Consider the following 288,358-nt stretch of genomic DNA (forward strand, 5'->3'; position numbering starts at 1 on the left):
CTAGCGTAGCTGTGCACATCTCATTAGCGCTGTATTGCTCCTGTAGTTTGTCCCAATGCAGTGCCCCGGATAGTAGAGCTAACATCAGATTAAATACAGGTGGGCTTCGGCCCACACTGCATGCCCCAGTCTGACCGGGGTTTTTTTTATAAATAGTCACAGGCAGGTACAACTCCGCAATGGGAATTCTGTGTGCACCCACAGCATGGGTGGCTCCCTGGAACCCACAGGCGGTACATAAATATATCCCATTGCAGTGCCCTGGACAGCAGAGCTAACGTCCAATTAAATGCAGGTGGGCTTCAGCCCACACTGCATGCCCCAGTCAGACTGGGGTTCTTTATAAGTACACACAGGCAGGTACAACTCCGTGTGGACCGACATCATGGGTGGGTCCCAGGAAGCCACCGGCGGTACATAAATAAATCCCATTGCATTGCCCAGCACAGTTGAGGTAACGTCAGATTAAATGCAGGTGGGCTTCGGCCCACACTACATGCCCCAACCTGACCGGGCTTTTTAATACATAGACACAGGCAGGTACATCTCCCTAATGTGAAGTCCATGTGGACCGACAGCATGGGTGGCTCCCTGGAACCCACCAGCGGTACATATATAGATCCCATTTCAGTGCCCTGGACAGCAAAGCTAACGTCTGATTAAATACAGGTGAGATTCGGCCAAGTATGTTTTCATTGTTGGAGGAGGAGGACGGGGAAGTTTTTGAGGCAGTACGTGTCCTGACCCCGTGTCCGTGGTTATATGCACCTTCCCAGTAACCGCGTCGCTGAAAAGTTGTCGAGCCTGTGGAACCTAGTAGCGCGGCCTCACCACCATCATGTCTTTGGGAAGCCTTCGTTTCCACTACCCTGTAACATTGCAGTAGCAGCAGTATAGGCAGAGCCGAGAATTAGTAACATTTCAGCGGTAAGAGTATGCACAAACCCCTGTAACATTTCATTGGCAGCAATGAGGACAGACCCCACTAACATTTAATTTGCTGCAGTATACACAGACCCCAGTAACATTTTAGTAGTATCAGTATAGACAGACCCCAGTAACATTTCAGTTCCAGTAGTATTGACAAACCCCAGTAACATTTCAGTAGTATCAGTTGCGACATGCCCCAGTCACATTTCAGTTCCAGCAGTGCAGACAGACCCCAGTAACTGTAACATTGAAGCAGTATGGGCAAAGCAGCAGATTCACATTTCCCTGGCAGCAGTGTAGGGAGAGCACAGCATTTGTAACTTTTCAGTAGTAGCAGTATAGTCAGACCCCAGTAACACTTACGTAGAAGCAGTATGGGCAAAGCAGCAGGTAAACATTTCCCTGGCAGCAGTGTAGGGAATGCAAAGTATTTGTAACATTTCAGTTGTAGCAGTATAGTCTGACCCCAGTAACAGTTACGTAGAAGCAGTATGGGCAAAGCAGCAGATAAACCTTTCCCTGGCAGCAGTGTAGGGAGAGCATAGTATTGGTAAGATTTCAGTAGTAGCAGTATAGACAGGCCCCAATAACAGTAACGTAGAAGCAGTATGGGCAAAGCAGCAGATTCACATTTTCCTGGCAGCAGTGTAGGGGGAGCATAGTATTGGTAAGATTTCAGTAGTAGGCGTATAGACAGGCCCCAGTAACAGTAACGTAGAAGCAGTATGGGCAAAGCAGCAGATTCACATTTCCCTGGCAGCAGTGTAGGGAGAGCGTAGTACTGGTAAGATTTCAGTAGTAGGAGTATAGACAACCCCCAGCAACAGTAACATTGAAGCAGTATGGGCAAAGCAGCAGATTCACATTTCTCTGGCAGCAGTGTAGGGAGAGCATAGTATTTGTAACATTTCAGTAGTAGCAGTATAGTCAGACCCCAGTAACAGTTACGTTGAAGCAGTATGGGCAAAGCAGCAGATAAACAGTTCCCTGGCATCAGTGTAGGGAGAGCATAGTATTGGTAAGATTTCAGTAGTAGCAGTATAGACCGGCCCCAGTAACATTAACGTAGAAGCAGTATGGGCAGAGCCCACTATTAGTTACATTTCTGTTATAGCAGTATAGACATGCCCCAGTAACATTTCCATTGAAGCATTATGGGCGGAGCCCAGTATTAGTAAAATTACAGTAGTAACAGTATACACCAACCAAGGTAACATTTCAGGAGCAGAAGTATCGGCAGACCAAAGTAACATTTCTGTTGCTGAAGTATAGTCAGACCCCTGTAGCATTACTGTGGCAGAAGTATAGGTAGGCAGAGCAAAGTTACATTTCTGTAGCAAAAGTGTAGACCAACCGTCGACACAGTGGTGTACCATGAGTGCAGGCGAAGCCCATAAAAATTACTTGGATTACATTATAGGCGAGGGCCCGAAAAATTGTTGTACTGACAGTAGAAATGTACCCCAGAAAAATTGCCCATGCCCAACCCAGAGGGCAGGTGAAACCCATTAATCGCTTAGCGTACTGTGGCTTACTTTGTAAGTAGGCCTGGAGGCAGCCCAGTCTAAAAAAACAATTTGTTCAGATGGAAGTTTCAATGCTTAAATGAGAATTGAAACAGATAAATATTATTTAGAAAAGTTATATGAGCCTTTTGGCCCACAGAAAAATTGCCTGTTCGCGGTGATTACGAGAGGTTTCAGAAGAAGGAGGAGGAGGACGAATATCATGCACAGATTGACAAAGGTCTTTAGGTAGCGCTGCTGTCCGCTGGTGGAGAAGACAAGTCTGGGGAAATCCAGGCTTTGTCCATCTTTATGAGTGTAAGCCTGTCGGCGCTGTCAGTTGACAGACAGGTATGCTTGTCCGTGATGATTCCCCCAGCTGCACAAAACACCCTCTCTAACAAGACGCTAGCCGCAGGGCATGCCAACACCTCCAGGGCATACAGCGCGAGTTCAGGCCACGTGTCCAGCTTCGACACCCAGTAGTTGTACGGAGCAGAGGCGTCACGGAGGACGGTGGTACGATCGGCTGCGTACTCCCTCACCATCTTCTTACAGTGCTCCCTCTGACTCAGCCGTGACTGGGGAAGTGAGAGACAGTCTTGCAGGGGAGCCATAAAGCTAGCAAAGGCCTTGGAGAGTGTTCCCCTACCTGCGCTGAACATGCTGGGTCACGAGAAAGGCATGCTAACATAAAGTCAGCCATGTGTGCCAGGGTACCTGTACGCAACATATGGCTGTTCTCACTAAGAAGATCCCTTTGAGGATCCTCCTCCTCCTCCTCCTCAGGCCATACACGCTGAATGAATGAGAGGCAAGCAGCATGGGTACCCTGTGCAGTGGGCCCAGCTGTCTCTTCCTCCGGCTCCTCTCCCTCCTCCTCCTCCCCCTCCACGCGCTGAGATATAGACATGAGGGTGCTCTGACTATCCAGCGACATGCTGTCTTTCCCCGCCTCCGTTTCCGCCCGCAAAGTTTTAGCCTTTATGCTTTGGAGGGAACTTCTAAGAGGCATAGCAGGGGAATGGTGACGCTAATGATTGCAGCATCGCCGCTCACCATCAGGGTGGACTCCTCAAAGTTTCCAAGGACCTGGCAGATATCTGCCATCCAGGCCCCCTCCTCAGTAAAGAATTGAGGAGGCTGACTCACACTTTGCCGCCCATGTTGGAGTTGGTATTCCACTATAGCTCTACGCTGCTCATACAGCCGGGACAACATGTGAAGTGTAGAGTTCCACCGTGTGGGCACGTCGCAAAGCAGTCGGTGCACTGGCAGATTAAACCGATGTTGCAGGGTGCGCAGGGTGGCAGCATCCGTGTTGGACTTGCGGAAATGTGCACTGACCTGGCACACCTTGCCGAGGAGGTCTGACAAGTGTGGGTAGCCTTTCAGAAATCGCTGAACCACCAAATTAAAGATGTAGGCCAGGCATGGCACGTGTGTGCGGCTGCCGAGCTGCAGAGCCTGATTACGGCCGTTGTCACACACGACCATGCCCGGTTGGAGGCTCAGTGGCGAAAGCCAGCGGTCGGTCTGCTCTGTCAGACCATGCAACAGTTCGTGGGCCATGTGCCTCTTCTCTCCTAAGATGAGTAGCTTCAGAACGGCCTGCTGACGCTTGCCCACCACTGTGCTGCCACGCGACACCGACTGCTGGCGACGTGCTGCTGCTGACAAGTCTTGATTGCGAGCTAGAGGTTGCGTTGGAGGAGGAGAAAGAGGAGGAAGAAGGTTTAGTGGATACCAGCACCGATCTGGGGCCCGCAATTCTGGGGGTGGGTAGTACATGAGCGGTCCCAGTCTCTGACTCGGTCCCAGCCTCCACTAAATTCACCCAATGTGCCGTCAGGGAGATATAGTGGCCCTGCCCGCCTGTGCTTGTCCACGTGTCCGTTATTAAGTGGCCTTGCCAGTAACCGAGTTGGTGAGGGCGCGTACGATGTTGCGGGACGGCAAACCATGAGAAATAGTGGCGACTGGGGACAGAGTAGCGCGGGGGTGCCGCCCTCATCATGTTTTTGAACGCCTCAGATTCTACAAGCCTGTAGGGGAGCATCTCCAGGCTGATCAATTTGGTTATGTGGACATTTAAAGCTTGAGTGTGCGGGTGCGTGGCGGCGTATTTGCACTTTCGCTTTAACGATTCTCTTAGCGACAGCTGGACGCTGCGCTGAGAGACATTGCTGGATGGGGCCGAGGACAGCGGAGGTGAGGGTGTGGGTCCGGGCCAGGAGACGGTCGTGCCTGTGTCCTGAGAGGGCGGTTGGATCTCAGTGGCAGGTTTGGGCCCAGGGGGAGAGGCAGTCGCGCAAGCTGGAGGCGGTGAACGGCATTCGTCCCACCTTATGGGGTGCTTGGCCATCATATGCCTGCACATACTGGTGGTGGTGAGGCTGCTGGTGGTGGCTCTCGGCTGATCTTGGCGCGACAAAGGTTGCACACCACTGTTCGTCGGTCGTCCGTCGTCTCAGTGAAAAACTGCCACACCTTAGAGCACCTTGGCCTCTGCATGGTGGCTTGGTGCGAGGGGGTGCTTTGGGAAACAGCTGGTGGATTATTCGCTCTTGCCCTGCCTCTACCCCTGGCCACCCCACTGCCTCTTCCAACCTGTCCTGCGGCTGCAATTGCCTCCCCCTCTGAAGACCTGTCCTCAGTTGGCTTATCACACCAGGTGGGGTCAGTCACCTCATCATCCAGCGGCTCTTCCTCCGAATCCTCTGTGCGCTCCTCCCTCGGACTTACTGCCCTTACTACTACCTCACTGATAGACAACTGTGTCTCATCGTCATCGTCCTCCTCACCCACTGAAAGCTCTTGAGACAGTTGCCGGAGTCCCCAGCCTCATCCCCCGGACCCCGGGAACTTTCCAAAGGTTGGGCATCGGTCACGACAAACTCCTCCGGTGGGAGAGGAGCCATTGCTGCCCAATCTAGGCAGGGCCCGAGAACAGTTCCTGGGAGTCTGCCTGCTCCTCAGAATGTGTCATTTTCATGGAGTGAGGAGGCTGGGAGTTAGGAGGAGCAGCAGCCAGAGGATTCAGAGTTGCAGCAGTGGACGGTGTAGAAGACTGGGTGGTCGATAGATTGCTGGATGCACTTTCTGCCATCCACGACAGGACCTGCTCACACTGCTCATTTATTAATAAAAGTCTACGACGTGGACCCAAAAATTGCGATATGAAGCTGGGGACCCCAGAAACTGTCCTCACTCCTACTCCCGCAGCAACGGCTGCAATTCACCTGGACCAGGAACTCGGCCTATGCCCACACCCTCACTTGGGACTGCGCGTCCTCGACCGCGACCGCGTCCACGTCCTCTGCCCCTACTCCTACCCCTCAGCATGCTGGATTAAGAATCGAGCAGAGACAGAGCGGTGTAAAAATGTTTGTGAATTATTGCCACGCAGTTGGTGGCTGCCAGCGGTAATATAACACTAAATGAAGCCAGAGATAAATTATAAGGAAGGCTGCACTTAGGCCTAGCTGTGAACTATGCAGTTTGGATGGGCGTGAAGTCCCACAGGCAAAACAGGCAAATGCACTGGGTCACCGGTAGCCGTAAAAAAGGGGGGGGGCTGGTGCAGGACAGGAGAAGGGTCAGAGTAGTGGAGAGGGAGAGCACAAGGAGGCAGATGGAGTGGAGTTTACGGCACCAATGGGCTCCTGACGCATGTGAAAGGTCCCAGGCGGCCAGTCGAGAAGGGGGAGGGGGTCATGGCAGTGGTGGGCAACAGGTAGGAGAGGGCAGCTGGGCAGTTTAGCAGCAGCAGGCAGTTGTTGGAGGGCTCGGTGGGTAGTGGGGAGAGGTGGCAGAGGTGGTTGCAAGGGGGCGGCAGAAGGGGTAGTGTAGTTGTGAGCGGGGATAGAGGGTCAGCAACAGGTAGGCAGAGATGCAGGCAGGTGCCGGGGATAAGACAGGAGCAAGGTGCAATGGGCCACAGTAGAAGGGAGAGACCATTTGCAGGTTAGAGAGAGTATGGCAGTTACAGAGCGGGGCGAGGGGCAAAAAAAGAATCAGGCGGTAGGGATGGAGGCAGAAGGAGTACGGGTAGCGAGAGCCCTGATCGGTATAGGGACAGCTACGAGCTAGTGGGGGACAGAGGAGGTAGTTTAGGTTCGGGTAGTAAAGGGGTCAGTTAGAGGGAGCGTAGGGGAGGCCATAGGGTACGTGGGCAAATTTACTGGTTCTTCTTCATCTGTTTCCACAGATGAGGGCTATCGCCAGTGTGACAGGAGACGACAATCAAGGAGCGATCCTCCTGAGGCACACGAGTGTGACGGTCCCTACAGACAGGAGAGGAGGATGTGATTCACTGGGTGTCACGAAGAGCCATCAGGTCGTCTTTCGGATTCTTCAGGAAGCAGCAGGAGTCATAGGCTGAGCGATCGGAGTGTCGCGGAGCAGAAACCAGCACCAAGGTAAGATCCGCTATCCTTGGTATGGGTAGCACGTCAGCGGTCCCAGGATCTGACTCGGTCCCAGCCTCCACCAAGTTCACTCAATGTGCCATCAGGGAGATATAGTGGCCCTGCCCACCAGTACTTGTCCGTGTTTAAGCGGACCTTCCCAGTAACCGTGTTGTGTTAGCGACAGCTGAACACTGCACTGAGAGACATTGCTGGATAGAGTGGAGGACTGTGGGGGTGAGGGTGCAGGCCGGGAGGCACTTGTGCCTGCGTCCAGGGAGGGGGATTGGATCTGTGTGGCAGGTTGTGGCACAGGGGAAGAGGCAGTGGTGTGACCAGGAGGCGGTAAATGGCCTTCGTCCCACCTTGTGGGATGCTTGGCCATCATATGCCTGCGCATGCTGGTGGTGGTGAGGCTGGTAGTGATGGCTCCCCGGCTGATCTTGGTGCTCACAGGTTGCACACCACTGTTCGTCAGTTGTCCACGCTCTCTGTGTTTCCAGGATACCCAGTCCTTTGGTGAAGCCACAGGCCGTTTTATACGCTTTTTCCCCATGTTTCGATTGGTATAACCTCCCCTAGCTCTTTTTCCCAGCTAAGCATGTGTGTTTTTTGGATAGATTATAGTTGTTGGTTAGGATTAGAGATGAGCGAGCATACTCGGCCGAGCTTGATGCTCGTTCGAGTATTAGGGTGCTCGAGATGCTCGTTACTCGAGACGAGCACCACGCGGTACTCCTCTCGATTAAACGAGCACTGACCATTGAATTCAATGGAGCCGGCAATACAGCCGGCTCTATTGAAAGCAATGGGCTGCCGGCATCTAGAAATGTGTAAAAATAAAAAATATATATATACTCACCTGGTCCCGGCAGAACGATGTTAGCCCATTGAATTCAATGGAGCCGGCAATACAGCCGACTCCATTGAAAGCAATGGGCTGCCGGCGATCGCGGGATGAATTGTCGGGAAGGGGTTAAATATATAAGCCCTTCCCTGCAATTCATCCAGAAATGTGTAAAAATAAAAAATATATATATACTTACCGGGTCCCGGCAGACGGAGTTCAGCGCGGCAGGCTGCAGTTCTGAACTGCTCTGAACAGCTGTGAGTAGTATTCAGCAGCCGGGGATTTAAAATCCCCGCCTGCTGAATGAGATGCCTCTGATTGGTCACAGCCTGACCAATCAGAGGCCTCCCTCACTCACACCCATTCATGAATTCATGAATGGGTGAGTGAGGGCTGCCTCTGATTGGTCAGGCTGTGCTGAGAGCTGCCCCTGAGCCAATCAGAGGCAGCCCTCACTCACCCATTCATGAATTCATGAATGGGTGTGAGTGAGGGAGGCCTCTGATTGGTCAGGCTGTGACCAATCAGAGGCATCTCATTCAGCAGGCGGGGATTTTAAATCCCCGGCTGCTGAATACTACTCACAGCTGTTCAGAGCAGTTCAGGAGAACTGCAGCCTGCCGCGCTGAACTCCGTCTGCCGGGACCCGGTAAGTATATATATTTTTTTTATTTTTACACATTTCTGGATGAATTGCAGGGAAGGGCTTATATATTTAACCCCTTCCCGACAATTCATCCCGCGATCGCCGGCAGCCCATTGCTTTCAATGGAGTCGGCTGTATTGCCGGCTCCATTGAATTCAATGGGCTAACATCGTTCTGCCGGGACCAGGTAAGTATATATATATTTTTTATTTTTACACATTTCTGGATGAATTGTAGGAAAGGGCTTATATATTTAAGCCCTTCCCGACAATTCATCCCGCGTACGCTGGCAGCCCATTGCTTTCAATAGAGCCGACTGTATTGCCGGCTCCATTGAATTCAATGGGCTAACATCGTTCTTCTCTGCCACAGCTGTTACAGCTGTGGCAGAGGAGAACGATATTTATGCTGACAGTGGGGGGGGGGGGGGAGGGGGGTCTCACTCTTGCCGCTATTGTGGCTTAATAGTGGGACCTGGGAACTTGAGATACAGCCCAAAATGTAGCTCCTCGCCTGCCCTATTCGTTTCTATGTCGTTTCCATCACTTTCTTGTGTTTTGCAGATTTTCACAAATGAAAACCTTAGCGAGCATCGGCGATATACAAAAATGCTCGAGTCACCCATTGACTTCAATGGGGTTCGTTACTCGAAACGAACTCTCGAGCATCACTGAAAGTTCGACTCGAGTAACGAGCACCCGAGCATTTTGGTGCTCGCTCATCTCTAGTTAGGATATCATAGAAACATCTAGTGTCTGATTTTCCCGTTGGAGGGGTTGTTGTGATCTGTTCTAGAACTGTGGTTGGGATTTTTGTTTCGTGTATGGGAGATTTTTTAAGAAAGGCTGCTATTCTTGTGTCGTTAAAATATTATTTTTGTGTTAAGTTGAATTCCAAGCTTATGGATTTGAAGGGTTTCATCCCTTTTGTGGTCATTAGGTCATCCAGTTCTTTTATTCCCTTTTTCTTCCATGTTACAAGGTTAAGGTCAGGAACGAACAGGCCCAGTATCTCCAGTGGTAGGTGAGGTTTTTTATAAGTGTCATGTATGGCCGCTTTTTCGGTGAGTTCTCTCCATATTTCTATGGAGATTGTCGCCATAGGAGATGGGTTTTTAACTGTGATTTTTAGGTCTGGAGTTTTTGGCGAGGCTGCGAGTGATGCTGCAAGTAGTAATAGGTCCCCTTTGGGAGATTTGTTGATGCACGTCTCCATGCCTACCCAGGCCATTGCTTCGTCTCTTTTTACCCAGTTTCTGGTTTGATTTAAAATGGTGGCTTTGAAGTATTTCTCCAAGTTGGGTACGTCCACACCACCTTTCCTGCGGTGGAGGGCTAATATCGATAAGGCCATTCGTGGCTTGTTACCTTGCCAGACATAATTAGAGAATTGTCTTTGTAATTTTTTTTAAGTGTGTATTTTGAGATAGAGATAGATGGTACTCTAAAGAGGTATAGTATTTTTGGTAGAATTTTCATTTTATAAGTCATAATCCTGCCTAGCCAGGATAGTTTTATGCTTGACATATGGTCAAGTTCTTTTTGAATTGTTTCTAGAAGCGGTCTGTAATTTATTTCTTCTAGTCTAGTTAAGTCTGCTGACGTTATTGTACCTAGATAGGGAATGCCGTTGGTCTGCCAGCCGAAGGAGAATTCTGATTGTATTGTATGCTTTAAATCTTCAGGAACATTTATACCTAATATTAGTGATTTGCCCACATTAAGTTTATAATATGAAATTTTGGTGAACTGCTTCAGAATCTGGTGCATAGCTCTCAGAGATTCGAGAGGGTGGGACATTGTAAGGACAATGTCATCGGCGAATAAGCCGATTTTGTGTTGGCGAGAATTTTGGGAGATCCCTCTTATTTCAGGGGAGGATCTAATTAGTTCGGCCAGTGGCTCCACCATGAGAATATACAGGATCGGAGATAATGGGCACCCCTGGCGTGTACCATTAGTAATTAAGAACTTATCAGAGAGAACGCCATCAGTCAGCACTTTAGCGGTAGGACAGGAGTACAGGGCCTGGACGGCGCGAATCATACCCCCCCCCCCCAACCCCAAAGCCGAATTTGGCCAAAGTTTGAAAAGCGTAACCCCAATGGACCCTATCGAATGCTTTTTCTGCATCCAAAGCTAACATAATTATTGGAGATCCAGATGTGTTTGAGAGGTGAATAAGGTTGAGAAGCCTTCTCGCACCGTCCGAGGCCTGCCGCCCCTTTACAAATCCATCCTGATCAGAGTGTATAATACCTGGAAGGATGTCAAGCATTCTGTTTGCTGAAATTTTTGCGTATATTTTGACATCTGCGTTAAGCAGGGATATCGGCCTAAAATTTGCTGGGTCATTGGGTTCTTTGCCTGGTTTGGGCAGTACCACAACAGTCGCTTGGAGCATTTCCTCAGGAAACGTTCCTTTTGTCATGGCTGAGTTGAGGATCTTCCCTAGGTAGGGGGATAGGAAGCTCGAGAATAGCTTATAGTATTCAGACGAAAAGCCGTCTGGCCCGGTGGCTTTTTGGCTCCTCATAGAGGAGATTGTTTTCGTCACCTCGGCCATTGTTATTGGGCGATCCAACATATCTGCTTGAGAGGGGTTTATTGATGGGAGATCAATTTTGTTTAAAAATTTTTCTATATCCGCTGCTATGGGGTGAGTGAGACGTGGGTTTTCTTTTAAATTATATAAATCGTTATAGAAGGAACAAAATGCTTCTAATATTTGCTTTGGGTGTGAAATATTATATTCTTTATTTTTTGAGTTCCAGATATATGGTATGTTAGCTTTGACTGTTTCCCTTTTTATCAAATTAGCCATCCATTTTGTGGGCTTTTTAAGGGAAGAGTAGGCATTGGCTCTGTGGGAATTTACCTCCCTTTCAAAATCCCTTTGTAATACGTTATGTAGCTCTAGTCATGTTTTGAATAGTTCATTATAGAGTTATTGTGTTGCGTGGGTTTGCAACTGGTTTTCTAGGGTTTGAATTTTTGACGTTAGTATTTCTGTGTTCTTTAATTTTTCTTTTTTACATCTGGCACCTATTTTTATGAGGATGCCTCTTATATAAGCTTTGTGGACTGACCAGAGCACTTCAGGGCTGACATCAGGTGTGTCATTTAAGGAAAAATAATCATCTATAGCTGTTTGTATGTCTTTACAGAATTTAGGTATTTTCATTAGGTAGGTGTTGTTTCGCCAGATTCTGGTAGCATGACGGTTACTTTCAAAGGCCAGGGATGTCGTTATTGGGGTGTGGTCCGACCAAGTTATTGTGCCTATTTCTGCTTTGGTTACTGAGGTGATAAGTGATTTGTCTACTAGGCAGAGGTCGATCAGGAGAAGGATCTATGGTGGGACGAGAAAAAGGAGTAGTCTCTGGCAGAAGCATTAAGGCATCTGAATGTATCAAATAGTGCGGCTCCTCTGATCCAGTTATTTAAGGACCTACTTCTTCTTGTCTCGCGATTTGTAGTGTCAATGTGTCTCTCTGAAACGAAGTTAAAGTCGCCATTAATGATTATCGGTCCTATAGGCACTTGTTTTATTTTTTTCATTATCTTGTTTAAGAAACTAATTTGTCTTGAGTTAGGAGTGTATACATTAATTATTGTGACTTGTGTGTTTCTAAGGGTGCCGACCAGAACTATGTAGCGTCCTTTTGGGTCGCATATTTGTTTGTCTATTTTAAAGGGGGACGATTCTTTAAACGCAATTAAGACTCCTGTGTGCTTTTTTTATGCGCAGGCGTGTATAATTTGTGGGAATTTTTTGTGGGACATTCTCTGTCAACATTTAACAAGTAAGTTTCTTGTATACATACGACATCCGCTCCAAGACGGCACGCTTCCTTCCACACTGAGTTTCTTTTGAAAGGGGTGTTCAGACCGTTGGCGTTTAAGGACATCAGCTTGATGGCCATACTTGTGTGGTTGTACGCTTGTTTGATAGGATAAGAGACTGGGGGAAGCAATGTAGATCTGCCAAAAAACAAAAACTGAACAAACATTTGAAAGCAACATATAGTGTTGTAAACAGGTAGAGCATTGGAACATATGTGTCAGGATTATTGCAGTAGCAGTATTTTTTTCTTTTCAGGAGAACATCAGAATAGCTCACTGACCAATATAAAACAATTGTCACCAAGTGGGTAAGAACACAATGCTCAATAGGTAAGGTGTAGTGTGAACCATTCTTAGGATAATTAACTACACAAGCTTGCGCCTGCATTATCGGTTGGGGGGAATAGAGTCACTACGGTGAGAGGACTCACAAATTTCTTGACTCCGACGGGATGAAAGGGTTAAGATTTACCAGGTGAAAGTATGCGCGTTGGAGTTTTGGCAGAGAGTCTTATTTTTCTATCTTTGTTTTCCGGGTTTACCCAAGCCAGAGTTTCTGGGCGTGGTCAGAGCCTTGCCTGGGATTTTAATGCCCCACGATTTAAGAGCTTCTGTGGCTGAGGTGGGGTTGTGGAAGATGTGGGTTGTATTTGCTCTGGTAGCAATAATTTTGGTGGGGAAGCCCCACCTATAAGGAATATTCGCCTCTCTCAAGGCTGATGTTACCTCCCCAAAACCTCTTCTTGCTTCCATGGTTGCTTGTGATAAGTCTATAAATATGCGTATGTCTGCATACGGGCTTGGAAGCACCTTTAGCTTTCTTGCAGTGTTCATGAGGGCTTCTTTGGTGCTATAGTAATGTATACGGATTATAATGTCTCTTGGTGTATTTTCCTTGAGAAACTTTGGAAATGGCAGCCTGTGGGCTCTATCAATGTTTAGTTCTTGTTCCGGGGTATCTGGGAGGATCTTTCGGAGAAAGCGTAATACAAAGCCCATAATTTCGGCGTTTGAAATTTTTTCTGATACGCCGCAGAGTTTGACGTTGTTATGTCTATTTCTATCTTCCAAGTCTGTTAATTTTTGTTGCAGCTGGGTCACATGGGCCTCCTGGTCATAGTGAGAGTCTATTAGGGAGTTATGAGATTTGACCAATTCTCCCATCTTGGATTCCGTTTTTTCTATATGATTATTCACTTCTTGGACTGAAGCATCTACATGAAAGGTTAGGTTCTTTAGGTCAAGTTGAATATTATTATGTAGCGCCATAACGATTTCTTTAATATAAAGCTCTGAGGCTGGTTTGTTGGAGGCCGACAGGTTAGCCAATCCGCCTTCTTTTTCCTTGTTCTGGGGTTTTAGTGGTGGGTCAGATATGTCTGTGTTAGCGTCCTCAGATAGTCTCTGCCTTTGTTTTTCAGGACTGCTTGTGGGGGAGGGAGCGCTCAGCATCAGCGTGTCTGGTGCCATCTTGAGTGCTTTATCTCGGGCTGCATTGTCCCCTGCCCCCCGGTATTCTGCTGCTGACCCTTCTCCTGCTTCCGTGCTATCTACTAACTCCCCTGCCTCTTCCCCGGCTGTCAGCGGCTCACCTATCTCTACAGCCTCAGAGGTCTCTTGTGCTTCACCCAGCAGTGTGCCGCCGGCCGACACGTCCTCCGCCGCCCATGTCAGGAGAGGTGCCGCGCGCCGGGAAGAAGTCCTCCAGTCTTGAAGGTTTCACCCATGTGGTTCTTCTTTTTGACATCTCCGGATGCCTGGTGAGTTCCCCGATCTTATGGGATAGTTTTCTCCCGTCTTTCTCCGGTTAGGTGTTGCTGTGAGCCTGTTTAATCACGGAGCTAATACAAGTCGATATAACCAACAGCACTTGAAAAATGGAAACCACCCTTCACAAGGGGGAAGGTTCTCTGACGCTGCACAGCCACAAACAGAAGATGGACTCCACTTCATTATACAAACATCCCAGTAGTAAATTAAGTGACAGCAGCAGAAGTAGTCCATTGCAATAGCCGAAATGTCGCGTGTTTTATCTGCTAAATAAAGGAAACCTGTTTTTTACTGCACCTGGACTACTTCTGCTGCTGTCACTCAATTTACTATTGGGACGTTTAATCACGGAGCTTAGGCACAAGCGTCCGTTCTGGTGCCTCACCAAGCCACGCCCGTCACATGTTTTTTTTTAAGCAGATGTAAGAAGCAACATACATGTTATGTCCACTCGGTGCACTAAAGCGCCACTCCTCAGAACAGACGCAAATGTGTCCCATTTAAAACCGCAAACACTCATAGTGCTACAAGGACCAATTGCACCTCTGCAGGCAAAGATGGAAGGACCCCTGTCCCTTACTAATTAGGGAATGTGTGGAACACCCACCTAAAAGCGAGGTCATCGTCCTGATAAGGTCGATCCCACTGTCTGCTTTTAGGACCTTGCTATCCCTGATTAGAGACCTGGAGGGATGCACTAAACACACATACAGGACATGACACTGTTCACACACGCTGTACACAGAAAAGGACTGCACCTAAAGCATATGTCTGGCACCCTGCACAGAACTAACATATGTTGCTGTTCACACCAACATACAGTGTAACACATACCACATAGAACAGGACTGTACACACCACATGTCTGGCCACTTGCACAGACAAACAACACAAGTCACTGTTCACACCAACACACATGGTTGTGCGTACAACATATAACAGGTACCCCACCCAGAATTCACATGCATACAGATGGTAAACCACAGCCATTCCAAGTGTCCTTACTCCAGGGGAATAGAGAAAGTCACCCACCATGCTGATATTGGGAGCAGTGTCCAGCATCACCCATCTGACACACACATAGGACATCAGACATCTGGGGGCCACACCTACCCAGGGATATGTAGAAACCTGCAGATTGCCTGCAGCTGTGTGGTCACCGTGCCATAGATTACACAATGCACGCACCCCAGAAACCGTAAGACTGGGGACACTAACTTAACTAAGTGCTCTCTTACCATACAGAAACATGCCTTCAGACTTCTTGCTGTAAAAAACATGGGGTAGCTGTGACAACTTCCAACGTGGGCTAGCTGTGACAACTTCCAACATCTCACTCCTAAAAAGTCCTTTCATCATTCCTTGCCCTAACCTCCAGGGCGGGTGGGCGGGCATCCCGTTCAGCTGTCGTCTTCCTTCTTCTTCCTCGAGTCACTCCTTTGTGGTCTCCTTCCTCACTCTCTCCCCTTCTCTTCCTGTCCTAGCTCCACCCCCTCAGCTAAGCTCGCTTTGGTAACCCTTTCTGTCCCCAGTCACACGCAGTCTCATTAAACATTTCACTGCATAAGAGACTGGGGACACTAACTTAACTAAGTGCTCTCTTACCATACAGAAACATGCCTTCAGACTTCTTACTGTAAAAAACGTGGGATAGGCCACAGCTTTATTAAACAATTTAACATATATTAACATCTTTAATAAACTTTTCTCTCAACAACCTTTTCCATGGCGTAAACCGTTAACCTTATGAGACTGTAACAGTCCCAAGGACGTTCATAAGCCCCGATCTCCTTTGGCTTGCAAACCTTCCTCTACTATTCCTATCCAGCATGGAAAACTCCAGGCCACACGGAATGTGTCGCATACCTACGGCGCATTCCGTACCACCCCACCAACCCGAGCTAAAGCTGCCTCTACTCCGTCCTGCAAACCCGAAAAAAACGTGTCCAACCCGACCTCGCTAAGATGGACTCCATTCTCTCTCAGTGCTCCTCTTTCTTTGTCCTCTAGTTCCCAATGGCGAACCGCAATGCCACCTAGCGATTGTACAAACTTTGACATTTTTAAGTTGACCACCTTCCCAACCTTTTTAGCCCTTCTTCATTCATACCGCTTGCGTCTGCCATAATAGCAGTGCCAATTCTGAACGAAAGAGTACCGAACTCTGACGGGGCGAAACCTGCTGACCTCAATGAAGACCGCAAAACCGATGAAAACTGGAAACGCGTAAGGGGGACGCCTGATAAGTGAACCAAAAATTGCTCACCATGGCTCCGAGAAACCATGTATTGTCCTACTGTGTCCACCGGGCACCATCTTGAACCCAATCTACTGATTGTTAGCCATTCGCCGATGCCATAAATGTCCGTTTTTTACTTTCTGACGCGCAAACGTAAAACCCCGTCCGCCAATACCATGTCGTTGGAAAGAAGGCCTCCCACCTTCGTCTTACTAGCTGGGACTAATTCCCCAATCCTCAAAGCCGCAAAAAACGCCAGTAAAAATGACGTTCTGAACAACAACGTTTCCGAACTATCTATGCATGTTATTTCCAAAACCTCCATTAACATGCTCAACAAGGAGAAGGTGATGGGGCGACGTATGTCTACCTGCCCCTTATCCTTTTTCCAACCCCGGACAACCTGTCGGAAAACAAAATCCTTGGTGACGTCCGCTATCCCATGTAGTTTTAATAAAAACGCAACTCCCGACAGATGCTTTTTGCCCGTAATGACGATAACATGTCCAGCGGCGCCATCCGCACTCTGCCACCCCCCACGATGCTTCCCCCAGCGAGAGTCAACCATGTCGACCAAACCGTATTATAATTTTTCCAGGTCGCAACCGCAACTGATGCCTCCACCAGCTTCAGCAACTCTCCTCTGACAGACTCCATAAGAAAGGAGGGCAACGTACCCTGTCGGCATCCGCCTGTGGGTGCCGCTCCCTGAACAACTCCATCTGTGAACGAGAGAGTGCATCAGCCGCTCCATTCCTACAACCCGACACATGTATAGCTCGTAAATATACATTCCGTTGCAGACATCTCAACATCACATGCCTCAACAGGGCCAACACCGGCGGGGAAGCCGAAGATTGTTTGTTAATTGCTTGAACTGCAGCCGCGTTATCTGACCAAAAACAAATCTTACGATCCTGGAGCTCTTCTCCCCATAACTCCAAAGCAACCACTAATGGGAAAAACTCCAACAACGTGATGTTTTTGTTCCACTGCTTCTTTATCCACGACCCTGGCCAGGGTTCCCTGCACCAATGGTTTTTGAAAATGACACCAAAACCAACCGAAACCGGCTGCATCGGCGAACAAACTGAGATCGGCGCCCAACCACTCATGCTTCGGGCACAACACCTGCCCGTTGAACGATTTTAAAAATACTCTCCAGATGTGCAAATCAGCTCTGATTCCTTGGGTAATCCATACAAAATGGTGGGGCTCTCTGGCCCCTACTGTCGCCAATGATAATCTAGAAAAAACGCGGCCCATGGGAATCACTTTGCACGCAAAATTTAACAAACCCGTAAGCACCTGGACCTGATGTAACGTAACCTTTTTACAGCGTGACACTTCGTCTACCGTCTGGCGCAGCCGAGCCACTTTTTCCATAGGTAGCCTGAAAACTATTTCTTCCTTATCAATTTCTATTCCGAGAAAAATAAGACGAGTCACAGGGCCCGTGGTTTTCTCTTCAGATAACGGAACCCCCGCTCGTTGCATGAGTTTCCGGAACGTGTTCAACAAAAAACCGCAATCGCCAGACGCTTCCGTTCCGATGAACAGAAAATCATCTAGGTAATGTGATACCGATGTGTCACTGTCTCATACCTGAGGAACCACTCCAGGAAGGAGCTGAATAGTTCAAAGTAATAACATGATATGGAACATCCCATAGGTAAGCACATGTCAAAAAAGAATTGGTTGTTGACTCTGCAACCCAAAAAGTAAAAGCACTCTGGGTGGACAGGCAACAACCGGAAAGCCGACTCGATATCGGTTTTTGCTAACTGTGCATGCCTTCCGGCCGTTCTAACCAAAAGAACTGCGTGATCAAGAGAAGTGTAAGCCACTGAGGCTTGTTCTTTAGAAATACCATCATTTACGGACTCACCTTTTGGGAAGGATAAATGATGGATCAGGCGGAACTTGCCAGTCTCCTTCTTGGGTACAAGCCCCAATGGGGACACCCGCAAGTTAGCGAAAGGAGGTTCCACGAAAAGGCCGGCCATGCGGCCCAATTCCACCTCTTTAAGCAGTTTTTCTCTTACAAATTTTAAATTGTCCAATGCCGATTTTAAATTGGGACATAACGTAGTAGCCGGTTGATAAGAAAAGGGAATGACAAAATCGTCAGAAAAACCGTGTCTAAGTATTTCTGCCTCCTGTTTCTTGTGGTACTTGTCGAGCCACTGAAACAGGTACTTACTTTTCACTGGGGTTCGGCACTCCACTGGCACCTCCCACAGCGGCCTAAGCTCTTTGCTTTCGGAAGCAGCATATCGCGGCGTGTTGCTCCCCGCAAACAGAACACTGGTGTCTGAACTTGCAGGTGGCATAAAATCTGCAGTGGCCCTCATTGTATAGCCAACAAGAGCCATTTGGTCGTGGTGAGGCCGCAGGCGGCTGTTGACTGTCCCCGCGGCTCCCCGCGGCTCCCCGCGGCTCCCCCTTGAAAGGATGTTCTTTGGGGACGCTGTGCTAAAATAACCTGAATCCACACGTCAGTCGCTTTTGACGCCCAGCTTATATGACTTACGCCCGATACACGACACCTGAAATCTTCGTCGTATCTCCACCAGGCCGCCCCGCCATGCAATTTGTACGCGCTGGATATGGTGTTTAAATAAACCATAAGTTCCGGACCTTTGTTGGGCTGGTGCTGGCATGAAACGTGTGCCAGGACCATGTGTGCCTGCAGCCAATTGCCAAACGTTTTGGCAACTTTCAGCTTCTTATCAGCTCCACGCTCTGACACGCGCTCCTTATTCACCATCACATGGTCCGCTGACAGCAAGGAACAAATATCCACATACACTCCTTTATGGATTTTTTCCAATAATTCTTCCGATAAACCAACCCTCAGGGGGGCAACACCACAAAATAACGAATCGGCGTATTTTAACCCTTCTGCGGAGTCTGCCTCTGCACTTGCTGTTGAGCCAATGTCATTGTTACCCACAGGCGAGCCCACGCCCCCTGGAGATATACAGGACACTGAAAGCCCTTCTTTTGGATCTACTTTGCTCAACAGCGATCTTAACACAGTGACCAAATATCCTTTATCCGCTAACTTCGCGGGATCCATGACATTTTTCCACACATTGAAGTAATTAAACTCACCGGCTCGACCGACCTCTGGCGTTGCCAAGGGCGTGGTCCTTGCCAGTCCTCTCCTATGGCTCCTGCCCTGGCCGGGCGAAGGCTGCCGACCGATCCTGTGTGGAGCCTCTCGAGCCCTCCTTGAATGTGATGTTCCAGGATGGCCCCGCTCCGGCCGTTCCTGCGAATATTCCCACCTCCTGTGGCGTATGTGGTCCCTGCTCGGAGAGGGTGATGGCGACACCAACGGCTGGTGGTGGATTTCGGGTTGATAGACTTGCTCCTGACCGCTGCGCCTGTCGCCCCCGCTCGCCTCGCGTGCTCTAGGACTACCTCTGTTGATCTCTGATCCTGGCCGTTCTTGCTCACTATAGCACTTGTGCTGGTACCTCTCTCACCTGGCTCTTTCTTTCTTTCTGCCTGCGCCTAGCACCCTGGCCTTGTCGATTGCTGCTGGCGCCACTAAGGGTGCTATGGGAAGAATATCCCCTTGTGGGGGAGGGAGCACCCACATATCGGGGGTTAACAAAGACAAGCCTATGGACGCTGGAAGTAGCGGGGGTTGGATGAGGGGGGGGGGAACTGCTGCACACATTCTGTTGCCTGGGCTCGCGGGGGCGCCAGAAACTATAGCTCGGGGGGAAGAAACCGAGGGGTATCCAGCCCTGCCAGAGCCCAATGGGTAAAGGGGGTTAATGTAACTCGGGCCGGGTAACCTATTGGGGCTGGGCTCTGAAAACAAGCTCCTGCTGTCTTCTGTTGCGCTCGCCCTATCCCTGTCACTCCTCTGTGTGCTAGAGCCCATGCTGCCTGCGCTGCTTGCTACGCTGTGGGCGGGGCTGCTATGTAGGCGGGGGAAGACAGTATGTCGCTGGATAGTCAGAGCACCCTCATGTCTATATCTCAGCGCGTGTAGGAGGAGGAGGGGGAGGAGCCTGAGGAGACAGCTGGGCCCACTGCAGAGGGCACCCATGCTGCTTGCCTCTCATCCATTCAGCGTGTATAGCCTGAGGAGGAGGAGGATCCTCAAAGTGATCTTGCTAGTGAGGACAGCCATATGTTGCATACAAGTACCCTGGCACATATGGCTGACTTTATGTTAGCATGCCTTTCTCGTGACCCTCGCGATAGATGCATTCTGGCCACTACGGATTACTGGGTGTACACACTGCTCGACCCACGGTATAAGGAGAACCTTTCCACTCTCATTCCTGAAGAGGAAAGTGGTTTGAGAGTGATGCAATACCACAGGGCCCTGGTGGACAAACTGATGGTAAACTTCCCATCTGACAGCGCTAGTGGCAGAAGGCGCAGTTCCGAGGGCCAAGTAGCAGGGGAGGCGCGGAGATCAGGCAGCATGTTCAGCGCAGGCAGGGGAACACTCTCCAAGGCCTTTGACAGCTTTCTGGCTCCACAGCAAGACTGTCTCTCACCTCCCCAGTCCAGGCTGAGTCGGAGGGGGCACTGTAAGAAGATGGTGAGGGAGTACGCAGCCGATCGTACGACCGTCCTCCGTGACGCCTCTGCTCCATACAACTACTGGGTGTTAAAGCAAGACACGTGGCACAAACTTGCGCTGTACGCCCTGGAGGTGCTGGCCTGCCCTGCCGCTAGCGCCTTGCCAGAGATGGTGCTTAGTGCAGCTGGGGGAATCATCATGGATAAGCGTACCCGCCTGTCAACTGCCAGCGCCGACATGCTTACACTCATAAAGATGAACAAAGGCTGGATTTCCCCAGACTTCTCTTTTCCACCGGAGGAAAGCAGCAGAACCTAATGATTCTTTTCACTGCAACAGGAGAAAAATGCATCCTCTATCACCACAAAAAAGGAGGAATGAGCTTCCTCAATAACTCTCGGATATCATAACTCCTCCTCCTAAAACAGCATGTCATCACGCTCAACTGCAAATTTTTCTGCGGCCCAAAAGGTTCTGTTTAAAAGTTTTTACAATTTTTCAAAGTTTCAAAAGTTTTTATACTTTAACTGAAACCAATTTTATTGGAGGGCTGCCTTCAGACTCTGTAACAAATTAAGCAACAGCGAGCTATAGCTTTAAAAAATGTTTATGGGTTTCACCTGCCCTCGTGTTTGAGCAATTTTTCAGGGGTACACTTGTTCTCTTGGTACACCAATTTTTCTGGCCCTTGCCCATACTTTTATGTAAATAATTTGTCCGGCCTTCGCCTATACTCTTGGTACACCAATGTTTCAAGGGTTTGCCTACACTCTTCCTACAGAAACGTTACTGGGGTCCGCCTATACACTTGCTAAAGAAACGTTACTGGGGTCCGCCTATACACTTGCTACTGAACGGTTTGAGGCGTCCGCCAATACTCTTGCTACAAAAAATGTTACTAGGGTCCGCCTATACTCTTGCTACAGAAATGTTTAAGGGCTTCACCTTTACACTTGCTACTGAAAGGTTTGTGGGGTTCACCTATACTTTTGCTACAGAAATGTTACAGGGGTCCGCCTATACACTTGCTACTGAAAGGTTTGAGGGGTTTGCCTATACTCTTGCTACAGAAATGTTACAGGGGTCCGCCTATACTCTTGCTATATAAATGTTACTGCGGTTCGCCTATACTCTTGCTACAGAAATGTTACTGTGGTCCGCCTATACACTTGCTACTGAAAGTTTTGAGGGGTCCGCCTATACTTTTGCTACAGAAATGTTACAGGGGTCTGCCTATACTCTTGCTACAGAAATGTTACAGAGGTCTGCATATACTCTTGCTACAGAAATGTTTGAGGGCTTCGTCTTTACACTTGCTACTGAAAGGTTTGAGAGGTTCACCCATACACTTGGTACAGAAATGTTACAGGGGTCTGTCTATCCTCTTGCTACTGAAATCTTTGAGGGGTTCGCCTATACTCTTGCTACATAAATGTTACTGGGGTCCAACTATACTCTTGCTACAGAAATGTTACTGCATTCGCCTATACACTTGCTACTGAAAGGTTTGAGGGGTCCGGCTATACTCTTGCAACAGAAATGTTATTGGGATACGCCTATACTTTTTCTAGAGAAATGTTACAGGGGTCCTCCTATACTCTTGCTATAGAAATGTTTCTGGGGTCCGCCTATATTCTTGCTACAGAAATGTTACAGGGGTCAGCACAGACTCTTGCTACAGAAATGTTACAGGGGTCCGCCTATACTCTTGCCACAGAAATGTTACTGGGGTCCGCCTATACACTTGCTACTGAAAGGTTTAAGGGGTCTGCCTATGCTCTTGCTACAGAAATGTTTTAGTGGTCCGCCTATACTGTAGGTGCACAAAGGTTTCCCATTGCCGTGTTCAGCTGCCTGACACATACAAAAAATGAAGTGTGTAGGGACACTTTGATTTCCTATAGCTATGTAACTCATGGCACCTTGGGTCACACAAGGTGGAGGCTGGGACCGATCCTGACCCAGGGCCCGCTCAGGTACTTCCCACACAGAGTATTGCGGGTCTTACCTCGGTCATGGTTTTTTTGGCCCTATTATGGTGATCAGCGCTGGGCAACATGTATTTGCTCTAATGTTACCACAGTTATCTGAGACAGTGGTTTGGGCCAATCAAAGGGAGTGTTACTGCATTAATGAGACTTTCACAACTGTACTAGCATCTGAGTCCACTTAAGGCCCACGATTACTGAGGGTGTGGGCAGAGGCCGAGGTCCTGGGGAGAAGAATCAACTGCACCAGGTTTGGCCTGTGGAACTTCTTTGTGGTTCCTCCAGTCTTTGGAGCGATGAAAGCAACCATAACTGATTTATTGAAACATTCACAGCTGTACTAGCATCCAAGTCCACTTTATGCCCAGGATTACTGAGGGTGTGAGCCAAAGCTAAGGTCCTTGGCGGGGTGAAACTGCCATGTTTGGGCACTCTGGTTTCTTTATGTGTAATACCGTCTTTGAGTTTCATGGGTTCCCCTATGCTGTGGGTGCACAAAGACTTCCCATTGTGTTGCTTTACCTGTCTGGCACAAATACACTGAATGACTTGGCTAGGGCGCAGACAGCTTTTCCATTGCAGTGTTTTACCTATCTGGCACAAATACACTGAATGACTAGGGAAGAAGTGTGGGCCGAGGTCCTGGGGGGTTGAAACTGCTATGTTTGGGCCCTCTGGTTTCTTTATGTGTAATACCGTTTTTGAGTTTCCTGGGCTTGCCTATGCTGTTGGTGCACAAAGACTACCCATTGCACTGTTTTACCTGTCTGGCACAAATACACTGACTTGGCTAGGATGCAGACGGCTTTCCCATTGCGGTGTTTTACCTATCTGGCACAAATACGCTGAATGACTAGGGCAGAAGTGTGGGTCGAGATCCTGGGCGGGGTGAAACTCTGCCATGTTTGGGCACTCTCTTTTCTTCATGTTTAATATTGTCTTTGTGTTTCATGGGCTCGCCTTTGCTGTGGGTGCACAAAGGCTTTCTCATTGCATTGTTCATCTATCTGACACATACAAAGAATGAATTGGGCAGAAATGTGGACCGAGTCCAAGGTTCTTGGCGGGGTGAACTCTGCCATGTTTGGGCACTCTGATTTCTTCATGAGTAATACTGTCTTTGCATTTCATGTGCTTGCCTATGCTGTGGGTGCATAAAGATTTCCCATTGTGGCGTTTTACATATCTGGCCCAAATACACTGACTGACTTGGGTAGGGCGCAGAAGGTTTTCCCATTCCGGTGTTCAGCTATCTGACACTTACACAGAATGAATTGTGTGGGGACACATGGATTTCCCATACCTATGTAACTCGTGGCACCTTGGGTCACACAAGGTGGAGGCTGTGACCGAGCTTGACCCTGGGCCCGATCATGTGCTTCCCACAGAGTATTGCGGGTCCTACCTCAGTCACAGTTTCTCGGGCTTATTATTCCACCTCCTCCTCCTGCTTGGGGTCTGAGGATCAGCATAACCACAGTTACCCGAGATACTGGATTGGAGTATTCACAGGAAGCGTAAAGGATTTCATGAGACTTTCACAGGGTCATTGTATACCTGTGGTGGCTACTTTTGCCACACCTCCTGCTTCAAACCAATCTTTGGTGTTAGTATGTGCTGCTGCATTGTGGAGATGTGTAGAAGTGCTGACATCTGAGTCCCCTTTAGGCCCACGTTTGCGGCTCCTGACAATTTTGTTACGGAGGTGGCACGGGATTGGAATTATGATCGTACTTTAATTTATCATCAATTGTCATCAGCATTGTGGGATATCACCCACACTTTCAAAGATGGTCGCTGCCTAGCCCCGCCAACTCTATGCAGTGTGTGCCTCCGCTTCCTCCTCATCACAGACGCACTTATAAATAGACATGAGGGTGGTGTGGCTATGAAGCGAGCATGTGGCATGAGGCCAGCTGAGCGCTGCGCAGGGAAAATTTTGGGTGCGCTGTGGACGCAGGGTCGTGCGGAGGGGGGGGGGGGGTTGGACAGCAATGCCAGCATGTAACCTGGGAGAAGAGGCGAAGGTGATTGGCCTTCGTTGGAGCTAGTGGGGTGCTTAGCTAAGATGTGCCAGCACGTGTGCCTTGCTAATAAGGGTCTGTCCCAAGTAAATTGTTAGGGGGATGACCGCCAGGCTCTTGTCCCCATTTTGGCTTAATAGTGGAACCTGGGAACCTGAGATGCACCCATGCATGCTGCCCCTGCCGTTCCCTATCGATTTCTGTGGCGTTTCCATGACTTTCTCATGTTTTCAGGTGTTTCACAAGTCATCCCCTATGCGGAGCATCGGTCCCATACAAAAATGCTCGAGTTGCCAATTGACTTCAATGGGGTTCGTTACTTGAAACGAGCTCTCGAGCATTACAAAAAGTTTGACTCGAGTACCAAGCACTCGAGCATTTTTGTGGATTATACATAGCTATGTAACTCACGGCACCGTAGGTCACACAAGGTGGAAGCTGGGACCGAGCCTGACCCTGGGCCTGCTCTTGTGCTTCCCACACAGAGTATCGCGGGTCCTACCTCGGTCACAGTTTCTCGGGCTTATTATGCCACCTCCTCCTTTTGCTTGGGGTCTGGGGATTTGCGCTGGTCTACATGTATTTGTTCTCAAGTTACCACAGTTATCTGAGACACTGGTTTGGACCAATCAAATGAAGTGTAACTGAATTAATGAGACGTTTACAGCTGTACTAGCATCAGAGTCTGCTTTAGGCCAATGATTGCTGAGGTTGTGGGCAGAGACCGAGGTACTGGGGGAATGCAATTTCGCAAGGTTTGGCCTGTGGAACTTCTTTGTGGTTCATCCAGTTTTTTAAGCCATGAAAGCAACCATTACTGATTTAATGAGACGTTTAACTGGTCCGCCTATACACTTGCTACAGAAATGTTTTAGGGCTTCGCTTATACACTTGTTACAGAAAGGTTTGAGGTGTTCGCCTATACAGTGGGTGCACAAAGATTTCCCATTGCGGTGTTTTAGCTATCTGGCACAAATACACTGAAAGACTTTGGTAGGGCGCAGAAGGCTTTCCCATTACGGTGTTCAGCTATCTGATACATACACCGAATGAGTTGTGTGGGGACACATGGATTTTCCATAGCTATGTAACTCACGGCACATTGGGTGAACCAGATGAAGGCTGACCAGGGCCTGCTCACATGCTTCCCACACAGAGTATTGCGGGTCCTACCTCAGTCATGGTTTCTCGGGCTTAATATGCCACCTCCTCCTCCTGCTTGGGGTCTGGGGATCAGTGTTGGTCAGCATGTATTATCTCTCATGCTACAAATTACCACAGTTATCCGAGATACTGGATTGGAGTGTTCACAGAAAGTGAAACAGATTTCATGAGACTTTCACAGGGTCACTTTATACCTGTGGTGGCTACTTTTGTGACATCTCCTGCTTCACACCAATCTTTGGTGTTAGTATGCGCTGCTGCATTGTGGAGATGTGAAGTAGTGCTGGCACCTGAGTCCCCTTTATGCCCATGTTTGTGGCTCCTGACAATTTTGTGACGGAGGTGGTACAGGATTGGAATTATGATCGGACATCAATTTATCATAAATTCTCATCAGCATTGTGGGCTATCGCCCACACTTTCAAAGAGGGTCACTGCCAGGCTCTGCCAACCCTTTCCAGTTTGTGTCTCTGGTTCTAACTCATCCAATACGCACTTATAAATAGACATGAGGGTGGAGTGGCTATAAAGCGAACGTGTGGCATGAGGAAAACTGAACGCTGCTCAGGGAAAATTTTGTGTGCGCTGTGGACGCAGGCTCGTCCTGGGGGTGATTGGACAGCAATGCCAGCATGTAACCCAGGAGAAGAGATATCGGTGTCACCCACAGGCGGTGATTGGCCTTGGTTGCAGCTAGTGTAGTGCTTAGCTAAGATGTGCCAGTGCGTGTGCCTTGCTGCTTATAGTCTGTCCCAAGTAAATTGTTAGGAGAGGGACTGCCAGGCTCTTGCCCCCAATTTGGCTTAATAGTGGGACCTGGGAGCCTCAGATGCACCAATGCATGCTGCCCCTGCCATTTCCTATCCGTTTCTGTGGCGTTTCCATGAGTTTCGCATGTTTTTAGGTGTTTCACACAACCTCCCCCATGCGGAGCATCCGTCAGCTTGAAAAATGCTCGAGTCCCCCAATGGGGTTCATTACTCGAAAAGTTTGACTCGAGTAACGAGCACCTGAGCACTTTGATACTCACTCATCTCTAGTAACAATTTAATTCCCAAAGAACTTTGCCTGAGGAATTCCATTTTGCAGACCTATAATACCCTTTATGCATCATACCTGTGCTACAGGACTTCTTAGAGACTGTTGAACCACCTTATCCACATCTTCTACAGCACCAAGAAAAAGGCCCTTATGGAGATACAAACTTTAAGGAACACACTTGCAGAGGATTTGAAACTGACAATGCAATACTATTACACAACACTATACTGTACCTAATAAAGAACAAGGAAAAGACACTCCAAAGACTTCGACTCAAAGCAGGTCTGTACCCAAACACTGATCAGAAACACCCCAAGTCTAGCAGCATAGGACAGAACCCCCACAGGACACAGACACAGGTAAAATCAGCTGTGTTATTAATTTGTCATCTCCCAACCCCACTGATGTGGAGCTCAGTGTACTCTCCAGGGGACTTACATTCTGTCCTACTAAAATACTTGATAAAATAGAACTCTGCAGTGACATGGAGGAATATTTTAGGAGACTAAGACTGAAAGAGTTCTTCCATGACAAAGAGGAGACAGGACTTTTAAGCACCCAAACACTGGAGAAACTAGGGGCCAAGAAAAAATCTGATTGGACACCCCCTCCTGGCTGCAACCCCACTTTGGACAAATATAAAGACTCCTTTAGGCATGAGGTGCAATTTACTATACTGAACAAACAGATATAGGCAGCATTCAATATCAATATGCAGGAAAGAAGGGCCATTTATGCACTTTAAATCAACAAGAAGATCACTATTAAGCCTGCAGATAAGAGTGGTGCTATAGTCCTCATGAATACAACAGACTACATGAAAGAAGTAGACAGACAGCTGATGGACACCAGATACTACACCAATCTAGATCAAGATACGACTCAAAAATATGTGAGGGAATTGAAGGTTCATCAGAAGTCTGCCCATGGGCTCCACAAAACTTCTGGACGTGATACGGAAGAACCCCAGGGTTTAAACATTCTTCATGCTTCTCAAAATACACAAAGCTGGCAACCCAGGTAGGCCAATTATCTCAGGTTTGGGAACCCTCACTGAAGGAACCTCAGGATGGGTGGAAGGTGTCCTCAAACCATTGGTGAGAAACACAACTGACTATTTGCAGGACACTACGGACTTACTAAACCAACTGTCATCCATAGGTCCCCTCCCTGATGCCACCATCCTGGCCATCATGGATGTGGAATACTTATATTCCAACATCCCACAGAAAGATGGACTGACCGCCTGCAAGATACACCTTGAGGCCAATAGCGTCGCCTCAGAATCAGTGTTACAACTTACAAGATTCATCCTCACACACAATTACTTCTCCTTCAGCAAAGAGATATTCCTACAACTCACCGGAACCGCCATGGGCAGTAAAATGCCACCGCAATATTGTCAGGGTAATTCTAAGTACAGCACCAATCAGGCCCACCTCACTTGCCCCGCTGCCGGCCGTTAAGAAAGAAACACCACACAGAGGTCTGGTATCATTCCTCACACGGGACATGACTGCGCTTCGCCGTGCTTTATTACAGATTACATGAGATCTTATACCCTTTGTCCCATCACCAGCAAGGGGTGATGGGCTCATAACCATATATGGGAAGTCCGGATTTCCGGCCTGAGACAGTGAAAATTATGTACATAGTTGCACATCTTGATATCTTGCTACGGCGCCTCTGGAAAAACAGCCAAGTACGCATCCTTCGTGTCTGGTTCGGTATCATCTCTGAATTTCTGGACATATTTCTCTCTCAGCCTTGCAAAGCATTGGAATATCTGATGTTAAGGCGACAGATTAAGTTTTTTCTTATTTGGAATTGAATAGAACTTGCATATAGGTATAAAGCATAAAAAAAACCATATGGCAATATATATATATATCCTCACAAACCCCCCTAAAAAACTTAATATGGAGATCAAGTACCAGGCCTCGCACTCTTCCTCGGTCGCCTCTCCCTTGCGTCAGGGTTTCTCCACTGCCCGTAAGTCCCTACTCCTAAAAGGGAGGGATCCCTACCTCACCTCAGAAGGAGGCCATGGATTTCCTGGGCTTATTTCCGGGCATCCATACCCTCTATCTGTACGAGTTAACACCCCGCAGGGTGTGCCCTCGCCGGAACCTAAGGTCTTCTGCACTTTCCCTAGGCAAATGGGAATTCCACTGACAGTCCATCTTATGAGACCGGGACGGCGCAGTACTAATACATCTCTCCATTCTTCTGGTAACGTATCTGGTTGGCATTATCGGAACTGGCTCTTCATCTTTTTCAAACAATTTGAAGAGAAATTTTGGTGTCACATTGTCCAGTCCCTTACTCATACTCTTTTTGATCAAAGGGATAATACACAAACAGGAAATTACATACCCCACCTCTTTCTGCTAAAATCATATCCACGGCCACTCTATTTTGGAACGCCATGGGTGCAGTGGGCCCTAACTGGTCAGCTAACCCTTGCAAAAGCATCTCTGGTGTAGTTTACAAACCTCTGCTGATTGGAATAGATATAATTCATCTAATCTACATTATTATTAACAGTGACAAAAGCAAATAAGGACTCAAAACCTGCTTTAACCTGATCTCTAGAATTAAATTAATCTCGCACCCCCCTTGGCACTCCTATTGCATCTATGCATACATGTGGATCAAAGTTACCACCTGCAGCGTCAACTTCTCTCTTAGCACGATGCGGTGTTGGATTCTCACCCTCAGTGTAGTCTTCATATTGCACATTTGATTGTATTAATTTGTTCTGAAACAGGGGGCTAGTATACAGTAGTCAAAAGGTGTGTGTTGGAGGAATTGTACCACATTATAGCATGTAAAGGATAAGCAGGGCCGTTTTGCAGTGCGAAGTGTGGATCCAAGTGGGCTTTCCTTCAAGCTTGACTGCAGTTGGGGTGGTAAGCAACATCTGGTAGGGACATTCAAACAGGGTTTCTCGCTCAAACTTTTTCACATAGACCCTGTCACCTGGTTTCAGATCGTGACACTCATCTGTAGGACCTGGGAGAAAAGCAGAGACTGCAGAATACATTACTAACAATTCCTTGGAGAGGCCTATGACAACATTAACAAGAAAATCATTCCCCAAATTCAGCTACTGTGGCATGTACCCTCCGGAGAAAAAGAAAAACTAATAGAAGACACTCAATTCAAAATTTGCCCATTTCCTTCATTGCCTTTTGTATCTACTTTCCTCCTACTCCGTGGATGGTAGGGTGTGTGAAAAACCTGGAAAATAACAAAACAGACATGATGTGTTGTATTATTTCACCTGTGAAGTGTGTACCTTTGTTTGACTCAATCACTTCCGTGCCCCATATCTGCGGATTACCTCATTCATGAGCTTCTGTGCGGTTACCTGCTTATTTACTTTAGTAACAGGGTAGGTCTCCAACCTGAAAAACATCAACAACTACAAGCACATATTCATGCTTCCCAACAAGTAGGAGCTGAGTGTAGCCAATTTGCAATCCCTGAAATGGGTAGAGTGGTCTAGGCAAGTGTGATGTGGCAAATTTACTTCTGCCCTGTTGCTTTACGGCAAAGATCATGCAAAAATTGGACAAATGATGCAGCAGCTACAGAAAACCAAGGAGCCACCCGTCCTCGTTCAAGCATCGACATCATTACTGCTTTGAGAGGTGCGTCTTTCCGTGCATCAGCTGGGCCATCATGGGGCACAGGGACTATGGTAAGCAAGTTCTGTTGACTGTTCACTATACGCCGTCCCTTTTTAGTCCATTTTTCCTTTTCTTCCTTGCTGGCTTGTAACTGTAAAGTCTTTAGCATATCAAAGTCCAAATTTTTTATCAAAGTCCAAGTTTTTATCAAAGTCCAAAATTATTATCAAAGTCCAAGTTTTTATCAAAGTCCAAGTTCATATCAAAGTCCAAAGTTATTGTTAAATTCTTCTTTTCTTCCACGGCTTGAGGGCCGCTGCTTTTGCTGTTTGGTCTGTGATGACGTTGCCTCTCGCTTCTCCGGTGTAGGAATTGGTGTGAGCTTTCCACCTTGTCAGGTAGAAGTAGGGCCTCCATGAGACTCTGCACCGCTGCAACATTCTTAATTGGCTGTCCTGCTGAGGTAAAAAACTGTCTGGCCTTCCATGTTGGGCCGTAATCATGAGCTATGCCAAATGCATACCGGGAGTCAGTGTAAATGTTTTCCGTCTTACCTTCTGTCACTCTACTCGCCTCAGTGAGGGCCTTTAATTCCGCTTCTTGTACTGCGACATGCGGAGGCATTCTGCTTTTAGGACATCTTGTTGTGTAACCATTGCATATCCAGTGTGGAGTTGTCAATCACCCTGGGTACCATCTATAAAAAACAACTCAAAATATGCATTATTAACAAGGGCTTTCAGTAACTTTTCAAAACTTAAATTTTCTTGTTGCATTAATGCTAGACAATCAGACTGGTATTCTATTTCAAAAAGATTAGAACCTTGTTGCAAAAAATTTAAAAAATTTAAAAATGGCTTGCAAAAAATTTAAAAAATGGCTGACTTGCAATACCTAGATCACCTATGCCTTCTCCTCCCCCCCCCCCCCTTTGAAACAGGGTACTCAATTGGAACAAGAGTAGCCGGTTTCAAGGTAGTATAACATTGTAAAAAGATTTGATGGAAGCAGATAAGGCCTGTAAAATGTTAGCACCAATAACAGACATGAGTTACATTGGGGCAGAATAATCTACAAAACATCTACTAATATTGGAAATGTGAGATCCCTTTAAGTGAATTCATTATTAGTCTGTTCCTGCCTGCAATGTCTTATCAAATCTGAGACAGGAGAAAAAACAAAACAAAAACTTTTACTAGCTGCTCAAAATCCTCACCCCCTCCCTTGGACAAGAAGGATGAAACATTACGTACTATTACATCATCTAGCTCCACCCCTTCGATATTGGCTCCGTGCGTCTTTCTTCCCAACTTCATTTCAGCGTAACAGTCTACACGTCCACATCTCAACCAAGCAAAGTCCCATGCATGGGGAGGACTTCCATCCCTAGTCATTACCTGCATCACACATTCCACACAGCCCGAACACGGTCACTAACTCTCATCCATCCATGCGCTCAAGTTTGCTCCGTCACCCCCCTTGAAGGTGTACCAGTACATACAGATGCACAGACAAAAAAGTTTGACAAACAAACATACATCAGTTGAAAAACATTGAGGTGAGTGCTATAATGTTATAAAGTACATGATTCTATTGAGATGAGATTGTGAATGAGCACTATTTTTGACAAATTATGTGAAAAAAAATTTGCTGAGTGACTGAGACATTCTATCTTTCTTATTTACTGAAGCTATTATATGCTATATTAAACGCTGAAATATTTTAGAATGCGTGGGTATCTTTCAGCCCCCCTGCCTTTCTTTCTCTGTATTTCTCTGTATGTGACCCTGAACAAAAAGTGAAGTCTGAAAGCCCCCACCTTTTCAAAACATAACTGTTATCTCTCTACGAATATGAAACACAGACTGCACAGCCCTGCATTTGAACTCATAATTAACACATATCCTGGGACCTTGCAACATTCATTTTCAACCCCTGTATAAGTAAGAATATACCTTAGAAATTGCTATATTTCCTGTCTACTAATACAGTATAATTAATTAAATTCATTTCAATTCATTTTAAGCAAGCAGAGATATTATCCAGGGTTGTTATTGCATTTTCTCTCGCTTCGTTATCTCTTGACCTTGAAAACTAAACACAAGCTCGCAGCTACATGTCAACAAACCCTTCTCCCCTAAAAGCAAGCTCAGTTAACTATTTGCACATACAGTATATATATATATATATATACACATATATATATATATCTATTATCTATCTTGTATTATACACATTTTCCTCTCTCTCTCTCTGCCAACAAATCACATGCATTGTAACTTTCTTCTCGACTTTCTTGTTACTTCAGCACTTTCTAGCAAACCTTGATCTTCCAAGGCACCTCTCGGTCCTAAAGACCTCCCTCGCAGACACCATTTTTTGTAATCTACCGTGCGGGTCGGTGTCACACATTTTCATAAGTTTTGTTACATTTTACAGATTCATCCACACGGCGGCAGCCCTTGAGGGGCTCTGTCTTCTTTAATAAGGTCTTACGCATATTACAACAACAATAATAATAATAACACGCTCCATAGAGTGCATCCTTCTGACCCGAATTGTCAGCCCCTTATATATGGCAAAACAACCGAAGACATCTTCTTCTATGGAACCAGTCCCAAAGAGTGCATCCCTCTCCTCAGCTAAACCATCAACAACTAAACTAAACTAAAACGGAGGGTTCCTTTGTCTATGGGACCTATCTCACAGAGTGCTTCCCTCTCCTCTAAACCATTAACGACTAAATAAACTCAAACGGAGGGTTCCTTCGTCTGTGAGACCAAATGAAAAGTAAGAGAAAAAAAAAATTCTGCAGATACAACAAACAACCTTCACTATTGTTAAAACACTACGGACTTCAAAGTACAAATAGACTACAGACTAGTTTCTGGGTGAGCTATTGGTGCGCATATCACGGTCAGTGGTCCATGATGGCAAACCCGAAGCCCACACGAGTTACCGTGTGGAACTCTTAACCCAACCCGTCCGGACACAAACCACAGATAGTCAGTCCCGCTGCAAGACTCTCAGCGTAAAACACAACATAAATATATGCTGGCCTTACCTGGAGTTCTGTGAGTTGATCAGGCTCGGTTTGCAGCAGGACGGCTTCCCCGTGGCGTGGATCCGGGTGAATTGCGCTGTAAGCTCCTGGTTTTGTCGCCCCACGTTCGGGCGCCATTTCTGTCAGGGTAATTCTAAGTACAGCACCAATCAGGCCCACCTCACTTGCCCCGCTGCTGGCCGTAAAGAAAGAAACACCACACAGAGGTCTGGTATCATTCCTCACACGGGACATGACTGCGCTTCGCCGTGCTTTATTACAGATTACATGAGATCTTATACCCTTTGTCCCATCACCAGCAAGGGGTGATGGGCTCATAACCATATATGGGAAGTCCGGATTTCCGGCCTGAGACAGTGAAAATTATGTACATAGTGGCACATCTTGATATCTTGCTACGGCGCCTCTGGAAAAACAGCCAAGTACGCGTCCTTCGTGTCTGGTTCGGTATCATCTCTGAATTTCTGGACACATTTCTCTCTCAGCCTTGCAAAGCCTTGGAATATCTGATGTTAAGGCGACAGATTAAGTTTTTTCTTATTTGGAATTGAATAGAACTTGCATATAGGTATAAAGCATAAAAAAAAAACATATGGCAATATATATATATATATATATATATATATATATATATATATATATATATATATATATATATATATACTCACAATATGGCAAACCTTTCAATGGCAAAACTGGAGAGTGACTTTCTGGGCTTCTGCCCCTACAAACCATTGGCCTACTTCCACTATATTGATGACATCATAATTATCTGAACCAGCTCCAAACAAGAACTAATAAAATTCCATGAGAGATTGAACGCATTGCACCCGACCATAAACCTGACATCGAGCTACTGTTATACAGAAATTAACTTTTTGGACACCACCATAAAAATGTCAAGCAACTCAATACAGAAATCCCTGTCCTGAAAAGCGATTGATCAGCCCACATACCTCAGATGAGACATTTTTCATCCCAAACACATCAAAAAGTCTATTGTTTACAGCCAGACCATCAGATACAACCATATCTGTTCCAACCCAACAGACAGAGATGAACATTTGCAGCATCTGTTAAGGACATTATTAAATCGGGGCTACCATCCCACCTCAAACGATGACCAAATCACCAGAGCCACCAGGATACCCATAAATCAACTACTCCAATATGAGGAGAAGGAAGAAAACAATCTTGTACCTCTAGTACTGACCGAAAATCCGCAGCTAGAGATACTAAGGGAAACCGCAAAGAAACTGCACTGTCTGAAAACTATGTTCCCAGACCTTCCCCTTCTGTGTAACAGGCAACCTCCAAATTTGAGGAACTTTATAATCAGGAGTGTATTAACATCTGACACACAAAAAGGAACTTATGCCTGCAATGTAAGGAGCTACAAGACCTGCTCACATGTACAGACCACAGACAGGATACACATTCCCAACACACAACAGGACTTTAAGATCCCTGGGACATTTACATGTTCCCAGTGGCATACCAAGGTGGGTGTGGGATGCCCCGGGTGCTATCAGTGAGGGGGGTGACAGCTCAGCCTGTCAGCTGTTGTCCTGGTGCACAACAGCTTGGAAGCAGCGGGTGGAAGAGCTACTATTGCAGTCTGCCAGAAGCCCCTCACAGAGCCTGCATGGCCCCCTAGCAATGGTTAACCCTCCCCCAGCAGTCCTGACATCATGGGACACACAGACCTGCAGAGCTGGCAGCTTTCAGGACCTCTGATGTCATGTCATGTGATACCCTGTGTGGGAGGAGTCAGGGATCACATGTCCACGGAGAGCTCAGTAAATGTAGGACTCTGCTGTGTTCTGTGCATGTGTGTGTATGTGGAGCTGTGGATGTCTGGATGGATATAGTGAGTGAGTGAGTGGAGCTGTGGGGGTCAGGATAGATGGATGGAGTGAGTGGAGCTGTGTGTGTGATGCGTGGGGGTCAGGATAGATGCAGCAGAGTGGTGTGTGATGTCTGGGGATCAGGATGGATCGAGTTGAGCTGTATGTGTGATATCTGGGGGTCAGGATGAATGGACCAGAGCTGTGTGCGATGTCTGGGGATATGGATGGATGGAGTAGAGCTATGTGTGTGATGTGTGGGGGTCAGGATGGGTGTAGCAATGCTGTGTGTGATGTCTGGGTATCAGGATGGATGTAGCGGAGCTGTGCGTCTGATGTCTGGGGATCAGGATGGATGGAGTAGAGCTGTGTGTGTGATGTCTGGGGGTCAGGATGGATGGAACAGAGCTGTGTGTGATGTTTGGGTATCAGGATGGATGTAGCGGAGCTGTGTGTCTGATGTCTGTGGATCAGGATGGATGGAGTAGAGCTGTGTGTGTGATGTCTGGGGGTCAGGATGGATGGAGCAGAGCTGTGTGTGATGTCTGGGGATCAGGATAGATGGAGCGGATCTGTGTGTATGATGTCTGGGGATCAGGATAGATGTAGTGGAGATATGTATGTGATGTCTGGGGATCAGGATGGATGTAGTGGAGCTGTGTGATGTCTGGGGGTCAGGATGAATGGAATAAATCTGTGTTTGTGATGTGTGGGGGTCGGGATGGATATAGCATAGCAATGTGCGATGTCTGGGGATCAGGAAGGATGAAGTAGAGCTGTGTGTGTGATGTGTGGGGGTCAGGATGGATGTAGCGGAGCTGTGTGTGATGTCTGGGTATCAGAATGGATGTAGCAGAGCTGAGTGTGTGATGTCTGCAGATCAGGATGGATGGAGTAGAGCTGTGTGTGATGTCTGGGGGTCAGGATGGATGGACCAGAGCTGTGTACGATGTCGGGGATCAGGATAGATGGAGTAGAGCTGTGTGTGTGATGTGTGGGGGTCAGGATGGATGTAGCAGAGCTGTGTTTGATGTCTAGTTATTAGGATGGATGTAGCAGAGCTGTGTGTGATGTCTGGGGATCAGGATGGATGTAGCAGAGCTGTGTGTATGATGTGTGGGGATCAGACTGGATGTCTGTCCGGCCGGGCAGTGACAGTGTCGGGAGCCGAGGAAGAGAGCGGAGGAGCAGTACATGCAGTACAACAAGGTATGTACTGCATGTAATCTGTACATATGATTATGTACAGGACATATCTAGGTTACATCAGCATCTCTATATACAGGGGATGTATATCTGCTATATATCTTGTATATGATATGGAGCATGCTGGGGTAACCTGGATATATCCTGTAAGTAATTATATATGCACTACTGGTATAAGCAAGACATCCCCTGTATATAGTGATATGGAGCATGCTGATATACCCTGTTATATCGCTATATACAGCAGCTGTACATACATAATAATATACAGGAGATACACAGGTTAGGGCTCCTTCACAAGCGTGAGCGTGATATGTGAATCATGGTCTGATATCGCGCTCCCCACCATGTGAATGCCCCGTGGATGTGAAGAGTTTTCATGTGAAAACAGCCTCACATCACTGCAGGGATGTAGGGAATCCCCGCTGTGGCTATCACAGCCGCAGCAGAGGATCACAATTAGCACATTTTTCACTTGCGTTTTTTGGGTCAGTGTCTATTCTTTGGCTTTTTTTTAAAGATGTTTTTGCTTAGACTTCTCCATGAATAATAGCAGAAAAAAAATGCATGCTAAACATTAGTAAACAAATAATCACCACCTAAAAGCACTTGTGAAAAACTCGTGTCTGTTAAAAAAAAATGTTGACATTTTTTTAAATCCATTTTTTTTGGTGGGATGGGAATCACCCAAAAATTGATGGTCCTGGGAAGCCTTAAAGGAAATGTATCATATGTATTCTTTTCACTAAGGAAAAACAGATAGTGAAACATGTTCCATTTTTCTCTTTTTTTTTCTATTTTAATTTTTTAATTATAGATTTTCTTGTTATTCTATTATCTACACACAACTATGGGGCGGCAATCTTGTCTTTACTGCAGTCACAGCATTTAGAGAGATTCTTTATGGCAGAACTCATGGGCCTTTCACACAGTAGACAGAAGCTGACCTAATAATTTCTACTGGAGACTATTCTAGCATGCACTGTGACCTGTGCAGGGAGGGAGAGGAGGTGAGCTGTGACTATCACTTTGGCCTTAAGATTCTTGTTAACGTTATGTGTTTCAGTAGTATCATGTGAGAGGAGTTTTTCAAAACTAAAATTAATCAAGGGCTCTGTTAGGTCCACTATGAGCCAGACTCAGCTCTCTGACTTAGCCATCTTGTCAATTCAAAAAAAAGTAGCGAAGGGAATTTATTTTGATGATGCGATTTCAAAATTTTCAGAGAACAAAATAGGAGACAAAGGACTTAAATGTTTATGCCCACAGTGTTAGTAAATAAATCAGAAAACTACAGTTGCAACTGTAAGTATCTTGTCTTTTATTCTTTCAATAATTTCAAAATTGAGGCGGGAAGGGGGGGGGGACAAAACATTTTTTCACACCGGTTACCACCTGACCTTGCTACACCACTGCATGTTCCACGTCTGATGTTGTGTATCTGATCCTGTGCAGTAAATGTTCTGTTGGGGCCATCTTCGTTGGAGAAACAGGACAAAAACTGAAAGCAAAGATGGGGTCTTACCGCCACACAATTTAAAAAAGACAGAATTACCTGTGGCAGAGCATTTTTCTAATCAGGAACACAACAAACAACACATAAAGATTAGTATATTAAAAGGCAACTTCAAATCTAAATGTCATAGAATTTGGTAGTACAAGTTTATCACCATCTTTGACACTTTCAACTCAGGCCTAAATATTTCAAGAGGCTTCAAGCATGACTGGGGATTATGAGAAATCTATAGTACAAATGGCACACAGACCTGGTTATCCCCTAACACCAATTTAGGGATAGTCTTTGTCAAGCTTCTATACAGATTGGCGTTCCTTTCTAACTTTGCGGGTAGCACAAAAAAACAAAACATATATTTATTTTTTCAAACTTTGCATCGTCTTCCGCTAATAAGGGATAACAGCGTAGACACCGTGACCACCATCTTAGCTGCTCACCTTGGTCTAGTCTGGCACGTTGCAGTTTTTGGTGTGCACAAACAGGATTGTTCCTCTGTACCTGAGTTCTAAGCAAACAGGATTGTTCCTCCATGCCTTATTTACCAAAATGAAAAAGAAACTGTTTTTATGCTCCTAAGTTCTCAATAGACCCCAAAAGTTTCTGGATCTCCAAATTGAATTTTTTATGTGAAAATGTGTTTCTCTGACCTAAAAAGTGACTTTGAACCTGTGCCACCATATGAGGGGTTAATCAGCCATCATTGAAGTGCCTGTGTTGTTGTTTTTTTATATATACTTTATTTTTTGTTAGGTAAAACAAGGATGGGGGGGGGGGGGGGGTTACAACAAGGTAGCAGTTAAATCAATGAATGGTCACATTGTAAATAAATCAATCCTGTAAACAACAAGGAACAATGACAGCTCTGTTGAAAACACTCTGAGAAACATCAGAGAAAGGATACAAAGAATGAAACAAACCTGTAGTGCAATCAAATGGTGAGGAAAGATTAATTCAATGGTTAGAGGACATTAACGATTTGTGGTGGTGGACCAGGATCTCAATGTGAGGTAAACCAAGTGTGCCAAAGGTTTGTGAGATGATTTTAGTTTTGAAGGTAAGGCCAAGATTTCTTTGAATTTCCTCCCAGTATGGTCGTAGGAGCGAGCATGAAAACCAAATAATGGTCTACAAACCAACACTATCTGAGCATCTCCAGCAAAGAAGGGAATATTCTGAATCTATTTTGTTGAGTAGAGTTGAGGTTTTATACCACCAGCAGACAATTTTGTAATTTAATTTTTGAAACCTGGTGGAGAAGGAAGATAAGTGTGAATTACGTAAGATTTCCTTTACTTCGTCTGCCGTAAACATGGTGTTTAATTCAAGCTCCCAATGGGGGATAAAGGAAGGATGTTGCTCGTTCTGTGTCAGGGCCTTATAGATTTTAGAGATTGAGTTTTAACAGGTTGGGGATTCCAGAATAGTTTCTTATCTGTATCGATAATATCTGGAGAGCGAGTCATAATTGTATCCCTAATAATGCGTATGTCTTCGTCTTTGAATATAGTATCTCCGAAGTGGTTTAAGAACGCAAACCAATACATTTCAAAATCTGAGAGCCCTATACCGCCACACCTTTTTGCTTTGATTAGAGTTGCGTGTTTAAACCCTATGTCTTTTCCCCTGCCAGGTGAACTTTGCTACGAGATGTTTCTATTTAGAAAGAAGATCTGCCAGAACTCTATAGGTAAAGTTTGAAATACATATAGTATTTTTGGCAGGCAGACCATTTTAATTAGGTTCTTCCTGCCCAACCAGGAGGTCCGCAAGGAGCTCCATGGGGTGAGATCCTTTGCAATTTTCCCAAGCAGAGGCACAAAATTCAGATTGTAATGATCAGCAAGACTCTCGGATACTTTTGCCCCTAGGTATGCAATTTGTTTACTTTTGTTCTTAAATGGTGAAATTTTTAAGATTTCTGTCCATGGGTCGGGCTCTATATTTATGTTTAACATCTCTGATTTCGAGAGATTTAATTTAAAGTTAGATATCTGGCCAAAGTTCTTAAACTCTTGTAGAATGTAAGGAATTGAGGTTTTGGTATCTGTAAGGAAAAACAGCATATCATTTGCTTGGGAGGCAGATTTGTGTTCCTTGGAGCCGCATTTCATACTTTTGCTATTTTGTCAGATTTTTTTTCTGGAAAAGTCTCCATAGTTAGAATAAATAATAAAGGGGACAATGGGCAACCCTGTCTAGTTCCATTGTTAATTTGGACTGTGGGGTAGAGTTCAGAATTAATTTTGATTCTAGCTGAGAGAAGAGAGTACAGCGCCATAATCTAATTATTAAATTTTTCTGGGAAACCAAATTTTTGAAGGGACATACTGAGAAATAATCAATCAACCTTATCAAAGGCCTTCTTAGCATATGTGGTGAGGATGGCTAGTGGAGATTTGTTATGATGGGCTAGGTATATCAGGTTAAGTAGTTTTGTAGTATTATTCTTTGCTTCTCTATTTGGTATAAAGCCCACTTGTTCAAAGTTGATTAAGCAAGGCAAAATTGAGTTTACTCTGTTGGCTAAGATCTTAACGTACAATTTAGCATCATTATTAATTAAATATATGGATCTATAACTACTGCATAAAGTAGCATCCTTTTCCTCTTTGAGGATTCACGTTATGTGTGCTGTTAATGCTTCTTTTTGGAGAGGATTTCCAGCTCTGATGGAATTGAAATAGTGAACTAAATATGGGGTGAGGATTTCTTTAAAGATTTTAAAATATAGGGACCCAAGGCCATTGAGACCTGGGCTTTTCCCATTTGGGGCTGACTGGATACTTTCCTCCACTTCCTGAGGGGAAGTTGGTTTAAGTAGAGATTGTAATTGGTTTGTGGGTATGCTAGCTAGATTAAATCCATAAAGTCGTGACTCTTTTGAAGTTTAACTGTCAATATTTGAATATTATACAAATCAGTGTAAAATGCATAAAAATATTGGAAATGTCTAAGGTTTTATGATGCATTTTGTCATTTTTATCTTTAATTTTGGGGATGAGTGCTTTAGCATTCTGAGTTTTAATTAGGGCTGAGAGCTTTTTACCACATTTGTCAGAATGAGCATAGTGTTTGTATTTTGCGAAGAAGAGGTACTTTTCAGACTTTTGATTGAGAAGCTCTTTTAAACTGATGTGCAAGTTGAACAGGTGTTTTTCATGTTTAAGTGAGAAAGTTTTCTTATTACAGGATTCTATATGCTTAATTTGCTCAAGTTCAATAAATAAGCCTCTTATTACAGCCTTATGGGCCTCCCATAGAATTGTAGGATTGTATGGCTCCAGAGCGTTCTCACTGCAATAATGCTATAGGCTTCTTTCTATGTATTGAATATTCTCCTTGCTTTTCAGCAGGTTGTCATTTACTAGCGAATTGGATGCAGATCTCCTCTTAGGGGAAATAGCCATCCTCATAAAAAATACGGACGTGATCTGAATAGAGGGTAGGGTCACAAAAAGTTTTGGTGATTGAATCTAACAAAGAGTGCGTAGAAATTGGAAGCAAATATTCTCCCAAATCAATGAAATATGTTTAACCTCACTGAACTTGGCACCAGAGGAAGTATTATTGTGGCTCACATCCAAACATTTCTTCCCCAAAGAAAGACAACTTGCCAACAATCTTGCTAATTGTAGCCAAACCTCTCATTCTTTTAATGTGGCAAAACAAGGAACTCCCCTCTCTAACTCAATGGGAAAACAGAATACAAGAACATTTCCACTTTGAGAAGCTTATGAGCTGGGAGAACGGTACCAGAGCTAAATTCTTGAACACATGGTTACTATAGATTGAATTTAAAAAACAGTCAGACAGCCACACAATATCATCAAAAACACCCAATCTCTCTCATCCTCTAACATAGTTCCCCCAGATACTTGAGGCCTCTCAAACGGTATTTAGAAACACACCCATTACTTATAAATAATAATCCTCCAGACTAGAAACTCTTAAAAACCAGCCTAGATGACAAACTTATCTTCCCCACCCCGCCTACTCTTTTTTTTCTGGTTTATAGATTATTGTTCTATAGTTAAGGTTAAGTTAATTACCCTTTCCAATCCAATTTTGGATTCTCCTGTTCCCCCTCACAACTGATAAGAACAGAAAATTCATCCAACGTTGCCTTATGGTACCTACAGGTTGAATTTTCCCTGATGTCTGAAGGGGAAGGAACAAAATGTTGCCATTTAGGGGACCCAAAATTCTAAATGTAGCCCTACGTATAAGCACAAGTTTAGGACCATGCTTTTATATTTTATTCAGTATGCCAACACTCAAAATGAGAAAATAGCCTTTTTTATGCATAAACACAATCATAAAGAGAGATAGCCATGCTGTACATTAATTACGGGAAACTGCACATATCTCATGTTTTTGTGGGGCAGCAATAAAGCCAACAGCAGCATTGAGATCCAGCTTTGCCCCTGGAGGAACCTTAAAGGTGAAATTCTGTAGCAGCTTTGTAAAGAAGAGGAAAAGCTGCATTTTAGCCAAGTTTGCTCCAACACAACTTCTCTTCCCTAGAGCAAGAACATAAAAGATTATTAGTCCATCATTGGGTCTGATAGCAGACAGTTCCTCTAAATGGTGAGGTTTTCAATATCTTTACTTTAGTGCTACATACCAGCAGAAAATGGTATAAAGGCTTCAATTTTGACAAAGTTTCCATCGGCATCCAGAAAATGTTGAGGGTAAAATTCGTCAGGTTTCTTGAAGTACTTGGCGTCTCGTAGGACAGATGTCAGCGATGGAATTATGTAAGTCCCCTGAAAAGATTAATGAATGCTTCTCCAGATAGCCAAAACAAAAATTAAAGGGAGTAATACAATCTTTATGCAGCTTTTCAGGCCCCTTTTATATATATATATATATATATATATATATATATATATATATATATATATATTGGGTCTATGGTAGTTGGGCAGAATACTAGTCTGTACATTTACACTTACAGATGTCCATCCTTAACAAATAGAGTTTAGTTACTGAGTCCAATATCTCCCCATACAAACTCCATACATTATCATGACCTGCTAGGAACACTCAACATGCTGTAATTCACATCATAACCAATGGGTGAAGAAGGACTATCACAAGCTTATAAACTATGAACTATGTCGAGCCAAGAGTAAAGGTAAGAAAATAAATAAAATATTGTCTCTTTCTCACTCTAATTAAAACGAAGGGCACCTTGTTGGAAATTTGTTTTGCCCATGTTGACCTATTAAAATTAATCTGTTGGGGAAGATTTTAAAGCCAGGAGTCACGAAAATTATATTGGTCATAGCAACTCAGTGAGAACTTGTAAGCATATGCCATGTGTGTGATTAGAGGATGAAGGAGATAGAGAGAACAAAAAAAAATAAATCGGCACGCAGCGGGACCAATACAAAAATGCTCGAGTCCTCGCATTGACTTCAATGTGGTTCGTTACTTGAATAGAGCTCTCGAATATTACTAAAAGCTCGACTCGAATAACGAGCACCCGAGCATTTTGGTACTCGCTCATCTCTAGTCAAAACCCTTGATAAACAGAGTTGTGTTTCAAGGCTCTTAAACAATTCTTCACCGACAAGAACCTTACTGATATTAAAATATATAACCTTTAATTATTTTTCGTTAAAAAACAAAGGGGGAGGGGAAGGAAAACCCCACATACATTTATACAAAACAAAAAAACAAAAACTTGTAGCACATACACCTCTATCCTTGTAACGAATAGGATGTCATCATATTGACTATCATATAAATTAGTCTAGTTTCTATTGATTTGTTTAATTCCCACAAACACCAAACGTGTTGCCGTTAATTCAAATCCCCAACCTCACGTTGTGCTTGGGAACTCTACACACAACACTGTAGATGTGTATAGATAATTGCTCTTTCTATCACTTTATGCCAAGAGTAAAATGATTTTTTCTTCTTGCCACTAATAACATAGGCAAATATTCCTTGTGTGTATACACTGTCACATCGACGCGTTTCTATGACAACGCACAAGCGTGTCACTTCCTCAGGATAGAATGACTGCGTACACTTTATGCACTTTACTTGTTTATGCACTTTGCTTGTTTGATTGTAGTTAGTGCTTTTTCCACAGTTGTTTTGACTCTCCAGCTCCAAACAGGCTATACTGATAACATAGGCTCTTAATTCGCTATTACAGCGACTAGACAAATCGCAGATGTATTATGCGGAGCTGATCCACTAATCAGTGTGGTTTAACCAATACGACCTCCTCTTAGTATCCAGCTGCAAGCGGGTGTATAACAGCCCTATTGCACAGAGATTGAGGTCCACACTTAATAGCTGTGGACCTTCAGTCCCTTGACCCCTGTTAGCTATATTTAGTGTGGACTAAAGTTGTTATGCTATATAGTCAGAAGAGGGGCCCACATTTATGGGGCTTATGACTTCAAGAGACGTTCTCATAGATATAGCAAATAACTCTTATTAGAGCTTCAACTCTATAACAGATAAAGTTCATAAAGTTAAGCACTCTGTTTTTCTATATAGTAGATACGCTCATAGTTGTGGGGCTTGTCAATTGAGGCAAAGTCCCCGCAGGTTTGACTGATGGCACCTGCTAGAGCTTAAACTATATAGCAAATAGAGTTTAGAAAGCCCACATTTACGGGGCAGAGGAGAAAAGATGCCCACATTTACGGGGCAGAAAGGTTAGAGTACCCACATTTATGGGGCATAGAGAGAGGTTAGAGACACGCTGGCTACGATATGCAGCTGACCGCCAGCGTGACCTTAGTGAGACAGAGCTGGTCTGTATATGTGTTCCTTTCCTTAAATACGTGTAGCTCCACCCCTTCTTGCTGGGGGCTCGCCCCTGTAGGCCAATCAGCTCAGTATACCATTTAACTCAAGTCAGCGAAGTCTCGCGAGACTTGTGACGTCATGACGTCACAGCGTAACTCCGCACCCACGGCCGGGCGGTCACATGATCCCCTTCACATACCGGAGATATTGCCATCGTTACCAGGACGCTCTGAGTAAGCGCATGCGTCCTGTTCCTCATGCAGGTAATAGAAGATTCTTTACCTCGCGATAGTTTCCTTGCTATCTTTGCGATCGGTATTCTATTCCGGCTATACAGGATTTTATTCTGTTATTAAACCACCACTGCCTGTATAGAGTTTTTTTATATATATATAAGGATATATACTTTGTATGCTGACGGCACAAGGGAAGGATAAGCCCCATTCAAGACGATATATAGAGAGCAAAGGTCATTAATAAAAACCGGACATCTAAGGTCAGCTTCCTATTTGTGAACAACCAGGTGAGTATTTAGTATTTTCTGTGTATTTATTAATGTGAATGTCAGAAACTCAAGGCTTGTATATCTTTTATTTGCATTATTACTACTTCAGATAGTATAGAGCTGCAATATTAATTTCTGATTGATAATTCATAGCACATCAAGGAGGGTTTTTTCGTCTGTACCCCTTCTATTGAGGCAATATATGTTTACCATTTTTATGTCTCAGCCTCTATGTAATTAATGCATAGGAATTTAATGCATAGAAATTTGATGCACAGGGATTCTCGGATGTCTGATCATTGGATGCACCAAAATTTAGTGCATCAGAATTCACAGACATAACATCCATCATATAAGATGGTGTCTTCAGTAGTATATATATATGCTGATTTTCTTAGGGGATACTGTAGATGTTACTCTCAATGAATGAAATAAAGGATAGGCGTCTCAGACATCATTTCCATCATATAGGATGGTGTGTTAAGTAGTATAAATATACACTGATTTTTTAGGAGATATTGTGGACATTACTCTAAATGAATGAAGTAAAGGATAGGCATTCATTTAGTCCTTTTGGCGCACAGGAGTCCATTCTAAAAATCCATCCGGATTCTTTTTGCTGAAGTTTTTTGTCTAGATCCCCGCGTCTGCCATTGCTTCTAATTAGCTCAATACCACGAAATGACAAGACCTCAGGGTTCCCATCGTGTTTTTCATGAACATGTGTTGCAAGACTTGTTTTTTCATCCCTGTTTATATTTCCCACATGTGCAAGCAATCGACGACGCAATTGTTGCATCGTCTTGCCGATGTAGTCTTTAGGACACGGACAGGTCGCCATGTAGACGACACCGCTGGTTCTACAATTTATGAAGTCCTTTATAGCGTATTCTTTACCAGTAGACGAACTCCTAAACGTCTTGCATCGATGCATAAACCTGCAGGCCTTGCATCCCGAACATGGGTATGAGCCCTTGATTGGTTCTTTTTGAAGCCAAGTGTTTTTAGACGGTATTTGTGGCAGATGGCTGTGGACTAAACGGTCTTTAAGGTTTCTCCCACGCCTATATGTGATCATGGGCCTTTCAGATATGAACTCCTTAATGTCTTGATCAGATCTTGAGGCCATTTGTCGAAGCACTGCCCACCTATGTGAGAGATACGATGGATGTGTTGAAAAAAATTGAGGGTATCTCTCTATCTCCAGGAACTGTACTGGCGAGTCTAGGTGTTGAATCCCTGTACAGTTCCATCCCCCATGTAAAAGGGCTGGAAGCGGTGGAATTCTTCCTGTCACAAAGAGGAAATCATCTTAGGGAGCATAATTCCTTTCTGCTACAGTTGTTAACGTTTGTCCTCGAACACAACTATTTTCTGTTTGAAGGAAGATTCTCCCACCAGCTCAGGGGTACAGCAATGGGGAGCCCTTGTGCCCCCAGTTACGCAAATCTGTACCTGGGCTGGTGGGAGGAAACTAAGGTGTTCTGCGAGGAAAACGAGAAATGGACATCTTCTATTGATCTGTGGCTACGTTTTATAGATGATGTGCTCATTTTGTGGACAGGTGATATTACTGAATTCCAGAGCTTTGTCAGCAATCTAAACAACAACGATTTGAACTTGTTCCTCACATCAGAAATAAATCCGGTAAAAATCACGTTTCTCGACCTTTCTATCTCAAAAACCGAGAGTGACTGTCTTGAAACCACAATTTTCCGGAAGACAACAGCATCAAACACCCTTCTCCACTGGAGCAGTTATCATCCTGCTCCTTTGAAGAGGGGGATACCAAAGAGCCAGTTCATAAGAGTGAAACGGAATTGTTCGAATGAAGACGACTTTAAAATAAAATCTCTAGAGATGCAGAAAAGATTCTTTGATAGGGGTTACCCGGAGAATGTGGTTGCGGATGCTCAGAACCAAGCAGAAGGATCTAGGAGGGAAGACCTCTTGGAAGTGAAATCAAAGGTCAAAAATGATAAACTAATAAGGATAATAGGCCCCTTTGATGAGAAATCTCGAGACGTACGGGATATTCTTGATAAATACTGGGACATTCTTGGCAAAGATACAGACATTAAGGAGTTCATATCTGAAAGGCCCATGATCACATATAGGCGTGGGAGAAACCTTAAAGACCGTTTAGTCCACAGCCATCTGCCACAAATACCGTCTAAAAACACTTGGCTTCAAAAAGAACCAATCAAGGGCTCATACCCATGTTCGGGATGCAAGGCCTGCAGGTTTATGCATCGATGCAAGACGTTTAGGAGTTCGTCTACTGGTAAAGAATACGCTATAAAGGACTTCATAAATTGTAGAACCAGCGGTGTCGTCTACATGGCGACCTGTCCGTGTCCTAAAGACTACATCGGCAAGACGATGCAACAATTGCGTCGTCGATTGCTTGCACATGTGGGAAATATAAACAGGGATGAAAAAACAAGTCTTGCAACACATGTTCATGAAAAACACGATGGGAACCCTGAGGTCTTGTCATTTCGTGGTATTGAGCTAATTAGAAGCAATGGCAGACGCGGGGATCTAGACAAAAAACTTCAGCAAAAAGAATCCGGATGGATTTTTAGAATGGACTCCTGTGCGCCAAAAGGACTAAATGAATGCCTATCCTTTACTTCATTCATTTAGAGTAATGTCCACAATATCTCCTAAAAAATCAGTGTATATTTATACTACTTAACACACCATCCTATATGATGGAAATGATGTCTGAGACGCCTATCCTTTATTTCATTCATTGAGAGTAACATCTACAGTATCCCCTAAGAAAATCAGCATATATATATACTACTGAAGACACCATCTTATATGATGGATGTTATGTCTGTGAATTCTGATGCACTAAATTTTGGTGCATCCAATGATCAGACATCCGAGAATCCCTGTGCATCAAATTTCTATGCATTAAATTCCTATGCATTAATTACATAGAGGCTGAGACATAAAAATGGTAAACATATATTGCCTCAATAGAAGGGGTACAGACGAAAAAACCCTCCTTGATGTGCTATGAATTATCAATCAGAAATTAATATTGCAGCTCTATACTATCTGAAGTAGTAATAATGCAAATAAAAGATATACAAGCCTTGAGTTTCTGACATTCACATTAATAAATACACAGAAAATACTAAATACTCACCTGGTTGTTCACAAATAGGAAGCTGACCTTAGATGTCCGGTTTTTATTAATGACCTTTGCTCTCTATATATCGTCTTGAATGGGGCTTATCCTTCCCTTGTGCCGTCAGCATACAAAGTATATATCCTTATATATATATAAAAAAACTCTATACAGGCAGTGGTGGTTTAATAACAGAATAAAATCCTGTATAGCCGGAATAGAATACCGATCGCAAAGATAGCAAGGAAACTATCGCGAGGTAAAGAATCTTCTATTACCTGCATGAGGAACAGGACGCATGCGCTTACTCAGAGCGTCCTGGTAACGATGGCAATATCTCCGGTATGTGAAGGGGATCATGTGACCGCCCGGCCGTGGGTGCGGAGTTACGCTGTGACGTCATGACGTCACAAGTCTCGCGAGACTTCGCTGACTTGAGTTAAATGGTATACTGAGCTGATTGGCCTACAGGGGCGAGCCCCCAGCAAGAAGGGGTGGAGCTACACGTATTTAAGGAAAGGAACACATATACAGACCAGCTCTGTCTCACTAAGGTCACGCTGGCGGTCAGCTGCATATCGTAGCCAGCGTGTCTCTAACCTCTCTCTATGCCCCATAAATGTGGGTACTCTAACCTTTCTGCCCCGTAAATGTGGGCATCTTTTCTCCTCTGCCCCGTAAATGTGGGCTTTCTAAACTCTATTTGCTATATAGTTTAAGCTCTAGCAGGTGCCATCAGTCAAACCTGCGGGGACTTTGCCTCAATTGACAAGCCCCACAACTATGAGCGTATCTACTATATAGAAAAACAGAGTGCTTAACTTTATGAACTTTATCTGTTATAGAGTTGAAGCTCTAATAAGAGTTATTTGCTATATCTATGAGAACGTCTCTTGAAGTCATAAGCCCCATAAATGTGGGCCCCTCTTCTGACTATATAGCATAACAACTTTAGTCCACACTAAATATAGCTAACAGGGGTCAAGGGACTGAAGGTCCACAGCTATTAAGTGTGGACCTCAATCTCTGTGCAATAGGGCTGTTATACACCCGCTTGCAGCTGGATACTAAGAGGAGGTCGTATTGGTTAAACCACACTGATTAGTGGATCAGCTCCGCATAATACATCTGCGATTTGTCTAGTCGCTGTAATAGCGAATTAAGAGCCTATGTTATCAGTATAGCCTGTTTGGAGCTGGAGAGTCAAAACAACTGTGGAAAAAGCACTAACTACAATCAAACAAGCAAAGTGCATAAACAAGTAAAGTGCATAAAGTGTACGCAGTCATTCTATCCTGAGGAAGTGACACGCTTGTGCGTTGTCATAGAAACGCGTCGATGTGACAGTGTATACACACAAGGAATATTTGCCTATGTTATTAGTGGCAAGAAGAAAAAATCATTTTACTCTTGGCATAAAGTGATAGAAAGAGCAATTATCTATACACATCTACAGTGTTGTGTGTAGAGTTCCCAAGCACAACGTGAGGTTGGGGATTTGAATTAACGGCAACACGTTTGGTGTTTGTGGGAATTAAACAAATCAATAGAAACTAGACTAATTTATATGATAGTCAATATGATGACATCCTATTCGTTACAAGGATAGAGGTGTATGTGCTACAAGTTTTTGTTTTTTTGTTTTGTATAAATGTATGTGGGGTTTTCCTTCCCCTCCCCCTTTGTTTTTTAACGAAAAATAATTAAAGGTTATATATTTTAATATCAGTAAGGTTCTTGTCGGTGAAGAATTGTTACAATTTTCATAGGGACTTATAGGCCACGGTGACTTCTAAGGCTCTTAAACAGATTGAACATTGGTTTCCAGGGTGGCCTCCTGTAGGCCACCATAAACGTATAGAGATAAATATGGCCCAGGAATATGATTTTGCTTGGATTTACCTCCTTATCGTGTCTCTATTTATTTCTTAAACTCTCGTTATGTCAGAGCTTTGTATTTTTCTTCATTGTGCTAAAATAGCCAAATGCTTCCATTATTTCAAAATGTTTCAATAGGTCATAAGACAACAGAATAATATAATACATTTTCATAAATTTAGACACTGCCAGTTTTTTTTTTTTTCTTCAAACTTACTTTTGGTATGAAGCAGCCCTTCAAGATGACATCTTGAGTAGTTATACGTGGCAGATTGTTTGGCATAATATCAATGAATCTCTGAATCTCATGGATAACGGCGTCTGTGTACGGCATTTGTTGCCGATGCGCCATCTGAGGCTCAGCCAAACCAATGACTTTTTCAATTTCTTTTTGAACATTTTCTATGAATAAAGTAAGAATTATCCTTAATGTCCATAAATCTTAATTAAAATTAGACATGAATGAGGAGTTTCCAAATTTCAAATCCTACTAATAATCTGATATCAGAGACAGTTTATTTTCTCCTACTGTTATTGACTACTGCAGTTTTAGAAGTATTTAACCCCTTAATGACAAGCAGTATGTAGTAGAGCACCCTTCTGCTGTTATGACCTGCTGCAAATGTGACTTAGGGGCAGTCCCCAGCTTCTGATGGTGTTCCTGAGAGTCGAGCCCATTCCTCATGGGCAATGGCCTGCAGTTCACCAATATTCCTGGGACTGCATGCATCAACTGCCTTGTTCACATCCCACCAGAGATTTTTTATGAGATTCAAGTCAGGCGACAGTCATAGATGCTTAAACATCTAGTGGAACCTATGTCATGGTGAATTGGTGTGGATCTGAAGACCAAAGGACGTCCAATGTGCTACTACAGATAGCGGTCTCTAATATAGTGGCCACTAAGCACATGTATCTACATCAATATGCGATAGATTGTGGTTATATATTCACACCAAAAGTGAAATCTCCTTACTTTGGATTTCCGGGTACTTCATCATTAGTAGAAGGCTCCACCTCAATGTGCTAGCAGTTGTTTCCATGCCAGCACTTAACAAGTCCCTTACGAGAGCTATTAAGTTTTCATCATGGAAATGTCTCTCTGGATTTGGTTTCTCCTGAAATGCACAAAAGATGTAATATTAATCACTGAAAGTGCCTGAAACTAAAATATAACCTTTATTAATATTAATGATAAAAAACCAATACTGCTAAGGCAGGATGGTTCCGACCTAAACGGACACAAAATGACAGACAACCATACAAAACAACCACAAAATTAATTGCCTATGGGATTAGCGCAATTTGCTTAAGTAATTAGAATGACTCAAATACAGAATTTTAATATATTATTTAAATTGATAATGATAAGAGGGGCTACCAGATAAGGTGGTGACCGTAGCGGGCCGTTATCAGGTATACAAGAGACCAGAAAGTGGTAGCGCCTACTGAGATAACTCCATGTTGTTATGCATTAATAAGAACATGCCTATTGATGGAAAGACACTGTTCCAAAACAACTAGAGAGCGTCACTCATAAAACCCTAAGTGGTGGATAATGACAATTAGATCATCCACACTAGACAAATATTATACTAGTACACTCGCTTATGGGAGCACTGTACTGAGTCCGTAACCTTATTTGTTACTAGACTTATTCACTTCCCCATAGGGTCATCGATCTGACAAGACCCAGTTCTTAAATTAGGTCAAAGTCTGTATCATCGGAAACAGGCTAGAAGGCTGGACTTGTAATGACAATTAAGTCAGGAGAAGTCCAAGCTACTTATAATATATGTCAATTCGCAAAATTGCGAATTTGATGAACATATAAATAGTTAGCTGAAATCCAATGTGGACCAGGGCGAACAAGATCGTCCGTAATCGTCTAATCGTCAACGCGTTTCCGCAGCGCAAGACAGATTATTTGGCGCACTGCTTCATCAGGACGAAAATAAGACTGAATGATGCCCAAAAATTGTGCGATGCCAATCAACTGCACACAATTTTTGTTGCAATGGGTTCAAATAGCAAACAGCAGTTGCACAAAAATTGCGCGTAAGAACTGGTTTTTTAATGCGCCAATGTAAGAAGGCTGGTAGATTAATTGCACATTATGTAAAAGCAAATAGAATGGTTTTTAGTGTAGTGTAATTAATAACACTGCTTTACACTAAACAGACGACTGTGGAGGCTGATTTACACAAACAGATTGATTTGCGATTATAATGCAATCAATCTTGTTGCCTTACACTAGACAGTCGACTGTAAAGGCAACCCGATTGGTTTGCAAATAGTGCAATTGACCATGCTGCTTTATAATGAACAGACAGCTGACATAGCAATCCTTATGTTAGATAGGTCCATTAATTGAACACTATTGAACAAACATAGGTGCTAGTGATTAAACAGTCTGAACACCTGATACTTGGCGTTTATTGTCCCAGACTGACAAAAGAGCCAGGGAGGTCAATTAGAAATTGTGATGATAAATTTTCTAACCTGGCTAAAGTACAATACGGTCCTAGATGGTGACCGCTATCTAAACTACACTACCAGCCCCTGTGAGGCATTATTTCAAACTGACAGACCTGGTAACTGTCTGTGCCTGGTCGGTTTAAGTAGGGGTAGCTCCTCCTTGTGGGAGGGGAAGGAACATGGTGCAACCAATTGGGTAAAGCATAGGGGAGGGACGGTCCGGAGTGACACGTCTACTAGCCAATCGGGCATATAGTCCAATGTCTGTTTATGAATGACAAGTAAAGATTGATACACAAAAAAAAAAAAAAAAAAAGAAAAAAAAAAATGATGCCGCTGCTTACGCGTTAAACGTGGCGCCAGATCGCGCAAAATAGTGCCGCTGGTATTGGGTATAGGGCGACATGGTCGCTGGGTTACGGGGATGCGGTTTATTTACGCGATGACGTCAGCCGCAACGTCGCACGTGATGACGCTAACACGGCCGAAGCCACGCCCCCTATTCTGCGACCTCGCCGCTAGCATCGGGTTATTAAGCGACGGAGTCACTTGGTAACGGGGAAGCGGCCTATGACGTGATGACGTCAGCCACAATAGCGCACATAATGATGTTAACCGCGTCTGAAGCCGCGCCCCTTTTGGTGACGTGGGACATGTTAACCAAACGGATCTCCCAATCAGAATACACTCAAACAGACATACTAACGATATTATCGCTACGTCGTGGATTCAGAGGCAAAGCCGTACAAGATATTGATTGGTATAATATAAACTGGGATCAAATAAATGGGAAAGGCTGCATACCTGGTTACCAACTATTAAATGCTGATAATATTAATCACACAGTGAAAACTAGTTGGTAAGATGAGGTGATGCTATATATAGTATTTCTCATATTGATGTAATATTATATTGCAAACCCTGCTGAACAGGATTCTGCGCAATAATTATAGAGCACCAACAACAACTCAACACCAGGACTAATGCTTATATATTATTAAAGATTATATTTGTTGTTGATTCCATACCAAAGAAATCGCCATTTCCAATTCCCATTAATATCCTCAACCACACACACATCCTAGAAGGGAACTGCCCACCATTGGAACGGATAGGGCAGATCTTTGCGGGTAAGTGCAGAAAAAGGAATTATATTACACCTTTACTTGTACTAGGCTACTTCATTTACCATACCCAATTGGATTGATTAATAAAGTGTTCAATATCTTACAGTTTAAATTGTCCAATTCGTCATTGTGAGTATTGTTAAGTTGTATCATAATTAAACAGTACTGTATACCGAGAACATTGAAACTAGTACGTTTTAAGCCATGATTACCCCTCGGGATGAAGATCTTAAATAAAAGAAACAAAAGATAAATTTTCGTTTAATCCCTTGGGTGCTAAACAATCAAGTTTGTGAATCCAAAAGGCCTCCTTTTGGAGTAGCCGTCGGTTCATATCGCCTTTACGGCCATTGTCACGTATCAATTCGATACCTCTAAACGAAACTGCTTCAGGATGGTCGGAATGAACTTCCCGCATGTGGGTGGAAAGACTTGTATCCTCGTTTCTATCAATGTTTCCAAGGTGGGCCAACGTACGTCTACGTAGTTGTTGGATAGTTTTGCCCACGTAGTCTTTGGGGCAAGGGCAGGTTGCCAAATATACGACATACGATGATCGGCAATTTATAAAGTCACGAATGAAAAACCTTTTTCCAGTTGTTGCACTTTGGAAATATTTGGTTTTTTCCATAACTGGGCAAGCCTTGCAGCCATGGCATCGAAAGGAACCAACCATCGGGCTTGTTGTGAGCCAAGTTGGGGGGGCAGGTGGTCTTGTATAATGGCTCCGTATGAGACGGTCCCTGAGACTCCTCCCTCTTCTATATGTGATGGCGGGATAGGGATGCAAGGAATCCACTAAATCGGGATCTTCCCGTAAGATGTCCCAGTATTTGGAGATTATTTTCCTGACTTTAGAAGCCTCGTCGTCATAGGTGCCAATAAGTCGTATAAATTTGTCACCTTCGATTTTATCTCTCCCCTGTAATAATTCAGTTCTAGTTTTAGTATTTGCCCCCTCACGTGCTTTTTCCAAAACCTCAATGGGATAACCCCTCCTTTGGAATCTCCGTGTGAGATCCTGGGCTTTTTCGTTGAAATCTTCTTCGTTCGAGCAGTTCCGTTTAGCACGAATATACTGGCCCTTCGGAATGCCATCTTTCAGTGATCTCGGATGATGACTGTCATAATGAAGAAAATTATTAGTAGACGTGGATTTTCTGAACAGTGTCGTAGAAATGACCCCTGATTCCGTTTTTGAAATTTGCAGGTCCAAAAACGTTATAGATTGTTTCTGTACTTCTGATGTCAAAAAAAGGCCCAAGGAATTGTTATTGAGTTCACCAACGAAATCCAGAAATTGTACCTCCGTACCTGTCCAAAGAATAAAAATGTCATCGATATATCGAATCCACATATCGATATATCGGGTCCAATTGGTGGTGCTATCCGCAAAGACGTACTTTTCCTCCCACCAGCCCAGGTACAGACACGCATAATGGGGAGCACAGGGACTCCCCATCGCGGTCCCCCTGAGCTGGTGGAAGTACTTTCGGTCGAACACAAAATAGTTGTGTTCCAAAATGAACTGTAACAGTTCTAGAACCATCTTGTTATGGTCAAAGAGATACCTCCCTCTTTGTTGTAGATAGAAACTCGTAGCCTTTAGACCACCCTCATGCGGGATTGAGGTATAGAGCGCCTCTACATCAAGGCTTGCCAAAAGGGTGGTATCGGAAACATGCACATCCGCTAGGCGTCTGAGTACATCTGTCGTATCTTGTACGAATGACGGTAATGATTCTACAAATGGTTTGAGAACGGTTTCAATGTACTGGCTAGAAGCTTGCGTGATGCCGTTTATGCCGGATACAATAGGGCGTCCTTTTAGAGGTGTTAAGCCCTTGTGAACCTTAGGAATGCCGTAAAAGGTAGGAATTTGGGGATGATGTGGATACAAGAAGTTGAATTCAGTGTTGCTAATAAGATGTTGGTCTTTAGCACGTGTCAAGATGTCAAGTAAGTCTTTTTGGAAAGAATCGGTTGGATCCTGATCTAATCTTCCATAACTGGTATTATCGCCTAGGAGATTCATACACATCGTTCTGTATGCTAAATCATCCATAATGATGAGGTTTCCACCCTTATCGGATTGTTTTATCACTATGCTCTTATCGTTTTCGATTTCAAGTAAGGCTTTTTTTTCACCCTGAGTTAGATTTTGATAATGAAAACATCTTTTTTCCGATAGGGGTTTTAGCTCTTCAAATACCATTTTTTCGAACATATTGATGTAAGGGGAGTCATTTATGGGCGGCATACTAGTGCTCTTCAGTTTGAGGTCGGTGAATGGACCCTCACCCGGTAGGTCTAAAGGCTACGAGTTTCTATCTACAACAAAGAGGGAGGTATCTCTTTGACCATAACAAGATGGTTCTAGAACTGTTACAGTTCATTTTGGAACACAACTATTTTGTGTTCGACCGAAAGTACTTCCACCAGCTCAGGGGGACCGCGATGGGGAGTCCCTGTGCTCCCCATTATGCGTGTCTGTACCTGGGCTGGTGGGAGGAAAAGTACGTCTTTGCGGATAGCACCACCAATTGGACCCGATATATCGATATGTGGATTCGATATATCGATGACATTTTTATTCTTTGGACAGGTACGGAGGTACAATTTCTGGATTTCGTTGGTGAACTCAATAACAATTCCTTGGGCCTTTTTTTGACATCAGAAGTACAGAAACAATTTATAACGTTTTTGGACCTGCAAATTTCAAAAAACGGAATCAGGGGTCATTTCTACGACACTGTTCAGAAAATCCACGTCTACTAATAATTTTCTTCATTATGACAGTCATCATCCGAGATCACTGAAAGATGGCATTCCGAAGGGCCAGTATATTCGTGCTAAACGGAACTGCTCGAACGAAGAAGATTTCAACGAAAAAGCCCAGGATCTCACACGGAGATTCCAAAGGAGGGGTTATCCCATTGAGGTTTTGGAAAAAGCACGTGAGGGGGCAAATACTAAAACTAGAACTGAATTATTACAGGGGAGAGATAAAATCGAAGGTGACAAATTTATACGACTTATTGGCACCTATGACGACGAGGCTTCTAAAGTCAGGAAAATAATCTCCAAATACTGGGACATCTTACGGGAAGATCCCGATTTAGTGGATTCCTTGCATCCCTATCCCGCCATCACATATAGAAGAGGGAGGAGTCTCAGGGACCGTCTCATGCGGAGCCATTATACAAGACCACCTGCCCCCCCAACTTGGCTCACAACAAGCCTGATGGTTGGTTCCTTTCGATGCCATGGCTGCAAGGCTTGCCCAGTTATGGAAAAAAACAAATATTTCCAAAGTGCAACAACTGGAAAAAGGTTTTTCATTCGTGACTTTATAAATTGCCGATCATCGTATGTCGTATATTTGGCAACCTGCCCTTGCCCCAAAGACTACGTGGGCAAAACTATCCAACAACTACGTAGACGTACGTTGGCCCACCTTGGAAACATTGATAGAAACGAGGATACAAGTCTTTCCACCCACATGCGGGAAGTTCATTCCGACCATCCTGAAGCGGTTTCGTTTAGAGGTATCGAATTGATACGTGACAATGGCCGTAAAGGCGATATGAACCGACGGCTACTCCAAAAGGAGGCCTTTTGGATTCACAAACTTGATTGTTTAGCACCCAAGGGATTAAACGAAAATTTATCTTTTGTTTCTTTTATTTAAGATCTTCATCCCGAGGGGTAATCATGGCTTAAAACGTACTAGTTTCAATGTTCTCGGTATACAGTACTGTTTAATTATGATACAACTTAACAATACTCACAATGACGAATTGGACAATTTAAACTGTAAGATATTGAACACTTTATTAATCAATCCAATTGGGTATGGTAAATGTAGTAGCCTAGTACAAGTAAAGGTGTAATATAATTCCTTTTTCTGCACTTACCCGCAAAGATCTGCCCTATCCGTTCCAACGGTGGGCAGTTCTCTTCTAGGATGTGTGTGGTTGAGGATATTAATGGGAATTGGAAATGGCGATTTCTTTGGTATGGAATCAACAACAAATATAATCTTTAATAATATATAAGCATTAGTCCTGGTTTTGAGTTGTTGTTGGTGCTCTATAATTATTGCGCAGAATCCTGTTCAGCAGGGTTTGCAATATAATATTACATCAATATGAGAAATACTATATATAGCATCACCTCATCTTACCAACTAGTTTTCACTGTGTGATTAATATTATCAGCATTTAATAGTTGGTAACCAGGTACGCAGCCTTTCCCATTTATTTGATCCCAGTTTATATTATACCAATCAATATCTTGTACGGCTTTGCCTCTGAATCCACGACGTAGCGATAATATCGTTAGTATGTCTGTTTGAGTGTATTCTGATTGGGAGATCCGTTTGGTTAACATGTCCCACGTCACCAAAAGGGGCGCGGCTTCAGACGCGGTTAACATCATTATGTGCGCTATTGTGGCTGACGTCATCACGTCATAGGCCGCTTCCCCGTTACCAAGTGACTCCGTCGCTTAATAACCCGATGCTAGCGGCGAGGTCGCAGAATAGGGGGCGTGGCTTCGGCCGTGTTAGCGTCATCACGTGCGACGTTGCGGCTGACGTCATTGCGTAAATAAACCGCATCTCCGTAACCCAGCGACCATGTTGCCCTATACCCAATACCAGCGGCACTATGTTACGCGATCTGGCGCCACGTTTAACGCGTAAGCAGCGGCATCATTTTTTTTTTTTTTTTGTGTATCAATCTTTACTTGTCATTCATAAACAGACATTGGACTATATGCCCGATTGGCTAGTAGACGTGTCACTCCGGACCGTCCCTCCCCTATGCTTTACCCAATTGGTTGCACCATGTTCCTTCCCCTCCCACAAGGAGGAGCTACCCCTACTTAAACCGACCAGGCACAGACAGTTACCAGGTCTGTCAGTTTGAAATAATGCCTCACAGGGGCTGGTAGTGTAGTTTAGATAGCGGTCACCATCTAGGACCGTATTGTACTTTAGCCAGGTTAGAAAATTTATCATCACAATTTCTAATTGACCTCCCTGGCTCTTTTGTCAGTCTGGGACAATAAACGCCAAGTATCAGGTGTTCAGACTGTTTAATCACTAGCACCTATGTTTGTTGAATAGTGTTCAATTAATGGACCTATCTAACATAAGGATTGCTATGTCAGCTGTCTGTTCATTATAAAACAGCATGGTCAATTGCACTATTTGCAAACCAATCGGGTTGCCTTTACAGTCGACTGTCTAGTGTAAGGCAACAAGATTGATTGCATTATAATCGCAAATCAATCTGTTTGTGTAAATCAGCCTCCACAGTCGTCTGTTTAGTGTAAAGCAGTGTTATTAATTACACTACACTAAAAACCATTCTATTTGCTTTTACATAATGTGCAATTAATCTACCAGCCTTCTTACATTGGCGCATTAAAAAACCAGTTCTTATGCGCAATTTTTGTGCAACTGCTGTTTGCTATTTGAACCCATTGCAACAAAAATTGTGTGCAGTTGATTGGCATCGCACAATTTTTGGGCATCATTCAGTCTTTTTTTTCGTCCTGATGAAGCAGCGTGCCAAATAATCTGTCTTGCGCTGCGGAAACGCGTTGACGATTAGACGATTACGGACGATCTTGTTCGCCCTGGTCCACATTGGATTTCAGCTAACTATTTATATGTTCATCAAATTCGCAATTTTGCGAATTGACATATATTATAAGTAGCTTGGACTTCTCCTGACTTAATTGTCATTACAAGTCCAGCCTTCTAGCCTGTTTCCGATGATACAGACTTTGACCTAATTTAAGAACTGGGTCTTGTCAGATCGATGACCCTATGGGGAAGTGAATAAGTCTAGTAACAAATAAGGTTACGGACTCAGTACAGTGCTCCCATAAGCGAGTGTACTAGTATAATATTTGTCTAGTGTGGATGATCTAATTGTCATTATCCACCACTTAGGGTTTTATGAGTGACGCTCTCTAGTTGTTTTGGAACAGTGTCTTTCCATCAATAGGCATGTTCTTATTAATGCATAACAACATGGAGTTATCTCAGTAGGCGCTACCACTTTCTGGTCTCTTGTATACCTGATAACGGCCCGCTACGGTCACCACCTTATCTGGTAGCCCCTCTTATCATTATCAATTTAAATAATATATTAAAATTCTGTATTTGAGTCATTCTAATTACTTAAGCAAATTGCGCTAATCCCATAGGCAATTAATTTTGTGGTTGTTTTGTATGGTTGTCTGTCATTTTGTGTCCGTTTAGGTCGGAACCATCCTGCCTTAGCAGTATTGGTTTTTTATCATTAATATTAATAAAGGTTATATTTTAGTTTCAGGCACTTTCAGTGACAAATAGTTTAAATTGCTCGAAGAGCCTTGGTTGTCACAGTGATTAAAGATGTAATATTGGGGCACATTATTGAAACAGTGTAGGGGAAAAAAAGGTATACTGGATCAAAGTAACTCTCTACCTTATAAACAAATACCATCATAATGACAAGAACTTTTTCCCCATCAAAATTGACATGCAATGAGGTTTTCTAAGTGTGTTTACTGCAAGCTTTCAATAGTAAGTGTTACAAAGCTACTGATTGATCGATAAAATTAGCAGGTCTCTAATGTCAGTGCGCTTATCACTATACTGTTCTGCGCGCACACTGGGAAACATAAGGAATAGAGATGAGCGAGCATACTCCTCCTGGCTTGATGCTCGTTCGAGTATTAGGGTGCTCGAGATGCTCGTTACTCGAGACGAGCACCACACGGTACTCGTCTCGATTAAACGAGCACTGACCATTGAATTCAATGGAGCCGGCAATACAGCCGGCTCCATTGAAAGCAATGGGCTGCCGGTGAGCGCGGGATGAATTTTCGGGAAGAGCTTAAAAATATAAGCCCTTCCCTGAAATTCATCCAGAAATGTGTAAAAAGTAAAAAAAATATATACTGTACTCACCTTGTCCCGGCAGACGGAGTTCAGCCACGGCCGGCCGGCAGTTCTCCTGAACTGCTGTGAGTAGTATTCAGCAGCCGGGGATTTAAAACCACCGCCTGCTGAATGAGCTGCCTCTGATTGGTCACAGCCTCACCAATCAGAGGCAGCTCTCACTCACCCATTCATGAATTCATGAATGGGTGAGTGAGAGCTGCCTCTGATTGGCTCATCGCAGGGACCATTGAATTCAATGGGCTAACATCGTTCTTCTCTGCCACAGCTGGTACAGCTGTGGCAGAGGAGAACGAACTTTATGCTGACAGTGCGGGGGGGGGGGGGTGTCTCACTCTTGCCACTATTGTGGCTTAATAGTGAGACCTCAGAGCCCGAAATGCAGCCCTGCATGTTGCTCCTCGCCTGCCCTATCCATTTCTGTGTTTTTTACATGACTTTGGTGATTTGCTAAGATTTTTACAAATGAAAACCTTAGCGGAGCACCAGTCATACACAAAAATGCTCGAGTCGCCCATTGACTTCAATGGGGTTCGTTACTCGAAACGAACTCTCGAGCATCACTGAAAGTTCGACTCGAGTAACGAGCACTCGAGCATTTTGGTGCTCGCTCATCTCTAATAAGGAACTTAACAGGTTCCATTTGAAGAGATACTGCTTTGCAAAGAATTAGACTGAGATTGTGTTGGGACCCAGAAGTCTCAGGAGAGAAAAGTATTTTTAGCAAGTCACTGGTGGAACCCCATGAGTAGAATCTTATCAGGACAGGTGACAGTACTAAGAAATAGCCACCTCAGACCCCCAGTGGTATTGTAGAACCGGTGAAAGCTGTCACTTAAGAGTAATGAATCACCTGTATTTTTTCTTCTTATTAAATCCAAACAGTGAAACTTTCATTTTTTATAATCTGTTTTTATTTTTTTGATTGTAGATTTTTTATTCTGTTGACTACAGTGACAACAATTTCGCCTGAGCTACATTTAAGAGATGTGCTTTACAGCAATCTCATGGGCCACAGACACAATGAAAAGGAGGAGACACAATGAAAAGGAGGAGACACATTGACTTCTATGGGAGAGTGTTGTGAGCATGCTCTGTAACCTGCACAGGGAGGAAGAGGGGGAGATGAGCTGTGTACATCACCTGTTATTAATGGTTGTTCCTGTGTTATCTATATATAGGTGTTACCTATATTGGTGAATTTAAGATTTACTAATATTGTTTGCTGGATAGACAGTGGACAATTACACAAGACAGTCTTACAACTAAGCCGATTAGGCGTAGTTTTAAACATGTTTTTGCACCAAAAGCTATTCTGAGGCTGTTTTTTTTTCAATAACATTTCATTCCTTATGCTAGTGGTGAGTTTTGGTTGATATGTTTTGTATCTATGTAATTGGAATCCTCTTATGGATAATTAAGTTGTATGAAAAATTCATTATTTTGTTTTCCCTAAAAATATAAACCAAACCATAGTCTTCTTCATATGAAAAAATAGCCATGTACCGACATCTGTTTTGTTGCTTTTGCCCTTCATCAGTGCACAGTAAGTTTCTGGTTAGCAGCCTAAGAGGTTTGTGATGCGGGTTGGGGGAAGGGGGGTTGTGGTTCTCTTTGTGGATAGTGCCAGATAGGTATAAGGAGACATAATCTATGCAATGCTCGTCTGGGAATTTTAAGTCTCTTTATTCCCACTTCGTACCTTCCCAACCCACATCAAGGACCTCCCACCCAGCCAACCAGAAAACCTAAAATACACTGATGAGGAGTTAAAACTTTCTGGGTAAGATTCTTGTTTTGCTTATATCCTTAGTAATGTTACAAGAACTGTTAAAAAGTGATAATATAGCATCTGGAGAGGATAAAAATAGGTAAAAAGTATGAAAGAAATATTTTAGACTCACCTGGTGTGGGCAACTTGATTCAGTGTTAAATGGAGTAACCAGGTGCTGCATTTGTAGTCCTGGTCTTCATATCTTATTTATGTCCTCTTAGGTATCTAGTCCAATGGGGAGAACCACAAGGAATCCAGAAAACTCCCGAGGAGTTTCCAGGAGCATAGAATAAAACACATCTTAAAAAATAAATGTATAAAAAATTCCTGTGCTCATAATAAGGGTTGTACAGTCATATACCCACTTGCTTGATTAAAAAAGGCAAAAAAAAACCTAACTTACTTTGAAGGAGGGGGGTATGGAATAGATGCACAGAAATCCCTTCTTAGTGGTAGTAACCAAGGTTGACATTTTGGAAAGTTCAGGGAAGCCGGGTCCTTTATAGTTACTCTTCCTTACTTTATTCCAAACAAGACATACAGATTGACAAATACATACAGCATGCAGTGTGTTTCAGTGCTTTCAAACCCTTCAGTATAAGAATAATGCCAAACATTTATAAAGGTGATTGAATTACCTTTACCACATGATCCTACTCTCATCTCCAGATGTAACTGGAGCACATAGCATGTGCTTCAACTAAGCTGGGCGTTCAAGCCGTGACGTCACGTGGTGACATCATTATGTTATTTAGCGCGTTGTCATCACCTTTGTGGATTACATGATGTAATTTTATCCACTGGACCGTATAGGGTGCACTCGAAATGAATTAGGCAATCCTGTGATGACGTCATTGCATCAATAGATGTGACGGCATCATTCAGCCAGAGGGCGCGCTTTCTTCTTCGGATGCACACACTTTGAATAAGCTTTATCTATACTTAAACAATTCTAATGGCAAACAATCCTCTCTAGCTGTAGAAAGTATTTTATAAAGAGTCATATATACACTGTGGTTTTAATATACTTAAAAAAGGGGTGATTATCACTGATAATAAATATATTCCTTACTAATTAAAAAAAATTCTTGTTAAATAATTAATAAAATATAATGCCGTAAAGAACGGACATTTATAAAATTAGAGCTATCTATGGTATAGAAATATGCTGAAAAAAATATATATGTATATATATTTTATAAAGACTTCTTTTCTCACATGCTGAATAATGTTACACCACTTGCACCTATTTATGCCACATTTATTGGCCCCTATAAGGGGTTTAGACAGTGGAAAAAGATTTTTTGTTTGCGTTGTGCATCCCTTATTGTGTGGACAAGAATGTGCAACAATCTTTTTAAGCATCTTATTTTTCCATAAAACTATTTTCGGCAGGCCTGAGTTTTAAAAGGGATCTCCTTTTAAAATATCCCAGTGCCTACGTAAGATTTTTTCACAGAGGCATGTTGGGTGCTGCATTTCTTTATGAATAACGGTTTATGTTCAAAGTTACTTATTTTCACAGATGGACCCTCAATGGGTTTTCCTGAAACACTTTTAGATAAGCTACGTTGATCAATTGTGATGGATAATTTTTCTTTTTAAACCCGATCTTAAGGAAAACTGCCTGTTCTTTATAATTTTCAATTGATGAGCAATTTCTCCTAATTCTCATGAACTGCCTGTAGGAAATATTTACCTTCTAAGCTCTCACATGGCAGCTAGAAAAGTGTAAATAACTGTTGGTATTGGAAGTCTTACAATTAGTTTCTGTGTGTTTACTTTTATTTTTAATAAATATTTCCAAGTCTAAAAAAACTGTAAGAAGAGGTTTAAAATTGCTGGTAAAATCCAGTCCTCACTCGTTATTATTCAGATTACTTATAAAATAACTAAGGTATCATGCTGCACATCTGGTTGGACTTCCCACTCATCCAACCTTTTTGGAAAGGGGTTTTCGAGGTGTATGAAGGGGCATCACATAGCACGGTGGAGGCTACCCCACAGCTGGCTTTGCTGTCTATCATTCCTAGCTAGAGATGAGCGAGCCTACTCAGCCACGCCCCTTTTTCGCCCGAGTACCACGATTTTCGAGTACTTCCGTATTCGGGCGAAAAGATTCGGGGGGCCCCGTGGGTGAGTGGGGGGTTGCAGCGGGGAGTGGGGGGAAGAAGGAGAGAGAGAGGGCTCCCCCCTGTTCCCCGCTGCTACCCCCCGCTCCGTAACGCCTCCCCCCGCCCCCCGGCGCCCCCCGAATCTTTTCACCCGAGTACGGAAGTACTCGAAAATCGCGGTGCTCGATCGAGCAATTACTCGAAACGAGTAGGTTCGCTCATCTCTATTCCTGGCCCTTTCACCGCTATTAAAAAAGATCTTCTGCTGCATTTCCTCACCGAGGCCAGAGCCGTAATCATATGCTATTGGTGGAGCAACATCGCTACCTTGACCCTGGAATTTGTTCAGGAGCTGAATCAGCGACTGTACATGGAGGAGTTGGGTGACGAGGGTTCTGAGGATCTATGTTTGAGTGGACGTGCCTGGGTACAGTGGACCGTATATCACGATTTACCTAAGTTCCAGAATGTGGTGGGGTGGTAGGGGGTTGGGCATCGGGGGTTCCATGAGGAGACACTGAGCTAAAGCCATGACCTGGTGGAGGCGGGGTGGGTGGTGAGGCAGCTACAGATGACTTGTTGCCAGAGGAGTTTCCTCCCCCTAGGGCGATTATTCTTTTCTCCCCATGTGGTCCATTTTTTTTCTCTTCTTCTTTCCTTTTCCTTCCTAGATCTTTCTTGTTTGTTATTGTCCAGTCTGAATGTTTTAGTTTCTGTTCTCTATGGCTTTAGATAATTGAAAGTTGTGTCTTTTTTTCCCTTTGTCTAAAGATTATAATTACATACAAATTTAGATAAAAATATATTAAACATAAAATTACTAAGATCATTCATTTTGCCATTCCAAATTTAAAAAATATCGTCTGTAAACCTACTATAAAAAATGATTTGGGGGTCTATGATATTGGTTTCAAATGCCCCATAAACAGGTTCGCATAAGCCAGCGCAGATTTTGTACCTATAGCCATACTTCTTTTCTGTATGAATAGATTTTTAATAGAGATGAGCGAGCACCAAAATGCTCGGGTGCTCGTTACTGGGGACGAACTTTTCGCGATGCTCGAGGGTTCGTTTCGAGTAACGAACCCCATTGAAGTCAATGGGCGACCCGAGCATTTTTGTATTTCGCCGATGCTCGCTAAGGTTTCCTTGTGTGAAAATCTGGGCAATTCAAGAAAGTGATGGGAACGACACAGCAACGGATAGGGCAGGCGAGGGGCTACATGTTGGGCTGCATCTCAAGTTCACAGGTCCCACTATTAAGCCACAATAGCGGCAAGAGTGGGCCCCCCCCCTCCCAAAAACTTTTACTTCTGAAAAGCCATCATTAGCATGGCATACCTTAGCTAAGCACCACACTACCTCCAACAAAGCACAATCACTGCCTGCATGACACTCCACTGCCACTTCTCCTGGGTTACATGCTGCCCAACCGCCCCCCTCCCCCCCACAGCGCACACCAAAGTGTCCCTGCGCAGCCTTCAGCTGCCCTAATGCCTCACCACCCTCATGTCTATTTAGAAGTGCGTCTGCCATGAGGAGGAACCGCAGGCACACACTGCAGAGGTTGGCATGGCTAGGCAGCGACCCTCTTTAAAAGCGGCGGGGCGATAGCCCACAATGCTGTACAGAAGCAATGAGAAATAGAATCCTGTGCCACCGCCATCAGGAGCTGCACACGTGGGCATAGCAATGGGGAACCTATGTGTCACACACTATTCATTCTGTCAAGGTGTCTCTGCATGCCCCAGTCAGACTGGTAATATGTACCTTAACAGTAACCGCGTTGGTGGTAATGTGGTGGTGACTGCGGACCTAGTAGCGCGGTTTTATTTTGTTGGTTTTCGGAATGTGGCCAGGATTAAGTGGGCCGTGGCGGGGGGATGGTGGGGGGTCTCTCTTGTAGTGTCGGTAAAGGTGAAATTCTTGGACTGCCACCAGACGAACCAATGCAAAGGATGTTTGCCAAGAATGTTTGTTTTCCCTGTTGGAGGAGGAGGGGGATGTTTTTGAGGCACTACGTGTCCTCTCCACGTGTCCGTGGTTATATGCACCTTTACAGTAACCGCGTTGGTGGGAAATGGCCTCGCCGCCATCATGTCTTTGGGAAGCCTCTGTTTCCACACCGCAGAGACATACCATTAGCAGCGGTATAGGCAGAGCCCAGAATTCGTAACATTTCAGCCGTAGCATTAGGACAGGCCCCACTAACATATCACTAGCAGCATTATAGCGGGAGCGCAGTCTTCGTTCCATGTCAGCAATAGTAGCACTCAAGACAGGCCCCACTAACACATCACTAGCAGCATTATAGCGGGAGCGCAGTCTTCGTTCCATGTCAGCAATAGTAGCACTCAAGACAGGCCCCAGTAACAATTCCGAAGCAGCAGTATAGTGGGAGCGCAGTCTTTGTTCCATTTCAGCAATAGTAGCACTCAAGACAGGCCCCAGTAACAATTCCGAAGCAGCAGTATAGTGGGAGCGCAGTCTTCGTTCCATTTCAGTAGCTGCAGTATAGCCAAGGCCCAAGTTACATTTATGTAGCTAAAGTGTAGGCCAACCCCACACACACTTCTGTACCATGAGTGCAGGTGAAGAACATACAAATTGCTATGATTACACTGTAGGTGAGGGCCCCAAAAAATTGGTGTACCAACAGTACTAATGTATCTCATTAAAAATTGGCCATGCCCAACCAAGATGGCAGGTGAAACCCATTAATCGCTTTGGTTAATGTGGCTTAAGTGGTAACTAGGCCTGGAGGCAGCCCAGTTTAACGAAAAATTGGTTCAAGTTAAAGTTTCAATGCTTTTAAGAGCATTGAAACACATAAAAATTGTTTCGAAAAATTAGATGAGTGAGCCTTGTGGCCCTAAGAAAAATTGCCCGTTCAGCGTGATTACGTGAGGTTTCAGGAGCAGGAGGAGGAGGAGGAATATTAGACACAGATTGATGAAGCAGAAATGTCCCCGTTTTGGATGGTGAGAGAGAACGTAGCTTCCATCCGCGGGTGCAGCCTACGTATTGCTTACGTATCGCTGCTGTCCGCTGGTGGAGAAGAGAAGTCTGTGGAAATCCAGGCTTTGTTCATCTTGATGAGTGTTAGCCTGTCGGCACTGTCGGTTGACAGGCGGGTACGCTTATCTGTGATGATTCCCCCAGCCGCACTAAACACCCTCTCCGACAAGACGCTAGCCGCAGGACAAGCAAGCACCTCCAGGGCATACAGCGCTAGTTCAGGCCACGTGTCCAGCTTCGACACCCAGTAGTTGTAGCGGCCAGAGGCGTCACCGAGGATGGTTGTGCGATCGGCTACGTACTCCCTCACCATCCTTTTACAGTGCTCCCGCCGACTCAGCCTTGACTGGGGAGCGGTGACACAGTCTTGCTGGGGAGCCATAAAGCTGGCCAGGCCCTTAAAGACTGTTGCACTGTCTGGGCTGTACATGCTGCTCGATCTACGCACCTCCCCTGCTACCTGGCCCTCGGAACTGCGCCTTCTGCCACTAGCGCTGTCGGATGGGAATTTTACCATCAGCTTGTCCGCCAGGGTCCTGTGGTATAGCAACACTCTCGAACCCCTTTCCTCTTTGGGAAAGAGACTGGGAAGGTTCTCCTTATAGCGTGGGTCGAGCAGTGTGTACACCCAGTAATCCGTAGTGGCCAGAATGCGTTGAATGCGAGGGTCACGAGAAAGGCATCCTAACATGAAGTCAGCCATGTGTGCCAGGGTACCTGTACGCAACACATGGCTGTCTGCACTAGGAAGATCACTTTCAGGATCCTCCTCCTCCTCCTCAGGCCATACACGCTGAAATGATGACAGGCAAGCAGCATGGGTACCGTCAGCAGTGGGCCAAGCTGTCTCTTCCCCCTCCTCCTCCTCCTGAACGCGCTGAGATATAGACAGGAGGGTGCTCTGACTATCCAGCGACATACTGTCTTCCCCCGGCTCTGTTTCCGAGCGCAAAGCGGCTGCCTTTATGGTTTGCAGGGAAGTTCTCAAGATGCATAGCAGAGGAATGGTGACGCTAATGATTGCAGAATCGCCGCTCACCACGTGGGTAGACTGATCAAAGTTTCGAAGGACCTGGCAGATGTCTGCCAACCAGGGCCACTCTTCTGAAAAGAATTGAGGAGGCTGACTCCCACTGCGCCGCCAATGTTGGAGTTGGTATTCCACTATAGCTCTACGCTGCTCATAGAGCCTAGCCAACATGTGGAGCGTAGAGTTCCACCGTGTGGGCACGTCGCACAGCAGTCGGTGCACTGGCAGATTAAAGCGATGTTGCAGGGTGCGCAGGGTGGCAGCGTCCGTGTGGGACTTGCGGAAATGTGCGCATAGCCGGCGCACCTTTACGAGCAGGTCTGACAAGCGTGGGTAGCTTTTCAGAAAGCGCTGAACCACCAAATTAAAGACATGGGCCAGGCATGGCACGTGCGTGAGGCTGCCGAGCTGCAGAGCCGCCACCAGGTTACGGCCGTTGTCGCACACGACCATGCCGGTTGGAGGCTCAGCGGCGCAAGCCAACGGTCCGTCTGCTCTGTCAGACCCTGCAGCAATTCGTGGGCCGTGTGCCTCCTATCTCCTAAGCTGAGTAGTTTCAGCACGGCCTGCTGACGCTTGCCCACCGCTGTGCTGCCACGCCGCGCAACACCCACTGCTGGCGACGTCCTGCTGCTGCTGACACATCTAGATTGCGAGACAGAGGTTGAGGAGGAGGAGGAGGAGGGTGCTTTAGTGGAAGAAGCATACACCGCCGCAGATACCACCACCGAGCTGTGGCCCGCAATTCTGGGGGTGGGTAGGACGTGAGCGGTCCCAGGCTCTGACTCTGTCCCAGCCTCCACTAAATTCACCCAATGTGCCATCAGGGAGATGTAGTGGCCCTGCCCGCCTGTGCTTATCCACGTGTCCGTAGTTAAGTGGACCTTGCCACTAACCGCATTGGTGAGGGCGCGTACAATGTTGCGGGAGACGTGGTCGTGCAGGGCTGGGACGGCACATCGGGAAAAGTAGTGGCGACTGGGAACTGAGTAGCGCGGGGCCGCCGCCGCCATCATAGCTTTGAAGGACTCCGTTTCCACAACCCTATACTGATAAATTTGGCTATGTGGACGGTTAACGATTGAGCGTGCGGGTGCATGGTGGCGTACTTGCGCTTGCGCTCCAACACTTGCGCTAGCGACGGCTGGACTGTGCGGTGCGAGACATTGCTGGATGGGGCCGAGGACAGCGGAGGTGAGGGTGTGGGTGCAGGCCATGAGACGGTTGTGCCTGTGTCCTGAGAGGGAGGTTGCATCTCAGTGGCAGGTTGGGGCACAGGGGAAGAGGCAGCGGTGCAAACCGGAGGCGGTGAACGGCCTTCGTCCCACCTTGTGGGGTGCTTGGCCATCATATGTCTGCGCATGCTGGTGGTGGTGAGGCTGTTGGTGGTGGCTCCCCGGCTGATCTTGGCGCGACAAAGGTTGCACACCACTGTTCGTCGGTCGTCAGGCGTCTCTGTGAAAAACTGCCAGACCTTAGAGCACCTCGGCCTCTGCAGGGTGGCATGGCGCGAGGGTGTGCTTTGGGAAACACTTGGTGGATTATTCGGTCTGGCCCTGCCTCTACCCCTGGCCACCGCACTGCCTCTTGCAACCTGCCCTGCTGATGCCCTTGCCTCCCCCTCTGAAGACCTGTCCTGAGTAGGCGTTGCACACCAGGTGGGGTCAGTCACCTCATCGTCCTGCTGCTCTTCCTACGAATCCTCTGTGCGCTGCTCCCTTGGACTTACTGCCCTTACTACTACCTCACTGCAAGACAACTGTGTCTCATCGTCATCGTCCTCCTCACCCACAGAAAGTTCTTGAGACAGTTGGCGGAAGTCCCCAGCCTCTTCCCCCGGACCCCGGGAACTTTCGAATGGTTGGGCATCAGTGACGATAAACTCCTCTGGTGGGAGAGGAACCACTCCTGCTCAATCTAAGCAGGGGCCCGAGAACAGTTCCTGGGAGTGTTCCCGCTCCTGAGCAGGTGTCATTGTAGTGGAGTGAGGAGGCTGGGAGGAAGGAGGAGCAGCAGACAGAGGATTCGGATTTGCAGCAGTGGACGGCGCAGAACTGTGGCTGGACGATAGGTTGCTCGAAGCACTTTCTGCCATCCAGGACAGGACCTGCTCACACTGCTCATTTTCTAATAAAGGTCTCCCGCGTGGACCCATTAATTGGGCGATGAATGTGGGGACGCCAGAAACGTGCCTCTCTCCTAATCGCGCAGCAGTCGGCTGCGACACACCTGGATCAGGAGCTCGGCCTGTGCCCACAACCTCACTTGGGCCTACGCGTCCTCGGCCACGTCCACGTCCTCTAGGCTTACCCCTACCCCTCAGCATGCTGTATTACCAGTGATTTGATTTCCCAGGCAGGAAATAAATTGGCGCAAGCCTGCAGGCCAAATATAATTTCTTTTCCTTTTTAGCAAAGGGAAGACCCCACTGCGTATATTCAATGAACAAGAAGTTTAATATCTGTGGTGTGGCCCTCAAAAAGTGTCACACAACTATAGTGTAGCAGAGTTATTAACTCTAGCAGAGCAGGTATTTGCCAGTCAGGAAAGACAATGGCGCAAGCCTGCAGTAAACCGTAGCTGGTTGCGTCTGATTTTTGTACGTTGTCCACGCAGCACACACGTACACGGAGACCTTAGGACTGACACAGGCAGGCCAAATATAATTTATTTTCCTTTTTTGCAAAGGGAAGCACCCACTGCGTATATTCAATGAACAAGAAGTTTAATATCTGTGGTGTGGCCCTCAAAAAGTGTCACACAACTATAGTGTAGCAGAGTTATTAACTCTAGCAGAGCAGGTATTTGCCAGTCAGGAAAGACAATGGCGCAAGCCTGCAGTAAACCGTAGCTGGTTGCGTCTGATTTTTGTACGTTGTCCACGCAGCACACACGTACACGGAGACCTTAGGACTGACACAGGCAGGCCAAATATAATTTATTTTCCTTTTTTGCAAAGGGAAGCACCCACTGCGTATATTCAATGAACAAGAAGTTTAATATCTGTGGTGTGGCCCTCAAAAAGTGTCACACAACTATAGTGTAGCAGAGTTATTAACTCTAGCAGAGCAGGTATTTGCCAGTCAGGAAAGACAATGGCGCAAGCCTGCAGTAAACCGTAGCTGGTTGCGTCTGATTTTTGTACGTTGTCCACGCAGCACACACGTACACGGAGACCTTAGGACTGACACAGGCTGGCCAAATATAATTTTTTGTCCTTTTCTGCAAAGGGAAGGACCCACTGCGTATATTCAATGAACAATAACTTTTAGAACTGTAGTGTGGCCCTGAAAAAGTGACACACAACTTTAGTGTAGCAGAGTTATTAACTCTAGCAGAGCAGGTATTTGCCTGTCAGGAAAGACAATGGCGCAAGCCTGCAGTAAACCGTAGCTGGTTGCGTCTGATTTTTGTACGTTCTCCACGCAGCACACACGTACACGGAGACCTTAGGACTGACACAGGCTGGCCAAATATAATTTGTTGTCCTTTTTAGCAAAGGGAAGGACCCACTGCGTATATTCAATGAACAATAACTGTGTTGTGGCCCTGCCTACACAATTCTGTCCCTGTAGTATCAATGGAGGGTGCAATGCTCTGCACAGACGATTTTTAGAAAAAAAAAATATGCAACACTGCTAACAGCAGCCAGCACAGTACTGCACACGGTTAAATTTAGCCCTAGAAAGGACCGTTGAGGTTCTTGAAGGCTACACTCACTCCTAACACTCTCCCTGCCTATACACCACTTCTGTCCCTAATGCCGGGTGCAATGCTCTGCACTGCCGATTTTGAGAAGAAAAAAAACACTGCTAGCAGCAGCCTGCACACAGGTAGATGTGGCCCTGAGAAGGACCGTTGGGGTTCTTGAAGCCTACACTAACTCCTAACGCTCTCCCTACAGCAGCACCAGCACGATAGTACTTTCCCTCAGCTAACTCACAAGGCATGTGTGGCGAGCCGCGGGAGGGGCCGACTTTTATACTCGGGTGACATCAGATCTCCCCAGCCACTCACAGCAGGGGGGTGGTATAGGGCTTGAACGTCACAGGGGGAAGTTGTAATGCCTTCCCTGTCTTTCAATTGGCCAGAAAAGCGCGCTAACGTCTCAGAGAGGAAACTGAAAGTAACCGGAACACCACGTGGTACTCGTTACGAGTAACGAGCATCCCGAACACCCTAATATTCGCACGAATATCAAGCTCGGACGAGTACGTTCGCTCATCTCTAATTTTTAAATATAAAATAATTATTATTTAAAATGAATCATATAGAATCCAGAATTAATATTTTCTGTTGGTTGGGCATCAGTGGATCTTTGTTTAAAAAGGAATTAACTGCTTCTAGGCCTTTGTGGGGGATATTTGAATAGAGGGATTTCACATCCAGGGTGCATAGTACGTTTCCTGGTTGCCATTCAATATCATTTAACAGGTTCAAGAAATGTCCAGCATCCTTATCATAGGCCGGAAGTTTTGTGACAAATCTAAGTAGCTGATGATCTACGTACTTCGAAAGGGCGCTTGTTACTGAGCCTACCCCTAAAATAATAGAATATCCCTGGAGGGTTAAAGGGGTTGTCCCGCGGCAGCAAGTGGGTCTATACACTTCTGTATGGCCATATTAATGCACTTTGTAATGTACATTGTGCATTAATTATGAGCCATACAGAAGTTATCAAAAGTTTTTTACTTACCTGCTCCGTTGCTAGCGTCCTCGTTCCCATGGAGCCGACTAATTTTCGCCCTCCGATGGCCAAATTAGCCGCGCTTGCGCAGTCCGGGTCTTCTGCTCTCTTCAATGGAGCCGCTCGTGCAGAATGCCGGCTCCGTGTAGCTCCGCCCCGTCACGTGCTGATTCCAGCCAATCAGGAGGCTGGAATCGGCAATGGACCGCACAGAAGAGCTGCGGTCCATGGAGGGAGCAGACCCCGGCGGCCATCTTCAGCAGGTAAGTATGAAGACGCCGGACCGCCGGGATTCAGGTAAGCGCTGAGCGGTTTGTTTTTTTAACCCCTGCATCGGGGTTGTCTCGCGCCGAACGGGGGGGGGGGGGGGGAACCCGTTTCGGCACGGGACAACCCCTTTAAGAGCGTCCGTGTGTTTTGGAGTGTTTTATTACGATATATTCTCTTTATTCAAGCTATTTCGGCATAGGGCATGATCAATCAAGGACTGGAGGGATGCCACTTTGGTTCTTTTCTAGAGATGAGCGAACGTACTCATCCGAGCTTGATACTCGTTCGAGTATTAGCGTGTTCGAAATGCTCGTTACTCGTAACGAGTACCACGCGATGTTCGGGTTACTTTCACTTTCATCTCTGAGACGTTAGCGCGCTTTTCTGGCCAATTGAAAGACAGGGAAGGCATTACAACTTCCCCCTGCGACGTTCAAGCCCTATACCACCCCCTGCAGTGAGTGGCTGGCGAGATCAGGTGTCACCCGAGTATAAAAATCGGCCCCTCCTGTGGCTCGCCACAGATGCGTTCTGACATAGAGGAGGGAAAGTGCTATCTTGTTGGAGCTGCTATAGGGAGAGTGTTAGGAGTATTTTAGGCTTCAAGAACCCCAACGGTCCTTCTTAGGGCCACATCCAACCATGTGCAGTACTGTGGAGGCTGCTTTTTGCAGTGTTGCACATTTTTTTTTTTTGGTATATCGGCCGTGCAGAGCATTGCGCCCTGCAGTAATACTACAGGGCCAGAAGCGCTTAGGCAGGGACAGAAGACATATTGATTGAATATAGGCAGTGGGCCTTTGCAAAAAAATTTGGGGAAAAAAATCTATTTGGGCTGCCTGTGAGTGTCCTCAGTGTTCTTGGTCTATGCTGGGTGTAGTAGTTCTCCAAATTCATAGGCAGCCAGCTAAGGCCGCCTGCAGACGAGCGGAAATCCCGCCGCGGGATTTCCCGCGGGATTTCAGCCGCTGAAAGTTTGCATAGGAGTGCATTAAAATACGCACTCCTATGCAGACGGCCGCGGTTTGGCCGCGCGAAATCTCGCGCGGCAAACAAACCACGGCATGTTCTACTTTTCTGCGGGGCACGCACTCACCAGGCGCGGGTGAGTACGCGCTCGTCCCTGCAGGCGCTCGGGTCGGATCGCGCGGCGAGAATTCCCGCTGCCAGATCCGACCCGCTCGTCTGCAGGCGGCCTAAGTGTTACAGCAGGCTTGCGTAAAAATTATTTCCTGGCTCTGTCTGGGCTGTGAAATCACCACTGTATTGCAGTTCACAGTGCAACACTCTGCAGTTCTTTGACATACCCCAGGGCCAGAAGCGCTTAGGCAGGGACAGAAGACATATTGATTATTGATTGAATATAGGCAGTGGGCCTTTGCAAAAAAATTTGGGGAAAAAAATCTATTTGGGCTGCCTGTGAGTGTCCTCAGTGTTCTGGGTCTGTGCTGGGTGTAGTAGTTCTCCAAATTCATACGCAGCCAGCTAAGTGTTACAGCAGGCTTGCGCAAAATTATTTCCTGGCGTTCCTTAAGCGAAGTCAGCCTCCAACCACAGGCAAATAAGCGGCACATTTAATTACAGCGTTCTGTTTCTGCACTACTGGTAATACAGCATGCTGAGGGGTAGGGGTAGGCCTAGAGGACGTGGACGCGGGCGAGGACGCGGAGGCCCAATTCAGGGTGTGGGCACAGGCCGAGCCAGTGCGGTGGCCCGGGGTAGAGGCAGGGCCAGACCGAATAATCCACCAACTGTTTCCCAAAGCGCCCCCTCGCGCCATGCCACCCTGCACAGGTCAAGGTGCTCTACGGTGTGGCAGTTTTTCACAGAGACGCCTGACGACCGACGAACAGTGGTGTGCAACCTTTGTCGCGCCAAGATCAGCTGGGGAGGCACCACCACCAGCATGCGCAGGCATATGATGGCCAAGTACCCCACAAGGTGGGACGAAGGCCGTTCACCGCCTCCGGTTTGCACCACTGCCTCTCCCCCTGTGCCCCAACCTGCCACTGAGATCCAACCCCCCTCTGAGGACACAGGCACTACCGTCTCCTGGCCTGCACCCACACCCTCACCTCCGTTGTCCTCGGCCCCATCCAGCAATGTCTCTCAGCGCAGCGTCCAGACGTCGCTAGCGCCACTGTTTGAGCGCAAGTGCAAGTACGCCGCCACGCACCCGCACGCTCAAGCGTTAAACGTGCACATTGCCAAATTGATCAGCCTGGAGATGCTGCCGTATAGGCTTGTGGAAACGGAGGCTTTCAAAAGCATGAGGGCGGCGGCGGCCCCGCGCAATTGGTTCCCAGTCGCCACTACTTTTCCCGATGTGCCGTCCCAGGCCTGCACGACCACGTCTCCTGCAACATTGTACGTGCCCTCACCAACGCGGTTACTGCCAAGGTCCACTTAACAACAGACACGTGGACAAGCACAGGTGGGCAGGGCCACTACATCTCCCTGACGGCACATTGGGTGAATTTAGTGGAGGCTGGGACAGAGTCAGAGCCTGGGACCGCTCACGTCCTACCCACCCCCAGAATTGCGGGCCCCAGCTCGGTGGTGATATCTGCGGCGGTGTATGCTTCCTCCACTAAACCACCTTCCTCCACCTCCTACGCAACCTCTGTCTCGCAATCAAGATGTGTCAGCAGTAGCACGTTGCTAGCAGTTGGTATCGCGCGGCGTGGCAGCACAGCGGTGGGCAAGCGTCAGCAGGCCGTGCTGAAACTACTCAGCTTAGGAGATAAGAGGCACACGGCCCACGTACTGCTGCAGGGTCTGACAGAGCAGACCAACCGCTGGCTTGCGCCGCTGAGCCTCCAACCGGGCATGGTCGTGTGTGACAACGGCCATAACCTGGTGGCGGCTCTGCAGCTCGGCAGCCTCACGCACGTGCCATGCCTGGCCCATGTCTTTAATTTGGTGGTTCAGCGCTTTCTGAGAAGCTACCCACACTTGTCATACCTGCTCGGAAAGGTGCGCCGCGTCAGCGCACATTTCCGCAACTCCAAGACGGACGCTGCCACCCTGCGGACCCTGCAACATCGGTTTCATCTGCCAGTGCACCGACTGCTGTGCGACGTGCCCACACAGTGGAACTCTACGCTCCACATGTTGGCCAGGCTCTATGAGCAGCGTAGAGCTATTGCGGAATACCAACTTCAACATGGGCGGCGTAGTGGGAGTCAGCCTCCTCAATTATTTACAGAAGAGTGGGCCTGGTTGGCAGCCATCTGCCAGGTCCTTGGAAACTTTGAGGAGTCTACCCAGATGCTGAGTGGGGATGCTGCAATCATTAGCGTCACCATTCCTCTGCTATGCCTCTTGAGAAGTTTGCTGCAAAGCATAAAGGCAGACGCTTTGCACTCGGAAACAGAGACGGGGGAAGACAGTATGTCGCTGGATAGTCAGAGCACCCTCATGTCTATATCTCAGCGCATTGAGGAGGAGGAGGAGGAGGGGGAGGAGCATGAGGAGGAGGGGGAGGAGCATGAGGAGGAGGGGGAAGAGACAGCTTGGCCCACTGCTGAGGGTACACATGCTGCTTGCCTGTCATCCTTTCAGCGTGTATGGCCAGAGGAGGAGGAGGAGGAGGATCCTGAAAGTGATCTTCCGAGTGAGGACAGCCATGTGTTGCGTACAGGTACCCTGGCACACATGGCTGACTTCATGTTAGGATGCCTTTCTCGTGACCCTCGCGTTACACGCATTCTGGCCACTACGGATTACTGGGTGTACACACCGCTCGACCCACGCTATAAGGAGAACCTTCCCACTCTCATTCCCTAAGAGGAAAGGGGTTCGAGAATGATGCTATACCACAGGGCACTGGTGGACAAACTGATGGTAAACTTCCCATCCGACAGCGCTAGTGGCCGAAGGCGCATTTCCGCGGCCCAGGTAGCAGGGGAGGCGCAGAGATCAGGCAGCATGTACAGCGCAGGCAGGGGACCAATATCCAAGGCCTTTGCCAGCTTTCTGGCTCCCCAGCAAGACTGTGTCACCGGTCCCCAGTCAAGGCTGAGTTGGCGGGAGCACTGTAAAAGGATGGTGAAGGAGTACGTAGCCGATCGCACGACCGTCCTCGGTGACGCCTCTGCCCCCTACAACTACTGGGTATCGAAGCTGGACACGTGGCCTGAACTCGCGCTGTATGCCCTGTAGGTGCTTGCTTGTCCTGCGGCTAGCGTCTTGTCAGAGAGTGTGTTTAGTGTGGCTGGGGGAATCATCACGGATAAGCGTACCCACCTGTCAACCGACAGTGCCGACAGGCTTACACTCATCAAGATGAACAAAGCCTGGATTTCCCCAGACTTCTCTTCTCCACCAGCGGACAGCAGCGATACCTAAACAATACGTAGGCTGCACCCGTGGATGGAAGCATCGTTCTCTATCACCATCCAAAACGGGGACCTTTTTGCTTCATCAATCTGTGTATAATATTCCTCCTCCTCCTCCTCCTCCTGCTCCTCCTCCTGAAACCTCACATAATCATGCCGAACGGGCAATTTTTCTTAAGCCCACAAGGCTCAGTCATATAATTTTTTAAACAATTTTTATACGTTTCAATGCTCATTAAAGCGTTGAAACTTTCACCTCAACCAATTTTTATTTTTAATGGGCTGCCTCCAGGCCTAGTTATCAATTAAGCCACATTAACCAAAGCGATTAATGGGTTTCACCTGCCCTCTTGGTTGGGCATGGGCAATTTTTCTCAGGTACATTAGTACTGTTGGTACACCAATTTTTTGGGGCCCTCGCCTACAGTGTAATCCAATTAATTTTTAGCCCACCTGCATTACAGCTGACGTTACATCAGCTGTGTTGGGCACTGCAATGGGATATATTTATGTACCGCCGGTGGGTTCCAGGGAGCCACCCATGCTGTGGGTCCACAGGGAGTTGTAACTGCATGTGTCCACTTCTAAAGAACCCCAGTCTGACTGGGGCATGCAGTGTGGGCCGAAGCCCACCTGCATTAAACATGACATTACCTCAGCTGTGATGGGCAATGCAATGGGATATATTTATGTACCGCCGGTGGGTTCCAGGGAGCCACCCATGCTGTGGGTCCACAGGGAGTTGTAGCTGCATGTGTCCACTTCTAAAGAACCCTAGTCTGACTGGGGCATGCAGTGTGGGCCGAAGCCCACCTGCATTAAACATGACATTACCTCAGCTGTGATGGGCACTGCAATGGGATTTATTTATGTACCGCCGGTGGCTTCCTGGCACCCACCCATGCTGTCGGTCCACACGGAGTTGTAACTACATGTGTCCACTTCTAAAGAACCCCAGTCTGACTGGGGCATGCAGTGTGGGCCGAAGCCCACCTGCATTCAACATGACATTACCTCAGCTGTGATGGGCAATGCAATGGGATATATTTATGTACCGCCGGTGGCTTCCTGGCACCCACCCATGCTGTCGGTCCACAGGGACTTCACAATAGGGAGTTGTACCTGCCTGTGTCTATGAATTAAAAACCCCGGTCAGGTTGGGGCATGCAGTGTGGGCCGAAGCCCACCTGCATTTAATCTGACGTTAGCTCTGCTGTCCAGGGCACTGCAATGGGATACATTTATGTACAGCTGGTGGGTTCCAGGGAGCCACCCATGCTGTGGGTGCACACGGAATTCCCATTGCGGAGTTGTACCTGCCTGTGACTATTTATAAAAAAACGAGGTCTGACTGGGGCATGCAGACACCTTGACAGAATGAATAGTGTGTGGCACATAGGTTCCCCATTGCTATGCCCACGTGTGCAGCTCCAGATGGAGGTGGCACAGGATTGGATTTCTCATTGCTTCTGTACAGCATTGTGGACTATCGCCCCGCCCCTTTTAAAGAGGGTCGCTGCCTAGCCGTGCCAACCCTCTGCAGTGTGTGCCTGCGGTTCCTCTGGCAGACGCACTTATAAATAGACATGAGGGTGGCATGGCATGAGGGCAGCTGAAGGCTGGGCAGGGACAGTTTGGTGTGCGCTGTGGACACTGGGTCGTGGGGGGGGGGGGGTTGGGCAGCATATTACCCAGGAGAAGTGGCAGCGGAGTGTCATGCAGGCAGTGATTGTGCTTTGTTGGAGGTAGTGTGGTGCTTAGCTAAGGTATGCATTGCTAATGAGGGCTTTTCAGAAGTAAAAGTTGTTGGGAGGGGGGGCCCACTCTTGCCGCTATTGTGGCTTAATAGTGGGACCTGGGAACTTGAGATGCAGCCCTGCATGTAGCCCCTCGCCTGCCCTATCTGTTGCTGTGTCATTCCCATCACTTTCTTGAATTGCCCAGATTTTCACAAACGAAAACCTTAGCGAGCATCCGTGACATACAAAAATGCTCGGGTCGCCCATTGACTTCAATGGGGTTCGTTATTCGAAACGAACCCTCGAGCATCGCGAAAAGTTCGTCTCGAGTAACGAGCACCCGAGCATTTTGGTGCTCGCTCATCTCTATTCTTTTCCCTTTTTTATATAGTAATGATGGTCTTCCAATATTCTTAGAGCTTCTTCTTTGTTGAATTTTGTATCCATAATCACCGTGGCTACACCTTTATCCGCCTTTTTAATAACTATTATTTGCTAAGTTTGTCAAAGTTTTTTTCTGATTCCTGTCCTGTATTTATAATTATTGCTACCCCCAGGTTTACACATTCTGTCAGATCATGCAGTACCCTTTGGTAAAAGGTTTCTATAGAGTTACCTTTGTTCTCAGTAGGGTAAAAATTGCTCGAGGCCTTAAATTAGCAGGGATAGGTTCCATAGCATCTATAGGTTGAGGGTCCAGTAGGATTTGGAAATTGTAGGATGGGTTACTTTGAGGGGATCTGTTAATTGGTTGATGGCAAAATGACATAATGCAAGTTTTTTAAAGAAATGATTCAGGTCAACAAAAAGGTCAAATAAATTTGCAGGTGTCGAGGAGCTATAGGATAAGCCTTTTGTCAAGACTTCTATTTACTTTCTCCTTAAAATATAACTTGACATGTTGAAGATAACTACTCCTCTTTCTTCTTCTACTGTTACTTCCTTGTTATATTGGCTGGTTTGGATTTTTTTCATGGAGGTGCTTGCCCCCTCTTCTTCTTTGTGGAACCATCCTTGGTTGTTGGGGGAGGCCTTGGAAGGTGTGTAGAATTGAGTGATTTTTGTCTTTGAAACTGGAACGGGCATCTTCATTTTGGAAGTTGTAATCCTGGTTCTGTGTGAAATCAGCAGTTGTTGAGGGGATTTTGTCCTCACGTTCAGGTAGAGTTAATTTTTCTGAACTGAGGCAGTGTTGAGGTTCTGAAGGCTGACTAGGGTACACTGAAAGGTCTGGAGGCAAGGAGGGACCCATTTCTAAAAAAAAAGAGGTTGGTGAAGATCCTGTTGGAGATCTCAAAAGTATGGCTTCTATTGAATGGAGAGTAAGTTGCTGAGGAGTGTTTGCCCCTCACAATGGTGTAACAGATTTCAGATTGCTAGGGCGGTGATCCTCAGTAAGACTGGGGCTACTGGTTGAGTTAGCTATAGGTTTCGAGTGTGTTGGTTTACATGCAAGTAAACTTTTGAGGGATAACTCATAGCTATTTTTTCAGGGGATGATTCATTATTCATAGGCATAGTTTTTTTTCGGACAAAGGAATAGATTAAAATTGTTTACATTCATATTTTGAGTAGGTATGATATGAGTTTTCCTATTAACAAAACACTTTGTTTGTCCTGCCCAGGGAAAGGAATCGTTTGTGTTGTTTTTAGAACATGACAGACTATTCTATATATTCCCAAGCTTAAGATGAGAGTAGTATCATGCAGTAAAGGTAATTCAATCACTCTTATAAATGTATGGAATTGTTCTTATACTGAGGGGCTTGAAAAAGGTGCTTGAAAGCACTGAAACATGTGGACTGCTGTATGTTTTCGTCAATCTGTATGTCTTGTTTGGGATAAAGTAAGGAAGAGTAGCTATCAAGGACCTGGCTTCTCTGAACTTTCCAAAACCTCAACCTTGGTTACTACCACTAAGGGGGGGGGGGGGGGGGGGGTCTATGTATATATTCCATACCAGCTCCTCCAAAGTAAGTTTCTTTTTTCCTCCTTTTTAATCAAGAAAGTTGGTATATGATTGTACAACCCTTCTTATGAGCTACATTTTAATAAGTGGCACTGCAGAACCATTCTACTATTCGTTTGCATAATCATTTTTCCAGAGGAGCATTGTATAGTAAAGGGCCCCTTAGGACTACTTTGTACTCTCCACAAGTAGAAACACTACCTTTCCCTATACTCAGTGATATCTGCATTATGAAGTTTTTTTATTTCCCTGCGGGCCTGGTGTAAGGGCCGCTCAGAGTTGGTCATGGGCTATTCAATAAAATAAGCAGCTAAAGAAAAACCAAAAGTCTTATAAGTCACCCCGTCTTATAACCTCACCTGCTTCTTTTTGACCAAGAAACAATCTATAAGACTCCTCTGGTCATTGATATCCAGCTGATCCCTCTGCTTCATGAAGATCTCTCTAATAAATGATTGTACTTCATTGGTGTTTTTCCGGATACTTTGGTGACTTCCTGGAATCCAGCGCATCAGAGATGGAAATGCGTTGTACAACTGTGAAGGAAAGTATAAATGAATCATAGAATCATAGAATGGTAGTGTTAAAAGGGACCTCCAGGGTCATCGGGTCCAACCCCCTGCTCACTGCAGGATTCACAAAATCATCCCAGAGAGATATTTGTCCAGCCTTTGTTTGAACAATTTCATTAAAGAAGAACTCACCACCCCCGTGTTAACTTGTTCCACTCATTGATTACCCTCACTGTCAGAAACTTTTTTTCTAATATCTAACTTGTATCTCCTCGCTTTCAGTTTCATCCCATTGCTTCTAGACTTTCCATTTGCAAATGAGAATAGGGCTGATCCCTCTGCACTGTGACAGCCCTTCAGATATTTGTAGACAGCTATTAAGTCTCCTCTCAGCCAAGACATCTGTATGTAAGGGTCTTGTTCACATCACATCATATATTTAATGTTCATTTACTATAATGGTTAACCCCTTCCCGCTCCAGGACGTACCGGTACGTCCTGGCAGCCTGGTACTTCCTGCAACAGGACGTACCGGTACGTCCTGGAGGTAGCGCAGGATCACATAAGATCCAGCACTATCCCGCAGCGGGAGGCGGCTGTCAGTCACAGCCGGCGTCCCGCTGCAACAGCGGGGGGGCATCGGAGATGCGCCCCCCGCTGTTAAACCCTCCCTGCCGCGATCTAAGTGGATCGCGGCAGGGAAAGAGTTCACAGAGGGATCGCGCTCCCTCTGTGTCTCCAGCCGGAACTCGCGATGTCATCGCTAGAGCCCGGCCTGTCACCATGGCAACAGGACGCCAGACACTGGCGTCCTGTATTGCCTATGCCTATAATCGCTGTATAAGCGATAAGGCATGGCAGAGCAGTAGCTCTGCCATGCCTTATAACAGCGATCATAGGCACAGTGTTGTAAGTCCCTCAGAGGGACTCAAATAGTATAAAAAAGAAAAGAAAAGTGTAAAAAAAAAAGAAAAATGTTAAAAAAAATGTAAAAAAACCCCTTTTTTATGCTTCTTCTAATATTAGCATAAAAAAAGAGAAAAAAAAATTAAAACCTCACATATTTGGTATTGACGCGTCCGTAACGACGTGTACAAAAAGTTGAAAACACTTTTTATTTTGTACGATAAAAAGCGTAAAAAACAACGCTAAAAACAGAGGCAACATGCTAATTTTTGGCATTTTTCCTCCCAAAAAATGCAATAAAAGTGATCAAAAAAGCCGTACATTCCCCAAAATGGTACCAATAAAAACTACAGCTCGTCTCGCAAAAAATAAGCCCTTATAAAGCTCCGTACATAGAAAAATTAAAACGTTACAGGACTTTGAATGCAGCTATAGAGGAAAAAAAGATTTCCAAAAAAAAGGGGGTTTTATTGCAAAAAAGTGTAAAAACCTAAAAAAATATATAACAATTTTGGTATCGTTGTAACCGTACCGACCCACAGAAAAAATTTAGTGTGTCATTTATGCTGCATGATTAACGCTGTAAAAAAAAAAGAAAAAGAAATCTATGGCAGAATTGATGCGTTTTCTCTCTCTGTTATCATAAAAAAAAATAAAAAAATTTTACGATATTGTCTATGTACCCAAAAGTGGCACCGATAAAAACTACAGCTCGCCACGCAAAAAACAAGCCCTTATACGGCCGCGTCCACGGAAAAATAAAAAAGTTATGGCTTTTGAAAAATGGAGATGGAAAAATACCAAAAAATCGCTTGGTCCTCAACGCCAAAATAGGCCATGTCATTAAGGCGTTAAACATGCTTGCAAAAAACTATGTAAGTATATACAATTTAAGTGTACTTGTACAGGTTTTTATTGCATATAGGTTAAACATGAAGCCGTATGTTGACATGTGTGTGTCCATTCTTGCATTTTCTTAAGTTTAACTTATGGAAATATAAAAAAAGGGTGAAATGTAGTCAAAAGCATGGACATTTGAGCTACATTTGACAAATTATTCTATGGATCAAGCAATAACTTTTTGTATCAAAACATGTATGTTCCATTCGATGCTTGGCCAAGACATAATGTGAACTGCGACTTACTGATATCTGTGAATTGCACAGTGGAAAGACCCAGTAGAACCTTTGGCATAAAGAAACAAAAAATAAAAAACTAAAAGGTTTGTAGACTCTTGCAACCACTGTTTTTATTTTTTCCAATACATTCAGAGAACTTCCTGTAATGATGCCTGGTGGCAACTTCAGTGCAGAGACATATAAGCATACCAAACCTCCTGATCTAGTCCCCCGTCCCACAATATACCTTCTGCCCCTCCTGTACACCCCCCATCCCTTTTGTGTCCCAAAAACTGTATATCACATGTTATTGTTGCATTGATGTGTTCTCCTTTGCTCCACCTCCTGCCCCTGTACCTTCTGTTATCAATCCCCACCTCCTTTGTGTCCAAATAATTAAATACCACATGTAACTATTGTAATTCTTGTAATTTTTGTATTGTTTGTGTTCCCCATGTGCCTCAAAAGCACTGCAGAATAAGTTGTCACTATGTAAATAAAGAGTATTGTAATTTTTTATTATTGTTTAATTTACATAAAAGACACATGGCATGTAAAGTAGTTTTCCATAGGTAGTTTTTTTTTTATTTCTTATCTTCACAGATTTGATGTAACTAGATTGAGCAGATGTTCGCTATGCGAGCATAAAATGTTTGGGAGAATGTTTGTTGTGAATCTCCCCCTCCTTCACCTGTCTCTTTCCATGCCACTGCTCTCTACTCCCTTTATCTCTCTTCTTCATTCCCCTCTTTCCATGCTGCTTCTCTTTCCCCCACTCTCCATGCTGCTTCTCTCCCCCCCCTCTCTATACCGCTTCTCTCTCACTCCTCTCCATGCCACTTCTCTCTCACCCCCCACCATAGTGCTTCACTCCCACTCCCCTCACCAGGCTGCTTCACTCTCCCTTTCCATGCCGCTTCACTCTCCCCCCTCTAAATGCCACGTTACCACCTCTCTATTCCACTTCTCTCTCTCCCCTTTCCATGCTGCTTCTCTCTCCTCCCTCTCATTACCGCTTCTCTCTATCCCCTTCCCCATGCTGCTTCCCTCCCCCCTGTCTCCATGCTTCTTCTCTCTTCCACTTTCTCCATGTGGTTTCTCTCTACCCCATCTCCATGCCACTTCTCTCTCTCCCCCTCTCCATGCTGCTTCTCTCTACCCCCTTTTCATGTCAATTCTCTCCCTCATCCATGTCATTTCCCTCTCCATACTGCTTTTTTTCCTCTCTCCCCTCTCCATACCTCTTTACTCTCCCCTCTCCTTGCGGCTTCACTCCCTCCATCACCATGCCGCTTCTCTCTCCTTCCATCTGCATGCCACTTCTTGCTCCCCTCTTCCATGCCACTTCACCCCCCCTCTCTGGTGTGTGTGTTTCCTTGGCTCCTGCACACTGGCAAGAGCGATATCGCTCTTGCAAACCTTCTAAGATCCCTGGATGCAAAGCATTTTTACATGGAAACAGCCTTGCATTCCTGTGGGGCTGAAGAAATCCCCCAGAGCAGGGAGAGAGAGAAAGGTGGAACTATGGGGGATCTCCTAGAGCTAGAGCAACCCTGGCTCACACCTCAAATGCCCTTTATCTGGTGGTGCTCGAGAAGTGCTGAACGGCTGTGGAGAAAGTTGCAAGCGTCCGAGGACTTTCTCCACTACAAATTCATGCTTAGCACCTACAACCTCGCCCTCCACCTTGCCAAACAAGTTTATTACACCTCTCTCGTCTCCTCACTATCATACAACCCTAAACGGCTCTTTGATACTTTTCACTCACTTCTCAGCCCTAAACTGCAGCTCCCCTTGACAGATCTCAGTGCTGTAGAGCTGGCTACCTACTTCAAATAGAAAATTGATGACATCTGTCAGGAAATAACTTCCCAATCTCAGATTAGCCCTAATGCTAGTCTCATCAATACTGCATCTAGCTAGAACTCACTGCCTGTACTCAGACCAACGACAGAGAAAGAAGTCTCCAAATTGCTTTCCTCTGCTCGCCTCACCACGTGCGCTAGCGACCCTCTCCCCTCACACCTCCTCCAGTCCCTCTCCCCAGTGGTTATCTCCCATCTCACCACTGTATTCCACTCTCTCTGACCTCTGGCATCTTTCCCTCTTCTTTCAAACACGCTATCATATCCTCACTGCTAAAGAAGCTGACTCTCGACATGACTGATGCTGCCAACTACCAACCCATCTTTAACCTCCCCTTCATCTCCAAACTATTGGAACGCCTGGTTTACTCCCGCCTTGTAAGCCACCTATCAGAGAACTCTCTTCTCAACCCCTATATTCCGGCTTCCGACTCCTACACTTGACAGAAACTGCCCTTACAAGGGTGTCAAAAGACCTCCTGACAGCCAAATTGAGGGGCGATTACTCCCTACTGATCCACCCCGACCTTTCCGCAGCATTCAACACTGTTGATCACAAACTCCTCCTCAGCATGCTTCGCTCCATCAGCCCAAAGGACACTGCTCTCTCCTGGTTCTCCTCCTACCTATCAGACCGCTCATTCAGCCCCCCCAGGGCTCAGTCCTTGACCCCCTTCTTTTCTCCATCTACACAGCCCCTATTGGACAAACCATCAGGAGATTTGGCCTTAAATTCCACCTCTATCCTGTCGAAACCCAGCTATACACCTCTTCCCATGACATTTCTCCACCTTTCCTCCAAAACATCACCAACTGTCTGTCTGCTGTCTCTAACACTATGTCCTCTTTCTACCTAAAACTAAACCTCTCTAAAACTGACCTACTGGTGTTTCCGCCCTTTTCTAACCGACTTTATCTTAACATCTCCATCTCAGTGTTTGGCACCTCCATAACTGCCAGAAAACACACCCGCTGTCTTGGGGTCATATTCAACGCCGATCTCTCCTTTATCCCCTACATCCAATCTCTGGCCCGAACATGCCAGCTGCACCACAAGAACACAGCAAAATCCGTTTTTTCTCACCGCTGACACGCTAAAAACGCTCACTGTTGCCCTCATCCACTCTTGGCTCGATTATTGCAACTTGTTGCTGATCCTGCGCCAGACTCTACCCTCTCCAATCCATTCTGAATGTGACAGCCAGGCTCATCTTCCTGTCCAGCCGCTACTCGGATGCCTCTGCTCTGTGCCAGTCACTGCCCTGGCTGCCTGTTAAATACAGAACTCAATTTAAACTCACTACCTTCATCCATAAAGCCCTCCACAGCGCAGTGCCACACTACATTGCCTCCCTCATCTCAATCCATCATCCAGTCTGTGCCCTCCGCTCTGCTAACAAAATCAGACTGAGTGCCCCTTTAATTTGAAACTCTCATTCCTGCCTCCAAGACTTCTCCAGAGCAGCACCGGTCCTCTGGAATAATCACAGAAAATGGCCGTTACTTACTGGGTGAGGATTGCATACAGATGCATCCTCTCACCATGCAGGTAGCTGACTACCTGCATGGTGAGAGGATGCATCTATATGTACTCCTCACCCAGTAAGTAACGGCCATTTTCTGTGATTGTTTTTAATTTTTTGTTTCCCCTTCTGTGAAGCAGTCCTCTGGAATGCACTACCAAAGGCTATCTGGGCAATCAATGACTCACAAAACTTCAGGCGTGCTCTAAAAATGCAACTCTTCAGGGAGGCATAGCATATCTCCTAAACCAAACCCCTCTGTTCGCTGCCTGATAACATGCTCCCTGACCTACTGATTGCAATCCTTGCTAGCCACCATCAACTGCCGGCTGCAGTCACACCGTTCCTGCCATCACACGGCTTAATGTCTGACCATTGTCTGTGTATAGCACCCCTCACTCTCCAACTCGCCATACTGCGCACATCCCCAACCCATTTACCTTCTGTATCACCCCATTACTTGTAGTATGTAAGCTTGTTGGAGCAGGACCCTCACCCCTATTGTTTCCATCAACTGATTACTACATGTAACTATGGTTCTGAAATGTTGTACTTTTGTTTTTCTGTATTGCCCCAGCCTTTGTAAGCATTGCAGAATATGTTTGCGCTATACAAATAAAGAGTATTATTATGTTGGTTTATTCTTGCTATGGACATATGGGGTTTTCAAGTTGGATATAGTAATCTAGGTTTGGTACATTGACAAAGGATAACCATGGTTCCCACATTTTTAAAAACTGGATCACCATGTTGAGACGCATGGCCCGTCAATTTCTCGTAGAGATGTATCCTATTGATATGTTAAATGAGTGGATCAAAATGGAGTTGGGATTTTTTACACTACGAGCAACCATGGTGATACATTGCAGGAGTTTGTAAGGAGCCTTGTGAATGCCAGTAGCTTTATTACCCAGTAAGAGCGTAAAGGGGTTTAGTCCTGGAGAGGTGCCAACTACCAAATAAACTGTGCTGCATCTGTTGTCTCGAGTCAACATATCAGCATTTTATCGGCTCTCATCGGTGATATTGAGAGACAGCAACTCATTGTTTTGCAATTTCTGTATCTCTTGCTTGAAAATTGACCCAATGCCACCCATTGCTAACGTCTATTCCAGTATCGCCATAAACATTCTTCAGTAGTATGGATTTCAGGTGCACACCTCTCAAGCCACCTCTCTTTGTTTTAGCCTCAGAAACATGGCTCTAATCACTGTGAGAAAAGCATATATTAGGCAAGTAAGAAGTCATACAAAATATAATTTTAAGCCATTTACAGTCACTTGAATAGATAAAGTTACAGACACGAAGGCATTACTTTGTGATTCACTCTCGTACATTTGTCACATCTGCCTGTATCTCCACATAGTAAGTCTAATGGCCCTGAGCTATGACTTGTAGAGTTTTCCCCTCGCTGACAGTTATAGAAGCCTGGAACACGCAATTTAAAAAAAGGAGAGGGGGATAGATATTACCTTAAGGCCTCAGTCACACAGGAGTTTTGACGCACAAATTTTTGAACGCATCAGTTATGCGTTAAAAATTTGCATGACTGATGCGGGCGTCACGGCGGAAAAAAACACTTATCTGCTCAAAAAGACACTGCAACAGGGGATTCCTTGGATGTGGAACCCCTGGATGCTGTCACATCCAGGGGTTTCACCTGTGGCCAATGGGGCCAGAGGCAGCTGCGGCGGCCCCATTGACAATACAGAGAACATTGTGATCCTCTGCTACAGCTGTGACAGCTGTGGCAGAGGATTTCTTCATCTCCAAAGGGAGTCCCATTGTCACTGGACACTGTGACAGCATTGTCACAGTGTCTAGAGAAAATGGGACTCCCCGCTGAGATGAAGAAATCCTCTGCCACAGCTGTCATAGTTGTGGCAGAGGAGAGCGATGTTTTCCCATTGAATTAAGTGGAGCTGGCATCATGAATTCATGAATGGGTGAGTGCTGCCTCTGATTGACTGAGTGCAGGGACTAATCTGAGGTAGCTCTCAGCTGTCATTCAATAGCTGAGAGCTGCCTCTGATTGGTTGCAGTGCTCAGCCAATCAGAGGCAGCTCATTCAGCAGGTGGGGATTTTACATCCCTGCCTGCTTAATACTCCTCAGAGCAGTGCAGGGGAAGATTCGGCTGAGCCTGGCTAAGCCCCGGCAGCTGCAGAGAGGTGAGTATAGATTTTTTTTACATTTTTTACACATTTTTAGGATGGTTTTCAGGGAAGGGCTTATATTTTAAGCCCTTTCACGAAAATCACTGCAGCGATTGCTGGCAGCCCATTGCTTTCAATGGAGCTGGCTGTATTGCCGGCTCCATTGAATTCAATGGGAGAACATCGTTCTTCTCTGCCACAGCTGTGACAGCTGTGGCAGAGGATCATGATCTTCCTTATATGTTCTCAATGGGGTCGGCGCTGCTCAATGGGGTTGGCGCCTGTCGCATCCAGGGGTTTCACATACACAAAACACTGGTTTGCCGCAGAACGCAGTTACATGCGTTCTGCCACCCGGTGTCCTATAATTTGCGCCGCAGGTGTCGTTCTACATGTATAATTCGCAAATGTGAGCGCTGCTATAGAAAAGCATTGGATAGATCTAGTGCAAATTTTTTGACATGTGGAAAAACGCCCGTGTGACTGAGCCCTAAGGCTATATTGTCCAATTCTACAACAAAAAAAATGTGAAACCCACAACTTTTGGAGCACACAGTATTTATCTTTCCTATGGTGCCAGTGACTCCCACTCCTTCTGATCTACAACACTATAAAGTAATACAACATAGAGCTAACAATGAACTCACCAAGACCATTGGGCTACCAAGAATCCTGACAATATTGTTAATTGTGGTTATAATCCTCTGAAGTTTTGGATCATTGTAATCAAAGCGATGGCCAAGTAATATAGATATAATTATATTAGCAATGGCAGCATGCATTACCAAGGTATTGTCAAAAGGTTCACCTATATAAAGTGAGCAAAAAGTAAATAGAATGTTAAAAAAGATAAAAAATAGAATTATTGCTCAGTCTACAAATGCACACAAAATAGAAATATGTTCATGACCTTAAGAGGAGAATTTGATCAATGTATTAAAAATAAAGCAGAGAGGATTTTAGTAGTTTCTGTCCATTCTCATACATAGGGGGCAGAATAATAATAGTTCTATTCTTGCATGTAGCACTCAGCTTTATAGTAGTTCTATTGTACATAGAGGGCAGTTTTATAGTAGCTACATTCTTCTACATAAAGTCAGTATTATAGTAGTCATTTTTTTGTACACAGTGGCAGTAGGATAGTACATATATTATTCTACATAATGACAGTATTATAGCAGTTATATTCTTGTACATAGATAGTATTTCTTTTCTTGTACACAGAGGGCAGTTTTATAATAGTTACATTCTTCTACTTAAGAATAATTGTAGTAGTTATTTTCTTGTACATAGGGACAGTATGATAGTTGATCTATTCTTGTAGATAGAAGCGGTATTATAGTAGTTATACAATGTATAAGAAAATAGTTAGACTAAGTACAAGACCTCATGGACGGGGAATGGGTACCACACATGTAGACAGATGCTCCAGAGACAGCATTTCTTTTAAACTGGTGCCAGTATTTATTGCACACAGCACAGCAAAGTAAATACAGTCCAGCATTTGCAGCATATCAAACAATGCTCATTATTCAGGGTTAACAATCCTTAGGGTTACCATCGTGAACCCTGCCTGGGGTGTCTAGAGGGTGGTCTCTTTCAGATTCAATGTGACAGTCCCAGACTTGTCCACACTAGACCTCAGGCTCCAAGTTCCTGATGCAGTGTCTCCACACTGCTTCTCTGGCTAGCAGCCACCTTTCCTCCCCTGAGTGTGGCAGGAACTGATTCATTTATCTCACAACCTGCCACACCGACAGGTGTTACCACTCTTTAATCAGTTCCCAGAATGCCTATCTATAGCTCTCTGCAGGCCACTCTTGCTAATACATTACCACAGTACATAGGAGTAGTAATATAGTAGTATTATTCTGGTACATAGGAGGCAGCATTATAATAGTTCTATTCTTGTACATAGGGAACAGTATTATAGTAGTTCTATTCTTGTTCATAGGAGTAGTATTATGGTAGTTATATTCTTGTACATAGGGGGCAGTATTATAGAAGTTTATTCTTGTATATAGGGGCAGCATTATAGTAGTTGTATTCTTAGGAGCAGTATTATAGTAGTTATTTTTGTACATAGGGGGCAATGTTATAATAATTATTTTTTGTACATAAGGGGCAGCATCATTGTAGTTATATTCTTATACTGTGGCAAGTGGGGTTACTCGCCTGCATATCGCTAACCTTTTGGAACAGAAATGAGCACCACACATGTAGACAGATGCTCCAGAGACAGAATATCTTTTAAACGGGCAGCTGTCAGAATTTATTTCACACAGTATAGAAAAGTAAATACATTCCAGCATATCACACAATGCTCATTAGTCAAGGTTCCCAACCCCTAGGTTCATTGTCATCGACCCTGCCATGGGTGTCTAGAGGGCACCCTCTTCATACTCGATGTGATGGTCCCAGGCTGGTCCACACTGGACCTCAGGCTCCAAGTTCCTTATGTGGCTCTCCACACCGCCTCTCTGGCTAGCAGCCACCTTTCTTCCCCTGATTATGGTAGGAACTGATGCATTTATCTCACTTCCTGCCACACCCACAGGTGTTAACCCTCTCTTATCAGGTCTCAGAATGCCTGTCTATATTTGTTTGAATTCAAATGATAATTGTTCAGTGTAAACACAGCCAACAATTGATTGATTAATGATAATTCATTCATTTAATACAAGCAGGAAACCCAATGGCGCTTTGTTCACTTAACGTTAAATTTAAATGCTGATCGATTAGTCAATCTCATTCATAACTACAGTGAATGTACGACTTAATGATTTGTTAGTGAATGATTTAACTGCCTGCATAAACTAGCCACACTAGTGAACTGTAATGATCGAATAATCAAGTGCTCAATGTAAAAGCACCCTTACTTAGCAGGTGGTTCAGCCTTCAAATGCCTTGATTAGCATGTAGTACTCAGCACCATACACACATATAATGCATTTCAAATAATTGAGACTCATTTACTACCTTTGTAGCATTTAAACATTTGCACTAAACAATTAGATTCCTCGTTAATCTTCTCTTCTATGCTTCTTTTCCCCATCCCAAAATCACGTAATGTAGAAACAGCAAATTGTCTCATGGTTTTCCAGTTATTTCCATTAGGGAATGCAATACCTGAGGAATAGACCGAGAATAGAATTCAGTATATTTCTTTATATTCTGACTTTCTAAAATGACATTTTAAAGAGCCCACAATGAATTATATGGTGATATTTAAAAGGGAAAATAAAACAATTAAAGGAGATGTTTGAGGCAGGGTTGTTTTTTTTTTTTTATTGCCCAGTCCCCCTAATTAAGCATACATTACTAAGCCCCCCTCTAAATGACTTTTCTAGCTGGTTTGTACTTACCGTTCCAGTGTTTCAGCAACTTATAAAAATTTTCCCAAGATGGCCGCCGACTCTTTTTCCTTCGCTTGCTGCAGCCTGACGTGCGCGCTCCAGAGACGTTACCAGCTGTGTCTCCCTGACAACCAGACGTCCCGCAGCCGCCGACCGGACCCCTGGAGTGAACACGGCCGACCAGTCACCCACCGCCAGGCAGCAGGTAACCGGCGCAGCCCCCCCCCCCCCCGGCACAGCGGCAGCCCCCCCATCGCAGCGACAGCCCCCCCATCACAGCGGCAGCCCCCCCGGCACAGCGGCAGCCCCCCCCCCATCGCAGCGACAGCCCCCCCATCGCAGCGGCAGCCCCCCTCATCGCAGCGACAGCCCCCCCCATCGCAGCGACAGCCCCCCCCCCCCCGGCACAGCGGCAGCCCCCCCATCGCAGCGACAGCCCCCCCATCGCAGCGGCAGCCCCCCCCCCCCCCGGCACAACCCGCCCACGGCGCAGCGGTAGCCCCCCCGGCCCATCACTTACCTGGACGGCAGGGCGGCGGGACAGCTGGGTGGCTTCTCGGGACAGCTGGGCGGCTCTGCACCTTCCTCTAACAGAGGATGGTACAGAATGGCCGCTCCAGCGCGCTCCCGAGCAGTGACAGCTCGTCTGCGCATGCGCAGAAGAGCTGTAGTGGGGAGCACACTGAAGCGGCTCGTGCTGAAAGGAGAAGACCGGACTGCGCAAGCGCGTCTAAAAAAGCAAGCTGCCAGCGAATTTAGACGGAACCATGGAGACGAGGACGCTAGCAACGGAGCAGGTAAGTGGAATAACTTCTGTATGGCTCATATTTAATGCACGATGTACATTACAAAGTGCATTAATATGGCCATAGAGAAGTGTATAACCCCACTTCATTTCGCGAGACAACCCCTTTAAAGGAATTTTTCAGGCATTTACTAATGATTACCTGTCCTCAAGTTAGGTCATCCATAGTTAATCAACAGGATGCACTGCTCAGGATCCCTGCCGATCTGCTTATTATACAGCCACCTGTTAGTGACGTGGAGGCAGGCATTATTAGGGGTCAGAGCTAGAAGTGCAACAGGCAGCTGTACTTGTATTGATTTCAACCAAGATGACGATGTCCGGCTTTGCTGCACTGACAGTGGGCCAGGCAATCAGCTGATTCTCAGGGATACTGTGTGGTGTAGCCACATTGATCAACTATAGTTATAGCTATTGATGACCTATGGTGAGGATTGGTAATAATTAAGTTATACTCGGTAAACCCCTTTAAAGAATAAGACAATTTTACACTTATGGAATGGAAACTTTTCTTCCTCACATTCTGTTAGCCTGAATTTGTGTACTTTACATTGTGTCTATATGAGTCATTGCTTTTTAGAGGATGAGCTGTAGTTTTTTTTAACACCATTTTACATATTGACATTACCAAGTCAATAAAGTATAACTTTTTTTTTTTTTAAACCCAACTGAGCCATGGGAAGGCAAATCCACTCTTGCATTATGTAGACCAATTTGCCATAAAGTGGAAAAAAATCTTTCTTGATCCCCATTGGTAATTGGATACCCCCATGGTGTATTAATTCCAATTGCCATACACATCAATGTCCACACACAATACACATTTTCCTACTGGTCTCAATAAAGGTAGGATGTAGATATGGTAATTGATGATTTGAAACCCCATGGTCTATGAATCGCAAGTGATCTTCCCTTCACCACTGTAAAATATAGTACCAAATGCTGATATATTGCTTGGTGGACATCCAGGTTCCAAGACCTCCATGATTGCTGGAATAAATGAGCAGAAAAACCCAGTTGATCCCTGTGCCTCACCAGCTTTTATTGGCTTTGACAGTGCAGTGTCTGGGCTTAAGGAAAGTCTATATGCTGCTGAGCCCAACCCTGAGGATCAATTAAACAATGCTCAGTTGAAACCTCTGCTCCATTGTTCCAGTGGTTGATGATCAAACCTTCCAATATGTCACAATGATGGACATGTTCTTATCTTAACCTTAATTGGAAAATTCTGGGAAAGAACTGAGACACTGTAATTCCTAGTTCAGGGCCTGAGGGGCAGTACATGACAGATTCCTGCAGTTTTGCCCAGAGTTGTTCTGCCATAGACACAAAACTATCCCATGTTGCCTAAAAAGGAATATGTTTAACAGGTGGGTGGGATGGCCTGCATGACAGGTTAAAGGGGTTGTCCCGCGATGACAAGTTAAGTTAAACACTTCTGTATGGCCATATACATGCACTTTGTAATATACATCGTGCATTAAATATGTGCCATACAGAAGTTATATACTCACCTTCCCTGTGCTGGCGTCCCCGTCTCCATGGTGCCGTCTAATTTCAGTGTCTAATCACCTGATTAGACGCGCTTGCGCAGAAGGGTCTTCTCCCTTCTGGTCGGTCCGGGCACGAGCGGCGTTCTGGCTCCGCCCCCTTCTACGCATCATCGCGTAGCTCTGCCCCGTCACGTGTGCCGATTCTAGACAATCAGGAGGCTGGAATCGGCAATGGACCGCACAGAGCCCACAGTGCACCATGGGAGAAGACCCGCGGTGCATCGTGGGTGAAGATCCCGGCGGCCATCTTGGAGGAAAAGAAGGAAGAAGTTGCAGAGAGGGGATTCGGGTAACTAAAATTCTTTTTTTAATTTCAACACATCCCTTGGGTTTGTCCTGCGCTGAACGGGGGGCCTATGCAAAAAAAAAAAAAACAGTTTCGGCGCGGGACAACCCCTTTAAGTGAGGCCTGACAGTAACAGAAAAATACGCTTCAAAAATACGCTTTACTGAACATCAACCAATAAACATACTTACCTGTATTATAATTCATATATACTCTTAAAGTGACAGTACTCTAATATTGACAGTGACCCAAATTGTCACTTTTCTTTAACTGACATATCTTGCTGACATTTATATATATCTTTTCCTCTTTGGTGGGAGCAAGGCACATGATGCTTCTTTGCAGCATCTCTCTACTGCGGCATAACTGTACACGCATCTTCTCTAGTTATAAGCCAGGACCTTAAATGCTCTTCTAGTAGCAGCGTTCTTTCACACAGAATGGTAAAACATGTCATACACATCACTTCATATATAAAGGTTTTACATCACAAATGCAGCTTTAGCTCTCTCTCTTTATATAGAGTCAGATGTGATATGGAGGTTATGTGCCTAACTGTGCCATTACAATCTTCGTCATATACAATACAACATAGCAAACTTTACATCATAAACATATTATTCAACAATAGATAACATTAACCCTCCTAAGGCCTTGCTCTAGGCTATAATTATAGCACCACAGCTACAATAAAGATATCAAGGTCCCTATTTCCCCACCCAAGTCAGGGATTTTACATTAAGCCGTACTGGAGGCTATAGTCCAATCACTTTCTCAAAACATCTTTAAAGTGAATTTACAGGCATTGCTTTCAATAAGAGCTGTACCTGCAGTTACGAGCACTGGCAACTACACAGGGGTCAGAGTGGCAGCTGCCACTCAAACCCCAGTGTAGGTCAGCACTGACAGCTGGCTGTTAGGACTAGCAGCATCTGCACTTACTGCTGCATGTCTGGGATCTGCACTCGCTGCCTTTTGCCTAGGTCTGGCTGCTGGCAGACTCCCCGCCCCAATCAGCTGCTGGGGCGGGAGTTCTGACAGCATTTAAACGTGCCTGTTTCTCTCTAGCATTGCCAGTGTTAGTTTTGGATTTCCTGCTACACCAGCGTCCTGCACAGCTCTGACTCCTGCTACTGACCCTCTGCCTTTGGACCTGACGTTGCCTTTGCCCGACCCTCTTGTACCGCGTACTCTCTTGTTGCTGACCCGGATTGCCTGACTCTCCTTGCTGTTGTTTGTTCCAGTGTCTGTCTGTTCGTTAGTCCCCGTGTCCCCCTTCCTTAGTGAGTGTAGGGACCGTCGCCCAGTTGTCGCCCTGGGGCTTAGCCCAGGGGGGCAAGTAGGAAGGGACAGGGGTTGCGGGTATTTTCAGGGATCTCCAGTTCCCCGGGCCCCGAGCCCTGACAGTAACACTGGCCGAACGGAAGTCGGATCCCTACATCCGACCAGCAACCTTGAAACCCGCTATGGAGGCTGTGGCAGCCTTAGCCAACCAGGTACAGATTCTGACGCACCTGGTCCAGGACCTGACTGCTCGCCTGCAGCTTCAGGAGCAGCGAGGGGCTTCTAATATGATGCAGCTCCCTGCCACTCCTGGTACGGTTTCTGAACCCCGAGCAACACCTCCTGACTTCTTTTCCGGTGAGAGAAGTCAGTTTTTTGTGTTCAGAGAAGGCTGCAAGCTTTATTTTGACCTCCGACCCCACACCTCTGGCACAGAGTACCAGAAAGTGGGTTTCGTGATAACTCGCCTGAGGGGGGAACCGCAAATTTGGGCCTTCTCCTTACTAGGTGACTCCCCCACCCGACAGTCACTAGATGCCTTTTTTGCTGCTTTGGGCCAGATCTATGACGAACCCGACCGTGCTGCCTACGCTGTCGCTAAACTGTTGTCCTTGCGACAGGGTCAGAAGGTGGCAGAAGATTATTGTTCCCAATTCAGACAGCACTGCACTGAGTCGGGGTGGAACGACTCAGCCCTCAAGGACTTGTTCTTGACTGGTCTATCTGAGGACCTAAAGGAGCTGCTGGTGGCCCAGCCGGAGCCTGGTACCCTGGAACAAGCAATGTCATTAGCCATCCGAGCCGACCGGCGCCTGAGGGCCAGACTATCTGCTCGGCCCAGTCTGATCCATCCGGCCTTCCCGGCCACTTCTGTGGCAAGACCAACAACCTCCCCTCCCCCCGCTGAACCCATGGAACTGGGGACGATGTCACCTAAACAGCGAAGGGAATATCGGTTAAAGAAGAACCTTTGTTTATATTGCGGAGAATCTGGTCATCGCATCGCTACCTGCGGAAAAAAACCTCGGCAGGAGAAACTTCCGCTCCTAGGCAGTTGTCAGGAGGACTGTCTAGGGGCTCAGGTACCCCCTGTTGTTTCTAAAATGTTCTTGCCCTGTGTTTTGAAGCTCCATTCCTTCTCTCGTGCAGGACAAGCCTTTGTTGATTCTGGGGCAGCAGCAAACTTTGTGAACTTTGATTTTGTGGCTCAGATTTTTGGTTCCTTGCTACGTTTAGATCCTCCTATTCAGATTGCAGGGGTAGACTCCACTCCCTTGCATGCTGGCCTCGTCAATCTGGTTACCCCAGAGTTGACATTCACCAATGGGGCCCAGCATACTGAGACTTGCACCTTCCTCGTTATGAAAGACTTGTCGGTGGACATAGTCTTAGGGCTCCCTTGGTTAAGAGAACACAATCCCATTATTAATTGGAACACGCTGGAGCTGGTCAAGTGGGGGTCCCACTGTACTAATCACATGAATCCAGTGCACCTGGATACTTCTGTTTTGGAGGGGGTCGAGTTACCAGACTATATTAATGAGTTTTCTGATGCTTTCTCCACACAACTCTCTGAAGGATTGCCTCCTCTTAGAGAATTTGATTGTGAAATTGATCTGATCCCAGGTGTTAAACTCCCAAAGGGTCGGATCTACAATGTAACTGTTCCTGAGAGAGAGTCCAGAAAGGACAATATTCAGGACAGTTTGACAAAGGGATATATCACTACTAGAGATGAGCGAACGTACTCGGATAGGCACTACTCGTCCGAGTAATGTGCCTTATCCCAGTACCGCTGTGTTCGTGCTGTAAGATTCGGGGCGCTCCGCTGCTGACAGGTGAGTCGCAGCGGGGAGCGGGGCAGAGCGGCCGGGAGAGAAGGAGAGAAAGATCTCCCCGCTCTCCCTTGCAGCTCCCCGCTCCGCAGCGCGTGCCGAATCTTTCAGCACGAGTACAGCGGTACTCGGATAAGGCACATTACTCGGACGAGTAGTGCCTATCCGAGTACGTTCGCTCATCTCTAATCACTACACCATGTGATATTCAGATGGATCCCGTTAGGGTGAAGGCTATCACGGAATGGGCTCAGCCAGTTACCCTAAAAGCCCTGCAGCGCTTCCTGGGGTTTGCTGAGTATTATCGTAAGTTCATCAAGAGCTTCTCCGTGGTGGCTAAGCCTTTAACGGATCTCACCGGAAAGCGGGCGGATGTGAGTAATTGGTCGCCAGATGCACTTGCGGCCTTCGCCACCCTGAAGGCTGCTCTCTCTTCAGCGCCCGTCCTCATCCAACCTGATCTATCCAGTCCGTTCGTGGTGGAGGTAGACACCTCCGAGTTTGGAGTAGGAGCGGTACTGTCCCAAGGTACCTCCACACTCACAAACCTTAGGCCTTGTGCCTACTTTTCCAGAAAATTCTCCTCTACAGAGCATAATTACGACGTAGGTAACCGGGAGTTACTAGCTATTAAATGGGCTTTTGAGGAATGGAGGCACGTCCTGCAAGGGGCCCTCCATCAAATCACTGTACTTACAGACCACAAAAGCCTCATGTATCTAGACTCCGCCAAGAGGTTGAATGCTCGACAAGCCCACTGGGCTGGGTTCTTTTCACGGTTCAATTGTGCAGTGACTTACAGAACTGGTTCAAAGAATGTTAAAGCAGATGCCTTGTCTAGGAGTATTTGTACCCCGGAACCTGCAGAATCCGCCGAATTTGCATTCAATATTCATGACAATTCGTCTTCCCAAGTTTCGCCGTTTCTCTGTAATTATGGTTTCCATCCTCGAGTTGCACTCTCTACTCCTCCTGTTTCGAACACTCCACCCGCTAATACTGCTATTGATGACCTGTGCACAGTTTGGGCCCAGGTTCATAAGAACCTTCAGGGTTCCCAGGAGAAGGTACTTAGGCAGTCTAATAAGAAACGCACTATCACTGCACCTTTTTTGGTTGGGGAGCAAGTTTTATTGTCGTCTAAGAATTTGAGACGGAAGGTTCCGTCTTTAAAACTTGCACCGCGGTTTATTGGTCCTTTTTTTTTCTATTTTACAGGTTATTAACCCACTGGTTTATAGATTATCTCTTCCTGGCTCTTGGAAGATTCATAATGTTTTTCATAAAAGCTTGCTAAAAAGCTATGTGACTCCAGTTTTGCCCACCCGTGACCCGCCCTCTCCTACGCTGGTGCAAGGAGAATTTGAATTTGAGGTGGAAAGTATTGTTGACCCCAGGCGGCTTCGGCGCTCTATACAGTATCTGGTCCACTGGAGAGGGTTTGGCCCTGATGGACGGACTTGGGTTTCTGCCAGAGATGTTCATGCCCCACGTCCGGTCCGATTATTCCACAGGGCCCTACCTCTTAAGCCCGCTCCGGGTCTTGGGGGTCCAGTGTCCCCCCGTAGAAGGGGGGGGGGGTACTGTTAGGACTAGCAGCATCTGCACTTGCTGCTGCATGTCTGGGATCTGCATTCGCTGCCTTTTGCCTAGGTCTGGCTGCTGGCAGACTCCCCGCCCCAATCAGCTGCTGGGGCGGGAGTTCTGACAGCATTTAAACGTGCCTGTTTCTCTCTAGCATTGCCAGTGTTAGTTTTGGATTTCCTGCTACACCAGCGTCCTGCATAGCTCTGACTCCTGCTACTGACCCTCTGCCTTTGGACCTGACGTTGCCTTTGCCCGACCCTCTTGTACCGCGTACTCTCTTGTTGCTGACCCGGATTGCCTGACTCTCCTTGCTGTTTGTTCCAGTGTCTGTCTGTTCGTTAGTCCCCGTGTCCCCCTTCCTTAGTGAGTGTAGGGACCGTCGCCCTGGGGCTTAGCCGAGGGGGGCAAGTAGGAAGGGACAGGGGTTGCGGGTATTTTCAGGGATCTCCAGTGCCCCGAGCCCTGACACTGGCACTGCCTGGAAAACCCCTTTAACCATCTGTTTTTACTTCCTTTGACATCAGCGCCATTTCAGTCACAGAAGCTTCTCAAAGCGTCCAGTGCAGAGTTTCGGCATCACCAACGCAGCCTCAGGGAATATATGGATGGAGACTCCCTCTTCTCCCAAACACTGTTAGGCTCTTCAACCCAGGAGTCTGGCTTCTTCCCCATTAGGCAACATTTGCTGCTCATCAGGACCTACTATCGTCCCACCTCTTGCACTATTCTACAGGAGTGATGGCCGCTGCCACATATCATGTAAGCCTGCATGCCTGTTCACATGGCCACTGCTGCTACTTTGCCTCATGCTGCTGGACACAGCTCCTACACCTTATATGGCTCGTTGCTGCACACCCCAATTGTCCCAGGCCTGGGAGTATGGCTTAGGCAGAGCCTCCATTCCTCACCTTCTCCTTCCTGGGCGTGGCTTTTGCCAGCAAAGCGGTCTCTTACACAGTGTTGCAAGTGCTGTTCTCTGTGGTGCTGCCTGTACCTGGTCCCCCTATCCCAGCTGCATCTCGAACTGGAAGGGGGACATGGCTTATCAAGCAATACTAAGGCCACACTCCTGAGTGGCAATGCCACGATTAGTGAAGTAGAGGGAACATGGCTAACTTCCTCCACCCCCTTACATATTGACATAATAGAATTGGGTACCCGATTTGGGAGCTCCTATCTGGTGGATTTAAGCCATCGAAATGGCTGCCATGTAATCAGTGGAATTCCACAATTTCAATCTGAAATGGTTGGTCTATGATGAGTCCCCTTTTAATGATAAAAATATGGTTCCTTGATGGAAGCAAAATTCATTGAAACCCAAGGAAAGCTCATTTCTATATATCTATTATCTGTATAACCAGAGGCATAAAATGTTCCATCATATTTCGTAGAAATGTTACCATATCCTCTTGTTGCATCCATAAAAGCTGGTGGCATTGGTCTCTCTGAGAACTCCTCTGCATGGTTGACAAGAGCTTCTTTCACGGTGTCATATCCACACAGCACCACCATCTTCTCGGTGCCTAGCTTTATACTGAACACTGGGCCATACTTCTTAGCAAGCTGCAAAAACACAAACCATAAAGAGTATAAAGCTTCTCATTAAATACAGTGTCCTTCCCAAGCCTCCCTCTCAGTACACAGATGAGACATTTATATATTTTTTGCAAATTAAACCCCCGTATTGCTTGCTTTTTTCCTACTACTAAATGGGACTATTATAAATCAAGTCTGTGCACTTTGGATATGCAGTTCACTGTAAGGGTTCCCACCCACTGGCGATATTTTCTTTCTTGCGCTGCGAGAGCACGAGAAAAATCTCGCATCGCACTCACCTCTCCTGCTCTCAGCCTCGTCCTCCTGCTGGCTCCTCGGCACTGCTGCTGAGCTCTTTTAGCAGTTGGGGATTTAAAATTCCCGCCTCCTGAAAGGGCTGTGCAGAATGGCTGAGGGCTCAGCAATAGCAGCTACTGCTTAGCTATTGGTTGAGCGCTCAGCCAATCACACATAGCCCTTAGCTATTTATTCATTTAATTTTTTTTCACACTTATTGATGATTATTGGGGAAGGGCTTATATTTCAAGACCTTCCCCAATAATCATTACACGGGGCTTGCCAAAGCAGTGCTTTCAATAGGATCGGCAGCTGTGCCGATCCCATTGAAAGCAATGGAATAGAATGCCGGGGACTTCTGCCACAGCTGTGGCAGAGGATTCCTTCATCCCCGCGGTCCCCTTGGGTTTGGAATGTACCAATAAACCATGAAGCTATAGATGTCATTGATCTCTGGAGCGTACCTCTTGAAATGATAAGTAAGGCTTTTGCACATTCAAGTTGAGAATATTTCCGATTATCGGCAATGGCTTTGGACCAGGAGGATAATTCGGATGAATGTTTTCCTTCTCTTTGTATAAAACGACTGCTAAGAGAATACATATTACAATGGACACAAGAACTGTGACTGGATCGAGGGGAAACATGTCTTCAGCAGATCCTGTGGTGGAAAATAAAAGGGAATAAGTAAATAATTAGGAGGACTTAAGGGGTTGTCCCTTTGTGACAAGTGCATGTATGCACTTCTGTATGGCCATTACAATGCACTTTGTAATACACATTGTGCATTGTATATGAGCCATGCAGAAGTTATATACTTACCTACAGGGGTGCTTTCCCCTGTGTTGACGATCCCTTTGTCCCTGGATCCGACAAATTCTTCCTGCCAGCTTCTCCACTCAACAGGCATGTGCAGTAGAGATTCTTGGCCCGTGGATGAGCCTGGTATCGTTTGCGCATGCGCAGTATCTGCAGTCAGGCTGTGATCGCACTTCATTCCTGGACAGCAGCAGTGAGGATCAAAAGCGTCCAGCAGTGACTGTCAAGTGGCAGAGGGTAAATGTTGCTGTCCTGCCAGGACTAGGGTGTGCTGTCAGTGTACTTGTCGGGGGGGGGGGGGGGGGTTGCTGCCAGTGTACTTGTCGGGCCGGGGGAGGTTTGGGGGTGCTGCCAGTGTACATGTGGGGGGGGGGGGTCAGAGTACTTGTCTAGTGCTGTCTGTACACTTGTCGAGGGGGTGGGGGGTGGGGGGTGTTGCTGTCAGTGTACTTGTCGTGGGGGGGAGAGCTGTTAGTGTACTTGTCACGCCTGTGTGTGTGTGTGTGTGTGTGTGTGTGTGTGTGTGTTGGGGGTGCCGCAAGTGTTCCTGTAGGGGGAGGGGGTGAAGAGCATGTTTCAGTGTATTTGGGGGGGGGGGGGTCGTGTTGTCGGTGTTCTTGTCGGCAGGGCTGTTGTTAGAGTACTTGTCCAAGCTGCATTACCTGATAATATCAATGTATGGATTGAAAAGGATTGGCAATAGAATGAAGGGGAGGTTGTGTGAATTACCTGAAAACATCAGAAAGTAATGGAAACACCACAGAAATGGATAGGGAACAGCAAGGGCAACATGCATGGATGCATCAGAGTCTCCCAGGTCGTGCTATTAAGCCAAATTGTGGGCAAGAGCCTGGCGGTCACCCCCCCCTAACAATGTAGCTGGGACAGACCATAATCAGCATGGCACACGCACTGGCACATCTTAGCTAAGCACCACACTGGGTGCAACCACCGCCTGCGGGTGACACCACTGCCTCTTCTCCTGTGTTACATGCTGGCATTGCTGTCCAATTCCCCCCCAGGACGCAGGAATGAGCCTGCGTCCACAGCATACTCAAATTTTTCCCAGCGCAGCGTCCAGCTGTCCTCATGCCAAACGGTCGCTTGATAGCTACACCACCCACATGTCTATTTATAAGTGCATATTGGATGAGAGAAACCGTAGACACACACTGCAGAGGGTTGGCAGGGCCTGGCAGCGACCCCCTTTAAAATTGTGGGGGATATCCCACTATGCTGATGTGAATTGATGATAAATTAATGTATGATCAGAAATCCAATTCCATGCCACCTCCGTGACAATATTGTCTGGAGGCACAAAAGGGGACTCAGATTCCAGTACTTCTACCCATCTCCACAATTCAGCAACACATTCTAAAACGAAAGATTGGTTGGAAGCGGGAGGTGTCGCAAAAGTAGCCACCACCGGTATACAGTGAACCTGTGAAAATCTCATTAAATCAGTTACGCTTCCTGTAAACACTCCAATTCAGTATCTCATATAACTGTGGTAAAAAGAGAGCTAATACATGCCGACCAGTGCAGATCCCCAGGGATGCGTGCATTTATCACTCAGTATTTTACGTCCGCTTAAATCCAAAAATAGACAGTGTGCAATGGGTTCTGTCTTGTTATACAGTGCTGATCAGAATTGCAATCCCATGCCACCTCCATCACAAAATTGTCAGGAGCCACAAAAGCATACTCAGATGCTAGTACTTCTAACCATCAGCACAATTCAGCATCGCATTGTAAACCAAAGATTGCTTTTAAGCAGGAGGTGTCACAAACGTTGCCACCACAAGCATACAATGAAACTGTCAATGTCTCAAGAAATCAGTTACGCTTCCTTTGATCGCTACAAGGACAGTGGGACACATGAAGAAATTTGAGTGGCCAAAGCAGCACAATTCATTCTGTCTAGGAGTCAGATAGCTGGACACTGCGCTGGGATACATTTGTGGACTCTGTGGGCATATAATGCTGGAACCAGCACATTTGCTGAACTGTCGTGGTGAACCTCTTCAAAATTGGTGGCGAGAACCTGGAGGTGAATTGTTTTGACAGAGGCTGGAGGCAGCCCTGGTAAAAAAAATTGTTTTTAAAGAGCTATGGGGCCCTCAGAAGAATTGGCTGTTCAGCATGCTGACATGCTAGTTTAGGAGGAGCAGAAGGAGGTAGATCAGAGATGGTTAAACCAAGCTATTTCTTTCAACAGGACACACACTTGGACCTTTTATGCAGATGCTTTCAGCACAAAACAAATAAAAGAATGAAAAATGAGAGTTTTGTTAGTTCCTATATAGTCTGTGTACACCAGTAGCAGTATACTGTATAGAAGCGGTAACAGTATGCAGTATACAGCCAGGATGCTTATAAATGCTTTGTGTGCACTACTGGTCTCAGGCAGCCAAACTGATGATGCACACAATGAGAGGAGTTGTAGTCCTAGAAAGGACTGTTGGTTACCAATAATTCCAATCCCATGCCACCTCTGTCACAAAATTGTCAGAAGCCACAAACGTGGCCATAAAGCGGACTCAGATGCAAGTACTTCTACACATCTGCACAATTCAACAATCCATTCCACAACCAAAGATTTTTGTACCCAGAGTGCAGGTGAACCCCTGAAACATTTGTGTACCAAGAGTATAAGCGAACCTCTTAAAAATTTGTATACCAAGAGTATAGGCCAACCCCCTAAAAACTTGTGTACCAAGAGTATAGGCAAACCCCTGAAACATTTGCATACCAAGAGTATAGGCAAACCCCTGAAAAAGTTGTTTAATAGGAATATAGACGAACCTCTGAGAAATTTGTTGACCAAGAGTATAGGTGAACCTTTGAAACATTTGTGTACTAAGAGTATAGACGAACCCCTGAAACATTTGTGTACCAAGAGTATAGGCAAGCTCGGAAAATTTTTTTTTTTTTTTTTTTTTTTTTACTAAAAGTATAGGCGAACCCCGGAGAAATTTGTGTACCAAGTGAAACCCTGATTTTTTTTTTTTTTTTTTTTTTTTAATACAGTTTATGCTTGCTTAATTTGCTAACAGATCCTGGAGGCAGCCCTCCTAAAAAAAATTAGTTTTTACAGAGCCTTTTGGCCCTCTGAAGAATTGGCTGTTCTGCGTGCTGACATGCTGGTTTAGGAGGAGGAGGAGGAAGATCAGAAAAGGAGAGACCAAGCTACTTCTCCCCTTTTTTGGGGTGATAGAGGGTGTATAGTTTTCCTGTTCCAGCTTAAAGATTATTTATGTTACGCTGCTTTCCACCGGTGGAGAAGAGAAGTCTGGGGAAATCCAGGCTTTGTTCATCTTAATGAGTGTAAGCCTGTTGGCGCTGTCAGTTGACAGGCAGGTACGCTTATCCATGATAATCCCCCCCCAGCAGCACTAAACACCCTCTCTGAAAAGATGCTAGCAGCAGGGCAGGCCAGCACCTCCAAGGCATACAGCACAAGTTTATGCCACGTGTCCAGCTTTGACACCCAATAGTTATATGGAGCGGAGGGATCATGAAGGACATTGGTACGGTCGGCTATGTACTTCCTCACCATATTTTTACAGTGTTCCCTCCTACTCAGCCTAGACTGGGGAGTGGTGAAACAGTCAGGCTGGGGAGCCATAAAACTGGCAAAGGCCTTGGAGAGTGTTCTCCTGTCTGTGCTGGACATGCTGCCTGTTCCCCGCGCCTCCCCTGCTGGTTGGCTCACTGAACTACATCCTCCACCACTAGCTTTGTCAGATGGGATCTTTAATATCAGCTTTTCCACCAGGGCCTGGTGGTATTGCATCACTCTCATACTCCTTTCCTCTTCGAGAATCAGAGTGGAAAGATTCTCCTTATACCGTGGATCGGGAAGAGTGAACACCCAGTAATCCATGTTGGCCAGAATGTGTCTAACGCAAGGGTCATGGGAAAGGCAGCTTAACATTAAGTCAGCCATGCGTGCCAGAGTTCCAGAATGCCACACATTGCTTTCTTCACTAGAAGAATGACTCTCAGTCTCCTCCTCCTCCTCCTCCTCCTCCTCCTCCTCCTCCTCCTCCTCCTCCTCCTCCTCTTCAGCCCATACACACTGAACAGATATAAAGGAAGTAGCATGGGTACCCTCTGCAGTGTGGGCAGCAGTCTCTTCCCTTTCCTCCTCCTCCACCTCCTCCAATACGCACTGAGAAACAGATGTGAGGGTGGTCTGGCTATCAAGCGACATATTGTCATCCCCATCTCCTGTTCTATCTGCAAAGCATCGGCGTTAATGCTTAGCAGCGACCTTCTCAGCAAGCAAAGCAGCGGGATGGTTACGCTGATAATGGCCACATCGCCATTCACCATTTGTGTTGACTCCTCAAAGTTTCCTAACACCTGACAGTTGTCAGACATCCATGCCTACTCCTCTATGAAGAACTGCATAGGCTGACTACCACTCCGACGGCCATGTTGCAGCTGGTATTTAACCATGGCTCTACGCTACTTGTAAACCCTGGCCAACATGTGCAACGTTGAAGTCCAGCACGTGGGCACGCCTCACAACAGTCAGTGCACTGGCAGCTGGAAGTGATGTTGCAGTTTCTTGAGAGTGGCAGCATCTGTGGTGGACTTTTGAAAATGTGCGCACACGCGATGCTTTTTACTGAGCAGCTCAGACAAATTGGGGTAGTTTTTAAGAAAGCGCTAAACCACCAGATTGAACACATGGGCGAGGCATGGCACATGTGAGTCTGCCAAGCTGCAGAGCTGCCACCAGGCTATGCCCATTGTCACACACCACTATGCCTGGTTGGAGGTTCAGCGGCGAAAGCCACAGATCTGTCTGCTCTGTCAAACCCTGTAACAGCTCTTGGGCGGTGTGCCTCTTGTCACCTAAGCTCAGGAGTTTCAGCGTGGCCTGCTGACGCTTCCCCATGGCAGTGCTCCAGTAGCTCGAGCTACCGACTGAAGGCGATGTGCTCACACATGGTAATTGAGAGGTAGAGGAGGAGGAGGAGGGTGTGGGTAGCATGTGAGCAGACCCAGGGTCAGACTTGGTCCCAGCCTCCACCAGGTTAACCCAATGTGCCATCGAGGAGATGTAGTGTCCCTGCCCGCCAGCACTTGTCCACGTGTCGGTGGTTAAGTGGACCTTCCCAGTAACTCTGTTGGTGACTGCACAGTTTATATTCTGTGATACGTGCTGGTGTAGGGTGGGGACGGCGCAGCGGGAAAAATAGTGGCGACTGGGGACTGAGTACTGAGGGACGGCCGCCGCCATGAAGTTGCGGAAAGCCTCCATTTCTACTAGCCTATATGGCAGCATGTCTAGGCTGAGTACTTTTGAAATATGCACGTTTAGCAATTTTGCACGTTGGTGGGTGGCAGCATATTTCCACTTGCGTTCCCATGATGGAGGAAACAGCCCCCACACACGGATATATAGTGCCCACGTGTGTTAGTGTACAGCATACAGCCGGGATGCTTTAAAAAAAAAAAAGGTGCACTACTGGTCCCAGCCAGCCAAAATAATAATGCGCATAGAGAGAGGAGTAGTCCTAAGAAGGACTGTTGGGTTCTTGTAGTCAGGATCCCTACATTAACACTTTCCCTATCTCAGCAGCTCTATCCCTAAACTCTGCCAACATGCATCGGAGGCAAGCCGCGGGCGGCAACAGTTTAAGTACTCGGCGGTCACCTGATCAGCCCAGCCACTCACTGCTGTAGGCGTGGAGAGGGTCGGCATGTCACAGCAGGAAGCAGCAAAGCCTTCCCCGCATGTTTATTGGCTAAAAAATGGCGCTAAACATGCTGGGAAGAAAAATGAAATTTACTCGAGCACCGCGTGGTGCTCGCCTGGAGTAGCGAGCATCTTAAATAGTCCAATACTCGATCGAGCATCAAGCTCGGACGAGTGTGCTCGCTCATCTTTAGCAGTGACGCCTAAGGCCCTGGGAATCTGGAGCATCCAACACTGACCATTGGCCTTGTCCCTTGTGCATATCAATCTCTCCATATGAATTTCTCATGACATGTGTTCTATATTCTATTGTAAATAAAATATGCTTGTATGAGATTTCCAAATCCTTGCATTCTTTTTTTTCTTTACATTTATTTGCATTTACAGTCTCCTAACTTAAAACCACTGTCAAAGCCAACATTACCATTATTAACACTATATGAGGGCCAATTAATAACCTCAGAGCAGGACCACATAATACCACAATTTTGTTACTGAAAATCAATTATATAAAGAAAAAAAAAACATTCTTCTGCTTTATTATAAAATAGTGCTCAATACAACAGAGACAAAGCATGTTCTTGGAGAACGCGTTTCAATCACTGAAGAGATCATGTTCCCCTCATCCCCACAATGCACGCTGTATCCTTAAAAACAATTAGATTCAAAATTCACCTGATTAACCCCTTCTTGACTTAAAGACTAAATGTGCAACCTAGCTCCCAAGACGAATAATAGATAAGCACATTTAAGCTCTACTATATTCAAAATTTGATCCTTAACACTGACAGATACATTCTTCCTTATTATTCTGTAAAAAGTGCATGAACAAGCTTACTTTGTTATTTCTTCCAAATAATTACCCCCTTGATATTAAATATAATATTCATCTATATGAGAAGAAAGGAAAAAAATCTTTCTTATGTTGTGAATTGAATATCCACGGTGATCGAGTGGCAGTGGACGTGGATTCATCTCTGCCAAGGAAAAGAAAAGTAGAATAATAGGAGCAAGCATGACTCAGCATAAAGGTGGGATATTTCTTGTTTATTCACCATTATATAAAAGGGCAATATTATTACCATCCAGTGACCATGTTGTGGTATAGTAAATAACAGCTTTACAGCCCTCTAATGCCCCCTCTCAATTCTAATGCCGCTTTTATACTGACATTCAGTCATAATACTCATCTTTTTCCCCTACACACTAGTTATGCCTCCTTCTGTCCCCATTCAGTAATAATGCCCCGTTATATGCCTCCATTCACTTATAATGCCCCTTTAGTGGTGACTGTATTGTGCTCACCTTGTGTTGTTGTGCTTGCTGAGGCACAGCAATGCTTCTGGCATGTAATGTAACACTGCAGATCTTTGCTGCTGTTCCAGTATATTCTCAGTTCTTCAGGCGTGAAGTCAGTATGGACTGTCATCAATATGAGAGAAACCTATTTGGCTCCTCTGAAGCTGGGATGTTATGCATCCAAAGCAGGACAACAATGTTTGATGGATAAACACTGCTATCTTTCTATTCAAAGATTATATACAATTTTAAAGGTTCTCCAGAAAAGTCCAAGCGTCAGCAGGGTTGAAAAATTAGAAAGCTTCAAGTGAATATCTTCTTAGGTGCTGCACAGCAGTTGATTTCATTTGATTCTGAGAGTATACGTCAGACAACTTCTTGTGACTGATTAGTCAGTTTAAGGGTTCAGGAGGTCCTGATGTCACACAAGTGATTATTAGTTTTCAATGCTTTCCTGACTGAAGGTATTCAGTCATTTCACCATAAAGAGGACTTTTCCTATGTCAGGCACCCAAACTCTTATATTTATAGGAATCTCCAGGCAAAGCTGAAATTGTGTACCATTCCTGTGTCATGCATTGTAGCCTTAGGCTTTTGAAATGGGCATAAGCCGAGGTATCCGTTTTGCCTGGAGTGAGATTTTACTATTGGTTGTTTGGATAATAACTAGTTTTCTCTAATGTAGCATGAGATGTTCCAAGCTCATTTACTATACAAATAATGCTCTGTTTACTTCTGTATATTATTATATATGGAACTGACAATGCAGTATTCGTTCAGGGTATTGTTTGCCAGTTCAACTTCTTCTCCCCTCCCCCTTATTGTTGGGGTTCTTAGGGCTCAGTCCTTGGTCCGGCCGTCCCCTGTTTTCCATCTGCACAGCCTCTATTGGCTAAACTATCAGCTGGTTTTGCTTTTAGTATCATCTCTACTCTGAAGACACTCAATTATATACTTCTTCCTGTGACATCATTCCCTCACTACTACAAAATGAGATTGTCTGTCCATGCATTGCAGCCTTAGGTCTTGAAATGGGCGTAAGCCGAGGTATCCGTTTTGCCTGGAGTGAGCTTTTACTGTTGGTTGTTTGGCTAATAAACATCTTGTTTTCTCTTATGTAGCATGAGATGTTCCAAGCTCATTTACTATACAAATAATGCTCTGTTTACTTCTGCATATTATTAGACATGGAAGTGATAATGAAATGGTCATTCAGTGTATCAATTTCCAACTCGAATCCTCCTCTTCCCCTTGCTAGTTGAGTTCCTCAAGGCTCGGTCCTCACCTATTTTCCTACCACACAGCCCCTTTTGGCTAAATCAGTAGATTTGGCTTTTGGTACAATCTCTACACTGATGACACTCAATTATATACTTTTTCCTGTGGCATCATTCCCTCGCTACTACAAAATGCAAGATATTATCTGCCCAATGTCTCTAATACCACGTTCTCTCTTTATCAAAAACTGAATCTCTCAAAAAACGGAACTTCTTGTGTTTCCTCCAACTACTAACTAACCTAAACCTAATATTTCCACATCAGTCTGTGGTACTACTATAACTCCTCAGCAGCCCGCTCGCTGCCTTGGGGTCATGGTTTTTTTTGTTTTTTTTTTAAAGGTTTTAAGTAATTTTATTAAAGCAAAAAATTTTATAATCCAAATTATGTTTTCGCCCAGCTATCTTTCCCACAAAAACCAACTGTGGCGAAATTCTGGGCTTTTCAACAATAAAAAATTACAAAATCAAAGAAAGGAATGCTTAACTTCTCGTACTGTTTTTCAAAATGCCTTTCTCCGGGTCTTAAAAAACAATTCCATTTGTGTTTTTATATTTTACAATTTTTTTGTTTTTTTATTTAATATCTAGGACTAGCACTGATAGGCCAGACCTGACATTTGTCTGTATGTAAGCATTGTCGTTTCCTTTCCTTTTTTATTTGATTTTATGTTTTGCAGTGTTTTTCAGAGATTTAAGGTTTTTCCATGTTTTGATATTTTTCTCAGATGAAGTGAAGTCCCATTTGCATGCATGTTAAACAGCTGCCACTCCAGTAGCGTTGTTCACAGCCTTCTGTGCAGCTTCTTTAGCCTGATGGGCTTGCAGCACAGCAACTGCTTCATCAACCTTAGAGCGGAGAGATTCTGGTGACTCATGCATGTGGAGAAGTTCAGAGTTATCAATTTCCAGCAACATGCCTGTGATTTTACCAGCCAGTGTTGGGTGCATGGCTTGAATAAGAGGGAAGAGACGCTCACCTAGCATTTGTTTCTGTTCCTGTGGCGGAGCAGAGGCCAGCATAGAAGCAGTCAAAGGCTCTTGTCCTTGCACATGGACAGCAGGCTGCTGCATAGCAACTTGTGGCTGAGCATTAAGGTGTTGCTGAGGATTACGAACACCAGCAGCATATTTATATTGAGGAACAGAGCGCACTGTGGAAGTGGCGGCTGCTGCAGTGGCGGCTGTAGGACGAGGTCCCATTGTTTGGGTTGAAGTATTTGCAACACGTTGAGCTGATAAAACACGTGGGACTGAAGAGGCTGGTCTCATTGTACTGAAGGTTGGAGGTCTTGGAGCAGCAGGTCTGATGGCTCCTGGCATATTCTGGAATGGGTGGGGTCTAGCACCTTGTGCCGTCCAACGGGGATTAGGTCTAAGCTGAGCTATTTGTCCAGCTGGGTAGTATGCAGCACGATTTTGAGCCCGTGGAATAGCTGCCATGAAGTAGCTGGATGGTGGTGGTTGATAAGGATTGATGACTGGGTTGGGTACAGCCCTCACACTGGTCATTCTCTGCATATACTGGTTGGTCAGATGGGCTTGACGTTCCTCCTTGCGTTGTGCCAAGGCAACATATAACAGCTTGGTGGCCATAATCCTACCATTCATTTCTGTGACAGCTTTGGTTGCCTCTTCTGGGGAGGAGAAACAAACAAAGCCGAATCCTTTGCTACGTCCACCTTCCATCATGACCTTTGCACTGGTGATGGTACGGAAAGGAGAGAATTCTTTCCGCAATCTTTCATCATCAATTCCATCATCAAGATTTTTTACGTAAAGATTGACTCCCTGATATCTGGTGATTCGGTCCTGCTTCATTTGCTCAAACTTTCTCTTAAGCTCAGTTTGCCTTTCAACTTTTTTCTGGGCTCTTCCAACATAAATAGCCTTACCATTCATGTCTTTACCATTCATTTCATCAACAGCTTTTTGTGCATCCTCGTGTCTCTCAAAGCTGATGAAGCCAAATCCCTTGGACTTCCCACTTTCATCAGTCATAACTTTAACACTAAGAGCTGGTCCATATTTGCCAAACAATTCCTTGAGCCATTCATCATCCATGTCTTCACCAAAGATCTTGATATAAACATTCGTGAACTCTTTAGCTCTAGCTCCAAGTTCAGCTTCTCATTCCTTACGTGACTTGAAACGGCCAACAAACACTTTGCGGTCATTTAAAAGCATGCCATTCATCTTGTCAATGGCCCTCTCTGCAGCTTCCTGGGTTTCAAAGTGTACAGATCCATATCCCTTAGATCCATTTTCATCACAAACAACCTTGCAAGACAAGATATTGCCAAAGGCAGAAAATGTATCATAGAGGGCTTTACTATCAATGGATTTGTCAAGGTTTTTGATGAAAATGTTGCCAACACCACTCTTACGGAGAGATGGGTCACGCTGAGACCACATGATGCGAACAGGTCTGCCCTTAATGACATCAAAGTTCATGGTATCCAGAGCACGTTCAGCATCTGCTGGCTGCTGGAAGTTGACGTAAGCATAGCCAAGAGATCGCCGGGTAATCATGTCTCTGCATACTCTGATTGACAAAATGGGACCAGCAGGACTGAACTTTTCATACAGCATAGCTTCTGTGACATCGGGGTGGAGGTCCCCAACATACAGGGAGGCCATGGGGTAGCTAGGAGCACTTGGATTCATATTGGCTGGTGGTTAAGGTTAAACGATGTCGGAGCGTGTCCTCGGCTTCCTGTAACAGTTCCGCTGCGGTTCTCTCTTCACTTCTCTTCACGTTACTTATTCCGGTTTTTTTATCTTGTGTAGTTTTTTTTTCCCCCTAGCGTTAAAACGAAGAGCGGGCGGCGGCGGCGGGGCGTCCTCTCTTGTTAAAATCAACTGAAAATAAAATAAAAGGTGTGGAGGAAGAGCTGAGGGGATTTTTCTGGGTTTTTTTGAAGGGATTTTGTGCTTTTTTTAATAAGAAATGTGTGCCGAGGCTCCGGAGCACACACCACACACAGCACTAACAGCCGGGGTAGAGGGGAAAAGCCCTTGGGGTCATGTTTGACCCAATCTTTCCTTTACTCCCAATGTTCAGTCACTTGCTCACTCATCTCACCTGCACCTCAAAAACATCTCCCGAATCCACCATTTCCTCCCTGTGGAAACATCAAAAGCTCTTATTGTTGCACATGTTTACCCTCAGTTTTATTACTGCAGCTCACTATTGGTCAGTCTTCCTCTCAAAAAACTCTAATATCTTCTTTCCATCCTAAATACAGCAGCCAGGCTCATCTTTTTTGTCCAACTGCTACACTGATGCCTCCACCCTGTGCCAGTCACTGCATTGGTTTTCTGTCAAATACAGAATACAATTTAAACTTATCACTCTCATCCACAAGGCCCTCCACCATGTTACTCAGCTCCTCCAACATCTCTGTCTACCACCTTACCATGATCTTCGCTCTACTAAGGACCTCAGAGTAAATTCTCCTCTAATCTTAACCTCCCAATCCCCACTGGAAAACCCATTCTTCACACTGCATTACCCGCACACCCTTTTGCACCTCTTACCTGTCTTTACACAATTATGGCTGGTGATCTACTCACACAGCTATTTGTATACATGCAAAGCAAAATATATATACATATTGAACCCTTTGCATTTTGCAATCTACATTAATTGTGACATATATGGGGTTAACAGTAGGGATCAATGTTCCTATTGGTCCCCGCTGTTGCAGCGGGAGACCAGATATCAGTCACAGCCGACTCCCACTGCTGGATGGTGCAAGCTCACTTCTGAACCCATGCTATCCACAGGACATACGTTCACTTCCTTTTGCATTAGGTATCCCCAAGCCAGGATGTAAACTTACATCCTGTAGTGTTAAGGGGTTAATCTGTACAATAAGGTTCCATATCTAGTTGGAGGGTGAAATGCTATTAAAAGTGTAAACCATGACATGGAGTGACCCTAAAATTTTGGGCTGCATAAAGTTTGATCGGGAACATACTGCAGCATATTGCTCCTTTATCTAGCCTATTTTGGTCTATTTTATCGCTCTAGGTTACACACCTATAATGTGATTGCTGTCACTGTGAGGCCTTAATGTTGTCTTACAGTCTTGTGAAGATTTGAATGACCATGTTGTTAGGTCATCTCGACATTATGCTTTCTAGTGGATTTTTTGTTATGCCTATTTTCTTTGGTTTCTTTATGTTTTTCAAAACGTATACTTGGTACAGGCACACAACCATGCTTAATAGTTCCCTGCTACTTACAGTCTCTATAGTTTCTCTGAATATAGGCTCAACTACTCTTTTACTCCTTTACTGATCAATTCTAGCCAATAGCTTTCCCTGAAATGTTCTCTACTCATTACCATGTGCCATATTTTCAGTAATAATGTAAGGGAATTAAATTCCCCCCAAAATCTGAGGAAAGCCTACCAAAAGTATGAAAGTCGTAAATCTGACATAATTTGTATTCAAAACCCCCCATTTCATGCCTAGCTCCTATCCAAATTTTTACTTATGCTTTCATTAAACTTACAACACTATGTTTTGTTTTTTTTTCAAAAAGTAGAGACGTGTTAATATTTCTCTGCAATTCTTTCCCCCTACATGTTGCTCAAACCAACAAAGACTATCAAGGTCGTTACCTAATATTATTATAAGATCTCTATGGCCAAAAGATTTTCTAACATGTATGCCCCAAATGAGTATTAGTTTTTTCATCTTAATATGCAATATTGTCACTACTCTAGATTATACCAAAGTGGTGTGGTGTGGTTTGGTGACATCAACTTTACCTATAATCCTCCAGTTGACTCTACATCCACTACTTCCCCACTTAGGACCAAGAACCAGACTGATGAGATCACTGAAGTATTTCATGCTCTCTTTAGCTGACACTTAGAGGGAATTGAATCCCATAACAAAAAGTTACCTATTTTTCTCCAGCTCATAGGCACCACTCTAGACTAGAGATGAGCGAACGTACTCGTCTGAGCTTGATACTCGTTCGAGTATTAGCGTGTTCGAGATGCTCGTTACTCGTAACGAGTACCACGCGATGTTCGAGTTACTTTCACTTTCATCTCTGAGACGTTAGCGCGCTTTTCTGGCCAATTGAAAGACAGGGAAGGCATTACAACTTCCCCCTGCGACGTTCAAGCCCTATACCACCCCCCTGCAGTGAGTGGCTGGCGAGATCAGGTGTCACCCGAGTATAAAAATCGGCCCCTCCTGCGGCTCGCCACAGATGCGTTCTGACATAGAGGAGGGAAAGTGCTATCTTGTTGGAGCTGCTATAGGGAGAGTGTTAGGAGTATTTTAGGCTTCAAGTACCCCAACGGTCCTTCTTAGGGCCACATCTAACCGTGTGCAGTACTGTGGAGGCTGCTTTTTGCAGTGTTGCACATTTTTTATTTTTTTTGTATATCGGCCGTGCAGAGCATTGCGCCCTGCAGTAATACTCCAGGGCCAGAAGCGCTTAGGCAGGGACAGAAGACATATTGATTGAATATAGGCAGTGGGCCTTTGCAAAAAAATTTTGGGAAAAAAATCTATTTGGGCTGCCTGTGAGTGTCCTCAGTGTTGTGGGTCTGTGCTGGGTGTAGTAGTTGTCCAAATTCATACGCAGCCAGCTAAGTGTTACAGCAGGCTTGCGCAAAATTATTTCCTGGCGTTCCGTAAGCGAAGTCAGCCTCCAACCACAGGCCAATAAGCGGCACATTTAATTACAGCGTTCTGTTTCTGCATTACTGGTAATACAGCATGCTGAGGGGTAGGGGTAGGCCTAGAGGACGTGGGTGCGGCCGAGGACGCGGAGGCCCTAGTCCGGGTGTGGGCACAGGCCGAGTTCCTGATCCAGGTGTATCGCAGCCGACTGCTGCGGGATTAGGAGAGAGGCACGTTTCTGGCGTCCCCACATTCATCGCACAATTAATGGGTCCATGCGGTAGACCTTTATTAGAAAATGAGCAGTGTGATCAGGTCCTGTCGTGGATGGCAGAAAGTGCTTCCAGCAATCAATCGTCCACCCACAGTTCTGCGCCGTCCACTGCTGCAACTCAGAATCCTCTGGCTGCTGCTCTTCCTTCCTCCCAGCCTCCTCACTCCATTACAATGAGACATTCTGAGGAGCGGGCAGACTCCCAGGAACTGTTCTCGGGCCCCTGCTCAGATTGGGCAGCAGTGGTTCCTCTCCCACCAGAGGAGTTTATCGTGACTGATGCCCAACCATTGGAAAGTTCCTGGGGTCCGGGGGATGAGGCTGGGGACTTCGGACAACTGTCTCAAGACCTTTCAGTGGGTGAGGAGGACGATGACGTTGAGACACAGTTGTCTATCAGTGAGGTAGTAGTAAGGGCAGTAAGTCCGAGGGAAAAGCGCACAGAGGATTCTGAGGAAGAGCAGCAGGACAATGAGGTGACTGACCCCACCTGGTTTGCTACGCCTACTGAGGACAGGTCTTCAGGGGGGGAGGCAAGGGCAGCAGCAGGACAGGTTGCAAGAGGCAGTGCAGTGTCCAGGGGTAGAGGCAGGGCCAGACCGAATAATCCACCAACTGGTTCCCAAAGCGCCCCCTCGCGCCATGCCACCCTGCAGAGGCCGAGGTGCTTCAAAGGTCTGGCAGTTTTTCACTGAGAGTGCAGACGACCGACGAACAGTGGTGTGCAACCTTTGTCGCGCCAAGATCAGCCAGGGAGCTACCACCACCAGCCTCACCACCACCAGCATGCGCAGACATATGATGGCCAAGCACCCCACAAGGTGGGACGAAGGCCGTTCACCACCTCCGGTTTGCACCGCTGCCTCTCCCCCTGTGCCCCAACCTGCCACTGAGATCCAACCCCGCTCTGAGGACACAGGCACTACCGTCTCCTGGCCTGCACCCACACCCTCACCTCCGCTGTCCTCGGCCCCATCCAGCAATGTCTGTCAGCGCACCGTCCAGCCGTCGCTAGCACAAGTATTTGAGCGCAAGCGCAAGTACGCCGCCACGCACCCGCACGCTCAAGCGTTAAACGTGCACATAGCCAAATTTATCAGCCTGGAGATGCTGCCGTATAGGGTTGTGGAAACGGAGTCCTTCAAAAGTATGATGGCGGCGGCGGCGGCCCCGCGGTACTCAGTTCCCAGTCGCCACTACTTTTCCCGATGTGCCGTCCCAGCCCTGCACGACCACGTCTCCCGCAACATTGTACGCGTCTTCACCAACACGGTTACTGCCAAGGTCCACTTAACAACGGACACGTGGACAAGCACAGGCAGGCAGGGCCACTATATCTCCCTGACGGCACATTGGGTGAATTTAGTGGAGCTGGGACAGAGTCAGAGCCTGGGACCGCTCACGTCCTACCCACCCCCCGAATTGCGGGCCCCAGCTCGGTGGTGGTATCTGCGGCGGTGTATGCTTCCTCCACTAAACCACCCTCCTCCTCCGCCTCCAACGCAACCTCTGTCTCGCAATCAAGATGTGGCAGCAGCAGCACGTCGCCAGCAGTCGGTGTCGCGCGGCGTGGCAGCATAGCGGTGGGCAAGCGTCAGCAGGCCGTGCTGAAACTACTCAGCTTAGGAGAGAAGAGGCACACGGCCCACGAACTGCTGCAGGGTCTGACAGAGCAGACCGACCACTGGCTTGCGCCGCTGAGCCTCCAACCGGGCATGGTCGTGTGTGACAATGGCCGTAACCTGGTGGTGGCTCTGCAGCTCGGCAGCCTCACGCACGTGCCATGCCTGGCCCATGTCTTTAATTTGGTGGTTCAGAGCTTTCTGAAAAGCTACCCACGCTTGTCAGACCTGCTCGGAAAGGTGCCCCGGCTCTGCGCACATTTCCGCAAGTCCCACACGGACGCTGCCACCCTGCAACATCGGTTTAATCTGCCAGTGCACCGACTGCTGTGCGACGTGCCCACACGGTGGAACTCTACGCTCCACATGTTGGCCAGGCTCTATGAGCAGCGTAGAGCTATAGTGGAATACCAACTCCAACATGGGCGGTGCAGTGGGAGTCAGCCTCCTCAATTATTCTCAGAAGAGTGGGCCTGGTTGGCAGACATCTGCCAGGTCCTTGGAAAGTTTGAGGAGTCTACCCAGGTGGTGAGCGGCGATGCTGCAATCATTAGCGTCACCATTCCTCTGCTATGCCTCTTGAGAAGTTCCCTGCAAAGCATAAAGGCAGACGCTTTGCGCTCGGAAACGGAGGCGGGAGAAGACAGTATGTCGCTGGATAGTCAGAGCACCCTCCTGTCTATATCTCAGCGCGGTGAGGAGGAGGAGGAGGAAGATGAGGAGGAGGGGGAAGAGACAGCTTGGCCCACTGCTGAGGGTACACATGCTGCTTGCCTGCCATCCTTTCAGCGTGTATGGCCAGAGTAGGAGGAGGAGGATCCTGAAAGTGATCTTCCTAGTGAGGACAGCCATGTGTTGCGTACAGGTACCCTGGCACACATGGCTGACTTCATGTTAGGATGCCTTTCTCGTGACCCTCGCGTTACACGCATTCTGGCCACTACGGATTACTGGGTGTACACACTGCTTGACCCACGGTATAAGGAGAACCTTTCCACTCTCATTCCCGAAGATGAAAGGGGTTCGAGAGTGATGCTATACCACAGGACCCTGGCGGACAAACTGATGGTAAAATTCCCATTCGACAGCGCTAGTGGCCGAAGGCGCAGTTCCGAGGGCCAGGTAGCAGGGGAGGCACGGAGATCAGGCAGCATGTACAGCACAGGCAGGGGAAAACTCTCTAAGGCCCTGGACAGCTTTATGGCTCCCCAGCAAGACTGTGTCACCGCTCCCCAGTCAAGGCTGAGTCGGCGGGAGCACTGTAAAAGGATGGTGAGGGAGTACGTAGCCGATCGCACGACCGTCCTCCGTGACGCCTCTGCCCCCTACAACTACTGGGTGTCGAAGCTGGACACGTGGCCTGAACTCGCGCTGTATGCCCTGGAGGTGATTGCTTGTCCTGCGGCTAGCGTCTTGTCAGAGAGGGTGTTTAGTGCGGCTGGGGGAATCATCACAGATAAGCGTACCCGCCTGTCAACCGACAGTGCCGACAGGCTTACCTAAGCGATACCTAAGCAATACGTAGGCTGCACCTGCGGATGGAAGCATCGTTCTCTATCCCCATCAAAAACGGGGACCTTTTTGCTTCATCAATCTGTGTATAATATTCCTCCTGCTCCTCCTCCTGAAACCTCACATAATCACGCCGAGCGGGCAATTTTTCTTAGGCCCACAAGGCTCACTCATATAATTTTTCTAAACAATTTTTAGACGTTTCAATGCTCATTAAAGCGTTGAAACTTTCACCTGAACCAATTTTTATTTTAACTGGGCTGCCTCCAGGCCTAGTTACCAATTAAGCCACATTAACCAAAGCGATTAATGGGTTTCACCTGCCCTCTTGGTTGGGCATGGGCAATTTTTCTCAGGTACATTAGTACTGTTGGTACACCAATTTTTGGGGGCCCTCGCCTACTGTGTAATCAAATTAATTTTTAGCCCACCTGCATTACAGCTGACGTTACATCAGCTGTGTTGGGCACTGCAATGGGATGTATTTATGTACCGCCGGTGGGTTCCAGGGAGCCACCCATGCTGTGGGTCCACAGGGAGTTGTAACTGCATGTGTCCACTTCCAAAGAACCCCAGTCTGACTGGGGCATGCAGTGTGGGCCGAAGCCCACCTGCATTAAAAATGACATTACCTCAGCTGTGATGGGCAATGCAATGGGATATATTTATGTGCCGCCGGTGGCTTCCTGGCACCCACCCATGCTGTCGGTCCACAGGGACTTCACAATAGGGAGTTGTACCTGCCTGTGTCTATGAATTAAAAAGCCTGGTCAGGTTGGGGCATGCAGTGTGGGCCGAAGTCCACCTGCTTTTAATCGGACGTTACCTCAGCTGTGATGGGCACTGCAATGGGATACATTTATGTACAGCCGGTGGGTTCCAGGGAGCCACCCATGCTGTGGGTGCACACGGAATTCCCATTGCGAAGTTGTACCTGCCTGTGACTATTTATAAAAAAACGCGGTCTGACTGGGGCATGCAGACACCTTGACAGAATGAATAGTGTGTGGCACATAGGTTCCCCATTGCTATGCCCACGTGTGCAGCTCCAGATGGAGGTGGCACTGGATTGGATTTCTCATTGCTTCTGTACAGCATTGTGGGCTATCGCCCCGCCCCTTTTAAAAAGGGTCGCTGCCTAGCCGTGCCAACCCTCTGCAGTGTGTGCCTGCGGTTCCTCCTCATGGCAGACGCACTTATAAATAGACATGCGTGTGGCGTGGCATGAGGGCAGCTGAAGGCTGGGCAGGGACAGTTTGGTGTGCGCTGTGGACACTGGGTCGTGGGGGGGGGGGGGTTGGGCAGCATGTAACCCAGGAGAAGTGGCAGCGGAGTGTCATGCAGGCAGTGATTGTGCTTTGTTGGAGGTAGTGTGGTGCTTAGCTAAGGTATGCATTGCTAATGAGGGCTTTTCAGAAGTAAACGTTGTTGGGAGGGGGGGGGGCACTCTTGCCGCTATTGTGGCTTAATAGTGGGACCTGGGAACTTGAGATGCAGCCCAACATGTAGCCCCTCGCCTGCCCTATCTGTTTGCTGTGTCGCTCCCATCACTTTCTTGAATTGCCCAGATTTTCTCAAACGAAAACCTTAGCGCGCATCGGCGATATACAAAAATGCTCGGGTCGCCCATTGACTTCAATGGGGTTCGTTATTCGAAACGAACCCTCGAGCATCGCGAAAAGTTCGTCTCGAGTAACGCGCACCCGAGCATTTTGGTGCTCGCTCATCTCTACTCTAGACTGAACTGGATTCTCACTAACACGGTCTCATTACTGCTGTTAACCTATTCCCATCACATGGTTTGTGACTGGTCAGATCATGATGCTGTATTCTCAGAAATCATATTCGATCCCCAAACCAGGATACCATACACTTGGAAATTTAATGTAGGGTTACTCACTAATCCTGATATTACTGCCGCAGTCATAGAAAAGTTAGGAGATTATTTTCATATGAATGATTTTAACTCAACATCAGTAGTTGTTTGCTGGCTAATGCTAAAAGCAAGAATCCGAGGCATCTTTATTTCCTTTGCCTGACAATTAAAGATAGCAAGTACATGAGCCCAATCTAATTTAGAATACAAAATAATGAAATTAAAATCAGTTTATAAATGGCACTTATCATTGTAAACAATTAGAGATACCAAATTAGTACTGAATGATATATGCATGTGCAACACCAAGAAGGCAATAGCTTAGACACAAGCATCATATTTCTAATCTACAAGACAGACTCTTGGCACACAAAGATAGAGAATGACAAACTCCCAATGCTATCCATAAAATCCAGATTAAACCAGGCCACTTCACCTCTAATCCTGATAAAATTCATAAAATTTTTCAAAAACACTACCGAAAACTGTATCCAGCCTCCAAGACTTTATCCCATATCAGCAGTATAGCACCCATACCTCTCATCAAACTGCTCCCTTTTGCAAAGTGACAGGTGCCACCAGTAGTGTTTACTACAAAGATCCAGAGTCCCCTGAACCCTTAGATGGCCTGCGAGAATAGATAAGTGACTCTTCAATGACTCTGAGACACAAGGTCTCTGGCTCAAACCATCTGCCCTCTGGTACTCCCGAGGGAGCATCCTGCTGACAATTTTGTAGATGAGGAACGAGATCAGATTCTACAGCCCAGGTGCAAAGATATTCTCAGGAGCCACTGTCTCACTTTCCGGCGAACCGAAACTCAGTGAGAGGACTTCTTCTCCCCTGGAATATATGTAACGACAAGGTTAAACCTGGCGAAAAACAATGCCCACCTGGCCTGACAAGCTGTGAGTCTCTTAGCATTGGCGAAATATACCAAGTTTTTATGATCGGTATACATGGTAATGGGATGCCTTACCCCCTCAAGATGGTGACGCCACTCTTCTAGAGACCACTTAATCACCAATAACTCACGATTATCTACATTGTAGTTATGTTCCGCCGAACTGAACTTCCACGAGAAGAACGCACATGGACTATACCCAGGTCTCCTGCTGACTTCCTGAGACAATATAGCCCCCGCCCCCATCTCAGATGCATCGACCTCAGTGAAGAATGGTCGCCGTCTGTCAGGCTGTACTAGCAGTGGGGCAGCTGAAAACGCCCTTTTGAGACGACTAAAAGCCTCTAGGGCCTCTGGCGACCATCTTACCAAGTCTGCACCCTTCTTGGTAAGATCGGTCGGGGGTTGAGCAATAACAGAATAATTCTTAATGAATCTACGGTAGAAATTTGTGAAACCTAAAAACCACTGGAGAGCTTTCAGGTTATCTGACCCATTGGGAGATTGCTGCCACTTTATCAGACTCGATTTCAATCTCCGTGGGTGAAATCACATAACCAAGGAAAGATACTTGTTAAGTACCAAAAATGCATTTCTCCAACTGGACAAAAAGTTGGTACTCACGCAAATGGGTCAGAACCAGCCTCAGGTGCCACACATGTGAATCGCAGTCTGGGGAGTACACCAAAATGTCATCGAGGTATATGAGCAAAAATACCCCCTGGAAGTCACGGAAGACCGCGTTCATAAACTCTGGAATACAGCGGGGGCATTACAAAGTCTGAGGGGCATGACAAGACATTCAAAATGTCCGAACGAGGTGTTGAATGCAGTCTTCCACTCATCTCCCTTTCGGATGCGAATTAAATTGTAAGTTCCCCTTAAGTCCAATTTGAAAAACCAGTGGGCCCCTACCACCTGATTCAATGAATCAGGGGGAAGGAGCACTGGTTCTTCACTGTAATTTTATTCCAAGCCCGATAATCCACACAAGGTCTTAATGTCCCATCCTTCTTCTCTACAAAGGAGAGACCTGGCCCGGCAGGGGAACTGGACGGCTTGATATGTCCAGAGACTCTGAAATATAGGACTTAAGGGCTTCATGCTCACGCCCAGACAAATTGAAAATGGCTCCCTTAGGGATGGGACTGTCGGGGATCAAAACAATACCACAGTCCCACTCCCTATGGGAAGGCAACGCCTCAGACAGGTTCTTGGAAAATACATGATGAAAATCAGACAAATACTCAGGAATAAGTATGGCATCTGCTGAACACATGGATATAGTAGCTAAGTGACTATGACAGGACAATCCCCAATGCGTCAATTCCTGAGTGGACCAATCAAATCGGGGATTGTGCAGTGCCAACCAGGGCATACCAAGCACTACATCAATAGACATCCTTTCCATTACCAAGAATGACAGATTCTTAGAATGGAGAGCACTCACAGTGAACTGTAACATGGAAGTCCTCTATTGTACAACCCCTGCAGACAGAGGGGTAGAATCAATACTAGTGAAGCGTATGGGAATCTTTAACACCGAGAATTCAGTCATCAGAGGTCTGACAAAACTTAAACTAATCAAATGGGCGGCATCACCCGAATCAATAAAAGCTTGACCAGACCGAGTGAAATTCTGGAAGCCAATCTGACAAGGCACCAACAACTTAGGGAGTACCTGTGATCCTAGGCGATCCTCCCAAAAATCACCTAGGATCTGAAGTTTTCCGCCGTTTCAGACTGATGTTGTAGACGCTTCTGAGGACAGGTCGCTACACGATGTCCGGCTTTCCCACAATACAGGCAGAGGCGATAAACCGTCGATGTTCCTTGTGACTTAGGTGATCCACTTCCATAGGCTCAGCACCAGAAGTTGGCATGGGAGAAGTGGGAGCGGGTCTGCTGGATTCCCTAGCCTTACGGGCCTGAAGTTCCTCTTTTCTAGATCTCAGCCCCCTGTCAGCTTTGAAACCCCAATTCCATTGCATCATTGAGTGTCACGGGAACGGGTTGAGAAATGAGTAGATCCTTGACAGAAGGATCCGCGTCAGAAAGACCCAACAAAAACACATCTTTAAGGGCGCTATCGTTCCAAGAGGTTTCACCTGCATACAGTCTAAATTTAGAGCAATAGTCCTCTACCCACTGCTGCCCCTGACGTAGAGACATGAGATGGGATACCGCCAACCCCGCACGGTCCAGCTCATCAAAAATATCTCAAGTTCCCGAAAAAACAAATCAACTGACTGTAGGCAAGCTGACCTCTCGGGTAAGGAGTAGGCCCATGTCTTGGGGAAACCCCGAAGTAAGGACATAATCAATCCAAATTTCTGGGATTCTGAGCCAGAGGAGCGGGGCCGCATCCGAAAATACAATCTACATGCCTGCTGAAAAACAAAAAACTTGCTCCTCTCCCCTGAAAATACCTCAGGAAGAGGACACTTGGGCTCAGGAATAGAAGGGGCGGTAGAAACATGCACTAACTCCCGCTGCTCCTGGGCCGCCATACGACCGGACAGGTCTTGGATCACGACCACTAAATCCTGCAACTGACTTGTGAGGGTACTCATGGCCTCCATTGGAGAGTCATTTTAAGGGCCAGTTATTATGTTATGGTATACTACCCTTGATACACCAACCCAGGTGCCCTAGATCTCACCTACAAACCCTGTCCCTGCCTACTTGCCTTTTCTCCTGGCCAACCCCAGGCAGGCAACTGCACGGTGATCCCTACTCTCACTGGGGACCAAAAAAGGGACGCTGGCGTACCTGGATGGAAAGGGTAGAATACTGACAGCAAAGGCAGATGTACAGTAAATAGCCAACATGAACAATACTAAGCATAACTGAGACAGATGGAAAAACCTGGCAGATAATAGCAAAGTAGGTGACCAACCGAGGCAGACTAGCTAGCACACTGAGGGAAACCAATAACTGGCAGTGATTGCCAGTCTCTGCCTGGCATTTAAACAAAAGCCTCCGCACAGGGGCGGAAAGAGGGAGACAGCCAACTCCCAACAAAACATAATAAAAGGGAGCTCGTGCATGGCAGCTGCACCAACAGGTGCGCGCGAACGGCGCCGCGCGCCACCAGCACCACACCACCCACGCCGGCCAGGCACCCGCGTCCCCGGCAGCCGGACAAGAAGATGGGGGACGCACCTTGACCGCGGGACCCCACACATCGCCAAGCCGGGAGGACCAGCAACCGGCGCATGGTAACACTGTATTTGGGTATTCTGGTATGTGTAACTCTCACAATTTCTTTTTGAAATGTCTATAAAAGCTGTAGGAAAGATTTCACTACTTAGGGCTAATCAAGAGCTATCAAAAAAGATGGCTCTCTCATTGTTACATGGTACAATTAACACCCAGTGCCTTCCTCACTGACTGGAATCATTGGTATTAATTATATAAGCCAAAGGCCTTTTAGCCACACTGAAGCTTGGCAGGAAGTCATTGGGGTATACGCCCACAAATATTCCCAAAGTATAAGAATCAGATTTAAGGACATTCGTAAGTTGAAGAGTGTTCATATTTAGTTGTAATCATATAGGACTTCTCTTTTGTGATTTATTTCAAGAATAGTAGGGATGATGGTGTATACTATCATATTTACAGTATGTGGAGTACGGATAGTGAATCTTATTTCCACTCGCAGGTTTCCCTTTTTAATGAGGGAGAAGTGTGTATCCGGCTTCAAGTCTGCCTATACTTCTGCTATTGGAATGTTACAGGGGTCTGCCTATACTTCTGCTACAGGAATGTTACTGGGGTATGCCTATACTTTTACTACAGAGATGTTACTGGGGTCTGCCTATACTTCTGCTATAGGAATGTTACAGGGGTCTGCCTATACTTCTGCTACAGGAATGTTACTAGGGTCCACCTATACTTTGACTACAGAAATGTTACTGGGGTCTGCCTATACTTCTGCTACAGGAATGTTACTGGGGTCTGCCTACACTTTTGCTACAGGAATGTTACTGGGGTCCACCTATACATTTACTACAGAAATGTTACTGGAGTCTGTGTATAATTCTGCTACATGAATATTACAGGGGTCTGCCTATACTTCTGCTACAGGAATGTTACTGGGGTCTGCCTATTCTTTTACTACAGAAATGTTACTGGGGTCTGCCTATACTTCTACTACATGAATATTACAGGGGTCTGCCTATACTTCTGCTACAGGAATGTTACTGGGGTCTGCCTACACTTTTGCTACAGGAATGTTACTGGGGTCCACCTATACATTTACTACAGAAATGTTACTGGAGTCTGTGTATACTTCTGCTACATGAATATTACAGGGGTCTACCTATACTTCTGCTACAGGAATGTTACTGGGGTCTGCCTATTCTTTTACTACAGAAATGTTACTGGGGTCTGCCTATACTTCTACTACATGAATATTACAGGGGTCTGCCTATACTTCTGCTACAGGAATGTTACTGGGGTCTGCCTACACTTTTGCTACAGGAATGTTACTGGGGTCCACCTATACATTTACTACAGAAATGTTACTGGAGTCTGTGTATACTTCTGCTACATGAATATTACAGGGGTCTACCTATACTTCTGCTACAGGAATGTTACTGGGGTCTGCCTATTCTTTTACTACAGAAATGTTACTGGGGTCTGCCTATACTTCTACTACATGAATATTACAGGGGTCTGCCTATACTTCTGCTACAGGAATGTTACTGGGGTCTGCCTACACTTTTGCTACAGGAATGTTACTGGGGTCCACCTATACATTTACTACAGAAATGTTACTGGAGTCTGTGTATACTTCTGCTACATGAATATTACAGGGGTCTGCCTATACTTCTGCTACAGGAATGTTACTGGGGTCTGCCTATTCTTTTACTACAGAAATGTTACTGGGGTCTGGCATACTTCTGCTACAGGAATGTTACAGGATTGGAGCATTCACAGGAAGCGTTAGTGATTACAGCGTCACTGTATACCTGTGGTGGTTACTTTTGCGACACCTCCTGCTTCAAACCAATCTTTGGTGTTAGTATGTGCTGCTGCATTGTGGAGATGTGTAGAAGTGCTGGCACCTGAGTCACCTTTATGCCCACATTTGCGACTCCTGATAATTTTGTGACGGAGGTGGCACAGGATTCGCATGATAATCGTATGTCAATTTATCATCAATTCTCAACAGCATTGTGGGCTATCACTATCGCCCACACTTTTAAAGAGGATCGCTGCCTGGCCCTGCCAACCCTCTGCAGTGTGTGCCTCCGGTTCCTCCTCATGGCAGACGCACAGAGAAATAGACATGAGTGGTGTGGCTATGAAGCAAGCGTGTGTCATGAGGGCAGCTGAACGCTGCGCAGGGAAACTTTTGTGTGCGCTGTGGATGCAGGGTCATGCGGGGGCTTGGACAGCAATGCCAGCATGTAACCCAGGAGAAGAGGCAGCGGTGTCACCCGCAGGCAGTGATTGTCCTTGGTTGCAGCTAGTGTGGTGCTTAGCTAAGATGTGATTTGCTAATGAGGGTTTGTCCAAAGTAAATTGTTAGGTGGGTGATGCCAGACTCTTGCCCCCATTTTGGCTTAATAGTGGGACCTGGGAGCCTCAGATGCAGCCATGCATGCTGCCCCTGCCTTTCCCTATCCGTTTCTGTGGTGTTTCCATGACTTTCTGATGTTTTCTGGTGTTTGACAAGTCATCAGCTATGCGGAGCATCGGTCCCATACAAAAATGCTCGAGCACGCCATTGACTTCAATAGGGTTCGTTACTCGAAACGAACTCTTGAGCATTACGAAAAGTTTGACTTGAGCAATGAGCACCCGAACATTTTGGTGCTCGCTCATCTCTAGTTACTATATCTCCCCCTTCAAATAGGGCTAAGTATACAGATCTTTCACTAGGAGATATTACCGCACTTTTTATGGAGAGATGGGAGAAAATAAAAAAGTACACCTATTAAATTGGGCACGGGACTTGGGAGAAAAGTTCTCTCCAAAGCAATGGCTATCGTCTTTTGATTGGGCAAACAAATCCACGATGCGTGCTAATGTTTTACAATCCCATTATAAACTATTAACTAGGTGTTACTATACACCCTCTAAATTGGCGAGAAGATTTCCCAACATCAATGATAGATGCTTAAGAGACTATGGACATGAAGGGACTATCTTTCACTTGACATGGGACTTTTCAAAGATACGTTTGCACTGGGACGAGATATTTCAAATTACACAAATGACAATGGATTACAAAATCTCTAAAAGCCCCAAAATAGCTTTGTTGCTGGGATGGGAAGTGTTTTCCCCTTAGTTTCGGAAATGGGCTTGCCATTTCATGCTAACCACTAAACTCATGTTAACTAGAAGGTGAAGATCTGCTATTCCCCCTAATACCAAACAGTTAGAGAAAGTGCTGGCAGATCACTGTACATACGAGACTATTTGCTTTAAATAATACAAGTTTGTCCAGGTTTTATCAGATGTGGAACTCCTGGATACATCATGCTTCAAAATGGAGATGTCTATGACCTTTAGTCCATTGACTTCTCAGGTTTATCGATCAAACTTTTATTTAGTTATCTAATGCTTAATGTTTTAGAGCATAAAATATCACAACTAAACTCAGAATCTCACAAAGATAGGAGGAGAAAAAGGACACAACGCAACACTAAGGCCTCCTTCCCACGAACGGATTTCCGCCGCGTAATTTGCGGCGAAAATCCGCTGCGTTGCCCGCAGCTATTAGAGTTCTATTGAACCTAATAGCTCAGGGCACACGGTGCGGAATTCCACCGCGGAATTCTGCACCGTGAAATCTCCCGTCCTCACACGCAGCATGCTCTATTTGCCGCGGGTGTACGCGCTGACGGCTTCCATTGCAGTCAATGGAAGCCGTCCGTTCACGCTATCTCCCGCTGTAGCACAGTGGAAGATAGCGTGAAAACGCTTCCCCGCCCACCGCCGCATCATATGACGCGGCCGGCGCGTCACATGACACGGCCGGCCGCGTCATGTGACACGGTGGGCGTGTCATGTGATGCGGCGGCAGTGGACGGGAAATCATCATGCGGGAGCAAGGACGCCGGATCCGCCGGTAAGTATGGGGTCTCGGGGGGCGCTGTGATGGGCTTTGCCGTGGAATATTCCGCGGCGGAGACCATCACGGCCGTGTGCAGCCGGCCTAAAAGGGGTTGAATTATTCATTGTAATTGAGGGTTATTTAATATTGGGAAATTAGAAAGATCTCTTGTTGAAATGTAAGGTATTAGATTGACAGCCATTATTCCCTCCTGAAGGCAAATAAATATACACATAATGATACACATGGACATCCAAGATTCCAAATACATTCTCAAATTGTTTTGAATATACTAAGAAAATAAGGGTTTACAGAAGCCAAGTTTGAGAGGCTGATGTTCTAAGTGTGTTATTCCTCTTTCAACATGTTTTTGAAATCAATACAACTATTTTCCATTGTAAAATACACCTTGCACTACGGTGACTATAATGCATATGTGATTTATGTATAACATTCATTGCTATTAAAAGTGTAAATAGTATTACTTAAACAATACAAAAGTGAAGTGTAATGCAATGGAACTATATTATGTTGAAAAACAAACAAAAACAATTTTGATAAAGAAAATAATGTTGAAGCGCAAATGTGGCCCCAAATCTTTATTACTGCTTCGGAATTGCCAAACAAATCTTGATAAAACAAAGCCTATATGATGTCCGATATCTTAGCTACATGAAAAAGAAAACCGCATGAAAACCAAGGCAGCAGTTCTTAAGCTATAAGTAAATGTTTTATAGCAGACAGTTATAATATTATTATCCAAGTATTTTCTATTTAATTTAGTTTTTGTAGCATTACCTGTATTTTTTATAGTTAAAGGCTACGGTAACCTTTGTGCAGGAAAAATCAAAGCACACATTTCCTAAGATGCTGCAGAAAATAAACTATTCACTTATCTGTGTTTTTCTCCTCATACTGTTTGCAGTATTTCCTACATTCAAATTTCCTGGCTGTGAGGGGTGGGTGATCTCAGGTGGTCTTTATCATGAATGCACACAAACTTATCTATGCCTCCCCTCTTCCTGAGGCTGTGTAGCATAACTACACAGCTATGTCATCCTCTCTGAGCAGCTGCTGGCCCCATTCCCCCTCACAACTGGCAAGAGCAGAAAATTTATCAAAAGCTGCCCTATGTTCCCTATAGGTTGAATTTTCCCTGATGTCTGAATGGGAAGTCACAAAATGTTGCCATTTAGGGGACCCGCAATTCTAAATGCAGCCTCACTTTTATGCACAAGTTTGGGACCATTCTTTTATATTTTGAGCAGTTTGCCAAACATTTAAGATTAGTAAATAGCCTTATTTTGCATGAACACAACTATAAAGAGAGATAAGTACATCAGACAACAATGTTGTTCATTAATTACGAGAAATTGCACAGATCTCATGTTTTTGTGGGAGAACAATAAAGCCAGCAGCAGCACTGAGATCCAGCTTTGCCCCAGGAGGAACCTTAAATGTGAAATTCTGTAGCAGCTTTGTAAAGAAGAGGAAAAGCTCCATTTTAGCCATGGTTGCTCCAGCGCAACCTCTCTTCCCTACAACAGAAACATAAAGAATATTAGTCCATCATTGGGTCTGGTAGCAGACAGTCCACCTAAATTGTTGAGGTGTTCAACATCTTTACATTAGTGTTGCTTACCTGCAGAAAATGGTAAAAAGGCCTCAATTTTGACAAAGTTTCCATCAGCGTCCAGAAAATGTTGAGGGTAAAATTCGTCAGGTTTCTTGAAGTACTTGGCATCTCGTAGGACAGAGGTCAGCGATGGAATTATGTAAGTCCCCTGAAAAGATTTATAAATGATTCTCTCGATTGCCAAAAAAAAAATTAAAGGGAATAATACAATCTTTTGGCAGCTTCTCAGGCCCATGATATATATTTATTGGATTGATGGTAGTAGGTCAGAAAGCTAGTCTATGCCTGTGCATTTACACTTACAGATAACCATCCTTATTGTAAAGAGTTGAGATATGGAGTCCAATATCTCCCAATACAAATTCCATACATTATCGTGACCTGCCAGGGACATTTGACAGGCTGTAATTCACACCATAACCACTGGGGTTAGAAAGGGATGTTATACTTGGACTATCACAAACTTATAAATTATGTCAAGCCAAAAGGAAAGGTAAGAAAATAAATGAAATAATGTTTCTCTCTCACTATAGTTGAAAAGAAGGGCACCTTGTTGCAAAGCATATGCCATGTGTATGATTAGAGGTTGAGGGAGATTTATTATGAACTGTTGGTATAAGATATGTTGATTTTATTACAGACCTCTAAATACATCTTTGCCTGTGTGTCAGAAAATTAAATCTACCCTTAATATATGATAATCTGCTGGTCTGGTGGTGGTCCCTGACCCGATTAACTATGCCAACATGAGTGGCTAAAATGTGGCAAAACCATTGATGAACAGAGTTGTATTTCATGGCTCTTAATCACGTTGTATATTGAGTTACAGGGTGGCGACCTATAGACCACCATAGAGATATGGAAAAATATGGCCCAGGAATGTGATTTTGTCTTGATTTATGTCTATATCCTGTGTCTATTTATTTCTTAAACCCTCATTATATCAGAGCTTTGTATTTTTCTTGAACTTGTCAAAAAAACAAGAGCTTTCATTATTTCAAATTGTTTCACTATGTCATAAGACAACAAAAGCACACATTTTTCACAAATCAAGACACTCCCATTTTTTTTTTTTTTTTTTTTTTAAATCTTACTTTTGGTAGGAAGCAGCCCTTTAAAGTGACATCTTGAGTAGTTGAACGTGGCACATTGTTTGGCAAAATATCAACAAATCTCTGAATCTCATGGATAACGGCGTCTGTGTACGGCATTTGTTGCCGATGCGCCATCTGAGGCTCAGCCAAACCAATGACTTTTTCGATTTCTTTTTGAACATATTCTGTGAATATAGTAAGAAAAACCCTTCATGTCCTCAAATGTTAGCCTAAATTTGACATGAATAAAACATTTCCAAATTTCAAATGCTACTAGTAATCTGATATCAGAGACAGTTTATTTTCTGCTACTGTTAATGACTACTGCTATTTGAGAAGTATTTAACCCCCTAATGACAAGTTGTACATAGTAGGGCACTCTTCTGCTGTGATGACATGTTGCAAATGTTACGTAGGGGGAGACCCCAGCTTCTGGCAGCATTCCTGAGGGTTCAGACAATTCCTTATGGGCTGTGTGCATTAACTGCCTTCTTAACATCCCATCAAAGATTTTCTATGAGGTTCAAGTCAGGCGACAGTCATAGATGCTTCAACATCTAGTAGAACCTTTGCCATGGTGAATTGGTGTGGGTCTGAAGACCAAAGGAGGTCCAATGTGCTACTACAAATAATGTGACTATTCAGCGCATGTACCTACATTGATATATGATAGATTGTGGCTATATATTCACACCAAAAGTGATATCTCCTTACTTTGGATTTCCGGGTATTTCATCATTAGTAGAAGGCTCCACCTCAATGTGCTACCAGTTGTTTCCATGCCACCAGTAAACAAGTCCGATAGAAGAGATATTAAGTTTTCATCATGGAAATATCTCTCTGGATTTGGTTTCTCCTGCAATGCGCAAAATATGATATTGGGGCACATTATGGAAACAGTGTAGGGGGTAAAAAAGCATACTGGATAAAAGTTAATCTCTATCACAGCATGTTAAGGAATTTTTCCACTATGGGAATTGACCTGCAATGAGTATTTTAAGTGTGTTTGCTGCACACTTTCAATAGTAAGTGTAACAAAGCTGCTCAGTAGATCAATTGAAGTGACAGACCACTGACGCCAGTGCATTTATCACTAAACTGTACTGCCCGCACCCTGGGAATTATAAGGAACTTAACAGATTCTCTTTAAAGGGATTCTTCTTTGGAAAGAATTAGACTAAAACTGTGTTGGGACCCTGAGGGCTCAGGGGAAAAGAGCATCTTTACAAGTCACTGGTGGATCCCCATGGGTAGAATCTCATCAGGACAGGTGATAGTATTATGAAGTGGCCACCCTAGGACCCGCAGTGGCACTGTAGAATCGGGGAAAGCTGTCATTTAAGAGTAATGAATCACCTGTATTTTTTCTACTAATTAAAACCAGAGGGTGAAACATTCATTCTTTTATAAGCTCAGTTTTTTTTTTCTATTGTAGATTTTTTATCCTGTTAGAATATAGATTATTATTATAATCAGGGGTATATACATGAATCCTCTTTCCTGTTCTTTTGGAGCATAGGGTATATGTACTGATATACTCCCATGTGTGTGTAGTGTATATCTGTGTTTGTAAAACCCGGTAGACAGTGAAATATCCCAACTACACAGCAAGCCTATTATTACGTATACATATATAAATACATACCTCTCTCATCAATTTATAAAAGGGAGAGTATACAACGGATCATGTAAGAATCTTCACGCTGAGGAATCCTGGGTGAGTATCAATAAATTCAGATTTTACATGCAGTTCCTAATCTATGTATAAGTTTGTCAGCCAGAAACATTTTAATCGGTATTAATTAAAGTAGATTTTAATCCCTTTTCAGTGATTTATAATCTTTCCAGTTTAAAAGAGTTCATACACCTCTGACTTATTTGTTGACTATAGGAACAACAATTTTGCCTGAGGTACATTTGAAGGTATTTAAAGATGTGCTTTATAACAATCTAATGGGCCACAAACACAATGAAAAGGAGGAGACACGTTGACTTCTATGGGAGAGTACTGTTGGCATGCTCTGTGACCTGCACAGGGAGAAGGAGATCAGCTGTGACCACCACCAGCTATGAATGGTGGATCCTGTGTTATCTATATATAGGTGTCACCTATATTGGTGAATTTAACTCCTTAGTGACAGCCACATTGCCTTTTTACGCCCTGCCTAAGTGGGCTTTAATCCTCAGGGACAGAAAAACATACATCCCCTAAGGATTAAAGCCATGTGGGCTGTGGACGTGACAGTTCCATGCTGTCGGTTCCTGGAGGCAGCCGACAACATGGAGCTGTCATAGGGGGCCATGGGGAGCTTCTTCAAGCAATGTGATCAGCGCTACCCAATGGATAATGCAGATCGCATAAAAGTAAATAAAAAGTTAAAGAAAGTTAAAGATTCAGCTGCCCTAATAGATCAGATCAATGGGGGCAGCTGAGAGTACTCACCCCTGTTCTCCGCGATGTCCCACGGTGATCTAGTCATCCAATAGATACCAGCGATCAAAAAACTTTTTTTTTAAAAAGTTAAAGTTTCAGCTGATCGGACTGTATGAACCACTGCATGCGGTTCCCAGTCACATCATCACTGTTATCCATCAAATAACAGTGATCATGTAAATTAAAAAAAGCAAAAAAAAAAAGTTTAAAAAGTTAAAGCTTTATCTCCCCTTACAGATCGTATCGATGAGGGGAGATGAAATTACATAACAAAGGTCCCCGCATTTGTCCCACAATGAGATCTTTATCTGCGTACCTTACCCTGGCTTCTGCGCATGTACCCATCAGCAAAATGGCGGATGCATGCACAAAAGTCGAGGATTGCCCAGGAAATTTTAAATCTCCCTGCTCTTGGCTACCAATGGTAGCCGAGAGCACGGAGAAGATTTCATAGGGGCCACGGTGAGTGGTCCCTGGTCACATGATCGCCGTTATCCATTGGATAACGGCGATTACATAAAAGTTTTTTTAAAAAGTTAACATTTCATCTCCCCTCACCGATGCGATTGGTGAGAAGAGATTAAACTTCTTACCAGAGGCCTCCATATTTAAACCCCGATGCATCTTCTTCCACATACCTTCCCTGGCTTCTGCGCATGCGCCCACTGGCAGGATGCTGGGCACATGCACAGAAGGCGGGAACGGCACATGAAATTTTAAATCTCCTTACTCTCGGCTACCAAAGGTTGCCAATAGCCTGGAGCAGTGAATGGTGGCCTCGTTGAGCAGTCCCCAGTCACATGATAAAAAGGCAGTGATCTATCCTAGGCTGGTCTTACACGATCGGATAGGAATTACGGATTCTACATAAGTTCGATCCATGGTAATATCTGGATCAATCAAATGCATTGGATTAAACAATTCTGCTCACATTAGCGGGGTGGAAATACTTAACCCCTTAACGACCAGCCCATAGTGTTTTTACGTCCTCCCGAAGTGGGCTCTATTCTCTGAGGACGTAAAAACATGCTTCCTGCAGAGAATAGTGCCCCTCGGGCTGTGGACGTGACAGCTCCATGCTGTCGGTGTCCGCAGGTAGCTGACAGCATGGAGCTGTCATCCCGGGCTGTTCGGAGCCCCCCCCCGGCATTGCGATCGGCGCTATGCAATGGATAGCGCCGATCGCAAAAAAAGTAAATAAAAGGACATAAAAGTTAAAGATTCAGCTGCTCTGATGGATCGGATCCATCGGAGCAGCTGAAATTACTCACCGAGGTCTGGCACGCTGCTCCCCGCTCTCCTGCCGCTCCGGGGCCCGAAGCCGGTCTTCTGCGCATGCGCGCCAGGCGGCATTACGTCAGCCGCATGCGCAGAAGGCCCGGAGGCGCGGGAGATTTAAAATCTCCTGGCTCCCGGCTCCTGTAGGTAGCCGGGAGGCAGGAGATGTCAGCGGGGACTGCGGTGAGCGGTCCCCGGTACCGCGATCGCCGTTATCCAATGGTTAGCGGCGATCGCGAAAAAGTTAAAAAAAAGTTTTAAAAAAGTCAGTTTCACCTCCCCTCATGGATCGGATCCATGAGGGGAGGTGAAAATACTCACCCCCAGTCCTCAGCGGTGTCCCGATGTCCCGGGACCCGAATCCCCGTCTGCGCATGCGCGCCCGATGATTGACATCGGGCGCGTGAACAGACGGGCTCGAGCCCCGGGAAATTTAAAATCCCTCTGCTTCTGGCTGCCATGTGTAGCTAGGAGCAGAGAGATTATACCGGGGACATGATCACTGTCATCCAATGGATGACAGTAATCATGTAAAGTAAAAAAAAAGTGTAAAAAAGTAAAAAAAAAAAAAAGTAAAAAAAAGTTTTTAAAAGTTTAAAAAGCGTACGTTTCATCTCCCCTCATGGATCATATCCGTGAGGGAGGATGAAAGTACGTACCTAAGGCCCCCAGATTTATCCGCGGACCTTACCACAGCTTCTGCACACACGCCCGTCGCCAAAATGGCGGGCGCATGCGCAAAAGCTGTGGATTGCCAGGATAATTTAAATTCTCCCTGCTCCTGGCTACAAAACGTAGCCAAGAGCATGGAGATTTAATGGGGGTCCGCGGTGAGCGGTTCCTGGTCACGTGTTCGCCATTATCCAATAATGGCGATCACGTAAAAGTAAAAAAAAAAATTTGAAGTTTCATCTCCCCTCACTAATGCGATCGGTGAGAGGAGATGAATCTTTTTACCGGAGGCCTGCGTATTTGAACCCCGACGCGATCTTCCTCCGTGGACCTTCCAGGATTCTGCACATGCGATTGCCGGCAAAAAGCCGGACACATGCGCAGGAGTCAGGGAGCCCAGGAAATTTAAAATCTCCTTGATCCCAGCGACCAACGGTCACAGAGAGCCTGGAGCAGTGACGGGTGGCCTCGTTGAGCGGTCCCCGGTCACGTGATAAAAAGGTAGCGATCTACCTTTGGCCGGTCTCACATGACCGGATAGGAATGACGGATTCCGCATGCGTCTGATCCGTGGTAATACGCAGATCAATCGCATTGGATTACACAATTCCGCTCACATTAGCGGGTCAGAATTGCGTAATCCACTCGCAGAAAAGAGAACGCAGCAGGTTCTATTTTACTGCGGATATCGGCAACATAGAGCCCATTGTGCTCCATGGTCGCGGATATACCCGCAGCCCATACGCAACTACATTGTATACGGGCTGCGGGTACCCGCGTCATCGCTAAGCGATGGTGCGGGAAATACAAACAAAGGTGTACTGTGCATGACCGCCTGTGTGAGTAGGCAGTTATGCGCAGTACATTACGCAGCCGTACGCAGGGTCACAGCCGGGCTCACAGATGGGATCCGCTGTGGGCCTCCGCAAGCGGATTCCGCCTGCACCCGCGTGAGCCCGGCGTTATTCAGACCGCTACCTGTGATACGTATTTTACAAGAAGCCCCAGGAACGCTCGCTTTCCTGCAGTTCCAGGAGCACCTTGTTGAGCGCCTTCTGTGTGAGACCGCCGCACCTCATCAAGCTTACGGAGACTCACGGAACGCCACTTTTTACACCCCATACCCGCCACTGAGGTCATGAAATACCCCCAAAAAGCATGAGAGGAGGGGGGGGGGGGATACCCGATTTTATTGCCCCATGGGCCCATTCCAACCAGCCTCCGTAATTACCCCTGTCTTCGGAAATACTACACAGTTCACATTTTTACTTTTATCTAAGATTTGCGAACGCCAAAAAGGGCGCGGAGGGGGAGGGGGGGAATTTTTAGGGAGTCAATCTTTATTCTGTACAAATAAGCAATGGGGCCTGGAATTTATTCAGTTGTGCCCTAAAATCCAACAGGTGTTCCGTCCTTTATAGGCCTTGCCATGCGTCCTGTAAGTAGATTAGGGCCACAATGGGTATGTTTCTGAACTCGGGACAAACGGGGGTATCCATTTTGGGGTGAACGTCTTCATTCCTATGTGCACTGTACAAAAAAACTGTTTTTAAATTGAAAAAATTGCCAAAAAAATTGAAAATCGTAACTTTTTCCTTCTGCTTTGCTTAGATTCATTCAAATACTGTGGGGTCAAAATACGCAGTACACCCCTAGATGAATTCGTTAAGGGGTCTAGTTTTCAAAATGGGGTCATTTGAGGGGGTTCTTTATAGTTTTGGCCGCTCAATGGCTCTATAAGTGGGCAATGGGGCCTGAAATTTATTCAGTGGTACCCTGAAATCCAACGGGTATTCCTTTCATTGTAGGCCTAGCCATGGGTCCTGTAAGTCTATTAGGGCCACAATGGGTATGTTTCTGAACACGGGACAAACAGGGGTATCCATTTTGGGGTGAAAGCCTTCATTTATATGTGTGCTGTACAAAAACAACTGTTTTTAAATTGACACAATAGCCCAAAAAATGAAAATCCTATTTTTTTCCTTTTGCTTTGCTTAAATTTATTCAAAAACTGTGGGGTCAAAATATGCAGTACATCCCTAGATAAATTCGTTAAGGGGTCTAGTTTTCAAAATGGGGTCATTTGTGGGGGTTCTATATGGTTTTGGGCGCTCAAGAACTCTACAAGTGGGCAATGGGGCCTAAAAGGACTTCAAGCAAAATCTATGTTCTGAAAGCCACCAATTACTCCTTTTATTTTGGGCCCCGTTGTGCATGCGGACATAAGATTAGGGCCACAATGGGTATATTTCTGAAAACAGCACAAACAGGGGTATCCATTTTGGGGTGTAAGTCTTCCTTCATATGTGTGCTGTACAAAAAAAGCTTTTTTTAAAATGACAGAATTGCCAAAAAAACAAAAATCCAAATTTTTTCCTTTTGCTTTGCTTGAATTTATTCAAAAACTGTGGGGTCAAAATGCGCAGTACACCCCTAGATAAATTCGTTAAGGAGTCTAGTTTTCAAAATGGGGTCATTTGTGGGGGTTCTCTATGGTTTTGGCGCTCAAGAACTCTACAAGTGGGCAATGGGGCCTAAAAGGACTTCAAGCAAAATTTGTGTTCCGAAAGCCACCGGTCGCTCCTTTCATTTTGGGCTCCGTTGTGTATCCAGACATAAGATTAGGGCCACAATGGGTATGTCTCTGAACACGGGACAAACAGGGGTATCCATTTTTGGGTGCAAGTCTTCCTTCATATGTGTGCTGTACAAAAAAAGCTGTTTTTAAAATGACAGAATTGCCGAAAAAACGAAAATCACAATTTTTTCCTTTTGCTTGGTTTGAATTCATTCAAAAACTGTGGGGTCAAAATATGCAGTACACCCCTAGATAAATTCCTTAAGGGGTCTAGTTTTCAAAATGGGGTCATTTGTGGGGGTTTTCTATGGTTTTGGGCGCTCAAGAACTCTACATGTGTGCTATGGGGCCTAAAAGGACTTCAAGCAAAATTTCTGTTTTGAAAGACACTGACTACTCCTTTCATTTTGGGCCCCGTTGTGGACTCAGATATAACAATAGGGCCACAATGGGTATATTTCTGAACACGGGAGAAATAGGGGTATCCATTTTGGGGTGTAAATCCTGATTTTCATGTAAACTATAGGAAAAAAATATGTCTTTAAAATGACAGATTTGCAAAAATATGAAATTTTACTTTTTCTCCTCTAAATTGAATTAATTCCTGAAAAAAAACTGTGGGGTCAAAATACTCATGACACCCCTCAGTGAATACATTAAGGGGTGTAGTTTTTAAAATGAGGTCATTTGGGGGGGTATCTATTATTCTGACACTCATGAGCCTTTCCAATCTCGGCTTGGTATAGGAAAACAAAGTGTTCCTCAAAATGCTAAAAAGTAATGTTAAATTTGTACGTCTCCTAAATAGTTTAAAAAAAACGAAAGTTTTTCCAATGTGCGCCCAAAATAAAGTAAACGGGTGGAAATATAAATCTTAGCAAAAATTTCTATATTATGTTTGCACATATTTAAGATATTGCAGTTGGAAATGTGAAAAAATGACGATTTTTTCAAAATTTTCCCAATTTTGGCGCTTTTAATAAATAAACACAATTTCTATCGGTCTATTTTTTCCGCCTAAATGAAGCACAACATGTGGCGAAAAAACAATGTCAGAATCGCTTGGATATGCAAAACCTTTCTGGTGTTTTTCCATGTTAAATTGACACGTGTCAGATTTGCAAAATTTGGCCTGGTCATTAAGGCGCAAACAGGCTTGGTCACTAAGGGGTTAATCCACTTGCAGAAGACAAAACACAGCATGTTCTATTTTTAAAAAAGTGATAGTTTTTCAAATGTGCATCCAGAATAGAGATGAATGAGCGTACTCACTAAGGCAAATTACTCAAGCGAGTATTGCCATTTTCGAGTACATGCCCGCTCGTGCCAAAAAATTTGGGGGGTAGCGGGGGTGAGTGGTGAGTTGTGGGGGGGAGATCTTTCAGCAGACAGGATTTTAATTCCCTGCCTGCTCAAAAAACTGTATTGCAGAGCTGGGGACAGCGCAGAGAGGACGCGGCTGAGCCCCGACAGCTGAAGGAAGGTGAGTGTTTGTTTTTTTTTTTTACACTAGTTTGGCTTGTTTTTCAGGGAAAGGCTTATATTTAAAGCCCTTCCCTGAAAAACAATTACGGGGTGCCGTCAGACCACTGCCTTCAATGGAGCCGCTGGCAGGAGTCGCAGCTCCATTGAAGGCAATGCGTACCTGCATCCACGTGTGTTTGTGCATACAGGGGTACACACATGTGCACACCTATGTACACACACTCGTGTGAAGCCATCCTAAGGCGCAAACAGGCTTCGTCACTTAGATTTACTAATATTGTTTAATATATAGTGCAAAACTTGACTAGTCAGTCTTAAAATTTGCCATTTTTCAATGACATATCATTCTTTATGCTAGTGGTGAGTTTTGGTTGATAAGTTTTTTTTATCTCTGTAATTGGAATCCTATTATGGATAATTAAATTGTATGAAAAATATAATAATAATCTTTATTTGTATAGCGCCAACTTATTCCGCAGCGCTTTCAGGCATGGATAAATGCAAAACAATACAACAATTGCAACAATTACAATGTGAGATACATTGGGTTAGACACAAATAGGTTGAGGGTGGTACAGGAGGTGCAGGGGGTGGGGAACACAGGCAATAGGAAATTTTATGTACAGATCATTTGTCAGAAGGCAAAACAGGGTGGAGCACCATAGGGAGGGGCAAGGGACTAGGTCAGCAGATTTGGTATGCTTCCCTGAAGAGGTGCGTTTTTAAGGCACGTCTGAAATTTCGTGCATCGGGAATTGTCCGGATGCCTTGAGGTAGAGCATTCCAGAGGATGGGTGCTGCTCTATTGAAGTCCTGTAAGCGAGCATGTGAGGTTCGTATTACAGGGGTGTTTAGTCTGAGGGTGTTAGCCGATCGGAGTGAGCGGGCTGGGTGGTGTACTGACAGGAAGGAGGCGATGTATGGTGGTGCAGCGCCATGCAGAGCTTTGTGAGTGAGGTAGAGGAGTTTAAATTTAGTTCTGCAGTGGATGGGCAGCCAATGCAGCGACTGGCATAATGCAGAGGCGTCTGAATAACGACTGGATAGAAAAATGAGTCTAGCTGCTGCATTTAGTATGGATTGGAGCGGAGCGAGTCTAGTGCGGGGGAGGCCGATGAGTAGCGAGTTGCAGTAGTCAAGCTGGGAGTGGATGAGGGCAACCACGAGCGTCTTTAGCAATATTTTGTTTTACTTAAAAATATGAACCAAACCAAAGTCTTCTCCATATGAAAAAATAACCATGTACAGAGAGCTGTTTTGATGTTTTTGCCCCTCATCAATGAACAATAAGTTTCTGGTTAGCTGGGTAAGCGGTTTGCGATGCGTGTTGGGGGAATGGGAGTCAGTTTCTCCTCATGGAGAGTGCCAGATAGATATAAGGAGGTGTATAATCTGTGCAATGCTCCTCTGGGAATTTTAAGTCTCTTTACTCCGACCTCGTACCTTCCCAACCCACATCAAGGTCCTCTTACCCAGCCACTACTGATGAGTAGTAAGAATCTTATGGGTAAGACTCTCTTGTTTTGCTTATATCCTTAGTAATGTTGCAAAACCTGTTAGAAAGCAGGACATTGACTTTTAGGAAAGCTACATTCCAATAGGTGGTGCTGCAGAAGCATTGTACTATTTGTTTGGATGATAATTTTCCCAGAGGGTCATTGCATGGCCTGTAGGATTACTTTGTACTCTCTACAAGGAGAAACATAACCGTTCCCTATACTTAGTAATACCTGCACCATGAAGTTTTTTTTATTTTTTATTGGTTGCGGGCTGTTCAATAAAATAAACAGCTAAAGAAAAGCAAAAACAGTCAGTGTCATTCTAGAAGGGAACCCTCCTTACCTACCACTATCACCCCGTCTTATAACCTCACCTGCTTCTGTTTGACCAGGAAACAATCTATAAGACTCCTCTGGTCATTGATATCCAGTTGATCCCTCTTCTTCATGAAGATCTCTCTAATAAATGAATGTAGTTCATTGGTGTTTTTTCGGATACCTTGGTGACTTCCTGGAATCCAGCGCATCACAGATGGAAATGCATTGTACAACTGTGGAGGGAAGTATAAACGAAGACATGTATGTAAGGGTCTGTTTACATCACGTCATATTTTTAATGTTCATTTATCATAATCATTAAACATACTTGCTAAAAAATTGTAAGTATATATAATTTAAGTATAACAGTACAAGGTTTTATAGTATGTAGTTTATACATGAAGCCATATGTTGACATTTTTGTGTCCATTATACATAAAACCAACAAATATTTTCACTCTAACATCCTGTACATAAAGTTTTATGGTTAAACACTAAGCGTTTTAGACCAAAATTTGTATAAATTTAACTTAATAGGAAAAAGGGTGATATTAAGTCAAAAGCATGTACTTTTGAGCTATGTTTGACTAATTCTATGGACCAAGCAGTATTTTTTTTGCATCAAAACATATGTTCCATTCGATGCTTGGCCAAGACGTAATGTGAACTGTGACTTACTGATATCTGTTAATTGCACAGTGGAAAGACCCAGTAGAACCTTTGGCATAAAGAAACAAAAATAAAAGAGCTAAAAGATTTGTAGACTCTTGCAACCACTGTTTTTATTTTTCCAATACATTCAGAGAACTTCCAGTAATGATGCATGGTGGAAGCTTCAGAGCGGAGACACTTCATTTACATAAAAGGACCTGGGCACGTGAAATAGCTTTCCATAGGTATCAATATTCCACCACAAGGAAGCAGCATCAGGAGGTGTAGTAAGACTATCAATGAACATAGTGCATACCCAAAAAGTGTATTTCTTTATTCTTCCATGGTCACAACAGCAGCAACGTTTCAACCCAATACCCGGGTCTTTCTCAAGCTTTCCTGTGCTGATGAAGTTTTCCATAGGTTTTTTTTTTTTTTTTTTTTTTTGGTGTCTTCACAGCTTTGATATAATTTGTGTTCTTAAATTTTAATTTTGGATGCGCTAAAGCATTTAAAATAAAAAAATACAAAATTGTACAATTTGTAAAAATCCCTGCGTTAAAAAATGAACTCTGGCAACTTTTTAGCGATTTCTAATGCTTTGTTAAGGCATTAAAAACCTATTAAATAAAGTCTACTAAGAGACAAATGCCACAAGAAAACATACACAGACCATGTTGATCATGAAGATACTAAAGAAGCTACAAACCAAAATGGGTGTAGCTATATTTATACGAGAGTGTATCAAAAAGTAATGTCTTCCTCTATAACTGTCTATTCGAGTGACTAAATGGCTATGAACAATTATATGTGTTATACTAGCTGATATACCCGGCTTCGCCCGAGTTAATTTGGTACTGGTGTTTATCTGGTGTTCATACGGAAAATCTTATTAAGTAGTCGTTAATTTAGAGATACCGTGGAAAAAAATATGTTCACCATTTTGCATGGTTCTTTGCGTTACCCAGGAAACACCACGTGGAGGTAACCATGCAACGTTTCCTTTATATAAAATGACATTGGAAAGTGAGAGATTTAGATTCTGTACGTAAAATTTGGACGCTAATTATTTTGCGCTTAGAATTGAATAATCGAGTTTGGACCCATTAACTTTTCCTATTTATGACATAATCAATGCCCGTGCCAAATTTCAAATTTCTATGACATCGGGAAGTGAGAGAATTAGATTCCATACGTAAAATTTGGATGCAAATTCTTTTGCGCTACAATTAAATAATCGAATTGGGACCCATTAGCCTTTCCTATTTATGACATAATCAATGCTTGTGCCAAATTTCACGTTTCTATAACATCGGGAAGTGAGAGAATTAGATTTTGTACATAAAATTTGGACGCTAATTCTTTTGTGCTTAGAATTGAATAATCGAGTAGGGACCCATTAGCTTATCCTATTTATGACATGATCAATGATTGTGCCAAATTTCAAGTTTCTATGGCATTGGGAAGTGAGAGAATTAGATTACGTACGTAAAATTTGGTCACTAATTCTTTTGCACTAGAATTGAAAAATCGAGTTGGGACCCATTAACTTTTCTTATTTATGACATAATCAATGCCCGTGCCAAATTTTAAATTTCTATGACATCGGGAAGTGAGAGAATTAGATTCCGTATGTAAAATTTGGACACTAATTTTTTTGCGCTTTGAATTGAATAATCGAGTTGGGACCCATTAACTTTTCCTATTTATGACATAATCAATGCTCGTGCCAAATTTTAAATTTCTATGACATCGGAAGTGAGAGAATTAGATTCCGTATGTAAAATTTGGATGCTAATTATTTTGCGCTTTGAATTGAATAATTGAGTTGGGGCCCATTAACATTTCCTATTTAGGACATAATCACTGCTTGTGCGAAATTTCATGTTTCTATGACATCGGGAAGTTAAAAAATTAGATTACCTATGTATAATTTGGACGCTAATTCTTTTGTGCCAGAATTGAATAATCAAGTTAGGACCCATTAGAATTTCCTATTTATGACATAATGAATGCCCATGCCAAATTTCAAGTTTCTATGACATCGGGAAGGGAGAGAATTAGATTTTGTACATAAAATTTGGACGCTAATTCTTTTGTGCTTAGAATTGAATAATTGAGTTGGGACCCATTAACTTGTTCTCTCTTTGACATATTCAATGCTTGTGCCAAATTTCAAATTTCTATGACATCAGGAAGTGAGAGAATTAGATTATGTACGTAAAATTTGGACACTGATTCTTTTGTGCTTAGATTTGAATATTCGAGTTGGGACCCATTAGCTTTTCCTATTTATGATATAATCAATGCCCATGCAAAATTTCACGTTTGTGCCAGAAGACAAGCTCAACAGGAGACAGATGAACTCACTGGTGAGACTACAAGTAGCAGAAGTAAAGATGCCCTAGTTGTGGAGGAAAAGGGATGGTTAGAATGCAGCATGGCACAACTAGAGGAAGATGAAGTAACTGGGAGAGTGTTAGCGGTTCTCACTATCTCATATGTGGAGACCATTCAGAGGGGAACAGTTCTCTGTATAGCAAACACAGTCCTGGTGGAGAGGGAAAACACAGAAGCTGTGCAAGACACACTCTCAATGAAGGAGTGTGAACATGGCCTGAAGACGCAGCAAGAGTTCCTGAACATATACAGGGAAGGTGAGAAAGAGGCCACTGAAGGGTGATCAGAAATATCAACAGCGGCTGAAGGGACTGATTGAGAAAGAAAAAATTGTATCCTCTGCAGAGAGTGAAAAGACTTCAAGAAAGTTGTGCAGAATACTTCTCAATTCCATTTCCTTCCCTGCATGTTTAGCGCCATTTTCTTGCCAATAGACATACAGGGAAGGCATTACAACTTCCTCTTGTGACGGTCCAGCCCTATCCCACCCCCCTGCAGTGAGTGGCTGGCGAGATCATGTGACCGCCGAGTATTTAAAGAGGTCCCGCTCGCGGCTCGCCTCAGACACACGCTGGCAGAGATTAGGGAGGGTGCTGCTGGTGCTATAGGGAGAGTGTTAGCATCTTCAAGAACCCCAACGGTCCTTCTTAGGGCCATATCTGACCGTGTGCATTACTGTTGTGGCTGCTGGGAGCAGTTTTGCACCAAAATTTTTTTTTTTCATCTCGGGCTCTGCAGGCTATTACAGCTATAGCGTTCTCAGTCTGCAGTCAATTATACAGAGTATAGCGGCAGTACTGGTGAGGCAGGGACAGTGGTAGTGTAGAATCCTGTGTACAAGGACCCCAACGGTCCTTCATAGGGCCAAATCTGACCGTGTGCATTACTGTTGTGGCTGCTGGGAGCAGTTTTGCACCAATAAATTTTGTTTTGTTTCATCTCGGGCTCTGCAGGCTATTACAGCTATAGGGGCAGTACTGGTGAGGCAGGGACAGTGGAAGTGTAGAATCCTGTCTACAAGAACCCCCAGCGGTCCTTCTTAGGGCTACCTGTGACTGTCTGCATTTTACTGCGTGGGTGCTGGGAGTTGTAGTGCTTCATTATTACGCAGCTGGGCCTTTTTGCAGACTTGCGTATAATTTATTTCTGGCTGCAGTTTGCGTAACATAGCCGCTGTCAGCCTCCAACTGTACGCCAATAATTCCCTAATTATTTACATCGCTCTGCGTCTGCCATCAACTTGACGCACAGCGTGCGGCGACAGCCACTGATAGAGGGAAAGTCATATACACGCTATATAGCCTGTATTCTTTTCCCCAAAAATTACAAGAAAAGCTCCTTGGTTGGGTTACCCCTGACCGTCTGAAATTTACTGTGTGTCTAGTGAGAGTTGTAGTGAATCACTATTGCGCCGCTAGGTCTGTTTGCAGCCTTCTGTATTCTTTGTTTCTGCCTGGAGTTATCGTTACAATACCACTGTCATCCTCTAACTGTACACCAATAATTCCATAATTATTTACACCAGGCTGTGTCTGCAGTGAATTTGACGCACAGAGTACGGCCGCAGCCAGGTGAAGTGATATACACTTTATATAGCCTGTATTCTTTTACCAAAAAAAACAAAATGCTCCTTCTTACGGCTACCGCTGACCGTCTAAATTTTACAGGGCTCTGCTGGGAGTTGTAGTGCATCACTATTGCACAGCTAGGCCTGTTTGCAGCCTTCCATATATTTTTTTTCTCCCTAGAGTTTGGTTTACAATACCGCTCTCAGCGATAAAGTGCACGCAAACAATTCCATAATTATTTACACCGGTCTGTGTCCGCAGTGAATTAGAGACGCACAGTGTACGGCCACAGCGACTAATAGAGGAAGGTGATATACACACTATATAGCCGGTATTCTTTTACCAAAAAAAACAAAAAGCTCCTTCTTAGGGCTACCGCTGACCGTTTACATTTTACTGGGTGTCTGGTGGGTGTTTTAGTCCATCACTATTGCACTTAGGCCTGTTTGCGGCCTTCCTGACTATTTTTTTCTGCCTGGAGTTTGCCTTACTATACTGCTCTCAGTGACAAAGTCTACGAACATAATTCCAAGATTATTTACACCAGACTGTGTCTGCAGTGAATTTGACGCACAGCGTACGGCCACAGCGACTGATAGAGGGAAAGTGATATACACACTATATAGCCTGTATTCTTTTACAAAAAAAAAAAATTAAAGCTCCTCCGTTGGGCTACCTTTGACCGTTTAAATTGTACTGGGTGTCTGGTGGGAGTTTTAATCCATCACTATTGCAGTTAGGCCTGTTTGCGGCATTCCTTCCATTTTTTTTTGCCTGGAATTTGCCTTACAATACCGCTCTCAGCGACAAAGTGTACACAAACAATTCCATAATTAGTTAAACCGGGCTGTATCTGCAGTGAATTAGAGACGCACAGCGTATGGCCAACACAGCCACTTATAGAGGGAATGTGATATACACACTATACAGCCTGTATTCTTTAAAAAAAAAAAAGCTCCTTGGTTGGGCTACCTTTGACAGTTTAAATTTTACTGGGTGTCTGGTGGGAGTTTAAGTCCATCACTATTGCACAGTTAGGCCTGTTTGCGGCCTTCCTGGCAATTTTTTTCTGCCTGGAGTTTGCCTTACTATACCGCTCTCAGCGACAAAGTCTACGCACATAATTACAAGATTATTTACACCGGCCTGTGTCTGCAGTGAATTTGACGCTCAGCGTACGGCCAACACAGGTACTTATAGAGGGAAAGTGATATACACAGTATATAGCCTGTCTTCGTTTAAAAAAAATAAAACCCATAAAGCTCCTTCGTTGGGCTACCTCTGACCGTCTGCATTTTACTGGGTGCCTGGTGGGAGTTTTGGTGCATCACTATTGCATTGCTAGGCCTGTTTGCGGCCTTCCTTCCACTTTTTTCTGCCTGGAGTTAGCTTTACAATTCCGCTCTCTGCATGAAAGTGTACGCATATAATTCCATAATTATTTACAGTGTTCTGTGTCTGCTCTATTTGTAATCCATCATGCTGAGGGGTAGGGGTAGGAGTCAAGGACGTGGAGCGGGCGAGGATGCAGAGTTCCAAGTGAGGGTGTGGGCACAGGCCGAGTTCCTGGTCCAGGTGAATCCCAGCCGGCTGCTGCGGGATTAGGAGAGAGGCAAATTTCTGGGGTCCCCAGCTTCATATCACAATTTATGGATCCATGTTGTAGACCTTTATTGCAAACAGAGCAGTGTGAGCAGGTCCTGTCGTGGATGGCAGAAAATGCATCCAGCAATGTATCGGGCACCCAGTCTTCTACGCAGTCCACTGCTAAAGCTCTTAATCCTCTGGCTGCTGCTCCTCCTTCCTCACAGCCTATACTGCTGCTACAAAAATGGTACTGGGGTCTGCATATGCTTCTGCTACATAAATGTTACAGGGGTCTGCTGATACTGCTGCTACAGAAATGTTACAGGGGTCTGCGTATACTGCTGCTTGAGAAATGTTCCTGGGGTGTGCCTATACTTCCACTAAAGAAATGTTACAGGGGTCTGCATATACTGCTGCTATAGAAATGTTACAGGGGTCTGCATATACTGCTGCTATAGAAATGGTACTGGGCTCTGCCTATACTGCAGCTACAAAAATGGTACTGGGGTCGGTCTATACTTCTGCTACAGGAATGTTACAGGGGTCTGTCTATACTATGGGTGCACTAAGTCTTCCCATCGCGGTGTTTAACCTATGTGGCACAAATAATACAGTGACGGACTAGGCCAGAATTGCTGGCCGAGGCCAAGTTGCTTGGCGGGGCGAAGCTCTCCAATGGTTGGGCACTCCGAATTCTTCCTGTGTAATACCATCTTTGCACACTTACAACATAGGCTAGGTCAAGGAACTCAAAGACTGCCCCTTCCAGTGTTGAGCTATCTATGTTGCAACACATGGATTTCCCATTGCTATGTAACTCAGGGCACCTTGGGTCACAAAGGTGGAGGCTTGAAACCGAGTCTGACCCTGGGCCCGCTAACGTGCTTTCCACACAGACTATAGGTCCTGGTCATGGTGTCTTGGGCTTGTGATGCCACTTCCTCCTCCTCCTGATTGGGGTCAAGGGATCAGCACTGGGCATCATGTATTTTATCCCGTGTTACCACAGTTATCTGAGACACTGGTTTAGGCCAAAGAAGAGGAGCGTTACTGCATTGATGAGACCTTCACAGCTGTACTAGCATCAGAGTCTGCTCTATGCCCACGATTGCTGAGGATGTGTGCAGAGGCCTATGTCTGTCTGAAAGTCTGGCATGTTTGGGCACTATCATTTCTTCATGTTTATTACTGTCTTTGGGTTCCTTCGGCTCGCCTACACTGTGGGTGCACAAAGACTTCTTATAGCGGTGATTTACCTGTCCGGCACAAAGTCACTGACTGACTTGGGTAGGGTGCATAGTGCAGATGGCTTTCCCCTCCCGGTGTCGATAGAGCTATCCGACACCTAGACAGAATGAATAATGTGTGGGCACATGGACTTCCCATTGCGATGTCAGTCACGACACCTTGGGTCTCACAAGGTGTTTGCTTGGACCGAGACTGGCCAAGGGCCCGCTCACATCCTTCCCACACAGGCTACAGCGGGCCCTGGTCATGGTTTCTTGGCCTTCTAAGGCCATGTCCTCCTCCTGCTATGGCCTCGGCGCACCTTAATTCTGCCATGTTTGGGCACTCTGATTCCTTCATATTTAATGCTGTCTTTGGGTTCCTTCAACTCGCCTATGCTGTGGGTGCACACAGACTTCCAATAGAGGTGATATCCCTGTCCGGCACAAAGTGACTGACTGACTTTGGTGCAGGGTGCATAGTGCAGATGCCTTTCCCTTTGCGGTGTCGCTAGAGCTATCCAACACCTAGACAGAATGAATACTGTGTGGGCACATGGACTGCCCATTGCTATGTCAGTCGCAGCACCTTGGGTCTCACAAGGTACTTGCTGGGACCGAGCCTGGCCAAGGGCCCGCCGAAGCCAACATGTATTTTCTCTCACGTTACCACAGCTATCCGGGGCACTGCAATGGGATTTCTTTATGTACCGTCTGTGGGTTCCTGGGACCCACCCATGCTGTGGATGCACACAGACTTCCCATAGCGGTGTTGTACCTGCCTGGCACTATGAAAAAAACCCAGACTGACTAGGGCATGGAGTGTGGGCCGAAGCCAACATGTATTTTCATGCACGTTACCACAGCTATGTCACTCGCAGCACCTTGGGCCACACAAGGTGTTTGCTGGGACTGAGCCTGGCCAAGGGCCCGCTCACATCCTTTCAGCACAGGCTACAGCGGGTCCTGGTCATGGTTTCTTGGCCTTGTGAGGCCACCTCCTCCTCCTGCTTGGGGTCAGGGGGTCAGCATTGCGCATGACATATTTTCTCTCGTGTTACCACAATTATCTGAGAAACTCGTTTGGGCCACAGGAGAGGAGCATAACTGCATTAATGAGACCTTCTCAGGTGTACTAGCATCGAAGTCCGCTTCCTGCCTACGATTGCTGAAGCTGTTGGCCGAGGCCTATGTAAGTCTGCCATGTTTGGCCACTCTGATTTCTTTATTGTTCATGTCTTGGGTTGCCTAGGACCCACCTATGCTGTTGGTGCACACAGACTTACCATCGCGGTGTCTGACATGTCTGGCACAAAGACACTGACTGACTTGGGTAGGGTGCAGACTGCAGATGGCTTTCCCCTTGTGGTGTCGATTGAACTATTCAACACCTAGACAGAATGTATACTGTGTGGGCACATGGATTCCCCATAGCTATGTAACTCATGCCCACGTTTGCAGCTCCTAACGGAGGTTGGCACTTTATTGGAATGAAGATCGAATGTCAATTTCTCATTGATTCTCAACTGGATTGTGGGCTATCGCTCCCCCCTTTTAAAGAGGATCGCTACCTGGCCCTGCAAACCCTCTGCAGTGTGTGCCTCCGGTTCCTCCTCATCGCAAACGCACTTATAAATAGACATGAGGGTGGTGTGGCTATGAAGCCAGCGTGTGGCATGAGGGCATCTGAAGGCTGCGCAGGGACACTTTTGTGTGCGCTGAGGATGCAGGGTCATGCGGGGGGGTTGGGCAGCATGTAACCCAGGAGAAGAGGCAGCGGTGTGTCCCGCAGGCAGTATGGTGCTTAGCTAAGGTGTGCCTTGCTAATGAGGGTTTGTTCGAAGTAAAAATTGTTAGGGGGGGGGGGCTTCTTGCCGCTATTGTGGTTTAAAAGTGAGACCTGGGAACGTGAGAAGCAGCCCTGCATGTTGCCCCTCACCTGCACTATCCGTTTCTGTGTCGTTTCCATCACTTTCGTAGGTTTTACAGATTTTCACAAATGAAAACCTTAGCGGAGCATGGGTCATATACAAAAATGCTCGAGTCGCCCATTGACTTCAATGGGGTTCGAAACGAACTCTCGAGCATCGTGGAAAGTTCGACTTGAGCAACGAGCACCCGAGCATTTTGGTGCTCGCTCATCTCTAGTCACAACTTCATTGTTCAATGATAAGTGAAAATGTATTAGCAAGCCTATGTAATGTACATACCCTAATTCTCCAACATCCCGGTGTCGTACAAACATGGTATTTGGTACAAGCATTCCTTAGATCCTAAATTGTAAAATTAAAAGGTCACAATTTGATTATTCAATGCTAAGTGCAAAATTCTTGGCATCACGATGTAATATACTTAGGCTAATACTTTAACTCCCTGGTGTCGCTAAAAACATGAAATTTGAAATGACCATTCTTTAGGTCCTAAATAGGAAAAGTAAAGAGTAGCCCTATGGCACCCCTATGTAATGTACCTAGCCTAATTCTCTAACCTCCCGATGTCGTACAAACATGACATTTGGTACAAGCATTCTTTAGGTCCTAAATTGTACAATTAAGGGGTCACAATTTGATTATTAAATGCTAAGTGCAAAATTATTGGCATCACGATGTAATATACCTAGGCTAATACTTTAACTCCCCGGTGTCACTAAAAACATGAAATTTGGAATGACCATTATTTAGGTCCTGAATAGGAAAAGTAAAAAGGGCACAACTTCATTATTCAATGTTAAGTGCAAAAATATTAGCATCCCTATGTATTCTACCTAATTTAATTTTCTAACTTCCTGATGTCGTACAAACATGAAAATTGGCATGACCATTCTTTAGGTCCTAAATAGAAATATTAAAGGTATCACAACTCGATTATTCAATGTTAAGAGCAAAAGTATTGGCACCCCTTTGTAATGTAATTTCGTAGTGTCGTACAAACATGAAATTTGGCACGACCATTCTTTAGGGCCTAAACAGTAAAAGTACAGGGATCATAACTCTAATATTCAATGCTAAATGCAAAGGTATTGCACCCCTATGTAATGTAACTTCCCAGTGTTGTACAAACATGAAATTTGGCACAACCATTCTTTAGGTCCTAGAAAGGGAAAGTAAGAGGATCGCAACTTGATTATTCAATTCTAAGTGCAAAAGTATTGGCACCCCAATGTAATGTAACTTCCCGGTGTCGTGCAAACATGAAATTTGGCAAGACTATTTTTTTAGGTCCTAAATAGGAAAAGTAAAGTGTTCCCAACATGATTATTCAATGCTAGGTGCAAAATGTAACTTCCCGATATCGTACAAGTGTAAAGTTTCACACAAGCATTCTTTTGGTTCTAATTTGGAAAAGTTAAGTCCTAAATAAGAAAAGAAAGGGGGTCGCAACTCGATTTTTCAATGCTAATTACAATAGTAAATGCACCTCTATGTAATGTAACTTCATCATGTCGTACAAGCGTGACATTTGACGCAAGCCTTCTTTAGGTCCTAAATGAGGGGAGGGGAATTGGTGGCACATTCTGCAGAGGGACATCCGTACATGCAGCCTTAGGAGAATCTAATGCTCCTCTATGTATATACATATTTTATTCCTCGATTTCTCTAAAGTAATCTTGTCTTCATAAACTTTTCTGTGCAAACTCCAGGTAAACACCTGTATAAAATTAACTCGGGTGAAGCTGGGTATATTAGCTAGTCTACTATACTCTTTTTATTGTTATAAGAGAAATAAATCTTTGAATTTCTTAGTTATAATTAGAGATGAGCGAGCATACTCGTCCGAGCTTGATGCTCGTTGAAGTATTAGGGTGCTCGAGATGCTCGTTACTCGAGACGAGCACCACGCGGTACTCGTCTCGATTAAACGAGCGCTGACCATTGAATTCAATGGAGCCGGCAATACAGCCGGCTCCATTGAAAGCAATGGGCTGCCGGCGATCTCAGGATGAATTTTCGGGAAGGGCTTAAAAATATAAGCCCTTACCTGAAAATCATCCTAAAATGTGTAAAAAAGAAAAGAAAATATGTCAGCATAAAGATCGTTCTCTGCCATAGCTGTAACAGCTGTGGCAGAGAAGAACGATGTTAGCCCATTGAATTCAATGGAGCCGGCAATCCAGCCGGCTCCATTGAAAGCAATGGGCTGCCGGCGAGCGCGGGATGAATTTTTGGGAGGGGCTTAAAAATATAAGCCCTTACCTGAAAATCATCCTAAAATGTGTAAAAATAAAAAAAAAAATGTATACTCACCTTTCCGCTGCAGCCGGAGTTCAGCCGCGTCTGGCCGGCAGTTCTCCTGAACTGCTTTCTGTAGTATTCAGCAGGTGGGGATTTAAAATCCCCGCCTGCTGAATGAGCTGCCTCTGATTGGTCACAGCCTCACTAATCAGAGGCAGCTCTCACTCACACCCATTCATGAATGGGTGAGTGCTGCCTCTGATTGGCTCAGCGCAGGGACCAATCAGGGGCAGCTCTCACTCACACCCATCACACACGATCTTTATACTGACTTTTTTTTTTTTTTTTTTTTTTACACATTTTAGGATGATTTTCAGGTAAGGGCTTATATTTTTAAGCCCTTCCCGAAAATTCATCCTGCGCTCGCCGGCAGCCCATTGCTTTCAGTGGAACCTGCTGTATTGCTGGCTCCATTGAATTCAATGGGCTAACCTCGTTCTTCTCTGCCACAGCTGTTACAGCTGTGGCAGAGGAGAACGATCTTTATGCTGACAGTGCGGGGGGGGGGCACTCTTGCCGCTATTGTGGCTTAATAGTGGGACCTGGGAACTTGAGATGCAGCCCAACATGTAGTCCCTCGCCTGCCCTATCCGTTTCTGTGTCGTTCCCATCGCTTTTGTGAATTTCCCAGATTTTCACAAATAGCGAGCATCGGCGATATACAAAAATGCTCGAGTCGCCCATTGACTTTAATGGGGTTCGTTACTCGAAACGAACCCTCGAGCATTGCGGGAAGTTCGACTCGAGTAACGAGCACCCGAGCATTTTGGTGCTCGCTCATCTCTAGTTATAATAGATTAGTATTTATGTATGTTTGTGTTCAAGTAGTGGGTTCCCGATATTATAAAAAAGGTTACATTTTTATTGCATATATTTATGTAGCTTCTCTTCTGTGAATTTATTTGTAAATTTTGAGAACTATTCTGTCTCTGTGACTTATACCATCATAACTTTTTGGAGCACACAGTATTTCTCTTACCTATGCTGCCAGTGACACCCCCTCCTTCTGACCTAAAACACTATAAAATAATAAAACAATGAGCTAACAATGAACTCACCAAGGCCATTGGGCTACCAAGAATCCTGACAATATTATTTATTAGGGTAATAATCCTCTGAAGTTTTGGATCATTGTAGTCAAAGCGTTGGCCAAGTAATATCGATACAATAATATTAGCGACGGCTGCATGCACTACCATGGTGTTGTCAAAAGGTTCACCTAAATATAGTAATAAAGCAAAAAGTAATAAAATGTGAAAAAGTTGAAAAACAGAATTATTGCCCAGTCTACAAATACACACAAAATAGAAATAGGTTCATGGCCATAAGAAGAAAATTTGATCAATGTATTAAAAATGCAGCAGGGAGGATTTTTGTAGATTCTGTACATTCTCATATATAGGGGAAGTATAATAATAGTTCTACTCTTGTACATAAGAAGAATATTATAATTATTCTATTCTTGCATATAGAGGGCAGTTTTATAGTAGTTCTATTGTATATAGAGGGCAGTTTTATAGTAGTTACAATTTTTCTAGATAAAGGCAGTATTAGTTATTTTCTTGTATATAGTGGTAGTAGGATAGTAAATATATTGCTGTACATAGTAACAGTATTATACAAGTTATGTAAATAAGGGCAGTATTATAATAGTTGTATTCTTGTTTATAGTAGCAGTATTATAATAGATATATTCTTAGACATAGGAGCAGTACTATAGTAATTGTTTTCTTGAGCATGAAGACAACATTATAATAGTTATATTCTTGTACATAGTGGCCAAATTATAGCAGGTTTTTTTTTATCATATGTAGTGCAGGATGATAGTAGTTATATTCTTGTACATGGTGACAGTATTATAGTAGTTATACAGTATAATAATAGTTCTACTCTTGTACATTGGAGCAGTATTATAATAGTTATTTTCTTGTACACAGAGGGCAGTTTTATTATAGCTACATTCTTCTACATAAGAATGGTATTATAGTTATTTTCTTGTACATAGGAACAATATTATAATAGTTATATTATATAGAAACAGTATTATAGTAGTTATATTCATGTATATGGAGGGCAATTTTATAGTAGTTCTATTGTACATAGAGAGCAGATTTGCAATAGTCACATTCTTCTACATAAGGGCAGTATTAAAGTAGTTATTTTCTTGTGCATAGGGGCATTGTTATAATATTTTTATTCTTGTATATAGTGGCAGTATTATATTACTTATAGTTTTGTACAAAGGGTAGAATATTAATTACAATGCTCTTGCACATAGGAGCAGTATTATAAAAGTTATATTCTATATCCCTGTGCATAGGGGCAGTATTATAGCATTTACATTCTTGCCCATATGTACAGTATTCTAATATTACAAGTTATATTCTTGTACATAGGAGCATAATTGTAATTGTTATATTCTTGTACATTGGTGGCAGTATTATAGTAGTTCTATTCTCGTACAGAGGAGTAGTATAATAGCAGTCATATTCATGTACATAGAGGGCAGTTTTTTTAGTAGTTTTTTTATACAAAGAGGGTAGTTTTCTAAAAAAAAATACATCCTTCTAGATAAGGACAGTATTATAGTAGTTATTTTCTTGTACAAAGTGGCCGTATTTTAGCGCACTATTATTTTACATAGTGGCAGTATGATAGTAATCATATTCTTGTACATAGTGGCAGTAATATAGCAGTTATATATACTTTTACATTGGAACAGTGTTATAGTACTTATATTCTTGTAAATAGAGGGCAGTTTTATAGTAGTTCTATTGTTCATAAAGGAAAGTTTTATAATAGCAGCATTCTTCAACATAATGCCAGTTTTATATTCATTATTTTCTTGTACATAGAGGCATATCATACTGCTACTACATACAAGAATATAACAGCTATATTCTTGTACATTGTTGTAGTATTGTAGCAGTTATATATTTGTACATAGTGGCAGTATTATAATAGTTAGATTCTTGTAAAAAATAGCAATATTCTTGTAATTATATTCTAGTACATAGTGACAGTATTATGCTAATTATATTCTTGTATATAAGAGCAGTATTATAGTAGTTATATTCTTCTACATAGGGAGCAGTATATGTTGTAGTTATATTCTTGTATATAAAGGCAATTTTATAGTAGTCATATTCTTGTACATGGGGACCAGTATATATAGTAGTTATATACTTGTACATAGGAGTCAGTATTATAGTAGTTATATACTTGTACATAGTGAGCAGTATAGGTAGCAGTTATATTCTTGTACATAGGGGGCAGTATTATAGTAGTTAAACTCTTGTATATAGGAACAGTAATATAGTAGTTATATTCTAGTACATAGGGGGCAGTATTATAGTAGTTATATTCTTGTATATAGAGGGCAGTATTACAGTAGTTTTATTTATATATATATATATATATATATATATTATATATATATATATATATATATAATATATAATTTATTTATTTTTTTACATAGGAGCAGTATTATAGTAGTTATATTCTTGTACATAGGGAACAGTATTAGGCCTTAGTCACACGGGCGTTTTTTCGCGCGATTTGCGGATCGCATTGACGGATGCGCATCCGCAAATCGCGTGACCGATGCCCAAAAATCGCCCGAAAATCTGCTCCTAGCCGCGTTTCATTAGAAACGGGCCGGAGCTGTCCAGCACATTGCATTCAATGGAGCCAGCAATACAGCCGGCTCCATTGAAAGCAATGCGCTGCGGGCGAGCGCGGGATGAATTGTCGGGAAGGGCTTAAATATATAAGCCCTTCCCTGCAATTCATCCAGAAATGTGTTAAAATAAAATATATATACTTACCTTGTCTCGGCAGCCGGAGTACAGCGCGGCCGTCCTGCAGTGGGTGTGAAGGGGGTGTGACTCAAAGCTGCCCCTGATTGGCTCAGCCTGAGCCAATCAGAGGCAGGTCTCACTCACACCCATTCATGAATGGGTGTGAGTGAGACCTGCCTCTGATTGGCTCAGCAATAATACACGAGTTACAGTTTTGTACACAGAGAACGTTTTTATGGTATTTAAATTTTTTTAAATTCTCAAATGGGCATTAATACAATAATAACTAGAAGGGCATTTTGCTTCTTTTTTCAAATCAACTGCCTTTCCTTTCCTCCTCTTAGCATATCTTACAAACTAGCTCTGGATGCTTTTACATGAAAGGATTATTGTTTACAAAAAATTGCTAGATCGTTTGAATCTGAATGAAAATCAGTCAGTGTAAATAAACACAGCCAACAATTGATGAATAAATAATAATTCATTCATTGCTGCTATCGTACAATTTAAATTTTGATCATTTAGCCAATCTCATTCACTGATACAGTGAATGTACGACTGAATGATTTGTTAGCAAATGTTCTAACTGCCTATAAAAACCAGCCGCATGAGCAAATTGTAATTGTTCACTCGAATGATAAATCGCTCAGTGTAAAAGCACTCTTACTTAGCAGGTGGTTCAGCCTTCATGTGTCCTGATTAGCATATACTACTCAGCCCCATACACACATAGAATAAGCTTCAGAGTATGGAGACTCGTTTACTACCTTTGTAGCATTTAAACATCTGCACTAAACAATTAGATTCCTCGTTAATCTTCTCTTCTAGGCTTCTTTTCCCCATTCCAAAATCACGTAATGTAGAAACAGTAAATTGTCTCATGGTTTTCCAGTTATTTCCATTAGTGAATCCAATACCTGAGGAATGGACGAAGAATAGAATTCTGTGTTTTTCTTTATCTGATCACTTTCAAAAATGACATTTTAAAGAGCCCACTATTTGGTGATATTTAGCAAAAGAAAAATTAATCATTTAAAGGAGTTTTTCAGGCATTTACTAATAATGACCTGTCCTCAAGTTAGGTCATTAATAGTAAATCAGCAGGGTCCACCGCTCAGGATCCCTGCTAATCAGCTTATCGTGCAGCCTCCTGTTAGTGTGGTGGAGCTAGGCTTTATCAGAAGTCAGAGCCAGAAGTGCAACAGGAAGCTGCACTTCTATTAATTTCCACCCAGATGACAACATCCGGTTCTGCTGCACTGACAGTGGGACAGACGATCAGCTGATTAGCGGGGATCCTGAGTCGTGGGGCCCTGCTGACCAACTTTTGATGACCTATGGTGAGGATTGGTCATGAATGGTTATGCTCCGTAAACCATTTTAAAGAATAAAACAATTTTACACTTATGGAATGGAAACTTTTCCTTCCCACATTCTGACACCTTGAACCTTTTTGCTTTACATTGTGTTTATACAAATCATTGCTTTTTAGAGGATGAGCTGTAGTTTTTTGGCACCATTTTACATATTTACACACCTAGAAAGTCAATAGTTAGAATTTTTATGCCCAAAACTCCAACTGAGCCATAGGAAAGCAAATCCACCCTTGAACTGAATAAACCAATTTGCCATAAAGTGGAAACATTCTTTCTTGACCCCCATTGGTAATCACACACCCCAAATTAATATTCTATGGTGCATATGCACATTTTCCCACTAGTCAATGAAGGTAGTATGTAGATATGGTAATTGATGATTTGAAACCTGATGGTCTATTAATAGCAAGTGATCTTTCCTTTTCTACTGTAAAATATGGCACCAAAAGCTGAGATATTGATTGGTGGAGGTCCAGGTTCCTCGACCTCCATGATTGCTGGAACAAATGAGCAGAAAAACTCAGTCAATCGCTGTTCCTCACCAGCTTTTATTGGCTTTGGCAATGCAAAGTCTTGGCTTATGGAAAGTCTATACCATGCTGAGCCCAACTCTCAGAGAATCAATTAAACAATGCTCAGTTGAATGCCTCTGCTCCATTGTTCCAGCAGTTGTTGATCAAACTGTCCAATATTTCACAATGATGGACATGTTCTTATCTTAACCTTCATTGGAAAATATTGTGAAAGTACTGAGACACTGTTATTCCTAGTTTAGGGTATGAGGGGACAGTAGATGACAGATTCTCTGAGAGTTTTGGCCAGAGTAGCCCTTTCTGCTGTAGAGGCAACACTAAGCCATGTTGTCTAAAAGGGAATATGTTTAACGTGCGGGTGGTAGTGCCCACGTGGCAAGTTAACTGATGGCATGACAGTAACAGACAGAGGTGGCACATTTAAAAAAATACACTTCACTGAACATCAACCAATGAACATGCTTATGCTGCTTTATAATTCAGCATAAATATTCTTCAAGTGACAATGCTGTAATATTGACATAAACCACGTCACTTTGCTTTAACTGGCATTTATTGCTGACATATATATCTTCTCATCCTTGGCAGCTGCAAGGCACATTACAGTTTATGCAACACTATCCCATGTTGCCTAAAAGGGAATATGTGTAACAGGTGAGTGGAGTGCCGAGGTGGAAGGTGATGGTGTGGCAGTAACAGACAGAAGTTTCACTTTTATTTAAAATACGTCTTACTGAACATCAAGCAATAAATATACCTACACTATGTAATAATTTGGCATAAATACTGATCAATTGACAGTACTGTAATATTGACAGTGACCCAAATTATCACTTTGCTTTAACTGGCATTTCTTGCTGACATATATATCTTCTCATCTTTGTCGGCAGCAAAGCACATGGCATTTCAGGCAACTTTCCAGCATTAGAGATGAGCGAACACCAAAATGTTCGGGTGTTCGTTATTCGGAACGAACTTCCCGCGATGCTTGAGGGTTCGTTTCGAACAACGAACCCCATTGAAGTCAAGGGGGCGACCAGAGCATTTTTGTATTTCGCCGATGCTCGCTAAGGTTTTCATGTGTGAAAATCTGGGCAATTCAACAAAGTGATGGGAATGACACAGAAACGGATAGGGCAGGCGAGGGGCTACATGTTGGGCTGCATCTCAAGTTCACAGGTCCCACTATTAAGCCACAATAGCGGCAAGAGTGCCCCCCCCCCCTCCCAACAACTTTTACTTCTGAAAAGCCCTCATTAGCATGGCATACCTTTGCTAAGCACCACACTAGCTACAACAAAGCACAATCACTGCCTGGATGACACTCCGCTGCCACTTCTCATGGGTTACATGCTGCCCAACCGCCCCCCCTCCCCCCCACAGCGCACACCAAAGTGTCCCTGCGCAGCCTTCAGCTGCCCTCATGCCACGCCACACTCATGTCTATTTAGAAGTGCGTCTGCCATGAGGAGAAACCGCAGGCACACACTGCAGAGGGTTGGCACGGCTAGGCAGCGACCCTCTTTAAAAGGGGCGGGGCGATAGCCCACAATGCTGTACAGAAGCAATGAGAAATAGAATCCTGTGCCACCGCCATCAGGAGCTGCACACGTGGGCATAGCAATGGGGAAGCTATGTGCCACACACTATTCATTCTGTCAAGGTGTCTGCATGCCCCAGTCAGACTGGTTATATGCACCTTAACAGTAACCGCGTTGGTGGTAATGTGGTGGTGACTGCGGACCTAGTAGCACGGTTGTATTTTGTTGGTTTTCGGAATGTGGCCAGGATTAAGTGGGCCGTGGCGGGGGGATGGTGTGGGGGCTCTCTTGTTGTGTCGGTAAAGGTGAAATTCTTGGACTGCCACCAGACGAACCAATGCAAAGGCATTTGCCAACAATGTTTTCCCTGTTGGAGGGGGATGTTTTTGAGGCACTACGTGTCCTCTCCACGTGTCCGTTCCATGTCAGCAATAGTAGCACTCAGGACAGGCCCCATTAACAATTCTGAAGCAGCAGTATAACGGGAGCGCAGTCTTCGTTCCATGTAAGCAATAGTAGCACTCAGGACAGGCCCCATTAACAATTCTGAAGCAGCAGTATAGCGGGAGCGCAGTCTTCGTTCCATGTAAGCAATAGTAGCACTCAGGACAGGCCCCATTAACAATTCTGAAGCAGCAGTATAGCGGGAGCGCAGTCTTCGTTCCATTTCAGTAGCCTTAGTATAGCCAAGGCACAAGTTACATTTATGTAGCTAAACTGTAGGCCAACCCCACACACCTTTCTGTACCATGAGTGCAGGCGAAGAACATAGAAATTACTATGATAACACTGTAGGTGAGGGCCCCAAAAAATTGGTGTACCAACAGTACTAATGTACCTCAGTAAAAATTGGCCATGCCCAACCAAGATGGCAGGTGAATCGCTTTGGTTAATGTGGCTTAAGTGGTAACTAGGCCTGGAGGCAGCCCAGTGTAACGAAAAATTGGTTCAAGTTAAAGTTCCAACGCTTTTAAGCGCATTGAAACTTATAAAAATTGTTCTGAAAAATTATTTGAGTGAGCCTTGTGGCCCTAAGAAAAATTGCCTGTTCAGCGTGATTACGTGAGGTTTCAGGAGGAGGAGCAGGAGGAGGAGGAGGAGGAATATTAGACACAGATTGATGAAACAGAAATGTCCCCGTTTTGGATGGTGAGAGAGAACGTAGCTTCCATCCGCGGGTGCAGCCTACGTATTGCTTACGTATCGCTGCTGTCCGCTGGTGGAGAACAGAAGTCTGGGGAAATCCAGCCTTTGTTCATCTTAATGAGTGTTAGCCTGTCGGCACTGTCGGTTGACAAGCGGCTACGCTTATCTGTGATGATTCCCCCAGCCGCACTAAACACCCTCTCCGACAAGACGCTAGCCGCAGGACAAGCAAGCACCTCCAGGGCATACAGCGCTAGTTCAGGCCACGTGTCCAGCTTCGACACCCAGTAGCTGTAGGGGGCAGAGGCGTCACCGAGGATGGTCGTGCGATCGGCTACGTACTCCCTCACCATCCTTTTACAGTGCTCCCGCCGACTCAGCCTTGACTGGGGAGCGGTGACACAGTCTTGGTGGGGAGCCATAAAGCTGGCCAGGCCCTTAAAGACTGTTGCACTGCCTGGGATGTACATACTGCTCGATCTACGCACATCCCCTGCTACCTTGCCCTCGGTACTGCGCCTTCTGCCACTAGCGCTGTCGGCTGGGAATTTTACCATCAGCTTGTCCGCAAGGGTCCTGTGGTATAGCAACACTCTCGAACCCCTTTCCTCTTCGGGAATGAGAGTGGGCAGGTTCTCCTTATACCGTGGATCGAGCAGTGTGTACACCCAGTAATCCGTCGTCGCCAGAATGCGTGCAACGCGAGGGTCACGAGAAAGGCATCCTAACATGAAGTCAGCCATGTGTGCCAGGGTACCTGTACGCAACACATGGCTGTCGTCACTAGGAAGATCACTTTCAGGATCCTCCTACTCCTCCTCCTCCTCCTCCTCCTCCTCCTCCTCCTCCTCCTCAGGCCATACACGCTGAAAGGATGACAGGCAATCAGCCGGTGTACCGTCAGCAGCGGCCCAAGCTGTCTCTTCCCCCTCCTCCTCATCCTCCTCATGCTCCTCCTCCTCCTCCTGTACGCGCTGAGAAATAGACAGGAGGGTGCCCTGACTATCCAGCGGCATACTGTCTTCCCCCGCCCCCGTTTCCGAGCGCAAAGCAGCTGCCTTTATGGTTTGCAGGGAATTTCTCAAGATGCATAGCAGAGGAATGGTGACGCTAATGATTGTAGCATCGCCGCTCACCACCTGGGTAGACTCCTCAAAATTAGCAAGGACATGGCAGATGTCTGCCAACCAGGCCCACTCTTCTGAAAGGAATTGAGGAGGCTGACTCCCACTGCGCCGCCCATGTTGGAGTTGGTATTCGACTATAGCTCTACGTTGTTCATAGAGCCTGGCCAACATGTGGAGCGTAGAGTTCCACCGTGTGGGCACGTCGCACAGCAGTCGGTGCACTGGCAGCTTAAAGTGATGTTGCAGGGTGCGCAGGGTGGCAGCGTCCGTGTGGGACTTGCGGAAATGTGCGCAGAGCCGGCGCGCCTTTACGAGCAGGTCTGACAAGCGTGGGTAGCTTTTCAGAAACTGCTGAACCACCAAATTAAAGACGTGAGCCAGGCATGGCACGTGCGTGAGGCTGCCGAGCTGCAGAGCCGCCACCAGGTTACGGCCGTTGTCACACACGACCATGCCCGGTTGGAGGCTCAGCGGCGCAAGCCAGCGGTCGGTCTGCTGTGTCAGACCCTGCAGCAGTTCGTGGGCCGTGTGCCTCTTATCGCCTAAGCTGAGTAGTTTCAGCACGGCCTGCTGACGCTTGCCCACCGCTGTGCTGCCACACCGCGCGACACCGACTGCTGGCGACATGCTGCTGCTAACACATCTTGATTGCGAGACAGAGGAGGAGGAGGAGGAGGAGGAGGAGGGTGCTTTAGTGGAGGAAGCATACACCTCCGCAGATACCACCACCGAGCTGGGGCCCGCAATTCTGGGGGTGGGTAGGACGTGAGCGGTCCCAGGCTCTGACTCTGTCCCAGCCTCCACTAAATTCACCCAATGTGCCGTCAGGGAGATGTAGTGGCCCTGCCCGCCTGTGCTTGTCCACGTGTCCGTAGTTAAGTGGACCGTGGCAGTAACCGCGTTGGTGAGGGCGCGTACAATGTTGCGGGAGACGTGGTCGTGCAGGGCTGGGACGGCACATCGGGAAAAGTAGTGGCGACTGGGAACTGAGTAGCGCGGGGCCGCCGCCTCCATGATACTTTTGAAGGACTCCGTTTCCACAACCCTATACGGCAGCATCTCAAGGCTGATGAATTTTGCTATGCGGACGGTTAACGTTTGAGCGTGCGGGTGCGTGGCGGCGTACTTGCGCTTGCGCTCCAACAGTTGCGCAAGCGACGGCTGGACGGTGCGCTGAACTAAACTGCTGGATGGGGCCGAGGACAGCGGAGGTGAGGGTGTGGGTGCAGGCCAGGAGACGGTAGTGCCTGTGTCCTGAGAGGGGGGTTGCATCTCAGTGGCAGGTTGGGGCACAGGGGGAGAGGCAGGGGTGCAAACCGGAGGCGCTGAACGGCCTTCGTCCCACCTTGCGGGGTGCTTGGCCATCATATGTCTGCTCATGGTGGTGGTGGTGAGGCTGTTGGTGTTGGCTCCCCGGCTGAGCTTTGCGCGACAAAGGTTGCACACCACTGTTCGTCGGTCGTCAGGCGTCTCTGTGAAAAACTGCCAGACCTTAGAGCACCTCGGCCTCTGCAGGGCGGCATGGCTCAAGGGGGTGCTTTGGGAAACACTTGGTGGATTATTCGGTCTGGCCCTGCCTCTACCCCTGGCCACCGCACTGCCTCTTGCAACCTGCCCTGCTGATGCCCTTGACTCCCCCTCTGAAGACCTGTCCTCCTGAGTAAGCGTTGCACACCAGGTGGGGTCAGTCACCTCATCGTCCTGCTGCTCTTCCTCCGAATCCTCTGTGCGCTGCTCCCTCGGACTTACTGCCCTTACTACTACCTCACTGCAAGACAACTGTGTCTGATCGTCATCGTCCTCCTCACCCACAGAAAGTTGTTGAGACAGTTGGCGGAAGTCCCCAGCCTCTTCCCCCGGACCCCGGGAACTTTCGAATGGTTGGGCATCAGTGACGATAAACTCCTCTGGTGGGAGAGGAACCGCTGCTGCCCAATCTAAGCAGGGGCCCGAGAACAGTTCCTGGGAGTGTTCCCGCTCCTGAGCAGTTGTTATTGTAGTGGAGTGAGGAGGCTGGGAGGAAGGAGGAGCAGCAGACAGAGGATTCGGATTGGCAGCAGTGGACGGCGCAGAACTGCGGGTAGACGATAGGTTGCTCAAAGCACTTTCTGCCATCCAGGACAGGACCTGCTCACACTGCTCATTTTCTAATAACCGTCTCCCGCGTGGACCCATTAATTGGGCGATGAATGTGGGGACGCCAGAAACGTGCCTCTCTCCTAATCGCGCAGCAGTCGGCTGCGACACACCGGGATCAGGAGCTCGGCCTGTGCCCACACCCTGACTTGGCCCTCCGCGTCCTCGGCCGCGTCCACGTCCTCTAGGCCTACCCCTACCCCTCAGCATGCTGTATTACCAGTGATTTGATTTCACAGGCAGGAAATAAATTGGCGCAAGACTGCAGGCCAAATATAATTTTTGCCCTTTTTGGAAAACGAAAGGCCCCACTGCCTCTAGTGAATGAATTATCTAAGTTTAATAACTGTGCTGTGTCCCTGCTAATGTGTCACAGAACGTGAAGGCAGCAGAGTTATTATAACTCTTGGAGAGCAGGTATTTTTTTCCCAATTAAGGAAAGCAAATGGCGAAGCCAGCAGTAAAGCGTAGCTGGGTGCGTCTGATTTAGCAATGTTGTTCACGCAGCTCACACGTCTCCACCGCCCTTAGGACGGACAGAGGCTGGACAAATAGATTTGTTTTCAGTTTTTTTCCACCAAAAGGCAGCACTGCGTATATTCAATGAACATGAGAAGTTTAATAACTGTGCTGTGTCCCTGCTTATGTGTCACAGAACGTGAGGGTAGCAGAGTTATTATAACTCTTGGAGAGCAGGTATTTTTTTCCCAATTAAGGAAAGCAAATGGCGAAGCCAGCAGTAAAGCGTAGCTGGGTGCGTCTGATTTAGCAATGTTGTTCACGCAGCTCACACGTCTCCACCGCCCTTAGGACGGACAGAGGCTGGACAATAGATTTGTTTTCAGTTTTTTTCCACCAAAAGGCAGCACTGCGTATATTCAATGAACATGAGAAGTTTAATAACTGTGCTGTGTCCCTGCTTATGTGTCACAGAACGTGAGGGTAGCAGAGTTATTATAACTCTTGGAGAGCAGGTATTTTTTTCCCAATTAAGGAAAGCAAATGGCGAAGCCAGCAGTAAAGCGTAGCTGGGTGCGTCTGATTTAGCAATGTTGTTCACGCAGCTCACACGTGTCCACAGCCCTTAGGACGGACAGAGGCTGGACAAATAGATTTGTTTTCAGTTTTTTGGCACCAAAAGGCAGCACTGCGTATATTCAATGAATAACAACTGTGTTGTCGCCCTGCCTATACAATTCTTTCCCTGCAGTATCAATGGAGGGTGCAATGGTCTGCAGAGGCGATTTTGAGAAGCAAAAAAAAATGCAGCACAGCTAACAGCAGCCTGGACAGTACTGCACACGGATAAATATGGCCCTAGAAAGGACCGTTGAGGTTCTTGAAGGCTACACTCACTCCTAACACTCTCCCTGCCTATGCAGCACTTCTGTCCCTAATGCCGGGTGCAACGCTCTGCAGAGCCGATTTTGAGAAAAAAAAAAATTGCCACTGCTAACAGCAGCCAACACACAGCTATCAGTGGCCCTAATAAGGACCTTTGGGGGGTCTTGAAGCCTACACTAACTACCAATTCTTTCCCTACAGCAGCTCCGGTACAAACAGCACTGTCCCTCATCTAACTCACACCGCATCTGAGGCGAGCCGCGGGAGGGGCCGACTTTTATGTTCGGGTGACACCTGATCTTCCCAGCCACTCACAGCAGGGGGGTGGTATAGGGCTTGAACGTCACAGGGGGAAGTTGTAATGCCTTCCCTGTCTTTCAATTGGCCAGAAAAGCGCGCTAACGTCTCAGGGAAGGAAGTGAAAATAACCAGAACACCGCATGGTGTTCGTTACGAATAACGAACATCCCGAACACCCTAATATTCGCACGAATATCAAGCTCGGAAGAACACGTTCGCTCATCTCTATCCAGCATCTTTATCTTGCGGCATAACTGTACCTGCATCATCTCTGGTTGTAGGCCACAACCCCAAGTGCTCTGTAGGAGCAGCGTCCTTTCACACCGAATGCTAAAACAGGTCATAGACATCACTTTATATAGAGAGGTTGTCACATCACAATCGTGGCTTAAGCTCTCTCCTTATGTAGAGTCAGATGTGATATGGAAATTATTACTTTGTAAACATATTATTCTACAAAAGATACTATTGACCCTTGCAAGGCCTTGCTCTAACCCAGTGGTTCTTAATGTGGGCGTTATTGCCCCCTGGGGGGCATTTTTACTTTTCAAGGGTGCGATGGAATGAAAATTGTAGGCAGGGGGGCGTTTGAACATCTAGGGGATGGTAGGGGAGCATTCTGTGTTTGCTTTGTTGATATTGTTTGTTTAGTAACTACATTTTTCTAAAAATTAGTAGTGATATCTCGGTTTTTGACGATAATCTGTCCGAAAACAATCGGTGAAATCTAAAACCAAGGCAAACCGAGGCAATTATTTCCATATGAATCACTTGCATGTAATGGGAGTTGTGTGCAGCCTCTTTCATAACTCTATGACTCCACTACAGATCAATCACACTACTTAACATTGGATAACCTACAGCACAACCTAAACTGCTGTATTCCATAATGCTGATGATTGTCTGGAACCGCTTCAAACTTTCTCTTGTGTGAGTCTCTGGGAGTTGTAGTTTTAGTGGATGCCAAGTGTCTTTTCAGAACACTGATATAAACTAAAACTCCAAGAGATCCACACAATGGAAAGTGCCAGCCAATCAGCGGCATTCTGGAATACAGCGGGTTAGGTTGTTCTTTAGGTTATCCAGTGTGATTGATCTGTAGCAGAAATGTAGGTAAAGCAGCAGCACTCCAAGAACAGCACCACTAGTGCGAGGCAATAAAGTTTACAAAGCTCAGTTAGGGAATTGACTCCAGGATTCCAAGTCACATGCATAGAAGAGGAAAATTGAGGAGCATCATCGAGTGATTGCTTGTCTGCATTTTAACCTGGATCAATAAAGAAGCATCAATGTTGATGCATTAATTTTAACCACTCGATAATGCTGCTCAATTTTCATCTTCTATGCATGATCTGTAGCGGAGTCATGGAGTCATAAAAGTCATACATCATTATATGATAGAGCGACATGAGTAGTGTATTCTTGAAGCATACTTTATAAAAATGGCTGAGAAGAAGAAATGCAGTCAATATTAAAAATGAATACTTGACATACTGATTCATCCCTTCTCCTACAAATTGACAGCTTCCCTTGTGTGTCGTTTGTGAAAAGGCATTTTCAATGAAACTATGAAGCCTTCGTGACTGTCTGAATGCATTTTTGCAAGGTAATCACTCAAAGTGAATAAGCCTTTCATTTTTTCAAGGTTTAAAGTCGAAGTTTGATAACCGCAGCACTGTAGGTAAGCTGTTTGGAAAATCTGCTCTCAATGCTACAAAGGCCTCCTTGCTTCCTATAAAGTCTCTTTATTAATAGTATAATGTGGCAAATCACATACTAGTGGGGAAACACTTCTGTTACCCGCAGTTAAATAGATTGTCAGTACTATGCTGGGGCCTGACGTGTGCCATGGTGAAATCGATTCCTTTGAGTAATGACACCATTTTAACAAGAATTGATGAGATGGCTGCTGATGTGGAATAAACACTTTTGGACTCGTTAAAGAACACAGAATTTGTAATGCAAATTGATTAGTCAATGTTTAGAGACAATGAAGAATTGCTGCTGGCTTATGTTTGTTTCATTAATCAGAATGAAGAGGCAGTGGAGAAACTGTTGTTTAGCTGAAATTTAACCATGGACATGAAAGGCTTTTTTCCAAGAAAAAAAATCCCTTTAACAAATGTACTTGCTTGTGCAACCGATAGAGCTTTATCCATGATCGGTTGATATCACAAATTTATAGCCCATTTAAAATGTGCCATATCTGGCATAATGGCAGTCCACTGTGTGATCCATTGCTACTAAATATTAATGTGAGAGATTGCATGATTCTCTGCATTATGTAATTAATGCTGTTAAGAAGGTAAAAGCACACTCTTTGAACAAAAACGTCATTTTCTGCAAGGTTCGTCAAGACCATGACAAAGAATTTGAACGTTTACTCCTACACCCCGAAGAGAGGTGGCCATCAAAAGGAAAGTCCTTACGATGCTTCTACGAACCTTTTGACACAGTAGTCGAATTTCTTCGGCCGATTGACTTAAGCCTTTGTGATGCAATTATACTACGATGACTTGATATTGCTTATCTCGCAGATATATTTGACAAACTCAACAAGATCAACACAAAGCTACAAGGAAACAAAATAAATTTCATTAAGGCTAAAGGTATAATCTCGTCCTTCATTGCTAAACTGGACCTTCATACCAATAACCCGAGTCGATGCGAGCTCTGTCAGTTTCAAGAAATTGCACGCAAAGACAGAGAGAAACGTCAAGATGCAGACTTAGACATTTTTTGCTCAAACCTTAAACAAGCCAAAGAAGACATGCAAACTAGGTTTCATGATCTATGTACCCTTTAAAAAACCAACATGGCTACTCAATCCATTTTCAGCAGACGCAGGAGAATTTTATCTCAGATTACAAGAGGAGTTGATAGACTTGAAACACGATAGTGAAGCCCAAGCACTTTTCCAACAATGTGACTATGAATGTTTTTGGGTGAAATTGAAGAATTTAAATCCTATCCTGTGGCAGGGCGTTAAGTTTCTTGTGTTAGTTGTTCCATCTACGTACTTAGTGGAGAGGGACTTCAGCACAGTTGAGCAGCTCCTGACAAAAGCGAGAAACAAACTTCAGACTGCGGTTGACGAAGATAGAACCTGATATTGCAAAATTGGCGTCTGCTCATCAGGCCCAAGTCAGCCATTAATGACACAGATTGATTGTGGCAAACATTATTATTAGTCAAATGTCATTGTTCTTGCATTTTAATTAGTCTTCAGACCATTAAAGATTAAGGAGTATCTTGCATTTTCCTTATACCATTTTAGTCACAGAGGCTTCTTGACTTGACGCATCCAGTGCAGGGCTTCCACACCACCACTGCTGCATCAAGCACTATTGGACAGGAGACTCCCTTTCTTCCCACGCATTGTGCGGCTCTTCAACCCATAAGTTTGGCTGGTTCTCCATCAGGCCACATTTGTTGGTCAACAGGGCCTACTATCATCCGATCCCATGCACTACTTTATGGGAGCAATGGCTGCTGCCCCATCTCATGTCAACCTGCATGCCTGCTCAAATGGCCACTGCTGCTACTTCACCTCATGCTGCTGGACACAACTCCTACACCTTATATGGCCTTATATGGCTCATTGCTGCAAGCCAAGCTTGTTCCAGGGCTGGGGGAAGGGTCTAGACAGAGCCTCTATTTGTCACATGAAGCTTCAACAAAATGACGCCATGTGCCATTACCTTCTCTTCCTAGGATGTGGCTTTTGCCAGCAAAAGGGTATCTTACACAGCACTGCAAGTGCTGGTCTGTGTGGTGCTGCCTGCCCCTTGTCTCCCTCCTCCAGCTGTATCTCAGAAAAGGAGGAGGAAAGAGCTTATCAAGCAACACTCAAGCCGCACTCCACAGTGGCCATGCCGCTGTTAGTGAAGTGGAGGGAATATGGACATCATAGAAGGGGGTACCCCGCTTAGAAGCTCTTATCTTGTGGGTTTAAGTCATTCATGTATGACTTTTGAATGGCTGCCATGTAATACTTCATTTTTGCAGAGCAGATTTCTGACTAATCAGGTTTTCCTCCAGCAAAAATCATTTTGTCAGTTGTGTCAGTGGATTTACACAACTTGAATCTGAAATGGTAGGTCTATGATGAGCCCCCTTTCAATGCCAAAAATATGGTTCCTTGGTAGAAGCACAATTCATTGAAACCCAAGAAAAGCTTATCTCTACATATTTGTTATCTGTGTAACCAGAGGCATAAAATGTTCCATCACATAGAAATGTTACCATATCCTTTTGTTACATCCATAATAGATGGCACGCTTGGTCTGTCTGAGAACTCCTCTGCATGGTTAATAAGAGCTTCTTTCACCGTGTCATATCCGCACAGCACCACCACCTTCTGGACACCTATCTTTATACTGAACACTGGGCCGTACTTCTTAGCTAGCTGCAAAACACAAACCATAAAAAGAGTAAAATGTTTCTCATTATATATAATGACTTTCCCCTAGCCTCCATCTCAGTACACAGAAAGCACATTTACCCCATCTTGCTTGTTTTTTTCCTACTAACAAAAGGCCATTTATAATACAAGTCTGTGTACTTTGGATATGCAGTCAATAGTAAAGCAGACAGGAGTTCCTCTCACCTTTTCAGTGCACGGAGCTACAGGTACATCAACTAGACAGCAGAAGAGTATAATTTATTCTTATTTTTATCAAAGGCCGCATTTGTCGAATTTGGGAGCAAAATGAGGCAGAATTTTACCACTAATCCATGTTTTCGGATTCAAATGCTGGTGAGTAAGAAAGTACTCAAATGGTCACCAGAAATTTGGTTGTTAGCCAGTGTAAACTATATTCAGAATACACTAAGGAAAGCTTCATGAAGAGAAATAGACATGTTCTAGAATTACCTTTTTAAAAGGGGACATTGTTGTAAACGTAGAACAATAGTAAGGTGGTGCTAAATTGTCAGGCATGTTGTGGATGAGATGTAAATCTGATACTGTTTAACCCCTTTAGTGGCACGCCTGGAAAATCTCCTTCCTCCAAAATTTGGAAATTATTTTCCAAAATTGTTATAATGTATTCTTTTATTACATAAAAATGTTGCAACGTGATTGTTGCATTTTTTTAATATATACTTATGAGATTAAATTACATTATTGACTCTTATTTTAAAAAACCTGCCCTGTGAGGCATGACATATTAATAATAAACCTGCCACTGAAGGGGTTAATGGGCCGCAATGATTTAAACTGGGTAAACTTCAAGAGGTCTTTTGAAGAAATCCTAAAGATACATATAAGATAACCGGTACAAGTTCCTTCCTAATATTATAATCATGCTAGATAGTCAAGCAGCGAATCTAGTTTGAGCTAACTCAACCAACTGCTGGATAATCTGAAGTAGGAACAACTTTGTAGATATTCCCAAACTTGGAATGCATCAATAAACCATGAAGAGGCTGTAGATCTTATTGATCTTTGAAACGTACCTCTTGAAATGATAAGTGAGGCTTTTGCACATTCAAGTTGAGAATATTTCCGATTATCGGCAAGGGCTTTGGACCAGGAGGATAATTCGGATGAACATGTTCCTTCTCTTTGTATAAAACGGCTGCTAAGAAAATACACATTACAATGGACAAAAGAACCGTGACTGGATCGAGGGGCAACATGTCTTCAGAAAAACCTGTGGTGGAAAATAAAAATGAATTAATAAATGATAAAAAGAATTAAGTTACCACCTACTGCATGCAAGGATGGAAAATGTTTCTCCTCATTTGCAACAGAAATTGTGTTGGCGCAGTTGTTAGCACTGCTGCTTTGCATTTCTGGAGTTGTAAGGCAATATCTGCATGGAGTTTTTCAAAGTTCGTGCAAACGTTTTATGTGATGGGAATTGAACCTAGGACCCCATAAGTGCTAAAACCTCATTCAAAAGCGCACACACACACAGTTTGCAAAATATTTTTCTGGTGATTCTTACTAAAATCAGATTTAGATGACCTGATCTTATTCTGTAAAGATTGTACAATTTTATTACCCTGCTGATTAGGACAAGCAACAGTAATTTTTAATAATGATCATTCGATTTTTTTTTTCTGGATTGCCAATTCAAATGTAGTTTTAATTCCACATGACGTTCAATGAACAACAAACCATTATATACATATACATCTTTTCAACTTAATGCTCAAACCTTTTAGAAAGTCCTGGCAATTTTTAGTTAATAGAATTTATTTGAAAAACATTTAATGCAATTGACCTTTGGACAAACCAAAGGTTTTCTACTGCTAGCTCTGTTAACAGTAAGTGGGTGCTGATAGAAGAGTTGACTCTTAGATTATACTTATTTAATTCTCAAACTTTTTAGAAAGTCCTGGCAATTTCCACTTTTTTCCAGTAAATAGAATGTATCTGAAAACCAATTGATGACAAAGGACCCTTGGATAGACCAAAGGTTTTCCACTGCTAGCTCTGTTTTTACTAAGTGTCAACTCTTCTTGTAGAAGAGTTGACTCTTGGATTATCAAAAGAATAAATATATTGTTCAGCGATTCCATTATTCTAAACATGGAAGATGTGGAAAGTGACTCCAAGTAGAACATTAAATGTATGCCAAGAACATGTTTTATGCTACTTTTCAGGTATTCATGCATATAATACTCACCAGTGGAATGGATTCTATGTGTTCATTAACAATTAGCTTTACTAATATTGTTTAGTACAGTACATATTGTAATGGTCCTTGTAGATGATTAATTTATCCAGGTAGATTATCACCGATCAACAAAATTGGCGCCCATCTATGGGATCTTTACATAGGCCAATCCAAAGCACAAGGGACCTCAGACTAGACAGATAGTTCATCTTCCAACAAGACAATAATCCTAAACCCACAGTGTGAGTGTTCTTGAGTCACTCAGTCAGGATCCTGACTTGAACCCAATCCAATTTGACAGATCTTGTGAAGATCTGCAGAGAAAAATCAAAGAAGATCCCAAAATCCAGGTGTGCAAACCTTGTGACATCACACCCGAGAAGGAGGCTGCTAAAAGTGTTTCAATTTAGTACTCAGTACAGGGTTCGAATACAAATGTCAGTGCAAAATGTTAGTTTTAATTTTTTAAAAAGAAACATTTCTAGCATTCTATTTTCACTTTGTTATTATGGGGTATTGAGGATAGAATTATGGTGAATTTTTTTTCTTGCAACATGCATAAAGCCACAGCACAGAAAAATCTAAAAAAGTGAAAGTTCATATATACAATGGGTGTACATATGCACACACCCATTGTAAATAAAAAAAATAAAGCGCCTATAAGCAGTTGTTGGAATTGTATGAAACTTTACATGTGTGATTGTAACATTGATGGAAGTAATTACAATATCAGAATAAAATGGAATGAGCCGCTCACCCTTAGGTCTTCAGACACGAACCAGACTATCACCAGTACCCAAACTAAACCTGTTTTCATTGCTGTAGATAATTTGGTTTCATTCTGTAGCAGTTCTATTTCATAATTCCTGAAACCACTGCAAAGAGAGGCGATAGTGCGTGGGTGTCGGAGGCAATACATGTAATGACACCATAACACCAAATGTCCTTCAGCCAATTGTTTGGAAATTATTCTAATAGACACAGGGGCCTGTAACTATGGTGCCACCTGTCTCTGGATGATTAGACAATGAAAAAGTTGGAACTGCTTGTTAGACAAACAGACAATTCTTTCTACTGTTTGTCTGTCAAGGGCATCCTGAGCCCAGGTATCTTGTGTGTGTGCCCTCATGCATTCAGTGGTCCCAACACCTCCTAACAGTCTAGTCAGAATGGCCCAGATTGCGATACAAAATATTTAATAGATTTGTTTTTCTTCTCATCACCCTCTAGATTTTTTCCCACATTATTTATTAAGGAACTAACACTTTCACTTTTAATCTTTTTCTATGTTTCCCCTAAGTGACCACTAGAGATGAGCGAGCACCAAAATGCTCGGGTGCTCGTTACTCGAGACGAATTTTTCGCCATGCTCGAGGGTTCGTTTCGAGTAATGAACCCCATTGAAGTCAATGGGCGACTCGAGCACTTTTGTATATCGCCGATGCTCGCTAAGGTTTTCATTTGTGAAAATCGGGGCAATTCAAGAAAGTGATGGGAACGACACAGCAACGGATAGGGCAGGCGAGGGGCTACATGTTGGGCTGCATCTCAAGTTCACAGGTCCCACTATTAAGCCACAATAGCAGCAAGAGTGGGCCCCCCCCTCCCAAAAACTTTTACATCTGAAAAGCCTGATTAGCAATGCATACCTTAGCTAAGCACCACACTACCTCCAACAAAGCACAATCACTGCCTGCATGACACTCCGCTGCCACTTCTCCTGGGTTACATGCTGCCAAACCCCCCCCCCCCCAACGACCCAGTGTCCACAGCGCACACCAAGCTGTCCCTGCCCAGCCTTCAGCTGCCCTCATGCCACACCACCCTCTTGTCTATTTATAAGTGCGTCTGCCACAGGAAAAGCAGGCATACACTGCAGAGGGTTGGCACGGCTAGGCAGCGACCCTCTTTAAAAGGGGCAGGGCGATGGCCCACAATGCTGTACAGAAGCAATGAGAAATCCAATCCTGTGCCACCTCCATCTGGAGCTGCACACGTGGGCATAGCAATGGGGAACCTATGTGCCACACACTATTCATTCTGTCAAGGTGTCTGCATGCCCCAGTCAGACCGCGTTTTTTTATATATAGTCACAGGCAGGTACAACTCTGCAATGGGAATTCCGTGTGCACCCACAGCATGGGTGGCTCCCTGGAACCCACCGGCGGTACATAAAAATATCCCATTGCATTGCCCATCGCAGCTGAGGTAGTATTGTCATGTTTAATGCAGGTGGGCTTCGGCCCACACTGCATGCCCCAGTCAGACTGGGGTTCTTTAGAAGTGGAAACAGATGCATTTACAACTCCCTGTGGACCCACAGCATGGGTGGGTGCCAGGAAGCCACCGGCGGTACATAAATATATCCCATTGCATTGCCCAACACAGCTGAGGTAGTAATGTCATGTTTAATGCAGGTGGGCTTCGGCCCACACTGCATGCCCCAGTCAGACTGGGGTTCTTTAGAAGTGGAAACAGATGCATTTACAACTCCCTGTGGACCCACAGTATGGGTGGCTCCCTGGAACCCACCGGCGGTACATAAATATATCCCATTGCAGTACCCATCACAGCTGATGTTATGTCAGCTGTAATGCAGGTGGGCCAAAAATTTATTGGATTACACTGTAGGCGAGGGCCCACAAAAATTGGTGTACCAACAGTACAAATGTACCTGAGAAAAATTGCCCACGCCCAACCGAGAGGGCAGGTGAAACCCATTAATGGCTTTGGTTAATGTGGCTTAATTGGTAACTAGGCCTGGAGGCAGCCCAGTTAAAATAAAAATTGGTTGAGGTGAAAGTTTCAACGCTTTAATGAGCATTGAAACGTATAAAAATTGTTTAGAAAAAATTATATGACTGAGCCTTGTGGGCCTAAGAAAAATTGCCCGTTCGGCGTCATTACGTGAGGTTTCAGGAGGAGGAGCAGGAGGAGGAGGAGGAATATTATACACAGATTGATGAAGCAAAAAGGTCCCCGTTTTGGATGGTGATAGAGAACGATGCTTCCATCCGTGGGTGCAGCCTACGTATTGTTTAGGTATCGCTGCTGTCCGCTGGTGGAGAAGAGAAGTCTGGGGAAATCCAGGCTTTGTTCATCTTGATGAGTGTAAGCCTGTCGGCACTGTCGGTTGACAGGTGGGTACGCTTATCCGTTATGATTCCCCCAGCCACACTAAACACACTCTCTGACAAGACGCTAGCCGCAGGACAAGCAAGCACCTCCAGGGCATACAGCGCGAGTTCAGGCCACGTGTCCAGCTTCAACACCCAGTAGTTGTAGGGGGCAGAGGCGTCACGGAGGACGGTGCTGCAATCGGCTACGTACTCCATCACCATCCTTTTACAGTGCTCCCGCCAACTCAGCCTTGACTGGGGACCGATGACACAGTCTTGCTGGGGAGCCATAAAGCTGTCAAAGGCCTCTCTGCGCCTCCCCTGCTACCACTAGCGCTGTCGGATGGGAAGTTTACCATCAGTTTGTCCACCAGCGCCCTGTGGTATAGCATCATTCTCGAACCCCTTTCCTCTTCGGGAATGAGAGTGCAAAGGCTCTCCTTATACCGTGGATCGAGCAGTGTGTACACCCAGTAATCCGTAGTGGCCAGAATGCGTGTAACGCGAGGGTCACGAGAAAGGCATCCTAACATGAAGTCAGCCATGTGTGCCAGGGTACCTGTACGCAACACATGGCTGTCCTCACTCGGAAGATCACATTCAGGATCATCCTCCTCCTCCTCCTCCTCCTCCTCCTCCTCCTCCTCAGGCCATACACGCTGAAAGGATGACAGGCAAGCTGCATCTGTACCCTCAGCAGTGGGCCAAGCTGTCTCTTCCCCCTCCTCCTCATGCTCCTCCCCCTCCTCCTCCTCCTCCTCCTCTGGCCATACACACTGAAAGGATGACAGGCAAGCAGCATCTGTCCCCTCAGCAGTGGGCCAAGCTGTCTCTTCCTCCTCCTCCTCATGCTCCTCCCCCTCCTCCTCAACGCGCTGAGATATAGACATGAGGTTGCTCTGACTATCCAGCGACATACTGTCTTTCCCCACCTCCGTTTCTGATTCCAAAGCGTCTGCCTTTATGCTTTGCAGGGAACTTCTCAAGAGGCATAGCAGAGGAATGGTGACACTAATGATTGCAGCATCCCCGATCACCATCTGGGTAGACTCCTCAAATTTTCCAAGGACCTGGCAGATGGCTGCCAACCAGGCCCACTCTTCTGTAAATAATTGAGGAGGCTGACTCCCACTGCGCCGCGCAAGTTGGAGTTGGTATTCCACTATAGCTCTACGCTGCTCATAGAGTCTGGCCAACATGTGGAGCGTAGAGTTCCACTGTGTGGGCACGTCGCACAGCAGTCGGTGCACTGGCAGATTAAACCGATGTTGCAGGGTCCGCAGGGTGGCAGCGTGCGTGTGGGATTTGCGGAAATGTGCGCAGAGCTGGTGCACCTTTCCGAGCAGGTCTGACAAGTGAGGGTACCTTTTCAGAAAGTGCTGAACCACCAAATTAAAGACATGGGCCAGGCATGGCAGGTGCGTGAGGCTGCCGAGCTGCAGAGCCGCCACCAGGTTACGGCCGTTGTCACACACGACCATGCCCGGTTGGAGGCTCAGCGGCGCAAGCCAGCGGTCGGTCTGCTCTGTCAGACCCTGCAGCAGTTCGTGGGCCATGTGGCTCTTCTCTCCTAAGCTGAGTAGTTTCAGCATGGCCTGCTGACGCTTGCCCACCGCTGTGCTGCCACGCCGCGTGACACCGACTGCTGGCGACGTGCTGCTGACACATCTTGATTGCGAGACAGAGGTTGCATAGGAGGAGGAGGAGGGTAGTGGAGTAAGCATACACCCCCGCAGATACCACCACCGAGCTGGGGCACGCAATTCGGGGGGTGGGTAGGACGTGAGCGGTCCCAGGCTCTGACTCTGTCCCAGCCTCCACTAAATTCACCCAATGTGCCGTCAGGGAGATATAGTGGCCCTGCCCGCCTGTGCTTGTCCACGTGTCTGTTGTTAAGTGGACCTTGGCAGTAACCGCGTTGGTGAGGGCGCGTACAATGTTGCGGGAGACGTGGTCGTGCAGGCCTGGGACGGCACATCGGGAAAAGTAGTGGCGACTGGGAACCGAGTAGCGCAGGGCCGCCGCCGCCATCATGCTTTTGAAAGCCTCCGTTTCCACAAGCCTATACGGCAGCATCTCTAGGCTGATCAATTTTGCAATGTACACATTTAATGCTTGAGCGTGCGGGTGCGTGGCGTCGTACTTGCGCTTGCGCTCAAACTGTGGCACTAGCGACGTCTGGACGCTACGCTGAGAGACATTGCTGGATGGGGCCGAGGACAGCGGAGGTGAGGGTGCGGGTGCAGGCCAGGAGACGGTACTGCCTGTGTCCTCAGAGGGGGGTTGGATCTCAGTGGCAGGTTGGGGCACAGGGGGAGAGGCAGTGGTGCAAACCGGAGGCGGTGAACGGGCATCGTCCCACCTTGTGGGGTGCTTGGCCATCATATGCCTGCGCATGCTGGTGGTGGTGCCTCCCCAGCTGATCTTGGCGCAACAAAGGTTACACACCACTGTTCGTCGGTCGTCAGGCGTCTCTGTGAAAAACTGCCACACCGTAGAGCACCTTGACCTCTTCAGGGGGCGCTTTGGGAACCAGTTGGTGGATTATTCGGTCTGGCCCTGCCTCTACCCCTGGCCACCGCACTGGCTCGGCCTGTGCCCCCACCCTGACTTGGGCCTCCGAGTCCTCGCCCGCGTCCACGTCCTATAGGCCTACCCCTACCCCTCAGCATGGTGTATTAGCAGTAGTGCAGAAACAGAATGCTGTAATTAAATGTGCCGCTTATTGACCTGTGGTTGGAGGTTGACTTCGTTTACGGAACCCCAGGAAATAATTTGACGCACGCCTGCTGTAACACTTAGCTGGCTGTGTATTTATTTGGAGAAATACTACCACCAGCAGACACGGACCCAGAACACTGAGCAGAGTGACAGGCAGGCCAAATAGATTTTTTCCAAATATTTTTTTTTAAAGGACCACTGCGTATATTCAATCTATAATATGTCTTCTGGCCCTGCCTACACAATTCTGTCCCTGGACTGTGTGACTGAACTGCAGTGTTGCACTGTTATTAACTGCAACAGACCGGTGATTTCAGAGCCAGGAAATAATTTGGCGCAAGCCTGCTGTAACACTTAGCTGGCTGCGTATTTATTTGGAGAAATACTACCCCCAGCACACACGGACCCAGAACACTGAGCACAGTGACAGGCAGGCCAAATAGATTTTTTTCAAATATTTTTTTCTAAAGGACCACTGCGTATATTCAATCTATAATATATGTCTTCTGGCCCTGCCTACACAATTCTATCCCTGGAGTATTACTGCAGGGCGCAATGCTCTGCACGGCCGATATACCAAAAAAAAAAAAAAGTGCAACACTGCTAAAAGCAGCCTCCACACTACTGCACACGGTTAGATGTGGCCCTAAGAAGGACCGTTGGGGTTCTTGAGGCCTACACTAACTCCTAACACTCTCCCTACAGCAGCTCCAACACAATACCACTGTCCCTCAGCTATTTCACAACGCATCTGAGGCGAGCCACGGGAGGGGCCGATTTTTATACTCGGGTGACACCTGATCTCCCCAGCCACTCACTGCAGGGGGGTGGTATAGGGCTTGAACGTCGCAGGGGGAAGTTGTAATGCCTTCCCTGTCTTTCAATTGGCCAGAAAAGCGCGCTAACGTCTCAGAGAGGAAAGTGAAAGTAACCCGAACATCGCGTGGTACTCGTTACGAGTAACGAGCATCTCGAACATGCTAATACTCGAACGAGTATCAAGCTCGGACGAGTACGTTCACTCATCTCTAGTGACCACCCATACATGTTTTCATGTTCTGGGTGTCTGGGCTTAAAGCTACAGGGCCATATAAACACACCAGCGCTAAAGCTGTGACTAAAAACCACGGTGTCTGTGAGTGTGCCAGCTTCCTGCTGTCCGCTGCCAGAGGTAGCCGAGAGTTTGGAGCTGTCATGGGGGCCGCGGTGTGCAGTCACTGGTCATGCAATTGAGATTATTCAATGAATAGCGGTAATTGCATTAAAAAAAAAGTTTAAAAAGTGGAAGTTTCATCACCCCTCAGATCAGATCCATGAGAAGAGCTGATATTACTGACCTCCAGGTCTTTGCGATGTCCCACAGCAATCTGGTCCCGAAAGGACCTGCCACTGGGTTCTGCGCATGCGTGCCAAAGGCAAGATGTCAGGTGCATGTGCAGAAGGCCACAGAGCCCAAGTACCAAGTAATTGTAAGCAAAGGTAGCAAAGAGCAAGGGAATGTCACTGGGGTTGCGGTATGCAGTCCCTGGTCACGTCAATGGATAATGGAGATCATGTAAATTTAAAAAAAAATTGAAATAAAGTTTAAAAAGCTAAAGTTTCATCTCCACTCAGGGATTGTATCCGTGAGAGGAGATGAAATTACATAGCTAAAGCCCCCAGATTTCTCCCCTGATTGGATCTGTATTCGCAGACCTTACCTCGGCTTTTGCGCATGTGCCCATCGGCAAAAGGTGAGTGTGTGTGCAAAAGCCAAGGATTGCCCAGGAAATTTAAAATCTCCCTGCTACTGGCTACCAAAGGTAGCTGAGAACCTGGAGATATCATGGTGGTCTGCAGTATGTGGTGTCTGATCACGTGATTGCTGTTAGCCATGTGTCCTATTGTAGATTGGGGCTATAATGGGTATGTTTCTGAACACAAGACAAACAGGGGTATCCATTTTTGAGGTGTATGTCTTCATTCATATGTGTTTTGTACAAAAAAACTGTTTTTAAAATGACACAATTGCCAAAAACATTAAAAAAGAAATTTTTTCCTCCAGATTTGCTTAGATTCATTCAAAAACTGTGGGTTCAAAATATGCAGTGTACCCCTTGCTGAATTTTTTAAGGGGTCTATTTTTCAAAATGGGGTCATTTGTGGGGGTGCTCATTCGTTTGGCAGTTCAAGGGCTCTACAAATCTGCTTTGAGGCCTAAAATACCTTCAAGCAAAATATCTGTTTTGGATCCTTTGTGCATACAGATGTAAGATTAGAGCCACAATGGGTATGTTTCTGAACACAGGACAAACAGAGAAATCCATTTTGGGTAGCAAATCCTCACTTTCATGTGCACTATTGAAAAAAAAAAAAACTGCCTTCAAAATGACATATTTGCAAGAAATAAGAAAATTTATTTTTTCTCCTCTAAATTGCATTAACTCCAGAAAAACTGTGAGGTCAAAATACTCATTACATCCCTCGCTGAATATATTAAGGGGTGTATTTTTTTTAAATGAGGTAATTTGCGGGGGTATCATTCTGATACCTATGAAACTTTGAAATTTTGGCTTGGTGTAGGAAAACAAAATGTTCCTAAAAATGTTAATTAATCTTACATTTGTATGTCTCCTAAATGGTTAAAAAAAGCTAATTTTTAAAGAAATTTGTTTCCAGAATAAAATAAACAGATGGAAATATATAACTTATCAAACATTTGTACAATATGTTTTTACATATTTGACATATTGCAGTTGAAAATGTGAAAAAGTGACAATTTTCCAAAATGTTCCTAATTTTTGCATTTTTAATAAATATACACAAATTCTATCGGCCTATTTTTACCAGATAAATGTAGCGCTATATGTGGTAAAAAAAAAAACAAAAAAAACATCAGAATAACTTGAACATACAAAGCCTTTATGGAATTATTCTATGTTAAAGTGACACATGCCAGATTTCCAAAATTTGACCTGGTCATTAAGGCACAAACAGGCTTAGTCACTAAGGGGTTATTTTATTGAAGAAGAGTTTAGGGTTAGTATTATTCTCCTTGGCAATAAGTCACTCTGGCTGAACTTTTGCTGCTTTTAGCTTCTTTTTACATAATTTATTCTTTCCCTATAGGTTTTTTAGTGCTTCTTTGCTGTCTTCTTTTTTTAGAAGGTTAAGCGCTTTCTTGTTGTTTATTGTCCCCTTTTCATCCTTATTGAGCCACATTGGTTTTCTCCCTTTTGTTTCTGCAAGAAATGAATCTCTCACAGTAGGTATTTAATGTGTTTTTAAACATTTTCCATTTATTATCCACGCCCTTATTTCTGAGGAAATTGCCACAATCCATAAGATTAAAAGTATCTCTGAGCTGATCCAATTTTACCTCCCTAAAGTTTAGTATTTTCATAACTCCCAATAAAACTCCCTTTTGAAAGTTAAATTGGATTTTATTATATTATGGTCACTATTTCCCAGGTGCCCTTCAACTTGCACCTTTGTTTTTTGTTGGTTAATATTATGTCCAAAATGGCTATCACTCTAGTTGGGTCCTGTACAAGTCGGGAAAGGTAATTATATTTAGCCATTGCCAGAAACTTGTTACCTTTATGATTTCTGCAGGTCTCAGCTTCCCAGTTTATATCCAGATAGGTAATGTCTTACATGAAATTTCTCATTGTGATTTGCAGCTTCACCTATTTGCCTCGGTAATAGATTTTCAATGGCTTCTGTAATAGAGGGTCTACAGAAAACCCCCATGAGGATTTTATTATTATTATTGCCTCCATGTATCTCTACCTATACAGACCCCACATCTTTATCTCTCTCACATACAGTTTAAATAAGATTTTACATAAAGACAAACTCCCCTCCAGTTTTCAGGTTCCATAACTCTTTCTGAACAGACCGTAAACCTAAGTTTCCCACCCAGTGACAGCTTTCATCCAACCAGGTCTCAGTTATTCTTGCTATGTGGTAATTTTCCTCAGACATTATCAATTCATTTGTCAACTTTATTAGTCAGACTTCTAGCATTAGTCACCATACAGTTTAGAAAATTTTGGGAATTATTTTACATTTTGTTTAAAAAACAATCTTATTTAATTGAGTATATCACAGAATAAAAATTCAGGTTACATTAATATTAATTCAGGTTGAAAGACCTGGAATAAGCAGGAACACACAGCTCCCTAGCAGAACTTCTAAGTTTAATTACTTGTTAACATAAAGTTGCAATTAGATTTGTATTATTTAAGAATACAGGAGGTCATTACTTTCCTGTAATACTAATATTTTGGATTTCAGATTAAAAAAACTGAAAACTAAGATACAAAACAAATAAGGCAATGAGGTAACCGATTAAGGCAATTGTGTCTAAAAGATTCTCCTGCTGTTATGTGGTAACTGAGAAAAATTATCTAAATTTTCCAAACATGCTTGAGGTTTTAATTAAGGGCGGATTTTTGGAAGTAATGGGGAAGTAGAGTATGTGGGGAATTTATGACGTAGTAGAGTGCATGGGGTGAAGTTTGTGGACCCAAGCTGAAATTGTTTGAAGTAATGTATTTCTACTAAGGTTTCTAAATGCTTAACAAAATTGTGTCTTGTACCATTTTCCCAGTTTCCCAATTTCTTCACTTCACAGAGAGGGTTGTTAAACCCTCTCTGCCCATTGGGACAAAGAAGGTGCCTCAGATCTGCCCCACATAAACCTGTTTATGGAATGCCACAATGACAAAGCTCATTGGCTGCAGCAAATACCGGCTGACTGCAGCCTTTAAAAAATAAACACTGGCCACAGATCTATTTTTTTTTTTCCGATGGGGAGCATGGATTTCCTTAAAAGAAAAAAAAACCTTGGGAAACCCCTTTGTGAGGCCTTAGTTAGACGGGCGTTTTTTTGCGCGATTTGCGCATGCGCATGCGTCCGGCGATTTTATAAAACCATTGCTTTGCAATGGTATTGGACACATGGGCGCTTTTTATGCCCTCGTCCGATAAATTATAGAACAGAAATCGCAGATTGCACCTATCTGCGATCTGCGATTCCTGTTCTCTTCTCTATATGCGCTCAATGGGGCAGGCGGCAGCAGCACCGACCCCATTGAGAGCATATACTAGACAAATCATTCTTCTCTGCCACAGCTGTAACAGCTGTGGCAGAGAAGAACGATGTTTGCCCATTGAATTCAATGGAGCCGCCAATACAGCCGGCTCCATTGAAAGCAATGGGCTGCCGGCGAGCGCGGGATGAATTTTCGGGAAGGGCTTAAATATATAAGCCCTTCCCTGCAATTCATCCAGAAATGTGTAAAAATAAAAAATATATATATATACTCACCTGGTCCCGGCAGACGGAGTTCAGCCGCGTCCGGCGGGAGTTCTCCTGAACTGCTCTCTGTAGTATTCAGCAGCCGGGGATTTAAAATCCCCGCCTGCTGAATGAGCTGCCTCTGATTTGGTCACAGCCTGACCAATCAGAGGCAGCTCTCACCCACACCCATTCATGAATTCATGAATGGGTGAGTGAGTGCTGCCCCTGATTGGCTCAGCGCAGGGACCAATCAGGGGCAGCTCTCACTCACACCCATTCATGAATTCATGAATGGGTGTGAGTGAGAGCTGCCTCTGATTGGTCAGGCTGTGACCAATCAGAGCAGCTCATTCATCAGGCGGGGATTTAAAATCTCCGGCTGCTGAATACTACAGAGAGCAGTTCAGGAGAACTGCCGCCGGCCGCGGCTGAACTCCGTCTGCCGGGACAAGGTGAGTATATTTTTTTTTTTTTGTTTTTACACATTTCTGGATGAATTTCAGGGAAGGGCTTATATATTTAAGCCCTTCCCGAAAATTCATCCCGCGATTGCCTGCAGCGCATTGCTTTCAATGGAGCCGGCTGTATTGCCGGCTCCATTGAATTCAATGCGCTGAACAGCTCTGGCCCGTTTCTATTGAAACACGGCTAGGAGCAGTATTTTTGCGCGATTTTTCGGCCCCGGTCACGCGATTTGCGGATGTGCATCCGTCATGCGATCCGCAAATCGCAGGAAAAAAAGCGCGTGTGTCTAAGGCCTGAGACAGGGCACAAGTTCCAATAATCACCAATAAGCCTTATTTGGCAGCTGAATCAGCGATACAGGCATATTACCTGGTATTCATGGCATATTATGTTAGACGCAGCAAGGTTTTGGAATGCTGCAATGCAATTTCACACATTCTTCAAGTGCTGCCTTTGCTATTTGACAATGATGTTTCAATACGCCCAGCCTTCGCAAGAACAAGTATCAGTTTCTATGCAATTTATATTAATAAGGATTTTCAACTTGAATCTTTCATTCATTCATTCATAGTATTTGATTTAAAGAGGTTGTCCAGTTTTAAATTACGCCTGACATATGCTATTTTGGATAAACAGGACAAATTCTAACAAGCACACTGGAAAAAAATTGTGGAAAGCCTTCACAAAAGAAAGTAGACTCTAAGGCTGGATTCACATGAACATATGGGTATTTGAATGTGCATGAGCGTCTCAATATTATGGAAAGGATCATTTTTATTGTGTGCCGATTTGTGTATTTTACTGTCATTTTTCTGAATGCAAGGGCTTGTGCATTTGCGTGCAGCAAAAAATATTTACTATGTCCCTGTAAAAAGTTCATGTAAAGGGCATATGTTCCTGCTAGGTGGTGCTTAAAAAAGAAAACACTAAGCCACTCAATTAGGTTACAGGAATAATAAACAGCAAAACCTCATTAAATTAATTCTCAGAATTTCTTATACAGAGGTTATATTGTGTAATATAAACCTTATAGAACTATAAAACTATAAAAACTAAAAACTTTTGAATCAAGTCATCGAACAGCACATTGAGGAAAAGAAAGCAGAAGGAAAAAGCAGTCATAGCAGATGTGATTTCAGCATGAATCAAAAATTACTTTGGATTCAGATATCCCAATTTTTCATGAAATTTTCCTTTTTTGTTAGATGTGCAGAGGTACATATATTTGAACCAGCTATTATTGTTCACTGCATTTATTATATCTATTACAGAAGGGATAGATTAACCATTCCAGGATTGTGCTATATAGATAATCTGGCGGCTACCAGAACATGTAGCAAGGGGGTACACACATTATGAGGCAGTTGATCAGAATCTAGAATTAATATGCCATGGCTGGGTCCGGGGATATCTGTATACCACAAAGAGTGGACATTAACTGGAAAATCTGAGTCCATAAACCTGAGATATATGGACAATTCCACCACAGATGGATTGGGGTTCCTTCTGATAAGCCACACCTCAAATACTTTTTCAGGATAGCGGGGCGAAATTTTGTTGAGTTCTGGGGGGTGAGGTACCAATCAGTATAATATTTTGTGTACATTTTTCTAAATGATTTGTACATCTGGATACTGATGGAATGAAGGAAAAACTGTGTAAAACCATTGTTGATCTGTTATTGGGATTTGAAGATCTATTTCCCATTTCTTTTTTATAGATTCTAATGGGTCCTGTGTGTAAGAGATCAAAATTTAATAGCATACAAATATTCCTTTATTGGCTCCTTGAGTGGAATTTAACCAGGCCTCTAGTTTCGAGGGGACATTGACTCTAGTGGGCCAGGGGAAATTTTTTAGTAGATGTTAAATTTGAAAATATTTGTATAAATCTGATCTAGGTATTTTGAAGGTGGAAATAAGATCTGGAAAGATAATGAAACTCTGGTTTGTCCAAAGCTGTTTGCCTTGAGAGTTACCCTATTTTTTCCAGTTAGAGACATCAAGGCTTTCAATTGCAATAGATAAGATATCTATATTTGAGTTATGCATAGGAAGAGGGATTAGTCCCTTTTTTACAGTCAACTTGTTCCAAACATTTGTGGCAGCTTCAAGTGTGGCCGAACTAAAGGGATACTTAGACCTGAAAAGCAGGTGTGCCAATAAATGGTTTTTAAGTGAAAATTTCCCGATTTGTAAAAGCTTTCAAATGGAACCCACAATTTTGAGTGATCGTTAAGCCATAAAGATCTGAGTTGTTATAATATACAAGCTCTTTAATATTGAATGATTAAAAGGAAGAAGAACCAAGTCCACTTTCCTTTGATGTTGGAAGAAAATATCAGCGTTAGTTCTAGGTTTTTATTCTTCCAAATAAAAGATTGGATAAGTGATTGCATTTTTTAAAGAAAGGGTATTAGTCAATGAATTGGGACGTTACAGAAGAAATAGAGAATTTTGGGAGGAATCATCATTTTGATTGTAGTAATTCTACCTAGCCAGGAAATGCCAATTTGCCTAATCATAGTTAACTAGAGATGAGCGAGCACCAAAATGCTCGGGTGCTCGTTACTCGAGTCGAACTTTCAGTGATGCTCGAGAGTTCGTTTCGAGTAACGAACCCCATTGAAGTCAATGGGTGACTCGAGCATTTTTGTATATCGCCGATGCTCGCTAAGGTTTTCATTTGTGAAAATCTGCAAAACACAAGAAAGTGATGGAAACGACACAGAAACGAATAGGGCAGGCGAGGAGCTACATTTCGGGCTGCATCTCAAGTTCCCAGGTCACACTATTAAGCCACAATAGCGGCAAGAGTGAGACCCCCCCCCCACTGTCAGCGTAAAGATCGTTCTCCTCCTCTGAATTCATGAATGGGTGTGAGTGAGGGATGCCTCTGATTGGTCAGGCTGTGACCAATCAGAGGCATCTCATTCAGCAGGCGGGGATTTTAAATCCCCGGCTGCTGAATACTACTCACAGCTGTTTAGAGCAGTTCAGGAGAACTGCAGCCTGCCGCGCTGAACTCCGTCTGCCGGGACCAGGTAAGTATATATATATTTTTTATTTTTACACATTTCTGGATGAATTGCAGGGAAGGGCTTATATATTTAACCCCTTCCCGACAATTCATCCGCCGGCAGCCCATTGCTTTCAATGGAGTCGGCTGTATTGCCGGCTCCATTGAATTCAATGGGGTAACATCGTTCTGCCGGGACCAGGTGAGTATATACTGTATATATTTTTTATTTTTACACATTTCTAGATGAATTGCAGGGAAGGGCTTATATATTTAAGCTCTTCCCGACAATTCATCCCGCGTACGCCGGCAGCCCATTGCTTTCAATAGAGCCGGCTGTATTGCCGGCTCCATTGAATTCAATGGTCAGTGCTCGTTTAATCTAGACGAGTACCGCGTGGTGCTCGTCTCGAGTAACGAGCATCTCGAGCACCCTAATACTCGAACGAGCATCAAGCTCGGACGAGTATGCTCGCTCATCTCTATAGTTAACCCAATTGTGCTTTAGTTGAGAGGATTAGGGATTTAAAGTTTACTTCAAATAGTTTTGAAGTGGAGGCAGTTAAGGAGATACCTAAGTACGGTATGGAATTCTTAGCCCAAGTAAATTTGAATAAATTGGTATGGTGCGTAACTAAGGATTTTTTGATTCCTAGATTAAGTATTTGTGATTTTTTTTTTTCCAATAATTTTTATTAGATTTTATGAAGAAGCAAGAGCATATACACGTTATTACATATATAAGTAGCAGTTGTATACATTGTTACAGAATTTTCATAGTGTGACGAGCAAGCTTTACATTGGTGTAGCGATATATGTTTTAAATGTTATAAATTACTCTTTGAATTTAAGCAGTAGTAGAAAGAATTCAACAAAACAATTTTAAACATGTCAAAACTTGTTTTTCAGTTCGAATTTCTGCCAACTGTTCCAAGTGTTGTTAAACTTAGAAATACAACTGTTGAATTTAGCATATATCTTTTCGTAGCAATAATGGTCTGAGACTGCGCCCAATAGGTCCCCAACTGAGGGTGGGGGAACTTTCTTCCACTTTTTTGCTATGATATTTTTGGCGGTTAGTAGAAAGTGGCATATCCATCCACTTTTCTTTTTCGGAATTACTTGACAATCAATGAGAAGGAGTGCTAGCTAGATGGGGCTGGTTGGGATTTCAGCCAAACACCCGATTGACTTAGTAGAGAAGCCTTATAGTAGGTTTGGAGGTTGGGCACACCAAGGCCTCCTTGTTTCTTATGTTGGTATTATATTGACGCCGCTAATCTTGTTTTTTTGTCACACCAAATGAAGTTAAGTAGTTGTTTTTGGAATTTTTAAATCGTGGGCGAGGGGATTGGATAGGACAATGTACGAAAGAGGTACAAGATTTTCGGGAGTAATAACATTTTATAAAGTGCCATTCTGCCGAACCAAGATGGTTCCTTTTTGCCCAATTCTTCCATCTCTATTTGGAGGGAGGTAAATAGGGGATCAAAGTTTGCAGAAATTGTTTCAGGTAAGTTTTGGCATATTTTGGTGCCTAAGTATGTTATCTCAGTTTTCCATTGGAAAGGGAATTCCCTCTGTATATCCAGTTTTAAGTCAGGATCAATATTGATTCCCAATATCTGGGATTTGTCTGAATTTAGCTTGTACAGAGAGGCATTACTGTATTGAGTTATACAATTTTTAACACCCCTTAGTGAGCTCAGAGGGTCTGTCATAGTAATGATAATATCATTGGCAAAAAGCCCAATTTTATGTTGTCTTAAGCCCATAGATACACCCCTAATCTCTGAAGAGGTTCTGATCATTTCTACGAGGGCTTCTATTGTCATGACAAATAGCAATGGGGATAGTGGACATCCCTGTCGGGTACCATTCGATATGTAGAAAAATGAGGACAACTCCCCGTCCACCAAAACCTTAGCCGTGGGCTTTGTGTAAAGAGCCTGGACCGCCCGCAGGAAGCCCTCGCCCACCCCAAATCTCCGGAGCACTTCAAACGCGAAGCCCCAGTGCACTCTATCGAACGCCTTCTCCGCGTCCAGGGAAAGGAGGAGAGAAGGCGTCCGATTTGAGGCGATTTGATCCAGCAAGTTCTGTATCTTGTGTGTGCCATCTGTGGCGCTTCTTCCCTTTGTAAAACCCACTTGGTCATTATGTATGACCGTGGGTAGGACCTCCAGAAGCCTATAGGCCAATATTTTAGCATATATTTTTAGGTCAGAGTTTAGGAGGGAAATAGGCCTGAAATTTGCTGGTGTTGTAGGGGGTTTGCCTGGTTTGGGTATGGTGACGATCGTGGCTTGGAGTATTTCCTCATGAATGGAGCCTTGGTCCATCGCCTCGTTAAATAGCAAATTTAGATGTGGGAATAACAGTTGAGCGAATTTCTTATAGTACTCGTTTGAAAAACTGTCTGGCCCAGGGGATTTGTGGTTTTTTAAATCTTGTATGGCCTTATGAATCTCTGCATTGGAAATTGGTTTATTTAACCTGTCTCTTTGGGTGTCTAACGTGGGGAGAGCCAATCCATCTAGAAAGTTATTTATTAACTCCGGAGTGGGTTGAAAGGTGTTGGGACTATCTTTAAGGTTGTAAAGGTTATTGTAGTAGTCCCTAAATTGCTCAGCTATCTGTTGGGGGTGGGAGATTTTTACCTGGGGGGCGTTGTTGTTGATAACGAATGGGATTTTTGTTTTTATTTGTTTTTTTTTACAAGATTGGCCATCAATTTTGAGGGTTTGTCCATATAAGAGTAAAAATTTGCCTTGGAGTACATCAGACCCCTATTATAGTTATCTAGTAGCGTTTTTTAAAATTCTCTCCTCAAGGAAGACAGTTCCGTTAGGAGTTTGTTTCTTGAAGATTCTTGATGGAGTGATTCCAGTTTCTTTATTTTTTCTAATAAGAGGTCTATCTTTTCTCGTTTGTTTTTATTTTGCTGTATTTTGGGTTTTATTAATACCCCTCTTTTAACTGCCTTATGGGCATTCCACAATGTGGCGTTGCTCATATCAGGAGTAGAGTTAAAGGGGTTGTCCGGCCATAAACATTAGGTCTCATTACTTCTGTTTGCCCATTTCCATGCACTTTGTAATATACATTGTGCATGGAAAATGAAGCAAACAGAAGTTTTGGACTTACCTGAAGGGATGCCCCCCCCTGTGTTGCTCCTCCGTCGTCCCTGGTTACCACAAGAATCTTCTCTTCTTCTTGTCGGGCCGCAGCAGCTCTTGTCGGCGCGGGAACGAGCCCCTTCTCATCCGCGCATGCGCAGTTCTTCTCTCTGCAGCCGGGACCGATATACGATCTTCTTGTGTGCAGGGGGGGGGAGGATGTAAGAGCCTCAGAGCAGGAACTGAGCTCCCGCCCCCTCTCTGCCTTCTTGCAGCTCTGGAACATCATCTTGATTTCTCACGTCAGGTGACCGTGAAGGAGAGACCCCCGAATCCTCTCAGCGGACTTTGTCTCCTCGGGCCGCGAGTGGTGAAAAAGTCTGAAACTTTATTCAGCGGCGTTTTGGTGTTCCTTCTTTTAGGCATTCTCTCGTAGAGGACCTCCGGTCTGCTTTTAGGTGTTCTTGAAGAGATTAGGCTCTCTTTTAATCACTGTGTAGACTTGAAGCAATCAGAGCTCCGTGTTGTGTAACTGTCTTGGTTCGTGTGCAGTTCCCACTCCCTCCAAGGGTGTTTTTGCTGAACTTAATTATAGTGAAGACAGAGCAGTATTTGCCCCGGTTTCAGCTCACACACTGTTAGAGGAGCTTAAGCTGCAAGCTTTAGTGTAGAGAAGACACAGTCTTCAGGAGCCTTGTCACTGGCACGCAGATGCTACAGAGCTATTCTCTCTGTTATCAGCTCGCTGTATAATGTAGGCAGAGAGTTTTCCTGTACCCAGCCATTTAGAGAGGGTGGGCAGCTGTCATGGGCTCTCTTGTATCGGGAGATTCGAGGATGTAGTGTGCTGTCTGGAGTTGTCGCATCCACTTCTCTATGCTCACAGCGCTCAGCCGCGGCCGCTGGAGGCTAAAATGGCGCCCCGTTCCCGCGCTTCAGAAGGCTTCTAATTATAGCCACTCGCCGGGAGACCCAGCGGAGGTTGCGCTGGAGCTCCGATCCCTCTCCTCCGTTGTGGAGATTACCTCCGAAGTCGTGTGACCTCCGTTATGGCTTCAGATGCTTTCACCCCTCCGGGTTGTGCTGGGTGGCGGAGATCTCTATTCCTCCTGGTCCCCCTCTTCGGTATGTAAGTTTTGCCTTTTCCTTTTTGTTGTAGGGGTCTTTAGCTTTAGTTTAAGTGAGGTTTGCTATGCTGGAGATGCTTTTAAAGTAGCTTAAATTCCGGGAACGAGCAGAGCTCAAGGAGACACGACTGCTCGGGTCTGCATCTAGGCCACGCCCCAAGTATTTGTGATTTTGAGATATTAATTTTGTAGTATGAAATCTAGGAGAAATTGTCAATTATTTTGGAGACAGGAGGTAGGGAAGTAGCTGGATTGGAAAGAACTAGAATTACATAATCCGCCAAAAGTCCTATTTTGTGATCCTGTTCCCGTACTTTGATTCTGTTGATGCTTCGTGAGAGTCTAATCTGGGCTGCAAATGGTTCCATCACAAGGGCAAAGATTAATGGTGACATGAGGCAGCCTTGCCTAGTGCCGTTGTTAATTGTAAATTGTTTAGATAGGAAGCCTGAGGAATATACTGAAGCGTTGGGAGTTGAGTAAAGAGACATGACTGTTAATAGGAAGTTGCCTTGAAATCCAAATTTTTTGAGGATGGAGCATAGATAGCCTCAATGGAGTCTATCAAATGCTTTTTCAGCATCTAATGATAACAGCAAAGAGGGTATGTGCCTTTTCTCAAAATATTTAATCAATTAATGAAGCGTCTAGTGACATCTGATGTTTGCTTATTTTTGGTAAAACCCACTTGATCATTCAATATTAATGACAGGAAAATATCTGCCAGTCAAGAGGTTAAAATGTTTGAATAGCTCTTCACATTTGTGTTTAATAATAAGATGGGCCTGTAGTTAGATAGGGATGTATGTGTTTTTCCCGGCTTGGGTATAATTATTATAAGGGCATTGAGCATTTCATGTGGGAAGGAGTTATGTAATATAGCATGATTAAATGTTCTCAAGAGGTAGGGAGCTAGCATAGTGGAGAATTCTTTATAATATTCATTTGTAAGGCCATCTGGTCCCAGAGTTTTTTGGATTTTAGCAATGAAATGGTATCTAAAATTTCTATAGTAGAGATTTCTTCATTTAGAAAGTCTAGTTGCAAGGGAGGTAAAGAGGGGAGGGAGATATCTCCTAAAAATTATTTATAAGAGTTTGATTTGGATGTGTGATAGATGTTTTTTTTTTTTAATTAAATTGTATAGTAAACTGTGATATTTAGTGTCTTTCTTCTGATATTTCACGAGGATTCAGGATTTTGTCATTTTTGGAGTTTGAGAAAAGGTACCCTAGACGTGCATTCTTTGGTTTTGATTGTATTAGCAAGGAATTTAGAAGCTTTATTAGCTTGGGTGTACTGAGTCAGTTTAGCTACAGAGGTGGAGCTCGTATTTGTTTTGTAATAGTGAGTGGAGTTTAAAACAAAGCTGTTTTAATTCCAATGAATTCTCATCTGAGTGTTGTCTTTTGTTTTCAGTTTCAAGTATTCTGATAGATTTTAGAAGATTATCTATTTCTAATAGTCTTTGATGTTTTTCTGTTGCTGCTTGTTTTAGAAAATTACCTCTTATTACTGCCTTATTGGCATTACAAATTGATGTTATTGAAAACTCCTTTAGTTTGAAATATTCCGTCAGAGTATCTTGAACGTGGTTTAAAAACTTGGTATTGTTAAGGAGAAAATTATTGAGCCACCAGGGGTAAGAAGAAGTGAAATTGTACTTTTCTTTGATTGTAATTGATACTGGAGCATGATCGGACCAAGATATTAAATCAATATGGGAAGAACTGACTCTTTGTAGGAGCCATCTATCCACTAGGAAAAAATCAATACAAGAGTATATCTTGTGCAGATTAGAGTAAAAGAAAAAGTCTCTCTCGTTGGCGTGTTGGATTCTCCTAACATCATACACCCCCTCCTTTAAAAAATCAGATCTTGAATATCTTGAGGCCTAACAGATGGCCCATAGGAATTTCTATCTAAAGTCGAGTTAGGGGCAATATTAAAGTCACCACAAATGATGGCAGCCCCTTGACGAACCCTATTAAAATGCTCTGGTGTCCTACGAAGGAAAGTAGCTTGCTTGAAATTTGGGGAAAAGAGACAATATAATGTAAGGAGGCCCATTGATTACACATAACAGTATAATATATCTACCCTCATCATCTGAAATAGCCTTGATGCATTCAAATGCCATTGTGTTTTTAATATCAATAAGAACATCTATTTTCTTGTTTACGGCATGTGCAAAAAAGATGTGTGGGAAAGAATTATTTCTGCTTCTAATTTCGTCTGTGGCATTTAAATGAGTCTCCTGTACACAGAAGATGTTTACAACCTTGGTTTTTGAGTTCCTTCCAAAGAAGGGAGCGTTTGTAAGGACTGTTTAGACCTTTGACATTTAAAGAACAAATTTTAAATCCTATGAGTAAAATGGTCAAATTGTTTGATTGAAGCCTGCAGAGATCTCCAGTGCACAGTATTAGAGTCCTCCAAAACACTCTCACATGCCCTCTCTAGTATATGCATAAGGACTAGAGTTGAGCGAACATACTCTACCGAGCTTGATGCTCGTTCGAGTATTAGCGTACTCGATGGTGCTCGTTACTCGAACGAGCATCAAGCCGTGTTGGACCCCGCCCCAGTTTTTGGCTCCTCCCCGCTGTGACGTGCCTGTTTTGGCCCCTCCCCGCCGCGACGCAGCATGCGTAGATGGCAAATTTTTTTGTCTGGTAGGGAAGAGCGAGAGAGCACGAATCAAGGAAAAAAAAAAAAACTCGGGACCCGGCGTCCCACATACAAAAATGCTCGAGTTTCCCATTGTAGTCAATGGGGTTCGTTACTTGAGTAGAGCTCTCAAATTTTTCAAAAAGCTCGACTCGAATATCGCGGACCCGAGCATTTCGGTGCTTTCTTATCTCTAATAAGCACTGAGGCTAATATAGTAAGAGTGTCTAGTGACAACTTGATCTAGTAATTTAACCGAAACATATTAATACAAAAATCAAAAAGAAAGTAATTTCTAGGTATTAGTCCAGGTTCTAAGTGAACTTAAAAGGGTGTTTCGAGTGAGTTTTTCCCACTCACTCAAAATGGGGCGTGAACTGAAGAAAAGGTCCACAATCATAGAGTGGAACCCTCCTCTCTATCTTATATAATCCAGAAGAGAGAGAGAAAAAAAAGAAAAAAGCATTGCAGAACACTGTGCAAAATTATGCAATAATAAAAAAAATATGTACATTGCAAGGCTGTAGCAACAAATAATATAGAAATAAAAATATTAATGTTGATATTAGTATTAGGTCACTGTGGAGCAAATTGTTGAATGGAAATCTAGTATCATAATTCTGTGAGGATCTTCCCCAGAGAGCCTCCAGGGCCATTTTGTTTTAGGTAGGCAATAACTCAGGCTTGCTTCTGGGAGTTTTGTTCCAACCATAACTAATTGAAGAAAACGTCTTCGTAGGTGAATTAAGAGGATTTTCTTGTGGAAGCCTGAGGGACTATTTGGCAAAAATGTCATTATTTTCTCTTGGTGAGGAGATGCCATACATTTTTCCATTTTTGAAGATGAGTAATTTTAGTAAATCAGCTTAGAGTCGTGGACGTCTTCTGGGATATTTTGGAATTTGATGTTATTTCTTCTTGACCTATCCTCCAAATCAGCTAGTTTGAGATTCATGCAGGTGATATTGTCCTCTATTATGTTGTGGGCATTCACAGGGGAATTGTGAGCTACTACAAATTCATCTATCTTCTCCTCAAGATGAGCCTTGCGTTCTTCTATTGCTATCTACTGTGATATCTGAGTGTATAGCTGAAACAGCTCTCATATCTTTTTGTATGGATTCTTTCAAATCCTGGAACATGGTATTCAGCATAACAGTAGACATAGGGTCAGATGTTGAGGAGGATGACAAAGAAGTGGAGGATTCGCTCAAGGAAGATACACGATGGATCTTTTGAGTAGGCTGTTTTTGGTGTGGGGAGGGATATGCTGCTGTGTGTGAGGTAGACATTCCTTCTTCAGGTGATATTTCCATTGATTTTGTTGAGGAGTCAGACTTGTGTGCATCTGGTCATCTTGACATGATGGATTCATAGCTGAGAAAAAGGCTGTCAATTTTGGTGGGCTAATTACTAGAGAAGAGATGAGGAGGAACCAGAGACACACACTGCAGAGGGTTGGCAGGGCCTGGCAGCGACCCTCTTTAAAAGTGCGAGTTAATTGATAATAAATTGAGGTAAAATCATAATTTCAATCCCGTGCCACCTCCAACACAGAATTGTCAGGAGCCGCAACCATGGGCATAAAGGGGACTCAGATGCCAGTACTTCTACACATCTCCACAATACAGCAGCGCATACAAACACCAAAGATTGGTTTGAAGCAGAAGGTGTCACAAAAAGCAGCCACCACAGGTATACAGTGACCCTGTGAACGTCTCATTAAATCAGTTACACTTCCTGTAAATGCTCCAATCCAGTATCTTGGATAACTGTGGTAATTTGTAACAGGAGAGACAATACATGCCAACCAGCGCTGATCCCCAGACCCCAAAGAGGAGGTGGCATAATAAGCTCGATAAACCGTGACTGAGGTAGGACCCGCAATACTCTGTGTGGGAAGCACGTGGGCAGGCCCAGGGTCAAACTCGGTCCCAGCCGCCACCTGGTTGACCCAATGTGCCATCAGTTACGGTTCCTTTTATTGCTCCAAAGACTGGATGAACCACGAAGAAATTCCACAGGCCAAACCTGGCGCAGTTCCACTTCCCCCCAGGACCTTGGCCTCTGCCCACACCCACACCAATCGTGGGCATAAAGCGGACTCAGATGCTAGTACTGCTGTAAACATCTCAGTAATTCAGTTACGCTTCTTTTGATTGGTCCAAACCAGTGTCTCAGAAAACTGTGGTAACACGAGAGCAAATACATGTTGACCAGCGCGGATCTCCAGACCCCAAGCAGGAGGGGGAGGTGGCATAATAAGCCCGAGAAACCATGACCAAGGTAGGACCCACAATCCTCTGTGTGGGAAGTATGTGAGCGGGCCCAGGGTCAGGCTTGGTCCCAGCCTCCACCTTGTGTGACCCAAGGTGCCGTGAGTTACATAGCTATGGGAAACCCATGTGTCCGCACACAATTCATTCTGTGTATGTGTCAGATAGCTGAACAATGCAATGGGAAAACTGTCTGCACTGGAGATGAGCAAGCACCAAAATGCTTGGGTGCTCGTTGCTCGAGTCGAACTTTCCGCGATGCTCGACAGTTCGTTTCGAGTAACAAAACCTATTGAAGTCAATGGGCGACTCGAGCATTTTTATATATAACCGATGTTCCGCTTAGGTTTTCACTTTTGAAAATCAGGAAAACCTAAGAAAGTGATGGAAACGCCACAGAAATGGATAGGGCAGGCCAGGGGCAACATGCAGGGCTGCATCTTAGGCTCCCAGGTCTCACTATTAAGTCACAATAGCGGCAAGAGTGTGCCCACCCCATAACAATTTTTACTTTGGACAAACCCTCATTAGCAAGGCACACCTTAGCTTAGCACCACACTACCTCCAACCAAGCACAATCACTGCCTGTGGGACACACACCGCTGCCTCTTCTCCTGGGTTACATGCTGCCCAACCCACCACACGACCCTGCATCCACAGCGCACACAAAAGTGTCCCTTCGCAGCCTTCAGCTGCCCTCATGCCACACGCTCGCTTCATAGCCAAACCCCCTCATGTCTATTTATAAGTGCGTCTGCCATGGTCAGGAGCTGCAAACGAGGTCATAAAGGGGACTCAGGTGCCAGCCCAGCACTTCTACACATCTCCACAATGCAGCTATACTCTGGAAAGAAAAAAGGTCTGACGGCAGCACAAATTGTAAACCCCACTTTGGGGCTGGGCATCTGATATGCAATAGGTGAGGCAGCAGGTGACCGAATCCTTACCCCTGCGATGAACATATGATGCAAAAAAAAAAGCTTCGGCAGCATCTGAGGTGCAATTTCAGTGTTCAAATCTTTATTCCCCCATCACAAACAGACAGGCAAGCAACGTTTCAGCCATGTTGGCCTTTGTCAAGCTCGAGCTGTGAACATCTCATTAGCGCTGTATCGCTCCTCTTGTTTGTCCCAATGCAGTGCCCCAGATACCTGTGGTAACGTGAGAGAAAAAACATGTTGGCTTCGGCCCACACCCCATGCCCTAGTCAGTCTGTTTTTTTTTTAAAGTGCCAGGCAAGTACAACACCGCTATGGGAAGTCTGTGTGAACCCACAGCATGGGTGGGTCCCAGGAACCCACAGACGGTAAATAAAGAAATCCCATTGCAGTGCCCCGGATAGCTGTGGTAACGTGAGAGAAAATACATGTTGGCTTTGGCCCACACTCCATGCCCTAGTCATTCTGTTTTTTTTTTTTTTTTTAAAGTGCCAGGCAGGTACAACTCCGCTATGGGAAGTCTGTGTGCACCCACAGCATGGGTGGGTCCCAGGAACCCAGGGAAGGTACATTAAGAAATCCCATTGCAGTGCCCAGGATAGCTGTGGTAACGGGAGAGAAAATACATGTTGGCTTCGGCCCATACTCCATGCCATAGTCAGTCTGGGTTTTTTTAAACTGCCAGGCAGGTACAAAAGCGCCATGGGAAGTCTGTGTGCCCCCACAGCATGGGTGGGTCCCAGAAACCCACAAACGGTACATAAAGAAATCCCATTGCAGTGCCCCGGATAGCTGTGGTAACGTGAGAGAAAATATATGTTGGCCTTGGTCCAGAACCCATGCCCTAGTCAGTCTGTTTTTTTGTTTTTTTTGTGCCAGGCAGGAACAACAGCGCCATGGGAAGTCTGTGTGCACCCACAGCATGAGTGGGTCCCAGGAACCCACAGATGGTCCATAAAGAAATCCCATTGCAGTAGCTGTGGTAACGTGAGAGAAAATACATGTTGGGATCGGCCCACAATCTATACCCTACTCAGTCTGGGGTTTTTTTGTTGCAAGATAGGTAAAACACCATGATGGGAAGACTTAGTGCACCCATAGTATACACAGACCCCTGTAATATTCCTGTAGCAAAGGTATAAGCTGACCCCAGTAACAGTTATGTTGCAGAAGTGTAGGGAGACCCCAGTAACATGTCTGTAGTAACAGTATAGACAGACCCCAGTAACATTTGATTAGCAGAAGTATAGGCAGACCCCTGTCACTTTTCTGTAGCAGAAGTATAGGCAGACCTCTGTAACATTTACGTGGCAGAAGTATAGGCAGACCCCAGAAACATTTTAGTAGCAGAAGTATACGCAGACCCCCTAGTAACATCTATGTAGCAGCACTATTGGCAGACCCCTGTAACATTTCTGTAGCAACAGTATAGACAGACCCCAGTAACATTTCTGTAGTAACAGTATAGGCAGACCCCAGGAACATTTATGTAGCAGCAGTATAGGCAGACCCCTGTAACATTTGTGTAGCAGAAGTATAGGCAGACCCAGTAACATTTCTGTAGCAGCAGTTTAGGCTGAGCCCAGTATTAGTAACATTTCTGTAGCAACAGTATAGACAGACCCCAGTAACATTTCTGTAGTAACAGTATAGGCAGACACCAGGAACATTTATGTAGCAGCAGTATAGGCAGACCCCTGTAACATTTCAGTAGCAGAAGTATAGGCATACCCCTGTAACATTTGTGTAGCAGAAGTATAGGCAGACCCAGTAACATTTCTGTAGCAGCAGTTTAGGCTGAGCCCAGTATTAGTAACATTTCTGTAGCAACAGTATAGACAGACCCCAGTAACATTTCTGTAGTAACAGTATAGGCAGACACCAGGAACATTTATGTAGCAGCAGTATAGGCAGACCCCTGTAACATTTCAGTAGCAGAAGTATAGGCATACCCCTGTAACATTTGTGTAGCAGAAGTATAGGCAGACCCAGTAACATTTCTGTAGCAGCAGTTTAGGCTGAGCCCAGTATTAGTAACATTTCTGTAGCAACAGTATAGACAGACCCCAGTAACATTTCTGTAGTAACAGTATAGGCAGACACCAGGAACATTTATGTAGCAGCAGTATAGGCAGACCCCTGTAAAATTTAAGTAGCAGCAGTATAGGCAGAGCCCACTATTTGTAACATTTCAGTAGTAACAGTACAGTTGGACCCCAGTAACATTTCTGTAGTAACAGTATAGGCAGACCCCTGTACCATTTGTGTTGCAGCAGTATAGGCAGATCCCGGTATTAGTAACATTTCAGTAGTAACAGTATAGACAGACCCCAGTAACATTTCTGTTGCAGCAGTATAGGCAAAGCCCATTAACATTAATGTAGAAAATGTATAGGCAGACCCCTGTAACATTTCGGTAGCAGCAGTATAGGCAGACCCCTGTAACATTTCTGTAGCAGCAGTATTGGCAGACCCCTGTAACATTTGTGTAGCAGAAGTATACGCAGACCCCTGTAACATTTCTGTAGTGACAGTATAGACAGATCCCAGTAACATTTCTGTAGGAGAAGTATAGGCAGACCCCGGTAACATCCTTGTGGCAGCAGTATAGACAGACCCCTGTAACATTTAAGTGGCAGCAGTATAGGCAGACCCCTGTAAAATTTACGTGGCAGCAGTATTGGTAGACCCCTGTAAAATTTACGTGGCAGCAGTATAGGTAGACCCCTGTAACATTTACGTGGCAGAAGTATAGGCAGACCCCTGTAACATTTAAGTGGGAGCCGTATAGGCAGACCCCAGTAACATCCTTGTGGCTGCAGTATAGGCAGACCCCAGTAAAATTTACGTGGCAGCAGTATAAGCAGACCCCTGTAACATTTAAATGGCAGCAGATTAGGCAGACCACAGTAACATCCTTGTGGCAGCAGTATAGACAGACCCCTGTAAAGTTTACGTGGCCGCTGTATAGGCAGACCCCTGTAACATTTAAGTGGTAGCAGTATAGGCAGACACCTGTAACTTTCTTGTAGCAGAAGTATAGGCAGGCAGACCCCAGTAAAATTTCTGTAGTAATAGTATAGGCCAACCTCTAAAACATCGGGGTACCATGAGTGTAGGCGAAGGTCGGAAAAATTAGTCGGATAAGAGTGTAGGCGTGGGCCCCAAAAAAAAGTGTACCAAGAGTAAAAGTGTACCTGTGAAAAATTTATAAACTTAGAAGGCAAGTGAAACCCATAAATATTTTTTGATAGATACAGCTCACTGTTGCTTAATTTGTAACAGAGCCTGTAGGCAGCCCTGTTGAAAAAAATTGGTTCATGTTTAAGTATCAATGCTTTTGAAACTTTGAAAAGTTTTTAAAAAATTGCTAGATGAATCTTTTGGGCCACAGAAAAATTGTCTGTTCAGCGTAATGACATGTTGTTTTTGGAGGAATAGCAGAAGGAGGACTAATGTCAGAGACAGATTGACAAAGCTAAATGCCCCATTTTCCCGGTGATACAGAAAAGTGCTTTTATCTGCGGTTGCAGCGAAAAAAATCTTTAGGTTCCGCTGCTCTCCGCGGGTGGAGAAGAGAAGTCTGGGGAAATCCAGGCTTTGTTCATCTTTATGAGTGTAAGCATGTCAGCACTGGCAGTTGACAGGCGGGTACACTTATCCGTGATGATTCCCCCAGCTGTACTAAACACCCTCTCTGAGAAGACGCTAGCGGCAGGGCAAGCCAGCACCTCCAGGGCATACAGCGCAAGTTCATGCCACGTGTCCAGCTTTGATACCCAATAGTTGTATGGAGAAGAGGCATCACAGAGGACGGTGCTACGATCGGTTACATACTCCCTCACCATCTTTTTACAGTACTTCCTCCGACTCAGTCTTGACTCGGAGTGGTGACAGTCTTGCTGGGGAGCCATAAAGCTGGCAAAGGCCTTGGAGAGTGTTCCCCTGCCTGCGCTGGACATGCTGCCCGATCTCTGCACCTCCCCTGCTACTTGGCCCTCGGAACTGCGCCTTCTGCCACTAGCGCTGTCAGATGGAAAGTTTAGCATCACTTTTTCCACCAGGGCCCTGTAGTATTACATCACTCTCATACACCTTTCCTCTTCAGGAATGAGAGTGGAAAGGTTCTCCTTGTACCGTGGGTCGAGAAGGGTGTACACCCAGTAATCCTTGTTGGCCAGAATGCGTCTAACGCGAGGGTCATGATAAAGGCAGCCTAACATGAAGTCAGCCATGTGTGCCAGGGTACCAGTACGCAACAGATCGCTGTCCTTACTAGGAGGATGACTTTCAGGATCCTCCTCCTCCGCAGCCTATACACGCTGAACAGATGAGAGGCAAGCAGCATGGGTATCCTCTGCAGTGTGCCCAGCTGTCTCTTCCCTTTCCTCCTCCTCCTGCCCCCCCCCCCTTCTCCAAAACGCACTGAAATATAGACATGAGGGTGGTCTGGCTATCAAGCGACATACTCTCATCCACCATCTCCTGTTCCAACCGCAAAGCAACGGCCTTTATGCTTTGCAGCTCAGCAGGCAAAGCAGCGGGATGGTAACGCTAACGATTGCAGCATCGCCGCTCACCATCTGGGTAGATTCCTCAAAGTTTCCGAAGACCTGGCAGATATTTGCCATCCAGGCCCACTCCTCGGTAAAGAATTGGGGAGGCTGACTACCTCTACACCGCCTATGTTGGAGTTGGTATTCCACTATTGCTCTACGCTGCTCATAGAGCCTGCCTAACATGTGCAGCACAGAATTCCACTGTGTGGGCACTTCGCACAGCAGTTGGTGCTCTGGCAGATTTAACCAATGTTGCAGTGTCCTCAGGGTGGCAGCGTCGTGGTGGACTTGCGGAAATGAGGGCAGACGCGGCTCACCTTGCCGAGCAGGTCAAACAAGTGAGAGTAATTTTTAAGAAACTGCTGAACCACTAGATTGAAGACGTGAGCCAGGCATGGCACGTGTGTGAGGCTGTCGAGCTGCAGAGCCGCCACCAGGTTACGGCCGTTGTCACACATGACCATGCCCAGTTGGAGGCTCAGCGGCAAAAGCCAGAGGCCGGTCTGCTCTGTCAGACCCTGCAACAGCTCGGGGACCGTGTGCCTCTTGTCACCTATGCTGAGTAGTTTCAGCATGGCCTGCTGATGCTTCTCCACCGCTGTGCTGCCGCGCCATACCGACTGCTGGCGACGTGCTACTTACACTTAATAATTGAGAGGTAGACGTTCCGTAGGAGGGGAAGGGTTTAGAGGAGGTGGCATAGACCACCGCAGATACCAGCACCGAGGTAGGACCCACTATTCTGGGTGTGGGTAGGACGTGAGCGGTCCCAGGCTCTGACTCGGTCCCAGCCTTCACCAAATTCAACCAGTGTGCCGTCAGCGAGATATAGTGGCCCTGCCCGCCAGTGCTTGTCCACGTGTCCGTGGTCAAGTGGACCTTCCCAGTAACCATGTTAGTGAGGGCACGATTTATGTTGCGGTAGACATGCTGGTGTAGGGCTGGGACGGCACACCGGGAAAAATAGTGGCGACTGGGGACCGAGTAGCGCGGGACTGCCGCCGCCATCATGTTTTTGAAAGCCTCCGTTTCCACAAGCCTGTACAGCAGCATCTCCAGGCTGATCAGTTTGGCAATGTGCACGTTTAAAGCTTGTGCGTGCGGGTGTGTGGCAGCGTATTTGCGCTTTTGCTCCAACGCTTGTGCTAGCGACAGCTGGACGCTGCACTGAGAGTCATTGCTGGATAGGGTGGAGAACAGTGGAGGTGAGGGTGTGCATGCAGGCCGGGAGGCGCTCGTGCCTGTGTCCTGAGAGGTGGGTTGGATCTGTGTGGCAGGTTGGGGCACAGGGAAGAGGCAGTGGTGTGACCCGGAGGCAGTGAATGGCCTTCGTCCCACCTTGTGGGGTGCTTTGCCATCATATACCTGCGCATGCTGGTGGTGGTGAGGCTGGTAGTGGTGGCTCCCCGGCTGATCTTGGTGCGACACAGGTGGCACACCACTGTTCGTCGGTCAATTGCGCTCTCACTGAAAAGCATCCACACCTTTGAACACCTAGCCCTCTGCACGGAGGCTTGGTGCGAGGGGGTGCTTTGGGAAACAGTTGGGGGATTCTTCACTCTGGCCCTGCCTCTACCACTGCCTCTTCCAAGCTGTCCTGCTGCTGCACTTGCCTCCCCCTTTGAAGCCCTGTCCTCAGTAGGCTTAGCAAACCAGGTGGGGTCAGTCACCTCATCGTCCAGCTGCTCTTCCCCTGAATCCTCTGTGCGCTCCTCCCTCGGACTTACTGCCCTTACTACTACCTCACTGATAGAAAATTGTGTCTCATCATTATCATCCTCCTCACCCACTGAAAGCTCTTGAGACAGTTGCCGGAAGTCCCGAGCCTCATCACCTGGACTCCAGGAACTTCCCAACAGGGCATCGGTCACGACAAACTCGTCCACGTCCTCGACCCTTACCCCTACTCCTCATTATGGCAGATTAAGAATAGAGCAGGGCCCAAATAAATTACCCCACTGTGCAGCACTGACAACTGGGCCTTTATTCACTGCACACAGAGACTTGTAGATAGTGGAGGCTCTATGCTGTGACTTGAAAAAAGTAACCCGCTGTCTTGCGCTGATACCTAGGGGTAATTTATTGCTCGTAGAGACTTATAGATAATAGAGGCTGTGTGGAGTGGGAGAAGACTCTAAAGCCAGTGGACAGTGCTGGTAACTGCAGCTATCTCAACCCCACCAACAGATATGGTATTGTGAGACGCTCTGCACAGCGGCTGAGCTGAAATACTTTGCAGTGGCCCCAGTAATATTACAGTACTGTTTAGCGGCGAGACAGCTGTCTAATTCACTGCTGACATAGAACGATATAAATAAGTATGTTCGCAGAAGGCTAGGAATTATTTGCGTGTACTTTACGGTGAGAGCGATATTGTGCTGCACTCCAGCCAGAAAAAAATATTACAAAAGGCTGCAAACAGGCCAAGCTGCGTAAAACAAAAAGGGAAGCATTATAACTCTCAGCAGCCACCTGGTAAAATGCACATGTTGAAATGTAGCCCTAGGAAGGAGCTTTTGGTTTTTTGCACAGAGGATAGGGACTGTATAGTGTATATCACTTTACCTCTAGAAGTGACTGTGGCCCAACGCTCTGCGTCTAATTCACTGCAGACGCAGAACAGTATAACTAAGTTTGTTTGCAGCAGGCTAGGAATTATTTGCGTGCACTTTCACGGTGAGAGCGGTATTGTTTGTACGGCACTGCAGTCAGAAAAAAATATTACAAAAGGCTGCAAACAGGCCTAGCTGCGTAATACAAAAATGGAAGCACTACTACTCCCAGCAGCCACCAAGTAAAATGCACACGGTGAGATGTAGCCCCAAGAAGGAACGGTGAGGTTCTTGAAGACAGGATCCTACATTAACACTTTCCCTATCTCAGCAACATTTTCCCTATACTCTGTATAATAGACTGCTGACTGAGAACGCTATAGCTGTAATGGTCTGCACAGCCCGAGAGGAAAAAAAAAAGTGCACTACTGCTCCCAGCCAGCCACAACAGTAATGCACACGGTCGGATGTAGCCCTAAGAAGGACCGTTGGGGTTCTTGAGGACAGGATCCTACACTAACACTATCCCTGAATGAGCAGCAGCACTTTCCCTAATCTCTGCCAGCGTATGTCTGAGGCGAGCGGCAGGCGGGACCGCTTTAAGTACTCGGCGGTCACTTGATCTCACCAGCCACTCACTGCAGGGGGTGGGATAGGGCTGGCACGTCACAGGAAGAAGTGCTAATGCCTTCCCTGCATGTCTATTGGCTAGAAAATGGCGCTAAACATGCGGGGAAGGAAATGGAATTGACTCGAGTACCGCGTAATGCTCGTCTCGAGTAACAAGCATCTCGAGTACCCTAATGCTTGACCGAGCATCAAGCTCGGACAAGTGTGCTCGCTCATCTCTAGTGACCACAGTACAGTTTTCCATTTTGCTTCAGTCCATTTAAATGACCTTTGGACCAGAGAAGAAGACAGTGTTTCTGTATAGTATTTACAAACAGCTTCCTCTTTGCGTAATACAGCTTTAAAGGGGTTGTCCCGCGACAGCAAGTGGGATTATGCACTTCTGTATGGCCAAATTAATGCACTTTGTCATATACATCGTGTATTAAATATTGGCCATACAGAAGTTATACACTTACCCCCTCCTGGTGCTGGCATCCCCGTCTCCATGGCGACGAGCAAACTGCTTCTCTGGTCGCCGGAACAGTCGCACTTGCGCAGACAGGAATCCCCTTCTGGAAGGTCCTTGCTCACGAGCTGCGTCCTGGCTCCTCCCCCTTCTCAGCGTCATCACGTAGCTCCGCCCCTGTCACATGGTGCCGATCAGCCAATGAGGTGGCTGTAATCGGCAGTGGAGCTCAGACTGGAGAAGAACATCCACAGTGCACCATGGGAGAAGACCAGCGGTGCACCTTGGGAAATGACGGCGGCCATCTTGGAAGAAGAATTTTTATAACTTCATCAAACGATCTAACGGTTAGTAGAAACTCTCTTTAAAATCGCTTTCCACGGGTAGATTATCATGTTTGCTTTAGGAGGGGGACTGGGCAGAGAAAAAATTTACAATTTTGCCGCGGGAGAACCCCTTTAACTTGCGTTTGTGAATTGTACAACGAACTATGTTCATAGACAATCCTCTCTGGAAGCATTCCTGAGCCCAAGCAGTGATTTGCATTACAGAATCAAGCCTGTTTTTAATGCAGTGACACAAGCATCCAATATTGATCGTTGGCCTTGTCCCTTGTGCATTTGAATTTCTCTATATGAATTTCTCACAAAAGCATACGGAACACATATCAGAAGTTGAAAATGAGACAGTGTTCCATTTCATTTTAAAAAATTATCTAATTTCAAAATGAGATAATTTTTTAAAAAATAAATCAGAAAAATCAGCTTATGAGATTTCCAAATCATTGCATTATTTTTTTTTTCTTTACATTAATTTACTTTTTACACAGCATCCCAACTTAAAAACTCTGTCAAAGCCAACATTACCAATAATGACACTCTATGAGGATCAAATAATGACCTCAGAGCATGACCACATAATACCATCATACTATTACTGAAAAAAAACCTCTTTACAAAGACCAATGTTATTACCATTCCAGTGACCATATAATTGTAGAATAGATACCAGCTCTAGACAGTCATTCTGCAGACTGTATAAGTTATTACACTATCATTATCTACTATGATATATCCTCTCTGACTGAAGTTGCTAATATTACCTTTTCTTCTTTATCCGACCCAGACCACCTTGATGACTTCTACCAGTCACATATTTTCTCTGCAGAATTTGATGTCTAGACATATTGGGTTCCTTAATCTTTCAGCAATCTGAACCTGAACATATGCACAATGTTCCCTGTAAGCCCAACACAATAAGAGTTGCTTCCATTGCCCTCCACACAGTAAGAGGTCTCAATTCAGTAAAATTGCCCTCTTTATGTACTACCTCTGTAATAAAGCCCTCTTATGCCCCATCTCAGTTCTAATGCCCCTTTTATACTGCCAAGCAGTCGTAATACCCATATTATGCCCCCACACAGTAGTAAAGCTTCCTTTTGTCCCCATTCACTTGTAATGCGCCATATACCCCCGTTGACTAATATTACCCCTTTACTGGCCAAAGTATTGTTCTCACCTTGTGTTGTTGTGCTTGCTGTGGGACAACACTGGTTACAGCATGTAATGTAACACTCCAGATCTTTACTGCTGTCCCGGTATATTCCCAGTTCTTTTGGCAGGAAGTCAGCATGAGCAGTCATCAATGTGAGAAAAAACTATAGGACTCTACTAGAGCTATATCTTTCTATTCATAGAAATTATACAATTTTAAAGGTTCACAAAAAAAAGTCCAAGCATCAGTAGGGTTGAAAAATGAGAAAGCTTCAAATGAAAATCTTCTCAGCTGCTGGACAGGCAGTTCCTTTCCTTTGATTCTTAAAGTGGACTTGAGACCACGTTTTGTGACTGATTAGTCAGTTCAAGAATTCAGGAAGTCCTGATGTCCAACAAGTGATTATCAGTTTTCACTTCTTTCCTGGCTGAAGATATTCAGCCTCTCTTCCATAAAGAGGACTTATCTTATATCAGGCACCCAAACTCTTACTTGTATAGGATTTTTCCAGGCAAGGCTGAAATTGTGTACCATTCCTGTGTCATGCATTGCAGCCTTAGGCTTTGAAATGGGCATAAGATGAAGTATCCGTTTTGCTTGGAGGAAGCTTTTACTATTGGTTGTTTGGATAATAAACATCTTGTTTTCTCTTATGTAGTGTGAGATGTTCTAAGCTCATTTACAAATAACACTTTGTTTGCTCCTGCATATTATTATATATGGAAGCAACAATGCAATGCTTGTTCAGTGTTTTTGCCAACCCAACTTCTTCTCCTCTTCCCCTTGCTGTAGGGGTTCTTAGGGCTCAGTCGTTGGTCCTCTCCTTTTTTCCATCTACATAGCATTTTTTGAATAAACTATCAGCAGACTTGGCTTTTGGTATCATCGCTACATTGATGGCACTCAATTATATGCTACTTCCTGGGACATTATTCCCTCACTACTACAAAATGCCAAAGATTGTCTGTCAATTGTCTCTAACACCATATCCTATCTCTGAATAGCTGAAACACAACATTTGTTTCCTCCAACCACTAACAAACCTAAACCAGATATTTCCACCTCAGTGTGTAGTATTACAATAACTCCTCTGCAGCCCACCCGCTGGAGCTGGGCTATTATGCATCCACAGAATGACAGTATTGTTTGATGGATAAACACTGTCAATTCTTGTATATTTCTATTCAAAAGATGGATACAATTTTAAAGGTTCAAAGAAAAGTCCACGTAGTGTTGAGAAATCCGGAAGCTTCAAGTGAAGGTCTTCACAGCTGATGGACAAGAAGTTAATTCTGAAAGTACACTTCAGACCACTTCTTGTGATTAATTAGTCAGTTCAAGAATTCAAAAGTCCTGATGCCCCACAATTGATTATGAGTGTTCAATTCTGTCCTGGTTGGAGGTATTCAGTCTCTCCTCCATAAAGAGGACTTATATCAGGCAACCAAGGTTATATTTGTATATGGTTTTTCCAGGCAAAGATTAAATTGTGTATTATTCCTGTGTCATGCGGAAGGGGTAGCCAACATGGGAGTTCTATAGGGCCCATCTCCAAATGCTCCCAGCAACTGCGGAGATGCTCCGGAGAGCGAACCATAAATCAGCGATACTTATAGAAAATGCTGATGCCGAAAGGGAATAGCCAAGCATAGCGTATATCTCTTGCCCTTAATGCCTCCAGAAGAGGGTGGCGAGTACGTCGCTTCGCAAGAGTAGCTGGTGAGAGATCTTGAAAGATCTGAATGGGGGAGTCCCCGTATTTAAGTTCTTTGCAGAGTCTTGCTGCTTTAAGTATAGCAAAAGTGTCCTGAAAGGATAACAATTTGCAGACAACATCTCGCGGTGGGTCTGATGGGGGTGGCAAAGGTCTGAGGGCTCTGTGGACCCGCTCAACGGTTATTGAGGCTGCTCTTTCTACCCCCAGGAGCTGCTCAAAGATTTCCGCCATGACCTTACGGAGGGACTCCACCGCCCAGGACTCCGGGAGACCCTTAAATCTCCGATTTCGGTTTTCCAGATCTTCCTGGAGGATAAGTGCACAATTCAGCTGCTCATGTTGCTCTTTCAGTATGCTGGCAACAGCTAGGGCATGGGAGGTGACAGAGGCAGAGGCAGTCTCAAGGTCCTCTATTCTACGGCCCATGTGCTTAAAGTCCTCTCTTACTTCTGCAAGGTCTGCAATGAGGGGGCTCAGGGCACTCCTAATTAACTCCTTCATGAAGCCCCTTGACACGTTTTCAGTGTCCTCCTCGTCCGATGAGGACTCCCCCTCCCCCTCCTTACTGAAGTTAGATGCAGCTCCCTGAGCCGGCGCCATCTTGGAGGACGGGTGCGGGGAGCGGGATCCTCGCTCTTTAAGGAAGCGCTGCATGCCCGTCTGATTTTTGGAGGCTTTAGGTGTGCAGGGTTGCTCTCCACCTCTGTCCTTCACTATTCTCCTCATCTCCGCGGCCGTGGGTAATGCTGAGAGACCTTCCTGAGCGCTGTGCTGCGGGAGCTCCGGTCCTAAGCGGCCATGTTGCTCCGCGGTCAGGCTCCGCCCCCGGAGATCTGTTCTTTAAAAATATCCGGGCCTGTTTTTTTTGGAATGGATGGCAAGTTGGTAGTGGGGCTGTCCATTCCACCTCCTCCACTCCAGGATGTGGGCAAGCTCAATCAGCCCAGGTGCTGAGGCTGAGCCAGGCCTAGCGTGCACATAAATAGCAGGTGCACGGACACAGGGGAGCTAAGATGGCTACAAGACCCTGACAGCCTGTGTGACAGGCTGGAGATAGAAGCCCTGCTGTGCGCTGCACCTGCTAAGTGCGACCTGATCAGGCCGGGACTGCCTGATAGCTGGATTTTGGACTATTATTTGTTTGCCTGAAGCTAAGGCTGGACTTTTTATGTTGCTGTTATAAAAAATAAATGCAGGTCACGCCTGCTTTGGACTGCATCCACTGGTGTTCCGTCTCTAAATATCGCGAAACCTGCATGCTACCGAGCTATTCTCCCACAACATATAGCAAATAATTATAAAACCTTGTAAGATTATTATGATACCACATAAAAACTAATAAGACAGAAATACGTAATGGGGGATAGTTAACTAAATGGCGACTAGTTTGACATAAGGATATGGGTGAATGCAGCCGTCCGGGTCGGATCCTGCTGCAAGAATTCCCGGGTCGGGATGCGACCCATGCCCCTGCAGAGACCCACGGCTCACCTCCTCCGGTGTCTTCTCTCTGCTCTGCGATGTGCTGGTTGGCGCACAGCCACGCATGAGCAGAACTGGCGCGTCAGTGATGACGTTTCTGTGCAGGCCCTTGTGAGGCTCGCACAGAAATAGGATACACTGCGATTTGCTTACCGTGCAAGTTTTCACGTGGTCAAATCACGGCTGTCTGCATAGGATTACATAAACCAGCATGCACGGGTGGAAATTCTGCGGGAAATCTCGCTGCTGAATTTTTGCCCGTGTGCGTTCTCCTTAAATGGGGAAATTCGTACCCAAAACACATAATAATACCTATCTCAAATAAGAACTAAAACAATCATACATTAAACACCCAACTTTATATACCATAAAAATGATTAAAATTTTTCTAAAACTTCATTAAATCCATTCGGTATTAGTGTATTGGGCTTAAAAATCCAATACATCTTTCGTTTTCAACTTTTTGAAGAATTTGGATTCTTCTAGTTCAAGTGGGGTGACACTGAGTTGATCAGCGTCCTTATCATGGACTTATCATGAATGCAAAAAATAGCGAGACACGCTGTGTTTAAGAAAGCCATCTTTTATATTTGACTTGTGCTTATTGAGTCACACTCTCAACATATTGAAAGTACTGCCTACATATTTTAGGCCGCATGGGCATTCTAGCAAATATATAACATAAACCGAGTGCATGTCATATGATTTCGCCTGTTTATAGCTTTCTGATCTAGGTCTGATCTAATCTCAGTTTTCCCATGGCTGATTTGTGCGTTTCACTTACACCTCCTTGAATTGCATCTATAGAACCTGCTGGCATGTTAACCGATGCTATAGTGGGTTCTAGTGTTTTTTTTCTGAACCCGCAGCGGAATCCGACCTCATGTAGCTATCATTTATTCTCTTTTTCCAGAGCGTCATCCCGACGGCCCCATTTACATATGGAGGTTGCCCTCTGACCCAGGTAGGGACAGGAAGAGTTTAAAAGCACCTCCCCTTCCACCCATGCTTCAGTGTCTTCCTGTCCCTACGGTGGGACAGAGGAGCAGCTCCAGAGCTGCAGGAGAAGGAAGAAAACTTACCAGAAGAAAACTTCCCGCACGCTGTGCGATCCCCCTGGAGGGGTAGAGGTCCGGGCCGCACACTCACGAGTCCCTGCATCCCCGACCTGCGGCGCAGACTGAGCCGTAAGTCGCCTCAGCAGCGCAGGTCTCCCTCGCGCGGTCCTCCCGGAGCTCCTGGATCCTCGGCTCGCATAGCGGTGACGTCATCCGGCGTGGTGACGTCACGCGCTCGACGTAGGGGGCGTGGCTACCGGTGAAAACCCGGAAATGGCGCCAAATTCAAAGTTTCTCCCATCTAAAGCAGGCTCTACTCCATGGAGATATCCTGCTGACTGACTAGAAGTGCCAAACAGCATGTCTACCCGCGACAGCTCAGCACGAGAGGGAGAAACAGATACCCTACAAGCCGTGAGTAGGCTATATGCCAAAAAACGGAATGCCTTTCCCTGAGACTGTTTACGCTAAAAGTTACCCTTTTAGTCGCTATAACTTCGGCTCGGAGAATAGGGGAATTACAAGCCTTACCATGTATTGAACCATATATGGTAATACAAGATGACAGAATTACCTTTAAACCGGACCCAGCCTTCCCCCCGAAGGTAGCGTCAAAAATTCATAGGGAGCAGACGATCACTCTGCCCTCCTTCTGTCAAAACCCCCGCAATGGAAAAGAAAGAGATTTTCATAGCCTAGATGTTAGGAGAGCCGTTCTAGTGTATTTAGAGGCTACCTGCTCCTTTCGCAAAAATAACCTCTTTTTCCAATTTCAGGGGCCGGAAAAAGGAAAGACGGCATCTAAGGGCACCATTGTGAGGTGGATCAAGACTGCCATCCAAGAGGCATATAAAGCCAGGGGCTTCGATCCCCCGGGGAAAAAAATTAGAGCCCACTCCACACGCTCTCTCTCCTCCTCTTGGGCAGAAAAAGGCCAGGCGTCTGCCGAGCAAATCGCAAAGCAGCCACCTGGTCTAGCAACATACGTTTATCAGACATTTTAGGGTTAACGTCCAGTCGGACAAAGACCTGAGCTACGGACGAAAAATCCCTCAGGCAGTAGTCCCGCCCTAAAACCATGTATAATTTGGTATACTCCATATGTAAATGGGGCCGTCGGGATGACGCTCTGGAAAGATACGGATTACTTACCGGTAGTCCCTTTTCCAGGAGTCATCACGACGGCCCATAGTTCCCTCCCTTATAGAACAATTAATGTTCTTTCAATGTAAATATGACCGAATGAAGGTAAAATTTGGTTTAGTAAACATTGTCCACCGTGATAATTTGTAAGTCACTGAAGCATGGGTGGAAGGGGAGGTGCTTTTAAACTCTTCCTGTCCCTACCTGGGTCAGAGGGCAACCTCCATATGTAAATGGGGCCGTCGTGATGACTCGTGGAAAAGGGACTACCGGTAAGTAATCCGTATCTTTCTGTATTGTGAATGATTGCGGCGAGCCGCCACCATACATGCACCATACAGATTTTTCTTTTAAATGTTTGCTTTTCCGGTGTAGTCACTAGGCGATGACGCGGGTAGCTGCAACCTGCCCACAATGTCAATTGCAAAAGGGCCACGGGTCGGACAGCTTCCATTGACTTCCATGCAGACATGCACAAAAGTGCAGGATGCTGCAATTTTTTCCTCCACTTACGAAAATTGCAAATAGTTTCCGTGAGTGTGCAGGAAGAATCGATTTTTCCAACAGCGGATTCAGCAATGCAAATCCATTCATGTACAGGCAGCCTAAGGCCCCTGGATTTTTTCCCCGGACAGGTCTTTATACGCGGACCTTTCTCCGGCTTCTGCGCATGCACTCACCGGCAAAATGATGGACATAGGTGCAGGAGCCTGGGAGAGCCCGGGAAATTTAAAATAGCCTTGCTCCTGACTACTAAAGGTAGCCCAGAGTCTGGAGCAGTTACCAGAGGCCTCATTGAGTGGTCCCCAGTCACGTGATAGTCGTTATCATATGGTAAAAAAGGTAGCGATCTACCTTGGGTCAGTCATACACGGATTGGAATTGTGGATTCTGCATGTATTTGATCCACGGTAATAAGTGAATCAATCAAATACATTGGATTACACAATTCCTCCACAAGTGGATTCCACATATGCCTGTGTGAGCCCATCATTATTCAGATCGCTACCTGGGCTTTGGAGGATTGGGCTCTGGGCTTAGATAGCTACTGGGTGGATTGTGCTTCTAGCTCTCCTAGCTGATCCTAGGGTGTTAGTACCTCTAGGATCCTTCTAATGGATAAATTCTAGCATTAGTTCACCATTAGTATTTATGTATACACCAACATAGTTCCTGATGAAGTTAGATGTCTAACTGAAACGCGTTGAACCTTGATGATACTCATCAAATTCCAAAGAATTAGTTTTTTCTTCTAGTCTTATTGAAGCCTAGGAATACTACTTTTTTTTCTTTAGTCAGGGCATTACTTTGTTCTTATGGCTTAACTTGGTACTCATTCAACAGGGAAATAGGGTGTATGCATGATTGGGTTCTTACCCTGGCCCCCACCAGCCACTGTTTTGGATGCATGAGGCCATTGTTAATTTACATACCTACCTTTGTCCTTCATTTGGGGGGTCATTAGGAGCATTATCGATTTAATCGTGACCACGTCTCCTGGAGACACTGATTGTTTGCTTGTTCGTCCTATTTGTTGTTATATAGCCCATCGTTTTTATTGTTTAATATTAAAAGTTAAGTTTTAAGGGTTTTCCTCGGTGTGTCCAGTAAGCAGATTGGGGCCACAATGGGTATGTTTCTGATCACAGGACAAACAGGGGTATCCATTTTGCGGTGCAAGTCTTCATTCATATGTGTACTGCACAAAAACGATTTTTAAAATGACACAATTGCCAAAAAGATGAAAATCATAACATTTTCCTTGTGCTTTGCTTAGTGTCATTCATTAACTGTAGAGTCAAAATATGCAGTACACCACTAAATTAAATTGTTATGGGGTCTAGTTTTCAAAATGGTGTCATTTGTTGGGGTTCTCTATTGTTTTGGCTGCTCTAGGGCTCTACAAGTGTGCAATGGGGGCTAAATCACCTGCAAGCAAAATTTCTGTTCTGAAAGCCACCCGCTGCTTCTTTTGGTTTGGATCCCGTTATGTATCCAGAAATAAGATTAGGGCCACAATGCGTAGGTTTCTGTACACAGGACAAATAGGGGGTATGCATTTTGGGGTGCAAATCTTCATTTGCATATGCACTATAGAAAAACAAAATGACATATTTGCAAAAAAAAAAACGGCAGGGGCAGCATGCATGGCTGCATCTGAGGCTCCCAGGTCCCACTATTAAGCCAAAATGCGGGCAAGAGTCTGGTGGTCACCCCCCCCCCCCCTCCTAACAATTTACTTGGACAAACCCTCATTAGCAAGGCACACGCACTGGCACATCTTAGCTAAGCACCACACTACCTGCAACCAAGGACAATCACTGCCTGTGGGTGACACCGCTGCCTCTTCTCCTGGGTTTCATGCTGGCATTGCTGTCCAACCCTCCGCACGTCCCTGCGTCCACAGTGCGTTCAGCTGCCCTCATGCCACATGCTCACTTCATAGAAACGCCACCCTCATGTCTATTTATAAGTGCGTACTGGATGAGGAGGAACCAGAGGCAAACACTGCAGAGGGTTGGCAGGGCCAGGCAGTGACCCAATTTGAAAGTGTGGGCGATAGCCCACAATGCTGTTGAGAATTGATGATGAATTGATGTATGATCGTCATTCCAATCCTGCGCCACCTCCGTCGCAAAATTGTCAGGAGCCACAAACATGGGCATAAAGGGGACTCAGGTGGCAGCACTTCTACACATCTCCACAATGCAGCGATACTCTGTGTGGGAAGCAGGTGAGCGGGCCCAGGGTCAGGCTCGGTCCCAGCCTCCACCTTCTGTGACCCAAGGTGCCGTGAGTTACATAGCAATGGGAAATCCACGTGTCCCCACAGAATTCATTCTGTGTAGGTGTCAGATAGCTCAACACCGCAATGGGAAGTCCTTGAGTTCCTTGGGCTCGCCTATGCTGTCGGTGCACAAAGATTGTATTACACAGGAAGAAATCAGAGTACCCAAACATGGCAGAGTTTCACCCCGCCAAGGATCCCGGCCATGGCCCACATTTCTGCCCAAGTCAGTCAGTGTATTTGTGCCAGATAGGTAAAACACCGCGATGGGAAGTCTTTGTGCACCCACAGCATAGGCGAGACCAAGGAACTCAAAGATAGTATTACACATGAGGAAAACAGAGTGCACAAACAAGGCAAAGTTTCACCCCGCCAAGTACCTCTGCCCACATTTCTACCCTAGTCAGTCAGTGTATTTGTGCCAGACAGGTAAAACACTGCAATGGGAAGTCTTTGTGCACCCACAGCATAGGTGGACTCCAGTAACATTTCTATAGCAAGAGTATAGGTGGACCCCAGTAACATTTCTGTAGCAAGAGTATAGGCGAACCCCTGTAACATTTCTGTAGCAAGAGTATAGGCGGACCCCAGTAACATTTCTGTAGCAAGAGTAAAGGCGAACCGTTCAAACCATTCAGTAGCAACTGTATAGGTGGACTCCAGTAACATTTCTTTAGCAAAAGTCTAGGCGGACCCCTTAAACCATTCAGTAGCAACTGTATAGGCTGACCCCAGTAACATTTCTGTAGCAAGAGTACTAGTGAACCCCTCAAACCATTAGGTAGCAACTGTATAGGCGGCCCCCAGTAACATTTCTGTAGCAAGAGTATGGGCAGACCCCTGTAACATGTCAGTAGCAAGAGTATAGGCGAACCCCTGAAACATTGGTGTACCAATAGTATAGGCGAACACCTGTAAAAATATGTCTACCAAGAGTATAGACGAAGCCTGGAAAAATTAGTTTGCTAACAGTATTGGCATTGGCCTGAAAAATTGTTGAACACCGAGGGCAGGTGAAACCCACAAACATTTTTTGAAGATACAGCTCGTTATTGGTTAATTTGTAACAAAGCCTGGAGGCAGCCCTTTGCAAAAATTGGTTTAAGTTTAACTTTTAAAACTTTAAAAACTGATAAAACTTTAAAACTTTTAAACACAGCATTTTGGGCCACATAGAAATTGGCAATTCAGCGTGATGACATGCGGTTTTAGGATGAGGAGGAGTAATAATATCCGAGAGGGATACACAAAGCTAATTCTCCCCTTTTTTGGGGTGATAGAGGATGCATTTTTCTCCTGTTGCAGCGAAAAGATTCCTTAGGATCCGTTGCTTTCCACTGGTGGAGAAGAGAAGTCTGGGGAAAACCAGCCTTTGTTCATCTTTAAGAGGGTAAGCACGTCGGCACTGTCAGTTGACAGGCTGGTACGCTTATTCATGATGATCCCCCCAACAGCACTAAACACCCTCTCTGACAAGACGCTAGCGTCAGGGCAGGCCAGCACCTCCAGAGCGTACAGCGCAAGTTCGTGCCACATGTCCAGCTTTGACACTCAATAGTTGTATGGAGCAGAGGCATCACGGAGGACAGTGGTACAGTCAGCTATGTACTCCCTCACCATCTTTTTACAGTGCTCCCTCTGACTCAGTCTTGACTTGCTGGGGAGCCATAAAACTGGCGAAGGCCTTGGAGAGTGTTCCCCTGCCTGAGCTGTACATGCTGCCTGATCCCCGTGCCTTCCCTGCTAGTTGGACCTCTGAACTGCATCTTCTAGCGCTGTCAGATGGAAACTTCAGCATCACTTTTTCCACCAGGGCACTGTGGTATTGTATCACTCTCGTACCCCTTTCCTCTTTGGGAATGAGAATGGAAAGGTTCTCCTTATACCGTAGGTCGAGAAGGGTGTACACCCAGTAATCCGTGTTGGCAAGAATGCGTCTAATGCGTGGGTCACGGGAAAGGCAGCCTAACATGAAGTCAGCCATGTGTGCCAGAGTCCGAGTATGCAACACATCGCTGTCCTCACTAGAACGATTCTCCTCCTCCTTTTCAGCCCATACACGCTGAACAGATGACAGGCAAGCAGCATGGGAACCCTCTGCAGTGTGGCCAGCAGTCTCTTCCCCCTCCTTCTCCTCCTCCTCCTTGCCCCCCTCAAAAACCCGCTGAGATATAGACGTGAGGGTGGTCTGGCTATCAAGCAACATACTGTCATCCCCCGTCTCCTGTTCTAACCGCAAAGCGTTGGCCTTTATGCTAAGCAGCGAACTTCTCAGCAGGCAAAGCAGTGGTATGGTAACACTAATAATGGCCACAAAGCCGATCACCATTTGGGTTGACATCTCAAAGTTTCCGAGGACCTGGCAGATGTCAGCCATCCATGCCCATTCCTCTGTAAAGAACTGTGGAGGCTGACTACCACTCCACCGCCAATGTTGCAGCTAGTATTCCACAATTGCTGTACGCTGCTCATACAGCCTGGTCAACATGTGCAGCATAGAATTCCAGCGCGTGGACACGTCGCACAGCAGTCAGTGCTCTGGTAGCTGAAACCGACGTTGCAGTGTCCTGAGGGTGGCAGCATCCGTTGTGGACTTGCGGAGATGTGCGCACCTTGCCGAGCAGGTCAGACAAGGGGGGGGGGTAGTTTTTCAGAAACTGCCAAGTTCACCCAATGTGCCATCAGGGAGATATAGTGACCCTGCCCGCCAGTACTTGTCCACGTGTCCGTGGTTAAGTGGACCTTCCCAGTAACTGCGTTGCTGATGGCACGGGTAATATTGCGGGAGACGTGCTAGTGTAGGACAGGGACGGCACACCTGGAAAATAGTGGTGACTGGGGACCAAGTAGCATGGTACCGTCGCCACCATCATGTCTTTGAAAGCCTCCGTTTCCACAAGCCTGTACGGCAGCATCTCCAGGCTGATTAATTTGGCAATGTGCTTGTTTAAAGCTTGTGCATGAGGGTGGGGGGGGGGGGGGGGTGGCGTATTTGTGCTTTCACTCTGCCCTGCCCGCCAGCACTTGTCCACGTGTCCTTTGTTAAGTGGACCTTCCCAGTAACCGCGTTGGTGAGGGCACGGTTTATGTTGCGGGAGACGTGCTATTGTAGGGCGGAGACGGTGCACCGGGTAAAATAGAGGCGACTGGAGACCAAGTACCAAGGGACCGCCGCCGCCATCATGCTGCAGAAAGCCTCAGTTTCCACAAGCCTGTATGGCAGGATCTCCAGGCTGAGTAATGTTGCAATGTGCACGTTTAAAGATTGTGCATGCGTGGCAGCGCATTTCCGCTTTCGTTCCAACGCTTGTGTTAGCGACAGCTGAATGCTGCGCTTGGAGACATTGATAGAGGCCGTGGAGGACCGTGGAGGTGAGGGTGTGGTTGCAGCCCGGGAGACACTCGTGCCTGCATCCTGGGAGGGGGATTGGATCTGTGTGGCAGGTTGGGGCACAGGAGAAGAGGAAGTGGTGTGAGCCCGAAGCGATGAATGGCCTTCATCCCACCTTGTGGGGTGATTGGCCATCATATGCCTGTGCATGCTGGTGGTGGTGAGGCTGGTAGTGTTGGCTCCCCGGCTGATCTTGGTGCGGCACAGGTTGCACACCACTGTTAGTCCGTCGTCCGCGCTCTCACTGAAAAACATCCACACCTTTGAACATCTAGCCCTCTGCATGGAGGCTTGCCGCAAGGGGGTGTTGTGGGAAACACTTGGGGGATTCTTTGTTCTAGCCCTGCCTCCCCCGCTGGCCACCCCACTGCCTCTTCCAACCTGTCCTGCTGCTGCACTTGCCTCCCCCTCTGAAGCCCTGTTTTCAGTAGGCTTAGCAAGCCAGGTGGGGTCAGTCACCTCATTGTGCAGCAGCTCTTCTTCCGAATCCACTGTGCATTCCTCCCTCGGACTTACTGCCCTTACTACTACCTCACTGACAGACAACTGTGTTTCATCATCCTCATCCACAAAAAGCTCTTGAGACAGTTGCCAGAAGTCTCCAGCCTCATCACTCGGACTCTTTCCAAAGGTTGGGCATCGGTCACGACAAACTCTGGGCAGGGACCTGAGAACAGTTCCTGGGAGTCTGCCTGCTCAGAATCTGTCATTTTCCTGGAGTGACGAGGCTGGGAGGAAGAAGGAGCAGCCAGAGGATTCAGAGGTGCAGTCCCTAGGCCGGGAGTAGTGAACTGTGTAGAAGACTGGGGGTTTGATACATTGCTGGATGCATTATCTGCCATCCACGACAGGACCTGGTTGCACTGCTCTTCTTGTAATAAGCGTCTACCACGCGGACTCGCAAATTGTGATAGGAAGCTGGGGAGCATAGGGACTTGGCGCTCTCCTAATCCCTCAGCAGCCGGCTGTGATGCACCCCGCCCAGGACCTTGGCCTGCGCCCATACCCTCACTTGGATGCCCACGGCCGCGTCCACGTCCTCGACCCTTACCCCTACTCCTCATCATGTCGGATAAAGGATAGAGTAGGGCCAAAATAAATTACCACACCGTATAGCACTGCAAACTGCGGCTAATTTACTGCACACAGCGACGTGTAGATACCGGAAGCTCTATGCTGTGACCAGAAATAATTAAACCGCTGTCTAGCGCTGATACAGAGGGGTAATTTACCACTCACAGAGACTTGTATATAATAGGGAGGCTGTATGCAGTGGGAGAAAAGTAGAAAGGCAGTGGATAGTGCTGGTAACTGCGGCATCTTCACCATACCCAAGGAAAGGGTATTGTGCAATGATCTGCCCAGGGGCAGAAAGCTATACAGCCAGTGAACAGTGCTAATACCAGGGACAACTTCACCGCTCCCAAGGAAAGGGTATTGTACGACGCTCTGCCCAGGGGCAGAAAGCTATACAGGCAGTGAGCAGTGCTAATAACTGCGGTAACTTCACCACACCCAAGGAAAGGGTATTGAGCGAAGCTCTAGCAGGGGACAGAAAGCTATACAGCCAGTGAACAGTGATAATAGCAGGGGTAACTTCACCGCACCCAAGGAAAGGGTATTGTGTGAAGCTCTGTCCAGGGCCAGAAAGCTATACAGCTAGTGAAAAGTGCTAATAACTGCGGCAACTTCACCGCACCCAAGGAAAGGGTCTTGTGCGATGCTTTCTGCCCAGGGGCAGAAAGCTATACAGGAAGTGAATAGTGCTGATAACTGCGGCTACTTCACCCAACACATAGAATGGTATCTGTGAAATGCTGTTCTGCAGTGGTCCAGGAAATATTTGCGTACTATTTAGCGATGAGAGTGAACCCTCTGCCTAAGGCACTGCACACATAGGACGGTATAGCTGCAATGATCTGGAGTGGCCCAGGAAATATTTGCATACTATTTAGCGATGAGAGTAAGCTGCTATATCTGTAATGCTCTGCAGAGGGATAGACATCACAGCAGGAAGTGGTAATGCCTTCCCCGCATGTTTATTGGCTAGAAAATGGCGCTAAACATGCAGGGAAGGGAAATGCAATTGACTTGAGTACCGCGTGGTGTTCATCTCGAGCACCCTAATACTTCAACGAGCATCAAGCTCGGACGAGTGTGCTCGCTCATCTCTACCTATGAGCCTTTCGAATCTTGGCTCAAAATGTTAATATTAATGTTAGATTTGTACGTCTCCTAAATGTTTAAAAAAAACTAACATTTTTCCAATGTGCTTCCAGAATAAAGTAAATAGATGGAAATATATATCAAAAATTTGTACAGTATGTTTGCACATATTTGACATATTGCAGGCCAAAATTTGGCCTGGCAATTAAGGTGCAAACCGGCTTGGTCACAGGGGTTAAGGAATTTGCACTTACTAGATGTTCTTTGCTTGGACAGCATGGAGAATACAAAAGACAGATCCGGACTCTGTGTGTACAGTGAATATTGTGCTTTTGTTAAGTCAAACAATTCAATGTTTAACCTGCAGGGTATCCTGCTTCACCCCACAACACTCTTATTTACACTATCACCTGATAGTCATTTTCTCCTGTTTGATATATGGCACCCAGAGGCACATATAGCAATGTGTGGGGGATGTGCACTGTCAGACTTCAGGTTAGAAAAAAGAAACACAGCAGCACTCCAAAGATTCAGCCACACCGCTGGTGCAAGGCACTATGCAATAGCCCAGTTAGGGTCCCGACTCCCTGGGTCCACCGTTGATCAGCAATGTAGAAAGGAAGAACCAGGCAGCAACCAGACTTCAGGTTAGAGCGTGATGTTATGCTGAACACCCAAATAACTTTCCACACTGGGATCTCTTAGGGGCCAGAGATGATTCTGAGGTCCAAACCTCTAACTACACAATCCTACCAAAAGTAGTTGGACGTCTGAGCAAGAATCAAAAGTAGTATTTATTTACATACATTGAGGGTGGCTTCACACAAGTGTGTTTTGGTGCGTACCTATGTACGCGCAAAAACACGCGTGCATGTAGGTCCGTGGATTGCCTTCAATGAAGCTGCAGCTGCTGCCGGCGGCTCCACTGAAGGCAAGGGTCTGTTTTCAGGGAAGGCCTTTACACATAAGCCCTTCCCTGAAAAACAAGAACTTTAGTGTAAAAAAATGTAAAAAAAATACTTACCTGTCCGCCGCTGCCATGTCCCCGCAGGGATGAAGAACACATCTACCGCATGCGGCAGATGTTTCCTTCATCCCCATGAGGAAGAATTCTCTGCTGCATCTGCCACATCTGTGACATGAATTCATGAATGGCTGAGTGCTGCCTCTGATTGGCTGAGCGCAGGGACCAATCAGCAGGCAGGAATGATTTTTCCTCATGGGGATGAAGGAAACATCTGCTGCACACTTCAGATATGTTCTTCATCCCCGCAGGGACACGGCAGCAGCAGACAGGTAAGTATTTTTTTACATTTTTTTTTGCACTAAAATTCTTGTTTTTCAGGGAAGATCTTATATGTAAAGCTCTTCCCTGAAAAAAAATTCAGGGGTGCTGGCAGACTATTGTCTTCAATGGAGCTGCCGTCAGCAGCCGTGGCTCCATTGAAGACAATGCATGCATTCCCTATGGTGCACGCATGTGCTATCTTTACAGGCACGCACCTGTAAAACATAGACATGTGAACACACCATAGGGAATGCATTGGTTCTAATAGAAGGGTGTGAAGCCACCCTAATACTTTGGATACTCTCCATGCCATACTTTATAATGTCTGATACACTTCAGCTAGTATCTCCCTCTATTTATCATGGAAATGTCTGACGAATAGATTTGAGTGAACATACTCTGCCGAGCTTGATGCTCGTTTCGAGTATTAGCGTACTCCATGGTGCTCGTTACTCGAAAAGCTCGGGACCCGGCGTCCCACATACAAAAATGCTCGAGTCTCCCATTGTAATCAATGGGGTTCGTTAATCGAGTAGAGCCCTCGAATTTTACGAAAAGCTCGACTCGAATAATGCGGACCTGAGCATTTGGGTGCTCGCCTATCTCTACTGACGAAAGTTGGACGCTGTTCATATTTCCTGACCTGACATTTCACTTCATCCCAATGATGCTCTTTAGCATTCAGGTCAGGACTCTGTTCAGGCCAGTCCAATCATAGAACATCCATATCCATAAATCATTGTAAAACAGCACTAGATTTGTAACAAGACGCGTTGTCTTGTTGGTAGTATTGATAACCATTCCCAGAGAATTACCACATTGTTGGCAGCACATTATTGTCTAGAATGTCAAGGTACACCTCTGTGTTCATGGTTCTTGTCACTACAACCAACGGACTGACATGCCAAGAAAAACATCCGTAGGCCATATCAGAACCTGTACTGTACTTAACTGTTGGCACAACTCACCCAGGCAAAAGGTGTTCCACAACGAGGTACGTCTATCTGATTTCAAGTAGTGTGATTCGTTACTTCATAGAATGTTCTTCTGTTGCTCAACTGTACAATGGCAACACTCCTTGCACCATTGTAGACGGGTTGATACATCTTCTTTGAGAGAACTCAACAGAAGTTTGCATGATGAATGGAGGGAAATACCAGCTGAAGTGTATCAGATGTTAGTACACAGTATGCCACAGAGTGTATCCAATGTCATTAGGCCAAAGGAGGCTCTGTCACATGCATGGTGGTATGACACAGGTTCAGGATGGCGATGACCAACGGAGGCTAAGGCGGCACATTTTTTATAAATATATGCTTTATTGAATATGAACAAAATAAACCTGAATTCTCCCCATTGGAGGGTCACTGGAAGTTTAATGTTAGTAAACTGCTAGCATAAACTCTTCCTTAAAGGGGTTGTCCCGCGCCGAAACGTTTTTTGTTTTTTTTCATAGACCCCCCCGTTCAGCGCGGGACAAACCCAAGGGACGTGATAAAAAAAAAAAAAAACATGGCCGCCGGGATCTTCACCCACGATGCACCGCGGGTCTTCTACCATGGTGCACCGTGGGCTCTGTGCGGTCCATTGCCGATTCCAGCCTCCTGATTGGCTGGAATCGGCACGTGTGACGGGGCGGAGCTACGCGATGACGCGTAGAAGGGGGCGGAGCCAGAACTCCGCTCGTGCCCAGACCGAAGAGAAGGGAGAAGACCCTTCTGCGCAAGCGCGTCTAATCGGGAGATTAGACGCTGAAATTAGACGGCACCATTGCAATGGGAACGCCAGCAACGGAGCAGGTAAGTGTACAACTTCTGTATGGCCAATATTTAATGCACGATGTATATTACAAAGTGCATTAATATGGCCATACAGAAGTGTATAACCCCACTTGCTGCCGCGAGACAACCCCTTTAAAGGGATAGTACTCTTTGGGCTAATTCATATGATGGCACAGAAACTCTATCGATAGCGTAAATTTTTTGCGCTGTAAAGATAACACGACTGGGCTGTTGTGCACGTGTCTGCGCTGTTTACTGCAGTTCTTGCGCCGAAGGGGATCGGTCATATCGGCATGGGACATCGAGACACAACTGGGCCATGATTGAACAGACTGTTGAGCCTAATTAGTCCCCGGTATTTTGAATTTCCCCCCAGCATTTTACCATACACTCATGTGAGTCTGCCCTAATGGCTTATTCACACAGGCATGTTTGGGTGAGCATTTGTGCGTACAAGTATGTATGTGCATTGGGCATAGAATAGAACCCATAGCGTTTTGCACATATCTGCACATACATATGTGCATTGACCTCTATGGGCATTTTTGGTGTGCGAATAAACACAAAAAACTTCAGATCCTGTTTTGTTTTTTTTTGCGCCCGCGAGACCTGCGCGTGCAACAAAAAAAATAAATGAGAATGTACCCATTGAGATTAAATGCACTAAAACATGCTCATTTGAAGGGTAATTTGTGTGTGCCGGTGCACAATACTGCGTGTATTTGTGCAGACACCACTAGTTCACATGGAATCACCGCTGCTCCGATTTGAATAGTTATTAGGGCCCCTGCACACGAGCATATGCGTTTATACGCTTACAAGAGGAAGACACGACTGCGCTCTGAATGGAGCACTATCATGTCTTCTTGCAAGTGTTTCTTCGCAGCTGGGTGTAATTTTTTTTTGCCAGACCCATCCAGATCGGAACGGGACACAACCACACCAATATTAAACCAGCTTAGCAGCCTAATTAGTCTTTGATGTTAGCAATTAACATAGCAAAATCATGCAACTACATGTCCGATTTTGTGCAGATGGGGAGCGTATTTTCACCCCCCATAGACCCATAGTAAGCCTCAGATGCATAAAAGTGCACAAAAACAGAGCATATCATGTATTTTCTCACCTGATGAAAATGTGGGTGCAAAAACGCTGATTAAGAGTGAACCCATTGAAATAAACATGTTCAATTTTTTACGGTTTTGCAGAAACAAAACGCCCATGTGAGTGTTTAAGCCAAAGCAGATGCCGCTGCGCTTGGGTTTGTGCAGCATTATGCGCATACCTGCATGTATTTATGTGCACATTTGCACCTCCCATTGACCTCTATGCATGTCTTAATTTTTGCGCCCATGAGAACCGCGCAAATCAGTGGGTTCTATTCTCCGCGTATTGCACACAGGATTTTTCCATATGCAAAAACACGCAGTTTCCCCCATGTGAAGCTGCGCAAAAACAAGAAATGTTGAGAAGAGTCATATACAGTAGGCCTCTTTCACACGACCATGGCAATGTGATGTGATGCAGGAAACATATGCAGGCATGATCTACCTTGTGCGTGCTCTCGTATCGCATCTCCCATTGTTTTCAATGGGGCTGGTGGCAGCATGGCACCACATGCTAGGTGCACACGATGCGATGCGAAGTCTCCCATTGAAAACAATAGTAGAAACTCTGCAGTCCTCCACCATGGCTGAAAGCCAAGGCAGAGGATTGCTACATCTCTGAAGTGATGCGAGGCGGTTTGATATAAAAACACCTTGAATCTGCGGGGAATTCAAATGATGGCGGTGCACTATTGTGCTTGCCCATGTGAAGTTAGCCAAGTTGGCGCTATACAAATAAAGATTATTTTTATTATTATTATGATTATTTTTAGGGCTCCATTCACACAAGGTAGTTTGGTTGTGGTAAAAACTGCACTAAAAAGTGCATTGGTGAAACAATGTGTATTTTTACTATGTTGGTGGTAAAATGTGGCAAAAACGCACGCAGTTTTGCAAATGCACTTTTTGATGCTTTTTTTTTTGTTACAACTAAACAGCCCATGTGATTGGAGGCTAAGGCTTCATTCACATATGCGTTTGAATGAAGGGCTCATATTGGGCATATTTTCTGTCCATATTCAGTCCATACTTTTAACTCATTGAATATGAACTCATTGAATAAGTCTGGTGTCACACGAGGGTAAGCACATTTACGTGCGCATTTGCGCAATGGGCATTGCGTATTTGCGTGCACAAAAAAAAATGCAACCATGGATGAGCTCTAAGGTAGGGATACACAACAAATTATAACATCCACAATGCTTAACATAAAGTCAAAACATATAAAAAAAAAAGACCAATCATGTATTGGTTAATATTAAAAGTGTATTCCAACAGTAGATCTTTATGACACATCAGTAGGACATGTCAAATGTCTGATAGATGTCAACCCCCCCCCCCCCCCCTCTCAGATCTCTACCTACTAGGAGTCAATGGGTCTTGTTACAACCATTGTGTGAATCAATGGGACAGAGAACATAAAAAGAAGAAGAGAGCAGGGGAATCATGAGCTCTGCTCTCTCCATAGCAGTTTATACAAGTGTTTTAATCATTTTACTTTTTATGTCCTTGTGACCAGTAAAGAGTTAACAGCATTTTCCGCAAAAGATCGGCCTCCCTATGTCCTAGCTGCGGGGTATGGCACAGATTTCAAAAGGTTTTGGAGAATTTGTAGACCCCAATGCAGGGGTAAGGTCCAGTTTAGCTCCTGGAGGGGCCTTAAATGTGAGCTGTTGTAAAAGACATGTGAAAAATAGAAACAGCTCCATTTTAGCCAAGGTCTCACCAGCACAACTTCTTCTACCTAAAACAATGAAAAAACAATAACGTCAATAAATACAAGTAATGAAAAGAATATAAAATGCTACTCAGTAAGAGTGCTACATTTCAGTAATGCTTGGGTATTTATGGGGTGTGTAGTGACCCGGAGGGTACTATAGGGTAGTCAGATACTCACAAGTCTTTATTACCTGTCTATGAGCTCCTCTGGAGAGATAGAATGTATGGTACAGGAAAGAGACCCTATCTTTCCCCTAATTCATGGGTTAAAGCTATTCTGCCCGGCAACAGCTTGCTTTGGATTGGCTGTTTGTCAGTAATTTCCCTGATTGGTCATGGGGCAGGCATTGTGAGAAGCCCGGGAAATTGAACAGGGTGAGGCAATAAGTGAGTCAGAGTCTGGAGGAGAAGTGCGGGAAAACGACAGGAAGTAAAGGAGTCAGGTTGAGATATCATCGAAAGATGGACGAGTGAGGAGGAATTATCAAGTTATCAGAGTTGAAGTTGGGAGGAAAACAACCAGAATAAGCATGGAGTGGAAGAGAAGATCAAATTACAGTCACCACAACAGTGGCCCCAGGGAATCTCGAGTCAGCGAAAGTACAAGTGGTTGGATCTTAGTCCACAGATAACGGAGACTGGCGGGTTCATTTTTAGTAAAATCGAAAGAGAGAGAGAGCATTGAAGGGAAGGAAATGTGCTATTCGTGTTTCTGGAGTAATTGTTAAAGAGAATGCTAACTGAAATCTGTAAACAGTGAACTGTATCTGCTCATTTGTTCTATAAGCATTGAGTAAACTGTGTACCTTTGGTCTACCGCAAAAGCTACGTGGACTTGTCTCAATTATTTCTTTACCATCAATCCAGGCTCACCCCCGCCCCCCCCAAAGGTACAGGCATCATGTGACACATCATTAACAAACGCCCTCATCGTTAGTTTAACATTGCCACTGTGGGCAACCAAGCTAGGCCCTATTCAGCCATTGCGGGGAGGGACTGTGGAGCCACTGTTGACATTCATCTTGTTTTACCCCATGGTCTTCCCCATAAGGGACTGCGCTTTGCTCGGACACCGCAGGTGCATATGACCCCTTACGGTTTTGTGGGTCCTCATTTACACTGGGCATTCCATAAAAGTACCACACTTATGTCCACCAATTACTGTAAAGTCATCTTGTTACTCAAAGGGGTTTTTCCATAATTGATTTACCAAAGTGCAGATGTTAAGTGTCTGATCACAGGGGGCTAATCCGCTGATCTTTAGAACAATGGTCCCAGGCTCCCCATTACTCTTCTGTGCATAACCACAAAGATTAGTTGAGGGGCAGATGAAAAGACAAGTTGCTGCTCCATTTAAGTAGCTGTATTTGGCTACCTTCTTCAGTTCCACATACTTTGAATGTAGTGGCAACATGCATGCTCTACCACTGCTCCATTCAAACTCATTTTTACTGAACTGATATTTATCACCTGTTTTGTGCATAAGTGGTAAAAATGTTGATTGTGGGACAATACCTTTAAAAGGGGCTTCTCCAGATGCCAGGAATTAGAGGTGCAGTTTACATATCTGGGTCTGGGCACCAGTTCTAAATCAAAGTTCTAATCACCTCAACTAGCTACCAAAATGACTCCTAGCAAGTGGCAGTGGCTCTTGCAACATAATGTTTCTTTGACTGATGCTGTCTTCTGCTGCAGCCCTGCTGGATCCAACCATAGCGCTCTTTTTTTCTCCATGGCACTTCTTCTCTTGTGCCTGCCAGTGAAGCTAAGTCTGTGACCTATTTACCAGGGAATTAACTTGCCTTCCCTTGCTTGACGATTGTGGTTCATTCCTTTTCTTGGCTCTTGTTCCTCAAACTACTAATTCGGATCCTGAATCTTAACTGATCTTGGTTTCATTCCCAGATTTCACTTGTGCATTTCTGCATTGCCCTTGTGATTTTTTTTACCTGGCAACTGTTGTACAATTTCTGACCCTAGCTCTTCAACTCCTATCCCAGATAAGGAGGGTCCAGCACTTGTTCTATTCCTACCCAAAAGAGGAAAGAACAGAAATGGCACAGGTACACTCTGCACTAGAGTTTTCACTTTCAACAGTCCTTATGAAACAATATATAGAGGGATGTAATCAGTAATCATGTATACATAAAATCTCTGATGTTTCGTAGTCATAATTCAGATCCTGAAGAGAAGCTTGCCAGTTGTGTATCTTCAGGTCTGGCCATTTTTGCAAACTCATGCTAGGAAAAGTGTTCTGAGCTATGAGGGTGACTTTTCAAGTTCCATTTAATATCCTTGGGTGGGATATCTTGTCACTTTGGACAATCCCTTTCTTATTTGAAGGGGTGATACCTGACAAATACCTATAGCTCATCCAAGATGTCTTTTTGTTGGCGCCACTAGTAATCAGCTGTAATTTAATGGAGGATCTGCGAGTAAATGTTCAATATTCTTGCAGTGCCACTGCAGGGCAAATAAAGTACTACACCATTACACATTACAACGAAAAAGCTGTAAAATGCAAGAAAATGCTGAGTTCTCTGGACTAAGAAGGCACTTTTAAATCTATATGGAGGACTCCCGTCTGTATGCTTAGAAATCTATTGTCCCCTCCTACAGTACAGTTATTAGTTATGAATGTTACCTATTGAGAAGGGTATGAAGGCCTTGTTCTTTTTGAAATTTCCTTCTGAGTCAAGAAAGTGTTCTGGATAAAACTCATCGGGTTTCTCAAAGTAGTCTTTGTCTTTGTGTATAGAATGCAGCACAGGAATGATAGGAGTTCCCTGGGAGTGGGAGAAAACAAACATTATTCAAAATACGATATGTTATATGGGTTACAGGTAGTAAGGTTTTAGGTTTGTATTAAAGGAGATGTCTCGAGGAAGCAGTGAATTTTTTTTTTTGCCCAGTCCCCCTAATTAAGCATACATTACTAAGCCCCCCTGTAAATGACTTTTCTAGCTGGTTTGTACTTACCGTTCCAGCGTTTCAGCAACTTATAAAAGTTTCCCCAAGATGGCCGCCAGCTCTTTTCCCGTCGCATGCTGCAGCCCGACGTGCGCGCTCCCGAGACGCTACCAGCTGTGTCTCCATGGCAACCAGACGCCCCGCAGCTGCCGACCAGTCACCCACCGCCAGGCAGCAGGTAACCGGCGCTAGCCCCCGGCTCCCCAGCGCTACGCTCCCGGCTCCCCAGCGCTACGCTCCCGGCTCCCCAGCGCTACGCTCCCGGCTCCCCAGCGCTACGCTCCCGGCTCCCCAGCGCTACGCTCCCGGCTCCCCAGCGCTAGACCCTGACAACAGACGAAGGCCCCGGAGCCCAGCGCTAGGTTCCGGAGCCCAGGTGAAGGCCCCGGAGCCCAGCGCTAGGCCCCGGAGCCCAGCGCTAGGTTCCGGGGCCTTCACCTGTTAGAGAAGATCACCCCCCGACCCATCACTTACCTGGGCGGCTTCTCGGGGCTGCTGGGCTGGGCTTCTCCGCTGGGCAGCTCCAGTTTCTGCACCTTCCTCTAACAGAGGATGGTACAGAATGGCCGCTCCAGCGCGCTCCCGAGCAGTGACAGCTCGTCTGCGCATGCGCAGAAGAGCTGTAGCGGGGAGCACACTGAAGCGGCTCGTGCTGAAAGGAGAAGACCGGACTGCGCAAGCGCGTCTAAAAAAGCAAGCTGCCAGCAAATTTAGACGGAACCATGGAGACGAGGACGCTAGCAATGGAGCAGGTAAGTGGAATAACTTCTGTATGGCTCATATTTAATGCACGATGTATATTACAAAGTGCATTAATATGGCCATACGGAAGTGTATAACCCCACTTGGTTTCACGAGACAACCCCTTTAAGTTTGATTATAGTTGATATAACAAATCTTTTTCCTTTGTTTCACACTACGATTTCTGCATTCTGGTTCAGACTGGAAATATGCTTTAAAAGACATCATCTCAGAACAACAACTTACTGTATCACCACAGGATAGGTGAAGAGTGTCTGGTCAGTGAGGGTTTAACCCGTTCTCCTAGTATGAATGATGCAGCAGTCAAATATGTTCATTGCTGCTCCTTTTTAAATTCTATAGGACCACAGAAGATAGCCAAACACTGTACTCTACTATTTGCAGCAGGTCCCCTAGAGTGTTAATGAGCAACGTGTAGCCACAACCATATGTGTACCGCTGTTTTGGGTAAATTTACCCCTTATCGATACAGGATGTCCAGTTAAATGGTGTGTCTTTGGGGTTTGTGTGCAGGGAGATCAGAGCCGATTCTGCTCCATATGATACGGGTGCCAGCTGCTTCTTACATCTGACACTCCTCTGCAACCGACACAATTAGTCTGGCTGCTGATCGCGGCTGGGAACTTTACCTGTAATAGTGATAATAATAATAATCTTTGTATAGCGCCAACTTATTCCGCAGCACTTTCAAGCATCAGACAAATACAGACAATACAACAATTACATGTGATATAATATCTGGACAAATATCTGTCTGGGATGATTTAGTAAATCCTGCACTGAGCAGGGGGTTGGACCCGATGACCCTGGAGGTCGCTTCCAACTCTACCATTCTATTCTATTCTATTCTATAATGAAAACAAAGATCTGGTACCGTGTTAGCCAGTAGAGCAAAATATGATTGTTCTCAGCAAGAGAAACGACGTCATCTTGTAGATATGATACCTTTTAATGGCTAACAAAAATACATGATGTAATTATAGCGAGCTTCCGAACCGACGCAGGGTTCTTCTTCAGGCTTAAATGGATTGGATCTGAAGAGGCATGCATATTTATACACACTTATAACATACATACTTATGACAAGGCACAGATATGGATGTGATTGGTTCGCACTTAAAAGGAATTCTGCAACAGCAAACAAACTTTTTTTTGTCTAGGCACTGATAGCGAAGTGAAAGTTTTATGGTCCCTAAATTACTGTTGGAGGGGGGGAGGTCAGCAGTCTTGAATTGCTACAGGATATACACAAACATTTTTAGCTAAACACTGATAAGGGAGTGAAAGTTTATGGTCCCTGAATTACTGTTGATAAGACCCCCATCAACAGTAATTCAGGGACCATAAACTTTCACTCCCTTATCAGTGTTTAGCTAAAAATGTTTGTGTATATCTTGTAGCAATTCAAGCCTACTGACCTCCCCCCTCCAACAGTAATTTAGGGACCATAAAACTTTCACTTCGCTATCAGTGCCTAGACAAAAAAAGTTTGTTTGCTGTTGCAGAATTCCTTTTAAGTGAGAACCAATCACATCCATATCTGTGCCTTGTCATAAGTATGTATGTTATAAGTGTGTATAAATATGCATGCCTCTTCAGATCCAATCCATTTAAGCCTGAAGAAGAACCCTGCGTCGGTTCGGAAGCTCGCTATTATTACATCATGTATTTTTGTTAGCCATTAAAAGGTATCATATCTACAAGATTACGTCGTTTCTCTTGCTGAGAACAATCACATTCTATTCTATATACAATCAGTTTGAAACAAACGGGGTAGGGGTGGTACAAGAGGTGCAAGAGGGGGGATGGGGAATGGGGGAACACAGGCAATACGAGAATTACATGTGGAAATCAGTTATTAGAAAGTAAATGGCGTGGGGGTGGTAAGGAGGTGCAGGGGTAGAGGTCGTGTGCGATAGGCAGGGTGGAAGGTATGGGGAGCCATAGGGAGGGGCAGGGGGACTACGTCAGGAGATTTGGTATGCCTCCCTGAAGAGGTGCATCTGAAATTTTGTGCATCTGGAATTGTCCAGATGCCTTGGGGTAGACCATTTCAGAGGATGTCCAACAAAAAAGAGATTCTACCAGCGGTATAGAAACCTGTAGCCTTTATTAATACAGTGTTACAGCTTCATAGGTTACCAAAAGGGACGCATTTCGGCCGTAAGGCCTTGGTCACCCACTGAGTAATGGAGCGTCTAGGCTCCTTAAAACGCAAGTATAATTAAAAACATGTGAAACCTACTCATTCCTGTTTCCTCTTAATTTGTATGTCTAAGTATTCCAGAGGATGGGTGCTGCTCTGGTGAAGTCTGGTAAAGTAGGCAAGCACGTGAGGTTCGTATTAGAGAGGTGCTTAGTCTGAGTGTGTTAGTGGATCGGACTGTGCGGGCTGGGTGGTGTACAGACAGGAAGGAGGCAATGTACGGTGGTGCAGCACCATGGAGCGCTTTGTGGGTGAGGGTTAGGAGTTTAAATTTAGTTCGGCAGTTGATGGGCAGCCAATGCAGTGACTGGCATAGTGCAGAAGTGTCTGAGTAATGGCTGGAGACAAAAATAAGCCTAGCTGCTGCATTTAGTTTAGAATAGAGGGGAGCGAGTCTGGTGCAGAGAAGGCCAATGAATAGCGAGTTGCAGTAGTCGAGTTGGGAGTGGATGAGGGTGACCACTAGTGTCTTTAACGTGTCCATGGTGTTGGAATGGACGGATTTTAGCAATATTTCTGATGTGCATATGGCATGTTTGGGCCAGAGATTGGATGTGGGGGGTAAAAGCGTGGTCAGAGCCCAGTGTGACACCAAGGCAGCGGGCGTGCTGTCTGGGGGTTATGATGGTGCCTGACACTGGAATGGAGATGTTATGGGGAGGTCAGTTGGAAGGTGGGAAGATGAGAAGGTCAGTTTTAGAGAGGTAAAGCTTGAGAAAAAGGGAGGACATAGTGTTAGAGACAACGGACAGACAGTCCGTGATATTTAGAAAGAATGGTTCGGAGATTTGACGGGAAGACGTGTATAGTTGGGTGTCATCGGTGTAGAGATGGCAATGGAGGCCAAATTTGAGGAATGTTTGTCCAATTGAGGCGGTGTAGATAGAGAAGATATGGGTACCAAGTACCAAGCCCTGAAGTACCCCGACAGCAAGAGGAAGTGGAGAGGAGATAGAACCAGCAATGGAGAAGCTGAAAGAGATGTCAGAGAGGTAGAAGGAGAACCAAGTGAGAACAGTGTCCTTTAGGCCAATAGAGCAGAGCATAATGAGAAGGAGGTCATGGTCGACAGTGTCAAATGCAGCAAAGAATTCAAGGAGGATTAGTAGGGAGTAGTCGCCTCTCGACTTTTCCGCAATACCAAACCTAGCCACTGCAGTGAGAATGGAGCTGTCTGCTTCCTGCAAAAATCAGCTCAGTTTACAAATACACTGGTCTAGAAAACAGCAGATCGGTGGGGGTCCCATTTATGACATTTATTGAGGACAGGTCATTAATAGTTTAGAACTGGACAACCTTTTTAATGGCTTGTGGTGCTTACCTTTGGAATAAAATAACCTCTGAATGTAACATCTTGAGAAGCTGCATGTGCTATAGTAGTCGGTGCAATATCCCCAAGTCGTTGAATTTCGTGAATTACAGCATGAGTATATGCCATTTGTTTCCTGTGCTCCATTTGTGGTTGAGACAATCCAATCACTTTATCAATTTCATTTTGCACTTTTTCTATCAAGAGAAAGTTATGATTATAGTTTAATTAATGAGAATATTGTTTATAGTTAAGGGCATCATATAAAGAGGTTTCCTGAAAATAGGCAAAAAAGTTAGCTTTTTATCAGAAACAGCACCACTCTTGGCCATAGAACATGTCTGGTATTGAAGCACATAACGCTTAATTGAATAGTGAAGAAAAAACTAAACAATGAGGGAAAGAGACAGGGAGTGACAAAACAAGCTGTTTATACAGCTGTGTAACAGAGACAGGTATATTTTTTTGAAGCGGGGAGTTTTCAGGTTGCTTTTGAAAGTTTGGATAGTGGGAGATGGAGTGATCTGTTGAGACAGCCTCGAAATAGGAGACAAGCCAAATCTGTCCATATTTTTCCACTTCAGTGGCCAAATATAACATTACATGCCAACCATTTCATGAATGGTTGGCCATCTATGTAATGCATGGATAGGACAGGTCCACCAGAGGAAGAATTGGAACCTCCTATGCCCTAAAAGGGCATATGAACAGGGGTCGTCATTGTTGGATATAATTAAAAGCCAAGTTAAAGTGTGTACAGTTTGTCTTACTTTGTATTTCTGGGTATTTTGCCATTAGCAGCAGAGCCCATTTCAGTGTGGTTGATGAGGTCTCCATTCCAGCACCAAACAGATCTCTCATAAGCACAGTCAAGTTCTCATTGTGGTAATACTGAGTGGGATCTTGCTTTCTCTGTGTAAAATAAAAGTTAAACATGTCTAAATAAAGCATTTACCTTTAAGTAAAACCTCGTACATGTACAGTGTATAATTAGTAAACTTAAGGCTGCTTGTCATGATCGCCGATCGATAAAATAGACCAATCTTTGCAAAATCGTGCCATGTCATCGCAACCCGATTTTTAGCAAAAATCCCTGAAAGGTATTCCTTTGTGTGCATTGTCTTCAATGAATGTGGCTCATAGCTGGGGTACTAGGTTCAAATCTAATCAAGGACAACATCTGCAAGGACTTTGAAAAACCTTATCCAGATGTTGCCCATGGTCAGATTTTAACTTAGATCTTCAGCACAGTAAGACAGCAGTGCTAACTACGAGCCACCACACCCCTTCTTTACATTTCAGAGGAGAAGAAGAACAGGAAGAATAAATGCAAAGAAAATTGCATCATTCAGAAGTTGCCCTTGGACACATTTGTTAACACTGATATCTAGCAATATTGGAGTTCTAGGTTGAAATGTGTCCAAGGGCAACATCTGTGGTTCAAAAAGAATTTTATTGAAGCTGAATTTTCTTTAAACACTGTATATATAGATTCATAAAATTACAATAATACATGACTGTAGTACAGACTGTTTCTATTGTGGTATAATCTATAATACATTGACTATGCAGCCAGTTACTTTGTCTTTAACTTACAACATAAAACTAGAAACTCCTATATTGGAGAAAGTGAAAGGGAGAAGAAGAAAAAGTATGAGGATGTATGAAAGACAAGGAAAAAGAGAGGAGTGGGGTAGAAGAGGGGGAGGGGACCAAGGTTTGTTGTTCGACATGCACTGGGGTTCACTAAGCAGGCTACGACCTATCAGGGTTGATGGGTGAGTACAGATTCCCCAAAATAAGTTATAGGGTGCCCGGTTGATTTGGATGTTACCAAGGGATCTAAAATAGTGAAAAAGTTGTAGATACTGATACCACGCTTTGGTTGGGGGGTACTGCCCATATAATATCAACTGTCAGTACTTAATACCAGGACCCGCAACAAAGTCATGTACCTGAGGGACTGGGTCTGTTATTCTAGCCATCAAGAAGGTGCCTCGGAAAAAGGTCGGGACATCTGGGTTGACCACCAATAAAGTAAGAGGACACAGGCTGGTGATCAACCCTAATTTGTTGGCCTGACCTACCCCATCAAGTTGTCAAGGAAAGGTGATAGCCCTAGGTTCCTATGTCTCTCCCTACCTGGTCGCCAGTGGAGCCCGAGCCCCTAGTATAAAACTAAGTCCTGTTCAGCCTCAACCCACAATTTATGAGCCCTACCGTGGAACACATCTAGTATGCATTTAGTCCAGGAGGCTCTGTAATATAACAAAAAAATTGATAAATCCATGCCTCCAGCTTCCATAGGGCTAGTGAGAGCCTTCCAGTTTTGTCTAGGCTTGTGACCTCCCCAAATAAACCTCATCATGGATTTCCTGCTTTGCATTAAGAATGTCCCACTAAGTTTTATGGGTACTGTCTGCAGAATATACAGAAACCTGGATAGAGAGTTCTTTTTTTTTTCAAATGAGAAGCATCAATTTACATACTGATCTCGCAGGATCAATCACCCAGAAAATTACAACTTCCTTGGACAAACGTCTCTGGTGATGAATCGTGCACTATATTCTTGACATTGTCCTTTGTTTCTTTTCTTGGTTTCTACATTCTTTTTTATTTGGTGGCCGAAGCAGTAGCTTCTAGTCCTTTCTATGAGGAGGAAGTTTCAGGACAGGCTTGACTCATAATGTCCTTGGTCTCTTTCTTAGGGTCCAGTGGTGGTGGTGGTGGTGGGGATTGAGGAGAGGGTATGTGAAGTGGGTACATTGGCAACAAGAGACAGACCAGAGGACATTTTTCCTTATGGTTGGGGTTCTCTGCTCCTTGCTTACTCTCTGCTCACCGTTAGCCTGCCCAATGTTTCCCTCAGTTCCTCCATTAGGTACCATTCTGTATATCTAAAGGGGGTTATTATTGTGGATATTTCCACTTCTGAGAAGTGCCTTTCTACTTCTATTCTTTCTATGGTCATTATGTGGGTGAGAGAGTTCATTTTGACCATGTTTACCCTTCCAATCCAGGAAAATGGTAGAGTCTTCCATCTATCAATATTGGCTTCTAGTGCCGTGAGGATCGGTCTATAATTTCTTTCAAAAACTTGTGTCCAAACTTTTTGTCTGCTGTGATCACAATCCCCCGATACTTAATCTTATCCTCCTTCCAGGCTACAGAGAATGTGGGCCTCAGCGCCTCCACCTCAGGGGATGGGAGGTTCACACTAAGTACTTCTAATTTGTTTAATTTCAGCTTGAAGTTAGAAAGCCTCCCAAACATCTCAACTTTGTCCTGCCCTAACACATTGAATGTTAGAGTTCACTCTAAGAGCATTTGCCAATGTCTCCATCCCCATAATATATAGGAAGGGAGATAGGGGATATCCTTGTCTCGTGCCATTGTTAATCTGTATAGGGGGTGACAATTGTCCGTTAGCGCGGACCCATGCTGGAGGGTCAAAATAAAAGGCCAAGATCCAACTCAGAAATCCAGGGTCAAGACCAACACTCTCCAGCGTCAACAATTCCCAATCTATCCAGTTGAATGCCTTCTTGGCATCGACCTAGAGGAGGCATAGTGGGTCCCCATCTCTCCGTGCTCGCAATACCATGGCCAGAGTTCTAATCATGTTGCCCCATGCCTTCCTACCCGGGACAAAGCCTACCTGATCTCTTTGAATCATCGAGGTAATGAGGGGCCTGAGGAGAGCTGCAAGCATACAAAAGAATATTTTGGTATCTACATTCAACAGGGAAATCGACCTATAATTGCTGTACACTGATGGATCTTTTCCCTGTTTGGGTATGACTGTAATCACTACCTGGAGTGCCTGGGCAGGGAATGGAGAAGAATATGATATTGCATTAAATGTATCCAACATTAAGTTTGCTAACTTCACACCACAAAGTTTATAAAAGCAGGGTGTACAGCCGTTCAGATCCAGACTGATGCTTATTTTAAGGGACTGGATCACTTTAGTTACTTCTTGAAGGGAGAAGTCACCCTCCAGCGTGTGTCTATCTGTTTCTGGGAATTTATTGGGGGAGAAGCTAGATAAAAAGGTGTCACACTCCTAGTTCCTAGCTTGAATAGGCTCCATTTAACCCTCTGAAAAATTATATAGACTATGGAAGCTGTTGACTATTTTAGAGTTGTAGTAGACCAGACCATCCCCTCTGGACTGAATAGAAAAAAAATATATGTTTCAGGAGACCTCGGGTTATGGGCTCTAGCTAAACCTCTGCTGCATCTGTTGCCATATTCATAGAAACTCCCACTGGCTCTATCTCTCTGACATAGCAGATCCAGAGATCTCTGGATCTCTGATCCAGAAGAAGGAGGATTTTGCTGCGAGATCGCAGTAGATTTTTGGTCCAAGGGTAGTGTTTTATTTGAGGATTAAAAAGCCTCTCCAGTGTATTGGCTCTCTCCTTTTTCAGATGTGCTCAGTGAGAAATGAAAATACCCCATAGCACACATTTCAGTGCTTACCATTTCATGGGGGCTGGTGTGCTGTCAGAGGCATGATCCTCTTTTGAAGTGCTCAATGGCCCTCTGAACATCCTGTAGGCATATAGCATCATTGAGCAAGTTGTCATTTAGTCGCCAACTATGACTAGTTTTCCCATTCCGTCTACCACTTAATGACCCTTAGACCAGAGTGTGATTTGACCATAGAAAAGCACCCATGGAGCTTGAATGGTCTGTCTAATAGTATATGTGAAATTGAATAGCTAATCCAAACAGTGGTACCTGATGTGGGCTGTGGAGTGGAAACTATAATCCCTCACTTTAAAGTGTAATGTTCACCATAAATCTATCAATCGCATGTTTGTGAGTTGTTTATGTAGTCTATGTGTGGCTATGGGGGAAACCCCCAATTTACCCAAAGAGGAGTCAAGGATCAAATCATTAGGTCGTGCCCAGTATTATGTTGGACCCATCCACAAAGCTCACCAGTGCCCCCAGCATTGAGATTCTAAAGCAAACCAGTGCCTGATTAGGAAAGTAAATGTTTGCAATAGTGAATACATCAGAGCCTATTTTAATTTTTAAGAATAGATATCGCCCCTTGGGATTGATCTCAGACGAGAGGACACTATGTGGAAGTTGTTTGTGGGTGGCTATGGAAGTGCCACCAGATTTTTTCAGGGGATGGGGGCTATGGAACCATGTAATATAGTGTTGGGAACTACACTTAGAATGTGTCCAGTCTGAAAGTGTGTTTCCTGCAGAAGCGCTATCATGATTTTATTTTTTTTCAAATGACGTGCCCCGTTTTAGCAGGTTTATTCAGACCCTTCATGTTGAAGGTGCCAAAGGTAATGTTAGGCATCAAGTGATTTCAGGAAAAAACTGCCCAGCGGTGGGTAACAAGGGGTAAAGGAAGGTGGGATCAGAAGAACAGAGAAAGAGTTTCTGAAGAGAAAAGAAACTTTTCTCAATATAGCTGTCACAAATGCTATTGTGGTGTGACTGAAGTATTGGCTATTTGCCAGAGATTACACAATAAGCGCAACAACACACCCTGAGTGGGAAATGAAAGAATACTGCTAAGTAGAAGTGCAGCCCCCACTCACCTCAATTTGTTTTAACGTACTGTGACCTCAATGAGGCCTGGAATAAAGAACTCTGGGCGCTGGCTGCCAACTTAATATAACTACATAGTAATCTGAAAATTAAAATACAAATGCGACAGACGTCCGTAAATTTATCTCATAATCATAGCAACAGCCCCCTCTCTGGGTCACTGATGCGGCCAAGTGTCCCCCTGGTTTGGAAGTCAAATTAGGCCCCAGGGGGCATGTTCTGTCTTCTTACACGTTCACACAGTGTGCAGTCCGACATTCAGCTTAACCATTTCTGTCTTCCAAATAAACAAACTGTTCTTCTTAATCTGACAGGTTTATTGGTTAACAGATCGTAGCATACAAGCGTGCATTCGATGCGACTGAGGCTTGTGATAATGCGTGGATTGATTGATTGGTAAAACTATAGGAATACAGATAATTTGCATAAGTATGATGCATAGGAAACACTACATAACATTAACATGGAGGTACATGGTAAAATGGCTGCTCCACATAGTGCTGCATGGCTAACTAAACAGTTATAACTCCCTGAGTAACAATACAACTGGCTACTGAACAGCTCTGCATAACATTCTGTCTCTGAAACAAGGGTAGTTCTCTTACCAGATATGCTTTTACAAAGATGGTGGATTTTGAAGAGGAGAGAGCAAAGACTGGAAGTTCTGGCCGAAAGTTCCTTCTTCCCACAATGCCTTGCAAACTACCCATACTACATCACTCTTTATGGTAGAAAAACAAGTTGTAATACATTTGTAACACAGCTAGATGGTGCTGTAACCACTAAACACCTAGAATGGAATGTTATGTAGCTTCGGTTTATGTGGGGCAGAACACTCCCCATCTGACGTCAACGGACGTCACTATTGGGTCTTTCCGGTGAAAACAACAAAACAAGTTCCGCGACTGGCCTGAGGAATAGTTTGCCTCCCCCAGGCTTCCACACTTTGACCTCGAACTTGCGTACCTTCCCATCCTTGCTCGGGAATGTGTTGGTGATGAGTATGAGCAGATTTGTGACGTGATGGTGCCCGGGAATTACCATAGGATGTTTCTCCTTAAATTCCACTTTGGCTGCTTGTAGACGACCTCTTATTCTTAGGGACCCATCTTGGTCAATGGAGGGATCAAGCTTCTTCAAAGCGCTATCCTTGAAGACTGTTTGGCCTTTGCTGAGGTAGTCTATTTCTTTAGCATAACATTCATGCTGTATAGTGCGAATTATTATTCCCTTGGCTCTGTCCAGATTGGTAGCAGTAAAGGCGTGTTTGCAGTGATGCCAACCCTTGCAAGATCTTTGACTCACAGGTAATGTTGACCTATAAGACTGAGCTATATGGCTTAGACAGGCTATAGCACGAACGAGCGACATCAAAGTGGAGAATCTGTTGAAACGATGGGATTTGAGTTGATGTTCCAAAGTCACCGTGCATAGAGCAGATACTTCAGGTCGGATTTCTTCATCGGTATCTGGGTTTACCAATTCAAATGAGTCGGATCCAATGCTGTAAGACGTTGAACTGTACAGAAATGCAGGACCCGTAAACCATGTTGTATCCTTAAGGTCACCCGCTGCTACAGATCTAGTTGCATGGTCTGCCGGATTATGGTGCGTAGGAACATAGTGCCATTGCTTGGGACAAGTGGATCTCCTGATCCTTAGCACCCTATTGCTGACATAGACGTAAAAGTGTCTGGTTTCGTTGCGAATATATCCTAAGACTACCTTGCTGTCTGTGTAAAATTCGACTTCCTCGATTTCCAGATTCATTCCTGACGTTATAAGTTCAGCCAACTCTACCGCAAGCACAGCAGCGCATAGTTCCAGTCTGGGTATTGTGTGCTCGCGGAGTGGCGCCAGTTTGGCTCTGCTCATAACAAACCCTATATGGCATTGTTCCTTGACGTCTATGGTCTTTAGGTATGCTATGGCAGCAATCGCCTTGACTGATGCATCACAGAAGATTTACAGTCTTTGCATCTTGACTTCCGTTGAAGGCACGGAAGCATATGGACGTGCCACGTGAAGACTGGACAAAGCTTCAAGAGACTTTCTCCAACCTGTCCACATTTCTTTTTTCTCCAGGGGAAGTGGATCATCCCAATCAGACGTTTCTGTGGTAAAGTCTCTTAGCATCATTTTTCCTTAGATGGTAACAGGTGTTACGAATCCCAGAGGATCATATAAACTGTTTATGGTAGACAGGACCCCTCTGCATGTGAAAGGCTTTTCTTCCTTGCTGATCTGGAAGGTAAATGTGTCCGCCTTTAAATCCCAGAGCAGACCAAGGCTCCGTTGCATGGGAAGGGAGTCTGTGCTAAGATCCAAGTCCTTTAGATCGCTAGAATGATCTTGGGGTGAGAAGGCCTCCATTAACTCACGGCTGTTAGAGGCGATTTTGTGCAACCTCAGATTAGATTGAGCGAGCATTTCTTGAGCTCCTTTCAGGAGATTGATTGCGGTCTCGTTCGTGGGTGTAGACTTCAAGCAGTCATCCACATAGAAGTCCCTTTTCTACAAAGGACCTGACATCAGACCCGTATTTTGCTTCACCCTCTCGGGCTGAGTGTCTGAGACCATAGATGGCAACTGCAGGGGAAGGACTGTTTCCAAAGATGTGCACCCTCATTCGGTACTCTATGATATCCTCGTTAGAGTCATTGTTGCGGTACCAAAAGAACCTTAAGTAGTTTCTATGCTCTTCCTTGACGAGAAAGCAGTGGAACATTTGTTGTATATCGGCCATAAATGCTACAGAATCCCTGCGGAAGCGGAGGAGTACCTCTAGAAATCTGTTGTTGAGGTCTGGACCGGACAGTAAGACATCATTTAGCGAGACGCCTTCACATCTTGCACTCGAATCAAATACTACCCTTATCTGTCCTGTTTTTTTTGGGTGATAAACGCCGAATATGGGCAAGTACCAACACTCCTGGGAGTCTTGGAGCATGGGTGCCACTTCTGCGTGGTTGTTCTCGAATATTCTTTCCATGAAGGTGAAGAAATGTTCCTTTGTCTCTGGTGTTCTCTGGAGTTTGTGTTTGAGGGAAATAAATCGGCTGTAGACGAGTTCTTTGTTGTTAGGCAGGCGTCATCTCTGGGTTTTGAACGGTAGAGGTGCGACCCAGCTTTTGGACTTGTCCTTTACTATTTCTTGATCCATGATATCCAAGAACAGCTTGTCTTCTATGGATATCGCGACCCTGTTGTCCTCTCTTGTCCTGTGAAAGACTGTGCACCCTAAGTGATCTTGCTCACCGTCGCAGGCGTGGTCTTCACAGGAATGATCTGCGAAGGGACAAGGCACGGGAGTGCTTTGTGGCAACTCTTTTATCAGGAAACTGTTGTGGCATGGCTGGAATAGGGAAGGACGTCCACTTTCAAGTGTATTGGTAAGCATGCTGTTTACTGAGGTTGGCTTGTGTGCTCCTCCTAGACAGACGTCTCCAATGATGACCCATCCTAGGTCAAGTCTCTGGGCGTATGGAGCATTCTGGGAACTGTTAATCTGTCCTCTAGCCTTGTGAACTCGTAGTATGTCTCTTCCAAGGAGTAGGATTATTGGGGCTTTTGGATCAAGTTTCGGTATCAGGTGAGCTATACGTCTGAGGTGGGGGTGGTATGCTGCTACCTCTGGTGTAGGTATCTCAGACCGGTTGTCAGGAATGTGGTTGCATTCCAGTATGGTTGGCAGGGGCAAGCAGGTCTGACCATCTATGGACTCTACCATGTATCCAGTTGCCTTCCTCCCCGCCGTCTCAACGGTACCTGTGCACGTCCTTAAGTAGTAAGGAGAACCAGGCCCTACGATGTTGAAGGTGTCGAAGAAGGTGGATTTAGCTAAATACCTGTTGCTTTGGTCATCTAAGATTGTGTACACCTTGATCGCCTTATCTCGGTGGCCAACAGGATAAACCCTGACAAGGCAGATTTTGGAGCATGACTTCCCTCCTGTGAGTCCTTTACAGATCTCTGTACACTGAGAAGTGACTATTGCTGTGTCTATCTGCTCTCTGTCCTGTTCCTCTGCATGGGATGATCCCTGAGAGGGTGGTCCAGGGTGTAGAGCCGTGTTGTGCTCTGTGCTACCGCATTCAATGCATGTCAAACTAACCTTACAGTTCCTGGCGAAGTGCGACGTTGTAGTGCAGCACCTGAAACAGATGTTGTTTTCTTTCAGGAATTCTTTGTGATCCTCTAAAGACTTCTCTCTGAAGGCTCTGCATTTTAGAAAAGAATGTGGTTTCTTGTGCAGGGGGCATTGTTTGGTAGGATCCTCGTGTTTGTTCTCTTCTTGATGAGGCTTAAACGACCTGTAAGGAGAACCTGTGGAGGCAACATTAGTTTTGTGGACCGCTACTGGTGTTTTAAGAGGTTTGACACCAGGGGTAGTGGGACAAGACAATGTAAAGTCAAAACTGGGATCGTTTCTGATCCTTGCCTGTTGAACAACAACGCCTACAAATACCCGAAAGGGGGGAAATGGTACATTATGAACCTGTTTATAATGGGAACCAATGCGTGATCCACTTCTCCTGTAAGTTATAAGGGAGTTTTTGGACAATTGGATTAACACCCCTGGCGGTGTCCAGGAATGCTAGCCCTGGCAGATCTCCTTCTGCCTGAGCAACCTGTACCTCTGTTAACAAGTCACTAAGTTCCCTGAGTTTCTGGTAACTCTTACCTACTATTTTGGGAAAATTATCAATTCTCTTAAATAAAGCATTTTCTATAGCTTCTATTGACCCATAACACTCATCAAGTCTTTCCCACACCATCTTTAGGCCTTCGCCTGGATAGTTTATGTTAATGTCTCTGATTCTTTTGGCGTGTTCAGCAGACTCGCTTCCAAGCTACTTTACCAAGAGATCTAACTCCTCACTGCAGGAGAGACCCAAGTCCCTTATGGCGTTCTGGAAGGAGGCTCGCCATGCTCGGTAGTTCTCTGGGCGATCTGTGAACTTTATAAGTCCCTTGGTAACCAGTTCTCGTTTAGCAAAGAACCTAGCGAAGTCCACGATAGCCTGGTTAGCGCCAATACTACCCGGTGTGCTGTTGTTATGCTGCGTGTGAAGTGTATCACCATACCTTTTAGGAGTTTCTGGCTTAGGGCAGTCTGTTAAATACCACTGTGATGCGAAAGCTGTCTCTTTAAGCCGGGGAGAGGGTTGTAGCTTCCTTTTTGTAGGGTGGTGGTCGTGGTCAGCACTGCTTTGTCGCATACCGTCCTGTTTGAGGTACTGTGTCTCGAAGTGGGTTCTTTGACGCTCTGTTTGATATACTGGATCGTAGCCGTCTTCTGCCTTGGGATGCCGATGGACATATTCTGAGACGCGCTGTGCTGGATCTTCTTGGTCTAGGCCTAACCCGAGTACCTGGCTGTGTTTCTCTAATTCGGGGAACTCTGCGGCTTCTAGGAACTCTGCCTTGGCTAATGCGGCTGCTGCTTCTTTCTCTGCGGTGAGTTTTTCCAGTGACACCTGCAGGCAGACTCTCTCTTTTTCTTGATCTGCTTGCTTTAGCTTCAGTTGCGTCTCTTGTGCTGCAAAGGTGGACCTTACTTTTGCTGCCTCAGCTTCTGCGCGGGCGAGAGCAGCCATTTCTCTTATTGAAGACCTTCTAGAGCAGCTTGCTCGTGACCTGGTCTTATAGGAGGATGTCTGGCTAGTAGACATTGTGTGCCTATTTGCTGGCTGCTTAATGTCTCTGTGCAGACTGTCCAGGTAGGAACAGACTTCAACTTGGCTTAGATCGTGCTGCGTTTACTTGGGGCTGCACTCGTGTTTCTTGTGACTAAATGGCGGCCGCTGCAATCTTTTACATAAGACCGCGTGGCTGATGGCGGCTCCGTCTAGTCCGATCCACTATCGCTGGTGACTAGCATCTGTTTTACTGTTCTGTCTTCTTACACGTTCACAGAGTGTGCAGTCCGACATTCAGTTTAACCATTTCTGTCTTCCAAATAAACAAACTGTTCTTCTTAATCTGACAGGTTTATTGGTTAACAGATCGTAGCATACAAGCGTGCATTCGATGCGATTGGGCTTGTGATAATGCGTGGATTGATTGGTAAAACTATAAGAATACAGATAATTTGCATAAGTATGATGGATAGGAAACACTACATAACATTAACATGGAGGTACATGGTAAAATGGCTGCTCCACATAGTGCTGCATGGCTAACTAAACAGTTATTACTCCCTGAGTAACAATACAACTGGCTACTGAACAGCTCTGCATAACATTCTGTCTCTGAAACAAGGGTAGTTCTCTTACCAGATATGCTTTTACAAAGATGGTGGATTTTGAAGAGGAGAGAGCAAAGATAAGTCTGTCTCTGACTGGAAGTTCTGGCTCAAAGTTCCTTCTTCCCACAATGCCTTGCAAACTAACCATAATACATCACTCTTTATGGTAGAAAAACAAGTTGTAATACATTTGTAACACAGCCAGATGGTGCTGTAACCACTAAACACCTAGAATGGAATGTTATGTAGCTTCGGTTTATGTGGGGCAGAACAGGGCAACAGGGGCATAACACTCAATATAGGGTGGGAGAGGAGAAGGCAGACATACAGTCAACTTCTTGCGGCTCATGGGTGAAGTCCTAGCAGACTTAGAACATAGTCATCAAAGGAAACCCCACTGGGGAACCGTGGGCCACTCAATGGTAACTCAAATGTTCCTAAAAATTTGGGTAGGTCGCGCCGGGAATGGAAGACTGCAGATCTCCCATCTTTTTTGGCCAGTAGGGAGAATGAGAAGCCCCAGTGGTACATGATCCCCCAATATTTGAGTGCTGCCAGCAGCGGCCTCAGGGCCTTTTGTAATTGTAGCGTGCGATACGTCAGGTCCTCTAGAATGATGAGAGGTTTTCATTCGTGGGCAAGGAGATCTGTTTTATCCCTAGCTTTGCGAAGGATAGCATCTTTTTCTTTGAAGAAGTGTATCCTGCACACCACATCTCTAGGGGAATTAGGTTTGGATGTTCTAGGGCCCAAGGACCTATGTATTCTGTCTATCTCAATAGGGTGGTCATGCCGGTGACCCAATAAGTGTAAGAAGAAGGCTTGGGCCCAGTCTTCTAGCTGAGCTCCCTCAATCTCTTCTGTAAGGCCTCTAATATGCAGATTATCCCTCCTGTGCCTATTTTAAAGGTCATTTAAGTATGTTGCAAAGCTTGCTATCTGGTCAACTTCAGCTTGCATAGCTTATCTATGGGGCTCCAAAATGGCCAACGTCCCCTCCCGTGTCTCCTCTACTTGAAGGAGCCTGTTGCCTATCTGGTGCACTTCACTATGGATCAACCTACCAAATAAGGCACTTAGCTCATTCCTAGTGGGCATCGCCTTGATATGGGCTTTACATGCATCCTCCTCTACAGCTTAGTTATGCTGATATGAGCTGCTGTTGACAGTCCGCAGGTGGGACTACAACCCCTGTTAGGTGTTTGGAGCTGTGTCATAGGAGGCTGTGAGGGGTAGTGTCCCCTCTCAACAGGTGAGCTGGTGCTAGCAGTACTCAAAGTCCTGATGTGGTGATTGTCACTGGGGTCTCCATAGCTAGTGGGGCTTGGTAAACCTTGTGAGAGAGGACCTCTCAGCACTACCGCACCAGCAGTAACATCCAGCAAAGCCTCCTGCAGTTCTAGCGCCATCTTGGATCCACTGCTAGCTGTCTTCTTCTGTGTTCTCCGTCTCCTGTTATGTATATCTTTGTTCGTCGCTAATAAAACGGGATTTGATTAAAAAAAAACCTGTCCAAGGGCAATATCTGCATGTTGTTTTCCATGTAGATTTTATCCTTGATGGGATGTGAATAGAGATGAGCGAGCACCAAAATGCTCGAGTGCTCATTACTCGAGTCGAACTTTCAGTGATGCTCGAGAGTTCGTTTCGAGTAACGAACCCCATTGAAGTCAATGGGCGACTCGAGCATTTTTGTACTGTATATCACTGATGCTCGCTAAGGTTTTCATTTGTGAAAACCTGGGAAATTCAAGAAAGTGATGGGAACGACACAGAAACGGGTAGGGCAGGCGAGGGGCTACATGTTGGGCTGCATCTCAAATTCCCAGGTCCCACTATTAAGCCACAATAGTGGCAAGAGTGAGACCCCCCCCACACACACTGTCAGCGTAAAGATCGTTCTCCTCTGCCACAGCTGTAATGGCTGTGGCAGAGGAGAACGATGTTAGCCCATTGAATTCAATGGAGCCGGCAATACAGCCGGCTCCATTGAAAGCAATGGGTTGCCGGCGATCGCAGGATGAATTGTCGGGAAGGGCTTAAATATATAAGCCCTTCCCTGCAATTCATCCAGAAATGTGTAAAAATAAAAAAAATATATATACTCACCTGGTCCCGGCAGAGGGAGTTCAGCGCGGCCGGCTGCAGTCCTCCTGAACTGCTCTGAACAGCTGTGAGTAGTATTCTACTGCTGCGGGGTCTAACAGAGCAGACCGACCGTTGGCTTGCGCCGCTGAGCCTCCAACCGGGCATGGTCGTGTGTGACAACGGGCGTAACCTGGTGGCGGCTCTGCAGCTCGGCAGCCTCACGCACGTGCCATGCCTGGCCCACGTCTTTAATTTGGTGGTTCAGCGCTTTCTGAAAAGCTACCCACGCTTGTCAGACCTGCTCATAAAGGTGCGCCGGCTCTGCGCACATTTCCGCAAGTCCCACACGGACGCTGCCACCCTGCGCACCCTGCAACATTGGTTTAATCTGCCAGTGCACCGACTGCTGTGCGACGTGCCCACACGGTGGAACTCTACGCTCCACATGTTGGCCAGGCTCTATGAGCAGCGTAGAGCTATAGTGGAATACCAACTCCAACATGGGCGGCGCAGTGGGAGTCAGCCTCCTCAATTCTTTTCAGAAGAGTGGGCCTGGTTGGCAGACATCTGCCAGGTCCTTGGAAAGTTTGAGGAGTCTACCCAGGTGGTGAGCGGCGATGCTGAAATCATTAGCGTCACCATTCCTCTGCTATGCCTCTTGAGAAGTTCCCTGCAAAGCATAAAGGCAGATGCTTTGCGCTCGGAAACGGAGGCGGGGGGAGACAGTATGTCGCTGGATAGTCAGAGCACCCTCCTGTCTATATCTCAGCGCGTTGAGGAGGAGGAGGAGGAGCATGAGGAGGATGAGGAGGAGGGGGAAGAGACAGCTTGGCCCACTGCTGACGGTACCCATGCTGCTTGCCTGTCATCCTTTCAGCGTGTATGGCCTGAGGAGGAGGATCCTGAAAGTGATCTTCCTAGTGAAGACAGCCATGTGTTGCGTACAGGTACCCTGGCACACATGGCTGACTTCATGTTAGGATGCCTTTCTCGTGACCCTCGCGTTGCACGCATTCTGGCCACTACGGATTACTGGGTGCACACACTGCTCGACCCACGGTATAAGGAGAACCTTTCCACTCTCATTCCCGAAGAGGAAAGGGGTTCGAGAGTGTTGCTATACCACAGGACCCTGGCGGACAAGCTGATGGTAAAATTCCCATCCGACAGCGCTAGTGGCAGAAGGCGCAGTTCCGAGGGCCAGGTAGCAGGGGAGGTGCGGAGATCGAGCAGCATGTACAGCATAGGCAGTGCAACACTCTTTAAGGCCCTGGACAGCTTTATGGCTCCCCAGCAAGACTGTGTCACCGCTCCCCAGTCAAGGCTGAGTCGGCGGGAGCACTGTAAAAGGATGGTGAGGGAGTACGTAGCCGATCGCACGACCGTCCTCCGTGACGCCTCTGCCCCCTACAACTACTGGGTGTCGAAGCTGGACACGTGGCCTGAACTCGCGCTGTATGCCCTGGAGGTGCTTGCTTGTCCTGCGGCTAGCGTCTTGTCAGAGAGGGTGTTTAGTGCGGCTGGGGGAATCATCACAGATAAGCGTACCCGCCTGTCAACCGACAGTGCCGACAGGCTAACACTCATCAAGATGAACAAAGCCTGGATTTCCCCAGACTTCTCTTCTCCACCAGCGGACAGCAGCGATACCTAAGCAATACGTTGGCTGCACCCACGGATGGAAGCATCGTTCTCTTTCACCATCCAAAACGGGGACATTTCTGCTTCATCAATCTGTGTATAATATTCCTCCTCCTGCTCCTCCTCCTGAAACCTCACGTAATCACGCCGAACGGGCAATTTTTCTTAGGGCCACAAGGCTCACTCATATAATTTTTTTAAACAATTTTTATACGTTTCAATGCTCTTAAAAGCGTTGAAACTTTAACTTGAACCAATTTTTCGTTAAACTGGGCAGCCTCCAGGCCTAGTTACCACTTAAGCCACATTAACCAAAGCGATTAATGGGTTTCACCTGCCATCTTGGTTGGGCATGGCCAATTTTTTCTGAGATACATTACTACTGTTGGTACACCAATTTTTTTGGGCCCTCACCTACAGTGTAATCATAGTAATTTCTATGTTCTTCGCCTGCACTCATGGTACAGAAAGGTGTGTGGGGTTGGCCTACACTTTAGCTACATAAATGTAACTGGGGCCTTGTCTATACTGCAGCTACTGAAATGTGAAAGAGACTGTTATCTCCCTAAACTGCTGCAATGGGAATGTTACTGGGGCCTGTCTTGAGTGCTACTATTACTGAAATGGAACTAAGACTGCGCTCTCCCTATACTGCTGCTAGTGATATGTTAGTGGGGCCTGTCCCTAATGCTACCGCTGAAATGTTAATAATTCTGGGCTCTGCCTATACCGCTGCTAATGGTATGTCACTGGGGTGTGGAAACAGAGGCTTCACAAAGACATGATGGCGGCGAGGCCATTTCCCACCAACGCTGTTACTGTTAAGGTGCATATAACCACGGACACGTGTAGAGGACACATAGTGCCTCCAAAACATCCCCCTCCTCCTCCAACAATGAAAACATTCTTGGCAAATACCTTTGCATTGGTCCGTCTGGTGGCAGTCCAAGAATTTCACCTTTAACGACACAACAAGAGAGCACCACCACCATCCCCCCGCCACGGCCCACTTAATCCTGGCCACATTCCAAAAACCAACTACATAAAACCGCGCTACTACGTCCGCAGTCACCACCACATTACCACCAACGAGGTTACTGTTAAGGTACATATTACCAGTCTGACTGGGGCATGCAGTGTGGGCCGAAGCCCACCTGTATTGTATCTGACGTTAGCTCTGCTGAGTAGGGCACTGCAATGGAATATATTTATGTACCGCCGGTGGGTTCCAGGGAGCCACCCATGCTGTGGGTGCACACGTAATTCCCATTGCGGAGTTGGACCTGGCTGTGACTATTTATAAAAAACCGCGGTCTGACTGGGGCATGCAGACACCTTGACAGAACGAATAGTGTGTGGCACATAGGTTCCCCATTGCTATGCCCACGTGTGCAGCTCCAGATGGAGGTGGCACAGGATTGGATTTCTCATTGCTTCTGTACAGCATTGTGGACTATCGGCCCGCCCCTTTTATGGGGGGGTCGCTGCCTAGCCATGCCAACCCTCTGCAGTGTGTGCCTGCTTTTCCTGTGGCAGACGCACTTATAAATAGACATGAGGGTGGCGTGGCATGAGGGCAGCTGAAGGCTGGGCAGGAACAATTTGGTGTACGCTGTGGACACTGTCGTGCTGGGGGGGGGGGGGGGTTGGGCAGCATGTAACCCAGGAGAAGTGGCAGCCAAGTGTCATGCAGGCAGTGATTGTGCTTTGTTGGAGGTAGTGTGGTGCTTAGCTAAGGTATGCCATGCTAATGAGGGCTTTTCAGAAGTAAAAGTTGTTGGGAGGGGGGGGGCCACTCTTGCCGGTATTGTGGCTTAATAGTGGGACCTGTGAACTTGAGATGCAGCCCAACATGTAGCCCCTCGCCTGCCCTATCCGTTGCTGTGTCGTTCCCATCACTTTCTTGAATTGCCCAGATTTTCACACATGAAAACCTTAGCGAGCATCGGCGAAATACAAAAATGCTCGGGTCGCCCATTGACTTCAATGGGGTTCGTTACTCGAAACGAACCCTCGAGCATCGCGAAAAGTTCGTCCCGAGTAACGAGCACCCGAGCATTTTGGTGCTCGCTCATCTCTATTCACAACATATGCTGCATTTTCCTGTTGAGTGGGGTCTCCATGAAGAACCAGGACCTAGTTCTTTCTCTCAAGCTTCTTTCAAACTCAACCTCCAAGCTTTAGTTTTGTGTAGTATGTATTTAATTCAATGACATGTATATAAATACATAGCAATTTTAAAAACTTCATGGAGATATTAATAGTGATCATGTTTTGACTTTTTAGCCCATAATAAATGGTGAATACCTCTTGTTGCTTTGCTAAGAAGGCATTAACAAGGTTCCTCTGGTCATTTACATCCAGTGCCTTCTTATATTTCATAAATGTCACTTTTAGAAACTTATGAAGCTCTCTAAAGTTTTTCAATATTGCTCTGTGAGGTCCAGGCAGCCAATCCATCACGGATGGAAAACTGTTGTATAGCTAAAAGAAATTTACAAAAAACCATCAAAAGCGTTTATTTAAACACTGAAGCAGTGGACAGTGAAAATTTAATTTAAATTGAATTATTTATTTCAAACAAGGGAAAAACATATGCAAAATTATTTGGCATACAAAAAAATCTGAAAATTGATAATTTTGAGAATTTCTAAAAGTGCACCAAATTTCTAAAAATCAAATAAATTCATGCCTAACAGCTCTCCTCCAGAAGGAAAGAAAAACAGTTTTGCATACTTTTGCCTAAAGACTCCCTATCTTTTCAAGGAGAATCAATAACTTGAGATTAAAAGATTAAATTAAATCAACTGTATTTGTAGTTAATAATAATAAAACCTTATCTTAAAACTGGAAGCCAAGAGTCTAACAATTATCGAAAATAGCCCCCACCAAAAACATAAGAAGAATTTATTTCCAATAAAAGAAAAAAAATCTATTGAGCAAAATATGTAAATTATTTTTGATTTGTGCAATTTTGACATTTGTCAACTTTTTAGATATTTGGAAATTGCAATTTTGAACCTGTAAATTCTGATTTTGATGATTAACGTTAGAAGTAGCCAACAAGTTCTGTAACCCTTTTTACATTTCAAGCTAATTTCTAAACTAGAAAGGGTGATTTTTTAATAAAAAAAAAAATCTTGCAAAATTTGCTAAATTAATTAAAATAATGCCAGTGAGCAGGACCGAGCTGTGATACCACATACAGCCACCATTGACAAGTACAGATAGGTTCCTGGTTAGCAATGAAATACCACAGCACTTTCTAGAGTCTCATGTTCCTTCAGTCAGCTCATCAGTAGAGTTGGATCCTATTAATCTGCTATTGATGGCCTATCCTTAGGCTACAATAAACTATACATTTCGGAGTTTAAGGTAACCTCTTACCCTTTTAATGCTTAAATAGAGAATAAAATTGTGACTTACCCTGACCCATGGGCTTCCTAGGAGCTTTGTATTGTCAATAACTAAATCCATAAGCCTCAGTATAGTCAGATCCTCATATTCAAATCTCTTATTGAGCAGTATGGCCACAATTATATTAGCTACAGCAATATTTAAACTGGTAATATTACTGAAGGGCTTTCCTGAAAAAAAAAAAAAAAAAATTTGATATTTGAAGTAAATTGCATTTATAATGTGTGATTATAGACAGACACAGCTTTGTTGTCTTTTTCTTTTCTTTGTGCTTTTTTTTCTCAGAACATTCTTAAAGTGCATCTACAAATAACCTCCTACCACAAAACCAAGTATCTACTGTCATTGACATCCATAGTAAGCCCCAGAATTAGAGTAAGGGTGGCTTCACACAAGCGTGTTTTTGTGCGTGCATACACACACACAAAAACATGCTTATATTTAAACCAATGCATTCCCTATGGTGTGTGCACATGTCCATGTTGTACAGGTGCGTGCCTTTAAAGATAGGACATGCATACACCACAGGGAATGCACGCATTGTCTTCAATGGAGCCGTGGCTACTGCCGGCGACTCCATTGAAGACAATGGCCTGCCGGTACCCCTGAATTGTTTTTCAGGGAAGAGGTTTACATATAAGCTCTTCCCTGAAAAACAAGAATTTTAGTGTAAAAAAAATTAAATAAAAAAAAAAGCGAACCTGTCCGCTGCTGCCATGTCCCCGCGGGGATGAAGAACACATCTGCCACGTTTACTTTATCCCAGCGACGAAAAAGAATTCTCTGCTGCACCTGCTACATCTGTGACAGATTCAGCAAAGGAATTCTTCATCCCTGCAGGGAATAAAGAATTCCTTACCACAGATGGGGATCCAGCTGCCGGCATCCTGTAATTGTTTTTCAGGGAAGGGCTTTAAATAAAAGCCCTTCCCTGAAAAACAAGAAAACATGGTGATTTAAAAAAAAAAATATTTATCTTTCTTCAGCTGCCAGGGCTCAGCCGCGTCCAGCTGGCTCTTCTCCCTGTACTGCTCTCCGTGATATTCAGCAGCCAGGGATTTAAAATCCCCGCTTTCTGAATGGACTGCCTCTGATTGGCTGAGCACTGTGACCAATCAGAGGGAGCTCTCAACTATTGAATGACAGATGAGAGCTGCTTTGACTGGTCCCTGCGCTCAGCCAATCAGAGGCAGCACTCACCCATTCATGAATTTATGAAAACAATTACAGGATGCCGGCAGCTGGATCCCCTACTGCAGCTATCATCTGTGACAGCTGTGGTGCGGCAGGGAATTCTTTTTCCTCACTGGGATAAAGGAAACATCTGCGGCATGCGGCAGATGTGTTCTTCATCCCCGCAGGGACATGACAGCGGCGGACAAGTAATTTTTTTTTTTTTTTTTTAATTTTTTTACACTAAAATTCTTGTTTTTCAGGGAAGGGCTTATATGTAAAGCCCTTCCCTGTAAAACAATTCGGGGGGCCGGCAGACCATTGTCTTCAATGGAACCGCTGGCAGCAGCCATGGCTCCATTGAAGGCAATACATAGACCTTCATACATGCATGTTTTTGCACATACATAGGTGCACACCTATGTACGCACAAAAACATGCTCGTATGAAGCCACCCTAAGGCCTTAGTCACACGGGCGTTTTTTCCCACGATTTGCGGATCGCATGACGGATGCGCATCCGCAAATCACGTGACCGGGCCGAAAAATCACCCAAAAAAACTGCTTCAATAGAAACGGGCCGGAGCTGTCCAGCGCATTGAATTCAATGGAGCCGGCAATACAGCCGGCTCCATTGAAAGCAATGGGCTGCGGGCGATCTCACGATGAATTTTCGGGAAGGGCTTAAAAATATGGTCCCTGCACTGAGCCAATCATGGGCAGCTCTCAGCTGTCATTCAGCTGAGAGCTGCCCCTGATTGGTCCCTGCGCTGAGCCAATCAGAGGCAGCACTCACTCACCCATTCATGAATTCATGAATGGGTAAGTGAGAGCTGCCTCTGATTGGTGAGGCTGTGACCAATCAGAGGCAGCTTATTCAGCAGGCGGGGATTTTAAATCCCCGACTGCTGAATACTACTCAGAGCAGTTCAGGAGAACTGCCGCCGGCCGCGGCTGAACTCCGTCTGCCGGGACCAGGTGAGTATATATATATATTTTGTTTTTACACATTTCTGAATGAATTTCCGGGAAGGGCTTATATTTTTAAGCCCTTCCTGAAAATTCATTGTGCAATCGCCGGCAGCCCATTGCTTTCAATGGAGCCGGCTGTATTGCCGGCTCCATTGAATTCAATAGGCAAACATCATTCTTCTCTGCCACAGCTGTTACAGCTGTAGCAGAGGAGAATGATTTGTCTACTATATGTTCTCAATGGGGTCGGCGCTGCTGCCGCCGGCCCCATTGAGCGCATATAGAGAAGAGAACAGGAATTGCAGATAGGTGCGATCTGTGATTTCTGTTCTATAATTTATCGGACGAGCGCATAAAAAGCACTCATGTGTCCGATACCGATGCAAAACAATGGTTTTATAAAATCGCCGGATGCATGCGCAAATCGCGTGAAAAACGCCCGTCTGACTGAGCCCCAAGGCTGTATTTATGGGAGCAAATACAATGTTGATCAGTGAAAGTCTGACCTATATCACACTTCGCTGTGTGCGGTTAATTAGCTGTAATTCTCATCGCTAAATAGTGGGTTAATTATTTTTGCCCCTGTGCAGAGCATCTCACATCTACCATTCGCTGTGTGCGGTGAACTAGCCGTAGGTAGTTCCAATCGCTAAAGAGTGGGTTAATTTTTTCTGGGGCTGTGCAGAGCATCTCACATCTCCCATTCGCTGTGTAGGGTGAAATAGCCGCAGTTATTAGCACTATCCACTGGATCAATTATTTGTGCCCCTGTGCAAAGCATCTCCTATCTCCCATTCGCTGTGTGCGGTGAACTAGTCATAATTCACATTGCTAAACAGTGGACTAATTTTTTCTGGGCCTGTGCAGAGCATCTCACATCTCCCATTAGCAGTGTGGGGTGAAGTAGAAACAGTTATCAGCACTATCCATCGGGTTAATTATTTGTGCCCCTGTGCAGAGTATCTCACATCTACCATTCTCTGTTGGGGGTGAAGTAGCCGCAGTTGTCAGCACTATCCACCAGGTTAATTATTTGTGCCTCTGTGCAGAGCATCTCACATTTCACATTCGCTGTGTGCGGTGAACTAGGTGTAATTCTCATTGCTAAACAGTAGGTTAATTTTTTCTGGGGCTGTACAGAGCATCTCACATCTCCCATTTGCTGTGTGCGTTGAACTAGCCGTAGGTAGTTCTCATTGCTAAACAGTGGGTTATTTTTTTCTGGGGCTGTGTAGAGCATCTCACATCTCCCATTCACTGTGTGCTGCGAACTAGCCGCAATTCTAATCACTAAACAGTGGGTTAATTTTTTTCTGGGGCTGTGCAGAGCATCTCTCATTTGCTGTGTACAGTGAATTAGCCGGAGTTATCATCGCTAAAGAGTGGGTTAATTTTTCTGGGGCTGTGCAGAGCATCTCACATCTCCCATTTGCTGTGTACAGTGAATTAGCCGGAGTTCTCATCGCTAAACAGTCGGTTACTTTTTTCTTGAACTGCATATAGCCTCTGTCATCTACAAGTCTCTGCACCCCAGCTGCATCTCACATTTCACAGGTCCGCGTGGTATACCTTTATTACAATCGCAACAGTGCGATCAGGTGCTGACGTGGATCGCGGATAATGCGTCCAGCAATTTATCCAACACCCAGTCTTCCATGCAGTCCACTGATGCCGGCCAACGGGACTGCTTCTCGAATCCTGCGGCTGCTCCTTAATCCTCCCAGCCTGGTCACTCCAGGAAAAGGAGAGATTCTGAACAGGCATACTCCCAGGAAATGTTCTCGGGTCCCTGGCCTTAGTCAAAGAAAAACATTCATCAGCCACCTGAGGAGTTTGTCATGATCGATGCCCAACATTTGGAACTTTCCAAGAGTCAGGGTGATGAGGCTGGGGACTTCCAAGAACTGTCTCAAGAGCTTTTTGTGGATGAGAATGCCGAGACACAGTTGTCTGTCAGTGAGGTTGTTGTTAGGGCAGTAAGTCCGAGGGAGGAGTGGACAGAGGATTCAGAGGAAGAGCTGCTGCACAATAAGGTGACTGACCCCACCTGGCTTGCTAAGCTTACTGAAGACAGGGCTTCAGAGGGGTGTGTGTGTGTGTGGGGGGGGGGGGAGTGCAGCAGCAGAACAGGTTGGAAGAGGCAGTGGAGTGGCCAGGGGGAGATGCCGGGCCAGAGCTAATAATCCCCCAACTGTTTGCCACAGCACCCCCTCACGGCAAGCCTCCGTGCAGAAGGCTAGGTGTTCAAAGGTGTGGATGTTTTTTAGTGAGAGCGCGGCTGACCGACGGACAGTGGTGTGCAACCTGTGTCGCACCAAGATCAGACAGGAAGCCAACACTACCAGCCTCACCACCACCAGCATGCACAGGCATATGATGGCCAAGCACCCCACAAAGTGGGACGAAGCCATTCACCGCCTCCGGGTCACACCACTGCCTCTTCCCCTGCCCCACAACCTGCCACACAGATCCAATCCCCCTCCCTGGACACAGGCATGAGAGCTTCACAGACTGCACCCACACCCTCACCTCCACGGTCCTCCACTGCCTCTACCAATGTGTCCCAGTGCAGCGTTCAGCTGTCGCTTCCACAAGCGTTGGAATGAAAGCGGAAATGTGCTGCCACGCACCCGCATGCACAATCTTTAAACATGCACATTGCAACATTACTCAGCCTGGAGATCCTGCCATACAGGCTTGTGGAAACTGAGGCTTTCTGCAGCATGATGGCGGCAGCGGTCCCTTAGTACTTGGTCCCCAGTCGCCACTATTTTTCCTGGTGTGCCGTCCCAGCCCTACAACAGCACGTCTCCCGCAACATAAACCGTGCCCTCACCAATGCGGTTACTGGGAATGTCCACTTAAAGACGGAAACGTGGACAAGTACTGGCGGGCAGGGCCACTATATCTCCCTGACGGCACATTGGGTGAATTTGGTGTAGGCTGGGACTTAGTCAGAGCCTGGGATCACTCACGTGCTACCCACACCAAGGATAGCGGGTTCTACCTCAGTGATGGTTTTTCCGGAGTATTATGCCACCTCCTCCAAACTTCCCCCCCCCCTCCTCCTCTTCCGCCATCTCCACCTCTCAATTAAGAAGTGTGAGCACCCCTTATTGGAGATTTTTATTTTTGCTCACTTTTTTATGGCTAGTACTATTTTTCTGTATTCTTATTACCTGTGCATTATAATATACACACACACAGTACAGACATACGTTAGAGCGTACCTAAATTATTTCCCCATCACCATTGCTATTGTATAGTACAGCAACCCTTTGTTATGCTTTATGCTGTCTGTCTATAACGTTGAACGCCGGGTTTTAGGCTAAGTTCTATATACAAAGAGGTGATTTTTATACACAAGTTCTGTCCGATTGTGAGAAGTGCAGAATGCACTCATTTTAATAGTTTAAATACATAAGCAATTTTTGGTTCGAAATAGAAAAATCACTGTATGTCCTATTTTTAGATGATTATTTTATTATAAAAAAGTGCATCACACTTGCATGCGAGTGCAATGCATTTTTTAATTATAATCTTAAGTATTGGAGCCACGTGCAATGTACATATTTTTTACTCACATGAAAAATGCATTTGAAAACACAAGTAGATCAATGCAAATTGCACCTATTTAATGCAGTGCTTTGTCTTCCCGCAAAAAGCTAGGCAGTTGAGTAAAAAGCAAATAGAGCCCATTTTAGTCATGTCTAGAGATAAGCAAGTACCAAAATGCTCAGGTGCTCGTTATTCGAGTCAAACTTTTCGTAATGCTCGAGAGCTCGTTTCGAGCAACGAACCCCATTGAAGTCAATTGATGACTCGAGAATTTTTCAAGCTGACCAATGCTCCGCATAGGGGAGGTTGTGTGAAACACCTGAAAACATCAGAAAGTCATGGAAACAACACAGAAACGGATAGGGAACAGCAGGAGCAGCATGCATGGGTACATCTGAGGCTCCCTGCAGGGGTGATGTTAATAGTGATGCACGGGACATCCAAGGGCTTGGAAATGCCAAAAGATGCGGCAGATCTTCTATGGCTTGGGAGCTCTGGAACAGTGCGTCTGTACACTCTGCAGGCTAGGCCATGCCCCCCTGAAAGGGAAGTTCTCTCTAACACAATAGTTGATGTCCTTTGAGTGGGCTAACAACTCTACTCTGTCTGCCAATATTTTACAAACCCACTACAAAGGTTTAACCAGCTGGTACTACACACCCACCAAGTTGCCGAGAAATTTCCCCATAATAAGGACAGAGTATTGAAAAAATTGTAGTCGAGAGGGCACACTATATCACATTTTCTGGGATTGCCCCCAAAAAACAGCAATTTTTGGAGGGACGTGTTTTGGTACATTCAAAGTATAACGGGCATTGCCCTAGTCTGTAGCCCACACTTGACCCTGCTACTGTTAGAATGTGATTCTATACCCCGGCAGTATCAAAAATGGATCTGCCACTTCCTACTAGCTGCAAAACCCAGTATAGCTAGGAGGTGGAAAACCTGCTCTTCCCCCTGTATTGAGGATCTATTCGACATGATAGCTGATCACTACACTTCTGAGAAAATATGTGCTAGGTCAAATTACAATCTTGATAGGTTTAATTTTGTTTGGAATCCCTGGAGGTGCTATTTGTTAATGTGTTAACAAAGTTCACCCCTTGATAGAATTGTTATTCAATAATAAATGTTTTCTACTCTTATATGTGTTATCCAGAAACAACCAAATATATTTCAACATAATTGGAAATCAAAGATTGAGATCTCGCTTGTACGACTTGCAAATACCAGTTGACTCAATATGTCCTTTCGTTGCTTATATCTACGTATAATTTTGTACTCAGCAATGTGATGAACAATTATTTTCTGGAAAAACTAACAACAATTCACATAATCGCTACTAAAAGAAAAGGTTTTGCAGTTTTATAATGAATTATTATTAAGTGATTTATGCCAGTTTTGTTGTGTAAAAAAGTTGCAAATTATAGCACATGCCATATTTGTGCAAAAATGTACAACTTTGAACTCAGTACTGCATCTGCAGTCCCAAACCAGGGTGCTGCAATATGCAGAGAACAATGTGATTCCTGGACTGTCCGTACTGGCAGCAGGGTCAGAATCTACTGATCAACAGGGATGTCAAGCAGCGGACCCCTGTCGATCATTTATTAATTACTAGAGATGAGCGAACCTACTCGTTTTGAGTAATTACTCGATCGAGCACCGCGATTTTCGAGTACTTCAGTACTCGGGTGCAAAGATTCGTGGGGCGCCGGGGGGCGGGGGGAGGCGTGACGGAGCGGGGAGTAGCAGCGGGGAACAGGGGGGAGCCCTCTCTCTCTCCTTCTCCCCCCCCCCCACTCCCCGCTGCAACCCCCCACTCACCCACGGGGCCCCCCGAATCTTTTCGCCCGAGTACGGAAGTAATCGAAAATCGCGGTACTCGGGCGAAAAAGGGGCGTGGCCGAGTAGGCTCGCTCATCTTTATTAATTACTTATCCTGAGGGTAGTTCAGCAATAGAAAATAAAGTAACAAAAATCCAGGGCAACCTCTTTAATTTTGGTGTAGATTTTATAAATCATTGAGTAGCAATTTTATTCAATAGAATCATTTAAAAAATCCTCTCTCCAAAATGTAATATATATTATATCTTCACACGTCCAGACCTTCAGAATGCAGGAAGCTCATTACGGCAGTTACATAAAGCCAAAGATTTCCCTTGAGTTGTCAAATGAAAGTAAATATTCAACACTGCTATGCTTCCTTGCTCCTTCCATGCTCCTCCTCCATTTCTAAAACAGCATTCTTAGAAGAACAATTGGCTGGTTATTCTCCTCCATTTCTTTATATCTTATGACTTGGTGCGGGTGATTTCAAACCTATTTAATGTTCTTATTACAGAACTGAGCCAGAACCTTGTCTAGAATATTCATAATAACTATTTATTATATTGAGTAAAGTTTTGGGAAACCCACTAATCCTGTGTTACTGGGAGAAGGGGATAGGCAAACTGGATGTGTGATCATTAGGTATAAAGGAGATTATTACACAGGCACATCCCAGTACAAAAACCATCAGAATGTCATGAGGTGTAGAGTTATCAGACTTCCAACTGGGTATGGTGTTGGGTTGTTTCCTGAACAGCCAATCAGTACGGGACATCGCAGCCCTTTGGGGCCTTTCAAAGTTCACTGTTGGCAATCTTTTTTCAGAAATGGAAAACATCTAGTGTGTGTGCAGTGCAGCCACATTGGGGGGGGGGGGCTGGTAAACGTACAGAATGTCGACAACAAAGCCTTGTGCAAGCTGTGCAGGAATTACACACAACATATACCTAAGTACTTGCTCAAGAGAGGTCTCACAGGCCATTGAAACATCCAATAGCATCAGAACCATCCATAAAGAACTGCATGCAAATGGTTACTATGAACTAGCAGCTGCACACAAGCCCAACATCAGAAGTGACTGCGATGGTGTTTCGAGCATTATTATTGGACTTTAAATAAGTGGAAGCAGGTCTTGTGGTTAGACGTATCACTGTACACCATCTTCCATTCGGATGGCCACACTTGGGTGTGGCATTTTCCTGGAGAGCAACTGCTTTGTCCCAACATTGAAGTTTGGAGAAGGTTCTGTTATGGTGTGGGGATGTTTTTTGCTGAGAAGGAATAGGGCCATTGGTTATAGTAAAGTCCACCCTCAATACCAATAAGTAAAGAGACATTCTGGACAATGTGTCATTACCTACCTTGTGGCAATGTTTTGGTACAGCTCCGTATCTCTACCAAAAAGATTTAGCGCTATGTCATACAGCACGCAGTGCTGAGGTTTGGTTTAGGGAGTAGAACATCTACAAACTTCATTAGCCAGCCTAAAGTCTGGATATTAATCCCATTAACCATCTTTGGGACAAACTAGAACACTGTATCCATACACATTCGACACGCTCATGATCACTCACATCACTACTTCAAGCTCTCAAGCAATGGAGGCCAATCCCTCCACACATCTTTTTGAATTTGGTGGAAAGCTTGCCTAGGAGGATTAATGCAGTCATTGAGGCCAACATCGGCCCAACGCATTGTAAAATGTGAACAAAATTTTATTTAATCACCTTCTAAGTGTGTCCCGACACTTTTTTCAACATTGTGTATTTTCTTTCGGTAAGAATAAACCTTTAAAGTCAAGTAATTAGTGATTGGAGATGTAAACGAATTGAGTAAGATAAATAGTAATTGGAGATGTAAACGAATTGACTAAGATATTGGGAATGTAGAAGAAAACAAGAACAAAGCTATCATTTCCAAAATATACAACACAGAAGACATCTGACTGCTCACCATCATATGATTTCAGCTTCTGTATTAAACACTCAGCCTCTTCTACTATCCTGTTTTTTAAGGTTTTCTTGCCCATTCCATAATGTCGTAATGTTGAGAGTGTAAATCGTCTCATCACTTTCCAGTTCTCCCCATTGGAAAAAACAATACCTAAGTAATGTAAGTAATGCATGTTATGATGAAGTACATATATTAAGCCCTCTAGACCAGTGTTTCTCAACTCCAGTTCTCAGTGCCCCCAACAGGTCATGTTTTCAGGATATCCTATAGAGAGAACATGTGGTAATGTCTGAGGCATTGACAATAGTTACATCACCTATGCAACACTGAGGAAATCCTTAAAACATGATCTGTTTGGGTGTGGGTGTGAGGACTGGAGTTGAGAAACACTGCTCTAGACTTCTGCTGCTAAACTACGTGCAATAGTTTAGCCACACTCTATAGCCAAAAATATGTAAACACCTCTTCTATGAGTGGTTCATTTACAATCATTGTAAACAGGTTTCTAAGATCTACTGCACAGTCAAGTCTGCTCATGCGCGATGTCACCTGATGGGATCCTTATCCATGGACCTTTTCCCAACTTTGGCACGTGCGCCAATTGCCAAATGGCCGAAGAAAGCGTAGAAGCTAGAGAGGGCCCGGAAAATTTAAAATCTCCTTGCTCCTGGCTACTAAAGATAGCTAAGAGCCTGGAGCAGTCACCGATGGCTGCGGTGAGTCGATTCTGGTCATGTGATCGCCATTATCCATTGGATAAAAGTAAAAGTTAAATGACAGTTAAAGTTTGATGCTCTGTTCAGTTTAGGACACCGTTGTGCAACCAGACAGAAGATAAGGACCACAATGGGAATGTCTTTAAACACAGGACAAATGGGGGTATCCATTTTGAGCTGTAAGTCTTCATTCATATATGTTTAGTACAAATAAAATTATTTTTAAAATGTCACAATTGCCAAAAAAACAAAAATCGTAATTTTTTCCTTCTGCTTTGCGTCGATTTATTCAAAAACTGTGGGGTCAAAATATGCAGTACACCCCTAGATGGATTCGTTAAGGGAACTAGTTTCCAAAATGGGGTCAATCGTTTTGGCTGCTCAAGGGCTCTACAAGTGGGCAATGGGGCCCACAACACTTTTAAGCAAAATTTTTATTCTGATAGTCACTGGCTGCTCCTTTCAATTAGGGCCATAATAGGTATGTTTCTGAACAAAGGACAGACAAGGGTATTTATTTTGGGGTGCAAATCCTCATTTTCATGTGCATTATAGAAAAAAAACTGAAATTTTATTTTTTTTCCCCTCTAAATTGCATTAACTCCTGAAAAGAAACTGTCATGTTAAAATACTCATGACTCAGTAAATATTTTGATCCTTTTTTAAAAATATACTCAAATTCTATCGGTCTATCTTTACTGCCTCAATGAAGTACAACATGTGTTGAAAAAACAATGTCAGAATCACTTGGATATGCAAAACCTTTACGGTGTTATTCCATGTTAAAGTGACACGTCAGATTTCCAAAACTTGGCCTAGTCATTAGGGCGCAAACAGGCTTGGTCACTAAGAGGTTGATACCACCATTGTCATGCTTTACACCCTCAAAGTCAGCCAGATGTTGTAAAGTACACCATCGATGGACCCTGGAATAGTACAAACATTCTAAGAAGTGCTGAATTGCCCCTCACTGTCTAGCAGTCTGCTGGATGAATTTGGTCTTACTGGCTGCAAGAGAATGCAACCTAATAGAATGTCTACTGCATATTGTAGAATTTGGTGGAGGGATAATGGTATACGGCTGTGTTTCACAGCTTGGCCCCTATATATTTAGTGAATGGTAATGTTAATGCAACTTACATAGAAATACATTTAAGACAGTTGCTTGTCAGTTTTGTGGCAACAGATTGAGAATACAAATTTTCGTAGATTAACACCAATGACTTTAAAATAGAATATCCAACAAGCTTATATTGGTGTGATAGTCAGATGTTACTTACTCTTGGCATTATAGTGTATCTACAGGAAAACTGAGGGCATACAACTCTAAATTGCAATGCCATCTCCCTCAACACTCATCCACCAAAATAACTTTTCATGAGGAGGTAGTTTAAGCAAGTAAAGTAATTACCATGGTTCTTGGTTAATTTAGAGAGCAAAGGATTATGGGGTCTCTCAGAGAATACTTCAGCATGGTTGATCAGAGCATCTTTAATGGTGTCATAACCGCATAAGATAACCATTTTTGTCATGCCCATATGAACACCAAAGATCGTGCCATATTCTTTAGATAGCTGTGGACACAAAAATTAAAGAGGTTTTCTCATTAAACAAATGTATGCCTCATGCACAGGGTCGGATATAAATACCCGGACACTGAGACTCCCAGCAACCCTGAGACTGGTACATTAGAAAGCAACTTGCCTATACTTAAGATAGGCAATCAATATCAGATTGGCGGGGGCCAACTTCTGAAATCCCTGATGATTAGCTGATTGAAGTCCCTTCATTGTTTACTAGGCACAACACTGTATTTTTGGCTGTGGCTGGTATTGCAGCTCCTTGGGAATGGGACTGAGCTGCAATTCCACACACAGTATATACCAAAAAGTACTGTGTTGGTAAACAATGATGGAGATTTTGGTAGGCTGATCAGTGAGGGTGCTGGGAGTGAATGGTCCAACAATTTTATAGCTCTGGAAAATCTTTTTTTTTAACTCCTTTTATTGAACAATAAATATACCATACAGTATAGAACTAGATAACTTTGTAAACAATACTCACATCAGATATATAATGACAATACACTAGTTAGTACATTAGGCTTCCATAACAGTAGAATTTTAACAGTTGATACCCATTTTACTGGACAGACCTAGGTACAATTTAATTCAATATGCCTTGGAGCAGATCCTGGGTTTATAACACCGATATCAGACCCCTAGGACACTGAGTGCATATTATGCCTATCAGGGGATATGAGAAAAGGGTTGCCTGGATTCTGGAAATTGTGCCATGGGGGCATGCCGAAGTTGCAAGTATCTATAGAAACCAGTCATCGGAACCTGGTAGAGTTGATGCAACTGTTCAAAGGAGGCTAGTACTCCAATAGGTATTCTAACGTGGTGATTGCCAGGTTCACCCAGAACTGCATATCTGGTAAACTCACAAGGTGTGGGAACACTATTATCCCACAGAGGGATTTCTAAGGGGGTATCTGCATACTTGGTCAGTTATTTACATGTCTGCCAAAATCTAACCACCAATTTATGATCAGGTAGCAACTGTTTGGCAAGTAGCTCTGGCTTTTCCAGAACAATCCAGAGAGATATTTTGGACAGAAAAACCATTAGGTGATGTTTAGAGTTTGGGAGGGGAGAATTTGATAGCCAGTGTCGAATATATCCAACTTACCCGGCCAAGTAATACAGTTTAAAATCTGGTAGCGTCATTCCTGCCATATCTTTTAAGCTATAGTGTTTCCATGTGAAGCTTGGCTCTAGCTTTCCCCCAGACAAAAGACACAATCAATGACTTATTGAAACATTTCTGTGGTATGATTGTGCCTGCATGCTCTAAGCAGTATAGGTACTTGGGGAGTACAATCATTTTAATGAGGTTTATTCTGCTGGCCACAAATAGTGGCAGAGGGCATCAGGTTTTGAGTTTATGTTGTAGGAATGTTAATAGGGAAACAATATTCAGATTAAAGCTCTGCGCGTGATCCCTAGATATATAAATTCTGAGATATTTAAATTGGGAAGCAACCTGTAAATTTTGGAATACCTCCCCCATTGAGTCTCAGAGTCATAAAAGCAGACTTCTGCCAATTTATGCATAAGCCTGAAAACCTCCCAAACCCATCTATCAGAGAAATAGCCAGTGGTAAAGTGTTCCTAGGTTCTGACATAGATAGTATTAAATCATCTGCATGCAAACCTATTATATCCTCTCAAAAAACGTACCTAACAACACATGTTCCCGAATCATTACAGCCAGAGGCTCTATTGCAATAGCAAACAGGAGGAGAGAGCGCAGCGGACAGCCCTGCCGAGTGCCCCTGTGTGATGAAAAGGAGGTGGAAGTCAGGTCGTTTACCATGAACATGACTACCGGAGATATATACAGAATAGAGATCCACTTAAAAAATGTGTTTCCAAATCCAAATCTCTGGAGTACCTCTATCAAGTATAACCATTCGGCAGAGTCAAACGCCCTAGCTGTCATTCAATAGCTGAGAGTTGCCTCTGATTGGTCACAGTGCTCAACCAATCAGAGGAAGCCCATTCAGCAGATGGGGATTTTAAATCCCCGCCTGCTGAATATTACTGCAAGCAGTGCAGGGAGAAGAGACGTCTGGATGCGGCTGAGTCTCGGCAGCTGAAGAAAGGTGAGTATTCTTTTTTTTAATTTTATTCACCATTTCTTCTTGTTTTTCAGGAAAGGGCTTATATTTAAAGCCCTTCCCTGAAAAACAATTTCAGGATGCTCGAGCTGGATCCCCTACTGCAGCTGTCTGTTGTGACAACTGTGGCAGGGAATTCTTTATTTCCCGCAGGGATGAAGAATTCCTGTGCTGCATCTGTCACAGGAAACATCTGCCGCATGTGTTCTATATGGCAGCGGCGGACAGGTACGTTTTTTTTTTTTAATCACACAAAAATTATTGTTTTTCAGGGAAGGGCTTATATGTAAAGCCCTTCCATGAAAAACATTTCAGGGGTGCCGGCAGACCATTGTTTTTAATGGAGCCACTGGCAGCAGCCACGGCTCCATTGAAAACATGTGGGGAGGTGCTTGCTCGAGTAACGAGGGCTCTCAAATATGCTAATGCTCGAACGAGCATCGAGCTCGGAGGAGCATGCTCGCTCATCTCTATTCATTACCCTACACGTTTTGTAAATAATAAATATATTTGCATCATATCAACTAAGGTTTTTATTTCCCTATGTACCATGTACTTAGTTGTGTTGAAAATGCCTTAAAGTGAAAAATTTAAATGCTAAATTGCAAAAAAAAACTAGAGCTTTTAGTAAAAATCTAACTCCAGATTTGAAATTAGCATACTCAAATTATACTAAAACAAGTGTTCATATAAATGCAACAAAAATTTATTGGCCAGTGTAATCAATATGGCTAAGAGCATGATTGTGGGCAGCATGTTAGGAAAATTCTTGTGGTCAGGGGTGAAATACACGCCACAAATCTAACCACTCTGTCACCGAAATTATTGAGGCCAACTGGGTCATGCCCACATATCCCTCCCTCCGAGCATTTCCCCCAAATCTATCTAGAGACAGGTCCATTATCATGTTCATATCTCCCATACAGAGAATTGTGGCTTCCGGCGAGAAGGAGACAAATGTAATACCATCAGCCAGTAGGGCTGTTGATGTAGGCTATGGCTTATAAAAACATAATAGAACGTAAATGTCATTATTAATTTTAGCCCACAGAAAAATAAATCTGCCCTCTGGGTCCTTTTCCAGCTGTTCTACCTCCCATCCAAGGGACCTTCCTATTAACAGGGACACACTCCTGGAGTATGACGGATGGTAGGAGTGAGTGGACCATTGAACCCATGGCTTTAGTAAGACTCTTATTGTGTTGGATGCAAGGTAGAACTCTTGCAAGCATACCACGTGCGGTCTCCAGGAGCACAGCAGTGAAAAAATCATAGACAGCTTCCTGGCCGATCCCATGTCCCTGACATTCCAGAATGTAAAAACTACCTCAGCCATGAGGGGAAGTAGATAAGGGGAGTCAGGAAAGGGCCACATGTAGTAAGCCAATGATCCTGTGCATCGTCATGGCTCCAAATGACATAGTTATAGTGTACCATATAGTAATATCTCTGTTCTTCTCTAAAATAGGAATTAAACATTTGACTTGTGCAATTTAGTAACATTAAAGCAATATACTTCCAACTGAAAACTAATTAACTGTTATGTAACAAACAGTAAATATTATGCATGCTAGTAAGTCATTATACATGGCAATCTAATATTAGGGGAAACTTACATAGTATAGCTTAAATTCAGCTCCACCTGAGATAATATATATTTAGTGTTACAAGGATAAAGACCAACGTTAACCTGTAAAATATTAACTAGGAGCCCCCCCCCTAACTTGTGAAATCAACAATTTCCGGTGCAATAGGGATAGGGGAGAAGGAAAAGGAAAGAGGAGAAGGAGTGAGGAGAAGAAATAGGACAGCAGCCCCCAGCAGACAAGAGCATAGCAATCTATAAGTGACAGTATATATCCTGGGCTTGATGTACCAGGTTTGAATGTCTCTAAAGTGCACCATGGCGATTTGGGTGCATGTCTGCACACCACATGAAAGTTCCTCTGACTGAAAGAAGAAAATGGTTAAATATACATTACAGTCTCTCTGGTTAATGCACGGTAGACAGCCATGCCTCAGCTTCAGATGGAGAGGAGAAGAAGCAAGTGCAGACCCTATCCTGGATACGCCATGGAGTATGACAGCTGAAGATCTCTGAGTTGCCTTTTAATCCCAAAGAAAGATGCTCTCTGCTTCTGGAGATTTGCTGAGAAGTCCCGGAAGATGGATATTGCATGGTTGTCATAATGAAGAGGGCCTCCTCTCCTTGCAGATTGTAGGATTACATCTATACCATGGGAGTTAAGCAATTTTGCCAACAGGGGTCTTGGTGGTGCTTCCGGTTTAGATACTCGGCTTCATTGGTACTCGGTGGGCTCACTCTACCAAAAAGACCTGTGATAGGGAAGCATCTGAGAAAAGTTCACGTAGCCAACGTCCCATAAACTTTTCAGGCCTCTGCCCCTCAATGTGTTCTGGTAGGCCCACAACACAAGGATTATTACGCCATGAGCAATTTTCCAAATTGTCCACCTTTTGCTTCCCAGAATTTTGCTTTCTGCGTGAGTTCTCGCACAGTGGCCGACATCGGGGATACGGTGTCATCCAGTGCAGAGACCGTATTAGTGACCCGCTCCTGTAGATTTTAGAGATCCTGTCTCAATAGACTCACATCCATCTTGATCTCATCAATTTTACCCATAAGGGGAGTGGTAGATGTATGAACTGCTAATCATAGCCGTTCAGATAGTTGTTGCAAAGTCTGAACTGACCCAGCAACTGGTCCCGAGCTGGCGGCTGATGCAGAAGCCACTTCTCCTGGTGTAGATGAAATAGACTGCAGGTCAGGGTCTGTGGTCTCCCCTCTTGGGAATGCCTTAAGTTTATCAATAGCAGGAATCTGTCTGGCAGGGCCTGTATCGGGTCCGCCCCTGTGTTTTTTTGCCTTTGGGGGGGATTTTGCAAATTGTGTTGAAGCTCCCAGGGAGACCTGTAAATGTCTCCAATGTCAGCAGCTGTATAATGGGACTGCTAAGTTTTCCACTCTATTTAAGCAGATATGTACTGAGAAAGCAAGCTCCGCTGTCTTCCTCTGCTGTGCTTTCCCTGCACTCTCCCTCTGCTCCTCCCCTTGTTATGACAGCAGCAGCTGCTCTCCCCTGTGCTCTGCAGAAGAAGATTCCCACTCCTGCAGTTCCCTTTGCTAACTGGCTTTTCTGTCACTGACCCCACCACCTCTTTCTTGGTCCAGACAGGACTTACCAGCTTCAGTAGCTGCTAAAGGCATGCTCCATGAGGCTCCGCTCTGTCTCCTCAAGCACCGGAGGATCTCCGCTGGCTACAGGGACTGCAGGGACCCCAAAATCAGGTCAGGATACTATAAGTCTGCAGTCTATATCAGGAGCTCTTGCTACATGCGGCCGGTTAGGTTGGCTCCTTAGCCACGCCCCCCTGGAAAATCTTTTTCATTGAATAACTTACGAGGAACCAAGGTTGAGAAAACATTAATGTGATGCCAGTAGCAACCAGGTTTCTGCAGTTAACTAACTGAGTCAAGCTCAAACATGTATGTACAGTGCCAAAGAATGTATGAAATACAGTATATGGTAAAAACTAGCTGGGATAAGAATAAAGGGGTACTGAAGTCAAAATTCAGTATAGAGGGACACAAACTATAAACTAGTTCAAAACTTTCCAAGGTTAGCATAGAACACCTAAATTTTCTTCTCAGAGAATTCACTTTACCTGAATAAATGTTTTATATGGTGTCGACATGTCCAACATGAGAATATTCCCAAGGATAGGTAAAGGCTTTGGCCCAGGGGGAAAATTTTGGTATTTTCCATTTTTTTGCTTGCTGAAAGCATTGAACAGGAATAAGATGACAACGATGGACAGAAGAACTGTGACGAGTTCCATGGAGGATGTGACTTCTGTATAATATAGAGAAGGAAGACATAACACATATACATGAGTTTGGTGTATAAAATGCCAATAATTAAGTTTTTAGCATGTGCAGACCTTTGAAATATATTTTTTTTAATGGTCAACACATCAACAATAAAAAAGAAACACCTTTATAAATTGTATTGATTTAAAAATGTCCTACTGTTTTGTGCATATACATTCTATGCAGCCATATGTGTCTGCATAGCTTCTGACTACCCAAAAATTCCCTTTTTCCCTTGCATCCGTCTTTTATGGCATACTTATTGTTAGTTAGGAAAGGGTAGGAGACAGATGAAGGCATTATAGCTGCACAAATAAACTACACAGGGCTTGCTTATGGTCTGCAACCATGGACAGCTGCCTACACAAAACAGTAGGAGATTTTTAATTGAGACAAACTTGTAAAATCTATTTTTTTTTATTTCAGATGTATTGGAAAGTTAAAGAAACTGGTTACAAGAATGATCATACCCATTAAGACTAGAGATGAGCGAGCGTACTCGGCCACGCCCCTTTTTCGCCCGAGTGTTGCGATTTTCGAGTATTTCCGTACTCGGGCAAAAAGATTCGTGGGGCGCCGTGGGTGAGTGGGGGTTTGCAGCGGGGAGTGGGGGGGAGAGGGAGAGTGAGAAGGCTCCCCCCTGTTCCCCGCTGCTACCCCCTGCTCCGTCACGCCTCCCCCGCCCCCCGGCGCCCCCCAAATCTTTTCACCCGAGTACGGAAGTACTCTAAAATCGCGGTGCTCGATCGAGTAATTACTCGAAACGAGTATATTCGCTCATCTCTAATTAAGACCCATTGCACCCTCATCATATTTCTAGATAGATGCATTATACTTTGTGGTTAGTATTCTTATCATGAAGCACTGGGATTATAGTTTTGAATCTGATCAGGGAAAAGTTTATATGAAGGTTGTGTTTCCTATGTTTGCATCAGTTTTTTTCCCCATCTCATGAAAACTTAAAATTTGGTATAGAACAGCGTCCTTTGAAATCAGCAAGAGTTGAAAAGTGAGACAAAAAAAAAGAGATTTTGATCCCCTCTCGCACAAGGCCTTTATATTTCCTTTATACATTTTTATCAATTTAGGCATAGCTACCAGTATTTACATCCCCATTTGCGGGCATTCCAACATACCCAGGAATGCCAACAAAACTTCCTGGAAAATACACATTTAGGGCACATCTGCATAAATTCCACTTTTTGTATTTCTCACATTCTATGGCTGATTAGTACCAAATAGTAATAGATAATGAGACAATAGGTAGAATAAGAGCTAATCTGGAGCAATATATGAAGATACAGATCAGTGGGGTAACAAGCTTTAGGTGAAAGTAAGAACTGTCTATCCAATGCTAGTATCACATTGAAAGAAGTTCAACTGTATCCAAACCCAGAATTAGAATGAACCACCAGAGTAAATCATACTGAGCGCTGTCACGGCGTAAAGGGCAAGAGTAGAGCAATGTCATAAAAACAAACTAATTCAAGAAAACCCCCAAAACATTGATGGAATCTATTAGCGAAAGAACCTTAGTAAACTCCACTGCTTTACCCCATGGCCAAATTGTTCTTGGACTTTGTGATTTTGTCAGCACTCGGATCTTTTGTGGACAAGTCCAACCCAAGAAATCTAATAGAGTTATGGACCCCAAGGCAAGACATATATCATCATATTATATGGCCCACAAAGGTACCAGACCTATAGTGCAACTGCTACCTTTGACACCAAATTGGTGCACCACTGCTGTCTTGAAGATGTCATAGTGAGGTAAGATCAAGTTTCTTGGAAAATAAGAATTTTGCTCTTACTTGAGTTTGCAGACAGCACAGAAGACGCACGCAGATCCAATTTTCTGTCTTCTCTTCTTGCACAGTGAATCTTTAGTTTTTGTTGTAACACAAGTTCATATTTACCCCACAGGGCATTCTGCTCCACCCTACAGTTAAATCTTACATGCACTACATAAGTCAGCAGCTCACAACGATATCCTTCATTTCCTCTACATGTGACTGGGGAATTTCCAGATATACGCCCTCCGGTGTGCAATGTGACAATTTAATTTTCAGAGCAAATTTCTTCTCAGTAAATCACATGGTATGATATCACTGAGGAGAAGAGCTGCCTGTGCGCTTTTGTGCCCACTTTGTACTGGTAGCATCTCTGTTTCTGCAAGCCGATCCCAGACACCTACACGTGTGTTTGTCGTGGAGAGTCTACAAGCCAAGTCCCCTATTCACACCACCAGCGATTGAACAATAATTTGATTTCCTATTTTATACAGGTAAAAAAAGCTAACGCTGATCAAATGTTTACTCTGAGTGGAGGTAAGCAACTGGAAGTGATCTCCAGCGCGCTCCGACTCTATTTCGTGAGTGATTATTGCTCCTTTGTAAAAGCAAAGGAGTGATAATCATTGGTAAAATGGTTTGGCATTTAAAAGAATTCTGTCATGCACCCACACCAATGAAAACTAAGTTATGGTGCTGTTAGGAGATGTGACAGGGAGCTGGGTGATATATTTTTCATATTCATCCATACCCACGATCCAGTGCTCTCGCCCTCCGAAGATGAAATGGTGCTCTAAAATCTGATTCTTTTCAGAGTCCCATATACTTGCTCTCCCATAGCAGGGTGCTATCTACTAATCACAGTGTTTTTCTTGCTGTATGAGTGGATAGAGCCTTGTGTGGCACAGAGTGTTAAGGCAGCAGAATTGTATTTCTTAGTTTTTTTGAGTTGTGATTTCAATCCCTGCATGGTTTAGGTAGTCGGCTCAAGGTTGACCCAGCTTGGGTACCCAGCATTTGTGTTTTAAAGTCTACAAAGGCCTCTCTTGTCTCATGTGCAGTAGAGTTTATGTCCCTCCAGTCATACCACAATTGGACATGCAGTGGCAACTACAGTTTTGCTGACATCCATTGTAGTAGGTCCAGGCTTAGTCTCAGACTTACACCACCAATGTTGTATTTCAGACATGTTTCTTATGCCTTCTTTTTATGTGTGCATACAACTAAAGAATGGGATTGTTGAATACTGTTTTCCTTGGGGGAATCACAGCTAGTCATATGAGGAAATAAAGCAGACAGCTATCCAGAAATTCTATTGGGGAAGAGGGGACTAATGGAATGCGTGAGACTGCCAAGGAACATGTCCGAGACAAACAGGATATAGAGAATTGCAACCAGGTTAGTAGGATGCAAACGAATCACATAGGGGAAAGTTGAACATCACAGTTAATGAAAGTTTAAAAGTTGCTTTCCAAACTATGTATTTGGGTTTCCCTTCACAGGATATACTAACTAAAATATAACTTTTATTAGGGATATTAAAAAACAAAACCACCATAGTGCACACCTAACATACAACACATAAAATGACAAACAATCGACGTGTAAATATATTGAGAGTCAACCTCCAAATACAGACCCTCTGAGATAAAGTCGGTCGGGGTAGTTCTCTCTTAGACTAACCGCATTGACTATGCGTGTAACCCAGTGTCCTTAGATAATCATTACTGGTAACAGATAGACAAACAGCAAACTAATCTACTGGTGCTAGGTCAAGCAACGTAGATTATTCCCCATAGAAGGAGTGCTTGATCACAACAGGATATGGTGTTGTGTCTATTTATGCGGTTAGCTAAATAGTGTATACAGTCTTGATTTAAGTCTCTTAGTGGTGACGAGAATCTGACCGGATTAGAGATACTGATATTTCCTACTGGTACGTGCTTATGATATTGTTTGTATGTAGGCCAAGCTCGACTTGAACTACAACACAATTGGATGTGATTAAAGGTTATCTGTATTTAATTGACAGGAAGCAGTTTTTATAGAGGCCCATTCCTCAATTACAATAATTCAAATTTATTATAATAAATTTCTTACCATTGGTTCTTAAACCTAACCGCAAATATACATATGCATGATGAAGAATTTAACATCTGAAATGCCAAACAAACTTTTCACAGGCGCAGTAGAATCAAATATGAAAAAACCTACAGGCTTTAGCTTGCACCACAGTTTGATCCCTTTACGTGACCTTTGGTGAAGGATTTTGGTGTCATTAGGTTTGTGACATCCTCACCACCACCATTAAATCATAAAATTTGAGTTAGATACATCGAATAAGCTGTAAGGCTAGGTCAAAGTTGTAATGTTAAGTCTAGCGGTGCTGTAGCATTAGGGACAGTGAAGCATTGCTAAGCGAGCGCAAGATGTGAGTGGCGAGGAGGGAGTGAGAAAGACACACATGTATTTACACTCAGCTCTGCTACATGCAGGTATATACACTCAGCTCTGTTACATGCACGTAAATACATGCAGCTCTGTTACATGCAGCTATATACACTCAGTGCTGCTACACGCAGGTATATTTACTCTGCTACACGCTGCTGTATACACTCAGCTCTGCCATACATAGTTAAATACACTTAGCTCTGCTACATGGAAATATATATATATATTTTTTTTTTTTCCCCGAACATTTCATGTTCGCGTAATGAACATCAGGTTAATCTAGTCATATAAGATTGGCTTCTTGGAACACAGGTACAGGAATAAAAAACAATAAATGTTCTAGGAATGAATGAGGAACAGGCGCTATGACCCGAGCCATCAAGTCTGCTTTCTCAATCTCTTAATTGGAATGTTCTAGCTTACACCAAGGTCCCTTTTATTCTTTAGTGCAATTCTGCAAATTTTGTTAGAGTAAAAGTACAAACCATTGACTGAGACAGAAGCATACTATGAAATGGATAGGGAAAATGGAGTCCTATTCATTTTACTCACAGTCCCCCCTTCTGCGACTGCTTCATCATGCTACATAACCCCCACACCTGCAACAACATGACCCAAAAACTAGAGTTAACCGCTGGGGAATATGCTGCCTTACCTAACCAGGAAGAGGGAGGTTCCTAGGAGCCATCTTTGGTCCTCTCGTTACACCCATGTAGGGTGACCCCAGCTTGTCCCTAAGGTCTCTATTCTTTTTTGGTAAATTATTTTACAAAAATAGAATCTGTGGAATAACTCTATTATCTTCTTTGAAAAGCAACCGTTTAAGAGCTTTTTAACTCATAATAACAAATAATAGCCATTTCAGCTCAGCTACAAGCTTCAAATATTGCAAAAGATATTAGAGAGGAGAGAGAATCTTTAAACAACCTCAAATATTAGTTATTAGTAGTTAAAATAGGTATATATCTTTGAGTGCCCAAGAAGCAATATGAATGAAATGAGAAAACACACAAAACACAAAAAGCTATTAATAGTTTAACAACATAATTGCAGGGAATGGTTAACACATAAAAGTACAGACACTAGAAAAAGCATACCAGCAAAGCATACCATTTCTTTAACACTGCTTGACCTTCTTTTAACCGGCATTTTCACTTTTTCTCATCTCTCACCAAGCAGGAAACATCCTGTGAGTGGGGGCTCGACAGTTCCCTCTTGTATGGCCCTCTCCTTTACACTTATAACAAATTACGCTTCTGCATTTTCCTTCTTTAGCCATACATAACAATTGAGAGGGAGCTCCCATATGACATGTTGGATGTCCTGTGATAAGCTCTTCCTCAATGGCTTCCCAACCCCATAAGCTGAAGCAAGCAGAGGCTGAACTGAAAGATTATGTTGGTTATACCCCATCGGTAGTCTGACAAAGAATTTCTCCACTGTCTCATCTTTCTGTGTCATCTCAGTCAGAATTAGAGATGAGCGAACGTACTCGGTAAGGGCGATTTCGCAATCGAGCACCGCGATTTTCGAGTACTTCACTACTCGGGTGAAAAGTACTGGGGTGCGTCGGGGGCCGGGGAGAGGCGTGGCGGCGCGGGGGGTAGCAGCAGGGAACAGGGGGGAGCCCTCTCTCTCTCCCTTTCCCCCTCACTCCCCGCTGCAACCCCCCGCGCCGCCACGGCGACCCCCGAATTTTTTCGCCCGAGTACGGAAGTACTCGAAAATCGCGGTATTCGGGCGAAAAAGGGGCGTGGTCGAGCACGTTCGCTCATCTCTAGTCAGAATGTGTGTTAGACATGAACACTAAAAAGAAGATTGAACAGTCTGTAAATGATGCTTGCATGTCCAAAATGCTTCATTGCTAAAAGGTACTGTCAGCATATAGTGTGGATTCTCTTTGTCACAGTTGTCAACAAAGCCACATCTTGTCACCTTTTTCAAACTTGTTAGCCATCTCAGTAAAACTGTTATCAGTACGCCATCGTCTATGTTGACAGATACATTTTCTCAATATTTCCCACATGTAAAAGGTCCTTTGGTCACTTACTTGCTTTAGCATCTTTTCTGACCCTCTGACTGCGTTTTTGGCTTCTCTCCTCTACAATATGTTTGGTGGTCTCCCGACCTTGTTCAACGCTATTACTTAGCATACCATCCATAGCTTACCTCAGGTTTCTCTCTTTCTCTTATGGCCTAGGTCTTGGCTTGTCTCCACTTTTCACACCCACGCAAGCACTTACAGTTTCATCTCCTGGTCGCAATTTAGAGAAACCACTGGAGCTCCACAACTCACGGCACAGGTCTGTATTTTAAAAAAAAAAGAGCTTTTGCCCCAATCTCAACAGCCTGTTCAGCTCACCATAATTAAAGAAATGCTCAATACACACCTTATGCTGCTCTCTGTAGTAGCATATAACAACAAGGTAACTTCTGGGTGATGTACTCAAACAACAATGTTGCTAATTACTTCTGTTGTCCTGCATAAATCTCAAATTCTGTGGTCAATACAGAAGGTCACACACTTGGGAGGGCAGAAAAAAAGGAAACCCAACACTTCTTCTTGATGCATATATGCCAAATTTGCCAAATTCAATTGCTATCTATCATCTACAGTGTTAAATCATAACAATTGTCCATAAATTTACAACATAGTCACTACGCATTATTTACTTTAGAGTCCTTTAGGAATGTCAGCCATTCAGGAATGCCAGGGAGGAAGGGAGGGTTGAAATGTCACTAAGATCCACGCATTCTAAAGTAAACTAGGCTTCCTAACTAACTTGTACAGATTCCAAAATTACCCCAAAACATACCGATTAGAGATGAGCGAGTATACTCGCTAAAGGCAATTGCTCGAGTGAGCATTGCCTTTAGAGAGTATCTCCCCGCTCGAGACGGAAGGTTCGGGTGCCGGCAGCGGGCAGGGAGCTGCGGGGGAGAGCGGGGCGGAACGGAGGGGAGATCTGTCTCTCCCTCTCTCCCCCCTGCTCCCTCCTGCTGATAGCTGCTACTCATCGCTCCCCCGCGCCGGCACCCGAACCTTCCGTCTCGAGCGGGGAGATACTCGCTAAAGGCAATGCTCGCTCGAGCAATTGCCTTTAGCGAATATACTCGCTCATCTCTAATACCGATCTATCAGGTTCTTTGCATTGATCAAAGCATGACAGGTGCCCTCCTTGGTCATCAACAGGGAATACTCAGTCTCAGGGGGAAATGATTTGTAAAGAATAAAACTTCCTAAACTTATATAGCATGCTCGTCTGTTTTGACGGAAAAGAGAAAATCACTGTGTTCTTCGTTGGGGTTTGGATTAGATTCAATGCCTCCATTGGGCGGCAAAATGTAAGTGAAACTCTAAAGACTGCTTTTTAAATTATATCTTTGGGTTTCAAATTAGGTTTTTTGTATAGGTTGAGCTCAGAAATAACCTGCACCCCAATATAGCTGGATGTGATCAAAGGTTATCTGTATTTAATTGACAGGCATCAGTTTTTATAGAGGCACATGCCTCAACTATAGTAGTTCAAATTTATTATAATTCATTTATTACCATTGGTTCATAAAATTAAACACAAATATAAATATGCATGATAAAGAATTTAACATCTGAAATGCCAAACAAACTTCTCGCATGCGCAGTGGAATCATATAAGATTGGCTTCTTGGAACATGGCTACAGGAATGAAAAACAATAAAATGTTTTAGGAATTAATGAGGAACAGGGTGCTATGATACCTCTTGTAGTAGTCACCAAAGTATGACAAGGTTGGAAAGGAGAGACTGGCACGAAATCTTACTTGCAGCTGCTGTATCTGTTCTCAGTATCCTCTTGCCCAGATTGCTTACAATAGGTACAGAGGCTGCTGTATATGCCCACTGTTTTCTACCAACTTTTATGGAAGGCAAAAGGAACTGGGTTTCACAGTGGGTACTAGGAAGGAAAATGTATTAGGATGTAAACGTTTACAAGTAAATAAGAGAAATAAAGAAATAATTAAATGTCTCACTGCAAATTGCTTCCAAGAAAACCTCTCTCCAAGAAGTGGCTACTTTCATTAATTGTGTCAGAAAGTCAATGAAGCTGTCAAACATTAAAGGCAAAGGTTGCTGTTTGGGACAACTTTAATAAACAGGTAACTAATAGAGATGAGCGAGCACCAAAATGCTCGGGTGCTCGTTACTCGGGACGAAATTATCGCGATGCTCGAGGGTTCGTTTCGAGTAACGAACCCCATTGAAGTCAATGGGCGACCCGAGCATTTTTGTATATCGCCGATGCTCGCTAAGGTTTTCATTTGTGAAAATCGGGGCAATTCAAGAAAGTGATGGGAACGACACAGCAACGGATAGGGCAGGCGAGGGGCTACATGTTGGGCTGCATCTCAAGTTCCCAGGTCCCACTATTAAGCCACAATAGCGGCAAGAGTGCCCCCCCCCCCTCCCAACAACTTTTACTTCGGAAAAGCCCTCATTAGCAATGCATACCTTAGCTAAGCACCACAGTACCTCCAACAAAGCACAATCACTGCCTGCATGACACTCCGCTGCCACTTCTCCTGGGTTACATGCTGCCCAACCCTCCCCCCCCCTGCACGAACCAGTGTCCACAGCGCACACCAAAGTGTCCCTGCGCAGCCTTCAGCTGCACTCATGCCACACCACCCTCATGTCTATTTATAAGTGCGTCTGCCATGAGGAGGAACCGCAGGCACACACTGCAGAGGGTTGGCACGGCTAGGCAGTGACCCTCTTTAAAAGGGGCGGGGCGATAGCCCACAATGCTGTACAGAAGCAATGAGAAATATAATCCTGTGCCACCGCCATCAGGAGCTGCACACGTGGGCATAGCAATGGGGAACCTATGTGCCACACACTATTCATTCTGTCAAGATGTCTGCATGCCCCAGTCAGACCGCGGTTTTTTATAAATAGTCACAGGCAGGTACAACTCCACAATGGGAATTCCGTGTGCACCCACAGCATGGGTGGCTCCCTGGAACCCACCGGCTGTATATAAATGTATCCCATTGCAGTGCCCATCACAGCTGAGGTAACGTCCGATTAAATGCAGGTGGGCTTCGGCCCACACTGCATGCCGCAGTCAGACTGGGGTTCTTTAGAAGTGGACACATGCAGTTACAACTCCCTGTGGACCCACAGCATGGGTGGGTCCCAGGAAGCCACCGGCGGTAAATAAATATATCCCATTGCATTGCCCATCACAGCTGAGGTAATGTCATGTTTAATGCAGGTGGGCTTCGGCCCACACTGCATGCCCCAGTCAGACTGGGGTTCTTTAGAAGTAGACACATGCAGTTACAACTCCCTGTGGACCCACAGCATGGGTGGCTTCCTGGAACCCACCGGCGATACATAAATATATCCCATTGCAGTGCCCAGCACAGCTGATGTAACGTCAGCTTTAATGCAGGTGGGCAAAAAATTTATTGGATTACACTGTAGGCGAGGGCCCCCAAAAATTGGTGTACCAACAGTACTAATGTACGTCAGAAAAATTGCCCATGCCCAACCAAGAGGTCAGGTGAAACCCATTAATCGCTTTGGTTAATGTGGCTTAATTTGTAACTAGGCCTGGAGGCAGCCCAGTTAAAATAAAAATTGGTTCAGGTGAAAGTTTCAACGCTTTAATGAGCATTGAAACGTATAAAAATTGTTTACAAAAATTATATGACTGAGCCTTGTGGGCCTAAGAAAAATTGCCCGTTCGGCGTGATTACGTCAGGTTTCAGGAGGAGGAGCAGGAGGAGGAGGGTGAATATTATACACAGATTGATGAAGCTAAAAGGTCCACGTTTTTGATGGTGATTGAGAACAATGCTTGCATCCGCGGTTGCAGCCTACGTATTGTTTAGGTATCGCTGCTGTCCGCTGGTGGAGAAGAGAAGTCTGGGGAAATCAAGGCTTTGTTCATCTTGATGAGTGTAAGCCTGTCGGCACTGTCGGTTGACAGGCGGGTACGCTTATCCGTGATGATTCCCCCAGCCGCACTAAACACCCTCTCTGACAAAGATGCTAGCCGCAGGACAAGCAAGCACCTCCAGGGCATACAGCGCGAGTTCAGGCCACGTGTCCAGCTTCGACACCCAGTAGTTGTAGGGGGCAGAGGCGTCACGGAGGACAGTCGTGTGATCGGCTACGTACTCCCTCACCATCCTTTTACAGTGCTCCCGCCGACTCAGCCTTGACTGGGGAGCGGTGACACAGTCTTCCTGGGGAGCCAGAAAGCTGTCAAAGGCCTTAGAGAGTGTTCCCCTGCCTGTGCTGTACATGCTGCCTGATCTCTGCGCCTCCCCTGCTACCTGGCCCTCGGAACTGCGCCTTCAGCCACTAGCGCTGTCGGATGGGAATTTTACCATCAGCTTGTCCGCCAGGGTCCCTCTGGTATAGCATCACTCTCGAACCCCTTTCCTCTTCGGGTAAGAGAGTGGAAAGGTTCTCCTTATACCGTGGGTCGAGCAGTGTGTACACCCAGTAATCCGTAGTGGCCAGAATGCGTGTAACGCGAGGGTCACGAGAAAGGCATCCTAACATGAAGTCAGCCATGTGTGCCAGGGTACCTGTACGCAACACATGGCTGTCCGCACTAGGAAGATCACTTTCAGGATCCTCCTCCTCCTCAGGCCATACACGCTGAAAGGATGACAGGCAAGCAGCATGGGTACCGTCAGCAGTGGGCCAAGCTGTCTCTTCCCCCTCCTCCTCATCCTCCTCATGCTCCTCCTCCTCAACGCACTGAGATATAGACAGGAGGGTGCTCTGACTATCCAACGACATACTGTCTTCCCCCGCCTCTCTTTCCGAGCGCAAAGCGTCTGCCTTTATGCTTTGCAGGGAACTTCTCAAGAGGCATAGCAGAGGAATGATGACTCTCATGATTGCAGCATCGCTGCTCACCATCTGGGTAGACTCCTCAAAGTTTCCAAGGACCTGGCAGATGTCTGCCAACCAGGCCCACTCTTCTGTAAAGAATTGAGGAGGCTGACTCCCACTGCGCCGCCCATGTTGGAGTTGGTATTCCACTATAGCTCTACGCTGCTCATAGAGCCTGGCCAACATGTGGAGCGTAGAGTTCCACCATGTGGGCACGTCGCACAGCAGTCGGTGCACTGGCAGATGAAACCGATGTTGCAGGGTGCGCAGGGTGGCAGCGTCCGTGTGGGACTTGCGGAAATGTGCGCAGAGCCGGCGCAACTTTTCAAGCAGGTCTGACAAGTGTGGGTAGCTTTTCAGAAAGCGCTGAACCACCAAATTAAAGACGTGGGCCAGGCATGGCACTGCGTGAGGCTGCCGAGCTGCAGAGCCACCACCAGGTTACGGCCGTTGTCACACATGACCATGCCCGGTTGGAGGCTCAGCGGCGCAAGCCAGCGGTTGGTCTGCTCTGTCAGACCCTGCAGCAGTTCGTGGGCCATGTGCCTCTTATCTCCTAAGCTGAGTAGTTAAGCACGGCCTGCTGACGCTTGCCCACCACCGTGCTGCCACGCCGCGCGACACCGACTGCTGGCGACGTGCTGCTGCTGCTGACACATCTTGATTGCGAGACAGAGGTTGTGTTGGAGGAGGAGGGTGGTTTAGTGGAGGAAGCATACACCGCCGCAGATACCAGCACCGAGCTGGGGCCCGCAATTCTGGGGGTGGGTAGGACGTGAGCGGTCCCAGGCTCTGACTCTGTCCCAGCCTCCACTAAATTCACCCAATGTGCCGTCAGGGAGATATAGTGGCCCTGCCCGCCTGTGCTTGTCCACATGTCCGTTGTTAAGTGGACCTTGGCAGTAACTGCGTTGGTGAGGGCGCATACAGTGTTGCGGGAGACGTGGTCGTGCAGGGCTGGGACGGCACATCGGGAAAAGTAGTGGCGACTGGGAACTGAGTAGCGCGGGGCCGCCGTCGCCATCATACCTTTGAAAGCCTCCATTTCCACAACCCTATACGGCAGCATCTCCAGGCTGATAAATTTGGCTATGTGCACGTTTAAAGCTTGAGCGTGCGGGTGCGTGGCGGCGTACTTGTGCTAGCGACGGCTGGACGGTGCGCTGAGAGACATTGGTGGATGGGGCCGAGCACAGCGGAGGTGAGGGTGTGGGTGCAGGCCAGGAGACGGTAGTGCCTGTGTCCTGAGAGGGGGGTTGGATCTCAGTGGCAGGTTGGGGCACAGGGGGAGAGGCAGCGGTGCAAACCGGAGGCGGCGAACGGCCTTCGTCCCACCTTGTGGGGTGCTTGGCCATCATATGTCTGCGCATGTTGGTGGTGGTGAGGCTGGTGGTGGAGGCTCCCCGGCTGATCTTGGCGCGACAAAGATTGCACACCACTGTTCGTCGGTCGTCTGCACTCTCAGTGAAAAACTGCCAAACCTTTGAGCACCTCGGCCTCTGCAGGGTGGCATGGCGCGAGGGGGCGCTTTGGGAAACAGTTGGTGGATTATTCGGTCTGGCCCTGCCTCTATCCCTGGCCACCGCACTGACTCTTCCAACCTGCCCTGCTTCTGCACTTGCCTCCCCCTCTGAAGACCTGTCCTCAGTAGGCGTAGCAAACCAGGTGGGGTCAGTCACCTCATTGTCCTGCTGCTCTTCCTCCGAATCCTCTGTGCGCTCCTCCCTCGGACTTACTCCAATTACTACTACCTGAGTGATAGACAACTGTGTCTCATCGTCATCGTCCTCCTCACCCACTGAAAGCTCTTGAGACAGTTGCCGGAAGTCCCCAGCCTCATCCCCTGGACCCCGGGAACTTTCCAAAGGTTGGGCATCAGTCACGACAAACTCCTCCGGTGGGAGAGGAACCATTGCTGGCCATTCTGGGCAGGGGCCCGGGAACAGTTCCTGGGAGTCTGCCTGCTCCTCAGAATGTGTCATTGTAATGGAGTGAGGAGGCTGGGAGGAAGGAGGAGCAGCAGACAGAGGATTCAGAGTTGCAGCAGTGGACGGCGCAGAACTCTGGGTGGTCGATAGATTGCTGGATGCACTTTCTGCCATCCACGACAGGACCTGCTCACACTGCTCATTTTCTAATAAAGGTCTACCGCGTGGACCCATTAATTGTGAGATGAATGTGGGGACGCCAGAAACGTGCCTCTCTCCTAATCCCTCAGCAGTCGGCTGCGATACACCTGGATCAGAAGCTCGGCCTGTGCCCACACCCTGACTTGGGCCTCCGTGTCCTCGCCCGCGTCCACGTCCTCTAGGCCTACCCTACCCCTCAGCATGGTGTATTACCAGTAGTGCAAAAACAGAATGCTGTAATTAAATGTGCCGCTTATTGGCCTGTGGTTGGAGGCCGACTTCGCTTACGGAACACACAGCAGAGGCAGGAAAGAATTTTGCGCAAGCCTGCTGGAACACTTAGCTGGCTGCGTATGAATTAGGACAAGTACCCCCAGCAGAGACCCAGTACACTTCTGGACAGGAATACAGCGGTGATGTAAGAGGCAACACAGAAGCAGGAAAGAATTTTGTGCAAGCCTGCTGTAACACTTAGCTGGCTGCGTATGAATTAGGACAACTACACCCAGCAGAGACCCAGTACACTGAGGACAGTCACAGGCAGCCCAAATAGATTTTTTTTCCCAAATGTTTTTGGAAAGGCCCACTGCCTATATACACTAAATATGTCTTCTGTCCCTGCCTCTCCACTACTGGCCCTGGACAATGTAAAATTACTGCAGATTGTTTCACTGTGGACAGGAATACAGCGGTGATGTAAGAGGCAACACAGAGGCAGGAAAGAATTTTGCGCAAGCCTGCTGTAACACTTAGCTGGCTGTGTATGAATTAGGACAACTACCCCCAGCAGAGACCCAGTACACTTGTGGACAGGAATACAGCGGTGATGTAAGAGGCAACACAGAGGCAGGAAAGAATTTTGCGCAAGCCTGCTGTAACACTTAGCTGGCTGCGTATGAATTAGGACAACTACCCCCAGCAGAGACCCAGTACACTGAGGACGGTCACAGGCAGCCCAAATAGATTTTTTTTCCCAAATGTTTTTGGAAAGGCCCACTGCCTATATACACTAAATATGTCTTCTGTCCCTGCCTCACCACTACTGGCCCTGGACAATGTAAAATTACTGCAGGACGCAATGCTCTGCACGGCCGATATACAAAAAAAAAAAAAAGGGCAACACTGCAAAAAGCAGCCTCCACACTACTGCACACTGTTAGATGTGGCCCTAAGAAGGACCGTTGGGGTTCTTGAAGCCTAAAATAACTCCTAACGCTCTCCCTATTGCAGCTCCGGCACCAGCAGCACTGTCCCTGAACTATGTCAGAATGCATCTGTGGCGAGCCGCGGGAGGGGCCGATTTATATACTCGGGTGACACCTGATCTCGCCAGCCACTCACTGAAGGGGGGTGGTATAGGGCTTGAACATCGCAGGGGGAAGTTGTAATGCCTTCCCTGTCTTTCTATTGGCCAGAAAAGCGTGCTAACGTCTCAGAGATGAAAGTGAAAGTAACTCGAACATCGCGTGGTACTCATTACGAGTAACGAGCATCTCGAACACGCTAATACTCGAACGAGTATCAAGCTCGGACGAGTACGTTCGTTCATCTCTAATAGTGATATGTTTAGACAGTCTCGAAGTAGACAAATTATATTTGCTCCTGTGACCAAATGTAACATTCCATGCCAACCATTTCAATCAATGGTCGGCTAACGATATAATGAATGGGTAGGACAAGTCCATCAAAGCAAGAACTGGAACTCCCTTCTATGCCCTAAAAGGCCATTTGAACAAGGCTTATTGTTCATGGATAGA

The 288,358-nt window shown here is 45.1% G+C and overlaps 3 protein-coding genes, 1 long non-coding RNA gene and 1 pseudogene across 6 annotated transcripts in view; all 5 read right to left on the reverse strand.

The window, feature by feature from the left end:
- Window positions 1–42,467: 42,467 nt before the first annotated feature.
- On the reverse strand, window positions 42,468–111,024 carry LOC136620731 (cytochrome P450 2C5-like). Of its 2 annotated transcripts, none has more exons than XM_066595679.1 (10): window positions 110,499–111,024; window positions 103,126–103,322; window positions 102,229–102,391; window positions 93,102–93,251; window positions 90,770–90,930; window positions 82,403–82,579; window positions 51,513–51,654; window positions 50,754–50,938; window positions 42,859–43,000; window positions 42,468–42,754 (listed from the first exon to the last, which is right to left on the reverse strand). In XM_066595679.1, the coding sequence occupies exons 1-10, from the start codon at window positions 110,620–110,622 to the stop codon at window positions 42,576–42,578; spliced, it is 1,620 nt and encodes a 539-aa protein (XP_066451776.1). In that variant the 5' UTR covers window positions 110,623–111,024; the 3' UTR covers window positions 42,468–42,575. The 2 variants fall into 2 exon arrangements, with proteins under 2 accessions (XP_066451776.1, XP_066451785.1); XM_066595688.1 differs by lacking the exon at window positions 110,499–111,024 and adding an exon at window positions 104,143–104,160.
- A 1,340-nt stretch (window positions 111,025–112,364) lies between these two features.
- On the reverse strand, window positions 112,365–114,564 carry LOC136620726 (polyadenylate-binding protein 1 pseudogene; annotated as a pseudogene).
- Window positions 114,565–131,444: 16,880 nt separating this feature from the next.
- Window positions 131,445–210,232, reverse strand: LOC136620727 (cytochrome P450 2C5-like). Of its 2 annotated transcripts, XM_066595670.1 has the most exons (11): window positions 209,719–210,232; window positions 174,103–174,299; window positions 172,888–173,050; window positions 159,907–160,056; window positions 156,395–156,555; window positions 153,315–153,377; window positions 143,729–143,905; window positions 134,123–134,264; window positions 133,409–133,593; window positions 132,321–132,462; window positions 131,445–132,216 (listed from the first exon to the last, which is right to left on the reverse strand). In XM_066595670.1, exons 1-11 carry the CDS (start codon window positions 209,840–209,842, stop codon window positions 132,038–132,040), a joined length of 1,683 nt encoding a protein of 560 aa, XP_066451767.1. In that variant the 5' UTR covers window positions 209,843–210,232; the 3' UTR covers window positions 131,445–132,037. The 2 variants fall into 2 exon arrangements, with proteins under 2 accessions (XP_066451767.1, XP_066451770.1); XM_066595673.1 differs by lacking the exon at window positions 153,315–153,377 and having other exon boundaries at window positions 209,719–210,230.
- Window positions 210,233–228,967: 18,735 nt separating this feature from the next.
- On the reverse strand, window positions 228,968–275,271 carry LOC136620775 (cytochrome P450 2F2-like). The gene is made up of 10 exons (XM_066595762.1): window positions 275,149–275,271; window positions 273,133–273,320; window positions 267,172–267,334; window positions 265,045–265,194; window positions 255,569–255,729; window positions 254,450–254,626; window positions 237,351–237,492; window positions 236,593–236,777; window positions 231,978–232,119; window positions 228,968–229,358 (listed from the first exon to the last, which is right to left on the reverse strand). Exons 2-10 carry the CDS (start codon window positions 273,304–273,306, stop codon window positions 229,180–229,182), a joined length of 1,473 nt encoding a protein of 490 aa, XP_066451859.1. The 5' UTR covers window positions 273,307–273,320; window positions 275,149–275,271; the 3' UTR covers window positions 228,968–229,179.
- A 12,998-nt stretch (window positions 275,272–288,269) lies between these two features.
- Window positions 288,270–288,358, reverse strand: part of LOC136620793 (uncharacterized) — a 10,850-nt gene continuing 10,761 nt past the window's right edge. The window contains exon 3 of the long non-coding RNA XR_010791175.1: window positions 288,270–288,358. This exon is cut by the window's right edge and continues 181 nt beyond it. This is a non-coding gene — a long non-coding RNA (uncharacterized lncRNA).

The sequence above is a fragment of the Eleutherodactylus coqui genome, chromosome 1 (genome assembly GCF_035609145.1).
Source record: "Eleutherodactylus coqui strain aEleCoq1 chromosome 1, aEleCoq1.hap1, whole genome shotgun sequence".
In the NCBI taxonomy this organism is placed as follows: domain Eukaryota; kingdom Metazoa; phylum Chordata; class Amphibia; order Anura; family Eleutherodactylidae; genus Eleutherodactylus; species Eleutherodactylus coqui.

Coding starts and splice junctions, on each gene's coding strand:
- LOC136620731 (XM_066595679.1), bottom strand. CDS start 110,622: ATGACAGTCCATACTGACTTCACGCCTGAAGAACTGAGAATATACTGG. Junction 102,392..103,125: donor CTTACTTATCATTTCAAGAG/GTACGCTCCAGA, acceptor GTGTTTTTGCAG/CTTGCTAAGAAGTATGGCCC. Junction 93,252..102,228: donor GGATGCAACAAGAGGATATG/GTAACATTTCTA, acceptor TCTATTCCTCAG/GTATTGCATTCCCTAATGGA.
- LOC136620727 (XM_066595670.1), bottom strand. CDS start 209,842: ATGACTGCTCATGCTGACTTCCTGCCAAAAGAACTGGGAATATACCGG. Junction 153,378..156,394: donor TTGGTAGCCCAATGGCCTTG/GTGAGTTCATTG, acceptor TTTACAATTTAG/GATCTAAGGAATGCTTGTAC. Junction 132,463..133,408: donor AGGGCTGCTTCCTACCAAAA/GTAAGATTTAAA, acceptor AAATCTTTTCAG/GGGACTTACATAATTCCATC.
- LOC136620775 (XM_066595762.1), bottom strand. CDS start 273,306: ATGGAACTCGTCACAGTTCTTCTGTCCATCGTTGTCATCTTATTCCTG. Junction 254,627..255,568: donor TAGGAAGCCCATGGGTCAGG/GTAAGTCACAAT, acceptor AATTTCTTTTAG/CTATACAACAGTTTTCCATC. Junction 236,778..237,350: donor AAAATACCCAGAAATACAAA/GTAAGACAAACT, acceptor TTCTCTTGATAG/AAAAAGTGCAAAATGAAATT.